General features: G+C 45.8%; 6 protein-coding genes across 12 annotated transcripts; 4 read left to right on the forward strand and 2 right to left on the reverse strand.

Moving 5' to 3' along the window:
* The first annotated feature begins 6,914 nt into the window (after positions 1–6,914).
* GBF1 (golgi brefeldin A resistant guanine nucleotide exchange factor 1) lies at positions 6,915–109,073 on the forward strand. Of its 6 annotated transcripts, none has more exons than XM_084210296.1 (41): positions 6,915–7,123; positions 12,520–12,625; positions 13,927–13,993; positions 66,177–66,308; positions 71,281–71,399; positions 72,022–72,130; positions 72,492–72,552; positions 74,214–74,268; positions 75,697–75,795; positions 80,820–80,955; positions 82,192–82,421; positions 82,928–83,096; positions 83,274–83,485; positions 84,465–84,563; positions 84,964–85,158; positions 85,459–85,645; positions 86,113–86,253; positions 86,787–86,875; positions 89,784–89,986; positions 90,395–90,518; positions 90,811–90,936; positions 91,531–91,613; positions 93,831–94,067; positions 94,980–95,073; positions 97,660–97,836; positions 98,308–98,372; positions 98,474–98,597; positions 99,097–99,168; positions 100,029–100,123; positions 100,542–100,695; positions 100,914–101,136; positions 102,405–102,568; positions 102,869–103,115; positions 103,512–103,711; positions 104,645–104,795; positions 105,150–105,280; positions 105,631–105,732; positions 106,314–106,427; positions 106,662–106,839; positions 107,039–107,176; positions 107,494–109,073. In XM_084210296.1, the coding sequence occupies exons 1-41, from the start codon at positions 7,116–7,118 to the stop codon at positions 107,778–107,780; spliced, it is 5,703 nt and encodes a 1,900-aa protein (XP_084066422.1). In that variant the 5' UTR covers positions 6,915–7,115; the 3' UTR covers positions 107,781–109,073. The 6 variants fall into 6 exon arrangements, with proteins under 6 accessions (XP_084066422.1, XP_084066423.1, XP_084066424.1 ...); XM_084210297.1 differs by having other exon boundaries at positions 103,512–103,699; XM_084210298.1 differs by having other exon boundaries at positions 75,697–75,771.
* Positions 109,074–112,831: 3,758 nt separating this feature from the next.
* On the forward strand, positions 112,832–121,320 carry TMEM150A (transmembrane protein 150A). Its single transcript, XM_084210630.1, has 7 exons — positions 112,832–112,941; positions 114,751–114,798; positions 116,318–116,389; positions 116,529–116,596; positions 116,724–116,851; positions 117,717–117,894; positions 119,704–121,320. The coding sequence occupies exons 1-7, from the start codon at positions 112,862–112,864 to the stop codon at positions 119,946–119,948; spliced, it is 819 nt and encodes a 272-aa protein (XP_084066756.1). The 5' UTR covers positions 112,832–112,861; the 3' UTR covers positions 119,949–121,320.
* Positions 121,321–121,656: 336 nt separating this feature from the next.
* NFKB2 (nuclear factor kappa B subunit 2) lies at positions 121,657–132,397 on the forward strand. The gene is made up of 24 exons (XM_084210629.1): positions 121,657–121,730; positions 124,509–124,692; positions 125,730–125,774; positions 126,112–126,190; positions 126,660–126,700; positions 126,800–126,898; positions 127,142–127,293; positions 127,867–127,973; positions 128,123–128,281; positions 128,370–128,474; positions 128,618–128,703; positions 128,829–128,967; positions 129,047–129,166; positions 129,264–129,449; positions 129,612–129,753; positions 129,888–130,002; positions 130,204–130,411; positions 130,501–130,670; positions 130,825–130,927; positions 131,041–131,270; positions 131,452–131,521; positions 131,638–131,810; positions 131,886–131,997; positions 132,094–132,397. Exons 2-24 carry the CDS (start codon positions 124,648–124,650, stop codon positions 132,207–132,209), a joined length of 2,802 nt encoding a protein of 933 aa, XP_084066755.1. The 5' UTR covers positions 121,657–121,730; positions 124,509–124,647; the 3' UTR covers positions 132,210–132,397.
* Positions 132,398–132,443: 46 nt separating this feature from the next.
* PSD (pleckstrin and Sec7 domain containing) lies at positions 132,444–167,742 on the reverse strand (the record flags this gene model as incomplete). The annotated part of the gene is made up of 16 exons (XM_084210628.1): positions 132,444–134,449; positions 134,704–134,847; positions 135,459–135,603; positions 135,927–136,084; positions 136,660–136,730; positions 137,507–137,685; positions 138,881–138,924; positions 148,401–148,490; positions 149,027–149,085; positions 149,914–150,026; positions 150,580–150,660; positions 151,174–151,368; positions 159,758–160,201; positions 165,670–166,138; positions 166,792–166,894; positions 166,975–167,742. 16 exons carry the CDS (start codon positions 167,740–167,742, stop codon positions 134,210–134,212), a joined length of 3,303 nt encoding a protein of 1,100 aa, XP_084066754.1. The 3' UTR covers positions 132,444–134,209.
* An 11,358-nt stretch (positions 167,743–179,100) lies between these two features.
* On the forward strand, positions 179,101–182,033 carry FBXL15 (F-box and leucine rich repeat protein 15). The gene is made up of 4 exons (XM_084210367.1): positions 179,101–179,159; positions 179,980–180,230; positions 180,961–181,463; positions 181,834–182,033. The coding sequence occupies exons 2-4, from the start codon at positions 180,048–180,050 to the stop codon at positions 182,021–182,023; spliced, it is 876 nt and encodes a 291-aa protein (XP_084066493.1). The 5' UTR covers positions 179,101–179,159; positions 179,980–180,047; the 3' UTR covers positions 182,024–182,033.
* Positions 181,965–194,026, reverse strand: CUEDC2 (CUE domain containing 2). Of its 2 annotated transcripts, XM_084210369.1 has the most exons (11): positions 193,957–194,026; positions 193,046–193,178; positions 189,951–190,042; positions 189,012–189,155; positions 188,630–188,691; positions 187,061–187,194; positions 186,065–186,235; positions 185,672–185,733; positions 183,947–184,007; positions 183,421–183,574; positions 181,965–182,092 (listed from the first exon to the last, which is right to left on the reverse strand). In XM_084210369.1, exons 3-10 carry the CDS (start codon positions 190,022–190,024, stop codon positions 183,428–183,430), a joined length of 855 nt encoding a protein of 284 aa, XP_084066495.1. In that variant the 5' UTR covers positions 190,025–190,042; positions 193,046–193,178; positions 193,957–194,026; the 3' UTR covers positions 181,965–182,092; positions 183,421–183,427. The 2 variants fall into 2 exon arrangements, with proteins under 2 accessions (XP_084066495.1, XP_084066494.1); XM_084210368.1 differs by having other exon boundaries at positions 182,055–183,574.
* Positions 194,027–284,602: the final 90,576 nt, after the last annotated feature.

The following is a 284,602-nucleotide window of genomic DNA, read 5'->3' on the forward strand; positions in this document are numbered from 1 at the left end:
GGCTAATTTAAACAGCCCCCTGCCCCGCTCATCCGAGTGGAAAATGACTAAGTTTAGCAACGGCGAGAGACTACAGCAGCGCTTGTCGGAAAGGGGCCCGCGTCGGCCCCGAGGGGACGGTCGGGGCCGCGGCACCCCGACGGCGGCGAGTAGGGGGTCGTCGGGCCCTACAAGGGCAGAGCAGTGGAAGCGCCGCGCCCCGCTGCCAGGCGGGCAGCGCTCCCGGCAGCGACAGGAGACAGTTCGGCCGCGCACAGGCCCGGGATCCCTTCTGGATGGCAGGGCAGGGCTCTATCCGCCCGCTCTCACCTGGTTGCCGCCCCTTGACCCACGGAAGGCGACGGAACTCCGATCTCGCGCTGAACTGGGGCTGACCCCGTGCTGCCAAGCTCAGCACACCTAGCCACGCCGCCGGGGATGCTCTTACCCTGTGCCAGCATCGAAAAGGTTACGGCCGGTAGGGCTAGTATGAAGGGACTCAGACTTAAAGGAGGGGAGAAGGTAGCCTAGAAGGCCGGGGACGGAAAGGCACTTACAGTGGCTCCAGATGCGGGTTCGGCTGAGCGGACTTAATCCTGCGAGAGGAGCGAAGCTGACCGCCGCCCCGCGCCCCGGGCTGCTCTGCCGCTGTCAGAAAGTAAATCCCCCCGGCTCCCCAGCCACTCTGCGCGTCGCTGCCGGCCCGCGGCTCACGGGGAGGGCGGAGGCGGAGGGCGCCGGCCGACTGCCTCCCATTCACCCTGGCCATTCACTTTATGGCGGGCGGCCGGCGCCCCCCGCCAGCTGCACCGGGCGCCCCGCTCCCGCCCGCCCCATTCCAGCTGCGCGCCCGCCGCCGCCCGCCCCGTCCAGCGCCGTCCGCCCCAGCACCGCCCCCCGCCCGCGCCGCCCAATCGTCTCGCGGCTCATTTACATACGGCGGCAGCCCTGCTCTCCGATTGGCCGAGGAGGGCGGCAGGCCTCGCCGTTCCGCGCTGGCCCCGCCCCGTCCCGCGCGCCGCGCAGGGTGCGGGATGCGGAGGCGCGTCTGGGGCGCGGGGCTCCGCGTTCCGCCTGCCGCGGTGCGTGGACACGGTGCTCCTGTGCGTGCACACCGATACACTGCTCTTGTCACCGCGCAAAGCCAGCCCCGGTGCGTGGACACGGTGCTCCTGTGCGTGCACACCGATACACTGCTCTTGTCACCGCGCAAACTGCCTGCCTTGTTCGGTGCTTGGCCATCCCGTACCCTGGAACCCGTGCCGAGCATCCGCTCCTCTCACTACCGACGCGGCGAGCCTGTTCGGCTTTTGCAATTCGAGCTGTCAGCCAGACAGAGGTTTTTCGGGGGAACCAAGTCCGTAGTCAGCTGGAAGCAGTTGGAAGCTTTCCGCTGCAAGATGGAGCAGCAGTTGCAGGACATGCTTAATCCCAGGCTAGTTACCGCACGCACTGTTGCGGCTCTAGGCGGTACCGGGAAGCGCTTCTCTGTCAATACTGTGCTGCTCCTACCGGGACACGGAGGCTACCGGCTGTGCGAAAAACACCGCGCTCCAGCCCACTGATGGGTCTTTTGGAGCCCAAATGCTTCTCGTAGTTTAGATTTCAGCCTGGCTTCTACTGAAGTTCACGACAAAATCCCTGTGCAGGAGTGTAGGGTGCGGTCACTTCCTGAAATGTCCCCAAATCCTTGTACCTGCTACAGCAAGCCTTGAATGTATAGGCACACATTTTACTCCAACTAAACAGGTCCCCTCTCTCCCAATGCTTACACGGAGAAGTTTGTAGAAGCCGGGCTTAGCCTCTCTGTCCTGCTCCAGTAGCCCAGGGGAGAAGTTTGTCCCTGTCAGGCTCTTCTGGAGCTCAATGTGTGATTCTACAGTCTGATTTTCTTGAGGTCATTCTCATGTCAACCTGCTCTCCAATTTATGATGTCAAAGGTCACCCTCAAGCTCTTCCACAGACATATTTTAAAGATTAGGAAATAATGTTGTGAGAATAGTAGTGAATTTTAACCCCGAATGATTTACCAGCCAAATTTAAGGAGCCTAATAAATGCATAACAAGACATAAAGATACGCATGGAAAGACAAATGCACACAGAGCAACACAGGATGTAAAAAGAGGTTAAGCAGACCCAGGCATTATGAATTATAGTTCAAAAACATTCACTGACACGTTAATTTAGTAGAAATACAGAGAGTTTAAAAGGAATCACAACATTGCCATACTTGTGAGAAATTACTGTGTTTTTTTAATGGTAGTAATCTGTGGCTTGCGTATGCCTTACTACTTTTTGCCTGCCAAAAATGACAGAAAACTGGACCACATCTTTTTCTACCTCAGATTTTAATTCACCCTGGCATAGGTTTGTCTCCATTAGGAGAAGCAGACACAGTGTAACAGTACTAGCACTTTCCACAGGGCAGTCTGTCTCTATCACCACATGCCACAGGGAAGTGGAAAACCATGCATAAGATCCGCAGCAACGAAGGGACCTTATTTTCAGTTGCCTCCATCTCTCTCCAAACCTTTCACCTACAGTAGACTGCAGCAAACACAGTTTATGCTTACACTTACAAGTAATAATGAAACAAATGTATTTTTAGCTGTTTCTCTTGGGCACCATGTCCCAAGCTGGTTCTCTGCGGAGCACAGTGCAAAGACTGTTTGATTAGACCGTCCAGAGACCTGCAGAAGGAGTTTGTCATCAAGGCATCCTCAATTCAACTGCTGGACTGATCCCTGAAGGGTGTCTTTGGGAGGGAGGTTCTAGTGCTTGTCCTTGAAATGTAGATCTTGTTGGTTAGTGCCAAGACCTCTGAGCTGTAGTGCATCTTGTCCTGCCAGCAGGAGACTTCATTGCTGGGGAAGAGAACAAGAACGTCACACGGGTTCAGGAGACCGATGTTACTATTTAAAATAAAATAAAATAGAAAAGAAAAAAATTGTAAAAGCAAACTAAACCAAGAGTGACCCTTATTCACGTCTTGGCAGAGAGATGGGATATGCAAAAGGGAATTACTCAGCATCTTAGACACCCTTCCTTTTTCACCAGCTGGGAAGAGTTTGTTCTCCGACAAGATCTGTCTCTGCCACAGACAAACATGGTCCTCATGCTGGATGGGTTCACTGCTCTTGGAGATTGGTGGAGTTGTTGATGATTATTGTTTCCATCTCTGTGTCTTAACTGATCTTTTAGCCATGCTGGGTCCATGCCATCAAATGCCTCAAAGATCAGGACTCAAGCTTGAATTTGGCTTGGCTTTCATGCCAGAAGGTGGCCTAGAGTGGAGAGGTAGGTTTGATGCACTTGTGGCAGCCAGGGCTGCCACTGCAGCATGCTCTTCTAGTTGGCATTTGACAATCACTGTGGGCTTCATGCCCAGGTGTATCACATAGCTGTAGTCTAGCCAAGGAGTGACAAAGATATGACTAACTGAGCCCAGCTTGCTCCTGCCAAAAAGGCATGGCTTGCCTTGGCCAAGTAGAGATGACAAAAACATTACACTGGGAAGTTCTCTGGGGGAGCTTGATGTCACTGGGAAGTGCAGGAGTGTTCAGTGTTCTAGAGACACAGGCTAAGTGGAACAGCTGACAGGGTATCTTAGATTTAGGAGTCTGCTCTGCAGGTTTAATACTGCACTTGGTATAGTTTGTATAGTTTTTAATAGTTTGTGTAGTTTCCAGAGAAGTGTTTTAGTCCTTTTAATTGTTTCTGCAACAGCAGCTCTGCTGTTTCAGTTGTAGGTCCTGACTTGGATTCCAGATTGTGTCAGGTGCCTCACATCAGTTTTCCTTTGGCGATCTTTCCACTGGCTTTGGGCTAATCTCCACCTCAGCTTGCTCTGGAAAGGAGCAGCTGCTTAGAAACACTGTGTTCTGCACACGATCTGTAGTGGTTTGGGGATGCTTAGCTCTGGGAAGAGAGGCTGCACATAGTTTCTAGACATGACAACTGCTTGTACCTTCTGAGAAACTCCATCTTTATGCTGTCTTTTCGAGAGACCTTAGTAAGCCTCAGAGAAACAGCAAAAGCCTCCAAGGGGAGGGGAAGATCTCAGACTACCTAACCTGCTGGAAAATTTCTGTGTTACAAGTGCCCATGGGTCTGATATCGGGACTCTGAAGATAACCATGAACTGGTGGTGCCTGAGCTAGAGTTATGGACTGTACAAGGCTGGTGCAGATTGCAGAGGTGCAGGTGATTGGCAGCATGGATTTCTGAGAGTCTCACCAAAGGCAAGCAGTTGGTGTGATATGGAGACTGTGCTCTTTGCAAGAGGCTGGCTGCTCAGATGTCTCATGAAAGCAGGTGAGCTGACCAGGTAGCTGGGAAAGGCCTGAGGGGACGATTGTCAGTGAGTTTGGTGAGTTGGTATCCCTTCCATATGCTCCTTGTGGGCTAAGGAGGAATACTCAAGAGAGAAGCTGCTGAAAAGCTGCATCTTTGCACAGAAGATAAAACTAAACTTTCCTGACCAGATAGCAGAAGAATGTGCACAGACTGCTTGCCTGATCTTTGGTTTCATTGTACCACGATGTTGTGTGTAAGAACTAGTGCATTATCTTGGAAATAAAGGGACAAAGGATTATCATGTGTCCTGGTCCTACACCTGGATCTTTTGGTGCAGAGTGCTCCCATTTGCCCACATGTGCTCATAGCTGGGCACCACTCACTTCAAACACTGCTGGATTATGCAGTCCAGGCAAGACAGGTTTCCCTACTGCTGCTGAGCTGGGGACATTGGTGCCACACTGTCCCATCAGCAGGATTTTCTGTGCAGCCAGGGTGGTGCTGGGCTGTCTGGGGACTGACTGACGCAGTGCTGTAGCGTGTGTGAGTGAACTCTCCTCCCCAGGCAGTGTGGGGCCATACCACATTGTTTTTCTCTCCAGACAATGCAGTGCTGGATTGTAAGTAAAAATGCAAAGCACATTGCAATGTTTGCTCTTTATTAATGCACTAAGATGCATTTGGGTGAAGCAGAAGGCTCCTGCCTGGCTTGGTTTCAAGCTCCGTGACAGGCTTCCATAAATAACACCTTAGCAGGGTCCAATTCACCAGATGTGACTGGGTGGGAGCCTGAGATACACAGTGGACACTGGAAGGGGCAAGAAGGCATAGAACGGGGTCCAGACCCTTTCTTGGCAGGCATGACAAACCTGGACTGAGCTGCAAGGTGTACAGTGGCTAAGCCAGAACCTGAAACCCCCTTTCCAGAGCAGGGAGCAGATGGATGTAGTGGCAGATGAACTCCTGTGGATTGCAAAATGTCTGGCAAATACCACCAGGCTGTTAGTTAGCATCTGCTGGAGTGGGGCAAAAGGGAAGGAGAAAGCACTAGCAACTAATTTGCTTGTTCTGCAAACCTTCACTCACTGCCTAGGTAGCATATGAAATCTGGGCTTGGTGAGTATTTGACTGTCTGTTTCATAGCTGAGAAAGCAAAGATAAACTGCATGTACCATGGCTGCAGCAGAGGCTGGAGGAATACATCTCAGCTTCTGAGTCTATGGCTAGACTGCGGCATGCTCTTTCTTGCTTCACCTCTAGGGAATGTGGCTGCTTAATGCAATTAAAGCTTAAACTTCCAAATCCAAAGACTTCCTACATGCTGCCAGGCAAAGCTGGGCTGAAGAAGGTCCCCTGGCGGTGTCAGAGCTGGGAGGTAACAGCATGTTGGATCTCGATCAGGCAATAGTCTGATAGCTACTCATACGTGATGATACCTGGCCATTTTTTAGGGTGGCATTGAAGTCAGCCTCAAATTCATATTTTGCTGGCCATGGAACAGTGCTGTTGGATGAGCCTTTGTCTGAGAACTTTCCTCAGTCACACTGTGGTAGATGAAGATGTGATTAAAAGTGAATGAATATTTTCTGACCATTTCACCTTTCTCTTGGCTCCAGTGATTTGTGTTTTCTCTAAAGAGTGTAGGATTTTGGCGTAGCTGTTGCTTTGACAATTCTAACATCTGCACAACCGATCCCCAGGCTGACCCGACCGAGATCCTAGAGCTGTAAATCTGTAACACAACTGCAAGAAGCTTCTGTCCTGTGTCCCGCGTTCAATGGGCAGAGGCTTAAACAACTAGTGACCCCTGCAAATTACTGCCTTTAAGGCACACAGCATTGCTACTGGAGCACAGACATAGAAAACACCCGAGAAGGAGGGCCAAGCACCAAGAACTCCTTTTGCCAAGTGCTGCATAGCTACAAAGCTGTGATTGTTTTTGCTGCAAAGAGCAGGCCAATAAAGTGGCTTCATAGAGCAGTTAAACTCCATGGTGGTCTCTGTCTGCCAAGTTCCTTGGGCTGGATGAACTAAGGCTGCAGCATACCAACTTGAGCAAGCAATCAGCTGTGTTCAGTTTGAGGGGAGTTACTGGGGAGCTGGACTGCGGAGAAGGGACAAGCGGCGTGCGCTCCTCTGGGTGCTGCCGGGCGTGGTACCAGCTGCAGCAGGTTGTGGAATAAGTTGGGTAATGCTGGCGAAGCACGGCGGGCTGTGCAGCCCGGTGCTGTCGCCCACAGCCACAGCCACAGCCACAGCCACAGCCACAGCCACAGCCACAGCCACAGCCACAGCCCCGTCGTCGGGGCGGCCCCGGCTCCCACACACCTGGGGCGGCCCGGCCCACAATGCTTTGCGAGGGCAGCCCTCCCTCCGGCTTCCGCCCGGCCGCCCTGGCTGCGCCCGCTCAGGGGCGGCTGCGGCGTCGCACCGCGCCGCGATTGGCCAGCATGTCAGCTGGGTCTACCCTCTAGCCTCTCATTGGCTCCCCGCCGCTGTCACCCTAGAGCCCGCCTCCTCCGGTCGCAAGCCGTGCTCCCATTGGGCATCGCGGGGAGCTGCGCGGCGCATCGTGCTCGGGTTGGCTGTCCGGGCTGTCCGTCTGCGCAGTAACCAGGCAGCGGGTCACGGTGCGCCGGTTTCCACGTCAGTGCGAGGGAGCGGGGCCGGTGTCCCTGCCCGTGCCCCGCGGACCCCGCGCTCCGCGGCCTCGCCTCCGCCGCCGCCGGCAGGGAGGGGCGGACAGGGGGCGGGCCGAGCCCTCCCGCCCGCGGTGCCGCCCGCCCGCCCGGTTATGTGAAGCGGCCGCCGCCGCGGGGAGCAGGCGCCGCCATTTTGGATGCGGGGGTCAGTGTCGGGCAGCGACCGCCTGTCGCGATACTGTCGCGACCTGGGGGCGGGCGGGAGGGAAGCGGCGGCGGGGGAACCTTGCGGGACCGGCGGGGGGCGGGGACGAGACCGCGGCAGCCCCGGGGGCCGGGCGCGGGTGGGGGCGGCGGCCGCCCCTTCGGCTGGCCGGGGCTGACAGGCGTGAGGGCGCCCACGGGGCGGGGGGCGCACGGGCCCGCCTGGCAACGACCGCCGCGGGCTGCGGGCATCGGGGAAGAGCGGGCTCGGGGCTCGGGCCGGGCCGGAGGGAGCTGCAGGATGGGCTCTGCACCTGCACAGGCATCCGCTCCCCGTGCGCCGCAGCGGCTTCCTGCCTGAAATCGGTGGAGACAGTTCCTGGCATATGGTCAGCTCCATGGCTGTGGCGGGGGAAAGCTCAGAGCTCGCTTAGCGTCTGTGTTATGAGTTCATCCGGTGGCATGTTTCATAGTTTCAACAGTATGAAATAATTGGAAAAAAGAAAATGTCCCTCACCATAAAAACCTTAGGTTTCATTTTTACTGTGCACTTTTGACAGGTAAACGTGACTTGCCTTTCTCTACTTGATTCCCAGGCCCAGTCTCACTGTTGCAGCTGAATATGGAGGCTTGCAGAGAAGCTTGTCCCTCTCTTCCTTTCTTGATGTGCCACTGCTACCATGCTGCTGCTGCTTATCTTTTAATGGGCATTCTTAAATGCCCAGGACTGCACAGTTCCTTTCCATACTTAAAAACTGTTGCTTTATCTCATTTTTGTCCAGGCATTAGGAGCTAGCCTTTGGAGAAACGTCCTGACTACTCTGAACTTTTGCTGCCTGTGATGCTTTTTTGCAGAACAGTTACTACTTGAAAAACCCAAGCAAATTAAATTTCTGTGTAGGCGTTCATGTACCTTCCATGTGAGGTTTAGGAGGAAGAAAAAGAGATTTCTGGTTGCCACCTGGGCTTCTGGGAAGCCTAGCTGGCTGTGAGAGTGCCAGGAGTTGTTTGTGATTCAAGGTTGCGTGATCTGTTTTGGTAGCAGTGTATTGTAGCAGGACTCTGGTGGTCAAATCTAGGTCAGAAGCTATCTATTGCATTGTCATAAACAGTAAGAATTTGGGTCAACAGAAGCTTACTTTGAAATACTACCTTTCCATGTTGTGGTTAGTTGTTTTTCACTACTGCTGTTTATTGGAGTAGCGTTACTGGGTTTAAATCAGGTACCATGGCTGAAGGCTAAAGTTAATGATAGGAAGAAGTGACTTGATGGAAGTCTACCAGACCTTGTTGCTTCTGATGCTAACTGCAGAAGAATTGCAGACATTTTGCTGCAGAAGAGGCAGTGGTAATACTAGGAAAAATTTGGCTTCCTATCTATTGGGATGTGTTAGGGGTAAGACATTCCGAGGTTGAGAAATGGAGTGTTCAGTGCATGTGTGAAATAACATTATCAGGTGTAAATCTTGTCAATGTTTTTATATGAAGATTCTATGTGTGATGCTATTTCAGAAGTCTCAGAATAGTGATAATTATTATCCATAGAACACTGTTGAAAGTTTTGACAATGTTATGAATATGAGCTTTTGTTCTTTTATGACATGGTTAGGCATCGACCTTTTCCCACTTAGTGTTCCTAGTGCTGTTGCCAGTGAGGCTGTGGAAGTTAACATCCTCCCTTCTTCTTCTTGTGGTGGCCTGGGCACCTTGTTGCCTTGGTTTGGAGCTGCCATTTTCACTGTGCTGTCTCTTGAACTTTTGTGCAGGAGCATATCTGAGGACTAATCTGCAGTTTTAAGCAGATGTATGACTCTGTCTTGACTAAGAAACAGGAATTTATATAACCTTTCAATTTAACTGAAGGATTAAGGAGCTAAAAAGCATTTGAAATTTAGTAGGTACCTTTGGTTTTTTTTTTCTTTTCCCTAACTTAAGACCACAGAATTGAACCCATTTGTTTCTGTATTGAATCCACTATCTTTTCGTGCTTGATTTCTTGCAAGAAGGGCATTTATTCTTGATTTGAGTTTAGGAGGTATTGAAAAATACCTTTGCTAAGGAGGTTGTTTCAAATTTGTTGATGATCTTCAGTATTAGTTCTATTAACCTGTTCAACACTTTTACAATACCCCATTCTTCAGACCATAGCTTTGTAACATTAAGCCTGAATTCATGTTAACATTTTTTTCCTTTATAAGTTGAACAAATGTCTAGTGGTTTTGCTTGACTCCCAGCATGCTCTTGTAAACCCAGCTGATCATTCAGTGCTGGTCTGGTAAATTGTGTAACTTTTTTTCTCTGCCACTTCACAGCATTCATTTCAATCTTAAAACTTCTTTCAATTCAGAACATCTATACTGAACTCTAAAATGTGATCAGTTGTTCCTAGTGGTGATGGTACAGTTGAAGGAACACATACAGAAATTATCAAATCATTTAAAAGGGGTAGACTTTGGGAAGCTTGGAGTTTAGTGAAGCTATATCCATCACTTGAAATAAAATTTCAAATTTAAATTTTTATATGGATGGATGATTCTTTTGGTGGGCTTAGCTTAGAAGGTGCATCTCTCTGAAAATAGTCATCTGTCTTTCCTGCTCACTCTGTAGTTCTTTTCTGTTTCCTTCTCCAACATGAAGTTGCAAAGCTCCGTTGGCTTTATGGTTTACTTTGGAATGCTATTGCTTGGTTAGCTACAAGCTTAAATATAAAGCAGTATTTCCCTCCATCTCTACCCAGTGTTGGTGGGGAAGTGAGCTCTGTGTCTGATGCTCAGAGCCTGAGTGGGAATTTGCATCTGCAGCATGATAGGTTGTTTCAGTTGCACTGGTGAAATGAGTGAAATGAGTGAAAAATTCATAAAGTGAATTTTTGTAATTTTGAATAAAGTTATATTTAATAGAATTTGCAATGAGGAAAGGAGTGCATTTTCATTGAGTCTTCTCAGACAGTTAGCAATGAAATACTGCTCTAAGATTTGCAGGGTTTTAATGTGTCAGGAGAGCCCTGCCAAACAACACAGAGTTTTTGCAAGGATCAGGTGAAAAGGAAAAGGTGTGTATTGGAGGTTTTTTGTCTATTTTCTTCGTGTTTTGCCACTTAGAGTTAGCTGGGCATTTTAAGTCTTCTACATTCAGGAGAGACAGAGTTTTAACAAACTTTTTATTTAATTATTTTATGTTAAAAATAGAGGAGAAGACATAAAAGTCTTACAAGCAGATTCAGTAGTATGCAGAACAGCATTTAAGCTTTGGCTTCACTTTAAATACTGCCAGAACTTTTGAGTATCTATGTATGTGCAAGGTTTGTAATATGTCTGTCTGAAATAATGCTTTCTGAAATAATGTTTCCATGTCAGTTTGCTAAATGCCTGGAATGGTGCTGCACAGTTTCCATGTAGGTTTGACAAATATGAGTGTATGAAGTATTTCCTCAGAGGTACTTCCCTGGACTAGAATTTTGAGCCCTGAAGCTGCCGATGTAGAAATACAGAAAATAATGGAAATACTGAAAGAAAAAGTAAATAAGCAAGTAATTTTACATGAAGGAGAAATCTCCCATTCCTGCCTTGTACTAAAACAAGGACAACAAAGTGAAATAGAAGAATTGTGATCGATGGTATTTCAATGCAATAATATGAATAATGTATGAAATTATTTACTGTTGAGGATGGGAGCATCTCTCAAGCATTAGCCACATGAGTAGGAAGCGTATTGGTGGTTCTGTTATGTACAGCTGTGGAGGAAGGATATAAACCTTGCTCTTCAAGGCACAAGCAAATTATTTGGAAGCTCTGTTTGTCTGTCATGACTGTTCTTACAAAATACTTTTGTCTTTGCCCTTAAATTATTGTCTTACACTTGTGAGTACCATTATGTATAATTCATTTAATGAAATAAACAGTTTTTCCATAAGAGTATTCATTCTATTGCAAACACCTGAAAAAAATGAAGCAACAAATCTGATGCTGTCCTTTTATGAGGTATCTTTTTATAGTACTTTGCTTTCTTTCCATTATTTATGGAGTCCTGAAGCAAATTAGTCTCTTTCATTCAGAGGATATTTGTGTATTTGAAGCATTGCTGATAATTCAGACATGCTAATTAACATGAAGCCTCACAGATCCAAGATGTATATTCTGAAATTTCTGTGATGATCTTTTTGAGATCCTGAGTAATCCACCAAATCCATTTCTTTCCAGCTTTGCTTTTTTTACATGGGCAAAAGTCCTTCTCATATTCTCTGTGCTTTATTAGCCCGTGCCTCCCCTTCCCAGCTGAGTCCTTTAAATGAGCCTGTCAGATTTGAAGTGTTGCGATCAGTGTTTCACCTGTTTCCAATCTTCTGCTTCCTTGTGGATGACCTGTTGTGATTTCAAGCTGGAGTCCTCATTTTCCTTTCCTTCTTTTTCCTGAAAAAGTCTCATTATTTGGCTACCATATGACTAAATCCTAAATTTACAGACATGGTATCATCTGCCTCTTTTTAAGTCCTGTTTTTTATTTATAAACGTTTGTGTCTGTTCATTCCCCTTCATTCTTACTTCTTGATGCTTGACTGTATCTGGGCTAGAGCTAGTATAAAGAGAAAAGTCCCACAGAAGTTCACTCTTCTTTTTCTCAGACTATTACAAATCTTTCTTGCTTTTAATTTCTTTCCCCCTCTTCTGCCTCTTTCTGGATGCATCAGTTTAAGCTTTTTCCCTGAAAGACCTCAGACTGCAGGAGAGTGTCTGCCTTTAGCTTTCTCATTTTTTCTCTGTGTTCTATCCAGTTTTGTCTCCAGTTTTGCTCATTTCTTTGTGGGGTTTTACTCACGTCTTTTTTACTTTCCTGCTTTCTTGAAAGCTTTGTTTTGTGAAGCAAGTGTGAAATCAACATCTGTTACAAATTATTTAGTCAACGTTTTAAGTCCCAAAGAGGTTTGCTCTGGCCAGCTCATTCATCCCACTGATGCTTATTTAAGAGAGTACAAGGTTAGCTTTGTGTTCCGTGTAGGGCTGCAGGAATTTGCATAAATGCTGGAGATGCATGTGTTATTGCATTGCCATGGATGTCTGTCCTGGTGCCCCAATGCTTTATCTTTCTGTCAACTTACATAGACTGGAAAAAAAATGAGGAATGTGCCTTGGCAAAGTGATCTCTTGCATTACAAAGATGCTGTTAGAACTGTCTGCTCTCATGGTTTTGAAAATATGCTATGGAAAAGTGTCTTCTATTGATGAAGTACTGGTATTTGTTAAATGTAGTAACTTGTATTTTGTGCATGCATAAAACAAATTTTAAAGAGTTACTTGCATCACTGCAGGCCTTCTCTTGGTTAGAGTCAACTTTGTTTCATCTGAGGAAGACAATTACTCTAAGAGGCTAGAGATTAATTTGAATTACCCTTATTTTCAGAATTGTCAGGATGGTGGATAAGAACATTTACATTGTACAAGGTGAAATCAACGCAGTGGTGGGAGCCATAAAGCGTAATGCCCGATGGAGCACTCACACACATCTGGTAAGTTACCTTGAATTGTTACCATCTGTAGTAGTAGGTGGAAACACCTATGGCAGAAACCACCTGGCTTTGGAAAAGTACCTTAGTTTTTTGTAGCACTTGTTATAGTACTTTTGTAAGTAAAGTTGGAATAGCTTTCTGCATTGTTTACATTGTTTTGGGCATCTCATGTGCCAGTGACTGCAAAAGCTACAAAGCTAGGAGTCTTCTACCTTCCTATCCTGTAAATACAGCAACCCCACATTGTATTCCATGTGGGAATCATCTCATTTAGACTTTTATCACCAGGGATGTCGGGGAATTTCCATATGGTGTTATTTTATTTAGCACAGTGTTTTTATGTATCTTTTGTACCTTCTTGGGGAAGACAGTCTTCATCACAAAAGCCATGAAATAGAAATTGGGGAAGTAATTATATATAGAGTATTTTTAAATTTTTCATATGGCATAGTATCTTTTTTCAGCTCTGTTTTGTTGCTGCTGTTTATATTCCTGACTAAAACCTATCAATAGTCTCAAACCTGCATTGGATGAAAATCCTAAATACAGTGTTTCCTAGTGTAGCCATGCTTTGGTGGGTTTATGGCTGCCACAGTGTAAATGTGTGGATGTGGCATGCTATATCAGTGGTGCACTTCGGAATGTCACATGAGTAGCAGATGGCTGTCATCCAGCACAAGTGGTTTCGGTTTGTCAAAGGGCAGGGCCCTTTTTCTTTCTAACAAGCATTTCTTCATCAGAGCTCACGGCCCCTCTGCTCGAGGTGTGGGTGCGGCTGCACTATTTGGAGAAACTGCTGCTCCTCCTTATTTTAATATCGTAAAGATAGACTAAGGCTAAAGGATGCAGCTAATTCATATGAATGTTGCGCTGTGATTCTTTCTTCAAGTTATTTTAATGGCATAAAATGTCATTGTATTTCTGCTCCCATTACAATCTGCATAGATTAACATTATAGCAAATCCAGATGAGCCATTTCAATATGGTATGAGTTAGATTTGCAGTGAAATTTATTGAATAGCAGAAGGCTAATCAGAAATACTTCTAAGGACAATAAAACCAAACCAGAATGCTCAGTGTTGGACCTGTGCTTTGACATTTGAGCTGTGTGATATTGGGGAGCACTGGCAGGAAAATAAAAATGCTTCTCTTGGTTTTTATGGTGTAAACATGCTGACAGTGATAAACCACAGCACTTCTGTGAAAGTGATGGTGAGGGCTTTAACAGACCCATTATTAAGATTTGTCTGCAGGAATATGTTTGCCTCATTAATTACTTGCTTCCCGTATATAACCTGTAGGATGAAGAAAGGGATCCCCTGCTGCATAGCTTTAGCCACCTAAAAGAAGTGCTGAATAATATAACAGGTAAGCTTCTACAGAGATCAGCAGGTATGTGTACCTGCTAGAGTATATGCAAGTGAGTGTACAGGTGTATTTATTTGTCTTATGTACCATCCAGAAGTCATTTATTGAAGACCAAGAAAAGAGGACATATGCATATACTTTTGGGCAAATAATATCAATGTAAACTAGCACAGAAATACCACTGCTGCCACTGTCTATAGGTATATATATATATATATTTTGTGTGTGTGTGTACGCACACACATTTTTATAAAGATGCATGTTTCTTTGATATGCTGAAGCTTGTAGTAATATATGAAATGTGGTGTATTATCATGCATAGCTTTTTTTGTGGTTTGTTTATGCTTTCTGATCTGTGAGTGATGGAAAAAAATCTGCTTAGAAAGTAGTTTCTGTCTGTTTTTTCCTCACATTCTTTGGTTTGTTAGCTTTCATCATGTAATAAGTGAAGCACAGACCTCTGTTTCTATTGGGGTTTCTTGGATTTCAAGTGAAAGAATTATTTTTGATCACCTGCACTGAAAGAAATTGTGATCACCTGCACTGGAAGTCTGTATTGATTAGAGAAGTAGTACATAAGGCTGTGGTGTGTATTCTGAGCATTGTTTTTCTCACAACCCATCTTTCTCCTCTTCCCCCAACATTTTCTGGTTTTGTAGTTTCAGGAGTGATTGTTTAAGTGTAACAGTATGTGTTGAGAATCTGGAGGTGAAATAAACTCCATATGGCATTCTGCATGTTCTTCCCAGGATTTTTATTACTGATTGTAGTATTTGAAAGTAAACTTCATTTCTGGTCCCTTTATTACAGTGACTGTTCAGAACTGTACTCAACCTTAGTTTGAGATGGACCTTTTGCATTTCTAGCTGTGAAGCATACTTATTCTTCCATCAGTGCTGAGTCTGGAATCCCATAAAAAGTGTGTTCTCTAGAAGCACTGTAGTGCTGCTTCCAGGTGATAATGACAAGAGGTGCTAAGGACACGTGCCAGTTCTAAGCCTTTATTCCTTCTTCTTACATGTCTGCCTGTAAGTGTAATGCTTTGCTTTTCTCTGCCAGGTTAACTTTCTGTGGTTGTAAGCAGGTTTTTTTTCTCGATCGTGACATCTTAGGGAACTCCTGAACAGCTTGCATTCTGGATAGTGTTAGGTTTGTTCTGGATGTTTTGCTTGTACCTGGACTACATGATAGTCAGGATTAGTGGGGTTTTTTGTAAGCTCACTCACCTTCTATAAGATATATGTGCAGTCACCAAAAGTGTATTGGGAGGAAATTTTACATTTCTTCCTTCTGTGCGATGAATTTTTTTTTTTTAATAAGCTTCCAGAAGTTCTTTGCCATTATTGCAAATACCTCCTCTCATCAACAAGAGCAGGGACTGTCAGGATGCTCAAATAAATGCAGTGTAAGTAAATGTCAGGGACTGGCCATTTATCTAGAACAGCTAGGTACAATGTGCTGTTAACTTGTTGGGGAAAAAATGCAAGTTCACTATCTGCTTATGTTAGAGAAAGCAAAGTTTAATGTCCTGAGAGATTCAGAAACTCCCTTTGTATTAGTCATCGGGTAAGTGTGGTTCCTGCTGAGATAATAACTGCTTATATATGGGGATGATAGCATGTTGGTTTGACTACATGGGATTCTTTTATACAGGTGATTTCAACTGCAGGGACTGCTATTCCCTGACTAGTGTCTTTAGATAGGACGTCATTGCTGTGCTCCATCCTTTTTCCATTTTAGACATGGACTTCTTCCCAAACAATACTTTGAATGATGCAGAGTATCCTGCATCATCTTCCAGGCAATCAAAAGTCCAGTCCACCAGCATAGGGGGTTTTTGGTGATTTTTTTTTCCCCTGGACCTTCCTTTCATGTCTCTTTCATTAGCTCATGGAAACACATTGCTTTTATATTTAAATTTATTCAAGCTGTAATCTTTGACATTTGAGTTAGCTTTTAGTACAATTTTGCATTTATAGTAATATATATTATGTATTTTCTCAATCCCCCAAGAACCCATTTTAATCTGTTCCGGATGCAAATTTCAGGCTGCCTTGTCCCATCTCCCCTCTTGCTCTCTCCCTCCCTTCCCCTCCCCCATGGAGCATGTTTGATCAGGTGTGGCAGGAATATCCACTGTCAAGCTGCGCCCTTTATATTAGTCAATATTATCCTTCCTTCCCTCCCACTCCCTTCATTCTCCTCTGGGCTTTACCAGTTGATTTATAATTTTGGAATTCTCATCGGAGTCTGTAATACAGTTTGTTCATTATTTAACCAAAACCTGTTTAATGAGCAAAGAGAGGCAATGTAAATGTTAGGCATGTTGCAGTGGAGTACCTTTTGTTCTCCTCTGAGCTAGTGGGTATTAACTCTGTCATGACTGTGATGCTGAAATACCCTGGTCAAGGGTATAAAGATGCACTGTATGCCCCCAGCAGCTAAAGATTCCTGTTTCAAAGTATTGCTCCTCAAGAGTAAGTAAATTACATGCTGGAAAGCTTGCCTGCAGCTAAGTGTGGTATCCCATCCTGTTGTAACCTCTACCTGTGCTCTTGTAGGAAGCATATAGAGAAGCTGTGTTGCTCAGTACAAACAGTCCCATGATTATGGTAAGAGTAGCTTCACTTCTACAGTTCAGCATACCTAGCTAAGGACCTTGAACCTGAATATTTTGAAGTTTCTCTTTAAAATTCTGATAAACTTAATTTCTGTGGGAATTTTTTGTAAATTTTTTTGTAGATTTGTAAAAAGAGTTTATTAATTTGAAAATTAACAGCATGTCCACCTCTGATCCACTGGCAATTTATTGGATGCCATTTTTACATTTTCAGATGTTTTAGCTACTATTGATAGTAGTTGTCTGAAAAGCAGAAAGGAAACAGAGATTCTATTGTCTTGGGTGATGCATAAGTTAATCCAAGATAAATTTAATAGTTGAATGCTTGCAATGCTAAGATGACCACAGTAAGCTTAAATTTGATGGTGTGTGTCATATTTCTAGTGCTTAGAAAAAGCAGAAGTCAGTGTCCTGAATTATGACCATATGGAAGCAATGGCTATCAAGCTTTGCCCATGCATGCAAAATTGAAATATAGCTACATTTTCAAAGGTTATTTTAAAATTGATGAAAACCTGTACTGATATAAGTTTGGATCAAGGGCCACTGTCACCACAGCTTCCACTTGACTGCTCTTTAAAGTGGGCTGAGTACCCTGAAAAAATATGTCTGGATGTTGAAACATTTGTTCATTTTGTCAGTTCTGTTATGGATTTAGGTCACCAAAAGGAAGCTTCTTTTTAGCAGTTATCCAGTGATAACTGAGACTGTCTCTTTCATGAATGGTTCCAACTTAGGATGCTCTCTAGGTCAGCAGAGAAAGGTTTTATAACCACAAATAATTGGAAATATGAATTAATTATAAGGCTGCTTTTCCATGATTTCATGAGGATTGCATTTCTTTAAATGCTTCTCTGGCTGTTGGAAGTCTTCAGACCCTTCTGGTACGATGTAGAGGTAAGAGCAGATACTTCTGTAATTATCCTTCTCATTCCAGAGCTTGTGCTTTGCTCTGACCAGGGAGCTGAGTCAGTACCCAGGATTTTCACTCCTGAGGTCCTGCCTACTGGCATGTGGGATGGCTTTAGGACAGGAATGACTGACTACAACTGCCTTGTACAAGTCATGACTGCAGTGGGAGAAGCAGGTGTTTGTGGAAAATGTGTGCATCGAGAGTCTATTTAAATAAGGTTTAAACTAGGTAAACACACCTGTGAAGAGGTGCTTGTGTATATTCTAGGTCCATGAGTGCCAGACCACAAGGTTTGAGTCCTTTTATCCTCTGGTGGTTCAGAGTTAGTGCATTTAAACAGAAGCTGCAAAGTAAGCTGTTAGAAGCACTCTGATTTCATGCACATTCATGACATTTTAAATGAATGCTTGTACAGTGGGTTCAGAAGAATCTTTTCATGGCTTATTTCAGAAAGAAGCTGCTGCAAATCTCCATCTTTAGAGGGTTGGCTGGGGCATTAAGAGCTGGCTAAAGGTCAAATGACTGTAACCGTAGGAGAACCTTTGCCCAGTGTCTGACTTAATATAGTTGTTACTGTAGCCATCAGTTTTCTGGTATGTAGACTTGATTGCACACTCATTTCCTCATGTCTGAGCTCTGGAAACTCAGTTTTTATGGAAAACCTGACAGTTGTATAAAACAATACAGGAATTTTATCCTGATTTTGGATTAATGTCTGAACTTTTTCTGAAAGATCTAGTTTCAAAAAGTGGTAAATTGGTAGTAAATATAAATATGTGGCCTCTTCTCAATGCTATTGAAGTGCTAATGTTTAGAATATGAGATGTTCATTCAAGTTAAGAAATGAGAAAAAAGTAGTGTATGTTCTTTTTTTTAAGATCATGTAGGAATTAGACTATATGAATGTGTGATATATAAAGTGCTGTGATGCTTGTTGCTTTGCAGGTAACAGCAATACTGTATTTTGTTTCTTATTTAGATCTTGAGTTTCTGCTGGAAGTGCCTGAACTTACTGGCAAATAACAAATATGATGAACTGCCCACTGTGATATTTCTCCCATTGCTTGCATTGAAGGATAGAAATGTTGTCTAGATCAGCCATTAAAAAAAAAAAAAGCTTTTTTTCCCTGTTGCATGTCAGCTTCCTATCAAATATCTAGAACATTCACTGATCTTATAGATCATGTCTGTTCTGGTGATAACTCATATGTGCTAACTTGATCGTTTTGAATACCAAGCAATTCAGGCTACCATTTAGCTTTGATTGCATTCTCTATGAATTTCTAAAGAAGAATGGAGAGGGTATAAGGAAGATTAGGAAGCTCATGGAATAAGGCTTCTTCCATAGCTTTAACTTGGCCTCACTGTAATTAGTGGATGACAATACAATTTTAGTCCATATTGAATGACCTGACACTGTGTACAAAAGTAGTAATTTATTTCTCTTCATATTTTCTTACTATAAGAAATAAGAATATTAAGGTGTCAACTTAAATTTGATGCTTTCCTTGCAGGTTGAATCCAGATTTGATTTTTGCTAACTGTGTTCAGACAATACAGTAAAAATGGTCATTTTAAAAGCAAGTTTCTTGTCTAAATGAATGCAGACATCCTCCCAATTGCACAGAGAATGTATACCAGTGCAGTATTTTTGCTTTGAAGCTGCAGGTAGTTCCAAATACTCTGAGTGAGATTAATCTTTTTTATCTCATTTTAGCCTCAGATTAATCAAATCACTGTCTTATGGCTTTGAGGTCTTTGAATCTTCTTCGGGGATATTTTAGCATAGATATTGGTATTTTGGCATAGATTTTCTTTGTGTTTTCTTGGAGAAATCATAAATCAGACTTTTCCCAGGTGCTTGCTAACCTTGTACTTTACTTTCTTAGTGATTCTTCCCAGAGTGACACTGATGTGCTCTGAGAATGGTGGCTGCACTGCAACTGGGATGTGAACTTCTCCAGTCCAAAATGAACACAAGAATTGTCATAATTTCACTTTAGATTTTGTTTACTTTCTGAAAAAAAGAAGGAGGTAGAATGTCCTTGATGAAGAATGATTTACAGATGCACCAAGCCAAACACCATAACCTTTTTCATGGCTTTTCTGTTGTGTGCTTTTATGCAGAATGTGTGAGGAGTCAGGTATGGATGGTATCACTCTGAGCTCTAATTGATTCTATTGAATTGTACATTGAGCCCTTCAACACAGGTTACTGAATGAAGTTAGAACTCCTGAGAAGAAGTTTGTAATTGAGATATTTGTTACTAACACTGACATAGAGAAAGGGAGAAACTGTATAGAATCCTTAATTTGATAACATTTTAGTTTTGTGTTGATCTTCTGTTTTGTGTTTCTGGGTAGTCAGAAATTTAATGAATGAAATTGAAAGAAGTGGAGTAAATCTCAGAGTATTTAGAGCAAAAAAACCTAACCAATCCAGTAAGGTGGTCTTCCCACTGTGTATTTCTGCATGTCTCCTCAAGTCCCTTATGCAGTTCAGCTCCACAACCTTTGTGATATCCCTTAAGCATCCTTTCAATAAAGTTCTTTGAGTACAGTTTAACACTAGAACTTGGAGCTGAAGTATTCCTTCTGTGTATGGCTAATGACTGGCAGGTACAGGCAGGAGGTGGTGCTGTTGGAAGGAATTGTTTCCTGACCCGTAATCCTTAAGGACCCAAGGATTTAGATGGACAAGCACTCCTGGCTGTTGCTTGGAAGAGTTCCCACAGTGGGCTTGTTCTGTAACACCAGCCTTCTGTTAGCACTGCAGGGCTGGGCTCTGAAGAGCTGCCACATGTGCATGGTGTGCAACTGACTCTCTCTTGTTCCACGCTTGTTGAGCAATTACTTTCCCACTTGTTGGGCACTCCATTATTTCCTTCAGTTACTGCTTCTGTGTGAAGTGGAGCCATGAAGGAAATGGCTTAATGGATGTACATTAGGGGGCAATAAATTGCAGTTTGATTTGGTGGACAGGCAGTACCAGATGCTGCATAAAAGCTAAGGTTCCTCTTAAGTCAGCCATTGAGGTTTTATATCAAGGGTTTTTTTTGATGGTGATGTTTTTGTTTGATGGTCAAGAGTAATGAAAAGGAATTGTGCCCATTTGCATTATAGTAAAAACCCTCTGGAAGTAGGAGTATACATGAAATTGCTTAGTTCTTCTAGTAGTTTTTGAAGTATATAGCTCTTCTTTTACCAGTCTTCTTTCCTCACTCAATAGTTGCCATCTAACCTGTTAAAAATACTGTCGAAAAAGTGATTACCTTCAAAGAAGCAATAACTTGTGTTAGAAGGTGTTGGTGCATATTTATATAGTTGCATAATATGCAATAGGACTGCCAAGAAGTGTTGATTATGCATACCCAAGAAGCATGCTGAAGTATTCCTCATCTCAAAGAGTGTGTGGCTTAAGAGGGTGGTAACAGAGAGAAATCATTAAGTATACAAAGTTGTTAAACACTTGAGGATTTTTCTTAATGATTATCTCAAATTGTCCTTCAAACAGGCTGTTGTTGGCTGATCCATAATATGGTTTATACCAAGATGTGAGTTGTAAGGAGAGGTTTGAAAGCATTGGGCAAAGTATCCTTTTCTTCAGGAGTAGTGCGGGGATCTGTGAAAAAGTGCTGCTTCTCTCAGTGATTAGTGTGGAATAAAAGTCAGGATGAAAAGAAGTAGAATGGCAGGGGTTAAAAGGTAAGTGTAAAAGTAGCAGACTAACGGAGAGCATTGTTATTAAAATAGCAGATTGATTGGTTAAGGAATGTTGATAGTGAGGGATGTGTACTTGGTGGCTTGTCCATTTGAAGTAAACTTGCAGGAGCTTTTTCTTTTTAAGATAATTATCCAGCTTTTTAGCTGTCTGAGTTTGCAGAATAGACTATTGCTGAAGGTGTTTTTTTTGTTTGTGCTTGGTTCGGGGGATTTTCTTTGCAATCAGAAAAAAAAATTAATCTTCCAGTATGTTATGGACCTCATCATGGTAAGTTCTTAAAAAGATGTTGCATGGACAGTCAAGATGATATTAGCTCAGTTGGTCAGAGCACAGTGCTGATAACACCAAGGTTGTGGGTCCACACGGGCCATTCACTCAAGAGCTGGACTTGATGCTTCTTGTGGGTCCCTTTCAACTCAGAATATTCTGTGATCAGTCATCTTGCTTTTGTAATTTGTCTTTAGAAAATTATACAAGACAGCGGATATGTCCAGGAAAGACATAAAACTGATGCATACAGTCCTAGGACAACTCTGGTCATCTTTTACATGACAGGATTTTAACTTGCCTTTCAGCACCTTTCAAAGCTACAAAAAAAGAGAAAATTTGATATATAACGTCTGCAATACAGTGGCTTGAAGATAGGGTCTGAGGTTTTGTGATGTGATGGATTCTGAGGTGAGAGAAGGAAGTGTCATGGGTGAGCTTTTGTTGGTATCAACAGATACTTTGTGAGTGAATGGAAATCTGTTGTTTTGTTAAAAGAGTGAGCAATTAAATATATGTAAATGTTTTAGGGATAGTGAATCAGTACATGGCATCACAGAATTATAGGAGATTAAAAAAATGCATCTTAAGAAGGAATTGTCAAGTGTGATTGTAGAAAATGGATAGATCTACACTGGTAACGTATGATGTACTGTATCAGTGTAACTTGGAAATGTTACTGCAAGTGTTAAAGCAGCCTGCTCTTGCTTTGAACTCCTAATTGGTAGATATTTCTTCTTTAGTTGAAGGGCATACATAGACATAGAATCCTCATCTCTTGGACTTTCTGAAGTTAATATGTCTGTGCTTTTTGTATGGTGCAGTTGTGAAATAAAACGTGTCAGTTCAAACCACTGTTGTATTCAGTGTGTAGTGAAAGAAGAAGCAGGTGTATAGTTTTGTGACAGTTGAGGAATAGGTGAGACATTATGACAAAAACACTCCAGTGTGAGATGAGTAAAAATGAAAAAGTAAAATATATTAATGAGAATTTGCACATCTTTGCTATAGAACTAAAGTTTGGCTTCAGCTATCTTGTTAAAATTAACAGATTGAGAGCTTATGCTAATGTATTTTGCCCTGTAATTGCAGTTACACCGTTATGGTGATCAAGGGGTGTACTTCATTAATGCTTTTTAGTTGAATATAAGTTCTCCACTGATGATAGTTCTTTGATTATTTGAGCCTCTACCTATACCCTAATACAAGCATTTAAGAAGTTCTGTTTTTCAGTTCTGTCCTTATAGCAGTAAGCTGAAATTTACTCCTAGGCATATTGAAGTAGGATGTTAGAGAGTCTTTCAGAAAGTGTAAGCTGTTGCAGGAAGCTAAGTGCTTGCATGACTGTAAATAATTCTCAAAGCTTGTGCTACTTAAATGAGATGAGATACTTCAAAACAGTGCTATTCTCTTTTAATCACATTTAGGTTGATTCTGGGAGGAATATTTTTTGTTCAGATGTGTCTTTGTGCCCTGTTACTTTTCCTCAAATTATAACATTAAATTATAATTTTTCATGATACAGTGATGAAGTCTGCAGAGTGAATTAGATTCCACATATGGCTCGATTAACTGCCTAAATAACTCAAGGGTCAGGTTGTAAATAGAAGGAATTGCTGAAATAAACAAAGACGTGGTTATTGCCTTGACCATGGTGTACTGAAGGAGAATGGTCCATTGAATCTGGCTATAGCCTATGGGAGGATCTTTGTAGAAATAAAATGAATGGCAGTGATAAAATATGGTTGCTTGTGTAAGCATATTTAGTAACTGCACTTAGCAGCTTGGATGTTCTTCAGAGTGGGATTAGACAGTTTCTAGTGGCCTGTAATAGTTTTATAATAATGAAAATTATTGTAATGATAGCATCCAGGAGCCATCATTAGCTGATTTTCACTTCATTCTGAGGTTTTTGTGTTTTTCATTCAGAAACACCAAATTTTTCTTTACATACTCAGCTCTTACTGAAAAAAACAAATGTTTTGACTATCTGAAGTGCAAATGTAATCAGTCAGATTTAGAGTCTAACAGGCACAGTCAGATTTGACTTCTGTGCTTCCCTCTATTAAATGCATTCTGCCTTAGCATGAGGTTAGCGCTTCAGATGTGACCAGGCTGGTACAGAGAGTAGGAGGACACAGTCCTGGGAATATTTACTTTGGTGGCATTGTTGATGATGAACACAAAGGTATAGGAAATAAATATATGTGCTCAAATATTTAGCAGTCTTAAAATACGGTCAACAGGAAAAGACTTTTTCAGTTGAAGCAGAAGTACTAATTTAGATTTGGCAGAGATAAGTTCTAAACAACGCAATTTTCTGAAAGCATGTAACTTCTTTGTGTGATACAGGAGTCTGAATGCTTTCATCATGAAAGCTTCTGTTTCTTAATGAAAGGGAAGAATAAGAGAAGAAACATCCATGTTCTGCAAATAAAAAAGTATCACTTTCTTGGGGAATAGACTTTGCCAGGAATGTTGGAAACATAGGAGAGGGGAAATAAAAATATTCAGACATTGTAAAAAGCGATAGGACTCTAAACAGCAGCTGAATAGTAGTACAAGAGCTGGAAAAAATAAAGAAATGTCAGAGAAAATAAATTGCTGAAGAGGTGTATTGTTAAATAATGAGGAAGAGGAAGACCATCATAGACATCCTGAAATGCTTATCTTAATGGTTGTTTGGTAACTGACTATTGACTATTTAAGCATTGTGTCACAGACAACATCAGGTTAAATTTTGCAGTTTCTCCCTTCACTTTTATTAACAATACATTAAAAATCTGAAAGAGCAGTTCATTCTTGTTCAGCTGCCTTTAAATTGTAGGTTTTTTTCTTCTTGTAGTTTCTTAATGCTATAGAGTTTCGCAGCCCGTACCGGTCCTTGTTCACATGCACAAGGCCCATGTGCTGCAGCGGAAGGTCACACACTCCCTTTCACTCTGCAGCAACAGCAGGTGATGGTACCAGCTGTTCACATCCTTGTATTAGATGCCTGAATTTGAGCAGCTGTATGAAGCTGCTAATAAACTCTTACATGTAATACAGTTCATGTCTTGCCCACATTTCACTTGATCGTACTCAGCCCTGGCCAGTATCTTTTGTAACATCTTTCAATTCCATCTGTAAGGTGCTCCTTTTCTTCCTTGTGCTTGTCTCCACTCCTCTTGTATGATCTATTAGTCAGATTTTGAAAAGTGTTCCAGTGCTGCAGATTTGAAAATGAAAGGGTGCCTGAAAACAAGCAAACTGTACACAGTTTAAAGAAGCAGGAACAATCTCTCTAGCAAAAGCATTTTCAAACTTTAAAGACTTAATGCTGTATCTAGACTGTTCTAAAGAATGTTCTTGTCCTTAAACAACATACTTTTGGGTACAAACTTAGGAATGTTTGTTTGTTTGTTTGAGAAACATGGATCAAAAGTGCATTTGTTCTGAAGAAATCTGCCTGCATGCAGCTAGTTGAAGAGGTCTTGTATGTGAATCTGCTATTAAAAGAAGGCTACAGGGGTTTTTAATTCCACCTTGGGTAATAAAATTGGCCTGGCTGTGAGTTTTGATATAGCCCAATTAATTTCAACTTGTGCTTTTTATTTAAAAAAGCTTGTTTGTTAGGACCCTCTGTTAAGCCTATTAAATAAAGTGTGAAAAAGTTGAAACTGCCATTCTGTGCTTTCCAGAAAAGGGGTGGAGGGAGCCAAAGGAAAGATATTTATAGTTTTAAACCCTTTCAGGTCCTTTATTCACTTATTTCTCTTGCATCAGTGGTTTAGCCTCCCATTGCCCTCTCTGGAAGAGTCGTGGTACCTAGAACTAAGTACCTTGGTTCCACTGAGTGGCCACCAATGCGATGACAATCTCTTCATGCTAATGAGATTCTGAGAGGTGCCTGATGTTTTGTGGTGATTTTTCAAGTGGATTTTTAGTGGATTTCTTTTTCCCTTGGTTTTGTTGTGGAGTTGGGTTTTGAGTTTGGGGTAGGGTTTTTTTTTAGGTTTTTTAGGGGGTTTTTTTGGTTGGTTGGATTTTTGGGATGAGATAGGGTGGGTTGGTTTGTTTTTCTCCCATGACTCTAACCTCAAAAAATGCACTTTGGAATGAAAGTAGTATTGATTTAGGAACTATGAAGATCATCTTTTAGCAATGTGGAGGTGGGAAGAGAGTATATTTGGTCCTTTTTGCTCAGAGGATCTCAGGGAGAAATTCAGCAAGAGCAAAGATAATGATCAGACGTTGAGTGTGAAGTATTTTATGAAGTGATGAAAAGAAGAGAACCTAGCTGTGCGTAGTTAGTGTTGGAAGAAGATGGCTATGGGATCAGAAGTATATGGCAGAATGTAGGAAGAATATAAGTGCTAATATAGTGAAGCGGCTTAGCTCAGATCATTCATTAGACCTTGTTCTTATTGCTCCAAAACTCAAGTAATTTTAACTGGTCAGCATTCTTAAATTGAACTATCCACAATCTAGAATTGATGTGTGTTGCTTTTCTCCAGCAAAGATGGCACAGGATTTTTTTTCTGGATGAAAAATTGGCTCTCCCATGGCAGATGAGTACAGTAAGCTCCTTGTTAAGCATCAAGAATTTTTAAGAGAGTCTTACAGTTTCTTGCTGTACACCCAGTATTAATTGGTTGAAACAGCCAGTTATTTTTAACTTCATGTTTCACATTTGAAATTTTTTAACTGTTCAGGTGCCTCTGCAAGCTGTAAAGAAAGCAGTTGAACTAAATAGCTATATCAAATGAAGTCCCTCTTGTCCATGCTTCCAGAATAAACTGGGAATAATGCTTTACACATTTTGTCTCCTTTAACTCTACAGGCAAGCAAGAGAGGAAGCATGGATTAACATCTAGTGATTTCTAGGAGCTCAGATTCCTCTGTGCTTGGTCTGACTGACAGGCACATGTGGCTCAAGTGCATCTGGAAATATATCACTGGTGAAATTTGGTCGGGTAAATATAGCAGAAATGGGTTGTCAGGGCAGGAGACAGATTGTTCTGGGAAAGGAAGTGCTGTCTCTCTGTGGTCTAGTAACAATTTCCTTTTTTTCTGAGACTTACCTGTATCAGTGTAACTAAGGTAACAGCCGGCTCTGACATACTTGCTGTGTTCTGCTGTAGTATGTTCTTATGGTGGAAGTGCTATCAGAAATGGTAAAATTGGTAGGAACATGTGTAGAGAGCTGATACCAATATTTTCTATGGTGTTTGAATAGTAGCACCGCACACTGTCTTCTAGTTTAAGCTCCCTTTGAAAAGAGGCAAGGATATAAAGTGTGAAAAGTAACACCCAGAGTTTCAGGACATGATTGTATCGAAGAACTTCTGCTTAGGTGCAAAGTTGTTTCTAGGCCACATGGTAAGCAAGCAAACAACCAAAAAAAAATCACACCAATCTCTTCCTTGAAAATGGGCTGAGAGCCAATATTCTAAAATTCCTGTCTTTATTGGCTGTTGATATATAGGTAATGAGCAGGAATAGAAAAAGCCAGTCACAAGGCTTTTCTCCAGCAAAAGCTGATGGCAAAGCCATAAAGCTTCTTGAAGTATTGTGATACTAGTTAAAGTCTCAACACAAATCATACTGTTTGGGGAGAAAATGGAACCAACTGTGTTAGAGAGTGGCCTACAGAAGTCTATGCAAGCATATCAGTATAGACTGTATTTTGCACAGAAAGACATAAACATGGGCAATGACAATTAAAATTGTAACAGATGCAGGCAGTATCAAATGTAACAGTAAATTACAGATTTTTTGCAGTTTATCAAGGGAAGTTGGAGATGATTACAGATTAGAGTCAGTACCATTTGCAGCATTTTCCTAGTGCAGTGGGCTGTTTTTTTCATCAGCTTGCTCAAGAACATATTGAAGATAGGAACACTGACAATTTTGTGTGCACTAGTTGTCTGTGGTTAGTTGCTGTTGCCTTTTCTGAGAGGTTACATTCTGCTTCCCACAGTAGTGAGCTCAGTCTGGTGCCCAGTGATGTGGCTGTGTCTGGGGTGAGCAGCCAACAGGTGCACAGCATACCACGCAAATGTGGAGGCAGGGAATTTGTGTCCAAGGGCATTGGGGGTAAATAACTAGTTGTAAAGAGTATTACATGAACGCTAACATTTTCACTGAACAGTAAGTCTGTTCTGAAAACTGGCTCGCAAACTTCCATATAATTAACTTCAATTTCTATGCTCAGAAGTCTGAAGACCTTAACTGGTGTTGAATTTTCTTTGGCTTTTAGGAAGAAATAGATATTTTGCTGGAGGATGCAACGGATTCAGACTAGATGTTGTCCAAAAGCTTTCTGTAGTTACAAGCAGTAGGATAGCAGAAGGGATTCTATATTTTTTGAGTAAAACCTGCTTAAGTTAACTATTTTGTCAGTGTACAGTGTTCTTCAAAAATATTTGTAAGCCCTCAGGATTAATTAGTTATTTCTTCTGATTGCACCCGATCCAAATACTGCATGATATAGGCAGGGATAATGCCTTGCCATTTCTCATTCATAGTGCCATTCAAGACTTGTTACAATTTACTAGCTGTGTTACGTAGCACGCCTGGCTTGCCTAGGCCTTTTGCAATGTAAACTTCAGCAGCAGGAACAGTTCATTATGAAAAAACAAATCATCAGTGTTTAACTTATTGTTGCGCTGTTATCTGCCTGCATGCCTCTTATTCCAGGTGTTCCAGCTTCCAGTAATCGAGATTTGAAGTCTACTCTGTAGAAGCCTCCGTTTCTCTTCAATGCTGTTCTTCAATGCCCTTTTAAATCTAGTTCTTTATTCCATTTTATTTTTCCTTTGCCAGTCTCACCCTGGAATAAAAATAAAAGGGCTAAACTTCATGTTTCAGGTGAAATGTCACATCAAAAGACACCTGTGTTCTGTGATCATCGGGTACCAGTACACTGTTTTTTGTTTTACTGCATCAGCTGTCAGTATGTATGACAACAAAAGACCTTTTAATTGGGTATCTAGCAGTAGAAATTAAATCAAGCATAACTTATGTTCAGAATATATTATCTGTTGTTCCTTCCCCCGACATTTGCATCTTGTTTTAAAATAGCAGAATTCTTTCCTGTACTGAAGGCAAGAAGCTGAAATAGTCTACAGTGCATTGAAAGTGTTTTAAAAGAATCAGACTGTGGTGTTGAAAAGAACTGCAGTTACTTAAAGTTGAAAGAAATCTAGAAGAACCAAAGCAAAAGGTAATTTTTTGTAAAGGGCTTTGAAATTGTAAAGTGTTACATGCAAGAACTATGGAGTAGTATTGGGAGGTATATAAGAGAAAGTTTTGGACCTGCTGTTTGGAGGAAAGTGAATAGAATACTTAAAACTCTTCCATTGGAGCTTTTTCTGCAGGGATTTCTTCTGGGACCATTGTTCCACGATAAGAATGGCTTTGCTCTGGATATGTCCTCCATGTCTGCAGGATGGCTGTAGAATTACTTTTAACTGTGATCTGTCTGTGTTGTCATGTAAACAGGAAGCATTTAATCCCTGTAAGTGTAACTAGAATAGTTAATAATAGTAAATAGAATAGTTGCATTCTACGGTTTGCAACTGTCTAGGTAATACTAAAGCATATGGTATTTAAGACTTTTTTATGATAGTAAATGCTGAATTGCTAACCTGATCTCATAATCTAGCTGTTTAACTGTATGAAGAAGGTAGTTTTTCATTTGAAGCCTTTAAACTGTTTTACTCTTGCATCTACTAATTCTGGGACAAGAATGCACATCATTGCAAGGAGCTAAATAGGAGCATAGTTACTTTGCTCTTGATGTCCTCAAGAACACCTTTTAGGTGCTAAGTTTGTGGGAAGGGAGTTGATAATTTCTTTCATGTGATGCCTTAGTGTCTGGTGTGTTCTGAGCTGAAATTTCACTTAATGAAAATCACCTGAAGTACTAGCTTTAGTCTTCCAGTCCAAGCCCAGGACCTTTAGCTGCACAGAACCTTATTAGTTACAACAGGTTGTTGTAAAATACTTATGCTAACACCATTTCTTTCATTCAAAAGAATAATTTAATGCTTAGAAACAGAAAAATCAGTGAAAACAAGGCAGAACTTGGGACCAGCAGACAGACCTTTCATGTGTAGCTTATACATGCCTAGCTGAAGTTTGATATGTGAAGAAATTGCCAGAGGTTCTTGTAGGGCACAAACAGCACTTTGGGCCCATGTAAATGCCACAGAAGTTGCTTTGCAAAAACAGAATTTTCCTTTTTTATTTTTAGCTTTGTCTTCCATGATTCCTGTTCCCTTTTTTACTTTTGCTTTTACTTTCCGTTAATGCTTTTTTTTTTGCAGTCTGTTCCTGAGTAAGAGTTTTCTGTGTCAACCTTACAACTAATGTAACTTTACAATAAGAAGCCCTCTGCATTTGTCTGACACAGTTCTTCTTACTTCCCATTCTTTATGTTCCTTTGGACAGTCAGCACTGAGTTTTTGTTGGGCTTAATATAAACGGACTTAGAAAGGCAGGTGCTTCTGGATTTGAATTTATGAGACTTCCAGACATGAGTGTCATATGTGCTTTTTTTTCTCCCCTGTCTTCTGTAATGCTCTGTAGTCTGTAATAGGTTGAGTTGTAACATTCATTAAACCATTCCTCACATTCCCTGCTTTGAAAGCTTATCAGGACTGCTTTGATTTAGTTATCTGGAACAAAAAAAGCCATTTGTGAAGGTTGGAATGGAGCTCTGGAGCAATAATATATCCGAGATCAGATTCAGGTCCCAATTGTATTATTCCTAGGGATTTATTTGCCTGTGTACACACAGGCAAAGAGTGGTGTGTATGGAAGACTTGCAGGAATGCAAATTGGACACATTTTGTTGGGACCTGTAGGGGATTTTCACTGGTTCATAATTTTTCAAAGGTTTGTTATATATCAGGCAGCCACTGCCTCCTCTTTAAACCTTTAAATCCCCCCTCTTTTTCCTGTTCTAAAGGTCAGATTTTTTTGACAACTGTGTGCAGGAACAAGATTTGTTAAATCCCTTCATTTTTATTCATACAAATACCAGTGTTTGGTGAGCAAGTGTTACCCCAGAATTCAGAAGCACATAAAGCTCAGTACAAGCCTTCTGAACCTAAATTCACTTCAGAGATGCATCTCTCAAAACTGAATCTGCCATCTGAATATTAACCCTTGGCACTGCACAGGGAATGCATAGTAGAAATTTCATCTCTTTGTGTCCCTGCCTCTTAGTGGGCAGGCTTCACAGGTGTCCTCTGAGCTGCAGAGCAGTGTCCTGCATCTTGTCCTGGGTGCTCCTAGGCATGGGGCTTAGGGGTGAGGAGCTGTGTGTCTGCTCATGCTCATCTAGCACTAATCTTTTCGGATGAAACAGCAAAATTTTGGAGCCTTTGTTCTGATCCAGTCGATGAAGTAACTGAGTCCCCAGTGTGAAATCCTCTTGAAGCTATTTATATTTTGATTTTACATGCAACTTGGCTTTGAAAAAGCTATGTGATGTTGATCTTCGGGATGTGAATGAAGACTAGGTATCATATCCCCTTTGTATAAGGATGACTGACAGTGGTTTGCTTCTTGGAGGGCTAGTCATAGAGCATCATCAGGAGCTCTGAAGTCCCTATCCTTACCTTTCTTCAGTGTGGGTGAAGAGAAGTGGTTTAGGAGCGGGAAGTTCCTTTTCTTACCCAGGATAGCTTCTGTGGACTAAAGCAGCTGACAGATGAGATCTGGCAGGTCATACTGTGGTGTTTTATACAATATTGTAAATTACTCCAATAAGCAAATTGTTTGCTTATTGGAGTGGGTGGAGGAGGGTGGAGTTCTTGTTGTGTTTAGATTACCCATTTAAAAAAAGAATCTCTCAACACTGGAACAATGGTCAGGAGTTGTACCTTTTCATCATCTGTTGAATTTCATACTGAGGTGGCTGGGGAATGCCCTTATGTTTGCTTTAAGTGTCTTGTAGCAGTTGATGAGTTTGGAGGAAGATGGAACAGACAGCTGCCAAGTCTAGACTGGGCAGAATCTTTAGTGCTTGTTTCATCACAGCAGGATTCTCCAGAGTGAGTCTATCTGCTCCTCAGTTTTACCTGCGCATTTTACATCTGTCAGCACGTCTGTGCTAGTGGGAAATAAGAACTGTGGCCCTAACCACTGTCACTGTATTTATATACATGTATGTATCTGTTGTTGGATGCCCAGCAGTCTCTCAGCTCCCATGGCACGTTTTGTGTAGAGTTATGCACAAAGCTGTTTTGTTGGCTTCATTCATGCTGAGTTTTGGGGATACAATATCTACTTGCACACCATGAGGATATGCACCGTCTTCACAATCTATATCTCACAGTTCCTTTCCATCACAGCTAGTGACACAGCCTAGATAACTTCAAGGATGCTTTTCCTGTGTGGTTTTTGTGTATAGATGCAAAAGTCTAGGACAGGGAGGAGTTTACAGAGATGTTTTCATGACTTGGCATGTTTGCTGGATTTAACATGCCTGAGACAGCAGAAATAGTTAGGCTGGGATCTGATCCTGGGGAGGAATAAAGAAAAATATCAAATATTTTAGCGCAGATCATTGTCAGCTTGCTTTAATATGAATGTCTTTATTTTTTAAGCTACAGTAAAATTTTTTCTCTGGGTATCTTCTGCAGCTAGCCTAGAGTTTCTGCACTGGGTTAAATTTAAATTGGCTAGTAAATGCAAACTTTCCTGGTTGCTTCTTTCAAAGTTTTCAGCATCATGATGAGAGTGGCAGTTGTTTTGGAGCCCTAGGGATTGACCTCTGAGGCTGTGCCTGTTGCTGCTGTTTAGAAAAAGGGTCTTGATGCTGACTGACCTCAATGCTAGAATACTCTTTCATCCTTGAGCTTGGTGTTCTGAAGCAGAAAGGTGATGGTCAAAAGTATTTTATTATGCTGTCTGCTAGCCAAGTGAGAATGCTTAAAGGCTGGCTAAGGAAGAAGCATTTTGGCAACCACTTAAATAATGTGTTAAATCACCACCTCTCCTGTGCAGATAGCTTTTGGCTGTTAAGTGGAACGATGCAGGAGGCAAGGATGACTTAAGATGGACACCAGGCCAAGCAAGGCTGCTTGTCACTGTGCTTGGTGACTGTATGGCTGTGTTTATACCCCTTGTTCTTAGAATGGGCAAGGCCTGCATTGCATTCCACACTGTCCAGGATGAGAAGGGTTGTGTATGGGGGCTGAAGAAAAGGACATAGTCTGCTTTCTCAAAATAACAAGACAGCTAACACCACCTTGGAAAAAGACCTGGTCTGTGGAGGAAGCATGTTCAAACAACATTGCTAGAATAGCTGAAGGGTCTGTAATGGAATCTGTTGAAGATTAACCTTGGTGCTTTATAGGCAAGCCAGGCCTTCAGAAGGGTTTGACCTGGGTAGCAATTTTAAACATAAGGGTAGGGTTAATCAGTCAGAATGAGAGGCAAGGGAAGCAAAGTGCACAGAGCTTGTCATCCTTGGTGATTGCATTAAGATACTTTGGTATCTCAGAGGCTTTTCCTTCTTTCTTTTCAATGATCAATGTAAATGCGGTACACCCAACATTCTGGAGCCTCAGAAAAATGGTGGGGAAGTCCATTTGGCAGGCATTAAGGTAACAGCTAACTAAAAAGGCATGAATAAAATTAAAACAAAACAAGAGGTAATTGCCTTTTGTATAGATAACCTGGCCTGCAGAGTTTTGATTATGCTGATAATATAGGCCAGATGTGACTTGAAATAAGCCATGGGAGAGAAGATGATTTCTACATGGATAATGAGCTGTCTGGAAGCATAAAGGATTCATCTGTTAATGTGTTAGAAAAGAGGATGCAATTTATTTCAATGAGATACATAATTTACCTCTTTTGAGTAACTTTTTCCTGTTGCCTTTCTTGAAAAATGTTTGGGATGACACCCCCTACCCACTCCTCTCCGAAAGACTAATGGGAGGGTTTCCTTGGTCTTTAAGTAAAATTCAGAGGCTGCCTGATGTGACTTAGCACCTTTCTCCTGATAGCATCTCTTACCTGTTTGGCGATGTCTTGCATCTATTGAAGGAGTTTAAAGAACATCTTGTAATTTTGTCTTCTTTTTTGAATGTTGAATCACATTAATGAATCCCTTCAATTGTTAGTAATAGATGTCTGTAAAGAAAAACGTGGTGTAAATTGTTTTTTAAAGGATGTTGTTTCAGGATGCATGGACTAATTAATAACCAGGTGTAGAAAGGATAGTAGTAAATTTTCTTTTAGCCAGTCAAATAACACCGAAGGTTTAAATCTTAAAGGTTTGGGGTTTATTGTGCTGTTCTTTTGGTTTTTTTTAGTGGGGAAGTTTGGAGGGGCTGTTGGTGGGTTTGTTTGTTTTGTTGTTCCGTTTGGTTTTTTTAGTTTAGGCTTTTTAATAACTGAGCATTTGATTTCTGTACATAAATCAAACTGTTGAAATGATAACATAATTCTTGCTGTAGCTCACGTTACCTGGATCAGAGACAAGTGTACAATTTTGATATGTCTGTGGACTTTCAAGTACTTTTGTCTGGAAAAAAGAGGTAGTCTTTTGGGATGAAATGTTTTTATCTGTGTAACCCAGATTGGAAGGAGCAAAAGATTCCTAAGCTTCCATGAGACTCAAGGCAAATAGTAGTGATTAGCAGAAGTCATTACAATGCTGTGCTTCTGACCTGCTGGTTAGGAGCTGTAAATCTGGCCAGTTAATGGCGCTTTAAACAGGGAATGACAAGTTTGGCTTATGCCTTGTGTGAAGAAGGTTGCAACTGTTGCCCTGCTTCAACAGCTTTCAGCAATATGCTGGGTGGATGGAGGGTCCCAGGCAAATGCAATTAATCAAGTTTGGGGTCTCTGGAGTGTTGACAGAAGCATTGTGTAGGATACAAAACCAGCTCCTGAACTGCAGCCGCTGGCAAGCTGGATTAACTCGACCTGTAGGGTTTGCAGGAGGCTGAATGGCAATTGCTTGGCAGTTGGACTGCTGTGTGGGGCTTTGAAATGATAGATACTACCTTTGGTGGTAGTATAAATCAGAGTGGTAGTAATTCTGATTGTGGTGGGTGGAGCAGTGGTGCAACTAGAACTTGGTTCTTCTGTAACACGTTCTAACCTTAGCTGGCTACTTCCCTGTACCAGAAAGGAGATGTGACTCTTTGCTGTATTGTGCCCCCCCTGGTTCTGGATGGCACTTGTATTCCATCTGCTGTTAGTCATAGCAAACAAATTCTAGCATTCGTGGAGCCTAATAATTTCTACAATAATCAAACCTGGCTTCACCATTCTTTGTTCATGCTGAGGGTCTTTTCTCACAATTTTTAGTTTCGTTCCTTGTATTTAGAGTAGCTGGTGGTATCTGAGCAGTCAGTATTTGAAATAGCAGGCATGGAATTTATCAGGGAGATTACTTGGGGATAGATTTTGGTTTTTACCATGATATGATGGAGTTAGACTTGGTGGTAAGCAGAAGTACTCTACTGGCTGCCTATTCTTTTACAGAACAGGGAGAGTTTCCTGTTTGCAATTTGGCATTTAAATTTTTGAAGCTTCTTAAGAACTACCTTGAGGAGGGAGAAGTGATGTGAGGGACTTTTTCTTCATAGGAAAATCCAGTCTAAAGACTGAAATATGGGACCAGTTTGTGTCAGAAGAGTACTTACTTTACTACCTTCCCATTGCAAGTAAAAAGACTGTTGCATCTAGTAGTGCTTCCTTCCTCTTCAACCCCAAATAATTGTAACATGCCGGCTTTGTCAGGACAAATACTAACTGCCATTTCTTCCTTAAGGCTAAATTTAAAAAATGAAGGCTAGGATTTAATTGCTTTCTTTAATGACAAGCAATTAACTATGTTTTCTGTGAGTGTGTGGGGTCACAAATATAGAATGGATTTCTAAGAATTTATCAGTAAGCTTCTTTACACTGGAATTGATTAAAAATGGAGTTGTAGGGGCTTTGTCTTGAGCTGAGTTGGGTTTCAATGGAAAATTACTTTTTCAAACTTGGTAATAGGAAATCTAACTAACCTAGACATAAAGGCTTTAAAAAAGTTGTCCTTTAGTGACCTGAAACTTCTGCATAGTGAGCTGTGGATGGATACCTGGAGGTAACCTGTTACAGGATGTAACAGTTGCTCTGCCTGAGCAGCCAACTTCTGTGCAGAAATTTTATGTTGTTTTAAAGGACTTGGATATATCCACCAAGAGGTTATTTAGGTAAATTCATATTTAAAGGAATGGAAGCTGTAAAAATCACCTTGTCAATGTGTGTCTTAAATTTCACATTTGAGAATATGATGCTAAGGACACCAATGTGTAACACGTTGAGAGATACAAGGTTGAAACATACAGTAATACTGTGTAATTGGTTGTAATTCATACATAGCTCAGGTTTTTGTGAACAGTAAAAATTTTACCGTGTTGAAATACAGAAAATTGTTCTGCTCTTAGCTCTGCCTTTCATTAACCTTTTCTAACCCAGGAAATTATCATAGTATACAGAAGTTGATTAAACTAACCTTCAGGAACTGCCAATAATGCCATCATGTGATCTGGTGAATGGAATGTGGCAAATAGCTGATGGGTTGCTGTGAGGGGCATTGGATGTGGGCCCTGTGCCTCTAAAAATTAGACAGCTCTATTAAAACAGTCATGCGTTAAATAACACATCACCAGGTCCCTTTGTGTTGCTTTATTCTCATCAGGTGTCAGAAACCATTAGGATCAAAGTTTTCCTTTTCAGTTAGATAATAGGCATTATGAAGTGGAGGAGAGAGAAGAGAGACTGAGGCCAGCAGTCCTGGTACTGATTAAGAGTACCTTCCTAATTTAAATTTTGGGTTTTTTTTTTTTTTTTTTGCTAGACAGAATCAGTGGTTTGCCTGTGTACAGCCTGCAGGCAATAGAAATAAGTTTTCATTCCAGTCTTGAGTGTCAGTAAGGTGTTTTGTACTGGACATGTATTTGTAGGCAGACTAAGTAATGAAAGGAAAAGTGTGAGATGAAGGACGATGTGTAAAAGTAAAGATGAGTATGTACTTTTGCCCTCAAATTAGAATTCAACAGGTGTTGTTTTTTCCACTCTTCCTAGAGTTTCTAAAGATTATTGTTAAATTAGATGTTCAAATGCAAGTCATGCAGAGGGTACTACAATAATATGTTTATTTATGCATGAAAATACCCAGTTTTCTGTTATCTTTGCACTATTGTTGTATTGTGTGCAAGTAATTCCCTCCACCCTGAGCCCCTTCTGTAAGCAATCACTTTACTCCCCACTAAAAATTTATCCATACTTTAAATGTTAATTTGTTTTAAGGGAGAAGGTGATTTTAAAGCACAGCAGCTTTTCTGCATAATACCATGTATAGATTATCTTTCTTCTGTTTATCATAGTTCATTTTGAAAGTTAGTATTGAATAGTAATGTGTAAACAAAACCCTAATGAATGTCTCATTCTTATTCATTAGGTTGTATCCCTTCCTCTGGCTTAGAAAAGAGGTGATTGAGTAGGTATTGGTGGGTCATCAAATTGTACATAAATGCTTTCCTCTGACGTCCTTTGTGTTTGCAAAGAGGACTGAATGCCTTCTCTTCTTGAATACTAGAGGGATTTAACTGGAACTGGGAAACAGATATTCTACTTCTTCAGCATACATCCAAGCAGTTCTGCTTCTGAATTATGAAGTAGTATTGCTCTGATTTTTAGGAGTAATTATCACTCATACCATGGTTCAGCTGCAAGTTTTTATAGGTCAGTGGGAGCAGAATAATTAGGAAGAATTTTGAGTCCCTATTTCTTGTTACTGGGAAGTATACTTAGATAAAAATAATGCACATGGAATGGGTAGGGGATTTTTTTCCCCTAGCTTTTTAGAGTAATTACTTGAACTGTGAGGCAGTTGTTTTCCTTATCAAAACAGTTATTCCTCCATTTATGCATTTGAAGAAAGAAACTATACAGTAAAGGAGTTAATCTATTGGGCAAAAGTCCTCCTTTATGCAATTAAAATTATGTAGTTACAGTCAGCTCTAATATAGTGGAGTCCATTTGTTCTCAAATTTTTGGTTATAGTACACTGTGATTTTGAAAAGCAACAGTTTCAGCTTTGTAATAAATGCAGAATTGTATTCAGCAGTGATTTCAATGAAAATAGTTCATAGGAATCTGGTGAGTAGTTGTACTCTACTTACTAAATCAAAGTTGTGAACTACTGCTTTAGCATATTCATTTTAATAATATTTTCCATACTTTGATGGCTCTCAGAAGCTCCACATATGGTTATGCAGTGGTTTTGAAGCTCTGAGCATGCATAAGTGTTTCAGTGTAAAGTGACGCAGGGCAGAGAGAGGAAACATTGTTGCTACATTACAGGTAAGGGTATTGAAGTGCAGAATTCATTTTCCTGGGTTTCTTAGGAACTCCCTTGTACACACCTTGAAGATTTATATCTGTGTTTCTTTTAGAGCTAATGTATTGTCACACTGCAAAGCTAGCTTTTTCTGTGTGGCTTGTTGAAGTACATTTCTCGTGGCTTGTTGAAATGAGGTATTTCCTTACTGACAGTTTTTACTTTTCATTTTCACTTTGTGTTTTAACTTAGCCAAATAGAGAACTAAAAATAAGAAATGAAAATTAAATTCAGACCCCTGGGCTTCTCCACTCCCCTCTTTCTCTGAGACTGTAAATTTCTTTGTATTTAGTAAGACACTGGAAGGGAGTTCTGGGCAGAGGAATTTAGTAACTTTTTTTTGGTTTTGGACTATTGTCTAGAGAGCCTTTAATAATATTATTCTTAAAGGTGTCAAGTCTTTGTGGCAGTGTGGATTTGCAGTCAGTCATATCTATTCTGAAGTATTTCTGTTATAAAAGACATCTGTTATTCTGTATATTATTCTGTTGGACTGTACTGAATTTTTCTGAGCCTTTTGAACATGGTTTGTTGCTGTAGCGCTGTGAATGCACACTGCTGGAGAAGCAAGTCTCTAAATACTTGAGCCCCTAAGCAGATGGTAGACAAGTAAGAGTTCTTTCACAGCCTTTGAGCAAAGTAGAGATGTGAATGGTGGAAGTTTCTTTACTAGTAGCAGGTTTGGGGCACCGTTTGTTTTTAGTCATTGGGCATGTTGATCAAAGAAGGAAATAGAGCAGTTCTCATGGCTGGAAGATGAAGGCTGGACTCTGCAACAGCTGTGGCTTCTGCAGTAATTTCCTGCTGTCTGGCTCATGCTCTGTATTAGAAGATGACAGCACTGGGCAAACTTGACTCATGAGCTAAAAACAATCTAAGGTCATCCTGGCATAGGCTTTTTGCACTTGTGATGGGAAGAAAAGTTTTGTGGCGCTTTGACATTATTACTGATCAACTTAATAGTGGAATCTGTTTTACTGGGGCTGAGTTGCTTGTGTTGAAGTGATTGGCATGAGCTAGAAATAGCACAGTGTCACACCTCACCAACATTTGCTCTCTGTTGCCTTGGGGCTGTGGATTCATTGAGGGAATGGCGTCTTGATGAGATGACTGTGCCTTCTTCCTGATAGATGAACGTGCCAGATGACTTGTATGGAGTCCTACCTCGCAAAGACAGAAAGCTGGAAGCATCTAAAATTCTAAATATAAATTCTAAAATACTTTTCATTCATTGATTCATATGCAGCCATGGTTAGGGAAAGAGGTGGCTGAAAAAAAGATGCACGTGAAGGATTTAAATTTCAGGCTTACCTTCTGAACATCCAGAAGCACAGGTATAAACTAAAATTCTTTCTCAGCTACTCAGTAGCCTTTGTAAGATTAATTATACCATTTTGTTTCTGCTATCACTTTTCAACTGATGTATTGCACAATTATAAAATCAAAGTGTGTTTGGAGAGAGACCAGTCTTATTTCAAGAATGCCTCCTTTCTTCACTGCTGGGTTTAGACTTTGCAGTGGGAATTCAGGCGCAAGGTGGTAATTATTTCTTCTTTTTTTTTTTGCTGCTTCTGTGAGTCTGAAGAGGACTTTTGCTCTTTGGACTGGATGTTTGGCTTTTTTAAGCTTAATCACTTATACACAGAAAAGGAGGAGGGGGTTGTTGTTCTGCATCTATTGCTGTTCTCCCTGGCATGTTCTCACCAAGGATTTGCAGAGATGATGGCAGCTTTGTCATGAACAGTAAAGCTGCCTCCTACTGACATGAGCTTGCATTGGTTAGGCTTCGGACACTGACGTGGAACTCGGGCTCTAATCATATCTGCTTGTCAAGAGAAAGCTCTATCTGATTTGTGCGCCTGATCAGTCACTGACTGATATGACAGCCCATGTGTCTGAAGTGTTGAGCAGCAGGTAAGTGCTGACACTTTGATTGGCCAGGCCGCAGCTTGGGGATTGACAGCAATGTCTGCAATGACGTTGGAAGAGCAGCCAAGAATTTACTTTCAGTGGACAAATGGGATTAGTTACTATGTTTAGCTGACATTAAGCTATAAATTATCTGAAAGGTGGAAAGAAATTCCACTCAGAGTTCATGTAGAATTTCCATTTACTAATCTGACTGCACTGAGTCTGAATATTTATAAGGGTCTTCCTTTACCATATTGTATATGTTTTTGATGGATGTTCTCAGTACTTAATTTGTTACATTCAAAGAACTCAGTTAGAAATCAGCCCTGGGCATATCAGGTGCTGTGTAAAGTCATAAATTTAAGTTCTGAGAAGTTTACATTGTATTACCCTTGTTCTGAGAGCAGCCAAATATTTGCTTAAAGTTAGGTTGTTGGGTGTTCGTGTCTAGGGTTGTGGAGTTTCCTTTTATTAATACTTTAGTGTTTAATGGTTGTTTCATCTAATTTTTCTCTCTTTAAAGTATTTGCAGCCACACAATTATTGTAGTCACTATCAAGTAGTTTTTCAGAGGTGGAAAACAGTCTGCCATGCTCAGCTCTCTGAAGAGAAGATAGATGGCCACTGGTGCTGTGTACACCTCTCCAATGTCTGATACCTGCTCATAAAAATTTCTTTTAAGCACTAAGCCATTCTTTATCTGTTAATGAAATTACCAGGCTCAGAGACCTCAGATGGAGTCTTGCAGAGTTTTATTCCTAATACTCAGCCTCCTTTCTCAGCAGAAGTCAGTCACTACTTATTCTTCTTAGATGAAGTATGTAAAGCAAGTATAGCAGAGCTAATATCTAGGTGTCACAAGAACTTGCTTTCAGGGTGGTGTTTGTCACAATCCCTAGTTGATGACAACTTTCTTTGTCCAGTTATAAGTAGACTTTTGCCTCTTAGTCCGCCTTTATGCAACTCACAAGTTTAGGGTTTTTTTTCCTTGTCTAATAAGTTCAAACAATAAAACAATAACATTTTTAAATTCTGTTGTTTTGTCCGTAATTAGGTCTGCTGGAAAACAGTAGGGAAACACTCTAATCTCTGAAGAACAGGGAGTAAATATAAGATAACCCTTACCTTTAATAAAAAGGTGTTTTATTAGTTGATTTCTACCCATTGCTGTTTGTGGCAGGTAGCTCAGGTTGTTGTATTAAAATGTTACGGAAATTCTGCTTTGAGCTGTTGTGTATGGCTGCTTTGTCAATGGTTTAGTAATTGTGCAGCCACAATTCCTGTTTAAAGTTGTCCTTAGAAGAAGGAATTAGTGTACTGCTCTGCAAACTTTGGCTGGCCTTTTATGTTGCCAAGGTTTTGTTGCTGAAAAAAGACAGGTTTTGATTGTCATTGTCTTATAGCTGGCAACTGATGCATTTGGGGTGGCTGGAAAGCTGTTTTTCTTTTACATTTCTCTCTTTTGTTGCAACTCTTTCTTGCCCTTTTTCATACCATATTTAATATCGTTTTAATTTCATCTGTGCATTTTGAAGGATGCCCATTAGTTTGAGTGAGGATGCTTGAGAAGTCTGATGGAGCAACTGAATAGATGAGAAAGGAAAAGAGGCTGCCTGTGCTTACAGTGGACAGGTGGCACTTCCTTGCTCTATGTATATGTATATTTGATTTATCTGTGCTCATAGTACTGGTGAATAATCTTCTAATAAACCAGTTTAAAAGTTGGCATGTTTCAGCATGCAACAATTATAATTCTGGTGTTGATGTACCGAATTTCGGAGAGATTTTTGTACGTTTCCAACTAACATGGTATTCAAAGTACTCAAAATTTTTGAAAAATATTGAAATTTTTCATTTGGTGCTTTTCAGTTATTGGTTATCTAAACCTTTAGTTGTTCAGAGAGAACAGAAGTTAGAAATGACCAGCATGTGTACGCCCTATATATGTTTCCAGTGCAGACAGAACCTGATGGTTAGATCTACAGACAGGTAAAATCTCAGAGCTTGGCATTTTGCATCTCAACAGGCTTAAAGCAATATTTGCTTTCAAGTCTCATGCAGAAACTGCCATAAATAGAAGAATGGAAGGCTCAGATAATGGTTCACACTGTAGAGTTAGTTGTATGCAGATAGCAATTGTATGAAGGGTTTTCAATACTTTATCTGGGTGGTTTTGAGTTCTTGAAGAATACTTCTTTTCCATATGAAGTTCTTCAAATTGCTGTTATTTTTCTTTTTTACTCATGTAAATTGCCATCTATCATAAAGGATGCTAAAGGTGTACTCTAGTCCATTAGGTGCTTGACATTTGTATCTGTTTCTTTCTCAGTTGCTGATGTCTTCCCTTTTTTTGAGAGGAGTTGATGTTGTTAAATTTACTTTGCAAAACGGGAGTGAGAACCCTTCTCTCTGAGGCCATGTCTCAACAGTGAGGTGAACCAGACTTCACCATCTTCCTTAGATGGTATTGAACCTCCATTTTAAAAAAGTTAAAAGAGGAAGACCCAGAGTTAAAAGAGGAAGACCCAGAGAGCTACAAGCCAGTCAGTCGTACCTCTGTGCCCAGCAAGATCATGGAGCAGATCCTCTTGGAACCTAAACTAAGGCATATGGAAAAAAAGGATGCAATTGGTTACAGTATGACTGTAATAAGGAAAAAAAGGATGGTTACAGTATGACTGTAATAAGGGCAAACACGCTTGAAAAGTTTAGTGTGCTTCTGCAAGGGGTTTACAGTGTTACGGGTAAGGGAAGAGCAGCTGATGTCATCTGCCTGTATTGGTGCAAAGCATTTGACACTGTCCCACATGACATCCTTGTCTCTCATCTGGAAGAACATGGATTTGATGGATGGACCACTCAGTGGATAAGGAACCGGCTGGATGGTTGCACTCAGGGTTGGGGTCAACCGCTCGCTGTCCAGGTGGACACTGGTGACAGGTGTACTCAGTTGTCAGTGACAAAGCCCTCAGGGATTGGTATTGGGACTAGTGCTGGTGAACATTTTTGTTGGCAGCATGAATGGTGGGATCGAGTGCACCCTCAGCAAGTTTGTTGATGACACCAATCTCCTTGATGTGGTGGTCAACATGCTGGAGGGAAGGGATGCCATCCAAAGGGGCCTTGACAGACCTTCAGATGTGTAAGGCTCATGAAGTTCAACAAAGCCCAGTTCAAGGTCCTGCACCTGGATTGGAGCAATCCAAACACAAATACAGGCTGCGAGGAAAGTGTATAGAGAGCAGCCCTGAGGAGAAGGTCTTGGGGTATTGGTTGATGGGAAGCTTGACATGACCTGGAGAATGTGCATCTGCAGCCCAGAAAGCCTGTCCTGGGCTGTACCAAAGGCAGTGTGGCCATCAGGTTAGTGAGGGGATTGTGCCCCACTGCTCTGTGAGACCCCACCTGCAGTGCTGCATGCAGCTCTGCGCTCCCCAGCATAAGAAGCACATGGAACTGCTGGAGCAATTTAAAGGGGAGGCCATGAAGATGGTCAGAGGGCTGGAGCACCTCTCCTGTGAAGACAGGCTGGGAGAGTTGGAGTTGTTCAGCCTGGACAAGAGAAGACTCTTGGGAAACCTTACAGGTTCTTCCACTACCTAAAGGGGCTGCAAGAGAGCTGCAGAGGCACTTTTGACAAAGGCATGTAGCCATAGGACAAGAAGGAATGGCATTGTACTGGAAGAGGAAAGGTTTAGATTAGATAAAAGGAAGAAATTCTTCACTCTTAGGAGGGTGAGGCACTGGTACAAGTTGCCCAGAGAACTTGCAGATGCCCAGTCCCTGGAAGTGTTCAAGGTCAAGCTTGGATGGGGCTTTGAGCAACCTGGTCTAGTTGACAGAGTTCCTACCCATGGCAGAGGGGTTGGAACTAGACGATCTTTCAGTCTCTTCCAACCCAAACAATTTTGTGATTTTATTTTTTTTAAGCTCTAGTACTTGAGCCATACTGCATAAAAATAGTCATGCATACAAATGCAATAATTTAGTACATGACTATTTAAAAGTGCTCTGAAACTTCAACTATTAGAGGTGTTGGAGGCAAATATTTCTACTGAGTAAGATTTTCTCTGCAAACATTTTTCACTTTGACTAAGACTTGTGAGTACTAACTTGGGGCAGTAGATGAGACTTAATGTGTATATGGTAAATTAATGTTCCCTTTTGTCTCTCTCCTTAGGGATCCCTTGATGATTTTTTTTAAACTTTTTTTTTATTATTAAATGGGTAAAGGCTTCCCCATGCACGTCCATTTTCACCCACTACCTCATGCTGGCAGTAAATAGTCTGCAAAAAGTGTCATTTGCTGGTGGATTGTTTTTCTGTTTATTGGAGGTGACATGAGCAGTGGGGCAGTGGCAAAGAGGACGTGTTGCCATTGCTAAATATACATCCCTGACAGTCTGATAATGGGTTCCAGGAAGTTCAGTGGAAAATTAAAACAAAGCAACATTTATAGCTGATTGAACTTGAAAAGCAGTTTTCATGTTGAATGGCAAATATGTGGACTTCAGCATTCCAGGAGACTGATGCAGCTCCACTGGATGGGCCTGACCTTGTGTGCAGAATGGACTGTGGACACAGCAGCAGGCAGAATGGCTTCATCTATAGAGGACTTCATGGAGAGGAAAAATTTGCTATCGTGCACAGAAATAGTTCTCACATACGCTTATATTTATACAGTGTCCACAGGTCTGAATAGCATCTTTCGTATGAGGGTTTTGCAGCCTGTTAGCACTACAAGAATGTCTGGTACTGGTACTGTCTTTGTCCCTGCCAAAGCACTAAAAATACCCTTCCATCTATCCCCTTTCTGAAGTTGTAAGCAGAGTTTACTTTTACTGGTTTTGTAAAATATGTCAAAAGTTATAAATCATGTTCTCAACAGCAGTGAGTAGAGCTTGGGTGTAGAAAGCTCTATTTTCCATGCCTGCCTTTCTGTGTCTGAAAGGTACCCCTACCCCCAAATCCCAGAAACTCAGAAAACAAATCAACTGAAAAGGTGCTTCATGCTTAATAATATTCTCTTGGTTTTGGTTTATGATAGACCAAACACTCCTGGAAATGAAACTTGTGAGGTAGAAGAAGAGTAGATTTTTTCTCACAACATTGTGTCAGCTAAGTTACCGGTTAGGGCTTTCACAGGTCAAACAGCAAGCTGCAGGCTGGATGGCTGACTTCCACTGAAACCTGGCTGCTAAAAGTAAATTTGATGAACACTACCTTGTTTAAGAGAATCAGAATTTATAAGTGAGCTAGCTACTACAGGTTTTGAGTACCTATTGCAGATTGGACTAGAGTCAGTGTTACAGGATGACTAATGACCTCCACTTGGTCATAAGACTGTAAGGTTTGCTACTTTGTTTCTTAGGGTGTATGTGGGTGAAAACATGTCAAGTGCTCTAGCCTTTTGCAGTGTTAGAGGTTTGGCAGATATTTGTTGTTGGACAAACCATGATGGTGTTTGTGGATAGCTTAAAATCTTCAGGCCTTTTTCTTTTGGGGTTTTTAGTAATAAATTTGAATTGTGATATTTAGAGCTCAGTTATGTGGAATTTTAAGTATCAAACTTAATACATGTCAGTTATTAAATCAGCTAAATGTTTAGAGCTGAAAACATGTAAACATTTATGTGGCTGTATTGTCTGTCTGTTTACTTGTCCAAAAAAATAGATTCAGTTATCTGCCTTTATATGAATGTGCATTTGGAATGTAAAATGTTTCATCCATTTCAAAATAGCTGGCCCACCACACAAAACCCTTCCTTGAGCATCTGAAATGGTTTTAGCTGCATGGTCTGTAGCATACCTTTACCTTTTAAAAGGTGCTTTGGGTGTCTTCAGCTCTTTGACTGCTGAGGGCTAATGGAGTATAAAACTTGTGAACACTGCGTATTGTTAAGTCTTGAATTTTCTTTCTTTGTCCTTTTCTTAAAAACAAGCAGCTCCCCAAACCAAACAAGACAAACAGGTGTAAGAGGGTGAGCTGAGCACTTCCTTGCTGCCATATGTTTCTCACGTGAAAAAGCAGCAGATTGTTTTACAAATACAGAGAATGTCCGTTCTGCCTCTGGAAGGGTTGGACAGTGCATTTAATGGAGCCCTTCTTGTCTGCTCAGCCGCATGTGATGCAGCTCCACTTTGTCTGTTTGCTTGTGTTTAGTTCATAAACTCGGATATAAACTGGCATCAGACCCTCATATCACTTACGTGTTAGTGTAACACAAATTCAAGGCTTTTTCTCTGTCATGTTTAATGTAGTGATCACTTTCAGTTCCATGGCTTGTGAGGCACGTGCTTCCAAGTGCTTGTACTGTATTCAGCTCTGCGCTGTATCTGCACTGAGTCTGAGGCTGCTGTTGCGCCTGGAGGACCTGCTGAGCTGTTAATAGCTTGTGACAGGCCTATGCTCCAGTTTAAACTGATCTGTCTTTTTTTTTTGAGGGTCTAGAGTTTTTCAGTGAGGGCAGAAAATACTGTTGACTCAACTCCCCCTTTTTCATCTGACATTTTTACCAACTAGTCTCCAGACTGCAGCTGTTTGACTGACTCTTACTTGTTCTGTAGTGTTCTGAATTAACTGTGAGCTGTAAAAAGCTGATCCTTTTTCAACACTTAACTGCATCTAAATCTGCAGTAGGCTAAAACTGAACTTCTGTAATTTTATGCCAAGGATTGGGGTTTATATTCTTTAATATCGGTGAAGTCAAGGCCAAGACTCTTACTGGGGTTTTTGTTGGGACTATGGAGTGCTGCACTTTGTCAGGAAATCAGTTTGTATCAGTCCATTTTTATGCCTTAGTTTAACATGAATGCTTTAGAAAATGGCTTTCTCTCCATTTTTAACAACTGTTTCTGCTTGTAATGATTATTCTTGCCAAGAATAAAGCAGTCAGATCTGTTGGAGTCTGACATCCTTTTTAACCTTGGTGCGGTGAGTTATCCTTTCAAATTCTCCTGCTGCTCTCATCCTCTCTGAACACAGCTCATTTTAGCTGTTAGTTCCACAAGCTCGTTTAAAACGAGTAATTTATTATGAGTAATGAGGTGTGTGCTTTTAAGTGAAAGAAAACAAATTGGCTGCTGTGCAAGCCTTTCAAATTCCTGAGTGTGCTTGGAGGTGTGGGTTACAGGAGAAGCAGATAGCAAGTGAAAACAACTCTATGCTGGGCTCAGCTGCTCGAAGTATTTGTGGTGTTGTGTGTTTATTTATGAGCCTGTCTTTGCTGGGGATTCGCTGCCCTGTATCCTGGTAGAGAAGACTCACAGGCAGAATGAGGAAGCCCTCATTAATCTTCATGCTCTTGTTTAGAATTTCTTGTGCCGCCTGCTGCGGCTTCTGTTGGAGCGGGCACTGGCCTCTCGCAGTGAATTGAAATGGCTAAGATTAATATTAATCCCTTTAATACTGCAGCTCATGATATAGTTATTAGGTGACTTGGAACTAATCCTGCCCACCTAACTAGTGTGATTTATTAAATACACATGGAGGATTTAGTGTGAATACAGCGTGGTGGAATAGGCATCAAATAAATACCGCTGTGTATCTGTGTTAATGCTGGCAGATTGGGACACAATTGCAGGACAGGCTAGGAAGAAACAGGAGTGCAAGGGATACTTATCACACGGTTCAATGGAGTTTACCTTTTTTGGATTAGTAGTAATGATTTTTCTGGCTGGACACAGCATGTGCCAAGAGGTAACTGCAGCCGAAATGAGGCATAAAAAATAGAATTAAAAGAACGGGGGAGGCACTAATACATTTGTATGCTGTGCTCAGCAGCAGAAATTGCTCAGCTTCCTTGCTGTACTCTTAGGAGACAGCAGATTGTCTTCACTGTCTGCCTGATCCTCTCAATGCAGGGCTCCAGTTAACATTCCCTCTGCAAACATTCAAGGTGTAGAATAGGAAGACAGTTAATTAGTACTAAGCTAATGAGCATTAACCTGCTATTTCAAAATAACAGAGGCTTCTCTTGCAACAGTTTGGAAAAATAGCTGGTCTTTTTTCCTTATAGGCATGATAGAGGTCTCTGTGGAATTGTTTTTGATGGGCTGTTTACTGGTTTTGATTAAGAAAGGATTGTTTAAAGCAACTGAGCAGAAAACAGTGGTCTGGGTAAGTAGTGTCTGTGTATATAGCACTGAAGGGATGACTTCCTGACCTCAGCCCTAGTGACATACCCATTTTGACATGGTAGAGAAGAGAGATCAAAGGTAAAGTTGATCCATTTCTAGATGCTGTAGGTAGAAGATTGTGAGTGTTTTGGAAATTATTTAAGTTCAGTCCAAACAGTGACTATTAAAGCTGACAGGCTACAAAACGCTGCACTGTGAGCAGCACAAGTTTCTTTGCTTATTGTCTAAGAAACCTTTGTGTGAGCTGAATTAGCCACGTAAGAGCTGGCAAGGAAAGATTAAAATCTGTATGCAAAGATTTTAAGCTCTTTATGCCTATCATTTGCTCTTTGCACTTCAAATCTTTTTAGTTAAAGCCACAAAATAGGGAGCTTTACTTGAGATTGCTTCTTTAGAGATGCTTTCGCTAGCTCACTCATGGAGAAAGGATGAAAACACAGATTCAGTATGACTGAGCCAGTAGCTCTGAACAGGCTGGGGACTAAACTTGGTTGTGGCCAGGTTATCCTTTCCAGAATGTGGTGCTGAAGGGCAGAATTTTTTAAACCAGAGCTGCAGGCAGGAGAGGTAGAGACAAGTGTGAGGGACAGAGCTTGCTGAGCTGTACCTGACACAAATTCAGAAATTATTTATTAGTATATTTTATTATTCTCTTAAATTTTCACAAAAAGAAACAAGGTTCTATGTTTGAAGGCTACTTGAACTGAAGAGGAATTATCCCTGTGGAAGGAGGACTTGCAGTCCTACCAACTTCCTCAGATATTAGTAAGAACAGAACATTGCATTTCAAGTTGAAATGCTTACCTAGGCAGAGATTTGGAAAATCCTGTTTAAGATCACACTAAGTGTGAGCCAGCCTGTTGTTCCAAGTCTGATACATTGCTCATGTTAACTGTAGTTTTTCCAGGATTTTTTTTGCTTCTTTCTCCTCCTGAGCTTTATTAACTGAACTTTTTAAACCAGCTGTGCTGCTTCCACAGCTCCTACATACACTTATCTTGCTTTTTTTATTAAAAAAAAAAAAAAGTCTGTACTTGTAATTTCTGCCCTATTTGGAAGACTTGTTCTTTTGAATTGGATTTTCTTTGAGATGTAACCTGATTCAGACCAGACTGAAATCTGTGTTACTACGTTGTTAGCCTTTAGAAGGGGACATAGGCACCTCATAGTTTTTTTCTTAGCTTTTGTTACTTGGGATCCAAGTATGAGGTTGTCTGATGCTTTAAGTGTGATTTGTTTTGTTTTGAACCGTGTAATAGAAAGCCAGAAATGTTTAATTATGATGGTAGCAAATAATTTTTTAGTGAGATGAGTTTAAATGTGTGGCCTGTTTCAAAGAGGGGACAGGACTCTGCTTGCCTGTTCAGTTGTCTTTATCAGTCAATGTGGGAATACAGCTGTGCCTTCTCATAAGGGATGCAAGGTCATGCACTAACTCTTCAGAGACCATATACAATTTCTGATGGAATAAATCTGGTTGTAGCTAAGGAAATTCAAAGTATGCTAAATATGAATCTTGCTGAAATGTATGTTTTGATCTTTTACATTTGGGGGTTTTAGTTGTAGGTTGTCATTGGTTGTGAAATAACATTGTCTGATACTAAATGAAAAAATTGTCAAAATACTTGTTGTCCTCTTAATGATTTAGCAAATAAATGTTATTTAATATAGATTTTGGATTTTACTGAGTGATAGTAATATTGATTTTTTTTTTTCTTCTCTATGAGGCACCCTCATCCCACACCTCCTCCCTAGCACTGCTACAGGTCTTCAGTGGCTGTAAAAGGACAGAGCAGAAGATTTGTTTTAAAAACGGTGAAATTCCAGGCTGTCAGAGGATGTGTGGATCCTCCTAAAAGTTCCATGTCTTCTGGGTTGCTGAATTTATTGTTACTCTGGAAACATACTAGAAAGCTAAGAAACTGCTAGGACTTACTAGAAATGAAAATTTTAATGTAGAGCAGAACAAGATATAGTTCCTGCTTCTAAAAAGCCTAATAATGGGGAGGCAGGGAGGTTTTTCTGTTAGTTTACCTGCTGGCTGTTCATATACTAGTCAGATTATTTCTTAGTTAGTTGCTTAACTTAAATTTTCAATTTAGAAAGGCTGCAGTTGTTATTTCTGTTTGTCTGTGAAAAGTACTTTGTCCTCATTTTTTACTATTGAAATAGTTCACATTTGTGTATACTGATGTTTGTTCAGTGGCTGCGAGTTATTTAGAATACAGCAAGGAAGAAGAATAGGGGTTTTTTGTGTGTGAAAAGGAGCATTTTCTAAGCAGAGAGTAACAGCACGGCTTAGTGACTGTTAGTACAGTTACAGCAGGTGTAACTCAGCTGAATCCTGTTAGAATGCAATCATACATTAATTTGTATAGTAAAAAGTAAAACATAAAGGGTCTGATATTTTGTAAATGCTCCTCACCAATGACTTTCTAAAGCAAATAAATGCCTCTGAATTCAGTTATTAAATGATCTGTAGTGTTTTGAATAAAAGTATTTAAAATTAAAAAGAAATCTAAAAATACAAATTTTTGTTTTGTTTTAATAGTCAGATGGGACATTTTTTACAAAGTCATGGTGAGAGCAAGTGATGAATACCTTGCTTTGAGAGTCTTCTAACCTTTTAAGTTAATTTATGCAGTGAAATGGATAGTGAATGATTTACTGTAATCTACAGTAAATTGCTGCATTTGCTAGTTCCTGTCAAGGAGAGATGGCTACAAAACAGCCCTTATACATTTGAACAGAACTTTGCAGGCATTTAGGAAATAAAGGCAGTAAACCAGATAAAGACTAGTATAGTTCATCAAAGTCTTCCCTACCTTCCACCTTCTTAAATATGAATGCATTATGGAAAAGGGCAGAGCAGAAGTTTTCTGTCCATACTCGGCACAGTGTTGGGCATCTTGGAGTAATCATGTCTCCTTCCTTCTATAGATATTTTGTCTGCCAGCTTTCTGCTTCTCCTTGTGTAGTTTGGTGAAAAAATGTTTTGAGGAGGACAAAGTGTTTTTCTATGTTTAATCTATTGCTATTTATTAATTATCTAGAGATAATAGGTATAAGTGCTAGCTCTGTGCCTTTTGTATTGATAACCCCTCTTGAGATCTCTCAGCTCAGTGAAGATACATTTTTTTCCCATTTTCTTTTCGTTTTTTTTTTTTTTTAATTTGATTTTTTTTCATTTACTGCCATTCTGTAATAAAACAATTTTTGGTGAGTGGGACCTAATAGTGGTCTTTTTCTGCCTAAAGGAGGATAACAAAAAGGACAGAGCCACTTACATGGGCCAGAGATCCATTGTCATGAATATGGATTATTCCAGTTGTACTTGGGAGAAAAATGTTGAGAGAGAGTTAAATACTGGGACATGGGAAGTGAGAGTGGAATCTTTGTCCATGGAGATTTTTAAAGTTTGACTGAACAAGGTCTTGAAGCAACCTGTTAGATGTCCAGAGCAGTTGTTGAATGCTGGTTGAAGTAGGTGACCTCCAGGAAGCTCTTCCAATCCAAACCTTTCTGTTGTTCTGTGGTGGTTGTTTTAGTAATTCTTAATCTCCACTTGGTATTTGTCTGGTCAGACAAGTGCTGCCTGTTTGTTTAAAACATAATCAGGTGATCTTTAAAGTGTGCATACTCTTCCCTGTTCGCCCTGTACACTTCCTCTTTTTATGTACTTGGATGGCACAGGTGTCTTAAGTGTCAGCTCAGGTGATTTCCATGCTGAAACATCTAATTTTAAACAGCAGAATTATCTCTGCCAGATTATAGGCTTGGCTCTCCAGTACGTTCCAAAATATATGGGAGCAGGAAAGGGAAGGACAACTTCCTTCCATTTCCCCTAGTGCCTCTTCTCTGCTTGAAATGTGTAGTGAGTCTGAAGGATTCTGCTGGTCCCTTGAGTGTGTCATTATCCATTTGAAGGAACTTAGCAGGTGAAGCTGATATATAAGGAGCATTTCATTTTCTCCTACTCTCTCAAATGCACACAGTTGTGGATGTTTGTACTCAACAGAACCAGTGTGAAATTTAGTCACAGCCACAGCATGTGTTCCAATTTTCCGGGGAAACTTTCTCCCAGCTGTGGGTTAACCCTTTCTCCACTCTTCTTTCTGCTTCTCCAACTTTTGGGAAATTTCAGTGAGCAGTTTCTGTGACCAAGGGAGCCTTGAGAGCTAGAAGAAGAATTAGTTCCCAGTGCTTGTATTGGGGAAGGGAATAAGATTAAGTAAAACTGGGTGTTGATGGGATGTGTGTAGGCGATTTGATTTTGAGTTTTTTTAGTTTCTTTAAAACAATTGAAACAACTGTGTTATTGCACCTCTCCGTTTTTGTCCTATGCTATGGCAAAACTAAGCTGAAGTAACACTGTTGCCCTCAGTCTTAAGGTGCTGCTTACCTAGTGTGTGCTGCCATGCTGTTGTAAAGGCTCTGACCCCAGTAAACTGCATTAATTTTAGGAGTTTTGATATTCTAACTCATAGGCTTAAATTCGATTTTTAAAGGAGGTGGTACAGATGCTCTATTGACCAGGACTAAGGGGAGTGCCTTTTTTTTTTCTTTTTCTTTTTTTTTTTTCAAGCAGACATGCTAAGAGTGAGAGCATTTCCTCTTTGTGGAAGGAATCTTCTTGCAGGTATATTGTTACCACTTCTTGAAGCCTGTTATAGTGAGGAAGAAATGTGTTTGACATTCTTTCTATGCACTGGAAAATCATATTTGGAATTATATTTTGGGTTATCTGTGTGTCCTTCTGTAAAAGAAAGGAAACTTTCTTTCAGCAGGAATATATATTTCTAGATTTTAAGTCTAGAAATTTTAAAATGTTACTGTGGTAAACAATCATAGTCTGTAATGTCTAATAATAAGGTGATTCCAAATCATACATCAGTGCTGAGTCATATTTTACAGGGTTGTTTGAAGGAGCGTGTTCCCAAGTGTGGATACACTGCCTGCTCAGCAGTGCCCGCAGTGACCATCAGGAGGCAGACCGAGGGGAATGCGGCGCTGCCTTGGAGAGGACCCGCTGCTTGCAGCACGCTGTATTCAGCTGCCCTTTCTCTTTGGCCAGATTAAGTTTTGTTGTGGCTTCCTTTGCCCGCTGCTGCTCTTTTCACTCATTTCTCTCTTTGGATTCTTTTTGTACTGAAATTCAGTCGTTCACAGAGCAGCAAAATGACATCTCCAGACTGCTTGTTGCCAGATCACAGCAGTTTAAATTGGAAACTTAAAAGCTGAAGCAGGTGCTGGAACTATTCTCCCTTTGGTCTGGTTCATTGAGTGCCAACCTTCAGCTGAAGAATGGGAAAGGGAGGAGAATTGATTTTGTGATTAAAATCTCTGACTGATTAATATTTGCATTTCTTCAAATAGCAGTGTGAAAGTGCCATAAATTAAATCTGAGTTTAGTGGAGCTTCAAGTGGTTGCAGTGTGACTTGTTTTAGATCTGGAGTTATGACTCTGGGCCAAGGTGCTGGATTTTTGTTGACATTAATATCTGCAGCAGATGTAATATCTTTTTAAGAGAACGCAGGAAGAACATTCTCTTTTTCTGCTAGTTTTCTTAAAGATTCCAAATTTGGTAAACTATGGAGGGTTTGGTTTGGTGGTTTTCTGTTGTGTTTTGGTTTGATTTGCTTTTTCCAGTTCGGTTACAGGCCTGAGTTTGCAGCTTCTGTTTAAAAATCTGATTTAGAAAATCAAGGATGTTTTCTAGGTATACTTCTGGAGCAAGCTTCTGCTTGGTATTTATTGATTGCTGCTACTAACAAATAGAAAATTTGGGGAAGGAAACTGTCTTCACTCAGTGGGTATCAGGGAGCCTATGTGTACAATTACAGAGGGGACTTTTTGTTCCTGGTATGCACAAGTCAGATTTTAAATAGTTTAAGTAGGAAGGGATCTCTGGAATTCATCTACTCTGAGACCCTGCTGAATGCAGGACTAATTTGTGAGATTGTGTGCAGGGTTAAAGCCTGCTGAATTCTCGCTGTTTCCAGGGATAGAGCTTCTACACCTTCTCTGAGCAAACTGTTCTGGTGTTTGACCACCCTTCTTTAGAAAATATATTACCAATATCTAATTGGTGTTCCCCATGTAGCTTCTATCACTGCATCTCACATTATTCTGCACTCTTGCATTGCTTTATTCCTATTAGAAGAGATTTTTTTTTCCTAAAAGTAAAAGGTTATCTTTCCATTCTCATGTGATTTGGCATGTTTGGACTAGCTTAGACACTTTTTCATATGCTATTTGGGAGAAAAGGAACAGAGAATGCTTCTGCTGCTGGCATTTTAAAGAACTTGTGTTGATTCACATATGGCCATGCAGATCTGGATTTCTTGACTTGTAGTGTGTACAAACAGTAACAGTTGTGGTATAACAGTGTAACACTGAGTCATGATTATCAGTTGAGTTTGGATGTTTGATTCCAAAACTTGATCTAGAAATTGCAGTAGCCTTTTGAGTACAGGGCATTTACTTCCCTGGTTATCACTGAGCATTGACAGGTGGAAGTGCAGGATGGGAAAGCCCTGGGTTTCCACAAGGAATGAGTTTGGTAATGCTGAGTGGACATGAGAGATGAGAGTATTTTAAAAGGTTTATCTTCAAACAGTGCTTACTTATTAGCCATAGGTTTTTGGAAACCTAATTGAGATGTTGTGCAATCAAATAATTATTGCAGAAGCTGCACAGTCTCATGTCTCAATGGTCTGGAACAGAACTTATGTGTAGGTGTTTTCAGGGCAAATACTACCTTGTGCATCATTTCCACATGTTATGGGAGAGCTATGAAAAAGTTAAAGTGAACCATCATCTCGATGTTTTTACCCACCCTTAACAGGAATAACTTTTGCTTCTGCTTATCACTGATCCACTCCTGCTGCTTTTTTCTTTTTTGTTTCTTTTTTTTAAACATTCTTTTTAATTCAGTGTGATAAAACATCCGTTATTTGTAAGTTGATTGAGCATAAAGTATTTCATTATAAAATGGTCATCCATCACTGGAAGCTGGGGGCTGCAAAGAACATTAACTGTGCACTTTTGGCTGGAATGCAGCTTCTCCAGAATAATGCAGCTTCTGTGTAAAGTATGCAGCATAAAAAAATCGACTGTTCAGGAAAACAGGTGCTCGCCTTGCTCTCCCAGGGCTTTGGGATTTCATCCCAAGTTTTTGGACGGGTCCTTAAACTCCTCCTGTTACCTAGAGTCACTTTTGGGTTTTGAGCAGTGGTCTCAAATCTGAAAATGCTGATGTGTGTCAAGCAGTTTCATTCTGATAAGGCAGTGAGAATTTACTAGGAGTTTAACTGCTCCTCTTTTGAAAAAGATGTATATTTTCTTCCCGTCATTCCTTAGCTCATCTGAAAATTATGTAGCTTTTTTAAAAATCAAGTTCTTTAAAACTGACACCCCAAAAGTGAGTGGCTAAGCACTGCCAAGTTGTTTCTCCAGTTTGTTGCTTTGAATCTCCTTGATATTTCATAAGCTCAGCTGCTGTTCTTCTGTGTGATAAACTGTAAATATAATTTTGATTTCAACTTGTGTTATACAGCGCATATCATATTTCCCTAACTTAAATATTAACTTGAAAAATAGCTGTTTTAGCTGAGAGTCTTAGTTAACTTCTGATTTTGGGAGGATAGGGCAGGAAGCTTTTGTTGGATTGGTATTACTGGTTTTTTGGATAATATTTCCAGGTAATCCTATGGCACAGCACTTAAGGCTGAATATGTTCCCTTTTCATATGAGGAGTTGAAGCAGAGATGAAGTGACTTGCCCAAGGGCATGAAGGGGAGATGAGTGGCAGAGGCTGAGGAGACTGATTTGCCTGTCTGTGATCAAGGGCCTTGCTGCCACTTGATGGTCAGTTTATTTGTATATGTGCTTACATCCTGTCAGAGCAAATTCTGTAGGTCTAGGATTGAAAATCAAAAGGAGATTCTTCTGTCTTTGGCTTTTTACTTATTCTTGGGAATAAGTGCTGTTGGAGTATAATGGTTCCATCCCAGAGGTCATGGCAGCAGAAATGCCAGGGCTGAGTGGTGAAAGCAGGGTTGTGTCCGCTGACCTGTTCAGTGTGTGTTGTGTATTCCAGTTGGAGAGCCAGGCTGTGTTGTGCCCTAGGGGGAGAAGAGAGGGAGTGAAGAGCTGGGGACTGGCTTGAGCCAGCAGCCCTGTTTGTCTGAAGGAGTTGAAATTTGCGCTGTGCTGTTGCTTTTGCATCAGTCTCGCTGGGCAGCGTGTAGTCAGTGATGGCCTTTATCTATCAGGATCACTCAGCTGAACTTCTGAGCCACTCAGAAGTGGTTTCTTCTGTCATGGGCACATACTAGATCAAAACAATTAGTAATAGACTAAAATAGATCAATTTGACACTTTCTTAGAGAGTGTAACATGTATTCTATTTCTTTACATAGATTTTAGGCCATTTTATTATTCACAGACATTTTATTGTTTTACAGCAGATAAATGATTCCAGAGCATCGGAAAAAAATGTATTTAATGGAGTTGGGGTTTGATATAGCATTGTTTCCATGATGCCTGTCTTAAGATACATCCTGCCTTATGATCACTGAAGTTGAATAGCATTCACAGATCTCTTCAGATGCAAAAACTAACAAAAAAAAAGTCAAAAGTGTTAAAATTCAGAATTCTGTTGCTTTTCATGTATCATCAGGACCTTGTATCAGTGGTTTCCTCTAGCACATTGCAGTATGCAGAAATTAATTTCTTTCCCCTGTCCATTTGCAAGAACATAATGCTCACTTGTTGTCATTATTATAGGAATCGAGCTGCCGTTTAATGCAGGCAGCATCAAAATTCTGGGGCACGTGTGTGTGCAAGGATTACTGATTGCTTCAGTTATTGCTGTGGGGGGGAAAAAAGGTTGCTTAATGTTTTTGCTGTTTGAATGTCTTGAGGTAATGGTTGTGTTGGCTGCCAGCAGGCTGGGCTGTTCTTCCTTTTGCTTCTGTTCCACTCCTCTAGGTTTGAAACTAATATCCCTGTGATGTTTTGCATTCTGCTCTCCTCAAGTCTCCCATTTTGTTCTGTGGTCATCTGGTGTGTGGGCTCTTGAGCTCTGGGTTGTTGTATTTTGCCATTAGCACCTAGGAGTTTTACTTTCTGATAATATGCTGAAGCACAATGTCTCCTAGATTAGTTCAGGTTGAATAGAAGAATTTGTGTAAATCATAACAGCAAGGTATATTGAACATTTGAGAGATTTTTGTCATTAAAAGATGCTTTTCTCTTGGGTCATCAGGCTTTTCTTCATTTCATTCTTTGGATTTTGTCTGTCTCACTGATGCATTTTTGATTCTCTGGCAACACCAGAAATGTCTTGGCTTATTTGGGATTTGTTGTTCTTCAATTTCCTTTTAATTTTTCCCCTTGGCACTCATTGGCTTCCCTTGAGGAAAGGGTAAACAGAATGGAGTAACGTCCAGACAGCTAATTGATGATAAAACTGTAATCTTTTTCTCCAGCCTCCTAGAAATAGCGAAGTTTTCCTTTTCACAACACGGTGAATTTGCAATGAGAGCTCTATTCATAGCGTGGTAGACACACAAAGCTGTGGAGAATTACTGTGCTTTGAAATACCAGGGAAGGAGTTTTAATTTCTCCTGGGCTTTTAAATTGCCTACTTAGCTTGGACCTGGTACCGTGCAAGTTGTATATAATATCATAGTGAAGCAAGTCCAGTGACTGAATTGGGTTCTGTAGAGTGTCACAATCTAATTGCTCTTTCTCCAACATGTACCAATTTCTTTTAGAGAGGACAAAGAGTGCTTAAACTTGACATACATCAAACTTGTACTGTCAGTAAGATGAGTGGCTAAGTCCATCCTTTGGACTTGGCAGTGTGCAATTCCCCACAGGTTTCATTTAGCCTGGTCTGTCTTGTTAGACTGGCCACGCTCTCTTCCCCGTATTAGGAGGGAACCTTGGGAAACCTGGCTCTAATTCACAACTGCAGCAAGATCAATAACTATCAGCATTTGGTCAAGGGCAGATGAATTTGTCATGGGATGGCTGCTTTTTGATTTGGTTTATTTTGGTTTAGTAATTTCATTTAGAGTTGAGTGTCATTGGCTTGGAGGAGTGCATGTGGGTTCTGTACTTCAGACCTGGTGCAGGTTTATCACAAAAGCTGGCTGTTGTCATATACATGGTGATTTTCTGCAAGAATCTTTTGAAGCAGTTTCATCTGGTTCTGAACAGACAAAAAGTCAAGCTTGCCTTCATTTTATTTGCCTTTTTTTATGGGATGGTTTGGTTTTGTTTTGTTGGAATTTTTAAGTGGATGTTAAGCTTCAGTTACCTGTGAAACTTGTAAGCAGTTTAGGTTACTGAGCTTCAGGCTAAGTAGCTTCCACCCATGGGAGAAAAATGCTTCAAGAATGAGTGAAATCTCAAGTCAGTTTTTGTAGAGTCATTGGGGAGTTCAGTTTTCTGGAGTAGAATTAAATGCCGTTACAATTGGCATTAACAGTTTAGAGCTTTTGTCTGTTTGTAAAAGCCACAAAACTAGTGGTATATTCCAAAACCTATCAGAGGCTTAGATCAGCTGTATTACCCTATCTCCTTTCCTTCAGAGCAATCAGCCTTCCTGTAAGGGAGATTAAAAAAACTATTTAAGCAGTTCTGAATTTGCTTATTTCTATCATATGTAAATAATCTAATGTGAAATGTGCTGGCCAAATCAAGTGGTGCTCTAGTGCTTATCCTCTACTGTGAGGTAGGAGGAAGGGTTTCATGAAAACAAGGATCGATTAGCATTGAAATTACCCTTATTACTCTTCACACTGGCGAAGGATACACTCATGAGAGAGCAGTTTGGAGATGGGAGGCTTTTGCTATATAGTTACTTGATTTTATGCCTTTCATCAGATTTAGTCATGTCCTTTCAGAAGCATTCAGGTCACGGGATGGGAGGAAATAGTTTAGGATTTGAAGCAAGGTCTGCTCCTAATGACCTTCAACCTTACTGTGCTAAATTACCCCTCAGCTCACTTTAAGAGCTGTTCTTATTATGAAGCAGTCTTTTGATTACAACCTCTGACCAGTACGTGTCAACCATAGCTCAGAAAAAAGTTTGTCGAGATGTTTGTCTCTGCTATCTCCTCAGTGCTAAGAAATAAAACCAGAATTAAACAACTTCAGCTTTTGAAATAACCTCATATCCAGACCCTAGCAGTCTTCATGACTGGTGTTAGAAGGTGGAGCAAGTACTCATGTCTGTACTTTTAAGTCCATCCAAATAGAAACTGTGGAAGTTTGTTTCCTGTGTGGTTCCATACTTCTGCTGATGGCATTTGCTTACCTTGTGATTGAAGTGAGTATCTTCTGCTTGAAATACCACTCTGGAACAGAATACCACGGCTGGGTGAAAAGCACTTAAGAGAACAGTGGAGACACAGCTGGAGTTCACAGCGCAGTTTTGGCTGAAGATACTTCAGCAAGTTCCTGCTTATGAAAAAACGCCCAGGAAATTTTAATGGTCAGTCAGAGCAGCTGAATTTGAAGCATAGCATCAGGTGAAACTCCTTATAACTAATGGCACACACTGATGGCATTTTCAGTGCTTCAGCTTCACTGGTAGGGAAATATAATAAGTAATTCCATAGAAGTATTTTAGTTGAGTATATGTTGCCCTAACTAAAGGATGTGAAGAGTCAAATGCTCAGTATGCATTATGTCATGCTTCCCCCAAATAAAAATCTCAGTTCTGAGGGGTGCTTGAGATCTTGGCACTATGGAACAATCATTTGTTAAAGTCATGTTTAATGAAAGGGAGATAAACACACGAAGCTGGAGTGTGACAAATGAAAGCATTTGTGCCATTGTAATGAAATTAGGCAAACAGAACAGGCTTGACATCTCTGGGTTCCCCTTGTCAAACTGCATTTGTAATTCCAGCTTTGCATTCATGTGTGGCTGTGAATGGCACTGTTTCTCTCTTGGTTTGGTGGGTTGAGGCCCCTGAATGACCACTTTAATTCACGGGGCATTAGCTTTGAAGAGTATATTTTACAGACCTCCATAGAAAAGGATTGCAGTTAATTCATACTTCTCCTTCATTGGCTTGAATATCCTTGATTTTCAGCCTGTGTTTATGTTTATTGTATGCAAAGCTTTTGTGACCATTTATTATAAGAAGCATTGATTTCAGAGATGCACAAAGCTTGCTTCCATTCATCCCCACGGTATGTATACTGTGTTGCACAATCCCTATAGTATTTATGTGTTTTAGAAACTGGGATGTAAGCTTCTGGCTCCTCAGCTTCTCCTTAGCTGGCAGAATCCTGTTTTCTTTATCTATTAAGAGCTTAGATTAGGATAAAACAATGATATTGTGGGGAACTTGGAGAGAATATTCAGTAGCTTTTGATGACCTTTTGTTTATGAAATTTAGTGGACATTGCCATTATTTTCAGGAAGGAGTGCTAGAGCTTTCTCTCGTAACACTAGCTGCACTATACAGACTGTACAGGTGGCAATCTGTTCTCCTTTCAGATCAGAAAATATCTACAAATGTGTACCAACTGCATTGTGTTGCAAGGGCTGTTCTAGAACTTGCAAGAAAAACAAAATGAGAGCAACTAAGACCCCCTTGTAGGGGAGAGATTGCAGAGGATTCGTTTCACTTGAAACACTGTTTGCACCAGGGCTGTGTGGAGCAGAACATACGCTCAGGAGCAAATGAGTGTGGATCATCTATGACGTAGCTTTTTTGCACTTGTTATCTAACATTAACTGGCCATTATTTTCTGGGGTTAAATGTCAGAGTTGGAGTAAATTTGCTGGCTGGAAGTCAGGGTATGTCTTTTTGCTCAGGTGCAGAGTGGCATGTGTTCCAGTCAGTCTGGAGAATTTGTTTTTGGAGGGTGAAAAACATGCTTCTCTGTTGATCAGCTGTAGAGCTGCTGTAGTTGCAGTTTTGCCAGAGCACCTAGAGCCAGTATGCATATACTGTTCTGTGCCTGTTACCTAGGGCCTCTATGTAAAGCAAATTCAAGCTCTGAAGACTTTTAGAGGAACAAGTTACTATAATTCTGTTTGCTAGATTTGTTAACTATTAAATTAAACAGCTGATAATCACAGGACTCACTCAAAAAAATTTCTCATTTCCCTGCAATCCTACATTGTGACCTAGCTGAAATTAAGCCAGTACTTATTTCAGCAGTTAAAATGTTTATGAAAATCCAGAAAGTGTGACCGCTCCATACTTTTAGGTGGTTTTAAAAGGCAAGTACCATTTTGTCCTTTTTCCTTGGAACATATTCAGTCTGACTTGCTGATCCAGATTGCAGGGACTTCTCATCCTTTGAGTAAAAAGACAAAATGTTTTGGTGTTTGTTGGGTGAACTGAAAATAAAGTGCATGTCATGTAGGCCAGAATGGCAGTGTTTGCAGAAAGTGGTTTTGAGGCTGACCCAGGGAGCACTTGCTGATACTTCAGTTTTCTGTGGCGTGAACTGATTGAGCCCCAAGGCAAGAGTCCGGAAAAGCTGGATTTCTGCTCTGTTACAGTGTTATCTTTGTCTTTTTCTCACCTTAAGAAAAGAGAATGTCTGTTCATTGTACAGTTCAGTTTGCAAGCAGGGAACATAATGCTGCATGCTCAAAGCATTGCTGTTGTCTGAGCTCGCCTCGTTGGAGAGGTGCGTGGGATACAGCTCAGACAGCCTTTCTGAAGGCTGGGCGTCAAAGGCCAACAGCTGCTGCCTAAGAGGAGTCCAGGTCATGTGGTTTGGGTTGCAGTTGCCTGTCCTCGGGACAAATGATGTTGAAATAACTTGTCATAAACAATTTTTTCTTGTTCATTTACTCTGATTCGGAACGCATAGCCGATCCTGATAAGAGTCATTCAGGAGTGAAGAGTTGAACTGCCAGAGAAAGCAGCTTATGTGAGCGTTTTAGATCAGGAATGTGCCAACAGTGTGCTAACAATAAGAAAACTTGTCCGAGAGGGACCTGCGCCTGCACTTCAGGAGAAAAGGAACGCCAGAGGTCTGATGCAGTTTGTTTGCTGAAGTGCCAGAATGGCTGGATGGGATTGCTGAAATGGGAGTTAGGTGCTTAAACATGAATTAGTTGATTAAATATCATTATAGACATATGCGTCTAAGTGCAAATAATCCATGGGAAGAATGAAGGAAAGCACTGTGGTCTCAAAGGAATTGTGTCCTCATTAAAATTGCCAGCCTGAAGAGTTGGCTTTTTGATACATTACTTAAGATACTCTTTCCCATCTTCTCCATTTCCATGCACTGCTTTAAGCTAGCTGAACGTTTCTGAGTGTTGTGCTGATGCTGGTCTCCGCTTGCTTCTCTACAATTTTGTTGAAAGGACCTGTGTGAAAAGAATGGGAAGTGCTTTCCAGCTGGTCCCCAAAGCAGACCAGGCTCTTCATTTAAGTCTCAGTAATGTTTTAATATCATTTTTTCTCTGGCTTTAGTAGATTTCAAAGGAAGGCTGCTTGAAGGAGTCCCTTGTGAAATTTTGTTTTCTTGGTGGATAGTTATTCAGTGTTTCCTCTTGTAATACCCTTGGCTGAAGTTGTGTTTGCATGTTTGGTGGGTTTTCAGATGGGTTTTTTGTTTGGTTGGTTTTTTCCCCCAGAGCTGAAACTGGGTACTTAAGTAGAGAATCATCCTGTATTTTCTAGTTAAAACACTAAGAAATGTCTCTTGCTAGAAAATATACTTGGAAAAATGTCTGTATAGGCAGTTCTCAATTCTCTCACTGGTTATAGTTACCTCACTTGTAGTGCCCGAACCTGAATGTAGCAGAACAAGAACCAGAGTTGAAAATTCAGAGCTACTTTTTTTTGGACTGTTGTTACAAACATCAACTATGTACTTCCAAACATTTAGTATGTACCTTATATAGCCTTTGTTTTGTCACAAGGAATTATTAAAGTAATGAATGATTTTCCTACATTTTCTGTGGTTCCTAGACATTTTCAGAAGAGCACAGGATTGCTTTTACAGTTAGGTCATAGCAAGACTTCTGTTGTGTCTCCTTCATGAAGTTTTAACTTGTTGGACAGAACAATTCCCTCTAAAGACTAAGGTCCCACCTTACCAAAGTATTGTGAAGAGAATTAATTTCCTGCTGTTCTGGGCTCTAGATCAAGCCTGAGCTGTAGAGGAAAAGCTGGCCTGGAGTGCACCTTGCAGTTGTAGCTATTGATGCAAAAGGGATGGTGTGTTTGTTATGGACACTGCCGCCTTTGGTGTACAAGGCTAGGAAAACCTGTTGAGGAAAGAGCTTCTGAACTGACTTCATTGACCTCAACAGGATTGAGTTAAAAGAAGAGGTTATATGTTTGATTTACTGGCTTGTTTGCAAAATTGTCACTGTGTCAAAAACCCAGTAGCTTTAGTATGTAAGTGGATTTAAAAATACAGGTAGTTTTAGTAACACTTTCGGATGCTGAACCTTCTTTATAGCCCATGAAAGTAATCTGTTTCAAGACAGGATACAGCAAGAATAGTTTCAGTATCAGCATTTTTCTGCGCTCCCAAACTTCCTATTGAAGCAAAGAACCAGTACCAAGATTAAGTTCTGACTTGAAAAGGGAGCTTGTAAGTCCTCAGTGCTTGCAAATGCTTCTGGTAAGAAGAGCTCATTGTAGTGATGAACTGAAGACTCCTCAGGTGTAAGCAATGAGATTGGTGTTTCATTGACACTTAAATCTTTCAGACAGTAGTCTTTTAGTGCACTAAAAATGCTCTCTTTTTGTCTGGCATGTTTTTTAATTTATTTTTATTAATACCACAGTACCAACTACCCAGTCTAAAGTGTTTTGCAGCATAAACCATCAGTTTCAGAGAGCTTAATTTAAAGTTCTTTCTTACCATAAATTCTGGAATCTCTGAATATTAGAGAAAGGGGCCAAAGTTGCTGTGTAATCCACAATATGTGCCTAAATTAAATCCTAATTATGACAAGCTGTTTTGTTATCTTCATGTAAGTTGTGAATTTCAGTTAGACTGCAAGGGAATCTGATCTTTAACAACATTAAGATTTACAATTCTAATTGAAAGGAAAAACCTGATTCTCCCCCTCCTCTTTTAAAGGAAATATCTATTTGTTGTCCCAAAAGATGTATTAATGGAGAGTGTGATGCCCTATACATCCTCTGCTACTATGTGTGTCTTCATTGTCTCTTTCTATGGTGCAGTGATGTACCTCTGCTGAAGTCCCATTTTTCTTAGTAATCAAGTGCAGGTTTTCCATCCTGGGACTCACTGGTTTGAATGAGGCTGGAGGAATTGACAGGATTATAGTCTGGTCTGCAGAAAGGATCAGTTTTGGGAAAGAAGAAATTGAGTTTTGATCCCTGGCAGTCTTACTATATTTAATGCTGTCCAAGTGCTTGTAACCAGTCAAGTGCTCTATAAAGCACATTTCAATAAGCATTAATGTAAGTATATCTTATGATCATCTGGATTTCCATGTGCTGTTGAGAGGTGACACAATTGTAATATTACACAAGCATATTATCTGACAAATTGGGGGGGGGGGGTTGTTCTTAACCCAAAAAGGTTGAATTATCATGTTCCTTTTAACCTCGCACAAGTGAGTGGTGTTGGTCTTCTTTGAACTGGTGGCTGAAACATAAGAGATGGCATAATGATCCCCAATTTCCCTTTTTAATTGCAGTTTTGCTTTAGTTAACAGCACTTTCGTGTACTTCTTTGTGTTCTTAACTTTTAAAACATAAGCCCCTGTATAGTTTTTCCTCCTTTACTTCCTTGCCATAATTTGACACAGTTATGTTAACATACTTTCTGGCAGACTTCTTTTGCTTTGATGCTTAAGGCTTCTCAATAGGAACTGTGATAAAATGGAATTTCAGAACAAGTGGTTTGGGTTTTTTCCCTCAGCAAAATAATAGAATTATGTTGGTAGATAGAAAAGCAGCAGCTTGTCTAAGGATTCAGGAACTGCAGTCTTTTTTTTCTCCCTGCCTCAAAGAAGCTCATATGATAGATAAGTTCACTATTTGATTATTTGATTAAGGTTATAAATGCCAGTGATCCTGTGACACTATTAGCCATTAGACCTGTTAACTTTTATTGGAAATAAAAAGTATGTTTCAGCAAGTTGAGCCAAGTGTTGCACTTAAATATTTCTGATCTCAAAATTATTCAAGTTACTTTTAATGCATTCTTATGTGCCTAGATACTAGCTGTGTTGTGGTTGCCTTCACCTGCTTTTTAATGTTTTTTCTTCTAAATCCCCCTCAGGGCTCCTCTTATCTTCATTCCTCCTGTTTTATTTGGTTGTGCTTGGTTTTTGTTTTGGTTTGGGTTTTTTTGTTTGTTTTACTTGGTCAATTTTCCCAGTTCTGGTTATTGTCTTCTGTATTTCTTTTCCATTCCCAAAGCGTGTCTTGATCATCTTGGAAAGTTCAGGAAGCTTGTTAGTTGTTTTTTCTCCAGCTCAATAGCTCAGTGCCTTCTTGTACTGCAGCTTTAGAGGGGATCCTTGCTGGCCAAAACAGCGAGTAGAGGAGTGCCCTTTTTAATTGTTTGGTTGAGAGGCTTATACAGTTATTCTGAGAGCAAGACAGAAGAGTTTTTAAGTTAGGATATCTTGTGAGGTTTTCCTGTCTTTGCCAAGCAAACATTTAGTGTTGCAGAAACATTTAGTGTTGCTTGTATTCAAGCAAAGAGCTGCAAGAGGTCCAGTGACCCTGGTTGTACATTTGTACTTTTCATGTGATTAGTGTGGAGTTTTATCCATAGTAGAATGTTACAGGGGTGGTAGAAGGTGGGAGAGGGTCTATAGCGTTCCTGGGTTCACACAGTTCAAAGAGTAATAGGAAAATGCAGCTACATCTGACAATGAGTTACAGCATAAATTTAGGCAGCAGTGGCCTCTGTGGTGTTTACAGAGTGTTCCTACAATCAAATTTTAGAAGGCTCCAGAAAGCTGTTTTGAAGATTGCAAGAAAGTGAACTTTACAAAGCATTGCATTTAAAATTGACACATATACCTATATATGTGTTTGTGCGCGTGTATATGTGAAAGCAACCCTGACCTTCCCACCAGCCTTCTGAAACTAACCTAGAGCAGGCTTTTTTCCCCTCTGAGATGAAAAATGTATATTTTTAAAGAGAAAATGAATTCTAATTAATCAAGTCTAATTGTCTTTATAAAATTATTTTTATTTTACAGAGCTATCTGAAATTGAACCGAATGTCTTTCTTCGGCCTTTTCTGGAAGTAATCCGTTCTGAAGACACTACAGGCCCCATAACTGGATTGGCGCTCACCTCTGTGAATAAGTTCCTCTCATATGCCCTAATAGGTATGTTATGTGACTTCGTGGGATTTACCAAAATGCCAGCCAAATGCATCTCTGTGAGCTGTGTCTTTGGCCAGGATACATGCTTGCAGTCTTAATATGGAGATTAGGGAAATAAGAAAATTGTCATTAACACTGGGGAAATCAGCATCTGCAATTTCTTAATATCTTAGTGGCTGATCTTTCATGGTCCTACAGCTGTGTCTGGAGACAGAGCCAAAGCCTCTGCTCTGCCCTGACTGCTGTGTGTGCTTAGGGCCTGCTGCAGGACTTTGCTGGTCACCAGCTGCTTTTTTTCCCTCCAAGCAAAAAGGCCAGTGAGGGAAGAATACCAGCTTGGATTACAATGTTGTAACATGTAGAAACACAGTACAATTTATTTAGTTTTGTGGACTAATATTTCTGCTCTAGAGTGAGGATGATTTTTTGCCCGGTCACAGACCTTGTCCAGTGGTGTGCCAGTACACTTCACTTTCCACAATTGTCGTGGACTGTATTGCTGCTGATCAAACTTTCAAATTTGCACATTTTTCTTTGTATCTGTGAAAGACTAATAATGTGCATGTGGTCAGTTCCCGTGGCTCAGCTGGCTTGTAACTCATTATCTGGCTTTCTGTCTGCTGTCAATGTGTCACCCTGTTGTTAGAGGTACTCGATTTTTCTCTGTAAGTTCTGTTAGTACTTTGTGATCATACCTGTGTGAATTACAAAACCTGTTATCCGTGTTTGTTTATACATAGTCTCACTTAAGGAAAATAATTTTATCAGTCTTCCTTCCCCCTGAGTTCAGATCTCTCAGTTCTTTTTCTCCTTTGCATTGTAAGGGAACACTTTGAATTTTTGGTTGTTTTAGATATTTAGTTCTTCAGAGATAGCATGAAGGCAGTTAGAGAAAGAAAGGGGCTTTATGTCCGTGCAAATCACTTATGCAGGAAAGACATAAAATTAAAATGAACAAAAATAGAGACTTGCAGGAAAAAAGATTGAAATGTTGGATGAAAATCTAGTGTATGAAGGCTTCAATTAGTGGGTAGTGTTTGATATAATTAAGTACAATAATATAACCAGAATGGTGCAATAATTACATAAGTTTCTAGGACAATAAAGAAATTTTTAAAAATAAGCCTGTAAAACATGTCCCCCTGAAGAATTAAGCAGTAATGGAAAATATATGACTTTCAGCATAACAGTGAGGGGTGGACTCTTCTTCTGAGCTTTTGGGATGTGTATCACATGTCCAGGCAAATGTCTGCACAGGCGATTGACTACAAATGCTTGATTTGAGGCAGAGACAGGAAAAAAATGGAGTTTAGAATGTATTGCCTTTCTCTAGCTACCTGTTGTTTAGAATATTAATTGGGTCACTCCTACAAGAGTGCATCCCTGTAGCTGTTGGTGATTGGGTGTCTTTGTAGTAGGCAGTGGAAGACCCTCTGCCTGGCTTTTTTTCTGGGGCAGAACCTGTAATCCAAGACCTTCATTGTTGCTTCAGGTGACATTCAGAGCAGCCTTGTCCTTTGTCCTGCTCCAGATACCAGTTAGGCTGGGATTAGTGGTGCTGGCTGAACATCTGGCTAGGTTGTGTTGTTAAATGAAAGCTTTTTGGTATTATAATTTCTTTTTGTAATATGAGACTAAAGGTAGTCTAAAGACTGCTTGCCTAAACACAGGAAATGCTTAAAACTGTTCTTAATGTACAAATCCATTTCAGACTATACAGAGGAAAAGAGAAGAATGCTGGCATAACCGTGGCAGGCAAATTGCAGTGTGGCAGATATTATAGCCTGTTTTGGGGCTGCATAATGACAGGTGAAGCCAGCACTTTTTAACAAAGCGATACTAGCTTCGTCTGTTCTGTGTGGTTGGTTTTCGCTGTTCACACTGGGTTGAAAACCAGGGTGCAGTGAAAGGGCCAAACTCCTCTGATGAATATCTTTGTTGAAAATGGCTTTCTTTTCCGATTTCCAAAGTATTTCATTGCTAATCCTTGTGCAGTCTTACTGTTTTTTTTATTGTCACATGTCAGGCGGTTATCTGTTTTGTTTTTAGGCCAGTATTTCTGTTTTAAAACCAGTTAGAAAAAATAATTCTTGAGTAGAGTTTAAGACTTCTAATCTCTGATAGTTTGAATTGCAAATTCACTAATAGTATAGTGTGCAATCACAGCTCAGTTAGATAAAATTACTTGAAATTCAGCTTGTGTGTGTTTTAGCAGGGATAGTTAGCATTACAGTGATTATCCTCTGCTCTAAGTACTTCTTCTACAAGAGTTTTAGTTGATAAATTAAAGTACTAGAAAACTGTGTGGTAATACTAAACTCCTATTGATTTTTATCCCTCAGATTAGTTATTTCCTTGCTCAGCAGTTTTGCAGTAGCTAGTGAGCTGTCAGCCTGCTGGATGAGCTTAAACCTTAGCTATAGGAAGACTAGTGGCTAAATTTCGGAATTAGGTTTTTCTGTATTTCCTTCAGAAAAAGTATGTGCTCTTTTTATTGTCCACAGCAGCACTCCATTTCTAAAGTTAGCTTTCCCTGATGTTTCTGGAAACTACATATCTGTAAGTAAGCAGCTGTTGCTCAGCTTCCAGTGAGAGGACTTGCTGTTTAAGGAGTTTAAGACTTGTTCTCCCCTCCACTTTTTCTGTCTCCTTGGTGATTTATTTTAGTTCCATTAAAGGTGTTACTGAGCAGGCTTCTGGCTTTCCTGAATTCCCTCTGGTTCAGAGCCTGGATTTTCTGATTTCTGTTTGTTCTTTTGCCCGCCTGTTGTAAGACTGCACCTGGTATGAAATGTGTGTATCTAGATGGGGTGTCTAGATCTTTGCATTGTAGATGGCAATTTTCAAACTGTTATTGTGCTCACTCAAACCTCTTGTTAGTGATTCTGAGCAGGCGTCGATACATTTTTCTGTACTGTTTTCTCACAAGGGAACAAAGATTTTTGTCTGTATCTTGTTTCTGCAAAGTAGAAGTATCTGTGATTTTAATTGAACTCAAGAGGCTTTATAAATTGACCTGAATTTGTAGTGCTGTTCCAGGGAGCCAGAACTGAAGTAGTCAGGCGTGATGTGTGTTGGGAGAGAGGTGTTGAAGGTAGGGGCTAGAACAGCGAAGCAGTACTCACAGATCTGTTAAAGAAGCATGTGCTCAACTTGCTTGCATTTCCTTTTCACACAGACTGTTTATCCATAATTATTATTAACTATATCTCTAAGACTAGAATAACTCACATCTCCTGGGAAAGGTGACAACGGAGTGAATCTGTGGGGGCTGCCTGTGGGAGCCTTTTCTGCAACAAGTTGCTTTTTCATCTTGATTCCCTCTGGGCTGCTTTCTGTGGTTATTGAGCTTGGTTAACAGTAATGCTCATGTAGGTGCTGGCATTGTAACACCTCTTTGCCTAATTTAATTAAGACAATTCAGAATGAGCCTACATCACCTTTGGTGATATATGCTATTACCTTTATGAATAAGAGTGCATGACTCACCAATCTATGACTGATTTTATTGCCTCTGGTCGAAGAGTAGTAGCTTCTCACTGGATTATAAGCCATTATTGAAGGTATGCAGAGGACTGCTTTTGACAGGCAGGCCTCTTACCTAATGCTTCCAGTTTTGTATCCTGTTGTGTGCTGCTGCTAAACTGAGTGAAAAGTGACCAATTGTTTTAGAACAGCCTTCTTAAAAGCTCAGTGAAGTTTGTTTGGCAAACCGGGAGAGGAACTCACTCTAAACTATGCAAGATTTCTGTGTGTATGTGTGTGTGAACCATGTCAAAAGTAAGCCAGCTCTGATCTTAAAAGGGATGCTTAAGAGATGGCAATGGCAAAGTGCTGTTCCTATGCAGATTTATGTCATTCTAAAGTACACTGGTGCCATTTCAGTTTTATGCAACTATGAGAAATTTCTTACCCTGCAACCTCTCAGAATAGGAGTGTGGTAGAGGCTGCTGTCTCTGGACCACAGTAAGGGCAGCTTTCTTTAACACCAAGGGCTTATAGCCCTTCCTAGATGTGAATGTTACTGGAGTCAAAGAGGGAATCTGCAAAGCTTACAAGGTCCTGCTTGGTTCCTCTGACACCATCATTGTTGCTGGAGTTCAAGAGGCCCCATTGCCAATTAATGAGGTATTAAGCAATGTTTAGGTTGTCTCCTTTCTTTCCTAATGACTGTTTAGGTAGGAGGGTATCAAGATTCTTGCCCAGTGCCATATTGTCTAAGTGAGAATGAAATCAAAGCCAGAGGCAGCTTTTCTGAAGCCACTGTAATGTAGCACGAGATACAGTTACTGGCAACAATCTCATCCTAAACATTCTCTCAACTGCACCATTGTTTGTAGCTGCAAAAGACTGAAATGGGGAGAAGGAGCCTTGATGAATGATTGGAGTGGGAGGCCTGCAACTCTGATATCTAAACTGTGATTGTGTCTGTCTGCTGTTTTCTCTGGGGAAAGCTACTGGTCTGTTCCTTCCCAGCTCTCGTTCCTTGAGAGGCATGTAGAACAAGAGACAATTTTCCCTTCTCAATTTAGTGGAACCTGTTTGGCATTTTCTTCTCATGAGAGTAAATTTTAGATTCCCTATGTTTAAGAGCTGTTTTTTCTTTAATCGCAAGGAGGCCCTGAATGCATTTGATGGCTGATTGTGCTGTATTGTAGGGAACAGGACACAGTCTTAGAAGTTAACTTCTTAAACACAGAGAACTGGTAACAACGGAATTGTAATTGTTTTCTTTGTTAAGTTTTATTTTTTTGTAAATATAAGTAGATTCTTGACACATCTTTCTGAAAGCTCCCAGTTATAAAGCCTTTCTAATAGTGGGAGGTGAGTTATGTTCTTGTTGGGTCAACTCAGTGCAAGTCATATAAATTGAGGAAGCTGAAGGTCACAATATCTCCATGTAGATGTCTCCCCACAGAGGTGGTAGACTGTAGATGGCTGTTCCCTGACACATCTCTTTTATTCTGTTATTCAGACCCCAGCCATGAGGGCACAGCAGAGGGGATGGAGAACATGGCAGATGCTGTCACTCATGCTCGATTTGTGGGCACAGATCATGCGAGCGATGAGGTTGTCTTGATGAAAATCCTACAGGTAAGAGGAGAGAAATGGTAATTACCATAATGGTTGCTGCCTGTTGTGGAACATATCCTGTTACATAGAGATGAAGAGGAGGAAGCAATGTTTTGACTCTGCAGGAGCTTAGTGACAGACTTTATTTTTAAACAGATGGCTCATATACCTGTGGTAAAAGCTTTTCCAAATGAAAATAGTTAAAAGCTTAAATTAAATTATTTTAAAATTATGAACTTGATAATGTGGTAATGTTGATAATCCTGCCTTGTGCATGGTCTGTGTTGGGGGAGTTAATTAAGAATATGGAGCTCTCTGACTTATTTTGAGAACATTTTTTTGTAGAGTCAGAACTATGGACTGTATACCTCTTTGGTCTATGTACTTCTGAGCAGATATCTAGTTCCTGAATTTAAATACTGGGTAGCATGCAGTGTATCAGACCCCTTTTAGAAGTGGGTCAGAAGATCATTCTTGTCTCCTAATTGGCTTCTTGAGCACAGTAGTCAGTTTGAAATTACTCCAGGAGAAGCCTCCTTAGGTTTTCTGCTCATGGCAGTCTTTCTTGAGGAAACCAACCTCCTCTTGGGAATGCATGCAAGTATCATTGCAGAGTGGTACATGTGGGTGCTGTTCTTCACAGGTGTTGAGGACGTTGCTGCTCACCCCAGTGGGAGCCCACCTCACCAATGAGTCGGTGTGTGAGATCATGCAGTCCTGTTTCCGCATATGCTTCGAAATGAGGCTCAGTGGTAGGTTTGTTCATCCTTCTGCCGTTAAGAAATTGATCAGGTTTCCTCAGTATTAACTAGTTCTGTTGTAGAGCGTGCATCCATGGAAAGCTGCTGAGCTTTATATTATTGTGTCTTTCTACAACTTCATGGAGCGTTTGTTGGGCGTTTGCTGTACGAGTTTGGACTGCTCTTTTCCCCAGCTGTGTAGCGCCACCGTGTGATGCTGTGACCGTTTGCAGTAACGCGGGGTTGGAGCTGGTTTTAATAAATTTGCCGTAATCTCTGTAAACAAGACTCGGAGGGGAGTCTGCTTGAAGAAGCCTCTTGATAATATCACACTGAGTAATGACACCTGTGTTATTTGTTTTTGTCTTCGCAGAGTTATTGAGAAAATCTGCAGAGCACACTCTGGTCGACATGGTGCAGCTGCTCTTCACAAGGTAAACCTGCTTGTGTTTGCCTCAGCATTGCCGAGATGGCCCTCTAAGGACAGAAAGATTCCACACTTCCACTTAAGGGCCCACAGAAAAATCATCCAAAATGGTCATTATTTAGAGGTGGAAGGGGATGAAGGATTTGGCACTTTTCTCTAGGGCTGACCCTGTCAGACTGCAGGGAGACAGAGGTAGGGAAGGTTGCCTGGTTTAAGGTGTCCTTTGAGGAGAGATGGACAGCCAAGTAATGAAGAGCTTTAGGATAGAGAACCAGTTTCAGGACAGAGAATGCAAACTTCACTGAGAAAAAAAGGCTCTAAAAAAATATAGCTCTCTTTAGCAGAGAGAACAGGTGTTGAATACCCACACACTGATTTCTAGCTGAGAGCTTTGACCTCACAGATCAAAGAACATTTAAAACTCTTGAAATCAAGTGTCTTGGACAAACATTCTGCCCTTTTCAGCACCCTTCAGGTAATTAAAATGACTTCTTTAAAACTCAAGTAAGTTAATTAACTTCAAAACTGTTTCTCCAGATAGTGAAGTAATCATAGACTTTCCCTGGATTAAACAGGGAAACTTTTACAGGTACATATGTGCTTTTAGTAGAAAAATATTTTGGTGAAACTGACAGCTTATGTGAAACACAGTTGCATCATATTTTTTTTCCCATTGTTACACAGTTCCAATGGGATCTCAGTTTTCTTCTCCTCTGTGTGCCCTGCATTGTGCACTAGATGAATGTTGGGCAAAGGCAGAATCAATCTCCTCAAAGAGGAGAAACCACATTACTTTTTCTCCAAATGCATATGTGAATTTTACTTGGTGCTTTTTCATTACTTACTGTGTAATCCTCTCCTCTGTCCTTCTTGATGAGGCTCGGAGACACCATCACCATCTGTGCCTGTGGACATTGGGATAGAGATGCAAGGCAAAGGCAGCAACTGCAGGGGTGATTTGGCTGTCTTGCTTTCCAGAAAATGAAACAGCCAAAGCTGTACTCTAAGGCTTTTATACCTTCATCGAGTAAAGACAGAATTGTAGTAAAGAAGAGAGCAGGGTGTGTGGAATTGTGGAGCTGTACGTGCTGTCGTTTGCTAGCGCAGGTGAGAGCAGCCTACCTCATTCTGAGATGGGAACTGCTTATCTCCAAAGATTCTGCTTAATGTACATCTGCTGCCCTCCACAGTTGTGTTTATATGATGCTGAACACAGGATAACTGCTGGGGCTACTACAAATTCAAAGAGAAGAATTGCCATGACTAGTAATAACATGTACACTGCAGGAGTCCTGGTGTGGATGACAATGATTCGGCAGCTGTTTTTAGCAGCATCACGGAAACCTGTTTTGAACAAATGTAAATAGTCCTCTGCTGAAAACATACACTGAAGGAAAATAAATTGTCTTTACATGGCAGGAAAATCAATATAGAAAAATAGTCATTAGGAATAATAGCGTGCAAAGCACCTCTCATCTGTACTTGTGTGGGTCCTTTCCCTTGGCAGATTTTGGCAGGAAAAGAAATTAAGAGAGTCTCTCTTTGTGAAGAAAACCTACTTTGGGTTTTTTAGTATCTGCAGCATAACTGGAAAGAGCAGCCTGTTTCTTTCCCCTTCTTGTTAATCCATATAAGCTTATGTATTTTGGCTTGCTCTTTGTATTTCAGGTTGCCTCAGTTTAAAGAAGAGCCTAAAAGCTACATGGGAACGAACATGAAGAAGGTAAGACCCAGCACTGTGTTGACTGTTCTGCTCCTGTCTTTGGCTTGCGCTCATTTCTATTTTGTTTGTTTTCACACTTGTATTTCTTCGTTTCTACAAGTCCCAGTTCACTGAAAGAGCATGTTTATCCGCAGAAATGGACATAGATTCCTTAATTCTGTGGGATTAAGTCCCAATAGCCCAGTGGCAAGTCTTTTTAATGATACTGCTGCCTAAGTGAGACAGTCTGGATTCTGGGAACAGCCATCAGTGCTGTGGGCTAGAAAACCCCAACAAGTTCTTTGGGACCTGATGGTGTCATTGTCTGGTTATCTGCTGTCTTCTGCTCTCTCTCCAGCTTCTTTTTCATCATTCTTCATTCACTACAGGTCTAATACTGAGCTCTTGGGCTATATTTTTGTCCCGTTCCTCCTGTGTGGAAGGGAAACTTTTTGAGGCTGGTGAAACAGCATGAAAGCGTGAAATTGGCTTTTTGTAGGAAAAGCTTTGGTGACTTATAGAAGGGACAGGGGTGGTGGGCACCTTAGTTCACATGATCAATGCCATCTCTATTAGCAGCCAAATCAAAGTAGACTTTTCTTTAACTCCCTTTCCCTAAATGTACTGTTTTCTGATTGTGGAAGTTCTGGATTTCTCCAACACCACCATCTTGATCAATACAGTGAGGTTTTTAGTAGCTGGATTTGGTATTTCAAATACCATTATGTGACCTTATATGATTATTAATGTAACAATTTCTTTTTGAAGAGAGGTCCTATTGTGAAACTCCATAAATACTTATATATTCTTTATATTCCATATGAAGAATGTCAATAAAGGTTGTTTGATTCTGCTGTTGAGAGCAACAGGATGGGGAAAAGTGCTAGAGAAGAAATAACAACCTTTCAGCTTAACACTGAATATACAGTTTATAGCTTCCGGTCTGTTTTTATTTCAATAAGTTGAGAAAAGGGACAGCATAGGGTCAGCATACATTTCAGAGCCATTATAGAAGTGTTTTGAAAGACTGAATGCTTGGTTGTAGGAATCTGAAACCTAGTAAGGCTTAGGGCTTTACTTCTTGTATAGTAAACCAATGACTGCTTGTTTCCCTTGCTGTGGAGAAGTCACAGGATTTGTGATGATGGTAGGCTGGTGTATGGAAAGCTAAAGGGATCAGGCTCATGTATGGCAGGAACCAGGCTTTGTATGGTCTGTGTACAGAAGGTGTGAAGGGCAGGTGAATTTAGGAAGGTTGCCCTTCCCAAGTGATGGCTGCTCTCAGCTCGGTTAAGTGATGCTCTGTCTTGTGTCTGTGCAGTTACCCTGTACTGTCTCTTTGCTGTGCATGACAGGAGTGTGCCCTGCATCCTTGCACTCTGCCAGGTTATTCTTCTCTTTGGGTTTATTTTGCTTTGTTTAAACCATGCATTTGCCTATCTTTCACAGATTTCTTCAGGTCTCCTCAACAAACTGGAGCTAAGTAGTGGGGAACAGCCCAAAGCCCTGAACCAGTTAGAGAGGGTATTGATCTTTAAGAACCTGAAGGTTGCTCTCTCCCTTCTCCCTTCTTACCTTACTCCCCTCTTCCTTCTCTTGTAAACACCACCTGAAAGATAGTTACATTGTGTGCAGCAAATCTCCCTTCACTCTTTTGACACAGCATGGCTTTTGGAGACAGTGCATGCCATGGTTGCTTTGCAGTGTTGTGGCTGCAGCTGGGGCAGGCTTGGGAGGGAGAGACCCTTGTTTTACTGCAGCGTTCGCTGTCTTGATGAGTGCCACCTAAGACACCATCACAGCATCTTCTGGAGGAAGGGAGTGGGAGGGCATAGGTAAGACTTGATAGTGAAAACCCAAAAAAAGGATACATAAAAAATGTAAATTTGTCTCTGAAGTGTTGTGTGTCTTACCTGTTGATCTTAGACATAGCTCCTCCATATACCTGAGGAGTCTTTTGACCCAGCATGCCTTTTTTTATTTTCAATATCTTTTGTTTATGTTTCTACTGAAAGTATGTGTCCCAGCACAGTATATGCTAATGGGGGATCACTGGGGCCAAACTGATTTACAAAATGTGTTAGTCCCTGCTAATTCCCCTAGAAAATACTTCTAAAGAAATACTGTAGGCGTGCAGATTATTTGCTTTGAATCAATCATAGTAACCCTGAAAAACTAACTTAGGACAGTTCTCAGTTTTCCTTGTTGATTCATAAACTTAGTGTAGCTTTAATTTTTGTCTGCTATTAATGTTACTTAGTCCAGACAAAGCTGAACAGAGCATTTAGAAATGACACTCTTTTGTCCTGTGTCTAAGTCAAAATAGTTATATGAAGAAGATAGTTTGAAAGGCAGTGGCTCAAGACTTGCAGATTTATGCAGAGTTACATAGAAAAAAAAGACTAAGAAATGTTTCCCTTTGCAGTAGAAGGCATTCTAGGTAAACATTGGGTTCTGCTGTGAGAGTGAGGAGGAACATAAATCTGAATTTTCATGGATTTTTGGGGTGGATTTTCTTCGTAGTTGCCTAAGATGCATAAATGCATCTCACCAAATAACCTTCAATAGTTGTTGCAGTGCAGGCAGGTATGAAAATGAGATGACTGGATTGCCTTGGTGTCTCCAGGATTCGGATCGTGGACTGCGTTCTCTCTGCATGCTTCTGTGTCTTGAACGCTACTTGGTGTGCTGACCAGTTCCATGCTGCATTAGAATGAGCTCATGTCTTAGTGTAATCACTTTAATTACTAATCATTGGCCCCTGCCCTTTTCTCTTGAGGCTTACAGTATCTTATGGAAAAACAAACGAGTACAGGTAAGGTGGCTTGTAGAAAAATGAGATCTCATGGACCCTTTAAAAAGAATCTTGTAGTATTACATTTTTCTTCACCTTCCTAGACCTCAGCTAGGGTTTTATTTGTAAAACCTCATCTATCAAAGGAAGCATTTGGAGTCTTGTAAATTTTTCCTTCTATAATTTTGTGGGCATTTCTTTATGCAAAGGTAACTCAGATAAGTGTAATTGAATCTGTGCAGAATTCCAAGATGAATGAACAGTACCTCTGAGCTCCCTCTCTCATTTCTAAAGTATATTTTTAAAATACCAACATCAAATGGCTTTTACTGTCAAAAGTACAAGGTTCATGTAGTCTCAAGGATGTTGATAATTAGAAAACTAATGTAACTCTTATATCACTGAGCATGGAAGAGGGAATGAGAGTTTTAGATAATGTGTAAGATTCAGGATATGTTAATGGTCTATTAAATGCCATTTAACTGCTGCATTTAATCAAAATGTCAACATTAGGTTTAAAATTATCCGTGTGTTAACATACAATGAGGTTTTCTAGAGAAACTGGGAAATGCCTTGGAATTGAAGGTAAACACAAGATTTAGAAATAGTTCTTTCAGTTAAAGGCAAACTGTACAAGTGTTTTTTACGTTTTTTATACTAACATTAAAAGCAAAGAGATGTGAGGTTACCTTTTAATTCGAAGAAAATCCAGAAGGAATGACGTTACTTTGCTGTCCTTTGATACATGTATTGTTTTAGAATTCCTAAATTCAGTGTTTGTTTGTTAAAACAGCATTTAGCCTCTTGACACTGGTGACATGTTTTTATTAAGCTTTTCTGTTTGCTTCTGCAAATTTTTAAAGCTGTGCAATAGTTTGCTACATTGAAGCAAAAGGAGATAGCAAAATAAAAAGGAGGGAGGACAAACTTATATGGGAAGTAGTCCTATGTAGTCCTACTAGGTAATTCTCATAAAAGGATACCTGTTTTTGTAGGATGTGGAGATTGGATGGTTTGAGATGAGAAAGACCTACAGGGTAATCTCATCTCACTGCCCCCCCCCCCCCCCCATCCCTCCACTCCCTGCAAACAAAACAAACAAAAGATCTTCCTCCAGTGCCCCAAAAAAACCCCTAAAAAAACCAAAAGAAGAATCACAAAAAATGAAACGCACAAAAAACCACACGAACCAAAATCCCAAAAAACATCACAACAACAAAAAAAAAACCACCTAAAAAGGTCAAATAAACTTAGATTCTGGTCTAAATTATTCCTAGTCTGATTAAATGTTTTGGAATCTTTAAAAATCCAGTAAGTCTTCTTGCTTGCCTGATACACTTTTTCCCATGCATGTGAAGCTGTTGTGACTCAGTCTCTGAAGGATGGCACAGGTTCATTGAAATGATTACAGATGGGCCTGTATCTTATGGCCCTCGAGATGCAATCTTGGAAGTTAAAATGAAACACAGGACAATCGCAGAGGGTAGATTTTGTGTCTGAGGAAAAATGATTTTTTTGATAGGGCTAGTGTTGACTTGAGGTGGTATTTGGTGTTGTATGAAAGGGGAGATTAGAAACAATAATTAAGTTGTCAGGTTGCATTGTCTGATGGAATGTTTCAAATGTTTGGTGTTTCTGAGGAGCCTGACTGAGGGCAAAATGAGTGGTACATGCTTAGCCTGTATCAGTATCTCAGCTCCATTTTGCTGATTCAATTTTGCATCCTGCTGCAAGTAATTTTTAACCTGGCAAATAATGATAACTGGATTTAGTAACTAGAAGCAATGTCTGTTTTGAAATTGTGTGAAATGGACTTTTTTTGGTTTAACACATAATGCTTCCAGATTTCCTTCCAATGAAAGTAGTTTGGTACAGTGAACCATAAGTCTTCAGATCTTACTGTATAAGTTACTGAAAAAGAGGAAAAAAATACAGCTATTTCTGTAATAGCTGGTAGGCAAAACTATCTGATCTAATTTGTAGCTTAAGCCTTTAATAAATGCAGCTATTGGTAGTATTTAAGGCTCAGATTTTAGAAATTGGCAAGAATCAAAAATAACGCATATTTTATATAGGCCTAGGAAGCAGTAAATAGGAAAAATGAGAAAGTTGATAGTTTTGACATGAAAGGTTTGTGATCCATAAGCATTGTAAAACGTTTTGACATCTGCAAAATTTTGGTTTTAGCTGTGTGCTTATCATGTAAGTATTTGCCAGAAGCTGTGATTTAGAAGATTCTTGCTGCAATATTTGAAAGGAATAACAAGGAGCAAAGTAATTCTGAATCTATTAATCAGCATAGTCAAGGAAACTGTAGCACAGCTAAAACCTGGGGATTAGTCATCAAATAAATGCAACATGCGGTGTGAGGAAAAGTTACACAAATGGTTTACTGCAGTGAGATATAACATTTTCACAGGCTTTGTTTAAATGGGAAGAAGTACAGGCTGAGGCCATATACAGGGAGTTAGAATTCTACCTGGAAAATGGAAAGAGAAGTAAAATCGGTAGTGGAACCTAGAAGATTTATTGGCATTTAAGAGTAGTAGTAGTTGGAAGGAGTTAAGTTGCAGAAAGAGACTAAAGAATATAGCTGTCTTCTACATAAGCTAAATCTGATGCTAGAGATAAAAGAAATAAGGAAGATTTTAGCCCAAAATAAAATTTAACTGTGACAAATTTACAAAGAAGAATAGTGAAACTTGCCTGGGCCTGGTACTGAAACTTGCTGAATGGTTTCCACAACATCCAAGATACCTGTTCAGTGCTTAATTTGCACTCAGACTGAGGAGGTGGCAGCATCAGAAGAGCTGCCTGCAGCTACCAAACGCATGAGTACGTGCAATCCTGCACTTGGAGGAACTTATGTTGTAAGGAACTTGTTTTTTTATGCTGGCCAGGGCCATTAGCCATGTGACTAAATATCATACTGTTTTTCTGGAGTTCTGGAGCATTTCTGCATGCTTGAAATAGCAGTGCTGTGCAGCAAGTGCCACACAATCTGCCCTGCTCATGCTTTTGTTCTTCTTTTCCCAATCAAAGTTCTGTGTACAAACTAGAAGAATCTTGGTCAGCAAAGATATCAAGAGTTAAGGTTAGGTTCAGAAGAGAAGTAATGACAGAAGGCAGGTGAAAGGAGAATGAGGTTTGTTTCTAAATTGCTAAGGTAGTATTTGCAATGTAACACGCTCCAGTAGCAAGTGAAATGTTAGAAATACTAGTTAACAGTGAGCATGGCATTGCTACAAAGATGAAGAGTGAATTGAGGCAAGAGGTCAATTGCCTCTTGCAATGGCAGAGCTGCAGCATGATCATGCTGCATTTCCTGCTTGATATATAGATGGTGAAGTTATAGCTTCAGGTCAAACTTAACTAATGCCTACTTAGATACTTTAATTGATGCCCTTTGGAAGTCTAGGAGCTTTGGTAAAAGCAGAGAGATTTGAGATGTGTAGGTCTAAGAGAATTCTTTTTCCTAATTTAAAGTTGGGAGGTATTAATAAGGAATAGGGAATGTTGTGATAATTGAACTGTTCAGTACATATTATAGCAGAGTCACTGAGTTAATTGTCCCTTGATTTAGGTGTGGAGTGTTGGCTAATATGTGGGGAGTCAAGGGGTAGTTTGCATGATTTTGAGGTGCTATATATATTTGTGTGATATATTTAAGTGCTACTGCCTGACTTTAAAGTTTTTGAGATAGCCTTTGTGAGTTGGCTTGTGTAATCCATTATGCAGTGGTTTTGCAACACTGATATTAATGATTATTGGTTTTCAGTTGAAAATGAGAGCTGGAGGAATGAGTGAATCATCAAAATGGAAAAAGCAGAAGAGATCACCTAGGCCTCCTCGGCACGTAACTAAGGTCTCTCCTGGGACAGAGCCATCAGCAGGCAATGCTGCTAATACTACAGGTAAGTTCCATCTTTTCAAGAGACCAGACAGCATCCATGCTACAGCTTTTTTGAATCTATCTTTATTTAATTTGTCCTAATATATTATTTTGCATTAATTCTTTTCATATTAGTTCTCAGTGACTGTAGCAATAAAACACATCATAGCTTTTCAGGCCGTTTCAGGAGAAAGAATTTTCAGGAAATGGAATACATACTGATGAGAAAGGCATGGCCCTGCAGATAACTTAGCAGCATTTCTGTGCCTTCAGCATGTCTCATAGGTGTAGTTTGGACAAAAGAGAATGGACACCTGGAGAAGTGGTTGAAGTTATGGACAGCCATGTGGTGCAGAGGAGTTGAAGGATGCAGCAGATAGAAGAGACTGAGAACAGGAACACTCCCAAGAGGAGAGACAAGGGCAGCTAGTGACAGGTCAAGGGGACATAGTCTTAAGCTGCTCCAGGGGAGGCTCAGCTTGGACATTAGGAAGAATTTCTTCACAGAAGGGGTGATTAAACATTGAAATGGATTGCACAGGGAGGTGATGGGAGTCACAGTCCCTAGAGGTGTTTGAAAGACTGGATGTGGCACTCAGTGCTGTGGTCTAGCTTGACATGGAGGTGGTGGGTCATAGGTTAGACTCGATGATCTCAGAGGTCTTTTCTAACCTAATTGTTTCTGTGATTCTGTAAGGAACATTTAGATTCTTGGAGCACTGTCTCATATTTAGAGACAGAAGTTGGTAGAAATTCTTCACTGTTCATACTTCAGATTAATTTGAATCATAGTGCAACTTCATTTGTTTAGGAAGAATTAAAGATATTGGTCCTGCTTTAGAATCAAGTCAAAATTCTCACTCTGAAGGAATGATTAATTGTTGATGCAACTATTTAAAGTGGTTGTTTCATTGTATTAAGGAGTAAAGTACACCTTTTAGACTTTTCAGGTTCCTTCTCATGTAAATACTCTGCACCCTTTACCGAAGTATATAAGTTAGCTAATTTGCTGAGTCAGTTGGACTCCAACTATTGTGTTAAATTTGGAGAACTACTAGTATCTCCAATGTTCATCTATTTTAATTCATTAATACCTAGCAAGAGAGATGTTAGTTTGTCTATGTTCTCACACTAGTGTGTTGAGATTATTTGTAGTGTGAAGTAGTAATGAGTGAATTTGTTGTTGCTGTGTTTAAGGTATGAATTTGTGGTTGAGGGACAGAGCAATACTAATAATTTTGCTTCTGTTTCTCATCAGCAAGTGGAGTTGCTTTCATAGATGGTCCTTCTCCCAGCTCCTCTGGGAGCTCAGAAAATGTTTCATCAGCAGTCAGCCCTGTTACAGACAGTGGGTTGGAGTTGTCCTCACAGACAACATCCAAGGAAGATCTGACAGATTTGGACCAAGTCACTTCTCTGGGACTTTCTGCAGGAACACCTTCAAATGAGGCCAAAGTCACCGAAAATCAAAATAATCCTGAACTCCAGGTACATGAATATAATTTGCAAAGAAAAGTTCCAACTCCCAGCATGATCACTTCTCCCCACAACAGTAATGCTATTGAGAGGATCGTAGAGCCACAGGGGACCTTTCAGAGCTGCAGATATTTTGAATGGTAAAAATGCTAGGAAGGCTTAAACAGAAAGTAGTGTGCTGAAGTTGTGTAGCATTTTTAAAAAATGAGCAAAATTTTTCACCTCAGAGGGAGTAAGAACTGATAGGTTATAGGAGTATTTTTGAGGTAAAGTCCTTAGTCTCACAACCTAGAGTTATATAGTGCAGATAAGAACTTGATGTAAGTGGAAGGGTAAAGAGGATTGCAGCTTATGTAGAGGCTCTCTTTTCTTTTAAATTTTGTTTTTATGGTACTCTTCCATTAGTGACCTGTGTTGTTTTAATAGTTACAGATTAATTGCGAACAAATGAGACTTTTTTTTTCACTTGTCTAGTGCTTAACTCTTCTTTTGCTTCTTTCAATCTCAAATTAATGAAGAATGAAAGTCTGAGGGAGGAGAAGGTCCAGTCAGCTTCTGTCGAGTCTATCCCTGAAGTCCTAGAGGAGTGCACATCTGTAGCAGAACATTCTGACTCTGCCTCAGTTCATGACATGGACTATGTAAATCCCCGGGGAGTACGTTTTACTCAGTCTTCCCAAAAAGAAGGTGAGACATGGGCAATGCTGCTGAAGTCCTGCTTCATTTCCACTGTTTTATTTCACTTCCTGCTAAGATGCTGAGAAGCTCCTGTTCCTTAGTGGGTCTGTAACAATTAAATTTTTAACGCCTGCTAGGCACCTGCAAAAAGCTAATTTAAATTGCTATTATCTCTTTTTTTCTCAGGAGCAGCTCTGGTCCCGTATGGGTTGCCGTGTATCAGAGAACTGTTCCGCTTCCTCATCTCGCTCACCAACCCTCATGACCGCCACAACTCTGAGGTGATGATCCACATGGGGCTGCAGCTGCTGACTGTGGCCCTGGAGTCTGCACCCATTGCAAACTGCCAGGCCCTCCTGGGACTCGTGAAGGAGGAGTTGTGCCGGCACCTATTTCAGGTGAGTCTGGCTTATGCTCACATGGAACACGGCACTGGGGAGTCAGATCTCCATCAGAGAGTGTATTGAAATTTAGTATTATGAGGTTTGGCAGGTCTGCAAATAAGCTCTCTCCTGCACTGCAGTGAGAGTTCTGAATTGCACCAAATGGCACAGTTGCAAAGCCAGAGAGGTTGTCATAGTATTTTCTGCAGACCAGGGCCAAGAAGGATGAATGTGATTTGAATGAACTGTTGCTGTGGGATAACACTGTGTTTTGATGTTACTGGTTTTGAGGTAACTATGGATGCAAGTTACCGGCTGAGTAGTAGCAGAACCTTTGGGGAATACCAAGCTATTAATTGCACTGGGGTCATCTCAGAGGCAGATCCTCTCCCAAGTTCCTTCACCGCTAAGAATCTCTGTGGACTTGGCAAAAGAACCAAGTTGTTGTAGTTAAAGTGTTACCACACACAGATGAGAATGAAGTATATTCATCCTCACTAGAAAAAGTGGAACCAGGAGTGTCACTCTTGCGCCAAGGTCGGGGCCGGAACAGGCGAGAGGCGGGATCGTAGCAAAGGCAAAGGCTTTATTGAAAAGAACTGCGTGGTTCTTATAGAGTGGGATGATAGATTCTATTTTATTGGCTGACTAACAGAAACATCTTTCTCACACTGTCCTTGAGAGGAGCAGAAAAATAAAGTACAAAAACACTACCTGCAAATTGTTTATAGTCAACAAGTTATTGCATCTTTCTAACTCCCTAAAACTTCTCACAGGCTGCCGTAAGAAACGCTTGCAGTTTCTCTCTCTGTCCCATGGCATCCACACAGGAGGTTGAACAAGGGATTGTTTTTTAAAATATCATTGCTATGGAGGGCAGTGTGTGGAGCTTTGGTTGGTTGCAGGTGATACCTACAGTGCCCTAGTACTGCTACTTATAGCACATAATGACTTGTCTTTGTAATTCTTAAAGGGTTTTTTGTTTCTTGTTCAGTTACTGAGTGTTGAACGGCTCAATCTGTATGCAGCCTCCCTCAGGGTGTGCTTTCTTCTCTTTGAGAGCATGAGAGAGCATCTGAAGTTCCAGCTGGAGGTGAGTTTTTTGAGTATCACTGGGTGCCTCGTAATAGTTTATTTGCCTTCAGTTAAATGCATATATCTGGACAGTTAAATAGAGTCTAAGTGTCAAATTATGTTTGTATAAATGACTCAGTGTTATTGAGTAGGCTGTGTAGGCCTTTTTCTGTTGGAAAATCAAATGTCTTGGAGACTGGTGTACTATGCTGCCTGCCTTCAGACTGTTTTTTTAGAACTGTAGATCCAGTAGAATTGTTTGAAACCTTTTTACAGCCTCCTTCAGAATGAGCCATCATTAAAGAAGGAATGTTATGGGGGAAGGTGAAGCTTAAATCTCCCTCTGCAGTCCTCAAAGCTATTCACTGTCTTCTGCTTTTTTTCTTTCCTTAAACTGAGCTGCCCTGTGTTTCTGCCAGATGTATATCAAGAAGCTGATGGAGATAATCGCTGTGGAGAACCCAAAGATGCCCTATGAAATGAAGGAGATGGCTTTGGAAGCCATTGTTCAGCTGTGGAGGATTCCCAGTTTTGTGACTGAGCTGTACATTAACTACGACTGCGACTACTACTGTGCCAACCTCTTCGAGGAGCTCACCAAGCTGCTCTCCAAGGTGCTGAACTGGGGCAGGGAGGGGAAGCTGGTGTCTTAGGGCAGAACTGAACAGTGGGAGTGCCCAAGTGAGTGCGCTGGAGAGATGAGGAAGGGTATTGGACATTGGGAAGCAGAAGAGAAAAAGAATAGTCATGAGGCTTTAATAATATCCAAGCAAATAAACTATTGAATACAAGCTAGAAAGCTTAGGGTGTTCTGTTCTAGTTTCACCCTCCCCAAGCTGTGGGGGAAAACTTACTTGCCATGTTATGGTGAGAGGGACGTGAAAGTTGACTAATACTTACATGTTATTTCCCAGAATGCCTTTCCAGTTTCTGGACAGCTGTATACTGTCCATCTGCTGTCTCTGGAAGCATTGCTGACAGTGATAGATAGCACTGAGGCACATTGCCAGGCCAAAGTGCTGAGTAACATACATCAACAAGAGAAGGAAGTGGTCAAACCCAGCCCAGAAACCATCAACAGCACCAAAGAAGCAAGCAATAGTAAGAACCCTTTCTTTGATACTTTAATCTTAAGCTTAGTCTTGTGTTAAACTTGGAGATCTCTGTTTGGTTGCTGACATAGTAAACTCCTTAAATACATGTTTTCAGTCTTCCTGTCACACAGTTTATAACTACACACTGATGTTAATAACCTTGCTATTTGTAAAATTTGCAGATGTTAAAATTTGTCTCTCATGAAGCTTTATATAAAGGCCATGTCAAGACTAGCAGTCACAACAGAATGAGGGTTTGCCATGTAATTCATGTAGACAAAATACTGAGGATGCTGCAAATCCATGGTTACGAGAAGGTTCCTTCCTTTGAATAAGCACATGTTCAATTTAGAGTAATCAGTTATTTCTCTCTTTATAGCTTTTTATCTTGGCTTATGGGTTTGTTTCTGTGGGGATGTTTGGTTTGGGATTTTTTTGTGGGTTTTTTTTGCTTGTTTGTTTTAACTTCTACAGATATTGAGAGGGTATTCAGTGAGGGAAAATCTTCCAGTGCAGCCTCAGACCCAGCTGGGGCATGTCCTCCCACCAGTGGGTGCCTTATGGCTGACCAGATGAAGGAGAGCTGCATGGAGCTGGAAGGAGGAAGTGAAGCAGGTAAGAGCCTTGGCAGTACCCTGGTGTCTATATCCTAAGAATGGCCCTGACATTTGCTGACTGGTACTGCTATAGTGTGGACCATTGTAGGTGTTGTGCTCAAAATTGGAAGGAGGTATAAGGAGGTTTATTATATGTGTGCTGTTTATGCCTACTAGGTGTTGCATGTCTTCTGGGAGGCATTAGATCTGATGGGTCACTTTGGGTCAAAAATTTGTGAATTCATTGCAGTGCTTAGAGTTTTGAAGGAAGTTAGGAGCTCTCCAGGGAATCAATAATGTAGGTAGCCAAAATAGCCAGAAAACTAAATCTTGTGGCTGTGTGAAATTGTCTGGGGCAAGAAGCTACTATGCAATTATGCTGAAGAAAATGTAGGGGGGAGGAATGTAGTAATTAAATTGAAGTGTGACTGCCATTTGCAGGACAGCATATTGCAGCAAAGACTCCATGACTGGAGGTTATTATGGGACACTCTCATGCCTGGGTGCTACTCTGGGGATAGATTTGTCTGTAATGATGCTTTGTCATTCTAGCTGAGAAGAGTATCCCCAGGAAACCTACTCGATTTTCTTGTATCCTTCCAAGTCCTCAGGAGCTTATGCAGATTAAGAACAAAAAGAAGGTATGGTTTGAAATATACTACACTATACTTAGAGTGTTCTCATTTCCCATCCCGCATGGGCTTTGCATGACTGGTCATACCTCAGAAATTGAGTTCTGTTGATCAGCATTAAAGAGTCAGCCACTGAAAATCCTGCAACACTGTAGAGACAGCAGTGATTATTACCTCTTCTGGTTTAGTTGTGCTGAAGGTGTGCTGCAGGAGGTGTTAGGGAAATTTTATGGCACAGTTTGTAAGCTAGGTGCATCTGATTTCTGGGTAGGAAAGTCTCTGGATTTAGTTTTTATTATATGGAGGTAAACAGGTACTTTGATCAGAAAGGGCAGCTTCACTACTCTTATCAGAGATGTAAATGGGGAGCATGCCAAGAGGCCTGTAGTAGAAACTAACTGGTCTGCTATTCTGATTTGGTAATTCCTATGTTTGCTTGGTCATAAGAATGACCAAAAAGATTGTTCTGATTGTGGTAAAGCCATTCTTTGTTTTCAGAATCTGTTTTCTTGAACCTTGTTAGTCCAAGTTATAGTCTAAACTTTCTACAACTTTTTCCATTCCCTGAGTGCGTCCGGGCTAGGCCTAGTGTTGATAAAGTACTTCATGCTAATGGCTTTGTATTTATCTGATGTCCTGTGTCAAATACCTGGTACTGGCCTGCTCTTTCACCTCCAGAGTCAGTGGATGAATATATCCCAAGTCCCCAGGGGTTGCATGGGACTGTTTGGGTTTTTTTGTTGTGCATTTCTTGAGATCTTTTTCATTCACATATGTTCTTTATACATATTTTGCTCTCTTTGCACAACATATGTATGAGGTAGGTTCATTTCAGGTGTGAGAGATTACTAAATTTGGATATGAAAATAATGCATGTTCTGGATGAAACATGAGTGGCCATACTAGTTGTGGGTAAGGAGATGATATAATAGAAAAGAAATTAATGTCTTTGAAGTGGTAAAGGAGAAGGATTTTTTTATTTGTATCTGACTAAAAGGCTTCTGGCTTCTCTCTCCAGCATGGGTGGTTTTATTTTACATTTTTATAAGGGATTGATGGTCATATTTGTTTAAACTTACTTAATCAGGAATAGAAGATAATACAATACATCTCTTTCTTCTGCTGCCATACTAATCTGTGCTTTGTGATCCACTCTGGCAGCCTCTGGATCTGAGTGTAATTTAAAGCATCGGTTTCTCTCTAGGAAGTTTACTGCAGTACTTGGAAAGATTTTCCTTTACCTGCAGCACAGTGCTGCAGTGGGGTAATGGTAACTGGTTTCCCCAGCCACAAGGACAGTGGGGATAAGTGGTCATCAGCACAGTATTCAAAAGAACCACTGAATTTTACCTTAAATCTCGCTTTCATAGCAACTTTGCTTGATGGACTCTGTGACAAAGTCCATTGTTGAGAAGGGAGCTTGCATAGTGCTTCCTCTGTTCTAACTGAAAACCTTTGGTAATACTCTGGCTTTGCTCTGCTGGAAAACAAGTTTAGAAGAAATGAAGAGTAGGAGACAGGAAGATGTTCATAAATCTCCAAGTTTGCCTAGGGAAGATTGTTCTCTGACTTTAAATCTCCTAGTGGTTTCATCCTTAGCACATACACAGGGCACACCAAACACTCAGCTTTACTTATGTTGATGCTGACCTGGCATCAGCATGTTCTACCTCCTTTAACCTCTGAAGTACTAAGCATTGCCACAGTTGGAAGGAAGAAAAAAGCTAAATAAAAGCAGAAAATAAATTGTGCTTCAAACAGGAAGCTTTCTTTGATGTTTCCAGAAGTGGTGACCAGAAGCTCAGAAGCACGAGACTGACGTGATTGTAAATGCACTGCAAACTGCCTGGTTTTAGGAAGTCTCTGGACTCAACCAGTCCATAGAATATCCTTGGTCTTGGGTTTCAGGATTTACAGCTGAAAATACAGTGTTATACAGCCCCTTCAGGCCTGTTAGACCAGGGCAGTGCATGGTTATTCTTTGATTATGGCCTCAATGGGTCTTTGTGCACTCCATGCTATTTCAGGGTCTGTGTTTCATTGCAGTTTTGAGGATGCTCACACAGGCAGGGGAAGCAGAGACCGGAGGGTTGGTGGCTTCTGAGGTACTGAGAAACTCAGGGGACGTAGTAATTCATGATGGTCACGAATTTAGTTCACTAGGTCATTGCTAGCAGTCTGATCATGATAGGAGCTAACAGGGAACTGATATTTATTCTGGTTCCTTAGTAAAGTTCATACTGTTGTTTGTGCTTTTGGTTTTTTTGAACACCACCAAGAACATACAGTTAACCCTTTCTTGGTTGTTTTATTACACTGTGACTATGGCACAGTCTAGTTTCCTAGGAGGGCAGATTAGGTGACTTCCTTTCAGAACCAAATATGTATCAGCTCTTCACAGCCTACAAATAACCTTGTCAGGCTGGAATACCAGATGCTTCTGGGACCATCTCTTATGCATATTGGATAAGTGCTGAGGATTCTTGCTGCCTGTCTCCTAATGGTGAGGTAGTTATGAGAACCTGCAGCCAAAAGGACAGGAGAGGACAATAAAGCAGTGCTGCTGTTGTAACTGGGTAGGGCTGATCTTGCCACATGTCTGGGGTTTTTCTGCTGTGTTTACACATGAGAGCAGGAGAGGCATTTGAAGTAGCAGAGCTTATTGCTTGGTTAGATATTAAAGCTTTTCAGAGATGACAGCTCATGCTTACTCTGTCCAGTACTATTTGATGGTAAAACCTTGTGATGAATGCAGGTTTTCTGTCCTTCATTAGCCTTTTTCCTGGATTACACTGTACAGTAAACTTGCTCATGCTGAGGCTGATCTTTCTTCTGTTTTGTTTTTGGTTCAAATGCCAAGAACAATCTAAACTAAGAAATGCACTTCAAGCTGTAATTATCAGAATGTCTCCTGCAGCTCCTGATAACCGGCACAGAGCAGTTCAACCAAAAACCAAAGAAAGGGATACAGTTTCTGCAGGAGAAAAACCTTCTTGCCACCCCCATTGACAACAATGAAGTGGCCAGGTGGTTGCGGGAAAATCCTCGTCTGGACAAAAAGATGATTGGGGAATTTGTGAGTGACCGTAAGAACATAGACCTGCTGGAAAGCTTTGTTGGGTGAGTATGCTTCTGAATCTCTTCAGTCAGGAAACAGTGACAGTTATGAGTTTGCTAATAAAAAAAGCAGTAGAATAGTAGTTCCTGGAGGCATTGGATTTCTATCACTTGTTTTCCTCTGTACTGCCATGCCTCAATTCTGTGCGTCTCTTGCATATGGTAACACCTTAAATATGTCTAAGTATGATATTCAAGTCCCTTTCAGCTGTGAAGACTGGAGAGACAATTGCATACATAATCACTTGTAAGATTGTTGACTCTCCTTTATTGTTTTTGGCTGTTCATGGTATATTTCTTCTCTCCTCACCCTCCTCTCTACTGTCTAAGCAAACAAGATTGTAGTTATTAAGTTTATCCTACCTTTCCCATCCTGTTTCAGCTTCTCATTGCATTTCATTGTTTTTGCAGGACTTTCAGCTTCCAAGGTTTAAGGCTGGATGAAGCTTTACGACTTTATCTAGAGGCCTTTAGATTACCAGGAGAGGCACCTGTAATTCACAGACTGTTAGAAGCCTTCACAGAACATTGGAGGGTGTGTACTTGGTGGCAGAAAGCTCAAAACTGTGTTCTTGTCCATCTGCTTGCCATGGTGGACATGTCAGATCAAATGGCCTATATAACTGCTCTGCAAGCAGCAGCTGTTGTTTTGTAGGAGCTGGCAGTGTTAAATAGGTTCCTGGGCTGCTTTTTAGAAGCTGGAGCCAGAACCTGGGATTTTTGTTTGTCCCAGAGATGATTCAGTACTGTGGCTAGGAAAATGGCTGTTTTAGTCACTGATATCACTGTTCCTGTAGGATTAATTTGTGCATATATTTGCCTTTCAGAAATCAAATGGGTCTCCGTTTGCTAATAGTGATGCCTGCTTTGCCCTGGCCTATGCAGTTATTATGTTGAACACTGATCAGCACAACCACAATGTCCGCAAGCAGAATGTCCCAATGACTCTGGAGGTGGGTGTTGCCAGTGCAGGCATCTGCCTTCTCTGGTTTTGAAAACAGTGTAGTACCTCTTTTTATCTCAGTGGCATTGTCTCTTTTCTTTGGCCTTCTTCACTCATGTACACAGTAAGCTGGAGTGCAGCACCACAGCTGAGTACAATATGAGAGAGCATCTGTGGGCAAGAGACAGCATGAAGAAATAGGAGCTTCCCAGAAAACTTAGCAAATTCTTCAAGAGGCTAGTACTTCTGTGAGCAATCTGTATGCTCAGACATAGTAACATAGGAAAGATTGTTCCACTGCTGTGAGCTTCTACAGAGCTCAAGTCATGTGCGTGCCAGTGCTGTGATTACAGGCCTGCCATTCTGATGTACAGCCTTAGCTAAGCATGTGTTGTGTCTCTGCTCTTTCCTTGTGAGCATGGACAGAAGATACTGCACACTACTCCCACTAAGAATAGCATTTACCTTTGAATTTTGAGTTTGCATGTTGAAGAATGCAGGAAAGTCTCTTTCTGGCCCTGTGAAAGACAAGTGGAGTACTGATCCTAGCCAAACAGTTAAAGCTGGAGATACCAGGAATTAATATTGGTGTAATTTTTTTCAGGAGTTTCGGAAGAACCTGAAAGGTGTGAATGGAGGCAAAGACTTTGAACAGGACATCCTGGAAGACATGTATCATGCCATCAAGTAAGACTCAACCTGCCCATCTCCGTGTATTCAGAGAGTGAAGCAGAGTTGTTGGGTCAGTGAGATACCTGGAGAGTATGGAGAGAGACTCACCAGTCATGTGCCTGTTTGCCTCAGACCAAATTCCAGCTCTGTGTGGGATTGTGGTAAACAAGCCTGTCACAGCAATTACACATGGATTTGTATCTTGGATTTTTGCCATGGTAGTTTAATCCAGATCTTAAAATAATTTTTTAAAATATGTTACTTCTATGAATATGGGAAATAATGGCTGAGCAAGTGATACAGCACATGTGAAATGCTGTATCTGAGAAGGCTCTGTTCTCTAGACCAGGCCTTTAGAGTTTTTTAGAACATATTTATGTGGTTCAAGAGATAATCTCATCCCCAGGGCAGCATTTGTGTCCTGACACAATGTGTCCGTGTCTCTGTTTAACATACTCTGCTTTTGAGCTCTTCATATGAGGCTGCTGTCTGCACCAGCCTCTTCTGCTGCCTCTGAAGCTCTTGGCACACAGAGCGATATTTGAGCTGGGGGCTGAGGCCCTTCAGTGCACAAGCTAGCTTTGGGTGGGAAGCTTTAATAATAGCTCAAAAATCAGTAAATCGATAAATCCAGGCCCAGCCAATTTGAAGCTGAGAGGATTACATCTCTGAGGAGACAGGATGTGACTGAGTCTCAGCTGATTTCCGTCTGCAGTGGCAGGCAGTAGCTGGTGCTGGAAGCAGGACAGTGTGACTGGGCTGACCCTCCCTTTTGAGCCTTCTCCAGGAAGGTGGGGTGATGCCTCTACTGAATATCTGGAAGTTCTTCAAGACATGGCTCTACCTTTCAAACAGACCTCTAATTTTGATTGGCCTCTCTCCCCTGAAGATGTTCTTAATGTTTTGAATAGTACACTGAACACACGTTTGTTACCCAGTGCCTCTATCCCAGTGTATTTCTCTTTATCCCTCCTTCGCCAGATATTTCAGCTTTTCCAGTATGTTCTATAATTGGAATCATTGATGTATCATTTCAGTATTGCTCCATCTCAGATAGATTGCCTCAGTGTCATTGAGAATGAGGAACTATTTATTTGTATTAGGGGAAAAACCCTAATACAAATACCTAAAACCCTGCCATCCGTATGAAATAGTGTGTGATCTCGTCAGGGTCTTAGCATTTCACTTTTGACCACATTTTCATTTCCTGAAACTCCCCAAGTAAACTCATTCACTTGCTTCTGGCAATTTCAATCATATATGAAATTTTAGAAATAATGCACTGTTTACTGCAAACTTACTTCCCTATATTATTCCAGTAATAACAGCTCTTGTCAAAATATGCCAGCACCTGAAGCTGAGAAGAGCTTATTTCTTATGCATAAATCAGGAGCAGTTTTATAGTTGTAAGCGCGTGAAAATTGCCTCTTTGCCAGTTGAAGTATGTTATTTTTCGATTGTTGCAGAAAGAACTCTTCAGATTGGCTGTTATCTGTGGCTTTGAGGGTCTTGTTCACTGAGCTGGTCATTTGCAAAGGATTTTCTCTTGTGCATCATAACCAAGTCTAGAGAGTATATATTTAGGCTTTATGTTTTTTAGTCTAGGATTGCAAGCAGTATTTGGCATTAATCATAATTGTTTTATTACTGTAGAGCTTCATCCTGGTTAGAGTAAAGAGCTGTGGTACCCTGGTTATAAATCCCCCATCATACTTTTGGTTTCTTGTTTTATTTTTAATTTTATACTACTTTTCTTTCTAATATTTGATTTTGGCATAATATGAATATTTCCATTATTCTTATGCAAAGATACTCTTGCCTACTGGTGACTGCAGCAATGCAGCTATTTCATTTTAACTGGGAATAATGATACAAAGAGAGCACTCTAAGAGGGTGGGAGGTGGATGGAGGTTGAAGCTTTGCCAGTGTGCTGTCCAGAATTTTCCCATTTAATGGCAGTATGTGGTCTGTTTTGCACTTGTAGCAGTAGATACCTGCTTCTTCAATACTGACCTTGCACAGTTGCTGCTGTGTGATTCTGAGAACCACTAGACTTTATAGTAGGGCAGGCAAAGCAGGGAGGCCTAGGAAAACAGAATGTTTCAGGAGCTGGCAAAATCATTCCAGAATAGGTATTGCTTAGCTCTGGGACTACATAATGAAAGACACTGTGTAAATGTTAGGTTTGGCTCAGAATGAAAAATTCAATCTTTCTGCTTTCCTCCCTTGTAGAAATGATGAGATAGTGATGCCAGAAGAGCAGACGGGTCTGGTGAAGGAAAACTATATCTGGAATGTCCTGCTGCATCGTGGTGCCACTGATGAAGGAATATTTCTCCACGTGCCTCCTGGAAGCTATGACCATGACCTCTTCACCATGACATGGGGGCCCACCATTGCAGCACTTTCTTATGTTTTTGACAAGAGCTTAGAGGAAACAATAATCCAGAAGGCTATCTCTGGTTTCAGGTGACTCTTACCTTCATAAAGGCTCAGAAGAGTAAAAGTGGGACGATTGGCTCCTGTGTATCTGCTGGAGAGACATCACAGTGAATATCAAATGTTGCTTTTCCTAGCAATTGGAAAGCACTTTTTTATGACCTATGATCCTCTAGTGTTCTGTCATTTGTGTCAGTTCATCCCATCTTGGCCTCTCTGGCTTGCCAGTCACTGTTTAGCTTGACTGCTGAGTTGTAATAAATTCAAGTGCCCAGGGTACATATTTTTAAACCCCAACCTGGTTACATTTAAAGGACCTACTGACACAGCTAGGCTGTTTAGAAGTGAGGGGGGAAAAGTCACTCAACTGGCACAGTAATGCTGACAAAATCTCCATGTAGGAGCAAAACCTTTCATGTGTATGATCCCATAGCTGTGGCTGAATGGGATGTGGGATTTTTTTTTTCCCTTCCAAGATGAACAGTACTCAAAAACTTGCCATCTGTGAGCAACTCTATTGGAATGATCTTTGGTCGTGCTTAGATCAGACAAAGGACACTTTAAGCATTGTTTCAATGCTTTGTCAATACACTGCTGTAGCCATGATATCTTGGAAACTGGACTTCAACACTACCACAAATGTCAGCAACTCTCTTATGTTAGGACAGGAGGTTGGATATAATGCTCAGGTGCAAGTGGTCTGTCTGCTTAGACTCACTTTAAATTGATTCTTGCATCAGCATAGACAAATATCAGTATCTATGGATAAGGATTGAGCTTATTTAAGCAATAATACTAGACTGCTATACATAAGCATTCATTATGAATGGGTGGAAAGGAAGGTCTAAAATGTCGACAGAGAGGGTCTCAGATTTGCTGTCCTGGAGACAGACTTGTCTGGGCTGACTTAGTACATTATTTTCTGTTTTCTTTTTTTCCCAGGAAATGTGCAATGATTTCTGCTCATTATGGCCTTAGTGATGTGTTTGACAATCTCATAATTTCTCTCTGCAAGTTTACAGCTCTCAGCAGTGAGGTAAGTTTGCAAAGAGGGGGGAAAAAGGATGACATCTACTACACTGGAACTCTCTTCCTCTGTTAAGCAATATTTGCTTATTTTAGTTATTGTATCTGTAGGTATCTATCAGCCCCTGCCCAGAGTTTTCTGGGGGAAGTAATGGGAAATGTGTAGGGAAGTGGGACTTCCATAGGACAGGTTCAAATATGCAAACTTTCTTTTAATCCCAAGTATCAGTTCGTGCAGAGCAGAATGCCCTGATGTAGAATTGTTTATTCACCTATTTGATCTGAAGAAACTTAGATCTCCCTGTGATCCCAAGCAAGTTCATACATTTCAGATATTGACTATTCAATTACAGGGTTTATGCACTGCCAGGGGGGACTGTTTTGTGAGATGTACTTCCAAAGTGTAGGAGCTATGTAGATGCACAGCATAAGCATAAAGAGGTTAGAAAAACAAATGCTTTGAATTGTCAGTTGTGGTGTGGACTCTGATAATAAGATCAGCTGTTAGCCCCACATTTGGCAAGCCCTGAAGACTCTTCCTTTGGAGTGTACCATGAGAATAAATTTAAGGTGCTGTGGTTAGTGTAAGCTTTATTGCTCCAATTTATTTGTGTGTTACAGCATCCACCTGTTTTTCCCTGAGGTGTTTAATAGACAGACAGGTGTGTGGCAGACCATGCTGCGTGCTAAGGAGTAGTTGACAGCAATTCCTGTAAAGGGTCAGAACTCCCAAAGGATCTCACAGTATTGCTCTCAGAACCAGTGCAAGACCCACAGTGAGCAGAACAGAATTGTCACACATATAGGAAAGGGAAACAAGATAATTCAAGACTGAAAGCATTGGAGTAAAAAGGCCAAGACAGGTGAAGTTTTTAAAAGACAAAGAAATCCCAAACAGATGGTTTGCTTTATAGTCCCTCTTCTTCCGCAGCTCACAACAGTAAAGATGCAGTATTTGATCATCCTCATGCACACCACACCTTGAGACTACCAATAGGTAACACAAGCAGAAGAGTGTCTGCCATGAAACAGTTTGACACAGATTTACACAGCAGACTAGACTAAGCCCTCAGATGCACCAGCTATTGCCAGCTGCATCCTTTCTAGTTGAGAGACTGGAATCTGGAGCAGTCTGAGGTCTGAGTTAATCAAGTAAGCATGTCTTTTGGTGATGACATAGAATCAGGGACTTTAGATTTGAAGAAGGCTGAGTTCTTATCTTTGTCCAGATTCAAAGTAAATTGATTACTTTCTGTTGTCCAAAATTCCTGTAGGGCTTGGAGACAGTAGTGGAATACGATAACTGAACAAATATTTAAGAGTCTGGAGGAAGGAGTGAAAGAGGAGCCATCTTCAGAGGACTGAAGAGTCAAAGCAGACATCCTCTCCATGCACTGTAATTGCTATGCATGGCCACTTTGATTGAAAGAAGGCAAATGGAAAGGAACATGGAAGGTCTTTAGTGATTAGGAAGAATGAGTGCCCCACTTCATGATCCATAATTATAACTCATACTGACTCAGTATGTATGTAGTTGCAAAACCTTGTGTGTGTGGTTTTCAGTGATGTGGCTTCTTGCCACAGAGCAAAATCAGGCATATTGCTGTTTGCACCCTGACACTTCAGAGATACATAGATTCATGTATTTTCCCCATAGCAAAAATGGAAAAAAACCCAATTGGTTGGTGCATTTCTGCCAGATTTCAGATTGGCACTTCTAATGGAGTTTGCTTCTAAATCAAAGACCCATTTTGATAACAGTTTTTCAATCAGTTTGGCTGAAGCAAGAGATAGTGTATCCTATCTCAGATTTGAAGTTCAGAAAAACTGACTCCTTCAGTCCCTTGTCTTCTCTTCCATTCTTGGTGAGGAGATAAGTATGGATTTTGCCCACAAGAGAATGGCAAAGCCCATCTCTTCTCAAAAGGAAGATTGCAGTGATTTTAAGTAACTGCAGAATCATGGAGCATGTTACACTGTTTGATATTAGCTGACATGGTTGCTGGCTTTTTCCTTCTTTGGCAGTGTATGCTTGGTTGGTTTCAATGACTTAGCAGGCTTTTTGTATTTTGAAAAGCTGTGAGTGCGTTGAACAGATTATCAGGATTTGAGATCCAGCAATCATTGGCAGAGACTCCATGGTAGGATTGAATTACTTTGAATCTTGCTGTTAGGTAGTGGTAGGAGTAATTTTGCAAGTCAGTAATGGTTTTGGCCACAGTTTCCTTCTCTAACAGCACAGCAGAGTAATTGCTGCTTCCAGAGGAGATGTGGTACTTATTGTAGAAAGCTTTGATCCTGAGCTGAGTTCCTGTAGCAGGATAAATTAGTGGGTTTTCAGCAAGCACTTTCAAAATGTTCTGAGTTGTCGTTCTTGGGGAATTTATATCTAGGTTGTTCAGTGCTTCAACTTGTATCAGGTAAGCTACGTTGTCCTTATTTTTGTGCAAAGTGAATGTGAGCTGAGGAGTTACCCAAGCGTCGTACAGAGAATTGTTATCTTTCCCATAACCAGTTCTGAAGCATCTGCCCTAATTTCTGTTGAAAAGAAAACATCTCTTTCTGACTGATTGCCACCGCCTCTTCTTTCCTGCAGTCTATTGAGAACCTGCCCACTGTTTTTGGAAGTAATCCCAAGGCCCATATTGCAGCAAAGACAGTGTTTCACTTGGCCCATCGCCATGGTGACATTCTGCGAGAGGGCTGGAAAAACATCATGGAGGCCATGCTACAGCTTTTTCGAGCAGAGCTGCTGCCCAAGGCCATGGTGGAGGTAATAATTAGCTGGCTGGTGGATAACTGAAGAGTTAGGAGAATGGGAAGGTGGCTTTTCATAGAGCCAGTTACAAAAGTAGGAGAGCTCTCCTGCAAAGGCCTGGCTTTGGTAAGATATGTACAGAACTTGGTAGCCTGTGAAGGGTATAGTGTTCAAGTTGTGCAGCTTCTTTTGTAGCGTGTTTCTTTTTGTCTCATTTTATTTTTTGTTAGATTTGAGGAATTCCAGCATTTATTTTACTTGAACAGATTTTGAATGTTGTGCAGAAGAGGGGCATGCTTATAAGCATGAAGTGCTAGAGCCCTGCATTGGTATTACCAGATGAGAGTGGCGCTTTACTGACAGGATAGTGGGGTGAAGAGCTGGGTTTGACTGCACACATATGGGCTGTTTGGTGTCGTGTTTCATCACTAAGAGAAATGTAATGGGGTTGGGGAGGTCAGATACATGTCCCGCTCTGTGTTCCAGGTTGAAGACTTTGTGGATCCTAATGGCAAAATCTATCTTCAGCGTGAGGAGACACCATCCAACCGGTGAGTGACGTAGATGTCCAAGGCAGTCTTTTTTGTACCAAGGCTGGAAAATAGCATGATTTCTTGTTTTCTTACTGATGCTGGTGTCTTCTGAATTGCAGTGGTGAATCAACAGTACTGAGTTTTGTTAGTTGGCTCACCCTCAGTGGGACAGAGCAATCTGGTATGAGAGGGCCATCTACGGAAACACAGGAGGCAAAGCGAGCAGCTTTGGAGTGCATAAAGGTAACCTATAGGCTGTAGAAGAATCTGGTTTTTTTCTTGGTGACAGTACTATGTGGGTGACAGGCAACAGAAGCATAAATATGCATGGGCTAAACAGTCTTTTGTGCTGCTGCGCACAAAAGTAGTAACACATCAAAACAGGAATGATTCCACAGGCTGGGATCTACCCTGGGCATCCCAGTCCTATGTTTAAAGAGAAGTTAATGAATTCTCAAACAACTAATCTTTTCCAAGACAGTGTAAAGGTATATGGTGCCGACAAAATCTGAGCCTGGAGTTTGACCACTGTGTGGCCAGAGGAGTCATCTAATAAAATCTGACTAGCACAGATTAGGTCTGTTAAAAGTAACTGATGTTAAAGAGCGAACTAGTTGGAAGGAGTTTTCCTCCAGATAATAACAACTGTGTCTGTTCTGTGAACATGATGTGTTTCTGGAAGATCTGTTTGGATGCCTTCCACAACCCCCAGATGCTCAGTTGTCTTTTCTGTATTTTGCAGCAATGTGATCCTGAGAAGTTGATCACAGAAAGCAAATTTCTCCAACTTGAATCCCTCCAGGAGCTCATGAAGGTGAGAGAGATAGTGGGCAAGGGACTGGATGGTAGTGGAACAAATATGCTATGCATGATAGTGGATATGTGCTGTGTACTCACTTAACTCCTCTGTCCTCAGAGGTCTTGGAACTATTTGGAATGTGAAACTAGTCTTTAGTTCACCTGTTTAAAGTAACTTCTGTGCTGGCAGACACAAATTGATCTGGCAGTAGAAGAAAACATTAACTTGTGGAATGCATTCTAAGAGCCTTGAGAACTCTAGGCAAGTATTTGTAGTTCTGTGCCAGAGCTTAAAGATTTTCAGGTGTGCTGTGTACCTGAGAGAATTCTAAAAGACCACTCTAGAGGCAAGAACTCTACAGAAATATATGACAGTGTGTCCCTAAGTAGTACCTGGGTGCTGTGGGAGATACAATTAAAGGCTGGACACATTACCCTTTGGGCTAGAGAAGCTCATCTCCCTGAGGGAGTGTCATCTCAGTTCTGGGGGAACATTGTGCTCCTGCTCCGATGGTCAGGAATTCTCCCTTCATATACAAGCCAATGGCTTGAGAACAATAACTGCAGTATTTGTAGTCATTCTTAGGTATGCCTGCCTTTTCTGTACTTCACATATTTATTAGCAAGAAGGTGTTGGATATCAGTGCCTCTTCATCTGACACACTTGAGTCACATCAGAGTTTAACATCTTTTAAGTTAATTTTGCATTTTGCATAATAAAAAACAAATTATTTTTCCCATAGATTTAGGTTGACCTTTATCCATTGCCTTTGACTATGCATGACCTCACTAGGCAGTGGAGTACAGTTTTGGCCAGACTGTTGGTTCCCCATTTTTGGGAACTTGTGATTCATAAAAATACCATGGCTGTTCCAGGCTCTAATCTCTGTGACTCCTGATGAGGAGACATATGATGAAGAAGATGCAGCCTTCTGCTTGGAGATGCTTCTGCGGATTGTTCTAGAGAATAGGTATGACTGTGAAATAAATGCACATTCACTGTAATGTCCCTGCTTTACTGCAGCTGCTGCCTGGGTCCAGGGAATGAATTCCTTATGTCTGTGATTCACCAGCTGAAGCAGCATGTGGCTGTAGCATGTGCAAACAGAAAGGCTATTAGCTCATGAATTCGTGCTTGATATCCTGAATTTTGGAGAATATAAACTAAACTCCAGAGGGAGAATTCTCCCACCTGATTGCTTTGCAAGTAATGACTAAGAAGTTTGATCATTTTGTTGTTTCTATGTGTCTGTTCTTGTACCTTCCAACTGGAATTTTTCATTGAAGTTAAGAAATGGTGGATTGTCTGGAGTTGTGAGAGAGGTTGCTGGATCCTGCTTGTCTCACATCCTTTCGTTCTACCCTTTCCCTCCTCCTTGTTGTGTCTAGGGACCGTGTGACCTGTGTCTGGCAAACTGTCCGAGACCACCTTTATCACCTCTGTATCCATGCAATGGAGTTCTGCTTCTTGGTGGAGAGGGCAGTGGTGGGGCTGCTGAGGCTGGCCATTCGACTGCTCCGTCGAGATGAGATCAGTGCACAGGTAAGGGATTTTGAAAGGCAATTAATTACTGTGGTTTTGTGGCTATACCTTGTGACAGAGGAAACCAGTTGCTGTTGGATGGACCCATATTTAACCTGCCTGTGGTGCAGGTAACGACAAACAGCAATTGTAACTAGCTCTAATAGATGAAGAGTACATTGTGAGAGAATGCAGTGTAAGTAATAGGGTCTGTTATTCTTGTCTCCTTCTCTGGCCAGGTTCTCCTCTCATTACGTATCTTACTTATGATGAAGCCAAATGTGCTGTCCAGAGTTAGCCATGAGGTTGCCTATGGCCTCCATGAACTCCTGAAGACCAATGCTGCCAACATTCACTCTGGGGATGACTGGTACACCCTCTTCACCCTCCTGGAGTGCATTGGGTCTGGGGTGAAGCCACCTGCAGCCCTGCAGGTTACAGCAAGGGCAGATAACGACACAGGTAAGACAGGCCAGCTTTTGCTAGGAAATCTGATGCCTGCCTGCCAGATAAGCAGCTGCTTCCTCAAGCTTTTCAATTAGCAAAGGGGACTGCAAGAAAACAAAGCTGATATTAAACTACATTAGCAAGATTAAAGAACAGCACCTGCTGTTCACTCCTCATGGCCTGTTTCTCTCCCTATTCTGCCATCTTTTCCTACTCAGTGAGCAGCAATCCAGGTGCTAGTCCCTGGGGGGCAGTGGGAGGAAAACTGATATCAGTTCTGGCAGCTGTAGGTGGTCTTTGCTCTACCCAAGGAGTATTTTCTGCTGGTTGTGGTTTGGTGCCTTGGGTACCATAATCTCTTATCTGGGCACGTAATATAAACCCAGCTGCTGTTCCCGTCATACTTGCTTCTTTTGTGTGACTGACTCTTTTCTGTCCCCTTTTTAAGGTTCTCATAAAATGAGTTGTTCTTTAAAATTATATTTCCAGATCCATTTGCATTAATAGTCCCTGAACCATTCCCACAAGAGCAATGCAGTATTTCTCAGTTCTCTTGACTGTATTAGAAAGGTGGTCTTTTCAGCAAATTGTTCAGTTTTGCTTTAGCCAGCTGTCAGCATATGTGAGGGTGATGTCTTCAGACTTCTAAAGCACAGAGCAATAAAGGAATTTTCCAGAAGGTTTTTTTTTTTCTCTTTGCTTTTCTAGAACTTCTCTGATAGGTCCTGATGCTTTGTGCTAGACAGATTGGAGAAGCATGATTTTTAAAAATACTTATGGACTTTGCCCCCTGGATTAATGCAGAGTTGTTCTCCTCTTTTCTCTCTCTCCTTTCTTTTTTCTTTTTTTTTCTTTTTTTTTTTTTTTTTTTACTGCTTCTGTCTTTGCTGATAGAGCAAACTGCTTGACTTGGCACCTTACACATCAAAACATTAGACCTCTACCTCCTGAAAGTGTTTGGTGCTCTCTGTTCACAGCAAGTCTATCTGTCTGTTGATGAGTTTCTATATGGTGTTGAACAATGGAGAGAACAAGTTTTTACTTCTAAATAACATATCAGTAACCTAAATTTATCCCTTGCAAGGACTTCTCTTTTGGGACATGTGATATTTAAGGTTATCCCTAAATGTCAGGGCAGGTAGATCTGACAGGTGTAGAACATGCTAATAAGCACTTGTGGTTCCTGGTTGATGCTGGTCTGGATTGCTTCTCCCTTATCCACAGCTACTCTTTCAAGTTCTTGATTTGGCTTTGATCTAAACCCCATGTCTTTTGTCTTTAAGGTGCTCAATCAGACAGTGAGGTGTCCTCCTCCTATCACCCAAGTGACATGAGCCTGGACCGTGGCTACACGTCTGACTCCGAGGTGTACACAGACCACGGGAAGCCAGGCAAGATGCATCGCTCGGTCACTGATGTGGACGTCATGAACAGTGGCTGGCTAGTGGTGAGTAGCCAGTGGGCTTCTGGTGACCAAGGAGGACTATTTCTACCATGGTTGGGAGCTGAGGGTGGTAGTGAGAGAAAGAATAAGACAGTAGAAAAGAGAGCTAAGATGAGCTGATAATGTAAAGGTAGGGGACACATATGGAAAGGAAAAAGCTTTGAGGCAAATGAGGAAGAAAGGGAAATGGACCATACAGGAGCATTACTTGTTGGCTTCTGAAGAAAGGCCCTTCCAGTGTGAGCATGAGATGCTTCTTGTTATGCTACCCTCTCCTGCTTACCTGCTTGCTGTGACCTGCAGGTGGGGAAAGATGACATCGACAACTCCAGATCCACTGCTGGGCTCAGCAGGCTGGGTCCATCACCTCTCGTCAACCAGTACAGCCTGACGGTGGGGCTGGATTTGGGCCCACATGACACAAAGTCTCTCATGAAATGTGTGGAGTCCCTGTCTTTCATCGTGCGAGATGCTGCCCATGTTACACCCGAGAACTTTGAACTCTGTGTCAAAACAATACGTATCTTCGTGGAGGCCAGCTTGAATGGGGGTAAGATGGCCCTTCACTTGTCAACCAGGATTCGGCTTGGGGTGGCCAGTTGGCAAACAATGTGAAGAAATACTGTCACAAAATGAGTCCCCAACCCAAAGAAAATGGTCCACCAGGAGAAAAGTGTGCTGTCTCCTGCTAGCAGCAGGGACCTTATTCTTATCCCCCTCCCTGGGATGGAGGGGAGGTCTGGAGTTGATGTGGAAACAGCAGTATCAGCTCTTGCAGGAACTTGTTCCTGTGGGGCACTGGGTCCCCTTCAAGCAGGTAGTGGTCATTTCAGAGGACAGCACCCTTTGCTGGGGATATCAAAAGGTGGCTACCCTGTGTGTTGAAAAGCAGAACATTTTTTATTGGACTGTTGCATATGGAATGTTGTTGCCTTTTATGTTCTAGGCTACAAGTCCCAGGAGAAGAGGGGAAAGAGTCACAGGTATGACAGTAAATCCAGTCGGTTAAAAAAAAAGCCAAAAGACAGCTCCACACGGCGATCCCGGGTCTTGAGCCAGCACCAGGCACACACACACAGTGACGAGGACGAGGATGAGAGCATCCCTGCCAGCTACCACACTGTGTCTTTACAGGTTAGTCAGGACGTAAGTATAGCAAGGATTTCCTCCTCTCCTTTCCCATTCGTAGGGCCTGGCTAGGTAATCACTGCAATTCTTTATGGGGCAAGGGACGGCTGCATTCTGGATAAGTGGGCACTGGATGGCAGAGAGTGTCTGTGGGGGCAGTATGTGGTTCTGCAGTGAAAGAAGAAGGCTGCAATTTGTACTGGCAAAAGCAGACTAGCAATGGAGAGAGAGGTCCTCTGAAAAGTAAGGAGGAGGGCTGAAGTCACTGTAGTTGGTAAAATAGATTAAGGTCATTTGGAGACATGAGGTTCCTGTAGGATTAGCCAGGAGTCTGACAGGGCATCTGAGCTTGAGGAAAGGGGAAAGCCCTCTTGGCTGAGGCTCTGGGATTTCAAGTACAGAGGACTGGGCTAAGGGAGTAATTTCTTCCCACCTGGTACTTCAAAGGTGTGAAGGCACAGGCCTGCTGACTGCTGGGATGCTGGGTCTCAGTTCAGTAGTAAACTGACTGAAGTGCTACCATGTGCCCATACAGGCAAGGAAACTTTGCATGTGCTTCACATACCTTTTTTTTAAGGAAAAAAAGTTGCAGAGTTGTTCTGGACTGCGTAAATCACTGGGTTTATCCCTCTGCCTGGGAGAGTCAATGCTCTGTGCCAAGAAAGAGCCCATTCTTCCTTTAGACAGGACTGGAATGGTGTTCCTCAAAGATGGGATTGACGTGACTGCTGAACTGACATAAATCTTGTTGAAGATACCTGGCACTTGACCACTTAAGGAGGGCACAGACAGCAGGGCCTGACACCATCTCTATAACTGCGTGGTTGTGTATGTACAGAAAGCATGCTCGAGTAGCTTGAGTCTTTTAGCCTTGTTTGGAGAACAGCACAGATCAGAGTTGCTCCAAAATTCAAAGCCCAGTGTATTTCTTACTGTGCCGTGTACTTGCAGCTCCTGGACCTCATGCACACCTTGCACACGCGAGCAGCTGGCATCTATAGCTCCTGGGCAGAGGAGCAGCGACACCTGGAGACAGCAGCCAGGAAAATCACAGCGGATTCCCGAACACTGTGGTCCAACTGCTGGTGTCCTTTGCTACAGGGTAAAGCCATCCCCTGGTGATGAGAGTGAGCAGACACTCTTCCATAGTAATGGCAGAAAAGTTGAGGAGCCAAGAACTAACTGCAGAAAGCAGGCATAAGTTGTTTTTAGGGTCTGTTGTAATTGAAAAAGAACTTGGATCAGATTTGGAAAAACATCTTTAGGATGAGTTAGCTGCCAGCATATTTCTGGATCAGGTAGTAGATTGCCAGTCTGTGGCCTGGAACAAGTATAATTCTTTTTTTTTCCATGGAGAGTTTTCCATGGAGATCTTCACTAGACTTTTTACTCTAGACTGGGAAGTAGGGATGTGACACTCTCCCTGTGGGCTTTGCCCTGAATCCCTCTCTTGCAGGTATTGCCTGGCTGTGCTGTGATGCCCGACGCCAGATCCGGATGCAAGCACTCACTTACTTGCAGCGGGCCCTCCTGGTACATGACCTGCAGGCCCTGGATGCCCTGGAATGGGAGTCCTGCTTCAACAAGGTAACTGCCTGCCTCGCGTGGGCATGTGAGCAGGGCAGCATTGTCACAAAGAGCAAAGCTGTGTGCAGGAGAGTTGTCCTACTTTCTCACTGTCTTCTTGAGAAGTTTGTTCACTGTAACAGACAAGATGTTCCCTATTATGGTCCTGTGAAAAGATCCTCTCTGCTTAGGCTTCTGACAGGGCCTTTTGGAGTATTGAAGTGAATCCACTCATGCACATCCCGTTGCTTCTGTCATGTCCTTTGCCTAGAAGCCACTAGTCCCTAAAGCCAGTGCCTTTCTGTAAGGCTGTCTGTTAAAATCTCATCAGTCATTTCTCAGCTCTGAAATACACGAGTTGGATCCAACAGGTGCTGTTTCCTCTGCTAACCAAGCTACTCGAGAACATCAGCCCAGCTGATGTTGGTGGGATGGAAGAAACTAGGATGAGAGCCTCAACACTACTCTCCAAGGTGAGCACACCTCTGCTGCCTAGGAAAGTTTAGGGGAAACCATGTTCCTCAAGAAAACCAAACTGCTGTGTTCTCTTCTCAGCATCTCTGATCTGGACAGGTGTCAGGGTGCTAGCTTGACTGTTCAGTGCTGGGCTTCTCCACCAGCTTCTGCTGCTGGGACATGCCTTCTTTCCAGAACTGTCTCCATGATTCTAGTCCTTGGAAAAGTTGTCAGGAAGAGGTTTGTGACTTTATGATAGAGAGAGAGAAGGATTTCACTCAACATCAGTTGAAGACAGTCTATTCTTGAGATGATATGATGCATGCACGTTACAAGCTGATAGTCGTGACCTGAGACAGAGGTCTGGAAGGGTTAGAAGACATGGTGATGCAGACTGCAGTGGCCTTCCACAAAGGAGACAAGATCCACTCCTTCACATACACAGCTCAGAAGAGTGGAGGCCTGTGGCATCCTCAGGCCAGTCCTGTGCATGTTCCCAGCCTGCCACAAGGAGGGGGAATCCAGATTTGTGAGACTGACTTGTCAGTGAGCGGCAGCCCCTATACTACTTGTTGACAGTAGTTGTGTTTTTCCCCAGGTATTCCTACAGCATCTCTCCCCACTGCTCTCACTGACCACCTTTGCTGCCTTGTGGCTCACAATCCTGGATTTTATGGACAAATACATGCATGCTGGCTCCAGTGACTTACTGGTAAGGTGCCGGATGCAGTCCTTTGGACAACCATTAATCACATTTTAACCTTCTAATCTTGAAAGGTGTTTTGATTTCGTGTGGGTTTTGGGGGCTTTTTAAACTTTTATTCCTTTCCAAACCATTTTGTTCCATGGTTTCTTGCCCTGGCCACAGTTTCCAAGGCAGCCCATTGTCTGTTTGAGCTTTGGTTCATTGCTATCTGTCCATTCTTAGTCCTGTCTCTGATTATAGCTGGAGGCCATTCCGGAGTCTCTGAAGAATATGCTGCTTGTAATGGATACAGCTGGAATATTCCACAGTGCCGACTCCCGGACAGGATACTCAGATCTCTGGGAGATCACCTGGGAGCGCATTGATTGTTTCTTACCTCGGCTGCGGGATGAGCTCTTCAAACAGACAGTCATCCAAGGTACCGGAGGCTGGGAAACCTAAACACAGGTTTTGGAGCAGTACTTGCACCTTGTCCAGTACCCAGCTGCCATAGTGCCTGGATGCTGATGAAATGAGTTGTCGGAGGCTGTGGGAACTTGGCACAAGGGCAAGTTGAGGGAGGTTGAAAGGAATGAGTAAACTGGTGTGTGGTCTCACTGCATGTTTTGTCTTCCTAGATCCTGTCCCCAACATACCAGTGGAGCAGCAGCATCAGAAAACACTAGTGTCTGCACTGCCCCCTTCTCCTGTGGGGGATGTGAGACCATCCACCCATGTGGCTCCTTTGGAGAAGCCGTGTGAACCGGGTGTCAGTGGTGAGTCCTGTTTTCTTTTTTCTGGAATCACTTTTCCAGCATGCTGGCATAGATCTGCTTTTCCTTGCTTTAGCATGATCTTTGGTGACCAGGCCTATAGTGTTGTGAAATGTTGTGCTTCCATATGGATAGGTTGTTGCTGAGGTTATTGGGGTGGGCAGAATACCTACAATTGAACCCTGTTCTTCAGGGCCTTGTATGAAGGGGCAAGTCTGAAAAGGCACCTGAGTTGATTTTTAGCCCTGCTTAGTTTTGAGCTCATAAGTGACCTTGTCAGAACCTGTGTAAGGATCTATTTTGTCTCTTCCTTCTTCCAGAGTCTGAGAGAGCCACTGCACCTGCCTCACCCACCATCAGCACCTCTGCCTCTCCTTCCTTCCCAGCATCAGCTTCAACAAAGTCAAGCCCCGTTACAGACATACCTCCTACGACAGCACAGCCACCGCTCATCTTGCAGCCTCTTGCCTCTCCCCTGCAGGTTGGGGTGCCACCTATGACTCTTCCAATCATTCTCAACCCAGCCCTAATTGAAGCCACCTCTCCTGTTCCCCTCTTAGCTACTCCACGGCCCACTGACCCTATGACAAGCTCTGAAGTCAATTAGTTGGAGGATGTTGGAGAACTGTCTGCTGAGGAGACTCTGTGGGTGGAGGATGCTGGCCAAATGTTCTCTGGTAGTGGGCATGTTTGTTTTAAATGATGCTAACCTGAGCAGAAGGGCTGTTGCCACAGTTCTCTGGAGCGTGTCCCGTCCTGCTCCCTTCTTGTGGCATCACTTAGAAATCTGCCCAAAAATCCCTGTCTCCGTGGAGGAGTGCCCAGTTCCACTAACCAGTCTCCTTCCTGCCTTTGCAATCTCAGGGCCAGGCAATGCCTGTGCCCAGCAGCCTGGGACCAAGCTGCCACCAGTTCATCTGGTAAAGAGGAAAAACTTGTTGATGTCACACCAGAGAGGGGCTGCAGTACAGGACTGCCTCTCAAGATTACTCAGTCCAGTCCCTGGGCAATTCCCCAGCCATTCCCTAGCTTTCCTGCTGACTCTTCTGGTTGTACTGCTTTGTTTGGGATCTGAGCACGCCTGGGTTCAGCAGGTAGAGAATTTTATTAGAAATGTGGATTGCTTACAGTGCAGCTCTCAGATTGCTGTGTAGGACTTCTTGCCTGCTGGTACATGCTTTCCTTCCTGCAACACGGATGACAGCAATCCCCAAGCCAAATAGACATTAAGTAGCAGGCGAGTCTGATAGGGGCTTTCGCCCCTGCTCCTGTAAATGTAATCAGGCTTTCTGGTTGGAGAAGGCAAATCCAGAAGCCTCTGCCTAGCTGAGTAGATGAGAAGGAAATGCTGAGAGCAGAGCACCATGGCCATGTCTCATACAGCACTTGTGGGGCAATCATGTGTTTTTCACTCGCTACACATCGGTCTCTTGGTGACCATCCTCTTCCTTAGGAGAACATCCCCTTCACCTACAGATCTGGGGATCTGTGGCACCTGCTGACAGATGCTCAGCAGGTCTGCAGTGGTTTCCCTTGAAAGCTCTGAAGAGATTGCACCCTTCTGCATCTTCTTGTTGGGATCCCATGTCCTTCTACCCCCAGAAGGCCTCTGTAGCTGAGGCTCTGGCAATGATTCTTGTGCTTCCACCTTGCTGCAAGGACATCCCGCTCTTTCCCCGCTCATGCCCAGAGCAGAGCTGGCTGCCTGGCAAGTGCTACAGCACTCGTCCTCCTCCTCCCTCGACTACTTGGCTAAATTCTCAATAATTTCAATCTTGGAAATCCCCCTGGTGACTGGGAGGGGCATGGATGGGACTCCAACCCAGTGTATCCTGTAAGGAGAGGAACATGCAGTTGGTGTGGGAATACAACCAGTGTACATACAGAGTAAATGGCTAAAATCCAATGGACTTTTTACAGTGTAATAAATACATCCTGTAAATGAATGTTCTGGTGTTGCACTCCTTTTCTGTCATCGAACTTTGGCTCAGAGCTTTGGGAAAAGGGGAATTTGCTTGTCAAGGTGTTGTGCTCTGGTTTCATATACCAGTACTCTCTCTGGAGGGAGCACAGGGGACTTGCCAGATTGGGGTGAGGGGCTGAAGTGGAGGTTAGCCATCAAGGGACTAATCAGGAATGGTTCCCATCATGGACCAAGCAGAGCTGTAATAGTGAGATTGGCTCTTTCAGATGGCAATAGTTTCACATGGGCTGTAAAATTTCTGGTGTTACATTGGTGTATCCTCATGCACCACCAGGACTGAGGAGCAGGTACTCTACTCATCTGGTCGTGGTGCCAGAACATAGACCTTGGTCACAGCTCAGCTGACATTGGTGATTCTCTGATGAAGAAGAAATCCTTGTTTCCATGGACAGGACTCAGAGTTGGAGAGGGTCTGAGAGATGCTGGGCTCTTCCAGGGCTAGTGCTCGCTATGAATTTGAACAATTACACTTCCCTCCTGGAATTTTCTACTTTGTTTCATGGCAAGATCTGCACAGGGCTACAGTGTTCTCAGAGCTGTGTGAAGCACCAGTGCCTTCTCTCTTCCAGACTTGGTAAGGGGGTAAAAACTTGGAAGTTTGTTTAAATTGCATGAGAAAAGGTCTAAATATTGCATAATGGAAGAGTAATGTGCATACTAGAAAAGTCCTGGTAATAAATCCTGGTTCCCTAACCCTATTTGTACCATTCCTGGAATATTTTCGCTGCTGCAGCTCTCTTCCTCACCCTCCACTGCCTGTAGATTATGTCTTTCCAGCCCTCAGATATTTTCATCAATATATTTGAGTCTTTGTGCTGTTCATGGTGTGCTTCTGTATTCAGCCCCCCCTCTGTTTTGTTTTTTTGAGCCTTCACTTCTATTTACAGCTCTGTTTTTCTGCTTGTTGAAAGCTTTAGATTATTAACTCTTTGTAAACCATTGCTCAGTTGTCACGTGCCTCGATGTCAGGACTGCTGCCTCTGATCCCCAGGCCTAGGTGGTCCTCTGACTTTTTGGGGTGATGTCAGCTAATAGCAAAGCTCCATTTTGCCAGCTGCCTTCCGATAGCTGTTTTGGGCATATGCTGTGTTTTAGCACATGCTGTGTTTGCAAACCCAGCTTCTCCTGAGAGCATTACGTCTTAACTAAGACTATTACGGTGCAAAGCAAACGCCACCTGAGAGAACTGCAGGAAGTGGGACTAGAATGGAAGGAATGTTGACTGGAAAGACAGAATTGCACTTTAGTTTGCACTAGACTGTAAATAGGAATGGACTGGAAAACGAGAAAAGGAATTTTTTGGATGCTGTTTGGATTTTGCAAGAGTGAGATTTAATGCTACAGAGAAAAAAAAATTAGGGAAAGTATTGAACTGAAAGGAGATCAGGATCAACTGTCAGGTAGCATGTGCTACCTGATATGTTAATCAGTACATCTCTTGAACTCTATTTGTAAGTTAAATTGCATAAAAGCCAGTCATACTACTAATGGCTGCTGGTGAGGAGTGGTGTTTACAGTACCCCTTAGATTTCTTCTAGCATATACTTTTTCTTGTCTTGGACTTCTTTCTCATTTTTACTCAGGGTCTGACTGTTTTCCAGAGGAGGCCAAATAGACATCACTGTGTTTTGGATTTACCTGCCTCTTCTGTTCCCATTTACATCAAGGACTTCTACTTCTAAAATAGAATAGAAATATGTACTGGGAATTAGCATGTGTCTGTAGAACACTTTACTGTGGAGCTGGTGTTTTCCTTATTGGTATGAACTTTACTCCTGTGAGAAGTCCTGTGGAGTGATAAGCCTTGACTGTAAAACGTACATTTGGCACTGAAACTTGTGAAACAGAAGCACTGCTGCTTTTAATTTCAATTTAAAAATTGGGTCTGAGCATACTCAAAAGGTCTGTAAGAAAGATTTCCAGGATGTATCAACAGTGAGCTGGCTTTTTTAGAAGTTACCCTCACTCCTATAAATGCCAGCTGTTGAACTCCTCTGGAAAAAATTATGCCTGTTACGGAGGTTGATGTGTTGTGAAGCCGCTGTGCCTGGCATTTTCGGGCCAGCTGCGCAGAAGGCAGCCCGGCGGGTCTCGTGCTTCTCGCCTGTGGCCCTGGAGTGATCCGAGCGCAGCCAAGGCTGCTGGAGGCGGCAGCCCCGGCGCAGCGGGCACTGTTCCCACTGTCCATGCGGTGTGGAGGCTGCCGGAAGAGGGAGGGCCAGGCCTGCTGCCGGCGGGCGGACGGACAGGAATGCACGGGGCAGCTTTGGGAGCGCAGCCGGCTCGGGTGCTAAGCTCTGGAGTGCAGCTCTTGCCCCGAACTGAACAGCGAGGAGAGACCCTGGGCCCGTGGGGAGGCTGCCTGGGGCGAGAGTCAGCGCGGGGGACGATGAGATCCCCCAAGACTACAAGTCCCAGTGTGCAGTACTGCTCCTGCCGTTGTGTAACCAGCAGCCTGGCCGGGGGAGGCGGTGGGCAGCCAGGGCTCCTCTCCAGACAGCACAGGGTCAGAGCTGTCCCCGGGCAGCTCCTCTCTGCAGAAGGCAAAGTGCAGGCTTTATGAGCACCAAACGTTCCGTTCTCAAGGCGTGTGCACACCGCTTGGCGATGGAGGATGTGCTGGGACTTGAAAACACATCCCCACAATCGGCCACGGGGCAAGAGGGCAAGTTATTGCTGAGTTCTCAATAGGGAAATGGGACGGCCCTGGCCTTACCACAGCCCTGCTTCTCTGCCAGGGGAAGTTGTGCTTCCTTTCCTCACGTTTTCTGTGTAAGAAAAAAGGAAATTTCTCTGGGCAGCAGGGTTGGTGGTTAGCTGCTAAACTTAATCCCTAGTTGCAGAAAGCGTCTGGGAAGAGAGAGTCAGGGTAACCGGGTCGGGAGTGTGTGCAGTCACTGGCTGGCAGTGTGGCTGCAGCCATTTAGAGCCAGCACAAGGTCAGTCACTCCTGGCGTGCAAACAGAGCCTTGTCCTCAGGAGGGAATGCTGAGCCCCATGGAAGCGTGAACTAAAGGTCTTCTCTGCCTGGCCCCTCCCTGTGGCAGTACTCCTGCCTGGTCCTTTGACAGTGCCCTTGGGGCCACGCTTACAGGAGCGCACACTTTTGCGGATGTGGGCCCCGCACGTACTGGTGTTCGGCACAGCTGGTGTTCGGGACAACATCACCTGGAGCTGAGGGGGCTGAGGCCCCCAGCCCTGCAGCCGGCTGTCGGTGCCCGAGTCAGCCTTGGCAAAAGCTGTTCGGGTCCCCAGCTCCTGGGAGGAGCGTTCGCCGCTGAGCTGTGCCCGCTCTCCCCTGCGCTCTAGGGGAGCCTGTCCCTCGCAGAGGCTCAGCCGAGCGCGCTGTGGGGCCGCCCGCCCCGCGGAGCCCGACGTTGGCGGCTCCGTGCCGTCCTGCTCCCCGGCTGCCCTCCCCAGCACCGAGCTGCTCCCCGGGCCGGCAGCGCGGGCGCCACGTGGCGCCGGGGTCCGCGCCGGCCCATCCCGCTCCCCGCTGCCGCCGGACGGGGCGGGCCCGGCCCTGCCGCCGAGCGGGACCCGCGCTGCCCCGGGGCGGGGCCGGCCTGGGCTATCCCGGCGCCGCTCCGCACGGCCGGACCCGCTCCGCCCGCCAGCCCGGCCCCGGCCCCGGCCCCGTCGCCCATGGGGAGCGCGGCCCGGCGGCGGCCCGGCGGCCCCGCTCGCCCATAGCCCGGCGGGGCATGCCAGGCCCCAGGATGCCGGCCTGGGGGATCCTGCCCGTCACGCTGCCTGCCTTCACCATCACCGGCATGTGGATCGTGTGAGTGCCGCGGGGTCGCCGCCAGCCCCCCACCCACGGGCGTTGGGGCCGGGGCCCGGGCCGGATGCTGCGGGATGACTGAGGGCCGGGGGTTGGAGGATGCCCTAGAGTGGGATGCTGCGAGGTGGGATGCAGCGGGCTGGAGGTTGCGGGGAGCCGCTCTCTTTGGTCATGTTGGGGCACTTCTGGTCACTCAGGAGCTCCCACAGCCGCCCTGCGTGGTCCCCACGTCCCCTGCAGCAGCGCCGGTATGTGCCTCCCTGTCCTTAAATCCCTGACACCCTGCGGAATCGCGCAGCCCCTGTCCCGGCCTGAGTGATGCTGATGCTCAGCCCGGGAACGGCATTGGGAGCCGCGCCACCAGCCCAGGTACTGCAGCACCAGGGCTGCAGTCCGCATATGGGCACCCATCCCATGTGATGGATGGATGGATGGATGGATGGATGGATGGATGGATGGATGGACCTTGTGCTAAGGAATAGAGGCTGTGTCACTTGGGGGAACAGTACTAGGCCACCCCAGCAGTCCATTTCTCAGGCCTTAACACAGGTAAGCAGTGGATGAAGGACTTTTCTCAAAGGCATCAAGAGGTTCAGTACAGGTGGTGGAGCTTCCTGGGGTGTGGGATGGAGCAAATGCACCCCACATGCATGCAGGTTCTTCCAAGAGCTTCCCCCTGAGGTATCGCCTGTCCTACTTCACAACAAAGCCGAATGCTGAATCTGGTGCTAGGAACTTAAACTGCAAGTCTTTCCCTTGGACACCTTGCAAAGCATAGGCTGTCTCCTGTGAGTGACCCTGGGGGGCAGATACCCCTCCAGACCAAAGCAGCACAGGTGGGAGTTGATGCTTATGATCCTCATAGCCTGAGCTACCCTGGGAGTTGCCCTTTTGGAGACCTGTGCTGGGAGATGGCTCAGTGAGGGGTCTACTCCTTGGTGGCTGGGGATGCTGTTCCTTGGTTTCCCCCACCTGTCCTGTTCTTTGCCTCTGTTCTGGGATCATCCTTTTGCAGCCCAGCTGTTACATGGCCAGCTCGGGAAGGAGAGGAGTTTTCATACTGGTCTTGGGGCCTATTTTTAACCTGAGCTGTTCACAACTGCTAGTGATTTGAGCAACAGGGTGCTGCCCATTGCTGTGGCTGCTGGGCAGGAGGGCTCCTCGATGGCCGGAGTGGGGGCCATGGGGTTGGGAGCCCTTGGAGTGGAGCAGGATGCATGTCATGAACACCCTGTTACACTGACTAAGGCACAAGGGTGACTCCACAGTGACATGCTTGATGGAGCTGATCTCCCCATAATGCCCTCCCAATGCACTGGCTACTTTTCCAGACTTCCTTTAGCTCCATTGCTGGCTAGCCAGGGGCTGGGGGAAGCACGGCAGAGCCAGCACCATTGGGTGTCACCTGGCACAGCTGTAGGCTGGTGGAGAGCCCTGCTGCCAAGGGCATGCCAGGGAGGCTCTGTGACAGAGCAGTCCCCCAGAGCCCGTGGAGCACAGGAGCACAATGGAGAAGAGGCCCCAGAGAAGCAGCTGCACTGAACTGGAGCAGGAGATGGCTCTCAGCAGGGATGGGGGTACAAGGCAGGGGAACCTGGTCCCAGCAGTGGGAGTTCTGTGGAGCATGTTCTCAGGCACTTGTTTTTCTTTTTCCTGCTTTGTAAAGCTGGGGGGTGCCACAGGACGAGTGCTGGCCCCTGGCAGGCAGTGAGGGTCTGTATCCTCTGCTCTGGCAGCTAGTCCCTGGGGCTGCTCTGGGTGCTGGCAGGGAGGTGGGTGGCTGTGGTAACCCTGTTGTCTCTCCTCCAGATATGCCATGGCACTGTCCAACAACCACATCTGCCCTGTCCATAACTGGTAAGGCCTGTGGGGAAGCAGAGGCTTTTTGGCACATCCTGGCTTGATTAAAGACTTCATAATGCCAAGTCCCTCCATACCTGCCCCACTTAAAGTATGCCAAGCTGTGCTAGACCACTGGGTAGCTGAGGCACTCTCTGTACCATGACTGTGCTGAAGGGGGGTTGGGGATGGTGGGAGCATTAAAGGGGCACAGAGCTACCTTTTTCCCCAGCAGACTTGGTGGTGATGGGGTGCAAATGCCACAGGGCACATGCCCCCTCCCCAGCCCAGTGGCTTTTGGGAGCAGAACAGCTTGGGGTCCAGCTGCAGTCAGGGCTGGGCTGCCCTCCCTCCCCTGCTCGGGCTCTCTGTGGTAACGGCTGCTCTGCTGAACAGTCCAGCCTCGCTGTAAACCAGGCAGGGAGAAGGAGGCCTTTCAAAAAACACAGCATGGAGAAAGTATGAAAATAAGTGGTCAGGGAATTACAGAGGGCTGTGTGTCTCCATGGAAAAGGTTGTGACTTGCTTGCTTGAGGTTAAATCTGGCAGTGCCAGGGGGATGGGATGGTCCTGCAGCACCCAGACGCCCCATGGACAGAGCTGCCTGCAACACCCCCAGATGGGGGATGAGGCGTGGAAGAGACAAGGGCTGGGAAAAGAAACACTGTTTGGTCTCTTGGCAACTCCTTCTGCAGGGTTTTTGGCTTGTAGCGTCGCCTTAAAAATCTGCCCAGAAAGATCCATGTTAGTTTAATTCTTGCTGGAGTGTTTGAAGAAGTGAAAAAAAAAAAACCTGCTGCCATTTCCTGCCTGATGGCTGATTCTGCCCTGGGAAGAATGTGTGTGTCGGGTTGCCTCTGCTGCACAGCCAGCCCTTAATGACGAATAATGCTTCCCAGCCTTGGGCTGCTTGCTTTAAACAAAATAATAATAAAAAAAACCTCCCAAACCAAACACAGCCCCAAGAGCAGCCTTTGAGGAGGCCGTGGGGCTCCACGCCTTGCCTGGGTTTAGTGGTTGGAAAACAAAGCCACCAGTAAACTGAGGAGACTGAGAAAACATCAGAGCTCAGCCCAGCCCTTTCCAAAAAGGCTTTTTTAACCATGTGCTTGCTGTATTCCTGGAGGTGGTGGATGGACAGCTTGGGCAAGGGACAGGGTAGCACTGTCCCCATGCAGCTCCCCCCACAGCATTGTCCCCCCTGAGCTGGCAGGTGGGTGCTCCTGCTCCTCTCTGGGTGTGGGGCTGCCAGAACCCCCTGAGCCCACAGCCCAGCCCGCACAGCCTCTGCCCTGCCGTGGCCTCTCCCTCGCAGAATGGGGCTCTGGGTGAGTAGCAGAGCCAGCAGGCAGGGAACAGGCTGTGGAAACACAGGCGTGATTCTGCCTGTTGGGCAGTGGATCACTCCCTGTAGATTGTGGGCACATCCCTGGGTTTGGGCTGCACTCACTGCAACTCGGCTGCCCTTGCAGGCAGGAGACAGGAGGGTCCTGGGCAGCATCTCGGCTCTCCTAACCTGTTCCTTTGCTGCTGGCAGGAGTTACAACCAGTCATGTGACATGGACGGCCCCAGCTCCTGCTGCACCCTGGATCACATCCCCCTCGTCAGGTGAGCAGCCTCAGCATGGGGGTACAGCTGCTCTGAGACCCCTCCAGGCCAACCCAGGAGGGTGTCCTGCAGAGGGAGCCGAGCACACACCCCGGTGCCCCCTGTCTGAGTGCTCTGTGCGTCTTGTTTGTCCCCACAGCAAGTGTGGCACCCTGCCTCCCGAGAGCTGCTTCTTCAGCCTCATCTGCAGCCTGGGCTCCTTCATGGGTAAGTGCCTGCTGCTGGGGAAGCAGGGCTGAGAGAGGCTGCCCTGCACCCGCCCCAGCATGGGGCAGCAGTGGGATGAGGGGGTGCAGACAGTGGCATGTGACAGGGCTGTGTTTCCCTCACACAGTCATCCTGGTGGGCCTGCTGCGGTATGCCCACCTCCTGGAGCGCCTGGGGCCATCCCTCCTCAACACCCTGGGGCTGGCCACTGGCTGGGTCTGCGCTGCTGGCCTCACCATGGTTGGCAACTTTCAGGTAAGGCATCTCCTTCGGAGTCCCTGGTGTGGGGGGCAGGAGAGGGCCTTGGCTGGAGCGGGGAAATGGCTGTGCTCAGCAGGGTAGGGTTTGGGGTTGTTGGTTTGGTCCAGCATCCCATCCATGCAATCCTTCCCTTCCCCTGAGTCAGTGCCGTGCTTCCCAGGGCACTGGGTGTCCTCTTTGTGTATTCATAGTTCAAGTCCAGATTAAGCTGCTGGGTTTGGTTAAACCCTTACCTGAGCCCCCTCTGCACTGTCTGTCCTCTCCATGGACGTGTGCAGGGGCAGGGGCCTGCTGTTCAGGCTGCTCCTGATCCTGCCCAGGGGGTGACGCCAGGAAACTGTCGGGGCAGAGCCTGTGCTCATGGGGAGCGGAACAGGCCCAGGCTTGGCAGTGCGCGGCGGTGCTCAGCCCCTGCCTGCTCTGCCAGGCACCAGCCTCCCGGCAGCTGCCTGCAGCAGCCAGTCCCTCCCGCTTGGCAGGAGGCTGCTGCCCACACCAGCCCCGGGAGGAGCTTTTCAGGGCCCGATCCCCTTTGTGGCCCAGCCGCGGTGAGCGGCGCTGGGCTGTGACCCTCAGGAGCGGTGCAGGCAGTCCCTGATGTTGCTCGGGGCAGAGGGCAGCCCCTGCCCCTGGGCACAGCAGGGCTGCTGGCCCATGGATAAAAGAAACAGAGCTCTTGGAGATCCCAGCAGCAGATGGTGGATCCAAGTCTGCTCTTCAGCCAGGAGTCAGGCACAGGGTGAGCTGCCTGGACCTGCTCCCAGCACTGTCTGCACCCCTTCCTGGGCAGGAGCACAACTCCTGGAGCAGTGATAGGCAGTGTCCCAGGGTGCTGGCACTGATGGTTTCTTCCCCACAGGTGGATCACGCCAAGGTGCTACACTACATTGGGGCGGGGGTGGCCTTTCCCACCAGCATGCTGTTCCTGCTCCTGCAGTCCATCCTCACCTACCGCATGGCTAAAACCCGAGGGCAGTACTGGACTGGCCACTTACGTAGCATCCTCACCACCGTGGCCTTCTTCACCCTTGTCTTCAGTATCCTGAAGGGTGTGGGAAGAAGATTGGGAATCGGCTGGTGAAAGCTGGTCCTCACAGTGGGTATATGCCCCAAATTCTCTCTCCTTTGGTCTGGCAACGAGGCATGGTGCCAGGTGAGGAGCTGCGCAGGGCACTGAGGGTGGGCAGCTCGCTGCAGGTGTAGGCCAGAGGAGCAGCAGTACCGGGGCTGGGCAGGGGCTGAGGAGGGGAAGGGATGCTGGTGGGTGTCTCTTGGGGTGCTGGCATGCCCCAAACCAGCCATGCCCTGGCTGCTGCAGCCCAGCCACCGCTGCAGGCTCCAGTCACACACCACCCAGGTCTGGTTAATTGTTGGGCTTTTTTAATGGGACAAAGGTATTTTGAGCCCTTGGCAATGCAAAGTCCATTTGGGTTACCTCTCTGACCGAAGCTGAGTACAAAAGCGCTGGGTGCAGGTGCCAGGTGGGTGCATGGCAGCACCTCTGTCAGTCAGAACTTCTGGGCACTCTCCAGCCAACCTGCCCATGGGACGAGGAAGGGTTTGGTGAGCAGGTACTGGGGTCTGCAAACACTTTACCAGGGAGGGAGATCATGGCATCAGGTAGGCTGGAGCTCAAAGAATGGTCCCAAGTGTGTGGGAGTGAGGAGCTTAATTGGGACTGAGGTTGGGGATAAACTGGGAAACAAGGTAGTGGCTGTTGGGCAGAAAGGGAAAAAAGCATGCAGTGTCCATGGATCCCAAAGAGGCTGTCTGGGGTCTGGCTGAGATAAGCCACACAAGAGGAGCCTGGGGGTGCTGGCAGGCCTGTCACATATCAGAGGGTCCTGCTCTGTCACCACAGGAGGCAGGTAGGCTGGGAAGCAGGCTGGGAGCTGGGAAAGGCTGGGAAGCAGGCAGGGCCATGCCAGCTGGGAGGGACAGGAAGGGCATGTAAGGACAAGAAAGACAGGAGTGGTGCCCATCTGCTGTGACCATTCTGCTCTGTAAGCTCTGGGACTGGCAGTGGGCAAGCAGCGAGCTGTGATGTGGACAGTGTGGGGAGAGGGCTGGGATCTTTTCTGGTGTGATGGGGGGAGTGAGCAGAGGGCTCTACACTGTACAGGTCAGGTCCCTGCTTCTGCAGCTCTTCCAGATCTTGGTCTCACTTGCAGAAGGCATGGTACTGCTGAAGGCTTCACCTGGAGGGCTGAGGAATGTACCTCCTCCCCTCACCTGCAGTAGCTCTTGCAGTAGGTTTCCCTTCAAGATTTCCCAGGAGATTTTTGGTGGGGATGAGAGAAGGATAAAGAAATTCTGGTAGTGGTAGGATCTGGAGAAGTGGGAGCAGGCCCCCTCTCGGGGGTGGGCCAGCCTGCAGCACAGAAGGACAGGAGGTGCAGCAGGACTGGGATGCAACAGTCCAAACCATGTTTCAAAGGTTGAGTTTTATCATCTTTGACTGCATCCTGTGAGAGGATGGAGACCACCTGCCTGGCTTGAGGAAGAGGCAAAGAATGTGGGGAAGCTGAGCATCTGGGCACCTGGCTTTCACTGAGACCTGCAGCTTGAGCTCGTCCTGCCCTGGCCTTTTCAAATAATCCCAGCCTGGCTTCAGTGATTTATCAAGGCTGGTTTGGGCATGTGTGCCACCACTTCACCTGTGCCAGGGCCCTTCTGGTGCTGGGAGAAGCATGTGGGGGTTTCTCAGTGTTAGGAGTGGTGGTAGTGTACCCATCCTGCAGAGGATGGGTACTCACATCCACCCCAGCATGCATTAACAGTGGGACAAGGCCCTCCATGGGGTGTTTGGGGTTCAGCTGTACTATCCTTGACTGGGATACCCTCAGGTGGTGTGTTCTTCATCCAGGAGAGCTTTGTGCTACAGCACGTGGCTGCCTTGTGTGAGTGGATGTTCATCATTGATGTCCTGGTTTTCTACGGCACATTCACCTTTGAGTTTGGGGCCATCTCCACAGACACCTTCCTGGTCCTGCTGAAAGCCAGCCGGGCCCCCAAAAGTTACAAAGGCGAGAGCAGCCTGTCCAGTACAGCCCACATGCACAGCCATGTGGAGGGCCTGGCTATGGCCTGACCCCCACAGGAGGCAGCCCAGAGTGGAGACCCCAAATTGGGCTCTGCCAGTGACTCCCCACCTTGAATATCTCTGAAAACCCCGCTGCTGTGTGTTTGTTTGTGTTTGTGTGTGTGTGTGTGTATGTGTTTGTGTGTGTGTGTGTGTTTGTGTGTGTATGTTTGTGTTTATGTGTTTGTGTGTGTGCATGTGAGCCTGCAGTGCTCTCCACTCTCAGCAGGAGCTGTGTCCAGTGCTCCTCTGGCAGCTGCTGTCCCCTCCCTGCCCACAGAGTTTGGGGTCACGGCTGGAGTGTGGGGATGCCAGCCTGGTGCTATCAGCAGAGCCAGGATCTGCCCCTGAGCCGCTGGGGTAGCCTGATCTGAGTCAGGCTGCTGAAGGCAATCATGCTGAGGCTTCCTCCTGTAAGGGACATGGGGGACCTGGGGGCTCACCCTCCCTTCACCACACAGGCCTGGTGGGCTGGAAGGGGATGAGATCTCTGTTCTTCCCTCCTTCACAGGGGTAAGCAAGCCTTCCAGCTGGCTACTGTGACTGTCAGACGAGCCAGAAACACAGAGTGCCTTTTCCCTTTCTTGGGAAGTGACTGCGCTGCCAGTCTGTTTGCAGCCCCAGTGAGGATGGCAGCAGGGGGTCTCTCCCCGCCTGCCTTCCCAGGTGGGGGTGGTGTCTCACTCTGCTGCAGGATGACACCAGCAGCACCGCTGGACTGTGCTGACCCCCCCTGCCCCGTGCCAGAGCTCTCACTGCTCAGGGCTTTCTATGCCATCAGTCAGTGGCTTTTCCTGCATTTTTTCAGCTTTGAGAATTGCTGAGGCCGGTTTCACCTCCCTGGTCACAGCATTTCCCTGCTTCCAGCTAATTTGGGGAATGAGTCTTCAAATTTACCATCATACTGGGGATGTCCTGCAGGCGCCGTGCCTGCTGAGCAGGGGACTTCTGCTCTGTGCTGCTGCCAGCCCAGGCTGTCCCAGGGAGTGCAGCCGTGGAAAGGGGAAGCACTTCTGTAGGACCAGAGGAAACATGTGCCCCATTCTTCTGGGACTCCAAATCCGTCCTCTTGTGCCTTGGCCGATGCCTGCCTGGCGGGAGCTCATCCCGCTCAGCCACAGCATCCTTGGGCTGAGGTGCAGCCGGGGGTGTCCTGGAGGGCGCTGAGGTGTCTAAGGGTATGAGTGCTGTGTGTGCGTGCATGTGTGTGTATGCATAGATCTACAAATATATATATATACACGTACAAATATATATATATATAAAATCCCCTTGTCCCTGGAGAGGGGCATTTGCTGCTGCTGCTGTGCGCATTGATCAAGTTGGGCTTTTCTATTTGCCCGCCTTTTCCAAACCGGCCTGTAAATTCACCAGTACATGTAGTTCAAAGAGGAGCCTTTCTGACTTTTGTATCTAATATATTTTTTAAAAAGTATATATAAAGACAACAGTGAATTTACAATAATAAAAGTGAAAACCATCCATGGGTGAGGCAGACGGTCCTTCCCCGCTGGAGTAGCAGCTGGCCACGGGAATGGGGTGATGGGTCCTGTCCCCCCCGTCGGAGGACAGCCATGAGCCCGGGTTCCCTGACCCGAGTGCCAGCCAGGTGGCGGATAGGCGATGTCGCCGGAATGCAGCAGCCTGGAGTTGCCCGTCCCTTCGGGGGTCCCCTGGCCCGCCCTCCCGCTGTCTCCGCCGGGCGGAGCCGGGTCCGGGAAGCCCCGGGAGGCGGAGTCGGGTCGGGACTTTCCCGGTACCGGCGGCGGCCGGCCTTCGGCTGGGATGAAGGTAAGCGGCCGGGCCGGGGTGTGGGTCCTGGGGGTGCCGGGGGGACGCGCCCCAGCAGCGGCGGACAGGGTTACCCACGCCAGCGGGAGAACGGTTCCCAGGGAAAGGGAGTTGAGCGGTCCCAAGGTTTAAAATTCCGGTGCTTGGGCTGCCCGTCCCAGCGGAAGGGTCCTGGGCTCTCTCTCGCTCCAGCCGGTCCCTGGTTGCCTCTGGCCGGCCATGCGGCCAGCTGGGGGGGAGGTTGTTGGGAGGATCCAGGTTGGAGAGACAATTGCTCTCTTGGAGGGGAGAGGAGACAGCAAGTCCCAGCGCTGGCGGTTACACCATTTTCCCTGCCGGTGGGGAAGTTCCCTATTTTCTATGCTGCCATTGGGTTCTGCCCCATCCTGCAGCTCTCCCTCTTGCGTCCTGAGCCCTCCTGCGCTGGAGCAGGGCTGGCCTGCTGCCCGCTGCGAGGGCAGTCAGATCCGTGCCCGCAGGCTCGGCGAGCTATGGAGCCGTGAGCACCAACACGGCAGTGGTACTGTGGACAGAGTGGAAATTGGAGAGAGTGAAAGCGAACGCCGGGCTGAAGCTGGCAGGGGTTCTCTAAGGGCATACAGCTGGATTAAAAGTTGATAGCAGCAGAGGAGCTTATTTACAGGCCCTTAGAGGAGAAAACCAGAAGATCACTGGGTGGCTGGGGTTTGCCAAAACCAACTTGATAGCCACAATGGGAATAAAGGCATTTTATGCAGAGATACACAAATGGCTTCAGTGGTCAGAGGCAGGCTGTCAGGAGGAGAAGGCTTAGAAAGCTTTCAGGGAGAGGGGATTTCTCTCTGCCATGCTTGCTGGTCAAGCACTTGGTTTCCAGGAAGGGTCTCACAGCAAAGTCACTGTGAACACAATATGAGAGACTCAGCAGCCTCTTGCCAGTAGCTGTTGGGACTCCAGGGATGGAGTAGAGCACAGGATTTGTGCAGAAAGCAAGGCCAAGTATTTAGGGCTATTGTTTGCAGGTGTTAGCAGACCCAAGGGAAATCAAATGTGAAGGGAAGAGTGTGTTAGAGGAGCAGCCAGCTGAGTGGCTGGAACATGTCAGCTGTACACCAGTGCAGTTCAGAGCAGGGCTGTGCTCATGCTGCCTCCTGCATTTCTGGAGCACCCTTTCCCATGGCTACTAAACACTCCTGCCTCAGATAGGCTGACATGTGTTTCCCTCCTGCCTGCAGGGCATCAGCTCTGCAAGTCAGCCGACTGTCATGGGAGGAAAGAAAATAGCACCTGCATTACTAGGTCACATTCAAGGAGCTGCAGGCATGGAAGATTGGGTTTAACTCACACTGTTTGCCAAAGGCTGGCCCTTAACTGAAGCACTGTGGCTGGCACAGGGAGGCTGTGCCATCTGGCAGGGGGGCTGTGGCAGTGCTGCACTCCAGGGCAGGGAGCTGATGCTGCTCTGGGCACTGCCTTGTAGCTGGATTGCTTCTCTTTTCCCCCATTCCCAGCAATGCCCAGGGAATCCTTCCTGAACCCTAGGAATGTGTGAAGATGGGGAGAATTAGCCAAGTAAATGGGGTCTGCAGTTTAAACCCATGATCCAGGGCAGATGTGTTGGGAAGACACAGTAGGGGATGCTACTGATGGAGGAAGGAGAGATGTGTTCCCTTCTGGCATGTGTGGGGGATAAAAGCTGCATATGCTGCACTCCTAGAGGAAGCCCCAAGTCCAGGAGGCCAGAAAGGCATGCTGCTTGGCACAGGAGGTAGGGCTTCACCTTGAGAGCAGGTCTGAGGTTGCCTGAGATTGCTTTTCTGGGAGCAAGGAAGCAGGTGATGACACCATCTCTGCTCAGCAAGTAAGGTGGGCTTCCTCCAGCACACACTGCACAAGGATGCAGGGGTATGGCTGGCAACCTCCAGAGAGAGCCAGAGCTGTGTGGGATGGGGAGACACAGGTACAAGACCATGGCATTCTTTAGCCATGCTGTTTGCTGCAACAAGTGGAAGTGACCTGGGCAGCAGAGAGTGAGCTGTGAAAACCCCTCAGGAGGAGATGGAGCTGATGCCACTGGAGAAGGGAGTTGTGCTATTCAAGGGGCACAGTCTGTTGTCATCCAGCAGCTTTAGGCCTGGGCTCTCCCACCAGGCTCAGTGGGTAGGGTAGGTGGCTGTTCCCAGCACACTGAGGAAGGTTGTTTGTCCCTTTGTTCACCTCTCTGGAAGGTCTGTGCCCAGCAGATGGGGTGGCTGGCTGGTGGTGGCAGGCTGAAGCTGTCCAGGTGGGATGATCAATGGGATCCCAACAGCAGGCAGTCTGTGCTGCTTCCCACAGACCAGCCGGGGGTTGTGTCCATGTTCCTAGGCCTTCGGAAGCCCCTGCAAAATGACAGGAGGAAGGTGCCCACCTCATTTTGCAGTGCAGGATCTCTACCTTCTCCTTGCACCCTCCCCTGCACTTGTAGGTCCCACAGACCCCACGTCTCAGGCTGCACAGTTGCCTGGAATGCATCTCCGTGCTTAGGTGGCAGGCCAACCGGGAAAAACCTCAGGCTTGAGGTCACAGGACAGTCCCTTTGGAAGACTTGAGTGGCTGAAAAATCTCCTTGAAAAGGCTCTGTTCAGCTTCTGAAGAATATGAGTCACGCACGGATTGAACAATCCCCTTCCTTCCCCTCTTCTCCCACACACTCAAAATCCCCTGAGTGGGACCTGCAGCAACCACTGATTCAGAAATTCATAGTATGAGGGTATTGTGGAGTCACCTACGGTTTTTTTTTTCCTTTTCATTGGTTAGTGAGAAGAAATGCGGAGCGTGCCCGTAGGCTCTCCCCTGATCCTGCCCCTTTGCTAGAAGTCACCGGTGTTTTTCTGTGGTCAGGCAGACCTTGACCCCAGTGGAACTCCTGCCTGTGGTACTGGCAGTCCCTGTGGCCATGCTGGGGCTGAACGGGTTGCTGAGACCAACCTCTTCCTCCCCGGTGAGTAGGAGGGTGTGAGCGTCGTGGGCCCCTGCTGCTGGCAGTGCCTTGCTGGTGGCGGCGGGAAGCATCCAGTGCTGAATGCTGGGGTGGTGGGAGATGCTCCCACAGGGAGCTCTGGGGCTGCCCCTTCCACTTTGAAGCCAGTGGGAAGGAGGCAATGGGAACACGGATAGCGAATGCCTCTCTCTGGCCACCTCTGTGGGAAGGATGCAGGGGCTGCTGTGTAAGTTGAAACTGGGGAGAGGGAAAGCACCCCTTTGGGTGCCGCAGGGGGCTGCTGGCTCTGCAGCGTCCTGGAGAAATTCTCTTGTCCAGGGGGGAGCCAGTGGGCTTGGGGACAGCACTTTGGGGCGACTCCTGTTTGAGTCCATAGAGGCTTGGAGACGACATCCCGGTGCGGGTGACACATCCCTGTCAGGATGGGATGATGTGGGGTAGGGATCTTGGGGAAACCAGGGGTTTCTGTGGGGATTTACGGCGCGGGCAGGTGTTTTCAGCTGTGCTGCACTGCAGTTCTTGCTGGGCAAGGGCTCATGGCAGCGCAGCGGGGACTGGCACCCGTAGCGGGACAGCCGGCCGGGGACGGTGTGGGGCAAATCCCTCCGTACTCCCGAGGGGAAAATACGGCACATCTGGCGCCCCGGAGCTGCCAGGCAGCGCCCGAGCGAGAACGCCCGGGGGAGGCGGGCGGGAGTGCTCCGGGATTTCCAGCCCGCCCGGGGCTCCGCGTCCAAAATTCCCAGGCGAGGAGGGGACGGCCCGTCCTGCCGCCCCGAGCGGCCGCCGGCGGGCGCAGGAGCGGCCGGGCCGAGCAGAGCCCCGCTCCGAACCGCGCCGGGCCGACCCTCGCGTTCCGTGGCCCCCGGGCCGTGCCCCGGGCCGGGCCGGGCCGTGTCCCGGCCGCGGCGGGCGGGGCGGGGCGGTGACGCGCGGTCCCGTCATTTCCCGGCTCGGCGGGGTTTCTAGGGACTTTCCGGAGCGGCGGTGCCTTCCTGCAGCCCCGCTCCCCGCTCAACCCCCCCCTCTCCCCGCAGGCCGGCGGCCGGCCCCGCGCCGACATGGACGAGCAGTTCCAACCCGTGAGTGCGGCACGGATCGGATGGGATCGGCCCGGGGGGTGTCGCTGCCTGCTCCCGGCCCCGGAGCTGGGCAGGGGGCAGTGCCCGACCCCACGGGTGGGGTGGGAGGTGGGGATCCGTGCCTGCTTCCGGGCTGGGAGGCGGGAAGGTCTGTGTCAGCCTCCACGGGTGGGCACTGAGGGGTCTGCACCTGCCCGCCTCTCTTCCCGGGGAGGGACAGGGATCTGTGCCTGCCCGAATGGGGTTCTGTGCCAGACTGACATCGCCCGCCCCGGGTAGTTGGGGGATTCCAGCCCCAACGCGCTCATCACATTCACCTTCCCTCCCTCCCGCCTAGTGCCTGGATGGGATTGACTATGATGACTTCAGTTTTGGCTCCCACATGATGGAGCAGAAGGAGCCCCTGATGGAGACAGGTAAGGGCCCCTCTGGCTGTCCCTTTCCAGGGGTCCCCAGCTTCAGTGGAGTTTCCCAGCAGGTTGACTCACGCCTTTTAGTTGCCAGAAGCACCACAGGCTTTGTCCTTACTGGTCCCACTGTGGGCTGGCTGGAAATCCCTGCCTCATGACACCAGGATGGGGCTTCCATCTGTCCCTACTGCTCAGTCTACCAGGGACTGCCAGGCTGGGCTGTGACCTCCTGGGGTTCTCTTGTTTCCCAAGTGGCAGAGCATCCTCTGACCCTCCCCTCCTCTTCCTGCTATTCTGACTGCTGTTTTCAGCTGGGCTGTGACAGTGCAGGGTTTGGGGGCTCTGAGGACCCCCACGGGACAGACAGGGGTCACATCACCTTCAGTGCTGTCCCTGTATCTCCAGCATCCTAGTGAGAGCATGCACTTTGGTTATCCTGTATTTCTCATTGGTACCTCTCCTTTCTGTTCTCCAGTGGAAGGCCCCTACCTTGTCATTATTGAGCAGCCAAAGCAGGTAAGGATGTCATGCAGGTAAAGACACATGTAACTGTCTCATGCTCTTATGGCATCAGGCTTTGGCCACCCTTGGCTGACCTGCTCTCTGCCTCCACAGCGGGGTTTCCGATTTCGGTACGGCTGCGAGGGCCCTTCCCATGGGGGGCTGCCGGGAGCATCCAGCGAGAAGGGGCGCAAGACCTATCCCACTGTCAAGGTGAGCGCTGCCATGGGAAGGGCATGGAGCAGTGTCCTCAGCCAGTAGTGCCTGAGCACCAGGAGGGAGCCTTGAAAGGAGGACAGGAAATTTATAATAAGTTCTTGTGTGTGTCCTGGTGCTGGTGGGATGGGAGAACTGCAGCAGGAGAGGTGGTGGCCATGGGTAGGGATAACAGGGATTTGTAGAGAATCCTTCAGGCTCCTGGCTTATTGTACCTAACCCCCATCTCCTTCCCTGCAGATCTGTAACTACACAGGGATGGCCCGGATCGAGGTAGACCTGGTGACACACAGTGACCCTCCCCGTGTACATGCCCACAGCCTGGTGGGCAAGCAGTGCAACGAGGCTGGCAACTGTGTCACGATCGTGGGACCCAAGGACATGACTGCTCAGTATGTGCAAGGAGGACCCAGAGTGGCCTCTTGCTTTTGTGAGGTGGCTTTGGGTGCTGCCTGCAGCTTTTCAGATGGGGAGAAGATAGGGGTTAGTGGACCCTGGAGCTGGGTTTGCTGGATGAGGTCAGCTGTGTGTAGTTCATTGTTACAACTCTGTCCCCTGAGCATTTTGCCTGTCACTGGGTTTTGACATATGCAGCTCATTTTGAGCTTCTGTCCTTGAGGTTGCAGCTCCCCAGCTTTGCAGATGACTTTTGAAGTCAGCCTGAGTCACAGGGTTATTCTGCCGCTGCTGCAATTGCTCTTACATATCCATCTCTGGCTCAGCTCAGTACCATTTGCATCCCTCTGGACTTGTCACCTGTGGGAGCCCAGAGTTTCTGGGGCTCCTTTTCTCTCCTCTGCAGTTGCTTCTCTTCTGCCACACACGCACTGATTCCTTGCTGCCTGAGTGGCACCACTCTGTGCTCAGGACCTTCCCAGCTGCAGGAGTATGTGCCCCTTTGGGCTTGTTGCTCCTGGCCTTGATGCTCCCAGATCCCAGCAGGTTCCCTCTTCCCTCTTCTCCAGGTTCAGCAACCTGGGTGTGCTCCATGTCACCAAGAAGAATATGATGGAGATCATGAAGGAAAAGCTGAAGCAGCAGAAGATGCGCAACAGGAGCCGCCTGCTGACGGGTGAGGGCAGCCTGGGGACTCAGTGGGCCTCGGAACCGTGGGCTGACAGCTGGGCGCTGGGCTTAGCATGGGGCTGGGGTGGGTAGGAAGGGGACCTGGAGCACTGTCCCCCCATACAGCCTTGACAGTTTGTCCTCCTGCCCTGGCAGAAGTGGAGCTGCGTGAGATCGAGCTGGAGGCAAAGGAGCTGAAGAAGGTGATGGACCTGAGCATTGTGCGGTTGCGCTTCACCGCCTACCTCCGTGACAGCAGTGGCAACTTCACGCTGGCTCTCCAGCCTGTCATCTCAGACCCCATCCATGACAGCAGTGAGTGTGGGGCCAGTCCAGGGAGGGGATGGGGCAGGAGGGGGTAAGGACTTCTGCACAGAGACTCCCAACACCTCTTGATCTGCAGAGTCCCCCGGAGCTTCCAACCTAAAGATCTCACGGATGGATAAGACAGCAGGCTCTGTGCGGGGAGGAGACGAAGTCTACTTGCTGTGTGATAAAGTTCAGAAAGGTAAAGCCATTCTCTCCATTTGAAACCTTCTGGAGGGGCTTTAGCAGGAGAGATCCGAGGCTCCTGGGTGGTCAGGAGTCCTTGTCTTTGGAGCCTGTTTGGGGCAAGGAGACAGGCGGTGCCAGTGCCACTTCTCTCCCCAGATGACATTGAGGTGCGTTTCTACGAGGATGATGAGAATGGCTGGCAGGCATTTGGGGACTTTTCTCCTACAGATGTGCACAAGCAGGTACAGGGGAGGTGGGGAGAGTCCTGCTGTGCTTCAAGGCAGATGACTGCCTTGTGGGGTGATGCAGCCCTGTCCCCAGCTTCAGGGATGAGCAGAACCTCATCTCCATCATGTCCTGCCCACAGTATGCCATTGTCTTCCGCACACCCCCCTACCACAAGCCCAAGATCGACCGTCCTGTCACCGTCTTCCTGCAGCTGAAGCGGAAGCGGGGAGGCGATGTGAGTGACTCCAAGCAGTTCACCTACTACCCAGTGGTGGAAGGTGAGCACCACCCAGGTAGGCCAGCATGTCCCCTGCTACTGGGGCTGCCTCTCACCCTGCTGCCTCTCTCTCCCCACAGATAAGGAAGAAGTGGAGAGGAAGCGCAAGAAAGTCCTGCCTCAGTTTCCTCAGCACTTTGGCGGTGGCTCGCACATGGGGGGGGCCGGCGGGGGGGCCGGGGGCTTTGGCTCTGGAGGAGGTGAGTGGCGATGCCTCATCCTCCTCCTCTCTCAGATGGCTGAGGTCTGGCCCTGGGGGCTCCCTTCTGCTCACCCATCCTCTGCCTTGCCCCACAGGTGGGAGCCTCAGCTTCCCATACTCCTCTGGACTGACCTACAACAGCATCTACTCACCCGGCCCCCACCCAGTGGGGGGCTACCAGGGGGGTGTGCAGATGAAGGGCCCTGAGGCAGAAGGGCCTGGGAGTGACAGGCAGGCACCTGCAGAAGAGAGCACGTACTGCAAGGAGCTGCAGAAGCACGGTAGGAGGAGCAGAGCTTGAGGGAGGGCTGGGGCACATTGCGCAGGAGAGGAGGCATGGATGGGGGACCTTTTGGGGTTGTGTGCTGCTCTCCATACCTGGTGGATACAGAAGGGTGGATGGGGCTGCTGCCCTGGAGGTGACATCCTGCTCTGCCCCCCAGCCCAGCTGTGCCAGCTATGGATGCTGGCGTTAGCCCGTCGCAATGCCCATGCCCTGCTCGACTACTCGGTCACCGCCGACCCCCGCATGCTGCTGGCAGTCCAGAGGCACCTGGCCGCGTCACAGGATGAGAACGGAGACACGTGAGCACACGAGGGGTTTGAAGGGAGAGCATGGTGGTCTTGTCTGTCAGAGCCATTATGGGGGCTCTGAGGGCAGCAGGGAGTACCTGGAGAAGCATGGAGCTGAGGTAGGGACCATCCCACTCTCTCTACAGGCCTTTGCACCTCGCTATTATCCATGAACAGACAGCTGTGATCAAGCAGCTGATCGATGTCATTGTTAGCATCCCCAGCCAGCAGATCATCAATATCTCCAATAATCTGCAACAGGTATCTGTTTTTCAAAGCAGCCAGTTCTCCTCTACCTGGGAGTAGTTCTTCACTCCTATTTTCCAACCCTGGGGGCTCCTGTAGCTGCTCCTGCTCAGGGGAGGCTGCAGATCTGAACAAGTTGCAGCTACTGGGGAGAATGGTGGGGCAGGACTTGGCTCCTCTTGTGAGCGCTGCTGAGGATGTGCTGCTGTCCTGCAGACACCACTGCATCTGGCAGTCATCACCAAGCAGCCCCAAGTGGTCCAGCTCCTGCTGCAAGCCCGCGCCGACCCAACCTTGCTGGACCGCTATGGCAATTCCCTGCTGCACCTGGCACTCCCGGCTGGCGATGAAGAGATGCTGAGGACGCTGCTGGCTCACCTGGGCTCAGCTGCCCCTTATCTGCTCCGTCTGCCCGATTTCCATGGTGAGTGTGGCTCAGGGGTGATGGGCAGAACCCCAGTGTGCCATCATGGGCTTGGCCAGAAGACTGCTGAGCCTATCCCAATCTTGCAGGCCTCCTGCCTGTGCATTTGGCTGTGAAGGCAAAGAGTTTGGCTTGCCTGGACCTGCTGGTCAGGACGGGAGCAGATGTGAATGCAGTGGAGAGGCAAAGCGGGAGGACCCCACTGCACCTGGCTGTGGAGATGGAGAACCTGAACATGGCCACTCACCTGGTGAAGAAGGTATGGAATGACTGGTGTAGTGGTGGCTGTGGGACAGGGATGGGGTGCAGCCTCCTACAGGCTCCTGGCAGAAGTGGGGGCTCCCCTGAGGCCTTGGGGTGTGGGAGGAGCAGTGCCCAGGCAGCCCGTCCTCATGGTCTCACATCTTTCTTAGCTAGGAGCAGACATCAACAGCCGGACTTTTGCTGGGAACACCCCCCTGCACTTGGCTGCTGGCCTGGGCTCCCCCACCCTCACCAAACTGCTCCTTAAAGCTGGTAAGGCACTGCCCTTCCTCATTCCCTCACCATAGCTCTGGCTGCCTGTACTGGGTGGTGCCAGGCACAAGGTCAGACCCGTGGGCCTGGCTCATGCCAACCTTTCCCAACAGGGGCTGATGTTTTGTGTGAGAATGATGAGCCCATGAGCCTATCCTCGTCAGAGGCCAGTAGCGACACAGACACTGACCCTGAGGAGCAGGAGCTGGCCATGGATCTGGGGGAGCCAGCCCTGGCTGCAGAGCACAGCACCAGTTCCAAGCTCTCCACACAGGGGCAGTGGCAGGCAGGGCACAGGCAGCGCCGCTGCCACACGTCCCTGGACCTGACTCGGAGCCAGAAGGTGTGTGGCACAGCGGGACAAACTCACTGGGAGAGTTTCTGTGCAGGCCACAGCATGGATGGGGCAGAGTTCCAGGAGATGCTCCTGTGCTCCTCCGTGTCCTGCAGAGAACCAAGGTGTGAGGAGGCAATGGGGGATCTGGACAGTGCTTTGGAAGATTGACATCCATGTCTGTCTGCAGGTGCGGGAGATCCTGCTGCAGGCCTCCCAGCAGGGGCCCGAGGCAGAACTGCCCACTGCCCCCCAGCCAGGTGAGCAGCCCCTCTGTCCCCCACGCCCCAACTCAGAAGCACCACACCGAGGCAGGGTAACACCCTCCCGGCAGCAAGGCTGGGCAGCCTGTGATGGGGGCACCTCTTTCACACAGGGAAGGTCCTGTCACTGGACAGTGAGGCACTGCAGGGGCTGGAGCAGCTGCTGAACCAGGACTGCAGTGGGTCAGACTGGATCGAGCTGGCCAAGCGCCTGGGGCTGTGCAGCCTCGTGGAGACCTACAAGGACACGCCCTCGCCCAGTGTCAGCCTCCTGCGCAGTTACGAGGTCAGTGCCTAGTTGGGGTGCCTCTGCCCCCTGCCTGTCTGGCCATCAGCCTTACTCAGTGCCCTCTCTCCACAGCTGGCAGGTGGCAGCCTGGGGGGACTGCTGGAGGCACTGGACTCCATGGGGCTCCACAATGCTGTGAGGATGCTCCACAAAACCGAGGCACTGGAAAAGCTGCAAAGCACAGGTACAGAGAGTGAGGGCTGGGGCTGGTGGGCAGGGAGTGTCTCTGCTGCCCCTCCCGTTGCCCCATCACTAAGAGCACGTGGGGATTGCTTTGCAGAGCTGAAGGAAGACAGTGCCTACGGCAGTGAGTCGGTGGAGGAGGAGCAGGCACCCACACTAGCCCTGAAGCCGGGGGGTGAGCTGCCCCCCAGCCAGCAGCCACAGGTGCACTGAGGAGCCATTCAGCAGCCCCTGTGACCACGCAGGGAGCTGCACTGCCCTCTGCCTTACTCACACAAGTGCCTTCTGGACTAGGGGTCTGGCTGCCTGGACTCAGGGGGATGGGATGCAGCTGGCTCCTGCCCGTCTCTGCTCTTATTTAATGTTTTTTCTTCTGAATAAAAGGACACAGGTTCCATTAATCTTTGCCCTCCCTCTCTCCAGCCCCAGCAGTGAGTTGGGTGCTAACCCCCTTGAACCCTGCCTGGGTCTGAAGCCTGGCAGTGAGGAGATAGCTGCCAGCCCCTCGTCAGCATCCCTCGGTGCTAGGGCTGTCCCCAGCCGTGGGGAAGAAACACAGCGCACCCAAGAAGTGAAGAGCGAGTTTTACTTCAGTAACTGAGAGAAGAAGCTGTACAAAGGTTTTTTTTCCCCACCACCCCCCAAGCCACCTGGGGCAAGGGTGGATTTTTTCTTTTTTTTTTTTTTTTTTTTTGCAATAGACTCAAAAGAGCAGAATAAAAAGTTTTGACACATTCGCAAAGTCAGTGCAGAAACCAGCCAGGTCCCAGGCGGCTGAGAACTGCCTGTGTGCCAGCCCCTGGTCACAGCCCTTCACTGTGCCTGGACCCCTTTGTGGATAATCCTGCAGCCGTGCTCCATCACTTGCACCTTGCTCTAGACAAGCATCCTTCAGCCCACTCTGGAGTGGTGAGGGCTGCCCGAGCCTGCCCCTCACCTTGGCAAGGAGGGAGCCTGTTGCTGAGGACGGGGCTGCACCAGTGCTGCCGCAGCATGAGGACTGCAGCACTACAGACCAGGCTTTGCTGGTAGCCTCTGGGGCCCCAGCCATGCATTGGAAAAGAGATGGGAAGAAAAGCTGGCTCCAGCCTGTACTGGGCCCATAGGGCAGCGGGACCCCCACATCAACCCTGGCTCCAGGGGTCACTACTCCACGACAAGTACTTACACACTGCTGCCCACCATGCCCTGGGTAGGATGCTCACACCCAGGTTGCTGCAAACAGGGCCAGTCCAAGCTGCCAGCCGTGGGTGGCGGAAAATGGGGGTCATGAAGCACCAGTGCATCAGCCTCCCATGCAGCCACACGTGCAGCAATGGGTGCTGCCATCTCAAGGCTGCCTCCTTAGAACTGGCAGCCACAGGTCTGTCTCCCCAAAGGGTTGCTGGTGCTGAAGTGGTGCTGGGGAGCAGGCAGCAGCAGTACACACAGTAGCCCACGCTCAGCTTGCTGTAGGGCTGGGGCGTGGGGGGCTGGATCGCCCCTGAGTCCTTGTAAAAATCCCTTTCCCCCAGAATGCACTGTCTACAAGATATGGCTGGGTTTGTGGTTTTGTTTTTTTTAAACAGTTCCCAAAAAGCATCAAAAGTAGCCCCCCAAAAAAAAACCTTCCTGGTGGTCAGCTTGATCTGGTACTAAAAAGTGCAAAACTGTATCACAAAAACTGTTCAAAAGTTGTAAGAAAGCGGGGAGGGTGCAGAGGTGACTGAGGTGGCAGGGAAGGGACCAGGTGCTGTTGCCCTGGCTTCCCTGGCCACCAGCCCTAGGAGAGGGGACAGTCTAGGGCTGGCCCCCTCCCATCTACCCCCATGGCACAATGGAGCTGGAGAAGCGGCCACTGGCTTTGTTTTGCTGCATTTGTCTTTTTTTTTTTTAAGCCATAGAAGAATTGAGCCCAGCGGGCAGGTTTCAGTTGCTCCCTCTCCCCAGGGCAGCAAGAGTAGGTCCTGCAGGCAAGTGCAGGACAAGGAGGGGCAGGAACAAGTCTGATGGGGCCAGGCAGCTCCTGCAGACAAGGACTGGGGTCCGTCCTGCTCTGCCACTGTCTCCGGTGGAGGGGCCATGGCCCTGCATGGCTGGTGCTGGCGGCTGCAGAAGGGCTGTCACCCCCTCCAGCTCGTGCCGCAGACAGACGGACACATGCAGGGTCTCGGCAGGCACACGGCCTCCACCCCCGTGCCGGGGGAACAGTGCAGGCAGCTGAGACCCCACACTTAGGACTTCTGGGGGTGGCCAGGGGGCTGGCGGCCGCTGCGCTCTGAGACGTTGCGCTTCACCTTGGTGGTTGTGCTGGAGGGCTCTGCGTTGAGTGAGGGGCTGGAGCGGGACTTTTTCAGGCCATCGTCCTCCCCACCCACTGTGTCAAAGAGGGTGGACTCAAATGCTGCCAGGTCCTCGGAGCCAGCCTTCAGCTTGGCCCGCAGCAGCATGGCATAGGTGCCATAGCGGGATTTCTGAGGAGCACAGTGCAGCAGAGAGAGAGGTTGGCAAGCTGGCTACTGTCCTATGGCCAGCATCCCTGCAGGGAGGGATGCTCATGGTCCCTCCAGCCCAGCCAGCATCCCGGGGCAGAGGAATGTTCATGGTCCTAGACCATGGCAGTGGCAGTGTAATTCAGCTGATGGGATGGGTTGGTCCCATCACTGAGGATGGCCAAACAGGTAGGGGCAGAGGGCCTGAGGACAGAGGGGGACATCTTCCAGCTTACCTCAAATTCCAGGTACTCTTCCTTCTGCTTTAGCTCCTCATACTCCTTGCCTTTCACCTTCTTCTCAGGCAGTGAGGAACGATGCTCCAGCAGCTCCGCTGACATTGTCTTGAACTTGGTCTCATGGCTCTTCACCTGTTCCTCCTGAGGAAGGGTGACACCATGTCAGTGCCCTGCTCTGTCCCCCTGGTACTGTGAGATGGCCAGGGACAGAACAGGGTTTTTCCCTTCTAGGAGCAGCCAGGATCTCAGCTTCTGCTGCTGGGTTGGATTTTTTTTTTTTTTTTAAAAACCAAGCAAAATCACAGGCTCTTGGGGGCAATCTGCTCTCACCTCATAGGGGGGCTGACTGCAGTCTTAAAGCAGAATTTAATCCCTCTGAAACTAGGCTGGTGTTTTTTTTTTAAATCCTTTCTGCTCTATGAATAACTGCCCTGGTATGCACGAGTGCCAGCTAATCCCCCCAGTCAGTTGCCTTTCAAGGTCCCTGGCAGGACCTTGCAAGCCGTGATGTGGGACCACTTTTTCCTCCATGGTCTGACCATCACCTGACTCCAGCCCCACTGCAAGGAACAAGACCTCACTGTCTGCCCCCAGTCTCAGTACCCTTTTTCTCTGTCTCCCCCTTGGCCCTTCACCTCACTGGGGAGGCAGCTGTGTGCATGGCACCACAGAGATCCCCCAGAGGGAAGTGTGCCACTGGCAGATATGGAGCTCTGTCCCAGGCTCACCATTGCCCCCACAGTGTGGCCCACCTGAGACAGCCTGGTGCAGGAGCTGGGCAGCAGCGGGCGGCTGAACTTCTTCTGGGAGCCGATGGCTGCGGGGAAGGGGGGCGCAGAGAACATGGCTGCCACCACGTTGATGCGCGTGATCCACGAGTGCATCTGTTCAGGGTTCCTGAGGAAAAAGGCCAAAATACACATGAGCTATCTTTGTCAAAGACAGAGGGATCTGCTCCACAGACAAGGTCTGAGTCCCCCAGACCTGGCCCTGGCCAGCCATGGCACCTGGGACTCTACCTACAGCCCAGCTGAGCCCATCAGGGTAGGAAAAAGAGGAGTTGGGCAAAGATCAGCGCTGACACCAGGTCCCTCTCCTTCCAGAAATGGCCAGGACAGGAGAGAATAAGGTAGCCCTAAGCCCCCTCCCACTCTAGACTGAAGTCAGGGGAGCTCCTGTGCCCCAGCATAGGGCCCAGTCAGGGATCCTGAAGGACTCACTGTGCTTGGAAAAGAAAGACCCTCCAGTCAGCTGTCCTGAGGTAGAAGACATTGGGTCGCTTGCTGTAGTCAGATGCCCGTGTGGCAAGCGAATGGTGTATGCTAATAGCATTCTTCAGTTCCTCTTCTGCCAGTGCCTTCCCAGGCTTATACTCCTCCTGCAAATCATGGGATGTTTCAGAGCCAGCTCAGGGATGCACCTCACCATGAGTCAGCTCTGAGGTTTCAGGAACTGCAGGCTAGTGCTGGCTGTGGCAGGGCTTGGAGATCACCCTTCACCAGGCAGCTGTGGACTCTGCTTCCAGCTCGTGCTACGCCCCTGGAGAGAAGCTACACAACCCAGGCCCATTGGCTTGGCAACAGCACAGGGGGCTGTTCCGCACTGCCCCCAGTTCCCTGTGCGTGTGCCTGCAGGGAGCTGGATGTGCCGCCCAACCCTCCACTCAGGGGAAAGAACCTGGTGCCCTTCTCCTCCCAGCCAAGCCCCCCTGCACGCAGCGCTCTCAGTTAGCAGCGCCTTTCACTGCCCAAGCTGTACCCAAGCACCCTGGAAACAGGGGTGCCACCAGGTCCCCAAGCAACAGCTCAGGCATAGCGGGTGCTGAGTCTGCTTAGGCGAGGCTTTGCAATGCTGTGTGCTGCAGGTCCTCTCTGGCTGCTGTGGAGACTGCTCCCTCTCTGGACTGGGGACAATCCCTGTCCCTGGTGCGGATGTGGGTGGCATGCTGCCTACCTTCTGCAGGTAGAGAATCATTCCCTTCAGGATGGCGTGGAAGGGCTTCCAGCCGCGCTTCCCTCGGGGTGCTGCCACGGAGGAGAGAGCAGCTCAAACATCAGTGTCAGAATTGAGCGGGGGGGAAAAGCCACCCCCCACGCTCCTCCAGCCGGCCCTGCCACGACGCACGTCACCCCACCCCCGGGACGGGCAGCACGCCAGGACTGTCCCTGCGCACCTGAGCCCGTGCAGGCCACGTGGCTGGCAGATGGTGCTGCTGGCAGGGGGGCCGCGCTGCCTCCCGGGGCCAGCGCTGGGCTGCGCTCCCCCTGTGCTCCCGCCTCGCTGCTTGTGCTCAGCTTCACCACTGCCTCCGTGCTCGGGCATGGGGACAAGGCAGTGCTGCCTGCCAGGTAATGCTGGCTTTGAAGGGCAGCTGCAGCTAATCACTTCTAGGCAGCATTAGACGGCCAGGGCTTACCAGGGATTTTACGGGGAATATGGTGAACGTGCCTGGCAGTGCCCAACCAGCTGCAGCCTGCTGTGTGCCTTGTCTATCACACCACAGGACACTTCCCTTCTGCCACACAATCCTGTGGCAGGGTTGCAACCCCCAGATACCCCTCCCCACCATCCTGCCTGCCCCTTTCCCAGTGCTGTGAGCAGGGAGAGGCTTTCCAGCTCCCCAGCCTGAGGGCTGAATTATGCCTGGCACAGCCAGACAGACGGGACACTGATGCTGGAGGCTGGCATAAAGCTACAGATGGACATCACATAGTGACTCCCACCCTGCTTCCCATTCGGTTCTGGAGTTCTCTGGTGCCCTCCTGCCCCAAGTGCCCCCATGGGCTCCCCAGGCACCTACTTTTCTTGCAGTCGGGATCGGCGTGGATCTTGCGGACTAACAGCCCGTGCTTGTAAGTGGCAATGCTGGCGTCCTGGGAAAAGTCCAGAAAGGGGTTACTGCAGCTGCTGATGCGCTTGATGGACTTTGGGTTGGGATCTGCCAGCTCCGAGAGGGACTTTCTCAGCTCCTCTTCATCTCTGCCAATCACATTTGGGTCGGGAAGGAGTTTGTTATCTTTCTGGGGACAGCAAATACCAAGTTCCCCCCTGGTCAGTGCCACTTTTAGGCCTAGCTTCTGAAAGGGAAGCCAGGAGAAGCAGGCCAGGATGAGCAGTCTTCCATCAGCACTGGTGAGCATCCCAAACCTAGCCATGCCCATGTGCCCCTGTCTCTCTAGACAGCTGAGGTGCTGCCTGGTCCCTTGAAAGACAAAGCACTGGGCTTTTGCTGCTGATTCAGGGTGGGACCCCTGCCTGCCCCAGGGAGTGAGAAGCCTTATTTTGGGTAGGAGTGCAACAGATGCCAGCCAGACTGATGAGCCAGGAGTGATGGAGGAGCAGTATCCCAAGGCTTGGCACTACCACAGCCCCCCAGCCCATGGCATACAGGCTCACAGGTCTCCAGCTGGTAGGAAGGAGGGTATAGAATGGACTGCCCCTACAAGGAGAGACTCAGGCTCTGATCCTCACATTTTAAGGGTGGCACCCAGACTACAGGGCCCAGAGCCAGAAGCAAAGGGGTGCAGTGAGATTGGCAGGAAGGCCTTGGGCAGTGCCGACCAAGGGCAGGAACGGGTGTGGGCAGGATGTAGGCAGCCCGCTCCCACTGGGTCACAGCCCCTCACTATGGGCAGGCTGCACCGGTGCTGCTCCCCCATCCACAGGAAGATGTGGGAGCCCAGAGCTGCTGCCTCCCCACTCCCTCAGCCGCTCGCTGCTAATTAAACCCCTCAGCATCTGCCGGCGTCTCCATGGCAGCGGTCGAGTGCATCGCTCAGCGCTGGGTAGCACCGGGCTGATTAATCCCTGCAGCGCAGGCGCTGCCGCTCCTGCTGCTGGAGATGGCAGCTGTGGGTGAGGGTGCAGGCACCCTGTGGGGCCCCGGCACAGCCACAGCACCTCCAGAGCCTGTCTATTCCCACCACGGCACAGCCACCAAGGCACAAATCCAGGCTGAAGCTGCAAGAAGCCAACCTCAGGTGGCTTTTCCCTGAGGGCAGTCAGGGGTACATTGCCTGCACCCCAGCCCAGCCCATCCCAAGCTCCCTCTCCTTCCCTCATCCTCACAGGGACGGCTGCCTTGCAGCATCATGCTTTGTGCTAGCCTCTGGGGCTAGGTGGTTCCCCTGCCCACCCAGTGCCGTGCAGCAGCATCCCCTGCCGAGGTACTCACATGGCCCACTGCAGCTTCTCGTTCTTGATGGAGCCATACAGCGCCTGCAGAGAGAAGAGCGGGGGTCAGCAGGACAGCGGTGCCAGGCTGGGGGTCTGCTCTGGGGAACAGAGGAGGCACGCCAGACTGGCTCAGGGACTCTGGAGGTTAAGGTAACCCCATGTCAGTGTGTTCTAGTCCAGATCTGTCCTGGCTAGGCTAACCAGCTGACCTCCATTAAGGTTACAGACACCTTTTCCTGGGGACCATGGATCTGCAAACCCCCCCAAGCCAAAGAAATGCTGGGAATAGCCCGGGCATTTCGCCCTCTCCTACCCTTTGTACCCTCCTACCTGTCCGTGACAGTGCCACAGTGTTAGCAGCATAATGGTGAGGCATACCTAACATTTCCAAGTGCTTGGGAGAGCTGTTTCCTATTCCAATGTGTTCCAGGCTGGTAAAAATTACAGCCTTCAGGAGGCCTGAGCCCAAGGAGAGCAAGCTTTTGGGACAGGCTTCATTGGTGCATGCCTTCACCCTGCTCAGTGGAACCTCAGCCTGCTCCAGGGCCTCCAGAAGCTCCAGGGCCTCTAGAAGCTCCATGCCACAAGAGACCACAGCCAACAACTTCACTGCAGTCACCCACCTTGGGCTGGCAGAGACCAGCTCATGGCAGCATCTAGCACTCCCTGGCAATGCACTGTTCCTACAGGAGCACACTTTGTGAGAGACTTCAGCACTGTTGGCCCTGCACTGGCAGAGACCCTAGCGTGCTGTCCTTCATGAGGCCCTCAGAGGACCTTGTCCTCTTGGCTGGTCAAGGCAGGAGCTTGGAGTGGCTGTGGCCTGTCTCTACCCCCCATCCCCATCCCTTCCAAACACTTCTCCCTCCTTGGAGACACAAACAACACCCATCTGAGCAAGGCAGGGTCAGCTGCCTGTGTTTGTGCACAGGAACAAACTAAGCCTGCCTGCAGCAGAATACTCCAGGGCCCCACTCCCAAGTGTTTGTCCAGTTTGAGCTGGGTGCAAGCCAGCAGTGCTCAGCACAGTTCTGCAGTCAGGGAGGCTCCAGAGAGGGTTTCAATACAGTGCTCACAAAGGGCTTCAAAGCAAGATCTGGAAGGCATCATCTTTGAAGGAAAATAATCGAGTCTTGCACAGCCTGTTCATGCAGCTGTCAACATCCATCACTGGGCCAGAGACTGCTGCTGAGAAATCTTGCTGGTGGTTGAGAAAGTACAGCTGGAGGCGTGCAGGGGCCCAGGAGCGCTGGCCAGCAGACAGGCCCCAGTGGTGTCTGGGGCAGGGACATCCATCAATCCCAAGAGGTACAGCAGCCAGGATGGAGCAGGAACCCAGCTCCTTCCACACTTTCCCATTGGGAAATGCTGGCCGAGCACCAGCTTGTTTCTCAGAGGAGGAAAGGATCGTCTCAATCTAGCAGGCAGAAAGTAGGGTTCAGTTCTCTCCTGGGAAGACAGGAGACCTATAAAGAAGCAATGGTCCCGGAGCCTGAGAGAAGATTTGATTTCAGACCCATTCATGCAGTCCCAGTGCCAGAGGGGTAGGATGCTAACTTGTGAGCAGGAGGTAGCGACCAGCAGGCTGGCAGCAAGGCAGCCAGAGGAGCAAAGAGACTTAGAGAAGAATCTGGGAGTTAAAAAGAAATCCAAAGCCCTGCAGAACATAATCTGGGAGCAGAGCAGGAGGATAAGCAGGATCTCAGAGCAATGTAGATGACAAGGAGTCACTATGGGAAACAGAAGGGAAGGGATCTTACTGCCAGGGATGCAGCTGAAAAATACTGAGAAGGAACAGGCACAAAAAGGAGACTAAAAAAATGGCACAGAGTAGTGGGCACTGGAAATAGCAGAAATGCACCTCAGAAAGAGCAAGCAGAATGGCACCCATGGCTTGGCTTCCATCTGGCTCACTGGTGATACATAGAAGTGTCAGCTCCCTGCCCCAAGGAAGGGAGATGTGAGCCAGCTGAGCAGAGATTTTGGAGGGCTGGAGAGGACCCCAGCCCTGTGCAGGGCTTGCAGAAGGATTGCTGCTAAATGATGAGTGAATGAGCCAATAGAAGAAGCTCAAGGAGTAATTTGGGATGGCACACTGCTGGATAACAGCCTGGCAGAATACTGTGTTACAAAAACCTGGGCCCTGGGACTCTGGCTAAATACTTCAAAGGCTGAACTGCCTTATGGCTCCAAAAGGCTCCAGGTGCCCTGCTACAAGCCCCAAGAGCGTACCACCGAGCCCATTATCAGCAGGGGCTGCCAAGTACCACCTCAGAGACAGGAATCAGGGGCTGCTCAACACTCCTGTGCAAGGGGACAGTGAGAGGCAAACAGAAAAACTGTGTGATTGAGAAGGCAACACGAAGTTTTACATCTACACTTAAAACCTGCCAAAATTCTGCTTGGCTAAACACCAGCCCCAACAAAAACCAATCTCAGGTACAAAGCTGGTGGACTCAGCCTAACTCCTAGCTGAGGAGATGCATTCCAGCCACAAGGCACGCCCTGCTGTTCTGGTCCTGTAGCAGAGCCACTGCCTGTCAGTCCACAAAACTCTTGTGCATAGATCGTTTCTGCTGGGGAAGCACAGGTGACGCAGGTTCCTGAAGCCCAACTCACAACCACACCAGCAGAGACCACAGACACCAGATTCATCACTCAGCAGGTGCCTCTCTCTAGACTCTCTTTGCTCCGTGGGTTTATTTCCCCTGGGCCGAACGTACAGCAACTCTTTGGCATCTCTGAGCTTGCAAGTACTACCCAAGAGAAAGCTGGGCACTGGCCACATGCCACTATGGATGATGACCCTAAGCATGGCTGGGGTTTTTTGCCATCGCTGGGTTATGAGCTCACTGTTGCAGCATGCCAAGCCAATCAGCCAGCTCTGCCCTAGACATGCGCAACGCTAAAGAGACCCAGGAATGTACTGTCCCAGTGGGATTTCTAACTGAATCAACATCTTTCTTTGGTGCTTTCCCTCCCAAAAGAAGGCTGAGAGGCTGCCCGTGTGTCCTGCTCTACTGAATGTCTCAAGGACAGTTGAGGGGCTGCACTGGTAAGAGGCAGGTGGCTCTGATGTTCTAGCCCAGCCATGCTGGGGACAGCCTACGTAAGCAGAGCAGGGAGAAGACACCCACCTTCAGCTCCTCAGATCAGACTAGAGGCAAGACCCAGCAATGGTCTGTGGAGCTGAGCAACAAGCTGGCCTGAACACAGCTTTGGCATGGGACTGCACTGAGGGCTATAGCCCAGCACTCAAGTAACAGATGAAGGTTGAGGCAGGAATTTCAGCATCCAGATGAGGGTTTTAATCCTTTCTGGAGCTTCTTTTATGTATCATAACTCTTATGGATACATCCCCTTTCCAGTCTGCTAGTTCTTCTGTTAAACACAGTGCTCAGCTCTCTATGCAGCAAGGTGCATATCAAGGCTCCCCTTCCTCTTTGTCAGCCCTGTGACCAGCCATGGGTTCATGACATTCAAGACAGGCTTCACAGCCACCAAGCACCCCCCCTCACTCTCTGACTGACAGCATTTAAATATGAAAGCTCAATTGCTGGCTGTCCCCAACTTTATCTTAGCAAAATCTCTTTGCTACACCCAGCCACAAAGCTCTGTGAGGTCCCCCAGGCACGCAGACGTCCAGCTGCACTGATCTGGGTCAGATCAGGGCTGTATGTCAGACAGAACTGTACCTATGTTGGGTCCCTAATTCATTTTGGCAAGTTCCCCCCAGCCTCCCCCCAGCACCTCCTGCACCTCCACAGCATGCACAACCCATGCTCAAGAACAACTCATCACCTGGCACATACCAGCCCTACTGCATACACCATCGTGTTCCTCCCTCCCTCCCTCCCCTCTGCTGCAGAGGGGCTCCTGTATGCACACAGAGCAGACTGACTTGGGGACAGACTTTTTTTTCCCGTAGAAGGGGCTGTCACGGGGACAATGTCCTGTGCATCACCTTCCACCCTGCTGCAGTCATGGGTGGCAGCAGGTGACAGCTACCCATCCCGACCCCACACTTTTGACTCAGTAACATTGTAAGCTGCATCAGCCTCTTTCAAAATATTTAAGCCACTCCTTGCCCAGGCAACTATCACCCCCAGGACAGCAGACCCTTCCCAGAGCAGCCCCACAGCGCGGGAAGCAGCGACCGAGCGTCTCCCAACTGCATGTTTCCATCCGAGTGCGTCACAACTTAATGCTGCCCCCAGACCGTACTGCGCTATGACAGCACCGCGGCTTGGCACGGCCCCGATGGCCCCACCGGGCTAGTTTTGGCCACGGGGGCAGCCCAAGTAGCTCTGGGGTAACCCGGACTGCTCTGCCCCAGCCTGCCTGCGAGGAGGGGGCTGGTGAACGTTCTTCTCCCGCTACTACACCCGAGGCAGGCACCCGACCGAGGCACGACCCGCCCAGAGACAGCCTGTTCGCTTCTTCCCACCTAGGACCGATGCGCACCAGCCTAACACCTCCAAAGGGATGACGGCTCCCAGCGAGCAAGCTCCTAGCAGTAAAAAACCCTTTTTTGTCCAGCCACTCCTTCCTCCCAAACTCTGCTCGGCTGGGAGCCGGGGCTGCGGCGTTACCCCTCCGCGTTGCCTTGCGGCTCTCCCTGACGCTCAGGTGGGGGCCAGTCTGCCCTGGCTGGGCTGGCCAGGGCACGGCGCAGAGCGACCCTTGGCAGAGAGCCCGCAGAGCCTGTCACTTATGCTAAGCCGTAGGGCAGGTCCCAGCGGTACGGTTCTGTCCTGGATTCCTCTCGCAGCGATGTTTTCGAGCAAGCACTGCTGCCAGACCACTGTAAGCGGCGCAATGTCACCCAGGTCTTGCCGCGCTCCCGCCACTCCCGTGATCGGGGTGGGATGGCAGGGGGGAGAAATCCAGGCTTGGGGACGGGGACCCTCGGGCGGAAGGGGCATGGTGGAGACCCAGCTCCGCAGAAAGCAGGCAGGAGACGGAGATGGGGCTGGCTGCTCGCTACATCCGTACCAGGGCTGATGCTCTTGCAGCGGGCGGGACGGCGACTGTCCGGGTATGTTCACCCGCCTATGTCCCCGCCGGGGCGCAGGGCGCTGAGCACCCCCCCCCGCGGCGCTCCCCGCTCCCCTGACCCGCCGCTTACCGGCTTCTTCTTACGGCGGCTCTGGATGCGGCTGACCACCAGGTCGGTGTAGAGCACCGGCTTGAGGGTGCGGGAGCGCTGGGGCCAGCCGTAGCAGAAGGTCTCCACGCCGCGGTAGTTGCGCCCGTAGCGCACCGAGCACATGGAGCGGGACCGCATGCGCCCCGCGCTGCTGTTGATGCTGTTGACGCCGATCATGCTGCCGGCGGCGGCGGGGGGGCGGCGGGGCGCCCGGCGCGGAGCCCGGCGGCCCTGCCTTGCCCTGCCCTGCCCTGCCTGCCGCGGCCGCTCTGCCGCCGCCGCCTGTTGAAGCGGGGCCGGGCCGGGCCGGGCTCGGCGGCGGCTCCCGACAGAGGCGGGGCTGCCCCGCCCCGCCCGCCGCAGCCAATGGCGGCCCGGCCGGGCTGAGCCGCGCCGGGGGGCCGGCGGTGGGCATCCCACCTGGGGGGACAGCATCCCTAATGGTGATGCCGCACGAGTTGCCCGAGCTGCCTCCGGGGCACTACCTCGCCGTCCGTGCCTCCTTTCCGCGGACAGTGGGAGCAGGTGCCTGCGCCTTCCTGGGGGGGCAGCGGGGGTGACATCTCCCGAGTTCCAGGAGCCAGGTGGCACCTCCACTCGGTTCCAGCTGGGCAGGCTTCAGAGCTGCTGCTGCAGCTCGGCCCACACCAGGGACTTACAAAACCTTTAGGAGATGGGCCCAGTAGAGATGTGCTTAGACTTTCCAACTACAGTGCCCACCCCACACTTAAGCCTCTTGCCTGTCCCTCCCAGGTCAGCCCGGAAACAGCAGTAGCTACAGTCACCCAGCTGGTTATGGGCAGGACAAAGATGCTTCAGGCAGTTGCTCCTGTGAAGAAGTAAAGAGCTGGGCATCCTTGCAGAAAGCACAAGGATCAATACGTAATTTAGTTAGGCTTGACTGAGCAGGAGATGCAGCCAGTGGAGAGGGGAAATTTTCCACTCTGTCCTAACTGTTTGGCATAGTGATCATTTGACACAACTTGTGAGGGAGGGGGCATGGATGTCTGGCACATCAGATGTACTGGGCTGCCCCTGAAGCCCGGGGGAGCCATGGGAGACACAGGCAGGGCAGCCCATTGTTCCCAGGGGAAACAGGCAAAAAAAAAAAAATAGCCCAGGGGATTAGACTGAGCAAGCGTTCCTGTGATTATAGCTCAGAGGTGGGAGCCAGGGCTTTCTTCCCACATTGCTAATCACTTACCCAGCACTCTGAGCGTCTGAGCCCTGCTGTTGTGCCTCCAAGCTGCAAGGTGGGGGCCCATCCTACCTTCCTCCCCCGAGGACCCGACTGCATTGTCAGGCTTAATTCATTAACATCTGTGACGTGCTCTGGGCTCCTAGGCTGGCAGGCAGCACAGATTTGGCTCATTTCTGCAATTGCTAAGCAGTGCTGGTGAGAAATGGGACCCAATTTGGCCCTACTGTTGTTTCTGCCAGTCAGTGAAGGTTAAGCTAAAAGAGTAAAGAAGATGGGGATGAGCTAAGGCTCCACAAAGTGATCAATCACATAAAGGTCAAACCCACATCTGAAATGTAACAGACAATCAGCAATGGTGAGTGAAATCCCAGGGGTCCTGGGCTGGAATCTCATTGTCAAGAGAAAAGCAACTTCTCAAGAGCTAACCAAAATACCACCAGCTCCAGGATGTCCTGCTTCCACCTCCTTCCTCGTTGCATGGGCAGCTGCTGTCATACGGCCACAGGAGTTCAGGCCCAAGCCTGAAGATGTGGGCATCTTCAGGCACAGCATTATATGGGTCCTTATATCCCTGGCATGGCTCCATGCCTGATCAGGGGGACATCTCAGCTGGAGAGCTGGGCAGCCCTGCCTGCAGAGTATAGTTCTCTAGGGGAGCTTTCAGAGACAAAGGGTTTCCAGCAGCACTGCTGGTAAGGCAGCACTGCCTTAGTTCCAGAAGCAGTGCTGTGCAGGGCATAGTGAGGCACTGGCAGTGAGGGGGCTGTGATGCTCAGCTGTGAAAGCTCAAGTGTTTTCATTGCTTCTGCATAAAAATGGGACTGTTTACACGTATTATCTAGTAGCAGATAAAGTTCTCGTCTGACTCAAGCTGCCACATGCTCTCAGGCATCATGCTGCGTTTATCTTGGGACTCCCTGCAGCCAGAGATGAGGGGAGTGCTCTGGCTCCCTGTGGGTCTGTTCCTGATGCTGTCCTCAGAGGCACAGGGGATGATGGCCTTGTGCCCCTGCAGCCACCTAGGTCCTGCCCTGCTGCCCCAGTTCCCTGGTAGCGAGTGATTTGGGTGAGAGCCACCTCCAGCCCTGAAGTCCATGGGGTAGCAGCCAGCGCTATCTACCCAGGCAGACTTGGAAGAGCTCCAGGACGTTTCTTCTGTGGTGCTGGAGCTGCCCAAGACCCGTTCTACAGCTTTGGGAAGCTCCTGTGAAGCCTGCCTTCCCCTCCCCTTACCCTTAGGAAACGCATGTGCTCCTAGAATGCTAAAATTAGCCGGCCAGCTGTGCGGCACGCTTGCACAGGAGCCTCAGTCCCCAGGCACAGCCCGCCAGGCAAGGAGGAAGCTTTCTGCTCGGGGTAACAGGGCTAATGCAGGCTGACACAGCAGCAGGAGAGCCTTTCCCTGTTTGTCTGCCCCTGAGCCTGTGCAGGGACCACAAAGCATCAAGCAGCCAAAAGCGGTGAGCAGAAGGGAAGGAGTGTCTTCTCTGGATGAGCTGGCTAAGGCTGCCCAAGATCCCCTTGCCAGTTCTTCTCCCAGTACAAGCCAACAGCACTTTCTCAATCTCACCTGCCCCAGAAACCTACTCCCCCTTGCACGGGCAGGGGGTTTCCAAAGTGGAGCGGTGCTTCAGAAGAGCTGCAGCCTGCCCTGCCTGAGTTCCTCACACTGTCTTTCACTCCCCCTCCCCAGCATGGCTCCTGTACAGAGGCGGCTGGAACGCGGCGGTGGGAAGCACCGCAGCTGCAGAGGGAACAGGCCATTTTTAGCTGAGCAGCCTCCCAGCTGCTGGGCAGAGCTGTGCAGGGCTGTGCTGCAGCACTGCAGCCTTCCTCCACTTCCTTACACCCAGCCAAGGTCTTGGCCCCTGCCCATGAGAGAAAGCCTGTAGCTTCATGGCACTTCCTCGCTGTCCTATTTTCCCCTGTCTGGGATCTGAAGTGGTTAACTTCATCTCATGTGTTTGATCTGCTGGTGTTCTGAGGGGCTGACTTTAATAGTGCCTCAAGTGTGAGCACTCAACCATGGGGCAGTGAGGGATGCAAAGGGGGCATACCAAGAAGTCTGTGGAGCTCAGATACTCCAAGGTGTAGCAGCACTGAAGGGCCAGGGTTCACATTTCATAGGTTTCCATCCATTTTGTGTGCTTAAAGCCTTTTCTGGAGCTAGGTTTAAAATTAGAGGAGAATTTTTCCTGAGTAACTCCTTTTACTGGCGAAGTGTGGGCTGAGAGGGAGGACAGCCCTATTGAGAACTGCTGGTAACCCCTTAATGATGGGGTGAGCGACACAACCAGGAATAGACCCACAATGGCTGAAAAGGGAGCTCAGCTTTTCATCCTCTGTTGCCTTTTTTCATCAACCACCTCCCCCCCGTTGTGGCTCCAGCACCCTGTGGGAACCCATCTTCCACATCATGAGTATTTGCCAACTGCAGCGCTTTACCAACAGCGGCAGTCTCTGCCTGGCAGACCCCATGGGATCTAAGCCTATTCCCAGGGTCTGAGACAGGGAGACAGCAGCTCAGAAAATCCTCCTGAGAGCAGGCAATGTCATAGAAATACAGTAGTCCAAGACCAGAGGTGCTTGCTGAACACTGCTCTCCCTGACCAAGCCCCTCTAGGAACTGGGTCAGGCAGGGAGAAGGCAGAAGTCCTCCAGTCCCACCAGTGTGGTGAGTTCCCAGCTCCAAGGTTTTAACCTCCAGCCCACTCTCCCCATTGTGATGCCTTGCCCATGTCACGTCTTCCACCAGAGATGCCTCCAGTCCTAGGGCCTGGCCAAAGTTTTGGGCCCCAGTGCTTCAGGGAGTCAGAAAGGGCTGAGTACCACAGGACTGACGGCAGGAAGCCTCTGGCTGCAGCTGGGCAAACCAGCCCTAGTAAGGCGCCCCATGTGTGCTCCCTTGCCTGCAATACAGGCACAGCAAGAGCAATGAGGGAATCAGAACCCCAGACAAAGCTCCAGTGTCCTGCTGGGGGAATGGAGCAGCCCATGTTCCCCTCGGCAAGGCAGGAGTACAACTGCAGGTTCAGGGATCATCACTGTTCTTGCATGTAAATGCATCTTGCATTCATAGCATCTCAGGTAGCCCTCCATGTAATCCAGCCCAAAGCTCTCACTTCTGCTCCTGCTGCTTGGCCAGCCATGGAGAACAACCAAATTTACCTTGAGCAGCTCCTTGGGGAAATCAGTGCCTCCATTGAGTCCCTCCAAGTTGCCAATGAAGTCGGAGCAGGACATTCTCTTCCCAATGTTCTGGGGGAGTCAGGGGGAGAGAAACATCATGATTACCTTTGGGACGGAGGTCACTGCTGTCTGAAGCAGGTCCCACAGCCCAGGAACAAACACACCAATCTCTGCAGAGGGGTGAGGGACCAGCCCAGTCCCTGGAAGGCTGTTTGCAGGTATGGGGAAGCTGCTGGCTTTGCAGAGACTCCAGGAGTTTTAAATACCCTCCTTTTTCAAAATTGTGCGCTCCCTGCTCCCAAAGGCAGCTGGTTTTTCCACCTTCTTTTCCTGTTCAGTTTTCTTTTCTGTCCTTGTTCCATCTCTGTATCTTTCAGCTCAGCAAGTCTCCTTCAAAGCCCCGCTCTCGCCTTCATTAGCCCCTCCTCTAATTTAGCCTTTCTCGCCTCTCCTCACCAAACACATTAGGGGTGACAAGCTCTTATGGGCCCAGGTCCCATGCCTCCTGCTCGTGAGACGCTGTTCTCACCCTTCCCTGAGCACCTACGCTTTCAGGGTGGTGAGGTCAGACAGGGGAGACTGGAACAGTGACAGTGGTAACTTACATGTCCATGCAGATCTGTGTTTAGCAGCATCAAGGCGCAGGTGAGGGTGTGGGTTCCGTCTGCAGCACAAGCACAGGACAGAAATTAGAGTCCCCAGACCAGCCCTGCAACTGCTACTCCAGTGCCTCAGCATCTTAGGAAGGCTATGGGGGTCTCTGAGCCTCCAAGACAGCACTGAGCCCCCTCCTCCCAGCCTGGAGACAAAGGGACACAGCCGTCACTGCAGTGCTGACAGCCTGCAGGTAAGTAGGTAAGAGGCCGCTGGTTCCAAACCTGAGCATATAAATTCCCTTCCAAGCCTGCTGCCCCTATAGCCAGGCAGTGATGCTGCTGCTAATCCATGCAGAGCTCCTAGCATGGCAAGGTAGGACCGACACAGCCTCTGCCAGCCAGGCAGCCCAAACCTTATCAGTCCCAGAGCAGGCCCAGGAACAGACCCATTCTGTGTGAGCACACACAGAAATGGTGTGAAGACATGAAATAGTACAAAGCAGGTGTCTGTGCTCCCGAAATGCTAGGCACAGAAGTTTCCTCACTTAGATATTCCCTGAGTTGAGGGTCTCAGAGCTGGAGTCTATTTGGTGAGGAGTGTGCTAAGTGTGTCTCTTGTACTAATCTGCTCAAGGTCAAAATAAAGAATGGGTTGAGCCCTAATTATGCATCATCCAACCAGACCAAGCTTAAAAAAAAAACAACCTAAAGCATCTGTCATTTGAGGGAAACGACATACAGGGACTATCTTCTAAGGCATCTGTATAGGCTATCTGCCTGCTCTCTAGTTTCAGTTTGAGCGCATTCACTGAACTGACAAACACATAAGCTCCTCTGAAACACACACTCATGCACACACAGACACACAGTCCCCACAGACATGCAAAGTTTCTTACCTTCTGAAGAGATGGCATTGGGATTACACTCATAGTAGCGCTGGGAAAAATGAGCCAGCACTCGCTCTCGCTCTTGCGTCTCTCCCATCAGGGCCAGCTCTTTTAGAAAGGACCTGAAAAAGCAGCAGCAGGGTTGGTTGCACATGAAGCCCACTGCAGTTTCTTCAACTCCCCCTGTGCAGGAATGGAGCTGTGCTTTCTGGTTTTGAGACCTTCCTGTGTGCTGGATGAAGCCCTGTTTTGCACAACCTTACCTCCCTCCAAACCCTTTGTGGGACTCTCCTCCAAGTCCACAGCACCATATCCTACTGGCACATTGCAGAGACCTACAGCCAATCCCAGGAGCTACACTGGGAAAGGAAGTAGGTGTAACAACAGAAGGATTTGAGTTCAAGACCTGGAAAATCAAGCCTAGGTGAACCACACTGTCATTCAACTGCATTCACCATTGAGTTAAGACCAGGAGTGTTTTTTCTTGTTTGCACGGCTGAGAGATCATCTTGGAAATCATCCTCTCCTATTTAAGAGGATCTCCAGGTGACAGTCCTGGGGTCTGCTTGCTCCTGCAGATCCTTGTGTGGCTGCAGAGCAGCAGAAGGCACAGTCTGTTAGAACCCCACTCTAGTGGCCGCCACACGCACACATGTACACACACTCAGTTCTGACCTGAGAGCCTGATCCAGACTCATCCCCGTGAACACGAAGAACTTCAGGTATTCCCCTGCCACCATCCTGCTGAACTCATTGCTGAAATAGAAGAGGGGGAGGGTGAGAATGGAATTGACCAGGCTGTGGGGACAGCCAAAGGCACATAGGGGTTGGGGGGATTCCAGGACGCTGTGAGCTCCCTAGGGTTGCAAGAAGTGTGCCAGGGACAGAGACACCCATGCTCCCACGAAACTCAGAGAAGTCGTCCACAAATTCACTGGGAATACTGGGCATGTAAGAGAAAATGGAGAAGCTATAGAGGGAAGGGCCCCCAAGAGGTCAGCTAGCCATCCCCATGCCCCAACACCTTACTGAAGCATCCAAGATGCAGTCATCATAGGAAGGTAGGAAAATCTGGATGTCTCCTAGGTTTTAAGACCTTTAGAGGGAACACCTGGTGCAAATGTACCAGTCGTGAGGAGTGGGTTTTGTGGTCCTGCCAGCAGTTCCTTGCCAGCCTGGTGCCCTACAAGGGCAGCAGCTGCAGGTGCACTGCGGGTGCAAGCGAACTCCTTGCAGAATGGAACATTCCTTCCAAATACCCACACGTACTTCTTCCCCAGGTGGCGAGCCACATCTGCTTTTTTAAAGCCATCCAGGTTGTAGAGCCTCTTGGCCAGGCGTTTGGCAGCCTCCAGGTCAGCCTTGTGTCCGTTGGAAAGGGTGTCTGTGCTGCCCAGGGCCAGCTGCTCCACGCTGTCCATCTCCGACTCCGAGTCTGAAACCAGCTGGCTCTGGGGGCGGTCACTGCAATGGGAAGGGACACTCCACGTTAGCCTGCCTACAGATCCCCTCCTTGTTCAGCTTCTTAGGAAATGCATGCTCCTCACCCTGCTTTGGAGACTAGCTACTCACTGCTGGGACCCAGGATGAACTGCACTGGTCAGAGACACTCTGAGGTCAGCTAAGGGAGCTAAGGGAAGGTGTAGGAATGCAGGCTTCAGAGGAGGGGTGGAGTGATGGGACAGCACCAGTGACTGGCTGGACCAAGGCACTCAAACAAACATTCATACTGGATGTGGAAGGAAAGGACAACTACTCCAAAGTCTCCCACTCTGAACCTGTGAAATGTATGTGTGGGCTTAGGCTCAGCTGTAGCAGAGACTTGGAGCAGAAATGTGCAACATCACATGCTGTCCTACAGCTCTGTGCTCATTTTTTAATCTGGACAAACTCCTCATGCTGCTCTCAAGTGCAGTTTCTACCCAAGACAAGACAACTCCAGTTCCTTCATTCACCTTTGCCCCCCACTGATTTCAAAGCACTACGCAGATGGCACAGTTGAGGCAGAGAATGAAGGAAAACCCCCCTGGCCTCCCAGCTCACAGTGGAGTGCAGTCTTCTCCAGGCTTCCCATCAGCTCTCAGCCCACCACGCCTTAAATGGCCATGTTAGGAGACACTCTTGGCTTGGCCCCCAAAGCAATCTGACTCAGCTGCTCAGAAGTTATCCCAACCAAAAGCTGGTTGAATCTAATCAACAACAAATGTTAAGCAACTCTGACCTCGCCCAAATTTTCTGGCAGCCCTTACAATGTTCCAGTCTGATTTATTTTTAAAAGTCTCTAATTGAGTTTTAAGAGGCCTGCTCTCCTGAGCCAATTACCCAGGCCAATCTCCTTGAGGCTCTGCTTTTTTCAAGAAGGACGAGCCTCCTCCTGCTCAGTGCAGCCTGTCCCAGGGGAGCCCTGCACAATACTGGCAGGCTGCCTCACGCCTCGGGGGGCTCTCAGGGGCCATCCTCTCCACCTCCCTGTCACCCCCAGCCAGCATACAGCAGGAGAAGCTGCTCTGCACTCAAACCTGTGGGTCAGACACTGCCCTGGTGCAAGTCCTTGGAGAGATGTGCTTTGCTCAGACCACTGCTGAACTCAGCGGTGCCAGGGGGTGATTGTGGTAAGACCTGGATGGGTGGGCAAGGCAGATTTGTGCCCACTTGGCTCCAGTGCTCCCCAGGGAGACTATCCATCACTCCAATGCACCCTGGTGGAAGCAGCCACAAGAGTGGTCACAAGGTCACTCTGAGCTCGCCAGGACTGACTCCACAAGCTCTACAGAGCTGGGCAGGCAGCTTCCAGCATCACTGTCTGCATCATGAGCACGTCCCATCCTGTGGGCAAATCTCCCACCTCCCTAAAAGCTCTTCTCCTCCCAAAACAGCCAGATCCAAAGGTGCTGCTGGCATGGGCCCTGGTGCCTGACTGTGCCTTCACTGTCTGGCACAGTCAAAGCTGCTCTGAGGGCAGCAGAACAGGCTGGGTGCTGCTGGGCCAGTGCTGGACACACACCTGGGCCCCACTTCAGCCCCTTGTGTGGCAGCAGTCAACCAAGGACTGAGGTCACAGGCTCCTTGATTCCCAGAGGCAGAGGACATTAATCCATCCCAGCAGCTGGCACCTACCAGCCATGGGTTGTGGTGACTGCATTTTTTTGCTTAAATCTTTATCTGTTATCACAAGGGCACAGGCACTGTCGCCTTTGCTGTCCAGCAGTTCCAAGGGTGCTTTTCCAGCTACAAAATGCAAAGCCACCCTCTAACACTCTCCATAGTCCAGCTGCATCTCCAGAGCAAGTTGCTGCTCAGTCACCCTCTCAAAATATTTTAAATCTTTGCACCATCCCTAACACTCCTGATATCCTTCTAGATCTCATCAATCCTGCCTGAGAGGTTGTCCTCCCTCACATGGCCAGTTTCTGGAGCATCCAGGGAAAAACCTAGAGCCCCAAATCTCCCCCCATGACCTCTCTCCCTAATCTATGGTCCTCAGCTTTCCTACCTAGTGCTGAGCATCCAGGTATGGGGCCACTTATAAAATCTCTCTTGTCCTTCAATACCTGTGTCTCCCTGCGGGGTCCCAACCTGTGACCACAATTCCTGCCTTGCTTTTTGAAATGGGCATGCAGGGATCTCAAACCTTGAGTCTTAAAGTAGCTCTCAAATACCAGTGGAATTTGCTGCTCCCTCCCTCACCAAGTTCCAGCACTGATTTGGTGTTTTACAGCAAAGCATTACTTTGCTCTCAGGATGAGGCACTATTCAACCATGCGGTGAAATGGGTTTTATTCTAGCACTCAAGCCACTCTCATGCAGTTAAATATGGACAGTCAGCCTCTGTAGGCTCAGTATGCCCCCTTTGTGGTACCTGTCTGCCACCACTCAAAGCCACAACTGGCTTGGAGAACATGCAGCTTAAAGAGAGAAAAACAAGAGCCCAATTCTCAAGCAAATGGAGAGCAGAGCAAGAGACGTGTCCATGTCTGAGGTAACTGAGGTTATGCTAATTTTCTCACCAATGAGCTAATTGCAGGTCTCCGGGTAAGGGTTTTTTGGTGTGTTTAGTAAAGTGACGTTTTAGTTTGACTTGAAGAAACACTGAGATAATATTTTTTACATTAAATACACACTTAAGAAATAAAGATCAAATTTGAAACTGTGCAAGTATCCTCAGTGTGCATGAAGTAAGTAATTCCTGAGCAGACACAGTGTTACCTCACCCCTCTCCCTGCTGCCACCACTCTCGTCATTGGGAGCACAGGTCCCCCTGTCACCTCAGAGGTGACAGAGCCCAGAGTGCTGCAGTGAGGCATATCTGGTGGTCTCTGCAAGGAAGGCACGTCAGCCAGCACAGGACTCGGCTCACCCTGAGACAGAGGCTCTTCCCTGACCACTTCCCACCCCATCTCAGCAGGACTTGTGCTCCCTGCCCTGGAAAGCTGCTGCAGAATCAGGCCCAACTGCCTGGAGCCCAGAGGCAGAGACCACAGCACCTTCCCTGGCTGCAATGCAGTGTGTCCCTGACATCCTATCCACCTTGACACCATCAACCAAGCTTACTTGGCACCAGGTTCACTTGGTTTTTCAGCAACCAGGAGCAAATCTTCTCTCCGGGATGTGGAGCAGCAAGAAGGCCCAAGGGGCTGACCTCCACCTCCCAGATGCCAGCAAAGACACATCTGCATGGTAGGACCCTTCCTGCAGCAACAACCTGTTCCCCAGAAGCTGGGGTTTGCTCAGCTGAGCTCCTGGGCTGTCCAGGTCTGTCCTGACACACTTCCAGGCAAGACACCTGCTGTGGGAAAATCCAGACCTGACCTTTAAACACAATTCAGGTACCTCTTGCTCCCGACATGAGGCTGGTTTCATCCTAAACTATGGTAAGGAGCCTGGTGCAAATCTACAAGGGACAGGTGCCTGGGGCAAAGTAGCACTCTCGTCAGTTCTGGAAGGCCCATGTGCATAGCTAGATTGCCTCTGCCAAGCAAACCAAGCCTGCCTAATGTTGCTGCTAAGAATGTACCAGACCGGATCTTTGGCTGAGCTAAATAAACGCAGCTCCCTCCATCGGTCTCAGTGGAACGACTTTGATTTATGACAGCAAAAATCTGGGCCAGTTCATTCCTCACAGAATTGAAGTTAGGGCTGGGAGGACACTTGAAGGTCAGCTAGACCAGCCTCCAACCACAGGCACGGCTGGTTGTGCTTTCTGGCAGCTCTGGAGTCCAACAATCACCCAGCCACAGCAGCACCCACCAGAGTTACTGCTGACAGATCCAGACAGGACTGAACTTTGGGCAGCTCTGCCCCTCCTCAGTCTTGTTTCTCTGCAGACTTCTACAACCTCCCCTGCAGCACCAGCATTCTCTGGAGATGTCTATTTGTCCTCCATCACCCCATCCCACCAGCTCTTCTTGTGAGGGACACAACTGCTCCTGTAGAGGACAGGGACTGACACTAAAATCCCACCAAACAATTTCTGGAGCCAGCCGAGAGCCTTAAATATCTAGTTACTCACCTGCTGGATGGAGGGTGGTCTTCTCCTTCAAAGACACAGATGCCACAGAGTCAGCACAGGAAAACCTGGGTGTCTTGGACCCTTGGGCCAGGACCAGCCTAGGGGCTCTGAGTCAGATCTGAGAGCTGGAATTAATGCCTGACACAGGGGGATGTATCCCACAGGTATGTGCTGCTGCGCATGCCTCTGCAGGCAGACCTGCCACCTCTGGGATCCACTGTCTTTTGGCCATGGTGGGCTGATGTGTTCTGTGTCCTGGCTTCTGCTGCTCTTTAAGGCTTGACATAGCTTGCATAGGAGAAAATTCCCCCCAGGCTTGTCCCTTATTCCTTGTGCCAATGCCTGTGGGGAGACCTGTTCATTCTGCACCCTAGCCTTCTCTCCCTACTGCGCTATCACCCCAGCCCACCCCATACCTCCGTTACCCTAGCTTCATCCTTTCCTCAAAGTCCACCTTCCTCTGCTCAGCTCTCAGCCTCGCTCGCCTGCATCACACCCCGAATCCACCCCACGGGACCCCAAACTGGGCATAGCCCTTCAGGGCATCCTCACCAGTTTGCCCAGTGCTACCTGGGAGCTCAGGTCAGCTGAGAGACCTGCGCTGGCCCTGGGAGGGGAAGGGCAGCGGCTCCCCGACCGCTGCAGTAACAAAAGGAACCTTATAAAGAAAGGCAGCGGAGCTGGCTGGCAGGCCCCGTGCCCCAGCACACGCCAGCAGCCGCGCTCTGGCAGGGACGCGGCTCTGACTCCCGGCGCATCCTCCGCCCGGGGCGGCTGCCAGCCCCACGGGCTCCCCGCTCCTCCCACACAGCCGCGGCTCCACGGCTGAGCTCTCCCTCTAGCGAGGCTCCAGGCGTGCTGCCCTCGCCGTGCTGTCTGGCCATTTTCACCTACGGATTGCAGCCCCACCTTTGATGTTGCCTCTCCCGCCTACCCTTCTTTCTGCCCCACCGCAGGCAAGCCCCGATGAGGTCCCAGCAGAACCTGCCTCGCTCGGGGGGCGAGTCACGTCTCTTCCCTCTGCGGACAAACCTCAGGGACCGGCACGACTGAGCCTGAAGCCAAGGCTGGCTCCAGAAGAGTGGGACTGCAGGGAAGCTGGGCAGCTGGATTTCAGGGGTCTTACAACCCCAGAGAGATGCAGGTTGCCCATGTACATTCTTCCGGAGCGGATGCCCCACAGCCCACAGTGCCTACCTGTATAGGACTGGGCAAGCCAAGTGACCCTCTGGACACCTGCTTGTACCAGCAGCTTGGCCAAGTCCTGCAATTTGGACCTGCAGCTGCAGAAGTCTGCCTGTTGCCACTGAAGTAAATTCCCTGTAATCTCCCAGGGCTGCTCAAGCTCCTGCCCCACCATCTTGCCAGCACTGCATCCGTCTCTGGCTGGCTTCCCTGAGTCTGAAGGACTTCCTAGCCCTGGGGAGCTCTGCCTCCACACATGCTCTGCAGAGATCTGTCATAGCCACAGGGACAACCTGCTTTAACTGCAGCTCCCTGCCCAGTGAGAGCAAGGGACCTGCACACGTTCACCTCTTGCCCAAATCGGGTGATAACCTACTCACAGAGCCTGTGCTGGAGATGTCACTCTTGGGTGTCCCACTGAAGGCAGGGCATGGAGGGGGTTCAGTCTCTGCTCCATCCCTTTCAACTAAGCCTGCTGGATTAGGTGCAGGCATCCCAGGGCAGGCCTTTGTAGGTCTGCACTTAGACATACTTCCCGCATACAAGGTCAAGATAAAAGCATGGTCTCAACTATTATGTGCTGAGGTACACCAGAGCCTTGGTGTAAGCAGCAAGGCTGCATGACCCAAGGCCACTGGCTGCAGGGGACACCACATCCCCCCAGCAATGCAGGGCATCACTGACTGGCCATTCCTGCCACTGAGGGGAGGTGGGAAGTCACAGGCTGCAAGGCTGTCACCAAGCCAGATCCCGACCCCAACTATTGCAACAGTTAGCAGCAAAGCTTTTGGGGCCACAAGGAGGACAGCCACAGGGCCTAGACACGTGCAGGCCTAGACCCACTGGTGTTTATCATCAGTCACAGCAAAGCCCTGCAGCCTGAGGTCACCTCTACCAACCCTGAGACTGACAGAAAAGCAAAGCCTCCACCGCAGAATCCCCCTGCCAGGGGTCCCCAGTCTACCTGTGCTGGTGGTACTCAGCCTGTACTGCTTGTGGCCATGGACAGTGGTGAATGCCTTGCTCTGGCCCTGCTGGCAAAGGTGATGGTGCACTATAGTGACTGCAGAGGTTCCTTAACTCCTTTCCTCACCAATTTCCATTGAATACCCCCTGGTGGGAGAATTACAAGGATAAGCTCTGCTCGATCAGATTGGCCCTGCCAGGCATCAGGATCTGCTGGTTCCAGTTCATGAGAAACTTTGATCAGTCCAGCCGCTTCTTCCTCAAAGTACTTGGGAATCTTTAGCTTCATGGCCAGCTCCACTGAGTGTTGGTAACAGCAGTGATTGGGAAGAAGAAACTTCTTGGATCTCACCCTTGCCAGATGCCCCTGCCTCCTGAGGACTGATCCTGCAGATGATGCGCTGTCTCAGACCCTGGTCCCACATGCCTTCACTGCTTCCCAACCTAGTTCCTGCTCCCAGCCCCAGTCTCCACTCCTTTCCACTGCACCAGATGGCAGATTCCAACCACACCTGCCCCTCTGTCCACTGTTGTCTGTGGGACTGGGAGGGGAGGCTGTCTTTCCTGCCATCACTGGAGCTAGGGCACTTGCTTACCTGCTGCAAGGCAGCATGGCAGAGCAGAACAGTCTAGGACATGGGCAAGAAACAGGGTCTGGGCTGGACAAAATAAGTGCTGTGCAGGGACCTACTGATAACCAAGGGAATAGTTTCTAAGCAGGGAAAGGTAGCTGCTTGGGACTCTGCATGCATGTGTAAGAGAAGGTGAGGCTGGCAGTTATGGTGCTATGGGAAGCCCAGGCCTTGGGGTGCCCAGGCCAGGGAGCACAGTGGAGACTGCAGCTGCATTTTCCCTGTGCTCCTCTGTCACCAAAGCAGAGGTACTCCTGCCAGAAGAGGAGAGGACAAGAGACCCAGCAAAGATGGGCTCAGCAAAGATCTAGGGCAGCTAGAGGGATACACAACATCCCTCCATGGCTAGCACTGCTCTGAAACCTGAGCCAGGAGGGGAGAACAGCGCCGCAGTGTCCTCGGCACTGCAAGCATGCTCTGTGCTCCACTGACGATAAACCAGGGAGGAATAATCTCTGTTAAGCCACCCCATTGCTGCTCCTTCTGCCAGCTGTGTCTCTGCACCCTCACACCTGCCTGCACCCCTGCATTTTTGTGCTGTGGTACAATGGCATCCCATGGACAGTTAGTCAGATACTGTCCTTTTGGTTTCCCTAGGGTCCTGAGTTTTAGTCCCTTGCCTTGGCACAGGAATAGGAAGACAATTCTTCCTGCGGAGAGCAGTAATCACGGCTGGATACTGTCACCCTGCTGGATACTGTCACTGCCATGTGCCTCCCAGACATGACCAGTTTTACTGCACAAATTTTTTCAGGCCTCTGGGCTACCACATGCCTGGCTTCAGTGTCCCAAAGGTAGGGAAGCCTAACCCAGCTCCTCTCTGCCCCAAAAGGCCCTCGGACTGACCCAAGGGCCACTGAGCTGATACAATATCCCAGTCTCCCCTCTTCACTGCAGACACCAGGGAAGACACAGAGCTTAGATCTCCACCTGGCCACCCCAAGCTGAGCCTACAGAGATGGCACAGACTGTGACTAGGAGTGACTTCGGTATGCAAAAGGCCAAAGCCTGGAAAGCAGATGAGGGTTTCAGGATGCTTATCCCTCTATCTTCCAACATAAACAAGGCTGAGTAGGTTCAGGAAGCCAGAACAATAGGCACAAGACCATGGGGCTCCTCCTTTAAGAAACAAGTGGCTGAAATGCAGATGGCAAGGAACAGTCCACAGTAGGGAAATATTGTCAAATTTCTACGGATAGTCAACTTCAGACTGGACTCTCCCCATACCATCACAGATACTGGACTGCTTGCAATGAAAACCACTGCAGGATTGAAGTTCTGGTATTCCCTGCTTGATTGGCTGAAGGAAACCTCACAGTCCTCCAGTACCTACACAGCTGGCAAAGATGAAAAAGGAGTTGTGCTCCCATCAACATGCCTACCACAATACCATGGTGATCACTGGCCTGGTCAGCTACTGCCTAGAAAATCTAGGACATGCAGTCCTGAACCTTCCCCAGCAACACAAGTTAGGCTGTGGCTCCAAACCAGACCTCACAGCATCAGATTCCACATCAAGCCTTAGCGGCCCAGCTGGACAGCAGGAACTTTGGTCACTCACCTTGTGTTGGAGGCCAAGGGAGTGCCAAAGCTGTCCTCTGAGTGGCAAGGGCTGTGCCGAGTGCCCTTCCTTCGTCTCCCCCGTTCCTCCTCCCTCTCTGTCCAGGGGGCATCTGTGGCTGAACTGGTCCCAGAGTCTGGCTCTAAGTGAGCCAGAGGAGCAAAGCTCTCCTCAATCACCTTGGCGCTGTCTCGGATTTTTCCCTGTATTTCTGGGGTGAGGGTTGGGAGGTCAAAAGTGAAAAAGGTCCCATGGGTACGGGCTGGGGAAGAAAGGATGTCAATGGAGTCCAGGCTGGTGTAAGATGTGCCTTTGGCTCGGTGGGACTCCATGATGGTCTCAAAATGCTTGCTGAAAGAGTCCATGCCATCCTTGGAGAGGCTGTGCCCTAGAAGGAAGGGCACCGGAGACTTGAGCATACCCTGTGTGTCTCGGTCCATGATCCTAGAGGGAAAGAAAGTGAGAAGAACTGGTCATTGAAGAGCAAGGGACCAAAACTCCAAAACAAAAGCCAACACACTGCTTCAGAAGGAAACTGAGAAGGGTAGAAATCTCTTCTGAACATCTGTAGACCACCAAGGAAATGCCTCGCCTGCCCAAGACACCATGGGAAGCAGGACTGGGCTGGCCTCCCTCCAGACATATGCTTCTCCTTTAATGCACCACAGACTTTTGTTCCTTTAGTGGCTCATCCTCATAAGAAGCTTATGAGATGGCTACTGCTCCCAATCACTTGTCTTGAGCTAAGATCCAATAAAGGGCTCAAGTACTAGAAGCAGGATGTGGTTCAGCTCCATTTCCAACCAAATCTGGAAGTGGCTGAATTTTTCATGAGCTTTCATGAACCTGCTGTCACCAAGAAGGCTCCTCCTAAAGCTGCTCAGGACAGCATAACACCTTCCCTCATGAACACTGCACTGTGGTCACTGAGTACTATGCTCAGAGCATGACCAACACTCACCTGCAAGGTCTGCTGGCTGTTTCCACAAGGTGATGTTGAGTCCCAGGAGACGTGTGTGACTGAGCACACAGCAATACTGAGCTCCAGGTTTCCCCAGGCAGCACAGAGGGAGCCTCACACCCATCTCTGGGCTTGGAGATCTGAGCTCACCCGTGGCCTGGGGGCTATGATTGGTCCTAGCTCATCATCTTGTCAGGGATCAGCCCTACAGGAAGGTCCATCCTGTCTCCAGTGCTGGTCTAGGTCCAGCCCAACACAGAAGTTTCTAAACCCTGAAGCCCTGAGTGTTTTGCCCTGTAAATGAGGTGAAGAACAGCCTGCCCACCTACCTAAGCTCGTGACAACATGGATGTTTCCAACCCAGGGAACATCAGTGCTTCAGCAGTACAAGCACAAACACAGCCCTAAAAGCCTACTTTGCTCATAAGCTGCTATCATTTTATTAAAGCAGCAGAAAAGCACTTCTTATGCCACTCTCTCCTCTGATTAAAGGAGAGGAACTGCTCCAGCCTGTCATAACATTTGTTATGAAAAAGCAGCTTCCTACAGAGGGCTCAGAAGATGCGTTGCTGAAACACACACCAAATTATTTTCATTCATTAGCCTTCATATGTCACTCAAAAATCTCACCCCAATTACTTCACTAGGCCAACAGCTGGCAGCTTGACTCACCCAGAGTGCCAGCTGGTTTCAAGGGGAGTGCAGTGAAGCCAGACACAGGTAAGAAAGGTAGGATACAAGCTGATCTCACCCATCCACCTGGTTGTGCAGCACCACGTGACACAATTCCTTTAGGAGCCCCAGGAGCAGCCACTTCTGAAGTGGCTTTTGGTGAGGACAAGGCAGAAGAGACCTCTTAAATATCTGCAGATGTGCTTTACAGATGCAAATGTGCATTCTCCATCCTTCCTGCCCAGCTCCATGTGACTAAACCAAGCTAATGCTGTTGATCATGTTGCACCTTGAATCCATGAAGAGGGCAAAAAATGTGCCAGGAAGGACAATACCAGCAGATTGGAAGGTATCTTGTTTCCAGGAGAGGTAGGTGGGCTCACACTTGTGATCAAGCATATTGCCACTGAGCCACAGAAAAATCGTGGCTGGTTTTGTCCACACCATCCAAGCTCTGGAAACAATATTTTCACCCCAAAATATCAAGCACAAAGCCGTTCATTTCAAGGATGTAGCCACAGCAGCATGGGAGCAATATTGCCTGCTCAGACCCAGATGTTCCATTAGCCCCTGCTGCACTGCCCAGCTCCTCCATCCTCTGCCCTGGTCCCCCAGGAAGGGTCACTGCCCTGAGACCAGGCCTGACACACCCAGCTGAGAGGAGCAGAGGAGAGCAGGAGATGCAGAAGCTGTAATCAAGCACCTGTGCAAGGGAGACAGGCAGCAGGAAAGCAATAAGTTTCCAGCCTTGAGCTGGTGCAGGAGAGGCAGTGAGCCTTCCTTAAGAGAGGGCCAGGCAGACAGCAAAGGGAAGCGGATCCAGGAGCCAACAGTGCCTCAGGGAAGGTTCCAGGTATGGGATTTGAGCAACTGGGTTTCTGATGTATCTGATGGCTGAAGGAGGGGAAGGGGCTCGCCCCAATCTCCCTGCCTGCAGACACATGGTGCTGCAGACATGCCATCCTTGGCACGGGGGAAGAGGAGGGGAAAATCTCTCCTCTGGCCCTCAGTGGTTATAACTCTCTGCTAAATGTTCCATGCCCCGCTCCTCCAACTCCAGCCTGCACAGGCACATTGCTGTGTGAGGATCCCAGCTCAGTTCAAAGAAAGTGAGACTGTTCAGCACTGTCCAGCAGCCCCTAGCTTTATTCTTCTCTCAACAAAGCTCTTGTACAGACCTGTCTCAGCAGCTCCTTGCGAGTCTCCCCAGGCTCCTTTGCACTACCCTCCAGCATGGCAGCAGCCTGCTCTTGGGGCTCAGTGTCCTCACTCTGTCCCATGCTTAGGCACAGGTGCTGACCACAGGTACTGCAATTTCCCCTGACTGTCCACACTCCCCTGCCACCTCACGCCGTCATGCTGTCCCCTGCTCACCCACAGGAGCTGCAGGAACCTCCCCTGCTCACTGACAGGCCCCTGCCAGCATCACCCTGAGCGTCCCCTCTGCAGCCCGAGCCTGGTGCTCCATCCAGGAGCACCACCCCGAGCTCTGCCTCTGCGGCCACTTTGGGCTCTCGGACAACACATCAGAGGCTTGATGCAGGTTAAGCACACACTTAAGCATTTGATGAAATTGAGGCCATAACCATTTTTCTGATCCCCAACAAGGCTTGCCCTGTGGCTATTTTCTCACCAACAGGCAGCAAGCACAAAGGCTCTGGAAAGGCTTCCCAAGCAGCATATCTAAGGGCTTTTCTAGGCAAGGCTTGCAGGGAGAAAAGGCATCACTGCCTCCCGTCAGCCCTCTGTGCTCTCGGGGGAGCAGAGCATTCCCTAGCAAAGTCTCTTCTCTCTTATCAGCCCAAGGCACCCATGCTGAGGCCCAAACCAGGCTCTTCCTATAGCTTAGCCAGCATGTCTGCTGATGCTCAGGGAGGAAGGGAATTGAGCCTGCTCTCACTGACAGGTCTCGGCTCTCTTGGACTAATAGGAACAAAGACAGTAAAGGCTTAGACTAGTCATTAGAGTCAGTAGACATAACTGAATATATTCAGGAAGCAGATTTGCTGGAAGAAGACAACATTTCTTCCATCCCTTTTCATGTCTTGTTTGATTTGGGGTACTTTTTTTTTTTTTTTTTGCTGTTAGCAAGCTCTCAGATTTTGGGAGGTTAAATCACAAAAGAAGATTCTGAACTTTGGCCAGAATCTGAAGCACAACAAAGTAGTACCATGCCAAAGGGTAGTATCGAACCCTTAAAGCTAGATTTTCAAAGGGATGTACATGTCTAAAAGCTGAAAATCAGCATCAAAAAGCACTTCAGTAGTTTTGTAGGGCTGGTACTTCCCAGCAACCAGGACAGGCATGGGGTTCAGCAGCTCCTGCAACAGTAGAATGGTGCCAGGTCCAGGAAACCAGGGTGGCTTCTTCATCCCCCCAGCTTCACCCCTCCTGTGAGCAGGCAAAGTAGAAAGCTTGAAGAAGAAAACATCAATACTGGTGACTGGTAAACAGGGATAAGGACTGCAGCTGCAGAGCTCAAAACAGTGTGTAAGCAAAAACCCAGGGCCGTGATGCAGGGACTGAACAAGCTTGCAATTTGAGCCTCGTGATTTTCAAGACACTGTCTACAGGGTCTGCCCTTACCAGGGGAAAAATCAGGGGACTGCAGGGGAAAAAAACAACTGGTCTACAAAGAAGCTGTGCCAAATGAACCTGACACCCCCCCACACAAATTGGTAACTATACTGGGAGCACCATCTTTTAGGAACAACAGTGGTTGTTTAAGGACACATCCAAGCTTTCAGCACTGGCTGGGGAGCTACAGTAGGGTGTCTCAGAGGACAAAAAACATGTCTAGGCCTACGGCTCATAAAACTCACAATGGCCTCAAAGACATTTGGAAACAAAATAACGCTGCAAAAAAACTGTTACAGCAAATTGAAGAACTTGCAATAACTTTACACCTCACTCAAGCAACCATTTGGAAAAAATCCCCATATTACAAATGGCTTCTTTTCAGCTTTTCTCTAGAACCCAAATTTTTGAGGACAGGGTCGCTAGCATGTATTTGTCCCCTCCAACAGAGATGCAAGGGCTGGACAAAATGACAGGAGTTCAGCTTCCCTAGAGATGCACACCTTCCCTCCTTGTTAGCTCAGCACTTTCATTCTTTTCCTTCCCACTGCAGGGGCACTTCTTTATTAATGTATTATTAATGTATGTATTTCATTATTTTAAACTTCTGCTGACATCAAAACCTCCCTTTTCCTTTCCTTCCACCTAAATGCTCCCCACCTACCTTCTGCACAGCTAGGTGAGCTCATGCTGCCGCATGGCATTCTAGGCATCACCCTAGTTTTGGGCTTCCCAGATGAGACCTGTCCCTACTCCAATGGAGCATTTGCTGATGATGCTGAACCTCTTCATCTCACTCAATTGACTCACTTGACAATGCACATGTCAAAACTTTCCTGCACAGGGCCTTTCCCCTTCAGGTGGCTGTCTCACACAGTGCTCTGGACCTGATGATGCCCCGCAATTCTCAAACCATGACTCCAGCAGAAACTTCATGGGCAGAGTTTCATGCCACCCGGCCAAAATGCCATTTCCCATATGTGCTAATTGCCAGTGTCTGGCACGGGGCAGATAGCAGCTGGGAGCACACTTGCTGCCCAAGGGTAGGCACCTGAATGACAACCTTTGCGCCACCCACTCCATCAGCCTCCCAGCACAGGGTGTTTTGCCAAACATGCAAAAAATGACACAGAAGGCAACAAAATTTTTTTTTTATCCCAATGTATCCTCTACACTTTCCCAAAGATGGCAAATACTTAATGAGGCTGAGCAAATGGAACTGCTCCTGCTGCTGAAGCACATCTGTGGGGAGAAGGACAGCCCAGCAGCACCTGGCAGCCCAGAGTAGCTCCAGGACACGACCCGTTCTCTGGTGTCCTGACACTGTCACCCCAACACCTGGCAGCACCATGGCAGGATGTAATTGACCTGGCAGGACTCATGCTGGGAAGTCTTGGCTCAGCTGGGCACCCTGAGCTACAGGGCTCACCTCAGGTGAGTGAGGCCCGTGGCACAGCGCCCAGAGCTGGATCCCCTGTGCTGGCTTACTCTTTCCATAGGGCAGTGAGGGCTCCTTCCAGTGCTGCCCCCAGCCCCAGCACCAATCCCTGTGGTGCGACCCAGGACCCCATCTCACCCTCACGCACAGCTTGCATGTTCTACTGGGATTTTGGCACAGACTCTTCAGCAGAGCTTGTTTTGCCATGCAGGGTACAATAACGAGGGTGACAGGAGGTTTTTGCCTTTGCACATGGAGTCTCACCTTTCCCTGTTTTCCTTCCTCATCGTCTCAAAGACCTCATCGTCCTCGTCCACACCCCTGTCTTGCAGCCCATCCTTGGAGCAGCCGGTACCTGGAGCAGATGGCTCCTCTGGTGTGCTGTTCCTCCTGCCTGGCGTGCCCACAAAACTTGGGTTGCTCTCACTGTCCTTCTGGCTCTCAATTGCTGAATCCACCTCCTCCTTCTCGGCCAGGATATCATCGATGTTGGTTTCACGATAGCACCTCAGTGGCACAGTGTCCAGGTCTGTTTCAGAGTACTTCACTGTCCTCCTTATAATCCCAGTTTCACAGGAGCCAGGCTTCTGGCTGCTCAAAGGAGACACTTCTATCTCCACCTCCACATGGCTCAGGCTGTGCTCCGGTACCAGTGCCGGTGGCTCGGCTGGCAGTGGGGAGACAGACTTCTGCGGGAGCTCAGCCAGGGGAGTGGAGTCAGGGGCAGAGGAGCCTGCAAGGAAGGCCCAAGCATTCAGAGCTATGGGGAGCTGCAATGGGGAGCTCTGAGGAGCTGCTCCTGCAGCATCACACGCACACACGCACACATATACACACACATGTTACCCCCCTGAGAGTGTGGTCACATGTCATGGAATCATTAAGCTCAGAAAGGACCTCCAAGATCGTCAAATCCAACCTTTGACCAAACACCACCATGTCAACAAAACCATAGCACTAAGTGCCATTCCAGTTGTTTCTTGAACACCTCCAGGAACAGTGACTCTAGAGTGTTGAGGGACACAGGGAAACAGTGAAGAGGTGGCAGAAGGAGAAAGAGTACGAGAGGCAGAGACAGGCTGTCAGTGCTACTGCATCTCCAGCCAGCCCTGAGGCCTCATCTAAACCCAAAAGCTCTTCTGCAGAGGCAGTCAGGGGCTCTTTGTCACCTCTTTTGCATGGCCACAGGGGACTTTGCAGGGAGATTGGTGCACGTGTGATCTGACCCCAGGAGGACATAGGCTGGCCAGTCTTGGGGGAGCCTCAGCTCTTTGTTGGGCACTGAGAAGACCCAAGGGATGGGCAGCCTCAGTGCGAGTCCTGCCAACGATACAGACTTAAAAGGAGGGGTGGGCCACCCGATGGCATCCACCTGCAACTTCTTACCTGTCTTTGGGGTATCTGAGGAGCCGTAGAAGAATTCCCACTTGGCCTTGGCAATGCGCTGGGCATGGGCAGAGCTCTGCCGGGGATACAGCCCGGCGCTGCCCTGCAGAGAGGAGAGCAATGAGTGGACAATGCATCTCTAGGGCAGTGCCCATGCCCAGTGTGGGAGAACCTGGTACCTACCTGATGTCGGGGCTCTGGCTTCAGGGGACTCCTGGCGAAAGTGGGGAACTCCTCTGGCAGCCCGTTGGTCAGGGATCGGCAGAGGCAGCTGGTGTCAAGGGCACAGAACTCCTTCCCACAGGGACGTGTCCCCCCTGGAGTCCTGCCCCCGGCCAGAAGCGGGTCAGACGCGGAGGCCTCCAGCTTCAGCGTCTGCAGGAGCCGCTCCTGAGGCAGAGGCTGGGGCTGGAGGGATCCCACGTCCCCACCGAGCTCCAGGCTGCGGCTGAGGCTGTAGGGGCCATTCTCCCAGCGGAGATGGGGGGTTGTCGGGCAGCCCAGTGTCCGCACACTGGCCTTTTCAATGAAGCGGAAGGTGACCACAGAGCTGTGTCCCTCTGGGGCTGGCGGACTGCGGCTGCCCAGAGAGGCGACAGGCGGGCTGGGCCGGCCCCACCGTGGGGTGCAGGGGGCAGTCAGTCGCCCCGTGCCTGGGCAGCTCCCGCTGCCAAAGGGCGCTGCCTCAGCCGGCCTGCGGGCCAAGGAGCCGGTGCTGTTGTAGAGGCCGAGCGGGCAGCGGCGGGCATCGGGCGCCAGGCCCTTGCGCAGCAGGTGGAGGCGGCCGGCGTTGAGGTTGGGGCTGAGGCAGGGTGGGGGGCTGCACCGCCCAGCCTCGGGGCTTCCCCCCACCAGCCAGGGCCTCCGGTTCACCCTGTGGGCAAAGGGCGGGGGAGAAGCAGTGCAGCCCTCCTCGGGGTGGAAGCGGACAGGTGCCCCTGCTTGGGCCATCCTGCCAGAAGAGGGCACAGAGGTGTCAAGTCCGGAGCCCAGCAGGGTGGCACAGGCACAGCAAGGCAGGTTCCCAGCACCCCTGAGATGTCTGAGACAAGAGGTGATGCATCCTCAGGCAGCTCTGAAACAAGGGCAAGGAGCTGGTTAGTTAGGGAAGGGAAGGGACGGAAGAGAATCTGGGGCCATGGGGAAGTCAGGCCAAAGGTGCCCTGCCCTCATGGCAGAAGAAAGATATGCACCAGGTGAAACAGCCCCCAGTAAATCCCCTCCTACTGCAAGAAGCGGGCAAGGTTCATCAAGGGCATCACACCAGCACCACTGCAGGGATGCTGGCAGCCCTTTGCTTGGTCGCCAGGCACCCAGGGTGTTTGCTTTCTCCCCAGGGTGCCAGGATGCTCAGGCACCTTCCCCAAAGTCCCGCACTCCAGACACTGCAAGAGAATACACTATAAAATGGATTTCATTCATTCTGCTTTAGGCTGAATATATTTACTACTCCCAGCCTACAGCCTACTAAAGTAAGGGGGGAAAAAGGTATCTACTGCATCGCTGAGACATCCTCCAATTATACTTGCTCAAGGAGTTTAATATGAGCAGCAAGGGCAAGGAGCCTCTGTCTTTGGAGGTCAGCCTGGGTTTAAACTGTGTCACACCAACACATGTCACAGCAACTACTAATGGTGCAGACAGAGCTGTCAACACCAGTAGATTCAAAAAGCAGTGGTAACAGACAATCCCAGCCTGGGGGAACACAGCAAAGCTGCCCTGCACACAGCTGACTCGCCTGCCTGTCTCTGCCCAGAGACCGTATGCCCAGACATGAGACCAGCCACCCCACAGCAGCAGGTGAGTGGCTGCAGGGAAGGGCAGGACCTGGAGCCCCCATCAACCCCACTGGCAGGACTGCTAACATTTTTCTTTCTCCCAGTGGAGCTAAAACTTGTACTTATCCTTCCCTGAGTTTCTTCGAATTCCTAATGTACAGAGAAGATTCTGCCTTGGCTGCTTGTGCCTTCTGACAGATGCCAAGATACTGAGTCCCTCACTTTCATCATTTGAAAGTGAGAAACCATATGCCAGCTGCAAACAGGAAAGCATGATTTTCTTCTCCCTGTTTCTGAGATCAAACCAGACAGGATTAAATTCATAAAGGATGTGGGGCTGAATTTTCAAGTGTTTAGGCTCCAGAGATGCAAAGACAAAACTATTACTGAAATAACCCAAACCACACCTGTGGGGTAGGCACCCATTTATCTGCGCTATCACACTGATGAAAAAATCTGTCCTGCTGAGCAACAGCAATCTCTAATTCGCTCACTGAAAATTTAATTCTCCTGATTAATTTATTATGTACTATTTTTACAATATTTTTCTCCTGTTATGGTTGTGTTCACATTCAAGGTTGCTGAAGTTAACTGCTAAATAATAAAGATGTGGGGTTTATATATTGCAAATGAAATTCTACTTTTTATCTCAATGCAGACTAAGACATATGCCAAGGAAAAAACTTATCTCTAGGAATAGTTTGTTTTCTCTGTAACATAACAAATCTACAAAAACCAGCCTATCTCAAAACATGTGAGTTATTACTAGAAAAAATGGGATAAGCAGAATGTCCTCCTGGTTATTAAAACAGAATTATCAAATTTAGAGTAAAGGCCATGCCTGCCTTTGACCCACCAAAGTTGAATGGCTACACCCTGCAATGGAGTGAGCTCTTCTTTAATAATGAAAGGTAAAAAGCACAAATGCAACTGAGATGAAAAACCAATGATGGAATGAATGAGCTACAGCTTCCTGCTTGCTGATTTCAATTGTGAATCAAAAGGATGCTCCTTAAATCACTGCGATGAATGGGTTGGGCTGTAAAGCACCGGTGGGCTGGAGAAAGCGTTGCTGGTCCTGCTGCCTAAAGGCAGGAGAAGTTCTGCAAAGAAAATCTCACAGGGTGTCTGCCTGGGCAATCCTGGGCACACATTCAAAGAGAAAAACTCGAGCTGCAGTGTGATAGCCAGGGGCTGCACATCATTGAGGGATTAAATTTTTTCAAGAAAATATCTCACAAGAAACTTGTTCCTCCTGGCTGTTCCTTCTTAAGGGCCAAAGGAATGTCCAGGGATGCTTCCTGGCCATTGCTTTGAGCCAAACGCAGTGCAACAGGGGATGGCTGCTCCCCATGCAAGCGCTTGCCTGGCGGAATGGGGCGATGCGGAGCGAAGGCAGCAGGCAGCAGGCACTGCTTACGCTGCGGGGGAAGCACACACCCACGCCACGGAGTGCGGGGACAAGGCGTAGGAGCTGGGGGAGAATGAGCAGACACTGGGCAAAGAACGGCACAGCGATGGGAGAGAGGAAGAGGTGCGGGGCTGGGGGTTAAATTCACACGATGGGCCGTATTTGTGTGCTGGACGTGGAACCCACGGCAGGGAATGGGGGAAACCAGGCTGTGGCTGCCGGGTTACCTGAGGGGGCTAGGGCGCCTGGGACATGAGTCTGCCCTCCGGAGGGACACAGAGCAGTTTGTGGGGATGAAGCGGTGACCGAAGCGGGATGTCTGGAGGCCCTGAGGTTGTGGTGCAAACAGGTAACATCTTCCAGCTGAGGTGTCTAGGCAGGGGACGTGTCCCCACCTCGGAGCCGAGGCTGAACGTGCTCTTCACTCCCCGGCCCCCCCTTGCCCGGCTTCCCTCAACCGGCACCTCCCGTTTGGCGGGATCAGCCCTGAGTGGATGTGACATCCATCCGGATGAAGAGGGAGCACCCCCGGCCAGGGGGGCTGGTGGAGGTGCCCGCCGCGATCTCCACATGCTTGGGCATCGGCCCAGCGCCCTTCCCGCCGCACCGGCACACGGGGGCCGGAGCGGGTCTCGGCCCCGCCGGGTGCCACCGCAGCCCCGTGCCGCCGCCCGCCGGTCACCGCCGCCGGGAGGGCGCAGAGACGCCCCGGCCTCTGCAACAACTGCTGCAACTTTCCCCGCTCCCCAGCCGCCCCGTTTCGGCCTCCGGTCCCCGCCGCCCCGCGCCCCGCCCCGCTTCGCTCCTCTCCCCGCGTCTCACCGGCAGTGCCGCCGCCGCCGCCACCGCATCCTCCGCGCCGCTCCTCCGCGCTGCTGCGGGCACGGCGCGGCTCGGCCCGGCCCCGCCCGGCCCGTCGGGCGCGCCGCGGTACAGTACGATACAGTACAGTACAGTTCGGTACGATACGGTGCCGCACGGTGCCACCGGCCGCAACCCGCCGCTCCCTGCCGCGCTAATCCCGGCCCGGGCCTGTCACTCCGCCCCGCTGACAGCCACGGCAGCCAATGGGAAAACCCCATGGGGCGCCAAGCCCCGCCCCACTCGGTGGCACCGGCACACGAGGAGCGGCCGAATTCACGCCGTGGTGCCTGTCCCCATGGGCGGGCAGGCCGGCGGGTCCCCCACCCGTGTAGCATCCTCCACATGCTCAGGTTCCGGTGTGCACTCCCCCTGTGCCAATGCGAAGCGGGTCTCACGCACTGGCGGCGCGACTCCGGATGCCGGTGTGTCTGTTCCAATGCCGCACCACTCACGCGCCCGTGTCCCGGTGTCCAATTCTCCGTCCAGCAGCGTGCACATCAGTATGAACGGCGTGCCATTGGCACGTGGCATGCGTGAGCACGCACTGCCTGTGCCTTGTGCCCTACGCCAAAGGGTCCCCTGTGCCCCACCATTGCTTAAGAGTCACGAGGATGAGTGAGAAGACAAAAGCTGCTGTGTGGTCCAGGCTATCAACCAACATCAGCAAGTCCTTGCCCTAGAGCACAGGTTCTGTGCCAGGGACTTATCTCTCCAAAGGTCATCACCTGAAGCACACTACAGCCAGGGTGCCAAGGTGTCTCAGGCCACCAGAAACTTGATATCACAGTGTCACTAGGCACCCCAAGGATGGTAAATGGCACACGAATCTCAGGAATACGCTTCTAGATACAGGGGGGAAATATCGCCTATCCTTTGTCTCCTGCCTTGCCATGGGGACTCCGCTGGCACCAGTGGCACGTGTGAGCAGAGGTCATATGGGACAGCTGGGTAGCAAGGTGAGGGTTGCTGTGGCAGGGCTTCAGGACCCTATGCTGCCAGTGCACTGGGTTTGCTTGTAGCAGCCACTTGGACTGGCAGCCAGCACTTTGTGCCCTCACAGGTTGCCAGATCGATTTGCTATTAAACAGCACTTTATTACCCAGCCCAACAATCATTATTAAATGTGTGTAAGACAAGAAGCCCAGGGGAGCTGGGGCTTCATGTGCACATCGTATCTACAAGAGAATTTGAGAAGAGCTGCTTCTCCTTGCTGCTTTCCATGTCGACAGCAAGTCCAATTCCAAGCTCACCTGCCCCCGCAGTCACCCAGAAAGTGTGCCTCCTTCTGCCCTCCCAGGCATGGAGAAAAAGCATCAGGCAGGGCAGGCTTTCCTCATATTTAATGCATCAAAGTGCTGCCATCTTCTCCTTCCTTCTCCAGCCTCCTGCCTGTGAGGGGCCTCTCTCCCCCACACTGAGGACTGTGGGACTCAGCTGCCTTAGACACAGCCGGCTTTTCTGGCAGACTCCAAGAAGCTGGGCTAATTAGGGGCCTCACTGCTGAAGGATCAACGACCTGATTCCTTCAGCAGCTTCTTGATGGCAGAAGGGCGGGGAGGGGGAAGGCTTTTCTCTAAGCCACAGCCAGAGTGACAAATTTAACCAAGTGGAAGAGCTCAGAGCTTTCCCAGAGTGTCCACACCAGGACAAGGCATGTCTGTGCCTTCCCAGCACCTGCAGGCAGCCCTGGTGAGAACTGCAGAAGGTAAGAGAGGTCTTTTCCTGGCACCGTGACTGGAGATCCAGATCATTCACAGAAAACACATTTATGTCCAGAACATGTGTTTTCCCTGCCCTAGCAATAGCTGTTGCTCTCTTCACAGTGTCCTGCTCCATATCCCACTCACCTTCCCACAGCCCTAAAACTCACAAAAGATGTGTCCACATACATGGGTCTGGCCAGCACTGACATAAGCCTCACTTGGATCAGGATTTTTCAGGCTCTCCTGATCCCTCCTGCTGTGAATCCCTCTCCAGATGATGCAGGACAGGAGGGAGCAGAAAACCCCTCTGGCAGATGACAGAAGGGGACAAGATGTTCCCCACACTTCAGCTCCCAGCTCCAATCTAGTGGGCTTAGCTAGAGAGATAGAAGTGCAGTGCAGTGGGAACCATCTTTACTATCATTTGGGTACTTCAGGACCTCCAGTCCTTGCCCGCAGGTACCATGTCCTTCCTGTATTAGAATCCACTCAACTCTATGTCATCTCTTTCAGCCTCCCACATCCTGCAAAAGGGAGCTTCCAGGGGTTTTCTAAATATTGCCAGCACTGTCTTTGGTCATCTTCATAAGTCTGCAATAGAATTTTCCCTCCCAAAGGTAGGAGGGTATCTTCAGGGCAGCACAACAATGATCTTCCAGCTTGGAAGAGATCAGCCTGACATGTCATAGTGTCCAAACAGCTGTACAGATCTAGATGAAATTTGGGTGAAGAGGGGTTAGACAAGAGCTCTTTCCCCCAGCTGGCTCCAGGAGACATACTCAGCTTTCCCTAAGGCACACAGGTCAGTCTCAAGAAAGGTGCTGCAGCTGCAACTCCACTTGGGGTATACACTGTAGTGCACCCCAGAGCTGCTTCTTTGAGCCTAGGGGGGCTGTCAGAGCCATTTCCTCTGTGGTGTGCTTTGTGATAAAGGCATTGCAAAGGGTGCAAGGGCATATTCTGCCTCACAGCTGCCAAAATCAGTGGGGCTGTACTGTAGCCTCAGGGCACAGTGTAGGCCTGCAAGGTGGGACAGTCACTCCATCAGCAGATGGGCTCTTCTCAACCCAACTGACTGGAAGCATTGTGGAAATAGCAACTCCAGCCACACAGGTGATGAGTCCCAGTGAAAGCAAGGGAAGCTGAATTCCCCTCATCTCTGCAGGGCTCCAGGGCAACCAATTAGGTTGCATGTGTTCCCTCAGGGCCTAGGCATAACTACATGATTCTAATTAATGCCTTCTACCTCCAGTGCCAACACCCAACCACATCCTAGTCGTATATTACAAAAGCCACTGCAGCACAAGCCAAGTCTTTAATGGGCCAATGCACTTATCTGTTATTGCACTAGACTTGTGGTTAAAGATAAATGGTGAAAACACCCTCCCTTGGACAGTCCTGTACAAATGCTGTTCTGTGGCTGTCAGGGCAAAAAGACAGTGCTGGAGATCCTTCCTGAAGCCCCTCCCACCCAGATTAGGGGAACAAGGAAGAGCAAACCTGTACTGTCCTGTGCCTCTTTGCAGCTCCCCTGCTTGGGACAGTCATGTGGGACTGTGGCAGGATTCTTCAGGGCGAAAGACATTCTAGAAGAGGATACAGACTGCAAAATGTCTTACCAGAGAGAAGAGCCCATGCAGACTCTACATGAGGGATGGCTGCTGCCTGCCTGTCTGCCAGTGCCCTACCAAGTGTCCCAGCTCCCTGCCTTGTGCTACTCCCTCTTGCAGGAGGAGCATGGGCTTGGAAGAGTGGAGTAGTAGAGAGGTGGTAACAAACACTGTGTGCTGGGCCTGAGAATAAGCTGTAACAAAATATTTCTGTAATGCCCCAGGCACACCTGCTGTTACAGAAATCCTCTCAGACTCTGTCCCAGCCCCAGGCAGCACCCGCGCAAGGAGCGGGCTTCCTCCTGCACCAGCATTGCTCTGTCAAGATGAAGGCAGAAATGACAGCATGATAAAACCTGTCCTGGGGACGTGGGAGGTGGGGCCTCAGCACAGCTTGAGCCATAAATAATCTCCCTACACAGCAGTTAGGGGAACAATTGTGTGGGAGTATCTCTTGGTAAAAAGATGCTCAGGCAAAGATGGTCTTGAAGGAAAGCAAGGGATTTCTGAGTGGTGGGGTGGGCCCTCCAGTGAAGACAGAGCTTCCTGGGTGCCAGCAGGTCATTCACCAGACCTGCCTCACCATGGTGAGTCACTGCACCAAAGAGACAAATTTAGTCTGAAACAACCCAAATCACTCGTACTCTGTTGTAGCCTCCCAGGACAGGCTTGTGCTGCAGCACAGATCTTCAGACTGCTCTCCAGCTAATGTATGCAGCAGTAAGATGTGATTCCTTCCCCATACCTTCAGACTCAAGATCCACATGGGGAAAGGTGAAGGGTGTAAAGGGAAATGAGAGCAATGAATACAGAGTATTTTATACAGAAAAGAGACAGTAAGCCCAAGGCACACAGTCTGACCCAGAACAGGAAGAACAGTCATATCCAGGATTGTGTAAAAGGCCTTGAAGGTCAGTTATAGAGGAGTAATTACAAATATAGCCAGAAAACTGAGCAAAATGGCTGTCATGGAAATGTGTGGAGACAAATTCAAAGGACATACTGAAAGCTTGAATGCAGGGGATTCATGAGTGGGATGCTGCAGAACAGCCCTGTATTTCTGTTTAGCTGGGAGCTTCCCATGCATAATCCTCTTTCAACCTCCACTTGCAGAACTTGGTCTTGTTTTACTTCTTTTTATTTATTTATTTTTAGTCCTGACTGTATAGTCAAATTATTTTCTGAATAAGAAGTAGGAAGGTGGCATGTACAGGGAAGAGTTGAACAGAAGTCACCATGTGTTCTTGTTTTACCAGCTTAGAAATGGCATCTGGTTACACTGTGCAATCTCAGCACAGACTGACAGCACAGCTTACCCTATGAGCTCAGTACCTTCTCCCATGCAACCAAGAAGTCCAGCTGTGGTCCAGTTCAACCCTGAGAGTGATGTGGACTGTCAGACTTATCCTGCAACCAGAGAAAAGATGGAGCCAGATCCTTTGAAAGAACCTGGTGAGAGTCCAAGAAAAAACAGTGTTGAGAGGCTTTACTGAACTTCTGTGGTACTGCATTCACCTAGCTCTTACATCTAAGAGGAGTGAATACTGCAGAGCTACTGGTGTCCTTGACAAGATCTTGACAAGTTTCTTCTCCCACTTGAGACTAGGAGAAAACTGTAAAGAAAATGGCCCCAAAGTCTTCGCAAGGCTAAAGGTATTTAATTTAGCCAGCGAGGTGCCAAGCCATCATACAAGGTGACAGATCCTAGAACATCGGGATAATGTTGGCTTGGCATCATATTGATCTCCTAGAAATAAGTTGTACCCTTGGACAGCACTAGCTTCTGGAAACCCCAGCAGGCTTACAGAAACCCAGCCAATCTGAGTAACACCTCCGACGTGGAAATAACTCAATTTTCAATGCAAGGGAAAAGTCAAAAGGCATAAGTGGGGGAGACTTGCCATTATAGCTAGATAATCAGGAGCATCTCTGGGAAAAAATCCCTGGCTTGAAGCTAGCTCTTCTTATCACAAAACTTGCCCTCCTTCAGGGCCCAATTTCCTAAATCTCATCTCCACTTCCTAAAGGGTGATGACCAAACTGCTTCTCAAGACTCTTCAGAAGTATAGCTGTGCATCAGCACCACCTTGCAGCAGTGAAGCTGGCTGAAGTCTCTGTTCACTTCAGGGGATGTTCATGCGGTTAAAGATACCATGCCATGGCTCTGCAAGCTGCCAGCACTGTATGTTTCCAAGGAATATACCAGAAAGCTGCAGCAGCAGCAGTTGTTGTGAGCTGATCTGCTTCCTCCCCCTGGTGCTCAGCTTGGTCACTCATTACATGATCAGCTCATGGCCTGCTTTCCCCCACAGGACATTGGTGGCCACTGGGATAACAGGAGTGCCAGGTGGCTGAACAGTGTCCCCTGCGTGCAGAAGGTACCTGTGCCATACACTCCCCCAGCTGTCCTGCAAGAACTGCAGGTGTCATGGCCCAGCATTCACCAGGTCCAACTCAGAAAGCTATTTTGGCAGACCTGTTTGAGGTATTATGAATCAACTAAAAATAGGCATCCAACTGAAGCTTAAAAAGGAGACTTACAGACACCTCTCAAGAAAAATGCAGACCCAACTTTGGCAGAATATATTCCAACAAAAAGCCAGAAGCTTGCTGCAAATCTTGATTGAGCAGAGCAAAACTGTGGTTCTTCAAGTTTGTCTGCTTTGAGCTGTCCCTTCCCTGCACAGCTGCAGTGATAACACTCTACAAGCCCTGTACTGTAGTGCTGTACAGCCATTTCACCACTGCTCTGCATGCAGGAAAACTTGATAGGTATGAGAACAAAACTAGTACTGGTTTGGGATCCTTACCATTGGTGTAGACCTAGGTTGCCGAGTTCACTGAACATCCTGATGGTGTAAAGCTGTGTCTCAGCACACACCTCTACAATACACTAACAGTCTCTGATGCTCTATCTGCATCTGCAAACAACCTGTGGACAAAAACCAGAACAATGTGAACATTTCACAGCATATCCATGTCACACACATATCCCTAATTCCTAGTGCCTCACATATACAACTCACTAGCTGCAACCAGCCAACTGGCCAAACCCCTCACAGGCCAAGAGCTCCCAGGCCCTTGGGGCACTTATAAACCTTAGTGGCCCTAACCAGCCTCACATCCAGCTTCTACCACTCCTGCCCATAGGCCCAGCGATTCTATACATTAAGGGGCTCTGCCAGGTGGCACTTTTCCATTTCATAGTGGGAAGTCAAGAACAGAGTGCTATCACTACAGGGAAAGAAAGAGCTGTCCCAGGACATGGCCAAGGGCATTCTTAACTACAACAGAAAATTTAAAACCCTGCATCACTTGTCCTTTAAATGAAAAATGCACTGGGCTAACTCAGAGAGCCACTGGAATCCTCGAGGAGCAGGTGCTATGTGCCCTGGGGCAGAGAGGGCAGGTAGGTTCCCCCAGAGGAAAGAAGACCTTTCCACAAACCAGTTTCTATGTTTTGAGGAAATGAGCAGAGCAGAGTGCACAGACAGATCATTGTTCCAGGAAACTTGGGAGCAGGGATTTGGGATTTGTTTACTGTCTGTGGGCCCTGCTATTTTGCCAGGTGGATTTTTTTATAGTTTCTATGCCCGCAACAATCAGCAGCTCGACGCTATGCTGCACAAGTCAGCAGGTCTCAGTCCCGAGATAGAGATGGAGTCACACGCCCTGTGCCCGCTCGGAGGTGTGGTGTGCAATCGCCGCACCAACGCGGACGGGGTGCCCGCCGGCGCCCGCTCCGCAAACCGGCAGCGGGGAAGAAGGAGCAGCGTCCGTTTCGGCGGGGTCGTTATGGCAACTGCGCGGGCAGGAGCCCGGGCCGCTTCTCCGCCGGGGCTGCGGACAAAGGGAGGGACCCCGCCCGGACCCCGCCCTGTGCCCGGGGCTGCGGAGGCAGGTGGGGCACCGGCGGAGGAGCGGAGCGCGAGGAGCCGGTTGGCAGCGTGGGAGGATGCGGGCTGGGAGCGGCGGGCCGCAGGCAGCCCCGGGGCGGGGACAGCACGGTACCGGCGGAGGAGCGGGGCCCAGTCAGTGGCTGCCGGTCGGGGATGTTATGAGAACTGTGAGCTCCAGGGATTGGCCTTTCCGGGGGATCCGTCCGCTGCTGCGAGGGGCAAGGGAGGCTGAAAGAGCCGCGGAGCCGGACAGGTGGCTGGGGGGGTCTGGCGGGGCCGTCGCTCACCGGCAGCAGCGTGTCCCGGCTCCGCGTAGTGCTGAACGGACAGCGGCGCCGCGCTGCGCATGCGCGGCCGCCAGCCGGGGCAGGGGCGTGCGCCGAGACCGGGGAACGGGGGCAGCCGGTGTGCGCCGGGGAACCGGGGCCGTGGGCAACGGCGGCAGCCGGTGTGCGCCCGGCAACCGGGGCTGTGGGGAACGGCGGCAGCGGGTGTGCGCGCGGGAACCTAGGCACTTGCGGGGCTCAGCAACCAGTGTGCGCCGGGGAATTGAGGCCGTGGGGAACTGAAGCGGCTGGTGTGCGCTGGGATCTCGCGTGCGCCGGGGAAACGGGATAGCCGAGGAATTGGGACAGGCGGTGCACTCTGGGGAGCCGGGGTACCTGCGGGGCTGCAGCCACCGGAGTGCGCCGGGGAACTGGGGCCATGGGGATCTGGTGTGCACCGGCGACCTGGGATAACTGAGGAACTGGGACAGGCGCTGTGCGCGGGGGAGCGGCTGCGCCTCGTGAGCTGGGGCACCAGAGCCGGTGTGCGCGCCGCGCTGCTGGGGGCGACCTGCGGGAGTCGCTGCGACACCAGTGGGACCTGTGACCACCGTGGCCTGCTGTGCCGCCTGGCACTCCCCGCCGCGGTCCGGTGCCTCTGCGCCGCTCCCGGTAGCGCCCTCCGCCGCCGGGGCGCGGCCAGGGGGCGGGGCCGAGGGCGGGGTGGCGGGGCGCGCGCACTTCCGCCCGCGGCCGTGACGTCACGGGCGGTCGCCGGTGTCCAGGGCGGGTGCGGCGCCGGATGGAGCGGCCGGGGGAGCCCCGCCGGGGCCGCAGGTACCGGGGAGCCGGGGAAAGGCAGGGCAGGGCAGGGCAGGGCATGGCATGGCATTGCAAGGCAAAGAAAAGCAAGGCAAGGAAAGGAAAGGCAAGGCTGGGCTGGGCGCGCTGCGGCGGGCAGCGGGACGGTGTCCTGGTCCCGGCGGCCGCCCTGCAGTGGCGGCGGGGCAGCCCGGGGGCGGCTCGGGGGCCGAGTGAGGCCCCTTGCGACGGCGGGGCAGGAATGGCCTCGGGTGAGGACCCCCGAAGTGCGGACTCTGCTGAGGCCGAGTGTAACCGCGGCCTCTAGCCGCTGCTCGGGGGGCTTTGGGCTGCCGGGACCCCTCTGTTCCTTCCCTTCGCGGCCCGAGGCCTCATCTTCGCAGCGACGCTGAACGTCCGCTCCTCGAAGGGAGGTTCCCTGCGGGGAGCCCGGAGCCTTGTTTCTCCCGCGGGAAGGAGCAAGCGCCTGGTCTTCCCCCCTTGCAGGGTGCCCCAGTGGCCCGGCACTGGATGCGGGGACTGGCTGACAGGTAGAGCGATACTCGGACATGAATGCTGGGCACAGCTGCTGTGCGACTGCTGCGGTACCGCTGCAGCAGCTTCTTGCTGCTTCGCTGAGGGAGTGGGCCTCCTTCAGCAGCTGATGGAAAGCCCCACCCAAGCTCTCCTGGAGGGCAGGTAGTCTCGGATGCCTGAGCAGTGAACGTCCCAGGCTGGGGAGGTGGTGATGCAGGCGGCAGGCACGTGCCCTGCTGATGGCTAGCCAAGGGGCTGTTCCCTGTGGGCTGATTGTGGGAATGGTCGCTGAGTCTTTCTTTCTGGCTGTTCCTCCTAGAGGCACCCGGCAGTAGGTGTGAGCTGATCTTGCCTGGCTCCTGCAGTAGCCTGGCTCTCTGGTGTCTGATGATGAGTGTGACCCCGACCAGGGGGTGCCTCCTGGACCTGCCCTGGGAAGACATCTTGGTTCCACATATTCTCTGTCATCTGCCACTGCAGCAACTCCTGAGCCTGCAGAGGGTCAGCAAGTCATTCCAGTCTCTCATCCAGCTGTACCTGGCCAACATGCGCTGCTTTGACTCAAGCCAGGTATTGGATGGCTCTGAGGCTGGGGGAGGACACAGATGTCCTACTGCTTTGGAACTAACAGGGGAGCATCTATGTGGGGAGAAGAAACCCTTGGCAAGGAGGGTAGTTTCTGCTCAGAAGCTTGGGTTAATAGTGCAGGTGTCAAACTGGACAGATGGGCTTAGGGAGGAGAGGCAGTGATTCAGGGCCCAGCAATGCCAGTGTCTTGAGTAAGAGGCCCTGGGAGGAGTAGGCCTGGAAACTCCACCCAGGCCATTATGGGGCACTGGCTGGCAGTTTAGAGTTTTGGAGTGGCATGTCCTCACGAAAGTTGTGCAGTAGGTTGGGTCTGATGGGAGATAACTCTGTGCTTGGTCTTTAGGGAAAGTTTGTGCTATTCCTGCGAGCCACTGCTTGGGACTGGGAAAGACTGGAGTAGCTGTTATTCTGTGAGGACACAGAATGGTCTAGCAGAGATTTTTGGAGAGCAGAGGTGTGGAGCTCATCATGAGGATATAAATGCAGGAGTCATAATGTGGGATGGAGAAACCAGAGTGTCATCTAGCTTGTGGCAGTAGCGTTGGCATGAGGTGAGCAAAGTCTGATGGTAGGGTTTGCCCTGGGATGAGGACAGGGGATGGCTTTGGTCACTATTGTCACAGAAGAGAGGAGGGGAGAGAGTATTTTGTGAGGACCAGGCTTATCTGAAACCCTGGGGGGATGCCTCATTCTTCCTGGGTTCCCCACACAGATTGGACCTGCCATCCCTCGGGCCGCTTTTGTTAACCTGTTGAAGGACAACGAAGTTCTGCAGCAGCTGGCACTCCAGAACTGCTCCGACTGGCTGACGGACCGGGAACTGCTCCCGGTCATTGGGCAGAACCACCACCTGCACCAGATCCAGCTGAAGGGCTGCGCCCAGCTCAGCCGCCACGCGCTGGTGGCCATCTCGCTGAGCTGCCCCAACCTGCGCCAGCTCTCCCTGGCTCACTGTGAGTGGGTGGACAGCCTGTCCCTGCGCAGCCTGGCTGACCACTGCAAGGCGCTGGAGGCTGTGGACCTGACGGCCTGTCGCCAGCTGAAGGACGAGGCCATCTGCTACCTGGTGCAGAAGTGCGGCAGGCTCAAGTCTCTGTCACTGGCTGTCAATGCCAACGTGGGCGACGTGGCAGTTGAGGAGACTGCGAAGTGCTGCCCAGAGCTGGAGCACTTGGACCTCACGGGGTGTCTACGAGTCAAGAATGACTCCATCAGGTACTGAGCAACATGGGCAGCCAGGGTGGGGATGGCACGTGTCTGGGATGGGGAGAGGAAGAGAACCAGAGAGGAAGGTCATATTTCTTCATGCTGAAAGCAGTGAGATTTTAGTCTGGGAGAGAAGCCACTAGCAGGCCCTTCAGGGGAAGCACTGTGTGCTATTGATACCAAATTTCCCAGCATATCATGGAGGATAGGTCTGGGATCCAGATGTCCCTTGACTTTATCTCATACCACCATGGTGCTGTCCCCAAAGGATGGTGCATGTGTGGCACAGTCACGAACGCTAGGCTGTTGGGAGTAAAGAGGAGTGTGAGTAGTGCACTTAGTAGTCCTGACTTGCAACTTGCATATGCTTTCTTGGCAGGGTCCTGGCTGAGTACTGTCCCAAGTTGCGCTCGCTGAAGGTCAAGCATTGCCACAATGTGGCTGAGTCCAGCTTGAGCATCCTCCGAAGCCGTGGGGTGGAGCTGGATGTGGAGCCTCCGCTGCAGAGGGCTCTCGTTCTGCTGCAGGATGTTGTTGGCTTTGCCCCTTTCATCAACCTTCAGATCTAGAATTGCTGCTGCTGGGGAGGGGGGGACTGACACAACGCTGGGATCCCAGAAGGATGCCGGAACTGGCTGCTGTAGGGATGTGCAGAGGGAGAGGTCAGTCCCATTGGTGAGGCTGGCCTGAGTGGGGCTCACTCTTTCCTCTGGGGCTGTGTAGCAGCCACTGAATGTTCATAAGTGGACTTCACTGGTGCCTCTGGGGAAAGTAACTCCCTCTGCAGTGACGTGGAAAAAGCGAGTGATTTGCAGGAACACCATGGTGCTGAACAGGTGCTTGGTCAGGCCAGCTAATAGATAGGACTAATTATTTGTTGTATTTTAAATCTCTAAGTGGCAGCTGTCCAGAAGGCAGGGCAGTGTTTGATGGGGACTGTCCCCTGGAGTGGGTGTGCAGGGCATGCCAGCAGAGCTGTGGAACAAAGCAGACCAGCTGAAGCAGAAAGAATAGCTACCAACCCTCCTCTTGGAAGAGGGCAGGCCCCTCTGGACTCTGGGAGGAGGGCAGTGAGCCTAGCCCCAGCCCACAGCCACTGGCTAGCCTGGCACCAAAGGACTAGCATGGCCCCAGTACAGGCAGTGCATCTGTCCAGGCCTAGCGTGCTGGTTTAGGCTGTAGCAGGGTGGGAGTTGTGCTCCAAATGGCAGTTTGACTGACAGAAAAATGTCAAACCTATCTGTGCTGTCACTGAAAGCAGTTGGTCATTGTCATTTGTCTATTCCAGCATTTGACTTAGTATTTTAGTAGTGCCCAGGCCTGCTACTTTATTTTGCTCCCTGTTGTGTGGCTGGAGCTTTGGCTCTCTACAGTGTGAGAAGTGGCAGCACTGACTCTGCTATCAGCTGGAGAGGGCTGCAGATTGTGTTGGCAGCGGGAGCCTAGTTCTGGAGTTGAGCCTAAGCCCTTTTATCCGCTAGGCAATTAATCAAACAGCAGCTGCATCTTGAGAACGTGATGAAGAGAGTAATTAGAGGAAGAGAGGATGACCCTGCTCCTGTCTTTGGAGGCAGTGTTTTAAAGCATGTGCACGCTCTGGCTGAACTACACACCAAGTTACATCATCTTTATTAATACTGGCACTCAAAGCAACAGTGCACAAAGACTTGTTAAAAAGGTTGCTGCAAAAGCACATGCCACATCTCAGATCTAAAACTGTCCCATGCAAGGAATAGCAGAGGATGCCCAGGTCCTGGAGAGCCACTGCGGTGTGCCCCTGGGGGCAGAGGGATAGCTACACAAGGAGAGAAGTCTCTTCAGCCAGGTTAGTTGAGGAAGCTGAAAGCAGTGTCCTGGCTTCCAGGTTAGTTCAAGTTAGTGGCAGGTGGAGTCGCCTCATTCCTAGCACCACACATCCATCCTGCCATGCCTGGCAGTGAGGTGGAAGGCTGAAGAGCAGGAGGACCTGGCTATCAGTGGAACTTATACTTCCTGGCTGGTTTTAGGCTGATGTAGGTCCTTTTCATCTCCTCACTCTCAGGCTTCTTGATGTCTTTGTACCTCTCTCCTTTTGTGCTCACCACCTGGTTATCAATATAGCGAATCAACTTCTTGGGAGCCTGGAGAGGAAAGATATGAACACCAAGTGGATGGACAGCCACACTGCTAGAGAAATGGAGGGGGCAAGCAAAAGCAGAGCTGCACTATGGGAGGTGGGTGGGTGGGCTGCTTTACCATTGTCTGTGTTGGGAATCTTGGCCAAAACTGGGAAGGATGCTATCTGATCGGAGGGAGCAAGAGCCATGGTAGTCAGGAAAGGTAAGAACTGATGTTTCCTGCAGCACCTTAGCTGAGCTAATCTTCCCTCTTTGACTGACAGGTTCTATGAACAGACCTGCCTTTGGCCTGCCCTGTTGTTTTTTTAGACTTGCAGCCTGGTTTTATTTTAAACCTTGGGACATTCAAACTGCTGGTGAGCTGGGCCTGCTTACCTCTTTAGGTGGAGCTGGCCGATGTGTTTTCTGATCATCTGCACTATCCACCATCATGTATCTGAAACACGAGAAGCATTCAGTGAACACTATAACATATGTTGCTGGGGGCTGCTCACAGCTTTTGTCCCTTCTTCCCTGGCTGGTTTGTGTCCTACTTGCCTAGACTGCAGCTAGGAAAACTAGATGTTCTTCCTCTGGGTGAAATGGGCAAGAACTATGTCACCCTTCTGGTGAAAATCTAGCGGGATTCTCCTGGAGTGGCATCCTTACGTGTATGTGAATGGTATTGAAAACTCAGGTGGTTGAGAATGCCGATAGCCACTGCAGAACTGAGACAGGTACTGAGGTCTGGTGTGTTCTGCCATCATCAGGGCCGCTTTGTTCCTTCTCAGTCCAAATGATGGCAGCCAAATGAAACATAGGTGAGATTGCAGGACCAATTTGTCTGCTTTTGCCCTGAATGACAGTGTTCCTTTCACACTCCTCCTACTACTTGACTGTGAAACAGGTCTGTGCTGGGAGCAACTTGATAAAAGCATCACCTCATTTCCTATGTAACTGAAACATCAGGGTCCAAGCATTTGCTTGCTGTACTGCTGAGTTGCTTCTCTGAGATTCTGGCGCTGGTTTAGCACAGGTGACCATGACTTCTCCCTCAGTAGTTAGTATAGTTACTCTTGTGTATCTTCAGCTATGGTGATCTGCTTTCTGTACCTGTGCTTGAGTGAAATTTAAAGTACAGGATGTTGCCAAAATGTCATTAAAGTGAAGTTCTCAGAAACATAACAAGAAGCTGGTGGTTTTTTGTTCCCTTGCCTGTCACACTGAAATAAGCCCGCACAGGACATGGGCAAGGACAGGGATTACTACTTCTGCCTGGATGCTGTTCTGCCTTGCTTTATCTTTCCTAGCCCATTGACTGTTTATCCTGTCCCTGAGGAGAATGTAAAGTGAAAAAGATGTGGCTGGATAGACGTGTGGAAGCTGCATGCCTGCATGAGGATACTCATGAAAAATGAGATCTTAAAGCAGATAGATGAAACCACAGTGTGGGTTCTCCCATTGAGAATTAAATGCTTTTAGAAATGAATATAGGTAAACTAATCTCAAACTACTTTCATTCCCAAGAAGTCCATAGGAGGACTTCAGAGAGGTTTCTTTAAATGCATTGAATTCACACCTTCAGCAATTGAGATTTAATCTTCCCAGTGCTGTTGTACAGGCAGTCTCTTGAAGGTATCTTTAACCTTGTTTGGACTGTCTCCAAGAATGGAGGTATGAATGAGTTACTGTAGTTCCACAGGTCACCATGTGTTTGTTACCTGAGCTGCAGCATGATGTTTGTGCCTTGAACCTTTAATCAGGACGTCAGCTAACAGCACTGTGACTTACACTGTATCTATAGGAGGCTGAAACCTAGCATGCAGCCAGTGCTGTGACCCAGCTGGTACAGGTCATGTGTTTCTGTGCCAGAGCTCTAAAAGAAACCAAACCTGTTCTGTTGTTTAGGTTTTGTGGGTTGTTTGTTTGGGGTTTTTGTGTGTATGTGTTCAGTTGTTTTTTTCTTTTTTTTTCTTCTTCCCAGATGATGATTGTATTTGTGCTTAGATGTGTTCAGCCAGTACCCAACCCTAGTTCTTTACAAACCACACTGTTACCCAAACTGCTGCCTCTTGATTGATTTGGAGCAAAACAAGGGGATCTTTGCTGCTGGGTACTTACTTCTGTAGGATGACCTGTTTTAGTTCCTCATGGTTGGGTGCTCTGCGGGGCCGTGCCAGTTCCTGGGAGGAGAAAAGTTGGTGTGTGAATAGCACAACAACAGGGCATACAGCTTACCTGCTAGCTCAGTGAAGCCAGCTGCTGGTGGAGCACTCCAGGGGGAAAGGGGTGCCAATCACAGCTCCACTAGGGTCCTGCCTTGGGGGGCACAGCCTATACTAAGAGAGCCAGGGGAGGGAGAGGAGCTGTTGCTCTGCATCATCCTCCTGGCTTATTGTGCATAAAGTTTCTGCAGTCAAAATTTCTGCTTGTAGCAGACAGCTGTGGCACCTCTATGTCCCTGAGCTCTGCCCTGCTCTTTGGCCCAATGCCCCCCTGGTCAGAGTACAGTACCTTCATGCTCACACCTGCTGGGCCAGTTTCCACCTTCTCCTCCACAATTAACTGCACTGCCTCTTCCAAGTTCCCCAAGGTCATGGCAAGAGCCTTCTCTGCCTGGCTCACAGTACAGGCTGGGAACATCTCCAGTAGTAGCTCTACCCCATCCTTCAAGTCAGCACCTTCCTAGTTGGAGAAAGAGACAGAGGTAAGTTGGGGATGCAGTGAGGAGGGGGCTACTGAAAAGGGCCTCTGTTTTTTCATAGTCAGGAAATTCAGCTTGCCCTTTGCTGAAAGCTCTCTCTCCTTACCATCATTACTAAACCTGATTCCTGAAGCTAACAGGGGACTATATCTTTGGAAAGTCCAACTCCTCTCACTGTCCTTTAATCTCATCCCTCTGTATTTTGCCTCGCTTTAAAGCAGGGCTCCTGTGACCTGACTCATCTGTGTGGCCATGCTTAAGAGTGAGCTTCCTGTGGTGTGAATGCCTGACTCCTGCCCACCTTGTGAAGTTATATGTACTATGATTAGAAAGGAAAGGGGCTGCTAAACACTGACCTAATGCTACATCAGAAGGCATCACCATAGCAGCATTTGCTAGAACACTGTAGACAGAATGCTTGTACTGCAGAGCAGGAATAGATCAGTACTGGAGAAACAGCAAGCAGGGTGTGGGGGAGGAAGGTGGGGTTGATGTAGAAGGTACTGCAGTACCTGTAGCTGCTGTGGGATCTCTGAAGGCACTGGGACAGGCTCTCTCAGCCATTGCTCTTGCTTACCCTTTCCAGCCACTGAAAAGGATGAGCCAGAGCATTGGCTCACAGTCTGTCAGCACATAACTTTCTGACAGTTTTGCTCAGGACATACAATAGAGAAGATCATGGACACAAGTGATGCTGTGTCACAGCCTATGCTGTCCAGAGGTGGAAAATGCCCTCAGATGGTGCTGGTAGCCCAGTGCTGTGTGACTGTCCCCAGTGTTCCTGCTCCTCTGCGGGGTACTCATACCTGGGCCCCGGCTCCGTCTGTTAGAGTGCACAGTCTTTCCCCGTTGCAGGCTCCAGCTCCAGCCTCCTGGCCCTTGGTGAGATCTTCAGAGGACGCTTCACTCCTGCTTTCCACAACCTTTTGGCCAAGTTTTTCTTAAAGACACAGTGATATCTCCTGAGGAACAGTCCCACTAAGGCTAGAGCTCTGTGCTTTCTGTTGGCATTAGATTGCTAGTGCATTGTGTGCCAAAGTAAATCTCTTCTTAAGTAATAATACTTGGAAGCACTACTGTTTCTCCTGGCCTCAGCAGGGAGAGCTGCAGCTCTGCTCCCATTGATCTGCAGGAAGCCAGTGCTAGCACATGATGGAGTGCCTGAGTTCTGCATTTCCAGGCTGTAAAGGGCATGGGCTGCTTGCAAATTCAATTATACTTTTCAGTTCTCAGTCCACTAGTGCTTCAGTTGTGGATACTTCAATTTCTAAGAATTCCCTGGTATTTGCTCTTTGAACTAAGGTGTAGTTTTGATTTTACACTTGGGAATACAGTGTGGTAGTCACCAGGCTGCATGCAAGCCAGCACATCCTGTGATCAGGTTACTCTGATGCATCTCTTTTTTACAGGCTCTTTTTCCCACTGTAGGAAGAACCATTTCACTTTTGTTCTGTCCTAAGACTGGAATGGTGCTTTCCTTCCACACTCTGGCTACATCAGGATCATCAAAGGACAGGATGCAGGGGAACAGAGCAGAAGATTTTGTCAAGTTCACAAAAGAAGCAAGTAAGATTAAAGACAGGATTGTCTATTCTACATTGTGTAGCCTTCTGGCAAGAGAGCAGTGATGTTGCTAGACCAGCAAAACTCAGACCGGTTATGTCCTGAAAGGTTTGATATACAGGCACTGCAACCTCTCTGTTCTTTAGTGGAAAGTACCCATGGAGCTAACTGATATAGCAATCCAGCTGGCCTGTGAATGCTGAGGTTAGAAAGGGCCATTGTCACAGCGTAGTCTTCTGCAGTCCTGCATAGTGCAGGTCAGAGCACATCACTGGTTTTGCATCTGTGCCAGGGTTCATGGATGAACAGGAAGTGAGCTTTGAGGATGCTCAAAGTTAGATGTGGTACATGTATTCAGCTGGATACCTTATTTGATGATGCACCTGATAAAGGCTGCCCAGTGGTAGTGCCACTTAGGCAGATGGCTATCAGAGGCAGGCAGAAATCCTCTTTCAGAATTAACTTACAGCAGAATTTCAACAAGCAGCCCTGAATTGGCCATTTCTTTCTTATTACTCTGGCTTTGATCTCAATAGAGGTATTTGGAGAACTGATCAAGTGTTTTTCAGTTCAGTATGTCTTGGACAGTATTCCGTATGACTCCAACCTCCCATATCCCATTTGTTGATGTGAAAAACCTGACTGAATGTTGGAAAAAAAACCCCAAGCCTGTCAATCAATTTGGGCTACCTTATGAGTTCCTAATTGGGGCAACCAACTTTGTACTTTTTCTGTGACATTGTTTAACTCCAAATATTAAGACTAAAAACATGTACAGATCTTCTTGTGCTGACATTGTTTGTGTAACTCACCTTTGCTGCGAGCTTCACCAAGTCTTTCTGAGAGGGAGAACATCATTTCACAAACATCCCCACTGCAAGAGACAGAAGCTGTATAATAAGCATGAGGAATAAAAGCACTAGCCTATCCTACTTGGCTACCATTTTATAGAAAGACAAGGCTTGATGGGAAGCCCAGTAAAATCAACTGGTATTTCAGATTACCAAGGACCTACTTGCAAACTATATTAGGATTAGCATCTGTGTATTCAGGCAGAGTGACTTATCATGATGGCTCAGGTTTAGTACCAATACATTTTCAACTAGGTATAACAAAAGAATTTGTAGTACTGAGGGTCTTGGGGCCAGGCCCCCGATGCATGGCATGCACATACAAACCAGTAACAATACATACCTGTGGATTTCTGCAAAACCAGGGATATATGCCTCCATCATTTCCACAAAAGTGTCCATGTCAAAAGTCTCTTCAGGGGACTCTGGTGAGCCCAGCTCTTCCAGGACACCCGTGATATAAGAGAAGAAAACATCATCCATCCCACTGGAGACAAAGAGAACAGACAGCAGGGTCAACAGGCCATTTTTTCCTTTCTCTTCATCCCCATTCTGCCTAACCTTGTGTCTTTCTAATACAGCAGCAGCTAACTGTATGTTATGAGGAGATACCACCCCTAAGGCCAAGTAGCAGGTGGTCAGTGGCTGAGAGAGAAGCATTAACAGATAAATAGTGCGTGTGGTCCTACTTCCAGGGCAGCACTGAATGAAAGCCCCGGTGTGTGTTCCAGAGGCTGTGCTCCTGTGGGTGCTTCAGCTGAGCTAACCAAAATATTCCAAATACTCAAGACCTTGGCTGTTCTATATTGACTTGTGTTTCACGTGAGGTCATCATATTCTGTTAAGTTACACTTTCTATGGGATACAGTGTTCTCTGCTTGCTGCTCTCCACACTTGTGTGACTGCTGCCACCAGCTGCAAAACTCGATGCTGTGTTCCAGCCTCAAGGTGGCTGAGCTCAAAATAGGGAGAGGCCTGACATAGATGATCCTGCTCAGAAAGCCATTTGGGAGCGCTGTGGAATGAAGGAAATCCCATATCCTAATGGGTATTACTGGACAGGAAATTAATCATCTTGGTCATCAAAGAAATGCCATTGCTAGATTGCAATGCTAAACTATAGTTGTTCCAGCATTCCCATCAGAGCCTGTGCAAATTACCTACATCCTGGATCTGACTTAAGAGAGAGCAACACAAAGTACAGGAAAACTAGAGAATTCAGTATAATGCACAGAGTGACAGTGCAGGAGCAACGATACTGGAACTGCCTATCTCAACGTACCTGAGATCTGCTGCAGGGATGTGGGACTGGATGAAGCATGTCAGTGTGTCTTGAATGATTCTTTCAATCTCCATGTCTCTCTAAACCTTTTCCTTAAAAAAAAAAAAAGGAAGGAAAAGAAAACTCCATTTAATTTTAATAAAATCAAAATAACAAGATCAAAAGGCAGGTATGGTATAGGCAAGTGTGCTCTTCCAATGAAAACAATTTACAAACTTCACTGTCTTGTCTTCTCTGGGAAACAGCAGGCAAAGACATCCATAAAAAGCTGCAGTATGAGGATCCACTGGAAAAAGGAGCCCAATATCTTGGGCCCCTCCTGACTGTGTTGATGCTGTCAGTATGCAGCTGTACCGTACATTTAGAAAGTCCCTTCTGGGAAGCAAAGATGGAAATGCAGATGTGTCCAGCTGCAGGAACCAGGGACCCCTTCTGAGCTGGAAGACTGTGCTGTCCAGTGAGGAAGAAACAGGGAGTGGGCTTGTACACTCCCTGCAGAAAGGGGCGGACCTTCCAGCTAAGAGCATATGCAGTGATGCTCGGACTCAACTCAGGAATGAGTGGGAGGAAGGGTAATGTCTCCTAAAGAAAGGACATCCTAGAGTATATTTTACAGGGAAATACCAAGCAGGGCACAGACAAGTAGTCTGCCAGCCAAAATATCAAAGGTCTCCAGGTCAAGCATGGATTGCCAATGGAATCCTGGCCAAACAGGAGCCTGTTGTTGTGCTTGGTAAATGAACCATTCTAGAGTTGATGCAGCTGCAACAAGGGGCACTTGATAACCCAAAACTCAGGGGAGTTCTAAGAATCACAGAGCTCCTACAGAAGCAGTGGCAGAAGTGGGCTGCCCACAGCCCTGCTTTGGCTATCAGTACTGAGCCTGGACTGAATGGGGTGGAAAAAAAGCTGTTTCTTAACCATTCTTTCCCCTTGGGGTATACAGAGCTGCTGGGTGGACAAATTCCTGGTATAAGCACAAAGTTCTTCCCAGGAAGGAAACCAGCCTTGCATTTAGAGAAACTGTTATGGTCACTGGCCAGAGAGATTCCAAGGATCATCATGCTCCCATCAGTGCAGCTCTCTCATTTCAACCACAATAGGACCTGACCAGGCCTGTTTGACACAGGACTCATGGAACAGTCATATAGCTTACTAACAGACAATTCTGGTGTCCCATGGGAATCAGAAAGGTTTGGCATTTTCCTAGATGAGTCTTTCAGAGTTAGCAGCATATAAACAAAACCACCCCATGACACTCAGCCAAATTTAGAATTACGTAACTTGGGACATCAAAACTCCTTCTGCATTAAACCTTCAAATGCTACACTTCTTCTAGTTAAGGGGGAGATTCACCACGAGAGCTTATCCTATGTGTTCAGTTTTGTGTGAGAGTGATTTACAATGCACACAATTATCTATAACCCAAAGGCAGGAGAAATCACGCTCCTGAGAGCTCAGTTTTCCTGAAAAGCTGTTACCATACTTCTAAACTTCTGGTCATAATTGTAATGTGGGTTTAAGATCACTAGTTGTCACTAATTCAAATAAATCTGTGAAAGTCCTTCTGCATTTCTTGTTGCGATATGAGTTTCTGTGTAACGTGTTGCACAGAATCTATTTTTAAAGCATATGATGAAATGATACTCCTATTGCTCTGCTCACAGCTACAGCCTTACAGTTTTGCACTGTCAGAACATGAGACCTTCAGCTCCTGGAAATCCCTGTCATTTTCTGACAGACCCCAGTCTTAAACACTGGGGGTTTTTATCAAGGAGTGAGCAGTGGAGCACTGTATGTCATCTCATTAGGACAGGCTTAGTTTGAAATGCCAGGAGTGCTTATTTGAATCACATAACATCGCATGGCATATGTATTTCCTCACCTCAGGCAGAGAAAAGTGGTATCAGTTCTCAAATTGTGACTTTGAAAATTATTCATTTTCTGTATTAGATACTTTGGCCAGTTTCCCACCCTATTGTCAGTCCTGAGAACCTAGCAATCTCAACAATCTCCATCCCCTTGTATTCTCCTTCCCAACATGTTAATGTCAAATTTATTTTGTTGGCTTGGTACAGCTTTTTGTAAAACAAATGTAGAAATAATATCCCTCTAAAAGTACCATTGCTCTTGTGGTGTATGAAATAGGTACTTCTGTTATATTGAAGAACAGTTGGAATGAATCTGTCTTCCTCAAAAAAAAAAAAAAAAGGCAAGAAACTGATCTGTTTGCATACAGCTAGATTGTTTTGGAAGACTCTTTCAGCTCCAACTTCAGTAATCATTTTTAAATGGTCAATGTGATGGAATGGGAATGACTGCAAGCCTTGGACTCTTTATTAACAAGACAGACAACTAATTTAGAAGAATGTTTCTGAACTAAGGAATTGTATTATCAACTTTTATGGGATAATAGATTTGCCTGCCGATGACCAGAGGTTTCTGCAAGTGGAAGGAGGTGGCTGTTGTATCCTTGGATGTTTCTCAGAACAGGTTAGAGCAAGTTTATGTAATCTGATCTGAGAAGGTTCATTTAGCTCAAGTCTCAGTGAGTGAATAATGGGACAGGGATGGTTCACTGAGCTCTCTCTGAAATTTTTTTCTGAAAAAGCACAGAGCATGTCTTATGTTGCTTAGTGTGTCTGTGCTTGGGGAAGTGCATTTCTCTGGGATATAAGGCCCTCTCAGTGCAGCCTGTGACATACAGACTCGGAGGGAACTTCTCAAAAGACATGTGCAGGACAGAGAACGAGCTGTGGCTATGCTCCACTGAACTACTTAACTCAAACTTTGCTGGCTAAATTACAGTTTACAGATAATTTCAGTGCTTCTCTTTTTAATTTTTCTTGCTGAAAAAGTCCCTGAAAGTGCTTTCACAGTGTGGCTGCTATGGGAAAGCAGACTGAGGTCACTGTGAGTGCTAACACAATTAACTTCTTAACACTCTAAAATTAATATAAGACTTTTGTTCATAGCTTAGTCCCAGTAAACTACAATGATAGAAGATAATAATGCCAGTGGCCAGACTCTGCCCTCCCCTCTAGATCTACACTGGAAAGCTGCACTTGGATACTCTGCTGACACAGGGCCCTTACCCGAGCAGATGTGTCTGTCACCTGTGCGAGTCTTCAGATCACGGCCACTGTTTGTGAAGTCACTTCAGTGCCTGCAGAGGAGTTGACAGTCCATCCTATGACTGCCAGGCTCAAGCCATGAATGAGGGAACTCCTTTATGGGAAAGGAAAGCTGAATTAGCTGAAGCAGGAGCACAACAGAATCATTCTGTACACTGGTGTCTTTAAGCTTTATATCACTTGTGACCATTTATCCTAACGCAGAGGGCACAGCTTTATTCTTTGAAATGAAATGTACTTTGTGAAAGGAAAAGGTGGCTGTGATAAAGGTATACCTGTCACCGTTCAAATTCACTGCCATGCCGCAATGTTTTTCAATATCCACAGTTCATGAAGCAAGGCCAGCAGCGGTCCCTGCACATCACCACCATACTCCAAAAGCACTGGTGGCCTCATCGCCATGGCCAAGCAGAAGCTGTCTCTCGAGGCTTTGAGGAGACACACCGGGGAGCGAGCACCGGCGTTCCCGCTGCGCAGGTCGCCCCGGCCAGAGCCCCCGGCGGGAGCGGCGACACGGGCTGGGCGGCTTTCACCGCGCTCGGGCTGCTCTCCGCCACCGGCGGGCCACATTCCCTGCCGCGGACTTGACAGCGAGGCCGCAGAGTGCCCCGACCACGCGGTGCACGGGCCGGGTTCCCCCCGCCGCGCCGCCGCACCGTGGGTCGATCCCCGCACCGCAGAGGCTGCGCCTTACCCTGCCCGGCCCCCCTGGCCCGTCTCCCGCCCCCCGCGCTGCGGATCCCGGAGAGCCCCACTCCCGGGTTCCCCGTGCTGCCCGGCGCTGTGTCCCCGGTCCCGTATCCCACATCCCGTGTCCCCGCTGGCGGGGCGGTAACGGGCGCGCGCCGCCGCCGCCGGGGGTTAGCGGTCACCTGATCGCCCGCGCGCCCCCGCCGCGCCGTCCTCCCTGCGCGAGGGGCCCGCGCGGCGCGCTTGAACGCGTCACGTGGCCGCGCCAGCCGCCAGCCGCCGAGGCGCGCGCGGCCCTGCAGGGCGGGGCGGGGCGGGGCAGGGCAGGGCGGCTGCGCACTGCCGTCCGCGCGCCGCCGCTCCCCGCGCCGCCATCTTTGCTGTGGGCAGCGGCCCGGGCAGGCGCGGTGCGGTGGGGGCGCTTGGCGGAGCCCTCCCCGAAAAGGCTCCCAGGAGCTCTCCTCGCTGCCAAGTGTCAGAGACGCGTTTCCTGCTGAGAGTAGCGCGCTTTCGGGTGTTCGGGCCAGGCTGCCCAGCGCTTCGGTCAGCCGGCGCTCCGTCACGGGATGCTCCCCAGGCTGCTGCTCGAGTGCAGTCTCCTGGCTAAACACTCACCCGCACACCCAGGCTCGACGAGCTGCTGAATAATCATCCATTCTGCCAGTCCGAAAGACTGCTGTGTGTCTAGGGCAGGCTCAGGCGGTTCAAGAATCACAGAATCAACTGGGTTGGAAAAGATCTCTGAGATCACCGAGTCCAACATGTGACCACGCACCAACCTGAGAAAGCCGCAGAGCGGGATAGGGGGACAGGAGCAGAGCGGGATGGGGACAGGAGCAGAGCGGGATGGGGGGACAGGAGCTGAGCGGGATGGGGACAGGAGCTGAGCGGGATGGGGACAGGAGCAGAGCGGGATATGGGGGGACAGGAGCAGAGCGGGATGGGGACAGGAGCTGAGCGGGATGGGGGGACAGGAGCAGAGCGGGATGGGGACAGGAGCTGAACGGGATGGGGACAGGAGCTGAGCGGGATGGGGACAGGAGCTGAGCGGGATGGGGACAGGAGCGCGGCTCTTTCCCTGCTCGCTGGCTGCACTCGCCCGTCCCCATTCAGGTGAGCTGCTCGCTGCTCTGCCTGGTCTGACAACGCAGTGCTCCCTAGAGCACCTTTGGAGAGATAACTGTGTTATGCCAGGTGCTTCTTCAGAAAAACCCTAAAGCAGCAAGGCATAGTTGTTCTCCGACTCATGCTCCTCAGTCATGTGTTTCTAAATACCCAGCGAGTGAGCCTGATTCTGCCTTTGGCAATTATTAAAAAAAAAAAAAAATTAAAATCCAGGGAAATGACAACTGGGTAGGGAACATCACACTCACTCCAGTGTTACTAAGAGCAAAGTCTGTTTCCATTGTTTATTTCTCTTGAAATGTACATACATTCCTCTACTGACACTGTATGAATATACCTCATTGTAAGAGTATCCACTGCTTTTAATTTCTTCTGCATTTGACTGTTTTTAGCTGCACTTATCCATACTTTAACCGAAAGTAATCAACTATGCTCTATTATCTTTCCTTCAATCTGTGTTTTTGCCTTAGTTTGGTAAACAGTTTGAAATCTTCTACCAAGCCTACTATTTCTAGGTTTCAAATTGTGTGACATATTATGTGAAGAACATGCTGAGAATGAAGCTGCTTCTGGAGCAGGCTTCATCACAGTGAAGTGGAAGGGGAATTTTTGAAGAAAATGAAGTAGCACATGTAAAACCCAGTCCTGGGGTGGCCTTATGATGATGAATTTTATCCCCATTTGTCTGTTTAGCCCAGAAATAAGTTTTGTGGCTTTAAAACTGGTTCCAAGAGCGAAGGGGGGGGAGAAGAAGCGGGCAGTTTGTTTGCAGAAACTGCACTTGCTCCCCCGCATTCTTTCTCACGGACTGTGTTGTCTGAAGCACAAACAGCAGGAGAGAGCGCTCCTTTGCATCTAGTTAATTTTATTTTTAACTAGCTGAGGCAGAGAAGTTCTCCAGACAGTGGCTTTTCTTTTTCTTGGCACTGATCAGCCTTGCTTTGGACTGAAAACCCGGGAAAAACACTGGGAAAACACCGCAAAAGCAGCAGGAACTCAGCCTGTGGCCCACCAGCGCCCAGGACTGCATTTTCCAATGCAGGAGGGACCAATAAGAGACTGAGTGAACCGAGCTACACCCCACAAAAAGAAATCTCTCTGAATTTGCCTTTCTTCAGAACAACAAGAAATTCCATTGTTTAGTATTATTATTTTTTTATGTTTGTAAGTACTTGGCTTGTTAAATAAACAGGTTTTTGTCACTTTTCTCCAAGGAAATCTTTCCCATACTGGTGAGCAGGAGGGGCCGCTTGAATCTGTTTTCTAGAGGGACCCCATTTGGAAATTTCCTCCCAAATTCACCCTAAACCAGGAGAAGCCCTTAGAAATTAACAATTTTTAAAGGTATGACAAACAATTGCAGTTACCCTGTTTGACCTATCTTCCCTCATCAATTCTTAACTGAATTAGAACAGACATTCCAAAACTATGCTATGTTAAGAGGTTCTACCAGCTTTTTCCAGGTAGTTCATGGCATCCTATTCTTCAGCAGAATTCAAGGATTTGCTTAGCCTCAGACTGCTTTGTAGTTTCATTGGCTCTCTTGGAAGCCTTGAGACCCATAAGAAGTTTTGGGACTTCTCAGATACTGTTAGTTCAGACAATTTGAAAATTCTTACAAATCCTATGATTTTTGTATCACAGATTTCAGAACAGCAACAGACGGGACCTCTGTTTGTTGTTTATTTTCTATAACCAAGACTTTGAAGGTGACCATCAGCTGGGACAATGATGGGAGGAGAAAACCAGACTGGACTTTGAAGCAGAGGTGTGAGAAAATCTAAGTTACGATACCACTGAGATTCTCCTATAACTATTTAGACTTCTTAGTTGGGTGCATTGAGTACTAGGAAGTAGTGGCTTCTTTTATTGTACTTTTTTACATTTTGATATTTCACCTTCCCACCTCACTCTAAACCAAAGTGATGTAAGAGAGTGGGATTTTTTAAATTACAGTAATGGAAGAGGACTAGTCTTCTAGTACTGGTAATAGATACCAGAAAAAATATGACATCTAATAGCTCCCCGATTTTATGTTAAATTCAGAGAGGTTTGACCTAAAGCTCAACAAAATCTCCACAGGGATTCCCTATACAAGCACACAAAATACACCCTTCATTGAGAGTCCAGGCAGAAAGAAACAACAGCACAGGAAATTGTTCTTGGAGAACCCTTCTACTTGTCAGTCACAGGCTGTTGCAAACCAGAAAGGTTAACACACCATCTAATTATTTGATAGGATTCATATTCCTTCACAAATGTGATGAATAATCCAAGTGTGTTGAATCAAGCCAGAGGAAAATTGTTCCTTCCCTAGCCTTTTATTAACTCCTTGTGGTATAATGTACTTGAAATCATACAATAGTTCGGACCTTAAAGATCAGCTCCCCACTGTGGTCGGGGATGCCTCCCAAAATGAGTTTGTTCTGTCACATTATAACATGTGGGTGGATGATTCTTGTTTGTGAGAAATATTACTTTTACATGTGCTTCTCTTTATATTTGACTTGAAATTAGAGAACAAAAAAGTACCCCTTCCACCTGGTTTTGCCCCCTGCTTAGTGCAGACTTAGTGCTCCCTACAATAGGTGTTATGTTGTTTTTGTGTACTCTGGCTTTGAAAGGCTCTGGTGATGGGCCTTAATCTGAAGCAAGGCACACTTTGCTGGGATGTGTTTCCTGGTATTTAGCCTTTATTTCCCTTTGTTTTCAGTTAATCTTGTCATATGCTCGTGTGTCCTTGAGACTGCTTAAAATCCTTTCCTGCTGCTAAGCCTAGAATATTAGCACACAGCTTTAAGTTTTGTTCAGTGCTTTTATTTTTACTAACCCAAACTGCATTTTAATTGTGGTTTATCTTCAGTCCTCTACAGATCCCCATTTTTGCAATTTGGAGAAAGGGTGTTTTGAGTAGTTCCTTTCTCTTTTTTAAATTTTAATTTTAATTTTTTTCAAGTAGCAATGAGTGTTCAAACTCCGAGCTCTACAAAAATTTAAACAACTTGTGAGCACCTCTTCGGAAGCACCCACGGCTCCCCCATTTCCGCTGCGGGCGCAGGAGGTCGCAGTTTGGCGGCCCCGGTGTCCCCGGGGCTGGGGCAGCGCGGCTCTGCGGGGCAGCGGGGCCTGGCGCCCTCTGCCGGGCGCGCCGCGGAACGCCGGGCGCTCCTCCCGAGCGCGGCTCCCGGGCGCCCTGCCCTGCTCGCTCGGCCGGGTACGAACGCGCTTTTTTGGGCACTGCAAGAGGTGATTCCTTCGGTTGGTCCTGGGGAAACTCATGTCACAATTTCAGAGTCTGTCAGGTAGAGTAATCGGCATCTCTAGGTTACAGTTGGGTTTATTAGAGCCTATTTGTCTTTACACTTTCTTGGTAACATGGGGTTCTACGTGAATATTTCCTTGGGTTTTTTGACACTCTTTGCCTCCTCTCATGTACATCTTGTCATAGTTACAAAGGTCTTGTAGTCAAATTCTGTGGTTGTGTATGACAAATGAATCTGTTTCATTCCTGTATTGTGACTTAGTTAGCTTGCAGGTATGAAGAATATTTTTTTTGTAACAGTGAAATGAGCAATTTGTCTAAAAATAAACAGTGAAGTATGTGAATAATAAGTAAATGAATAATTTGTCATCTTTCTGTCAGGGAATTCGTGCTTCGCACTGTTTTATATACAGTAGGCTGGAGCACAGAGTGATGAGATGTATTTCCAAAAGTCTCAGTAAGAGTCTGTGGCAGAACCAGAAAAAGGAACCAGGAATTTGTGTTCCAGTTGGAAGTGTGTTACTTATGGGCATTTTTGAGGATGTTAAAAAAATAAAATAATCAGTGAACAAAGGGGTTTTTTCAGTCTCAGATTATAATACACTGAGCAAAGGTAGTCTGTAACAGGCTGGGGTGTCTGGAGCTGCTCCAGTTTGGCCAACTCTAAAGCAGCAGTAAGAAAATGATACTGAGGAGCACTGAAGAGGCTTTTCATCTGCAAAAGGCTGTTGGTGCTCTTATGTAGGATGGTGATGTAACTCTAAAGTGGGTGGTATTATAGCAAATAACTTTCCAGCTGACAGAGTCAGATGGCCTCACGGCTGGGAGGAGCTTTTAGGCCACCAAGTATTTGGAGATGCTGTGCTGTGTAGATCTCATAAGTGCTGTGTGCTCTATGATGGGCAGCTCTTCCCAGCTTCTTGTAGGTGCTGCCAGTTAGGGCTCCATAGTAGGCTGGGTCTGAGTCATTGTGTACAGCCCTCACAATGTGTACTTCTTTTCTTGGCAAGTGTGATAAAGGGCTTTCTCAGTACTTATCTCTAACCTTGATCAACAGTCTGCTACCAAAGGATGCTGTGTTGTTCTGAAGAAACTGACATTTGCAGCATCAATACTTACTGCTGTGATTTCTTTCATTTTGCCTTTGAATGCAGGCCCTGCTGCCAGGAAGAACTTTCTCACCCATAATACCTCTCAGACGTCTGCCAAAGTAGATATTGGACAGTTTGCCAGGTTAAGGCCAAACTGTTTGAAATTTAATTTATTGGAAGCTTGTTAGTTTGTCATGCATATTATCGACAAAAGTATTGACAGGGTCTGTTCTTCTGTTGCATTCATATGTGAAAGTAATTTTTGTCTTCTATTTTTTGTAGCAGCTAATTCAGCCAGAATTCAAGTGTGAAAGCTTTTCCTAATTTAGAGGAATTTTAAGAACTGGAAAATTATGCTACATAACTAGCTATATTTGAACATGACTCTGAATTTACATAATAAATGCCTGACTTTTGCAGTTAGCAGAACTAAAATATGGAGAGGATCAGAACACTATTTAAGCACTCTGTCTTACTGCTATCTCTAATTTCTTTTATTCTCATGTGTTTCTTTTGTTAAGATGTAATGGGAAAAAAATCTAACTATTTCAGTACTGGAAAAAGCTCAGGACACGGCCTTTGATCCTCACCTCCTGTTGTCTTTAGGTATTATCCTCATTTCACAGATGGACAAAGTAAGGCAAGCAACATGGGACTTACTTTTCTTAAAGCACTTGGAGATCTGGTACTGAGAAACATATGAGAAAGCTACACACTTATACAGTTATGTAGCTTTTCTTTAACATATCCAGCTACTTCATCTCAGGCAAACTGAAAATAGGAAACATATTCAGCTGGGATAATGTACCTGCCTGCAGAGCATTCTGATTAAATTATACACCGTAAAATTATACTTGAGTAGGTGATGTAGTAAAAATAATAATAATAACAATAATAATAATAAATAGGATGCTGCCTTCAGGAGCTCCCTCAAGAGCTCCCAATAATTTGTGGTTTTTAAAATTCTGATAGCTGTTATTTCTGATATATGGAAAATGCTCCCTGGAAGTGCATTCAGTTGCTTGTCTCCTTTTGACGTCCTGCTGTTGGAGAGTTCTGTATTTTAATTTTGACTGTATTTTAATTTTAATTTTGGCACATAAAAGAAGAAGAAAAATGAGTTTGAAAAATTAGGGTTATATGAGAAATTTATGTGAGCAGCAATGACAGTGCGGTCAGTACCTGAGAACAAGCATGCCTTTGAAGAAAGGCTTAGTAATTACAAGTAGATTTCCATAGGTAATTTGTAAGTTTCCACAGGTATTTGTAAAACCACTGTACCAAGTGTGCAGTGGAGGATGAATATTGTTAAATAGAACTTGCCATATTTTCGTTGGGCTGTGTAGAAATTATCCGCCTCATACAGCACAGTCTGGGTAACCAGGAGGATAAGTTTACTCCCTTTCTTGTTTTACTGTGCTATAGATTGCTTCCCGTGCCATCAGCTCACCCTGCAGGGTACGAGAGAAGTGCACTCATGTCATTTGAGGTGACCCAGGGGCTTGGCTCGCTGTCCCAGAGCAAGCCTTGCCCCCGGTGCTTGGCGGCGGGCGAGCGGCTCCGGGAGGGGCGCGGCGGGGCAGGGGAAGGGTGCGGGGGGCGCCGGGGAGGAGCAGTGCGGCGGCCGAGCGCTAGATGCCACTCTGAGGCCGCAGAAGGAGCCTGGCGGCTCGGCAGCATCCCGGCACAGAGGGCTGGCAAGGAGAGCGCTCGGAAAGCCCCGTGCGGGAGCGAGACAGGCCGAGCTCCTCGCATACCCCTCCGGTGACGCTCAGAGAACAAACAGCGAAAAGGTGAATCAGGGGCCACCGGGGCTGCATTTGGGCCCCACGTGAGCCAGGGCCAACAGCAGGTGCTTCGGATGGGAACTAAAACTCCATCCAGAGCTGGCAAATAATCTCCCGACTTCAATGACTTTGTGCACAGGTGTCCCACTTCTGACCTATTAGCCAGATGGGCTCAAAAGGAGGGTGGAAGAGCAAGGTGAAAGGGCAGTTATAGCTCACTGGATGGGATTTCAGGAGCGTTTAAGGATGATCTGAAGACCTGTGGCTCTTGCTATGTTTCTGCTGGTACAGTTGCCCTACAGGTAGGTCTTTAAAAGTCTGTGATCAATAGAAATACAGTTAACGACCCCCTCCTTCACCATTCCCATACGCCTCCTGAACATTGCAGCATTGTGCTGAGAACCGGGCATCAAAACTGTATAATCTGGCTAAACTAATAATGGGCATGAGTCACAAACCTCAGCGTGGGTATTGTGTGGCTCAGAAAAATGCAAGGGTATCTGAAGAAAGGTTTGGCTTGTTGTCAGGATAAAGGCTAGTTGTGCAATTTGGATTCAGATCAAGGCTGGAATGTGGAATGAAGTTTTGATGGGGCAGCATCTTTTCTGGGAAGTGAGTCTGCTTTACTGAACAACTTGGAATAGAACACTTTCTGTGAGTGACCCATACTGTGCATCTTCTCAAAAGTACTCCCTGTTCATGCAATGTAATATTAGCAACACAAACTTGTTGCTTCAAAGTACTGAAGAAGCTGTGAACTACTAAAAGGGCAGTGAAAGCAGAGAAACAGATTTATTTCCTTTTACTTGGAGGGATTTACCAAAGCATCATCATAGTTTTGAATGACCTGTGTGGCTTGTAGTTCTCAGCCTTAAGGATGAATACCTGTCAATCTGGAGGAAAGAGGAAGGGATGAATCCTGGTAAAAGTCCTAGTCACTGATGCGTATTATTTCTCTTCAGTTACTTGGTATTCCTACATAATCAGGAATAGTGTGCTATGCATTGCTAAGTGAGTTATGTTGGTCTCAAATAGCAGGCTTATAGCGAAAATAAGATTTTCACTGCTATTAGCTACAGTAGTTTTTTAGGTAGAAATGGTGGAGGCACGTGTCTCACAGCTGAGTTTTTTTGGTGTGCTAACTTCCTAAGAACACTAGCATTGCTTTTGTGGCCTGTACTCTACTGCAACCCTCCCATGTGAACTGTGATTGGATCCAACCCTGTTGTGGTAGAGATGTGTGAGGTTGACCTTTACAGAGCTAAGTACTAAAAAGTAACTGCTCTTGGCAAACTGCGAGTATAATGCATTGTCTGGCTGTTTCATTCTCTAGGCTAATTGGTCTGTACAAAGAATAAACAGATATTTACTGTAACAGGTTTTATGTGAGTTCAAATGGTAGAGGATTGTGTATTTGGTGTTCAAGTTCCTGTACTTGCTCTTTGCTGTCCCGTTTAAACGTCTGTTACATCAGGATCATAAATCCTACTAGTGAAATATAGCCAGCATGCCCTAGAAATTGAGTGGCGCTTCGGGAGCCAGTTTCTTGTAAAAAGTATCAAAAAGAAACATTCTGTCTTTCCTGCCACCACCTACCTTGTGGAAAAAATATCTTCTGAAGAGTGATTGTCCAGTAATGTACAGGAAGTCCATGTGTTTTTGTTCTGTATACCTGTAAGTGTGTGAAGGTATGTGTGGTTGTCTAAGTCTGCTGAGTAATCCATCTGAGGTCCCTTAGATGTGTGACTAAAGCCTGGATACTTAGGTAAAGCAGGATGCTGGGTCAGTTTCTGTTTTCTCTCACTTGAATTTAAATGTCGAAGTGACTACTTTGAAGTAGAGCATTCTCATATATTGAGGAAGGAGTTTGGTCTTTTGCACATGAACTACACAACCATTGCACACACATTTTATCCATGAAACCAGCCTAAGTCCTAACGTGGAATTTCAAGGTTCTCTGTTGGCAACATCCATCTTCTGCACCCTCCTCGTATTAGCATTGATCTACAGGGGAAATAGAGAACACAGCTGTGTTATTATATACCTGACTGCAATTTCTGCTCTAGTGATTGAGTGTACATACAGAATTTTTGAAACATGGCCATTCTAACTTATTTTGTCTTCCTGTCAATAGCATGGCACTTGTCCAAATTATGGATCGATATCAGCTGATCTTTTTATGTTAAACTGTAATGAAGTTGCCTCTCTTATTGGAGATGTGATCTTGCTTCAGGCAATGCTTTTAACTGCAAACTTTTGGAATGGAAATGGGGGAGAAGGGAAACAGAAGCAGAGGAATGAGCAAAAGCCAGAGTGGAGAATAAAAGCATTCTTTCCTCTTTCTGAAAGTGGTAGGAGTTGGATAAGAGGGGACTTGGATGTGAAGAGTTCCTGGCTTGTTAGGACTTTTACTAGTGTGGGTAAGAACTGCCAGCCTCTGCTCTCTTCAAAGTACTGTCAGAAAGCCAGTGGTGGACACTGGGAATGAAAGCCTGGATCTCTTGAAGTTTTATGCAGTCTTACCTTTAATTTCTATTTTTTTCTATTTCATAAAGTTAGTGGAAATCAAATAATTGAAAGAACAGATGAAAAATGGAATGAGGCAAGGAGTGGGGAATGAGAGATGTAAAAGGGAGTATTAGATCAGCCATTTTTCCCTTGTGGGCAGGATGAGATCATCTCTACAGTGGCTTCTCCAAGTCATTATCTAGTTCAAAAGAGTTTCAGGGTATCAGTGTTGTGTCATAGCTGTAGCATGACATTTCATAGGCATTCACTGAAACTCTTCAGACTGCCCTGCCTTTACTTTAATCTTATTTAACTTGTATGGACAAAACGTAGAGGAGAACTTTTTTCTGTCCTATTTCTAGGGTAAAAGGTTTGTGGAAGAAAGATGTTTTGTCTGGCTTTTGGAAAAGAGTCTGTGGGAGACGATATTAATTTTGTTTTGTAAGGAATAAACAATGAAGAAGGGAACTTGGTGGGTTTGGGGCTGGTAGTCACTGGCTGAAGTTGACAGACACTTTCTGAGAACAAAGGGAAAATGGTATTTGAAAGGCATCTTTTTGTGAACCATTTAAGAATAAGTAGTTTTCTTTCCTAGTTTCTCTCAGAACTTCCTCTGAGTCACTTTTAGAGCTCACTTTTGGCTGCCTTGAATATGCTCAGTATTTCTGGAGTAGCCAGGAATGCCCCCTTTTCCAAGTGTCTCATTTGTATCTCTGTCCCGTAGGGCAGGGAGGTGTGAGGCCTGAGGATTCACCAGCTCTCCTGAGTTCCTCTGCAGTGCCGAGGCAGCTCTCAGACACACCAGCCTGGTCCCTGAGCTGGCTGACAGGAGGGCAGAGCCTGGGGGGCACTGCAGCAGGGACCCCTTGCTCAGAGTAAATGCAGCCAGTCTCGTGTTCTAGCTTGCTTCTCCAGAGTGCGTGGGGTTCCCTGGAGGAATTCTTTCACTGGATCTCTCTTGGTCTGTAGTCTTAGTCAGCAGAGCTCCACTTCTATGTAATTGTATGTAAGAGATGGTTTGTTAGTTTCCTTTGCAGCTTTTATCTTTTCTTCCTCTTAAACCTTTCCAGTGTGTGGGTGCTGCCCCTCCTTCCCCCCACACCAGTATGTAACATTAGAAAGGTCCTCCTGAAACAGAAATAAACATTTCTGTTATTATAATTCTTAGTTACTTTATAGAAGTATCTAGAATGATCCATACAAATACAGACTGTTGGGTTTGAGAAGCACATGACAAGATCGTTGTAAGACTTGAAAATGATTGAGTAGGACTGATAAACTGGGATAAGTGAGGGAAATTAAGGAACTAGGCAAATGGTTTCTTTACTATCAAAGAACTGTAGCTGAGTTGGAAAATGAATTTTTATTTCATAGTCTCCTGTAGATACTTTTAATTCCAGGGATGTGTCTGCCCTTCTTGGAGACTTAAGCAAAAAATAAGTAAGACCTCTCTATTTCAGGCTAATGCTGAAATGAATAATGAAAAGTTAAGACCATGATAGTCAAGAAGTTTTTGAAGTTTCAAACAGTTTGTAGTAGCCAAACTTCAGCTTCACTCTATTACTCTGCAGGGACCCTATGATTCAGTTAGTGTATTTGTACATATTGTTGTACCCCTTGATACAAGATTGGCTAACTATGACATTGGAGACATCTTTACAGTAGTTTTGTGCTTGCAAGCCTCCAATATCTAAATATCTCAACAAGCATTTATGGTTATTAAGGCCTTGGTGAGAGACAGTGTTATTTCAGTTGTAAAGATAATGAACTGAGACAAAAGACTGATATTTGGGGAGTAGTACAATAAAATTATGGCAAATCTGGATGGAAAACATGTGCCTTGTTCAAGGGAAAAACTCAAAATTCTAAGACACTTTTCCTTTTAGCGTAAGGTTGAGAAATTAAATTGGGAGTGCTTTTTATGAATCACAATGAGAGAAAACCTCAAGTGTTACTTTGGGGAGAATTTAGGATTTTGATGATCCTACTGTGAAAAAGAAATGAATAGCTTCTTTTAAAAAACAGCTTATTATTGGGAAGAATGTTGAATATGAAAAATGAAATTTTTCATGCAAATTTAAAAATATTTATCAAGTATTTTAATTCATGTAGTTTGTCAAAAGTGGTTGATCTTTGAGAAAAGAAGTATTGGTTTGATGAATCTACATGTTCATCCTGAAAAGCATGTCAAAAAATCCAACTAGCTATAGTGCCTGGCACAGAAAATAGAGGGTAGCCACAGGTTTTTTGGAAGATAGCTTTTACCTCCTACACTAGTAAAACACCTAAGACTTGTCCATAGCTTTTCAAAGAGTTTGATAACCTGTTGGTGTAAGTCAGGATAGCTGCAGTGAGGTCTGGCTGTCAGTCTGCTCCTAACTGTGCCACAAAGCTACTTTTATTTTGTTACAGAAAAAAAAATTAAAGCACAGATATTATATATAAGTTAATATGCTTTAGTGACAGGAGATGGTATTTCCTTCAAGTCTGGGAAACAAAGTGGAAGGGACAAGAAGCAAATCTGGGAGACATGGAAAAAGAAACCCAACCAAGAAGTTGCTTTCCTTTACCACTAAAATCTTGTTTTAGGAGACCCAACATCAGTCCCAAAGCCGATGCTGGCAATGCTCCTGCTCAGCAGGCCCCTATAAACATGTCCCAGGTCCCACAGTCTGTGACTATTGACACAAGCACAGAGGAAGTGGAAGGGGCTCTCCCTGTTAGCTGGTACTCGTTGCTATGTGGGCTCCGCTTGCTTTGCTTCGGTGTCAGGGGCAGCAGGGGAGGAGTGAACGAAGCTGAGAAAACTCAGCCCAAGGAAAAGGAAGTGCATTTTTGGGTGCTGAAGTAGGATATTTCTCATAATTGATCTCTTGGTTTGCTGGCAATGCCAAAAAAAATGGAACATATGGAGCAAATTGGAGGGAAATTCTATTAGTTTAAAAACAGAATTTTTTTTTCCTTTGGCCTGAAATACTTGCATTTAGGGTGATTTTGTTAAAAGTGAAATTGAACCCAATTTTAAGAAAGTATTGCAGATTTGAGTTTAAAGTGTATACATTTCACATTCAGCATATCAAACCGAATGATCTGGATTTTCAGAGTTTGCCTAGGCTGGAATAGCTAAACAAATCTGAAAGAAATTTGCAGTCAGTGTAAATCTGTATTTTAAGAGCTTACTCAATCATTCCACCTTAGACAAACAAATCTTTGTTTTACCTCATCTATGTTCTTATTTCTGAGCTGTTTCATACACAGAATACTTGTGTGGATAATTATGCACAGACTGTTGAATAAAGACAGATTGTGAAACTGGAAAAGGGAAATTCACTTGTAGCCTCTCGTTATGGAGAATAAGAGAGTTACACCCCCAAGGATTTTGCCCAATTCCTTTGGAAATTAGAAGTCAGACTTAGTAGTGGGTGTGAAAAGAAGAGTGGCTGTCATGACTGTGGAAACACTAAGTGGGAGAATTGTGTGCGTTACAGGGAAATAAACATCATGGAATTGTAGTTCTGGACCGTGACTGTTTTCTATTAGCAAACAGGTTACCATAACTGATTTCAACCCTTTATTGGCAAAATTTAGTTGATTCCAGTGGATTTACACAAGGGATTAATTTAATCTTCAGTTTTCCTAGTTTTTAAGCCCAGAAGGACTATTAGCTTGTATACTGTGGTCTGCCACACAGAACAGGCTGCAGAATTTCATATTGTTATTCAGCATCAAACCTAGTAACTGGTATGTTTTTTAAAAAAAGTATCTTTCTGCAGGGAAAAATCTCAAGGAAAGGCTGTTGGAAAATTGCTGGAATGATCAAGTGTTGTTGTGTTTTACAAGGCTGAGACCTTGATTCTGTTCCTAATTCTGTGGCAGTCAAACTTCTTCTCCATGCTCTAATTTCCATGCCTGTAGTTTAGACATAGGATAGTTAATCTCATCTTGAAATGGATTTAAATTCCATAGCAGAAGACTGATAAATGTAAGTAAAACATCACTCTGTGACTGTAGTCAGCTCCCTCCTCTATCCCTTTTGTTATTCTGCGTTTCTCATTTTGCTTTTTTCATCTGCAGATCTGTGATATTTTTGAGTGCAGTAAATGATGTGCTGACCTTCTACTGCCTTTAGTACTACGTATTAAAGTTTTATCTATGTTTTCTTAAAGAAAAGTACAAATTAGGACAAATTTCTCTAAAACCTCATGCATTCTAACAGACAAAATGCTAAGCTAGCTTTTCATTTGTTCATAATACAGCACTTCAAGAGCGTGTGCTGTTGCTGTTATTTACATAGCTGTGTAACAAGATGGGAGGTTCATGAGGTTTTTTTGTTTCATGTTGCATTTCAGCTTTCTTTTAGTAATTACTGTAGCAAATCTGTCTGCTGAGTATCTCATAGTTGTGTCATTCCAGCCTCTGGAGCATTCATGCCATGCTGAAGTTGGAATTCCAACTTGTGTTTCAAAACCCATGGTTTCAAGTGCCCAGAGACAGTGAGAAATGACTGATGTTTTCCTTGTTTCTAAGTTTTAGGAGCAGGGACTGACAGCTGGAGTCTTTGTAAAGAAAGGCTCTGTAACCAAATGGACCCATGGGATATAGGCACTTCATTAGAGTTCAACATTATAGTGGCAGGTACCTTAGGAGTGAGATCCAAAGATTAGATTATATGGCAAATGGAAGCCCCGGTTTCCAAGTGTGGTTTGCTGTCAGTAATGGTATCAGGGGCATGAATGTCTTGAGAAACATACACATCACTGACAGGAAAGGCTGAGGAAGAGGGTGCAACTTCTCTGCTGCTTATCTTGGTTTTGCATTTTATTAGATGCTAAGATCAGTCTAGTCCCTATTGTTTCCAGAAACAATATGAGGCTCTTGTCTGCAGACTGCTTTGGGAAGGGTTGGCCCCTCTCAAGCCCTACCAACGAGGGCTCTGCAGCTGCTCTTCCCCTGTTACTTGCCAGCTGAGTGTTACTACAGAATCACTGCTGCCTTTCCCTCTGTGGCCCTTAGGGACTGGTAATGGTTGCTGTTTTCACCATACCTTGGTGCTTTTTCTGATCTCTCTTCAGCTGACACTCCTGGATCCCCCTCTCCTGTTCCTGATCCTTTGGAGGGCTTGGTCCTGGCAGTTCTTCATGCTTCTCCATTGTTTCCCTTGCCTGTTGCAGCCTTGGTCCCTGGGGGCTTGTGTGTCCTGCCTCACCAGTGTTTGCCTTGCCTGGTGCAGCATTCAAGCAACACCTTAATAAAAAGCTTTCCTCCCTTATCTCCTCTCTGCTGCTGTGCCACTGGGCTGGGGATCGTGTTCCCATCTCTTTCACACGCACACCTGGCCATAAAACACTGGGTTTGTTTTTAACCTCAAACCAGGGAGCTTTAATTAAAGAGACAGTGACCTCTTTTATGAGTTTGCTCGCATAGGGTTTCAGGGCTATTGTCACATACAGCTCACATGACAGAGCACCATTGCACAAAGCTCCATTTACACATCCTTCCCTGGCTTTTTTCCTCTCCTCTTTTTGTTTTCCAAACGCAGAAGGAGGTTGTTTTCTTGTTTACCCCTAGGCAAAATTGTCTCTCATGTTAGTAGCCTATGGCTAACAGTCTCTTTGAAGAGAACCCACCTACCTTTCTTACGAACACATGGATGTTAGTAGACATGCAGAAATGTTATTTTTTTAATCTATGTAAGAAATAGTCTTCTGGATCTGAATGACTAGCTAAAACAGATCTGTTCATTTTCCTTAGCTAGTTCTCATAGCTGTGTTTCTTATGACAAATACTTATTATTCACTGTTGCATTTACCTGTATTCATTAAGTTTCAGATGCCATAAATAGAATTTTTGATATATGCTCAAGCATGATATGTACAGGAACAGAGGCTAAAACTTGTCCATGGTTTTACACAGAATAGTTTACATGTAATTTAAAGAGACATTTTCACAAATCCTGATGTGTATTCTCCTGCACATATATTCAAAGATACATAAACAGAAAGATACCTAGAAGTGTGTATGCAGTCCAGAACTTATTTGAGGTATGCAGACTTCTACAAAAGGCACTCATGCACAGAAAAGAGACAGCTGGGACACAGACACAGGGAATTCCACATAATTGGTGGAATACAGAGACACACAGGATATGCACACACAAAAGAAAAAACAAACAAACCATGTGGAAGAGTGTAGCTGCCCTCGGAATACACCCTGTGTGTAGACTTTCAAAAGCAGGCACAAGGAAAAGTCTCAGGAAAATGTATATGTAGAAACTGATGTCCAGTTAACTCTGAAAGTTGCTGTGGACACACACAGCATGTTCAGGTGCTGGAACTCTCACTGAATTGTGCAAGATTTCTGCATTCAATGGTGTTACTTCTAGGAAAAGCTCATTTATATGGGGAAAAATTACACAGTTTAACTGCAAAGCTTGTAGATATGAGGACACATGCCCTTACACATATGAATTGGTAGATCTATTGTGGTGTGAATACTGACACATTTATTTTTACTTAGTATACTAATAGAAATTTGCCTAGACACAAATATACCACACACACAGACCCTTAGACACACAGAGATATACCAATGTCTATGTTCATTGAGAGAGACTCACTCAATATCTGTGTATGTGTGTGTTGGGAGAGGGTCATAACCTCCTCCATTCTTCTCCTGAAGGGGTTTGGATAATGAAGGGAAAAGAAATGAGGCCTGGGGCTAATTTGTAGTGGCATTTCCTGGCCTCTCTTATGCCAATGAAGCTCCGTTTCATCTTTAGCCTTATCAATTCTGCAGTCATGTGGCTTTCCGCTTGGACGCCTCTGTCTCTTCACCCTCCTCCCCAATCTCCCATGCTAATGGAAACTTCGTTAATGCCATTAATCTGCTGACTGGGACAAGTCAAAAACATATCCACACAATCTGAGCCAGGGCTGCAAGCATCCTGGGGCTGCCAAACAGAGGCACCCCTCGTGCTCACTGCATTCCTGAAGGAACTTCATATTGATTTATTTCTTTCTTTCCTCTTGCTCTATTCTTTGACGACTTTGCATCCTTCAGAACAGAGATAAAGTAGATGGCCTTTTTTTCCTCATCCCTCATAATGATATTTCTTCAAGAATCTTTTCCCTGGTTGCAGGACTAGTGCCTTCTTTCAGTGCCCCCTCATGGTAGCCTTTATGTTCTTATGCTGTCTTTGATGGCAGACTTGTTATTCTTCTTGCCTAATAAAATTTCATAACTATCCAAATGTTATGTGAGCCTGCCTGGGCTGGGCTAAAATAAAAAGCATTCCACTCTACCTTGATATTAGCAGACAGAGTATAAGTTAGTCCTTCATTATCCAGCTGCTGTTACTGTTGTTCTGGTGGCAGTTGCCCTAGATCTGTTCTTGAAGGACTGTGCTGTTGGGGTGCCCTGTCTTCTGAAATGCCCTCAGCTTCCCTAAATCACTTTTTAGGAGTGAGAACATAGCATTGCTTTGCATTTTACTATTAGGCCAGTTTGTAATGCTTTGCCATTGTCTTCTATCACAATTGATTATCATTTTTGGTGAAGTATCATTTTCTTAGCTACAACTTCAACTTTCCTTGCCAGTGTAGCACACCTGCAGAAACTTGAAGCTCTGAGCAATGACTCACTATCTGTTTATTTCATAGTATTGTCCAGTGGCTGAGCATGTGGAAGTTCCTCATGTCAGGATTATGCTGGCTGAGGTTTCACCAAGAAGAGAAAATAGACTCTGTGTGATACTTGTTTTAGGAAAAAATTCTGTGATAATCAGAGTTCATAGCTAGCTCTTGAGAATGTCAGGATGTTGAGTGATCTGTATTTGATCTATGAATCTTTATATACATAAATGAAATAGTGACAGTGAAGAAGGAAAAGACAGCTAGGAAAGGCATGCCATTGGAGTTGTGACATATAGATATGTTTCGAAAAAAAAGTATTAAATTGATGAAAACAAGGAAGGATGTTGGCAGTTCAGCATGAACTTTGATGATGTCAGGCTAAATCTGAAATTATATTGGCCATGACAGAAGGCTGAGCCTCAGTTGCCACCTCCACACAGACATCACAGTAAAAAGGGATTGTTTTACAAGGAGAAGACAAAGAAGTTTTAAGTTCTTCAGCCCTGGCAGGGGTTGAAGTCAAAAGTTCATCCTTCTGTAGTTTTGGGTACAGAGAATGTGTCATTTCCCACCAGCCAGGAGATACTCCACTGCACAGAGCATCTTCTTCCTCTGGCCAGTGCTGGGATAAGACATGCTTTTTATCTTCAGGGTATATTAATGCATTGCATTCTCTGATGTAGAAAGATTCCTGCTGCTTGGTACCATGCTTACTTATTGGGCATCACTGAATAAGGGGGAGGGGGAGAAATCAGGTATAGATTGTTACATCTTGGTATAAAAGAAAAAAAAAGCAGCTGGGATACTCAGCACCCTAAAATTCCTATTTAGATGAGTGGAGCAGTATCTGTAAACCGAAGACCAGCACTTGCTGGAGCACTTTCAGAGCTCCAGTGAAAGCAGAGAGCTAAAAATCAAACACCTGTAGCCTTAATAAGTGCCAGGACAATTAACAGCTCACACAAGACCACTCATTTTGGTTTTTACATTAAATTTGCTTTCCCTTCCTCTGTGATTCAGGATTCGAAATAGAAACCCTGGGGCAAAAAATGATCATACCACATTGTCCTGTACAAGAAGAAAGGAAAAGGATCTTGAGGTGAGCAAGTAATTTGTGCACATCAAGCTGTTCCATTCCAGAGGGTACCTTAATAGAGAGGCAGGAAGATAAGCCCTATGCAAGATCCAACATTGTCCTGCCCAGTGACCTTGGCAAGTTCTTTAATCTCTTCGTGTATCTAGAGTTTTCCTGTTCAGAATATTCCTATCACAAACTTTTTAAGAAAGAAGTTTCTTCCTATGGGTGCATCCAGCTAGAGAGTTGGTCATAATTTTGGCTGAAGTTACTCTACAGTAATATAACAATCTATGCCTCCATATGGCAGGAATTGTGCATTAGACTGAGAAGTAAAAGATACTTTAGACTTCTGACTGGTGCCAAGAAATAAATCAATTCAGCAAAGGCTGCATTAGCTGCCTTGGGTACAGGGAGCATCCCAGCTGTGGCAGCACAGAGCCCATGGAGGTTAAATTTGGACCATGTCATGATGCAGCCTTCATGCTGGGAAAGAAGTTTAAAATGTCAGTGCTGTATGTCTTTGGAAAATTTCTATTTGAATGCCAGTGCTATGCATAAAGCTGCTGCTGCCCACTGATTGTATGCTCTGACCCATTTTTTGCTCAGTCTTTTCTAACTGCTGGATGCATAGGAGCTGTCATACTGCTATGCAGATTCTGCCCAGCTTCCATTTTGTCATGGAAAATGCTCAAAAAGAGGTGGTGAACGCAGTTTTTCAGCCAAACAGTATTTTATTGCAGTCATGATACTCCAAAGATTTGGAGTAGATAAAATTTGTTAGCTAAAATAATATCAGTATATCCATTGGTCTAAAAACCAAGCTTTTCCCCTACTTTGTGTAGCTTGCTTTGTTACAGGATTTTATTTTTTTTAATGAAGCCTGTGAGTGGTAGTCAGGCCATGCAGCTTTTACTTCTGGTTCTGTTAAAAATTTGCATTTTGATCTTGGGATAGCATAGTCTGTGTTTGCATTATCCATTTGTAAAGTGAGGAAAACAACAATTCTTTCTTGCCTTCTTTTCTGTCTTGTCTAACACAGACTGGCCTGGCTCAGTGTCTGTTTCTGGTCAGTGAGCCACAGCCCTGGCTGAGGAGCCACTCTTCTCTCTGTTGGGATTTTCTGTGCAGGCTTTGTGGGCTTCTGGCTTTGGACCTAAAGGTTGGAAATCAACCCATATTCAAGTATTTCTATAGCTTATCTTTTACCTGCAGGTGGGTAGTACTTGGTGTGTTCTGCTGTTGGTATGCTTCTGTACCGCTGAGGGATAAACAAAACAGAATTATAGCACTGTCTCGTCTTTCTTTACCTTTATATTTCTTTGCCTATGTATTTTTCTGTATCTTTATATATATTTACTGTCTTCTTCTGGAACATTTGGTGAGTGTCCTGTGAGTCATCTTTAAGCTTTCCTGGAGTGAAAACTAATATTTTGTTGAGTACAGCTGTTTCTGGTGGTAACTGTAGAAAAGAGCTTGAAGACTTCTGGGGTTTTTTTAATTCAAGAGTGATGTAATGAAATTTAGGGAATGGCCTTTCCTGGAATCACTGAGACCTACCAGTTCATGGCAAGGGAAAATTGGTGTGACTCATTACAGAATGTAGTACATTCTTTGATGCTGAGGGCAGAAAATTGAAACCCACAAATGCAAATGAATCTATGTTTTAAAATCCTTGCAATCAGCAAGGGAAGAAACTTCTTTGCTTTAATGAAAGCACAATAAAAAGTAATACTTGCAGAGTTTATTTAATTCAGAGATGCTAGGCTCATTAGGCAACTGGATTAGAACATGATTCTGCCTCTTATTGGTACATAAGAATCATGTTTACTACTTTGAAAATACAGTCACTTCTAGGCAGGGATATTGGAGATGTTTAACTTTAAAAAATCTCCACAAACCATGGACATAAGATTAAGGCAGGAAAAGTAGAAGAGGAGGTACACAATGGAGGGAAAGACTCATCATCCTTACAACCATTGCCAAAAAGAACATTCTTGCCATGTCTTGCAACAAACTCTGGTTTACAGCCTTTGTGGGGAATATTTCAGTCCTGTCAGATGGTGCCTCTGACAGCTGGCTGGCAGCAGCAGTGCAGGGCTTTAGCAGCACAAATGACTCCAAACCACTCTGCTTGGCCTGTCAGTGTTTAAACAGGGTCAAAATCCTGTCCTCTGGTTCTTCAGGCCATGGGTGAATGCCATTGACTTGAGAGGAAACAGGTTTATACTCTGATTTTGAAGAAGGTGCAAGGTACTGAAGGTCCTTGTTTCTAAAAACTTGCAGAAGTTGCCTAGTTTCATGTAAGAAAGCTGACCAAATTGGATACCAGATGCTTAAACTGCAGTAGAAATCCTTATCCTGGAAAGTCTGTTGTCCAAACTGTTGCTTTTGAATCTGATTCACCTACTCCTTGGTCTAGCCTTCAACTGCAACCTCCACTAACACCTCAGGTCTTGTGTCTGGGCTGCAGTCCAGGAATAAAGTTTGAGAGCTATCAGTCTATTAGTCAAAATTCTTGGAAACTTCTGATTTAAACAGGCAAAAGAGATGCTATTAGATGAGATTTACAGAGTGTACAAATGTACTGCTTAAACCACAGTTTGTGGTAGATTTTTCTGCCTCACACATGAAATCACCTAGTCACTGAAACTTCACTTATATCCTCTTCAGAGACACACCTCTTTTGTGGATGGCCCCAAAGAGAATCTATGGAAGGAAATGTATCTTTGCAGTACTGAAAGAAGAACTGTAAGAGAAACTGGAGGTTTGCTCTATAGTAACTGCTGCTCTAGGGTACTGTTCTGGGCTTTGGGGATAGCAAGGAACAAAGGTGCTTTCCTTTGTTGTAGTTGTTAGAAGTTTTTTTTAATGTTTGGGTTGCCCTTTTTGTTTGTTTTGTTCTTGTTATTGCTCCTTATGCCACAACTGAGGGGATGTCACCTTCTCTATTCTGGCAAGCTCCCTCTAGCACGAGTTGCTGAAAGCCATTGTGGTTTGTAACTTGGTTGCCTGGAAGAAATGAATGTGCTGCTCTCAACCGGTTTCCCTATGGGTGACAATAATGGCAATTTAGTTGTGTATTTCAAGTTCTTCTGAAGTGAAATCATGAAAGGGGAGTTTGCCCTATTGCTACACTTATTTTATGATCTCTTTAAAAGAGAGAAAAGGATTAGGACTTGGGATGAAGTCCTAAGACTGACCTCGGTGTCCAGAGCTCCAGTCTGACCTTAAAGCCACACAGAGAACAGTTACCAGACACTTTGTGAAGTGAGTCTGGGCTCCACTTTTCATCTGACAGAGCAGCAGTTTAGGAATCAGCACTCTGTTTGCCCTACTTACCCCCAGTACTAACACAGGAACGCTGTTGGCACAGGCACCAGACTGTCACTTTTGTGACCGAGGGAGGAAAGAGAGGAGTCTTCACCCCATCTTCCTTTTCAGATAGTCTCCAGGAGTTTTGGAAGGAGCTTTTTAAAAGCCTTCTTCTATTGTTGGCCAGGAAACAAAGGATGGAGGAGCTGGATTTAAGCATAATGACGTGAGCTCCTCCATGCAGAAAAACCCAGCTGAGAGACCCCCCCTGCTCCACACACACACAAAAAAAGGAAGAAAGGGGGAGAAAATCTTTGAAAATAACTAATTAAAGTTGTTTTAGCCTCTCTCTCTCTCCCCTCCAAGGGCGCCTAATCTCACAGGGGGCAGAGGGGGAGAGAGGCAAGAGGAACAATGAGAACCATCCCCCCTTCTCTACACCCCACCTCCCAGTCTCTGAGGTTTTAAAACAAGAGGCCACTTTAAGTTAATGAGCTATCAGCTGACTGGGAGAAGTCTCTAATGAAGCCTGATGTTCACACATTCCCCAGCTTGCTGAATAGACTTCTGCCAATCTCATAACTGTCAGAAAGTTTCATTCATAAAATCCACATGCTGGGGTGGTGGTGATGGGGGCAGGGAGGGAGCTGGGTGGAAGTGGAAGAGAGGAAGTGTGAGGTGGAGGTCTCCATGTGGAGCAGTCAGCCCCAGAGGCCAAACAGGAACATGCATGGCTGGGGCTGGCAGGCTTGAGGATCCCAGGGACCTGACTCCACTCTCCATTGTCTGGCTAGTAATTAGGAAGATCCTTCACATGGTTCTGGAGGACATTGAAGTCTGTAGGGATAATTAGTGAAGATTTAGGGGATGTTCCAGCTTTTATGTCACCCACTTTGCTAGGGCCACAGGGGCAGATGCTGGTGGCGTGAAGCCTTGGAGTCATTCTGGGGCTTTGCTGTGCCTGTTGTCTCCTGGTAGCACCTTAGGAGCTGTGCTTTGGAGGGAAAAGTCTGAAGGAAAAGGCATAATGCTGAGACAGGAAGAAACACTCTTGTTTACTGTAAATAAACTTGGTGTTGATGTGTGCTGGAGCTAATTCTCCTTGGATATTGCGCATGCTTTTGGCACTAGTAAATAGGGAAGATGCAGATAAGGGTCAAAAACTGTTTTCCTCCAAGGGCTGGACTATGGTTCGAGTAGCAGATCAGCATTGTAATCAACAGTAATTGAGAGCCACTGTATTCTTGTGTTTTGTGAGTTTTGATGTAAGACAATTCAAGGTCTTTCCTGAAGTTTCTGAGCAGCAATGCCCAGCCTAGATCTTTTTTGGAAGTTATGGATCTAATGCTCAGAGCACAGGAATTGGATCTTAGCGCATTAGACTTTTCTCTCTCTCTTTGAAACCTACTTCTCTGGTGGATCTGTTTAATCTGTTACCAACAAACACAGGCTCTACACCTTGAGGCAGGAAATACACTGAATGAGGGTTCATTTTTGGTCCCTTCCAATCCCTAAGTCAGTATACTGGAGCAAGACCAGGGCATAATTGTTAGAGTGTCACTTAAATCTTAGTTGTGACAAAAGGCACCGTTAAATGAGAAACAATCTCTGCCTTGGGGACCTTACAGTGTAAATACACAGTGCAGATTGAGTGGAAAAAAACACTTAAGAGTCTTATTCAAAGACCACTGAAACAATAGTAGGATCTCTGTTAACTCTGAGGAGCTTTGAAACTTGATCATCTGCCTGCTATTACACAGGGCGTCTGAATCAGGGCTCTGAAGTCAAATCCTACCCAGGACATAACTACAAGGTCAATTTTGTTCGTATGTTTCTTGTACATACTACAAAGAGAAAGGGATTGGATTTTTCAAAGTATAATAAGAAATTAGGGGTGAATGTTCTTGATACACAGGACAGCATGTGCTGAAGGCATGGGTTTCTCAACCAGTTTTCCTATTAAGAGCATTGGATTCTGTGAAAACATGAATATGTTGGGAAAGCAGCTGCCTTTTGAGATTTCTTTGGACTGGAGTACTAAAATGAGTAGTGAGTCAATGACCTAATATTTCATTCACTAAAGCTTCTGGCTTCCCACCTATTTTGTCCTATCATTGAAATTTCACTAGAGTAGTGTGGAGAGCTATGTGGTTCTTTGCATATGGCAGAGGCAGAGTGCTGGAGAGAATGTAACTGGGATTTGACTGTAAGCTGCAAAGCCTGTGGTGGGGTTGAATAATCAGGGAATATTTTTCCTCAAACAGCTTCCATAAAGATTTTGATTTTTTTCCCCGTCTTACATTTGGTAGCTCTATTTACTCAGTTTTGTTGCATTATAACAGGACCTGAAGACTTCATCGCATTTCTTTACTGCTATTTGCATTTTGAAGATTGGGAAATAAAACACAAAGTTTTGGAGTGGAATCCATGAAAGAGTTTAGACCTTGCACACTTGGTTTCTAGGCAGCTTGTTTGCAGGGAAATCCAAGTATCTGTGTTAAATATGGGCACCTGTAGATGTAAGTACATGGGAGTGGGGAGCTGTGTAAGCTAGTGGGTGAGAAGTGCTGGAGAGCAGGGTGGGACATCTAGTCTGGCAGGCAGGTCTCTCTCTCTTGCCTGGAGAGAGACACCTGTCTTTGCATTGTTTCATAGCTGTGCATATGTTCTTATTGAGGTGTGCCCTGGCTCTGTGGATGCAGGACTCAAAACTGGATATTGGCCATAACTGCTCAGCCCTTGAATATTTCCATGCTGTGGCTTCTTAAATTACTTCTGGTGACAGTCTTCCATTTATAAATAATCAAATATTCTGATGAGAAAGCAGTAGATTAGCACTTCACAAAGGCTGAAGAAGTTTCTTGGCTGAAGGGAGGGCAAACATGCAGAAGAGGAGGAATCTCTGATGTATAGCTATTTACATGCTATAGAGCATTTAGTGGACTGTCTCATCTCTTCCATGTGCTGAGCAAGGAGCATCTTTGGAATGAAGGCATGTTCAGCTCTATCTATGGCTCACTGAACACACGCTCTTAGAGTTGGACCCGAAGCTTTTAGTTTATTTTTGTTGTTGTGGTGCTAGTCACTGGTTTAGATGCTGACTTAGTTCTCTAGCTTGATTTTACTCCTGGGTTTTCTTGCTCTGGAATGCAGCACTAATCAGATCTATCTTAGTTGAAGTCTGAATGGTCTCTATTTGTGTTGTCTTCGATTATTTTATTTGTTTTTTAGTTCTCTCACTATTTCCTATCATCAGTATTTCTTGGTGGCTGGTGTCCAAATTGCTGACACAGAAGAGGCAAATTCAATATTATCAAATCTCTGCTCATGCCAGTTTTTGTCATTTTTGCCTCTTGGTTATGCCATTGCTTGCTCCCAGCATTCCCTTGTCCTTTATCAAGTCTTGTTCCCAGTCAGCACTACATTGCTCTTGCTGATATTAACTTTTTCTGGCAAATCCCACAAACAATTTTGTGGAGTGCTGATTTTCTGTCACTGCTGCTTATATTTATTTAGCAGCTGGAGGATGACTGGGCTCTCTGTGGTTGAAGGGCCCTCCTGTATGCTTCAGACTCACTTGGATGCTCTCAGCCTGATCTAAGGGCTCTCCAGCAAAGAGCCACCCACATGCCTCTCAGGAAGTTAGGGAAGCATCTGCTGGGGAGTTTGTTCCAATTGGGTCAGGGACTTGCTCACAAATTGGTAAAGGAGGAGGGGAGCAAACAGAAAGTGGTCAGGTCTGGGTACAGCACTGGATGAGGAGCTCATCCTGTGTCATGGGTTGTGTTTCCTCTGTATATGAGCCAAGAGGGACCACTTGCCTTACCAGCCTCTCATGGGAGCATTCATCCGACACAAGAGGCTCTGCTCCTTTCCCCCTGGGGGGATGCTGGAGGCAAGAGCTCTCAAGGGCTAAAGAAAACAAAGAAATGTTTGCTTAGCTGGAGAGCAGAGTGTGCCCTACGTAATTTGTACTAGGACCTAAAAGTGCTTCAGAAATGAAGTGCCTCTGAAATTGGCTCCACGAGATAAATGTGAGACAGGATGATGCCATTTCCCCAGCTTATGGGGTGTCCCATTGACCCATTTGAGGACATATTTGGTTACTCTGAGCCTCAGCTTCAGGAAAAATGACATGGAAGACAAAGTTTTCCCAAGGAAGAAAAGGTTCTGATAGTTCTGGTCCTTGTAGACGGCCAAAAAAAGTCAATGTGTGTGTCCCTTGTAATCGCAGTACAAGGGCTCTACTCATGGGAAAGAGAGAGGAAAAGGATATTTTCTCCACTGGCCTCATAAAACAAGCCATGAGGATGGCAGGAGGTCAGGTGCATTCTTTGTTCCCAGTGTCCACATTCAAAGGCTTGGAGGAGTGAAAGGTACTTGCTGAATGCTGGAATATTTCAGGTGGGACAGAGTTTCTGTTTCTGAGTCCATGTTTCTCTGGCCTCTCTGTTAGAGGTTTGTTTTTTTTTTTACTCTTTGTACTGGAGCTGTGAAAAATATAGGTCCTATTTCTAATTTTAGGTATCTCTGGTTCAGTCACAGGAGGGCAGGTCAAGCTGGCACATTTACAATGTACTTATTGAAGATGTAGCACCCAGCCTCACGTGTATTTTGTACTCTGCAGAAACCAAAATTTTGAAAATAGTGTTTCTAGTACAGCAGGAAGAAAAGACCACTTCTTGCCACATACCCACCTTCTGTAGCTTTTGTTTTATTTCTTGTCTCTGTATCCAGAAGTATCTCATTATACATAGAGGGATTTTGCTTCAGTATACAGTCCATTGCAGCAGTCAGTTCTCAGACCTCTTTTGCCTCTATAGGCATCTTTGTGATGCTCTGCCTTATTTCCCATGGGACTGCCTTATTTCCCATAATGTTTTTTCTCTGGTGAAATTGAAATGTATCTATACTGGCTGTTGATTATTGGTATCCTGAGTTATTAGTGATCCTTACAGAAATGGGGATATCATAGTTTGATATGTTTGTGGTCTCTTTCTTCCATGATAGTAGACCTGATACTACAGTAGAAGTTCAGCTCTGTTGCATAGGAAAGCATGTTATCACACCTCAGTGTTAGATCGATCATTTGATGTTCCCAGCAATTCAATTTGCAGGGTGGGGGATGTCATGAAAATGATTAGGCAGAAAAAAAATCTAAGCTTCTTTTCTATCCAAGCCTTGTTGTTTGGATTTTCTCTTCTTTTTTTTTTTTTTTTTTTTTTTTTTTTTTTCCTTCCTGTGTGTATTTTTGAAGCCTGCAGTGGATTTTCTGGACTTGTGACATGAGTTTTTATTATGCGATGCATTAGAGCCCTTGTGAAAAATAAAACATGTGATGTGGAAAGTCTCTAGTAAGGAGTGACTCAGGAAAAAGAAAACAAAACCCTTCAGTCTAACGAAAGAAGAGACTGTGTGAAAGTAACCTGGCATTTAATTGGAAATTGCAGTCAGTCTGCAGATGAAACAGCCTTGCTGGCATCTGCAGGTGGGTGTTTTGCTTATGCTTTACAGTTCTCCTTCCTGCTCATGCTTGTGAATGTGTTTTGCCTGTCAGCTCAGAGGTGCAGACATGGCTGCAATTTGTGGCTGCTCTTTTTCCAGAAGTATTAGCAGTACCCAATATAACGAGCATTGTAAAACTGTGTTAGTGAGAAAGACCCAGCAAAAAATACCTTACAGTACAAATGGGTGTGACAGCCCTTGTTTTAGAGATGGAGAGTGCCTTTAGAGGTCATTAGCGATAAGTGATGTGACCAAGATCATGCAGGTCCTTTTGCACTCTAAATTATATCTGGGACTTCTACCTCACAGGTTCAGAGCTCACGAGGGCATTTTAATAGAGAAACTTTAGGAGGTGCACTGACATACATTCATTTAAGGTAAACGTGATCTGCCATCTTGGGCCAAACCCCAGATTTGCTTTCATCAAGTGTAATTATGATAATGGTTCATTTAACCTCTCTGCCTCCCCCTAACTTCCGCTTTAAAGCAAAGGTGCACTGGCTGAGAAACCTTGGACCGCACAGTTCCATTTTTAGCTCTGTCTGACTCATTTAATGATTTGGTCAGGTTAGTTTGTCCTTGACTCAGTTTCCCCACTGTCAAAATGGCACTAATAACACTGTCCTGCTTTTTGAGGAAGGGTTATGAAGATAAATTAGTTTTGGCTGGAGAAGAGTCCTGCAGGGCTAGCAGAATTGGAAGGAGACAAGCGTGCGCTCTGTTGCAAGTATTATCTATCACTTATGTTTCTCACAGCCCTCCTTGACTTTTACCGACTACATTCTTTCTCCTCTTGCAAATCACCAATGTGTATATTGATCAGCAATATTCCTTGCACAGATTACAGGGCCATCTCTCCATCAAATTCTCTGCCTTCTCTGAGGCAGATGGCTTTACAGCTGTGGGAGTGAAATCCTGGCCTCGACAATGTCAACAAAGCCAGGATCTCATCCCTGGTTTTCCACTACATGAGTGCTTCCTCTTCTGTACAAAGGCTGGCTATGGGGGTGACTGCTGCTGTCTCTTTCTAGGGCTCCTCTAAGGAAGAGCAGTCCTCTCCGAAAAAATGCAGAGATGCTTTCGAGGCAGACAAAGTGATGTGAAGTGGAGGGATGGTTGGAGATGGAAAAACCAGCCACACAACAATCTGACTTCTTCTAGAGAGGGTTAAGTACTAAATACCTCTTACTGGGTCACTTAATGATGGATGGTAGTTAGTGGGGGTGGGGTAAAGCTGACTTCCAGCCCTGCATCACTAAACAGTTCATTAGGAAAAACACACACAATGGAAAATGGCAGAGAGGCTCAAGTGTCCAATTTCTCTCTTGAACTCTCTGAACAGGAGGCTCCAGTCAGGGGAATCCCTGCCACCCGTTCCCCCCCTCCTTCTCTGGCAGTTTCTTTATTAATTAACGGAGTTGGCTGGGGACGGAAATGGAGGACAATAATCAACATAGATGGGTCTGCAGACCTATTTTTAATAATGTGCTTTGCATCTGTCCTAATTGGTATGGAAACAGTGACCTGATTGGAACGAGCGGGAGCCTCTTGGGGCCTTTCTTTCTTCCTTTCTCTCCCTGTTTTCTTTTTTGTTTGGTTGAAGTTTGACTTGGTGGGAGTGGAGGGGCCAGTGGGTAAGAAATATAAAACCTAACCTTAGGGGCTGTTCACAGGCTGGGGAGTTGAGAGGGGCGACGTACTGGGGAGTGCATGGGATGTGGGGGCAGGGAGGCCTGGATTGGGTGTAAATGCCTCCAGGACAGAAAATCTAGCTGCCCTGAAGAGCTGAGGCCAAGCAAGGGAAGGGAAGGGGCAGCAGCTCTCCTGGTTTAGTGTGATGATGAGGAATATGGTGGCTTTTTTGGGTGAGACAAGAGGAGCACCCCAAGAGCCAGCCGATGGCCAGTCCTTACCCTGCTGTGTAACAAATGTGCATGCAGAGAGAGACAGCTCCTGTCTGCAAGAGATTTTGACCTGAAATAGACAGTGGGGGGAAATGGATGATTTGATATCAGAAGTTGGCTTAGGAACGAAGTGTGGTCCAGAAACTTGACTCCCTCAGTGCTGCATGAGCTACTTACCAGACCACAGCTAGCTGCCATAATGGCTTAGAGACACCACACTGGGGAATCCAGTACAAATGCTGTATGCAAACATGCATTCAAGCACTGTGCCTGTGTGTGGAGACAGGATAAAACTGAGTTTAATTGTGGTATGTTCTGCAAGGTGGTAAAATTTGCCTGTTACAGCCGCTGACATTCTTAGCGTTTGCCTGTTCACACTGGCTGTATGTTGGGGTGGAATTGCAGAGACTGAGCACCCCTGAACCCAAGGAGCAATGTGTCCCCATGTTTTCTCCATACAGCTGTGCTGTCTGTCCTGTGGCTGCTTGAGGATGCAGCTGAAGGACTGATTTCTTCTTTCCCCACCTATTTAAATAGCTAGCAGCAGGATCTTGCAGACTGTGCTGTTTGTCCACTCTGTCTTCCAGTGTCTTTATAATCTCTGGAAAGTAGCTCATGAGGCTTAACCATTTGGAACACCACCTTTCTCCATACAGCCAGAGCAGAATTGAACAGGAACTGAAAATCTGTCCTCATGGGGTAGATGGAACTTGTGTGCCCAAGCTGAGGAACCTGTTGCCCATGCAACAGGAATCATGCTTGATGTTTTTGCATTACAATCTTGGTGCCAAATTACTACTTTGCAACTTCACTTTCTGTCCAAAGCTTGCAGGTGTGCACACTGTCAAACAATAGGATGAAAAAAACCCAAGTCAAACCCCTGAAATTATAATGAAATAAAAGTGATTTTCATATAGGCTAGGCTAGAAATTGCACATTATTTAGAATAAAGTGAAATGGATGGATGAAAAGATTGGCTCAAACAGCTATTTTTGTATCTTCCCCTTGAATGTCTCAACATATCCAAGTCTGGCCATTTTATTTTGAGTTCTACAGCAATTATTTTTTCCTGTAAGCCCCAGCGTATAGGATGAATTACTGTAACTGAGAATCTCAGCTTTCTTTTCAGGAAGCTTGCTCTTATACTTGCTACAGAAAACTTGAAGAAATGATGTTATTGCCCTCAAAAGGATCAGAATGAGAAGCTGAAAACAAGATCTCCCACATGTTTTGCATTTAATAATAATAAGTCTCTGGTGCTTTTTTCCCCATCTCTATTTTGTGGGGTCTTGCTTGTTAACCTGGACTTCTTAGGCAGCCATGGAGGCATTGCTAAATTCAGGCCCTGCTTATGGATGGCAATCTCTGGTGTATACATAACCCCGCTTATGGAGAGGAAGGAAAGAGAGAAAAGAATTGCAATATGAAATGTAGGGGGAGCAGGCAGCGAGCGGCTGCCGCTGCGATGCGTGAGGAGTTGGCCAGGTCCCATGTAAATCAAGGACAAAGTTGACTAATTTCCTGGGTCGGTCATGGTGAAAATATCACATTTCATGGTTTGTTGCCGATTCATAGAAAAATCCTATTAAAACCGGGCAGATTACTTATACAATTTAAACAAATGATGATCAAAGATTATAACATGTTCTGTGAAGAATGAAAAGGAATAGAAATGAACGTGCATCTGGTGAGATGGGGCCAGCTGGGGTTTGCATACCAACTCGCTGTTTGGGCGGGGCGGGCGGGGCGGGCCGGGGGCACCGTGCCCCTCGCGCCGGGCTCCGCGGGGCGGGCGGGCAGCGCCGCGCGCCGCCACCGGGGGGCGCCGCAGGCCGCGTTTTGAGGCGGAGGCGCGGCGGGGGCTCCGGCCGGGCCCGGCAGCGGCCTGCGATGCCAGCACCAGGGACGGACGGACGGACGGGTGGATGGATGGAGGGATGGATGGGTGGTGCAGCCGCGGAGTGCGGCCGTTGGGCACGCTGCCCGCTCGGAGGAGCCCGCCCGCTGCCCATCGAGGGCTTCCCCCTCACAGCCAGGGCGATGTGCCCAGCGCGGCTCAGCCGGAGGAGTGCCCGTGCTCGGCCCAAACCGAAACCTGCACTAACTTGGGATCCCATGACACACTGCATCACTTCCAAGTTGCTCAGGAAGAAAAGCCTAACCTGAAAACCAACACAGCTTAGGATGCAAGACAAAAATGGGTTCTATGTCTCAACGACACAAAGTCTACGCTAGCGGTAAGCCAGACTGTTCCAGATGCCTGCATAGATCTGTCCCCTAATCCTCATCAGAGTGAAATGTGTGAAACCTTCACAAGACCTTCACAAAGTGTCAAATGCAACAACTGTACACTGAAGAAGGGAATACAGAGGCAAGAGCATAGGCTTATGTTGTAAAGAGCACTGGCTTTGTGAAGTGATTGCGAAGGTGGAGATGAAATGGGTAAAGAGAAATGCATCTCTAAAGAAAATGGCAGAAATTTTAGCAAATACAACAAAATTATTGGCATGGGGAGCAGAAAAAGGCAGGGATTTTTTTTTTTGTTTATGTTTTTAAGGCAGGTTTTTGTATTTCAGTGTGAAATTGTTACAACAGACAGGGCAGAATTTAATCTTTTCCTGTGCACTGCTGAGCACCCCATCCCAAACAGCAATCCACATGAAACCTACTAGAGTGGTTTTCATAGCCCTCATAGCTTGGAAATCAAGCTTAAATAGTCAAATCTTATGGCATCAACACTCACTTTCTTATACTAAACATATTGAAGCTGTAGACCACTGATGCTCCTGTCCCAAGGCTTGTTTTGTACAGCTGTCTGTCCAAAGTCCTCTACTGAAGCTTTCCCAAACACTAATAGAGTAGGAAGGACTTGATGATTTTAAAGATCTTCTCCAACCTAAATGATTTTATGATACTGTGGGAATTCAGTTGCACCTGAAATTTAGGGATGTGGTATGTGAATTTACTCATACTGGCACCTCTTTTTTACCTATAAATCTAGGAAAATGTTGCACTAAAGTTGTCTCTGCATGGCCTTCGACTCCAGCTCCAAACCCTAATGCCATCTCTAACCCTAGTGTTGTCCAGAGCTAAGATATCCCTGGCTCCCTTATAATTCAGCATAACGTATTTAAACATTCTGACAGCTACCCTTAACTTTTCTTCAATGACCAGGCAAATAAGCACCAAATCTTCCCATTGTGAATCCTGTAACAAAGCCAAGTCTTACCTTACTGATCATGGTAAGACAAGGACTTAGTGCTGCTGAGAAATTAAACGTGTTTGTGGCTATCAGCCTCTTATCTTACCATGGAGGACCTGGGAGAGGTCTGCAAGGGAGATATGATGCTGCAGAGCCTCCTGTCCCAAGCCCTAAATGTGAGGTACTTGCAGTATCATTTATGGCTAAAGAACCTGTTGATCTGTGAACATTAACTATAAAAAATTCAAATCCACTGAGGCAGGCTGCAATCCTGTTGCAGGCTGGGCAGAATTCATCTGTAAATCTGCACTAAATCTTAGTTTTAGTCCTCACTTTATTCCTGGCACGAGTGATGGCCTAGAAATCTAGCCATGTCCAAAAGTTAATCAGAAGATGTTTAAATATGCTGATACTGATTTTACCACTTATCTTACCTCAAGCAATGATGCCATTCCGGTTCCAGCGTTGATCATGGCTCAGTAACCCCATTCTGTCTGACAATTAAAAATGATACATTTTAATCTACTTATCCCTGAGCAGGTTTGGCAGAATTGGGCAACAAAAATTATTTAGCAGAGCCTCATTTCTGGAATGCTAAGCTAGAGCCTAACTGTAATCCTAAGCCTGATTTGACCTCTGCCCAGGTACTTGCTATATGTGAAAAATAAAGAATAAATATTTGAGTATAGCAACATTAGCTTTCATCCAGTTTTGTGAGTCTTAAAGATTTCAACAATTAATTTGCCCCTCTGATCTCTCCTCTTCCAGACTCTGTCCCTAACTCTAATCCTATTTTTTATGACAGCTTAGAAACTCAGAATTTGGCATTCTCATATAGTGGTATCACTCAGCTTTTCTCTACAGGTCTGGCAGCAGTCAGTATTAAATTTGGTTTTTTACAGATCCTGCTGTCCCTAAGACTAACTGAAATCCCAACCTACCAGCATCATGCCCTCTAGTCTCACTGTCACCAGACTTGAATCTACTTGTTCTAGCTGCATTTGACTTTGAAGAATTCAGCAAATATCCAGCTCTCTGTCTATATCTCTTTAATTTTGTTCCTAGCAATAACCACCAGTCTTTACCACAGACCAAATATATTTTCTTTCTTCAAGATCAGGAATAAGACATTTGAGTCTATTGGCACTAGAGCACTCTCGTATGGATAATCTGTGTATTCAGTGATTTGGCTATAGAGAACTGAAAATTCTGTTTTCCAAAAATAAGTGATTTCACACCTTGAGTGATGAATAAATAATTTAATTTCTACGTGTTCAAGGGGAGCTGAGGCTGATTTATGCTACCTGATAGTTCTGGTTTGGTACATACAGCTCTTTGCAATAGAAAGTGCCTAATGCTTCTTTGTGGCTTAGAGGATCCTTGTGCTTTTCTAGCAAAACGTGTATAGAGCGTTGCTGAGTAAAAATCAGGAATGGTTTATAAACAGTAAGTGCTGTTGGCTATATCTTGTGCCTCTCTGGTATGTGCTTTATTCTAGCCAGAGGGTGTGAACTAGCACATGGGAATAACAGCTGGAGAATGTGGTAGGGAGGCATGGCGCTTGGAGGAACAGCTGAAAGTCTTCCTATTTTTAATTCAATATTGAATATGGTGGTATTGGCTTTTTAGTTCCTGACCTGTTCCAGTGCTGCTAATTACATTTGTGACATGAATGGCCGTAGTAAGGAACTTGGGGCACTGGAGTTAGATTTTACAGAGGACACCTTTTGTGTGAATTTATGCAATTAAGTGTCATCTTTCTTGGAAAAAATGCTACCCAATGTACATTAATTTTGGATTACAATTCTGAATTAAGAAACTGAACTGGACATTAATATGTCTGTTAACTTTTGGGGAGTGGAGTGACTTTCACTTTGTTTTCAAGTAGGCAGTCAGGATTGAGTGAGAGAAGCTGTTGGTCACCAGCATGTTCTGTATAGGGCAGTCCTGTGAGCAGCTGCTGTTACTTGAAGATAAAATAAAATAACATGCATTTCAAGTTGGAGAGCAAGTGAAAACCACAGATAATTCTTTTCCTACCTGATACTATGTTAAAGCATCTTCCAACAGTGATGTCTTTGTGTAACAAAGCAGTCTTAAAGACTTGCACTTATGCAGAGCTGAGAGAACGTGGTAAGGACCTCTCACTTGGTACAGCCAACTTACCACCATGGCTGCTTTGAGCCAACATTTTGCAGACTTAGCATCATGTTCATTTCACGTTAATGGTGAGTAAAGCTGATTAGCTGCTGTTTTAACTGCAGGTAACTCATTGTTACTGGCAGGAAACATGTTTCATCTGCATAACAGTTTCATGTGAGCAGTGGGGAACATTTTCTATTAGCGTTTGTTGATGTGAAACGTGTTTCTTAGTGGAATTATGTTTGGGAATGGAAGAGAACTTGATTTTCATCTTTAACTCCATCTAGGAAACCTGAATCATGAAAACAAACTTTTTCATTCTTAACCAGTCATTTTTGATATTACTTTTAATGTGTCCAAGATCAGCCTCTAGCCTATTTACTATGCACATAGCCAATGAAGCTAGAATCAACCTTCTTAATGTTGCCAAAGTATATAAATTTCAGCTGCACACAGAGGCTGGGTGAGCTGAGATTGTGTTCCAGAGAAGCTGTGTTACACTGCTGTCCCTAACTGCCATGTTCAGGTGAGAGTTTGAGGTCTGTTGGGCCCCAGTGAGGAGCTGAGGCGGGTTCAGGTAAGCAGTGCGTGTTCTTTTCCACTCCTAGCAGTGTAATATTCCTTTTCGCTTAGATACCAGGCAATCCTGTTCATACTTTATTTATTATAATGACACCTACCAAAGCTCTACACAGCCAGGAGCTTGAGTTTTGAAAGTGATAGAATAGTGACACTTGCTTTTTAAGAAAAGTTTTACTTGCTTTCTTTGCTCATGCTTTCCAGATAGTGAAGCCAAAACAAGCAATGTTTGAGTAAATATCTTTCCAAAAATGCTGTCATATAATAACTAATTACATAACTAATTACAACTCCAGCAATCTAAGACAGAAGATCGAGACATGGTCGAATCATTATCATGGACACCAGAGAAGCCAGTGCTTCTGTTTCAACTTGGCAAAAAAAAATCCCAAACCAACAAAACAAAAAACCCCCAACAATACAATAACAGCAAAATTCCCCAATAAAAACAGAAAAAAAAAGCTTAGGCCAAAACACTGATCCACTTGACCTATTTATAGAGAGGGAAGAGTTAAAGAACAAAAGCAAATGGAAAAATCTAAAATGATCTTCTCTTCAAATGGTCTCAAGTGTATAGGAAGGAAAGAGGAGAGGCAAAACAAAGCCCAGAGAATCTGAAGCTTGGACTGCCTTTTTTTTCCATAAATTTTCCAAGATACGTTGGAGACTCTTTTATGCATTAGCACAGTGTTTAGGAATGAATATTTGTTCAGTGAGATATGACTCTCCCATGGCAGAGCAGTGAAATATAGGATATTTCGCTTGTTGGCAGCAGATTTCTGGCTGTCTATGTTTTTATTAGTGCAGGTTTTTCTATATGAGCATAGCTATTTATCTAGCAAGCAGGGCCAGCAGATAGAAAGTTGAAGAGAGAGCCAGCACAGTTCTAAGCCATGTCAGTTGATAAAAACCCTTAAGGCGAAATATCTACAGGATTGGGCCACGTGCCTGAATTAAGGGAAATGCTGTTACATTTTCCCAGTCACTTCAATATCCTGCAGTTCCTGCACTTCCACAAACACAATTTAATGCAGCTGATAGAATGCCATGCTGAGGATGTTTTGTCAGCTGCCAGTGTTCAGTCTTGGAAATTTTAATTCCTGAGTTAGAGGATGAAGGGAGCTTTTTAGTAGAGGTTGTAACTGGCTTGATGGCCTTTAGTGTTTTACTCATTTACCACCAGAGATGGTCAGATAGTTACCCCAAGGGGCTTTGAAGTACACCAGCATCTGTGGTCTGCTGGTCTGGTTTGTCTGTGTGGTGATAGTGGAGGTATAAGAATCCAAATCAGCAACCTGATTCTCTAGAGTAATAATCTGAGTGTAATCGTTGGGGCTAAATCACACACTGGGTCGTTCTCTGATGGTGGCAGGAATTTTGCTTGAGTGTAAACTGGATCAGACCTGTGGGACCTGATCTTTAATTTGTAATACTTTGCATGTGTGACAAATGCTTGTGGAGGTAAGCAGACCTATTACTAGAGAGGGAAGCAAAGGCAAAGGTTACCAAGTAAAAGAATAGACTCAGAAACCAATGGTAAGAACCTTATTTCTAAGGTGATTCCCTAAGCTCTTGGTGTTTTGCTTGAATAGCTGCTGAAAACAGAGAAGAAAAGGCAGTCTTTACTCTATGGATTGAGAGAGGAACTGTAGGATAAAAGGCAACAGGGGATGAGAATTACAGATGGCTTAGGGAATGTATGGAGATTGTCCCATTTGTTTATGCTGCTACTGCAGACAAAGTTCTTTTTTTGAAAATGTATTATAAGGGATTTTGCAGATGAGTTTGTGATGAAGACCAATGAAACAAGCAAGGGACATTTATAAGGAGCTCCATTCCTTCATAAAACCTGTGAGGGGCACAAGGACACAGATTTGGAGATCCGGCAGTTGACAGTGGATGTGGGAATAGAGGTGGTTAAGATGTGGGGCTCCTCTTTCTTGCCTAAAATAAGAGATATTGAGAACAGGTACCAGTGAAGGTTCTTGAGAGGGAGTACAAGGACCTTCTGATTGCTGTGTTAAAGAAAGAAAAAGCAGTGGAGTGGTAGGGACTCTACTAATATGTAGGCTGGGAAGGTCAGCTGTGCAGTGGCATAGCAGAAAGGAGTGGCAAGTTTCCAGGTCAGAGATGTGATGGTTATGAAACCCAGCGGTTATGTGGATGCATAGTTATATCTGTGTCCTGGATCATCAAGAGACTCTACCTTCACACTCTGTTTTTAGCTTCTCCTATAATTTAGTATTACCTGAATAAAATCTGCATAGTCAAGAGCTTGAAATTGCAACCAAACTACTATGAATCCAACTAAGTAGGGTTGAAGTGATCTTAAAAGGCCCTTCTAAAGAAACATATAATCAAATTATTTAACTGGGGAGAAAAGCATGCCATTAAGGGAGCAAACGTGCAGCATGTCAGGATCTACTATGTTTATTTAAACTGCAGTTATAAGTGGCTTTCCAGCATGATCAGATTATAGCCTCTGGGACACAGAGTGTAGGGGAGGCGTTGTTATGCCTAGTTTGAGGAGATGCTGATCAAGTTCACTGGGGCTACCATCACATGCAACAAGGGCAGAACATTAATAATTTGTAAAGTATATTGAAACCCTCTGATAGAAAAAGTGCAATTGCACTGTTTGCAGTACATCTGCATTACTTTATTGGTATTTTGCACTTATTGCCAGCCTTGGTCTCCTGTTACAAACATTTTTCATTTACAAGAACTTTCCTTAATGCCATCAGACATACAAAGCCTTTCCTACTAGTCCAGACTTGCTCCCATGCAGCTTTCCCTGTGACAAGTGGGCTGTTTGAAGTATGCAGAATTCCAGAAAGAAGCAGAAATACCAGCCTTTGTATTGTCAGAACAAAAGCAAATAAGTACACATATATGCGTCAACTATATAGATGCATTTCTTTATTTTGATGATTTAAAGTATCCTTATGTTTTATAACAATGTGATGTGTGGTTCATTCTGCATGATATTAAATAGCAAAAATAGGATTGTAGCACCCAAAAGTTGTTCATCTTGTATTTTGGTACAGTTCTGTTTTCTCTGTATTTCCTATTTCAGGTTTTATTTCTGGAACAAGATTTGTATTGTTTAGAAACTCAGATTTTGATTCTTTAGGAAGCAGACTTTTTCTGAAAAATCAAGTCCCTGGTATATATTTATTGCTTCCAATCCTGAAAAGATTTTTTTTTAATGTGTTTAGTTTGATTTCAAAATAATTGCCTGGACATATAAAATAAATTGCAGGAATAAATCTGTGTGGATCCAGAGGCCTTACTAATCAATATATGTGTTCTTCTGGACTTGTTTTCTTCATATCTATTTCCAGAGTTGTAAATACAGGGTATTTCGGTTTGAAATACCCTACGTGACTTCTGCAGTAAAGGGTTTTCTCTTATGAGATGAAAGTTGAAACAATAATGACAATTGCAGTGTAAATGGGTGAATTTTAAGTCTCCTTCTGGACAAAAAGTCCAGCATACAGCTGAAAAATTGTTTTATGTGATAGGTTGGACACAGAGTTAGAGGTAGTGGGGTGATGTTAGGCTGGTGACCTGTCACCATGTGGTGGAGTTCCACATGGCTCCATCTCAGGCCCTGTGCTCTTCACCATCTTCATCTACAACTTGGACACAGGAACTTGAAGGAATACTAAGTAAGTTTGCCAGCACTAAATTGGGAGGAGCCATCAACTCACTTGAGGGCAGAGAGGCCCTGCAGAGACACCTTGATAGTCACTAATTGGGGCAATCACCAGTCAATGAAGTGTAACAAGAGCAAGTGCCAGATTCTGCACCTACAGCAGTGCAACCCTGGTTGTGTGCACAGGCTGGGGAAGGACAGGCTGGAGAGCAGAGCTCTGAAAATGGACCTGGGGGTCCTGCTTGACGGCAAGTTGAACATGAGCCAGGAGTGCCCTGGCAGCCAGGAGGGCCAAGCCTGTCATGGGGGGCATCAGGCACAGCATGGGCAGCTGCGCAATGGAGGGGATTGTCCTGCTCTGCTCTGGGGCCACCTCACCTCGAGTGCTGGGGGCAGTTTTGGGCACCACAATAGAAAAAAGCCATTAAGCCACTAGAGTGTCCAAAAAAGTGGAGGGCCATGAGAATGCTGAAGGGTCTGTAAGGGAAGATGTATTAGGAGCAGTTGAGGCCGCATGGCTTAATCAGCCTGGAGAAGAGGAGAGACCTCATTGTAGTCTCCAATGTCCTCATGAGGGGAAGTGGAGGCAGGTATTGATCTTTGCACTCTCGTGACCAGTGACAGGACTCAAGGAAAGAGCACAAAGATGAATGAGGGGAGATTTAGGCTGGATATCAGGGAAAGGTTTTTACCCAGAGGGTGGTCAGGCACTGGAACAGACTCCCCAGGCAAGTGGTTACAACACCAGTCAGATTGAATTCAAGAAGTGTTTGGACAATGCTTTCAGACACATGGTGTGAATCTCGGGGGTCCCCTGTGCAGGGCTAATAGTTGGACTTGATGATCCTTGTGGGTTGCTTCCAACTCAGCATATTCTGTGGTTCAAATCTAAAGCATTTCTGACATCACCTGGTCATTCAGATTCACCTCTTTGGGACAGCTATATGCATCAGCATGCACCACTACACAAACAACACAGAATTTTAACAGCAGGCAATAAAAAGTACCAAAGCCTACTGAATCATTCAGAGCTGCTTAAGTGGCTGGCTATCGTGGTTTGTGCTGGAGTGTGAAGAATCCAATGCTCCAACATCACCATCCTTGTGTGGTGTCCAAGATCCGTAAAGCCTACAGATGGTCAGGTTTGCCATTGCAGATCAGAGCTCACAAGTTCTGTCATGGTTATGTGAAATTGAAGCTTGTGTAGGATGGAGGCTGGGTTTTTGCTTAAGTACACAAAGAGGACTCAGTAGGACTGTTCTGTGACCTGGAGAAAAATGTATTTATCTCATGGTCATTTTATAATATAGGGGTTTATGCAGGGAATAATGGAATTTGGTTCTCATTGAAGTTAGCTTGCTCTTACTGCTATGCATAGGTATAAGCTCTTTTTGAAAAGAAATCAGAATAAGCTCAGGTTTATATGACTTTTCTGGCTTGAAGTGCATGGTATGTGTATCTGTGATGATTATTTTGTTGCTGTTGAAGTGATTATTTAAAACAAACAGTGAGAACATTCTTTAAAACAAACCATGCCCAATCCAATAGAGAAGTCTATGCAAGGACTCTCACTGACACCACAGGACGTTCAAGCTAGTCCTCCTTTGTTGTCATAGCATTTGCATTCTCATTCTCAAACTTGTGTGGTTTTAGTTACAAATTTCTGGTTTGATGTGTTTTTCTATTTATGAAAGATCTTTTCTTGGCTGCTTATAACCTTTTTTTTTTCATTCCATTCTTACTCTAACAGTTTTTAGTAATCTTGATAGCCTGTTTCATGATTTCTTCTGTAGCTAGCTTATTCAGGGAGACAGAGTTTGTGCACTGCAGCAGGGCTGGTGGCAAGTATCCTGCTTTGTAGAGAAAGAGAGCCCTTTGGTGGTAAGGAACAACCATGACATTGAAGGATAACTTTGCGTCAGAAGGAAGTGAGAATTCTAAGCTCAGCAACACTAGAGTATAGTAAAGTCAGAGAAATTGTTCTACATTTATACAGAGGTAAGAGCTTGAGTCTTTACAGGAATACTTGCCTAGGAGATAAGCCTTTAACTTCAGCTGATTTTCTGATATTGGGATTTTGTTCTATTCAAAGTGAAGGGATGTGAGTGCCTTTGTGGTACATGCTGAGTCTGTAGAATCTGTACATCAGGGTGAGACTAGGATCTGTGGGTTTTGTGTGTGAAATTACAATCTCTGTGTGTGAGAATGCAGTGGTGAGAGTAAGTGTACCTGCCTGTATGACACTGAGGCTGTGAGTACCTGTGGGGGACTTGACGATGTGACCACGTAGTGTGCATTGTGCAAAGGTTCAGCCCATCTGTGTTTTGATATTGCTGTCCAAGTGTGATAGGACAAACATGTAAGTGAAGCACAGATGTGAATGTGTATGTGAACACAGGGAGAGCATAGCCATGAATGCATATGTGAGAATGAGTGCAAGTATTAGTATATTTCTAAGTGCAGAACATATAAATAAACATATGTAAGTGAAATGTGTATATAACCAGATGATCTTAGATAGAGGGATCCTGTGCCAGGCATGGCCTCTTCTCTGTTCTGTCGATTTCTGTACATGTGTTAGCTTCAAAGATAAAAAGTGGCCCAGCTTGGCTTTAGCCTGGCAGCAGTGCTGAGTGCACAGTTGCTCTGCCAGCTCAGTGTGTTTGTGTGCTCTTGTGAGAGAGTTGGTAATTGTGAGTGCTCCCTAAGAGAATCTCTGGGGCCAGGGGATACAATAGGCAAGGGTCTAGGGTCTGAAACTGTAGACTTTAATAAAGCCACTGACAGCAAATAAGAGCCTGACATGTGAGTCACATTACTGACAACAAGGGCTGCTTTGTAGTCCCATCTGCACCCTGATCGGGTCCCGTACAGTAACTGAAAGGACAGAACAAACTGCTGCTGCCTTCAATAAATACAACAGTGCCACAAAGGCGGCCGAACAGACCAACTTTGTGTGGCTTTGCTGCAGCTGAGCTACTCCCCTGGTTCTCTTCCTTGCCTCCCCCACCAGTGAAAATTACTGACCTTACCTCATGAGGGTTGCTTTGGAGCCCTGACTATGTGCTTGTCCCCATGGCAGTCATTACATGTAGCCCTGTAACATCTTTCTTCCCTGCTACCCCTTGTGTTTCTTCATAGGCTTTCCCTTTCTCTGCTCCCAGTGACTGGGAAAGTCCTGGAGCCTCTGCTCATGAGCCACATCTCCTGCACCTCATGCCCCTGTCTGGGCTAGCCAGCACTGGGAGCTTAGCAAAACCTTACATCAGGCTGCGAGCATAGTTACCTGAGATGTCATAGTAGCTTGAATAGTTACTCCAGACTCCCACTGGAGTGGTCATGATGACAATGTTGGACTTGCCAGTACAGAAACTTGAATGCCTTTCAGACCCTTAGTGGTTGTCACCTCCCTAACCCAGGTAGCATCAGGAACAACAACAGCGTTTTCTATTTATCCAGGTTTCAGAAACCTTTTTTGCTGGCTGCCCTCAGAGTCTCCTACTCTTCCCTTCATCTGGGCCTTTCCCCTTTGGCTTGGAAACTTCCCCAGTGAAGAGCTTTCACATAGAGCAAAAAAAGTCTCGCAGATTCACCCCTCTTCAATGGGAATTTGTGCCACTGTTGTGTCTTTCTCAGAACTTCTCTGGCCTCTCTTTTTCAGTTTGTCCCAATAGCCCTAGAGAAAGCGCTTTAGTTGGACTGCATGTGTTGTCATGTACTGAAAGAGTTACAAACTGTGGAAAAGATCACTAGCTTATAAATCAAAATTTAAGCCTATGGTTGCCAAAGGGGTGATGTTAGGTATCAGGATAATGTCTGTGATAGTGTAGGAATCTGTGTTGTCTGTCCTAGCCCACTGCATGTCAGTCCATCTAACAAAAAGTCTAAATTCTTCTCTGCTTGAAAAAATGGAAAATCAGACTCAACAGTTTATGCCTAGCAGAAACTGTGTCCTCCTGTATCATGTAGTGTACACAGAGCTGAATTCCCAGGAGTTTAGGGTGAGAACCCTACCATTTGCCCTGTGCTTCTGCAGTGTACAGTAGAGCCTGTAGCCTGCCCTGTCAGTGTCTAATGGACACTATCTTCAGACAAGAGGGTCTCAGTCATAGTGATTTGTTCCTCAGGTATGAGAATTACCTACTTTAAAGGTCAGATTTTTCAGCTGGTGACTATATTGCAGCTTTTAGGAAGATAACATGGTGGAGGTGGGAATGCAGCAGATCTTTCCTTGAAAAGGAGAACAGACTTCAGGAAGCAAATAAATTCAGGTTCTGAATATCTTTAGGAAATCCTACAGTACAGTCTTCTGTGAAAATACCTCTCTGTGATTTTACATCTCCTTCTGTTCAAGCAAGCATTTAGATAACATTAAAGACAGGAAAGTACAGACCAGTATAATACAAATCAGCAAGCAATAGGAAACAATATCTCCTACAGAGATGTATGCAGAAGAAAAAGAGAGAAGCATTTCACTGGTGTCACATAGAAAATACCCAGATCCTGTAGTATGAGGTGTTGATAGGTGATGTTTGTAGGAGCAACTTGTGATGATGATTTGCATAACACAGTGATATTTCTTAGAGGTAATCTCTGGACCTTCTCCTAGAGATTTCTGTTTTCTCTGTATCAATAATATATAAAGGATTAAACATCACTGTTTTGAAATAACCTACATAGCTGGGAAGTAGCATCAGAAACTTTAAGTCCTGTAGAAAATGTGGTCTGTACTTCTCAGGGAAATGTCTGGAATTTTTGAAAAAAAAAAAAAATTAAAGCATCTTATGGCACTATTAAAAGAGAATGCAGATTCCCCCACATCTGGTTCAGTGCTATTATCACATAAGAAGCTTCCCTTTTGCTTAAGAACTGGAAGGGTGATAATAAATCGGCAGTCATAGTATTTAATGGTGAGTGTCAGTCCCCTCAGTCCTCGCCTGTGCTTACTTCCTATAGAGGCTTCAGCTGAGGCACAGCTGGCAAAAGTGGGAAATTACTCTTAAACAAGGAGTCTACAGCAATAGCACCAGTACCTTCCTCTGGAGCCCCTCCACCTCTTGAACAGGCAGGAACTGAGAGATCCCATTTCTAGTAGTTTGATACCTGAAGAGAAGAAGTGTTTCCTAGAAGGAGATGGAAGGATGGACCCTAGAAGAACAGGAATGGACTTGGCACAGACATGCTAGATTGTATGGTACTGCAGGGAATAGGAAGCTGCTTGCTTGTCCCTGCTGTTCTGCACCAGGCAATCTGAGAGGACAGCTTTAAATTCTTCTTGCTGTACTTTGAGAAAGGTGCAGTTGGTAATTATTTGAATTCATATTTTTTTCTCTCAATTTATTTTTCTTTTCTCCTTTCATTGAAGAACTGGTTGGTTACGTCATTGAAGTAATCATTTCTGGACAAGCATAGCTCCTTAAGTGCCAAAATAGTTTAGTTTTAATTTTCCCAGGTTTCTGAGTGGGTTCTCAAAGTGATCTTTACTTACGATTCCTGATTCTATCTGTTGTTAAGCAAAGCCTGTCAGAAGTGCTATAATAAAATGCAAAGGAAAGCTGAGTGCAAATATATAAAAAATAGAAATAATAATAAAAAAATCTTAAGGCCAAAAGAACTTTGGGGAAGAAAAAGCTGTGGAAGGCATTGGAGATTATTTTTACACTTTCCTCTGATAAAGCTGAAGCCTAATTCAGTTCTCCCTGAATGCAGAAAAGAACTAGGGCTGCATTTGGCAGCCCATGAAGTATGCGCTTAGTCTGTACAGCCTCATTTAGCATACCAGAGAGTGAAGGACAGGATAGCCAGATTCAGGCTAGCAACTTACAGGAGAGCATACCAGTCTCATCACTCTCTTTTTAAAATTTATTTTCCCACCCTCCCAAGAAATGCTCATTTGCACACTAATGACTTTTTGTAAATAATTGATGTCACAGATACTTGAGGCTGAAAATAGTCTGAGTGGAACTTCATGTCTATCCTTCACCAACTACTAAGAAAAGGTAGAGACCAGCTCCTGCAAGCCTTCTTGAAAGTGGCAGCCTAGACTCTCTGGAGGTCTAGAGCATGCACTGAAGTCAAGGACTTCCTCTTAGTATTTGTCAGCTCTTCTGATCTTGCTTTGGGATCTTAATTTTTTCAGACCATAGCCAAATCTTGGAGATTTGAGAGATAAAAGAAACTAAGCTCCAGAAAATCTCAGAGCCTTAGCAGTTCTGATCAAATAAGGTTGTACCTTATAGCTGAGGTCCAGTCCTGTTCAAGATAGCTTGTTTAGGCCTTTGGGGAAAAGAAGTAACCTTCTGGGAAAGACTATTTGGTCCTAAATTGTCAGCCATTAAATACAAGAGTATTTTGCCAGCAGAATAGGAGAAGCTACTTCCAATAAAGCCAATCAAAAGCAATTTCCCTGCTGAAAGGTGGCCTACCTGAGACAGAGCAGCCTGCACCAGCTGCACGCCGCTGCTGTCAGACTTGGCCGGGTCTGTCAATTAAGGGAACACAGAGCAATCTGTGAGCGCTGAAAGGGATCCCTTCAGAGCCCTCCGTGGCTGAGAGACAGGCCCATTGTCTGCATGCATGTCTCACATAGTTTCAGAGTCCTGATAAGCAGGCATGCCATGAAAAACTACATTATATGGTGAGCTCGGGAATACTTTGTCTGGGGGTAGATGAGGTGGGGGGTGGGAGAAGAGGTAACACTGCACCTTTGCATTGTGGGAGGTGGGGCAATGAAAGACGTCGCGTTTGGTGGTCCCCCAACATAACCTGCTTTCTCACAAACTCTTGTTGAATGATGAAGTCGTGGTTTCCTCTAATTCCCCTCCTCCCCTACATCCTTGTCATTTCTTCTGGAGTTCACAAATCAGTTGGGAAATTACTGCAGCACTGAGAAGACAAACAGCTTAGCCACCTTCAGCTGCTGTCTTGTCACCTATTGAGAGTCCTTTTTCCTGTGAATCTGTGACCTCCATGGTCTATAAGTCTGTGGGCAGGGAAGAGTGAAGACTTCAAACTTCCATGCTCGTGCTGTAGAGAACATAGAATAGGATATATCAACACAGCTCCTAGGGGAAGGAATAAGTGGGGTTCTCTCACTAGCTGCTAAGAAATGTTTGCTTTCCTTTTCCTCGGCTTATAGCCGGGTGTATGGATCCCTTGGTGCAAACGGGCCCTTTGCCTTTCCTAGATGCAGACCCAGAAGAGCTGGTACTCTTGGATGAGCACTTCTTAGTCTACAGCAGGATATTCTCTTAGACTCCACTGCTTGAGCTTGGGAGTATGTAAAGAGGTTAGTACATGCAAAAAGGCCTGCATAACAAAGCAAATAAAACCAATCTCTAAGTTGCTTTTATACTATCTTTTTAGGCCATGCTGCATTGAAAGAGAAGGTTCAAGCAGGACTCTCTTTAAAATAAAATACCCACTATGTAAAGCTAGTTTTCTATTTGCTTGGGAGAATATGGAGACTGTACTCTGTGATAGGATGCAAAGAAACATATACATTGGAGCAAGCAACTCTGTTACTAATGCAGTAGCATAGATTTGGAAAGAACTAATGCTGTGGTTAGACTAAGAACATCAAGGATGGCTTGCAAGTGACTTTTCATAATACTTTTCCTTTCTCCTTCTGGCTGAGGTTTTTTTTTTTTTTGCACTCACTGAAGCTGATACTCTTGTTTAATTTTAGTTGCAGGCACTCTAGATGATTGTCATTCATTGTTTAAGCCAAAGTTTATTGTGGACCATGCCTACTTTTGACTGTCACAGACATGTTGGATAAAAGCCATTTCTGATAAGGCAGTTAAATTCTGTGGACCTACCAAGGGATGAGCCTGGCCCGTATTCTTCAGCTTTCATATCAGTTTTTTGGCAGTACAGAGGGCTGCCAAAGAGAGGATTGGGTTTCTGATCATTCAGTCATTAGTCTTCAGCAGATATATCCTTGTCAGGCTTTAGTGGTTTGTCTGCAGCTCACCCAGTGTACAGTGACACTCCAGGAGATGGCAGGTCCTAGTTTTTCCCAGTAGGGGAATATGTCTTGGCTCAGCATATTTGATAAGAAAAATTAATGAATTTGTTATGGGATGGAAGCTCTTCTTTCATCTCTGACTTGGTGAGGCTCATGGAAACCCATCTTTCTTTTCATGTTAAATAAAGCTCCCACCGTGGATGCCAAATCTTACTGTCTATTCTCACATTCTTTGCTGCACACACACTTGTACCATATTGTCACTCCTGGATAAAGTTGTTGTGCTGACATATTTGACTTATTTTCAAAGATTTTTAAATTCTTGTGTTTATTCTGAATTTCCTTCTGTTTAGATATATATATATACACACACACTTAAATTGACAAGAGAGATTGGCCTTGCTTTAATTTCTCTTCCTCAATTCTTCAAACCAGAAGAATTGCTAATGTTCATATTAGTTTCCTAAAACTGTGTGTTTCCCCCACATCCTCACATAAGTGCAATTCGTGACCTTTCTCCCAGCCAAATGCTGGCAGACCCTTTTCTGAAGCACAACAGAAGCCCACAGCATCCACTGAGTCACAGTGTGGGCTCTGGAGGGCACCTTGAAGAACCTTGTAATTTCCTTTGGTTTGTCTCTTTTGATGTTTTTTTGGGCCTGTTGAATGTGAGTCATTCTTGATGAGGGAAAGATAAGTTGAGGCATCCCACAAAACTGCCAGGTCTTTTCAGCAAAATGAACTGTCTCTTTTGAGTAGCTTATATAAAGATAGTCCTAGCACAATCGTCACATTGCATTTTTACTTGCTTCAAAGAACAGCGGACTAATTAAGTGAAGATATTTAGCAGATTGTCATCAGGAGGCAAGTGAGCCTCTCAGGGAGATGAATGGGATAGTTTGTGCTTCTTGGAATTGTTGTTTCAATATCTTGTCAGGCTTGAGCAGATACCAATGGCTTCAGGAAGGGTACATATTCAATCTTTCATATATGTTCAAGATAGAGCTGAGCTTCTTCATTGTAACATGAAAGCTGAAGAGCAGAAGGGTAGGTGTCAAATTGATTCCTGGTGTATCCTGCTGTAATTGCAAGGTATAGAAGCCCATTTCTCCTCCTTCCTGTGGTGTTTGTACCAAATTTATGAGCCAGTGCTCCACATTGGAGCTGTGTAACAATCTTCACCCGCTCTCCCCAGTTTTTGCTGTGCCTCCTACAGGTAGATATAAGTGATTGGGTGTTTTTGTATTTTTTGGATATATATGTAGGATATCTAATGGGAAATGTTTTCCCTTCTATCATATATTGAAGAGCCTGCACAGTCTTGATGTCTAGCAGAAATTATAATGCTAGACATCTGCCCCTTGGAGCCCCTGGGACCCCCACTGTGGTTTAGAAAGTGGAGACCTTTGATCTGTGGTTTGTGTGGGAGAGGTAGGTGATGCTGTGGTTTGCAAACAGCTGATGGTTCTCTCTTTCCTTCAAAGAAAAAATAGTGTTGGTGTGTGACGATGCAGGACATCGAGTGACCAACTGGGAGCACACAGCATGATGTGGTTTGCTCTGCAAGCTGCAGTTCACCAGTGTCATGGTGTATTTTTAAGAAAAGGTGACAGTGTTGGTTGTGTCTTTAAGCCACAAGCCTCCTGTAGGGGCAGCAGGGAATGGCCCAAAACCAGCAATAAAACCCCATGAGCTGAAAACTTCCTTCTGCATCTCTCCAAGGCATATAGCAGTTGTTCGCCCCAGGCAAAAGGGCTCCCTTTTCTTACACTGACTTGTCTGTAAAAGGGATATTTGTCCATAGGCACCTACCCCATCAGGGGTCCTGTGCACTGCCTACTGCAAGTTTAGAGTTCAGAGGAGTGTGACTGCCATTATCTGTCATGACCCTGGAGCTTATGTTCAGCAGTTTGGGTAAGGACTGCTGAGAAAATGTTGAGTTTGAGCAGGAACTGCTGTGTGAATGTTTGTGTCCATCTGGGCAGGGTGGCACTCAGAATACATGGCTCTGAAGGAAAAGAGTGGAGCTGTGCTTGTGCCTCTACAATTTTGTGAAAAATTATGTGCAACAGTCCAGTGCTTAGAATATAAAAATCTGGTGCACTGGACTAACCAAATATCTAACTTCCATGTGATCTTGTCTCCCTACTAAGTGACTATTTAGGGAAGGGAATAAGAACAGGATGGATATATAGTGAACTCTCTGCTATATAGTGTCTAGGAATCAGAGCTGAGAGATTCCTTGAAATGGAGAATATGTTGGACTCATAATGACTGGTATTCACCTCTGGATTAATATCAGTCCCTTGGGCTACCCAGACTCAATTGTCTTGGGCAGCAAGTCTGGCAGCATTTGAAAGGTAAGAAGGAGAAGCTGTGTCAGTAGGGGAGGAACTAGTGCTGAGACCTGTAACAGTGTGAATGCTGCCAGGCATGCCAAACTGGGAGACTCCAGCTGGGAAGGAATAAAAAGGAAAAACATGTAAATCAACTAGATCCAAGAAAGTATAAATACATCAGAACAAATCCACACAACTGTGAGACTGAAAGTGGGTGATTTATTGGCTGTTGAACTGGTATTCCTCACAGATGCCATTTTTGTTTTGCCTAAGTGCTTAAGAACCTGATCAATTTCCCTCTGACCTCTTGTATCCTGAAGTCTCATGAGATGGCCTCGCTCACAGCAGCTTGGATGACTCTGGGCAATGTTCTGATACTCTTCAGTAGTGGGCCCTTGAACAGTACTTCTGCAGCCCTTTCAGCAGTAGCCTGTTCCCAACATGCTTCAGCATTGAGGGCATACCTGCTATGGTTGTCTGACATGCACTGCAGATACAGGACACGTGGTTCTGCCCATGGCCCAGGAACCAGGCACTGCAGCAGGTTGCTGGAGCCATTTGCCACAGCTCACCGGTAGCTTGTAAGAGAAAGGCCTGTCTTAGGCATTAAAACCCAAGTTTGATGCCTTCTGGAGGCGTTGCCAGAGTTAGAGGAATGGGATTCTTATAAGAGCCTAATAAAACTTCTGTTGTTTGTTTTGTTTTTTTTTAATCAGTGGTGTGCTGTAAAATCCCACCCTCAGGGCTTACATGTATTTGCAGGAGTGGAGCCCTAAAATTTTTGAATGTGTTTTTTGTTAAATCCTTAATAGCTAGGTGACTCCTACTTATCATTGCTTCTTCTGCTGACATTTCCAAGGAACACTTGCAGGTCAGAAAGTCAGCTTGGAGAAGCTGAGCTGCTTCTTTACTACATTACGCTCACCCAGCCTGGTGCTTTATAACTCTGTCTTTAATGATTTTCTCAGCTATTTTTCCTGGGACTGGCGTAAGGCTCACTGAGGTCTATAATTCCCATGATTGCCCTTAGCACCTCTTTTAAAAGAAGTGCAGAGTTTTGGCTCCACTCCAGCCTGATGGGAGAGTGGCTATTTTTAATGATAAATTGAATTATTTTGTTAGTAACTTCTGTGAACTTTGAGTTTTTTAGAGTGTTTGCATAAATGCTATCTGGTCCTGGATGTTTCTTATCCTTTTGGGTTTTAGGTTATGTTATTATGTCTTTTTTCTTCCTTTTGAGTTTCTATCTGTCTGTTTTCAATATATCTGGCTTTGTGTGTCCCCTACTACTATTGTTGCTATTTGTGGTTACAGTGTTAACATAATGTGGTCGAGGTACCCAGATCTCAGACTGGAGACCCTTATGTTAAATAGTTTACATCTATCCAAACCAAGAGTTATTACCTAGGGGACTTTGTTGACAGGGTAAAGATAAATTGAGCCTTTATCTGTTTTCTGGCATGGGGCAAATGGCAAAAGTTTACTCAGATCAGCTAGGTCAAGAGTAACCTTGTGCAACTGTCTCTGAGTTCAAGAGCATTGCCTGCTGGTGGCAGTCCAGAGCAGAGAGGGTCACAAGCCTACGATTCCACAGCTTTGATGTTCTCAAATTCTAGTCCTATATTTTAACTGCAACATCACACTTCAGACTCATTCTATTTTTCTGGATAGTTTGAAAATCTGAATTCCTGTGACTCATAGTAGAACACCCCTGTAATGGCATCCCCCCTTTACCAGCTTGTATTTCTGACTGTGTCAGAGGAATAAGGTATCCAAAATGTCATCAGGCAATTGACATTGTTTAACAACTCCCTGTCATTACTTGGGAGAAAGTCTAGGCTTCCCTCTCACAGTTTGACTCCTCAGCTCACCTCACTCCTGCTGTCAGCATCTTTCTGAATAGAGTTTGCCAGAAGAGAATGAGCCCTACCCCTTTCTCTTCTCTTCCCTACTCCCAGCAGGCAAGCAATATGGCAGAGTGCGGTCTCCAGTGTCCCTTTAGTCACTTCTCTGCTGTCGGTGTCATAGGGCCAGTGTTTAAGCATTTTCACGCTGGATTTGAAATGAGATTATAGACTGGTCCACTCAATTGACTTAATGGATTTTAAGAAACTAGATCCTATTAATGCAGTCAGTGCCCCAGGGTGCCTCTCCTACTGCAGACAAGATAATCTGCCATGCAAATTAAATCCTGCCTCAAGATGCAGGGCCTGCTTAATGTGATCCATTACACAGTTTACTTGTTTATATCTAATATTGTAACAGGAATAGGCTTACGAGCAGCAGGACTCAACTGAATAGAAGAGTAAATTACCGGGAAAATGAGGTTTAAGAGCCTCTCTCTCTTCCTTTCTCTCAATCCCTCTTCTTTTCTTCATTCCCACCCTCTTTCACATGTGAAAATACATTCCTCTTCTGCTTTTTGCACGTATGGAGTAATCAATGAAAATAATATGCATGTGAGTGATGGATTCTGCTTTTGTTTACAGAGGTGAAATTGGGAACCTAGGCAGGAGAAGGAGCTCAAAAAGAATCAACAAAATTTTTATGGAGAGATAAATCTTTCTTTAGGTCTGTTGTCCAGTCTGCATGGGGTTTTGGAATGGGGTATTCTGAATATTTCCTTTTACTGCAGAAACTCATGGGTGAGATTTTATCTTTCTTCACAAGAACAGACATGGGTGACAAGGGTGGATAGGAATACAGAGACTAGTCAACTGGAGGACTGGTTTTGAATTCAGGAAAGAAAAACAGGGATATCCAGTTTGGGCATTCTGAGGGAAAGAAGTCAGTCCAAGGAGAAGTGGTTCAGCAAGGTCACAGGCTTCTAACAGAAGTGACCCAGGTCTATATGGGGATATCTGCCAAGGAAGATTCTTCTATAAGTGATCTTTTGAAGTGCAGGAGGATGGATTATCTGATCTCTCACTTTTATGATAGGCTTATGTTAAGGATCTTGAGATGAGGGTCCATAAATTTAGGAACACTGACATTGCATTGGAAGAGAGAGCTTTTTGTATATGACAAAGTCATTGGCTTATCCTAGAGTTCCTGGGATAAGGATGTGGAGAATCAAAGTAACGAGGCAGGATCCACAACTTGACTAAAAAAGAGGAAATGGATGGAAGGGTCTGCGTGAATATTTCAAATTGTAGGTGACTGCTATTAATAGATGAAGGTCTGACTCCCCTTTGCTTTTGTCCAATGGCAAGTGAAATCTCAATTAATTTCCATAACCAAATCAGTTTCCTGGTAGGGGAATATCAGCAGACTGCTTTGAGTACATACAGACTTGCATATGATGTCATGCAGCCATCGTCCCAACACAGTATAAGTGCCGTGCACTCAGAGTGTGGCTGTGATGCTTTAGCTGCACTAGGGGCTGTAGGCACAGTGATGAATTGACCTCTCTTCATATTCCTAAAGGAAATGGATGGTTGTGATATAGAAATGTGGTCTTGCTGTGATTTTTTGCAATGCCTGTAATGGATCCTAAGATCTATGAGATTTCTGAATGAAAGAAAAGTCAGAGTCCAAGGCAGGGGCATATTTGGAGTGATTCCTTATGACTTGACACAATCTGTAGCAATAGAGGGGTGGCTGTCTGCAAAGACACACTGTGGAGAGATCCAGAACCTGTCCCTTGCAAAGGAAGAAGGAAGGTGCATCAGGCTACTTCACTTTCACAATGGTTTATTTGATCTGTTTCTGCAGTGATGGGAGTAATCTCTGACAAGATTCAAACAATAATTTTCAATTCCTGTCATTTATGTAGACTTTCTCATTTATCTCATGTAAACCAGTTATTTCACCAAGCCTCAGTTCACAGTTGATAGCAGTGTGATCTCTTCAGTCTTGTCTGTGCACGTGCAGCCCCAGATGGGGACTGTGCCTTTGGTAGTACCCAGAGCTATGTGGGTTACAGCTGGGGCCTTGCACACCCAATTGATCTTGGCAAAAGGTTTATTCCCATGGGCAGCAGAGAGAGGTACATGAGCCCCAGCAGCATACATGGTGTTGTATGGTCGAGGCCTCGTAAGCTGGTGCTGCCTTCAGAAAAAGTCTCTGTGCCAGGGAACAACACTGCCTTGAACCAATACTTTTGCCATCTCTACTGATAGCACCTCATGCAGGAAGAGAGGTAAGGGGAGGAGGGAAGGGAACTGTTGTTTTTTTAACTTAATTTAAAGCTCTTTATGAGATTTTCACAGCTGTGATCTTATCAGGGTTTGGCTATAGAAATTAAAGCGGCAATTATATTTTCCCCTTCCTGGAATGTAAAATAAAGTCTTGTGTAAAATGCATTAAAAACTGGAATGTAAAAGTGTAATTAATGTGGAGCAAAAAGCACATTGCGTCATTAACTTTTTTATTAATATTCTCACGCAGTGCAATTTCAAAGCTCAGTGCCACTCCATTTCCCCCAGTGAAATATCTCCCACTCTTTCATTGCAGGTACCTTTAACCTCATCTTTAATGGGATGACAGCAGCTTTTCTCTGGAATTAATCTCTGCTCATCCATCTGTCCCACTAGACCCTTTCTCCTTCCATTTAGGGTTCCTATCAGATTAGGGTGCAATTCTGTTCCTAATGGAAAGAGAGAGGGACAAAAACATGAGATTCATTTGACATCTGTAAAACAACAATGGAGATGCTTGCTTATGTGGTGGAAGGATTAAGGGGTAGGATTCTTCCTTCTGCTGAGCTGGAGGAGCAAGGCTTCATCTTTCAAAGGCACTGCAAGACGTCTTGCTTGCAGCTCACATCTCTAGAGACCATTCTAGATCTGTTTACTCTTGCTGTGTTAAGGCCTAATCCTGTACATAGTAGTTGCTAGGCGCCATCTGGGTACTGACTTAATTTCCCGTATTTTGTTGTCTCTACATGCAGCAAGTATTTTTCAGTTGCTGCTGTGTGAACAGAGGACTCCTGCTTTCCCTGAGATGTCAGTCTAAGCTCTTTGTTCTACCTCTATAGCATCGACGAGAAGGTTAATGTATAGTCCTTTTCAGCATGGTTCATTTTCCCCATGTCAGCCAATGCCACAAAAGGAAGAATAGGGCTGTAAGCAATTCTTGCTGAAATCAGGAGTGGTTTGAGTGGCAGAACTGTAGTCCAATATGCAGGAAGCAGACTGAGAGGTCTATTTGCAGTGAAATAATATGCTCATCAGTTGTAGTGTGTCTTGTGCCCTGTATTGTTTCACAAGAGAGGCCAAGGGATAAAAAATATCTAGATTCACTACTGAGTTTTTTCTCATTTTTCTGGGCTCCTTTCAGCTCTGGAATGGGCAGACATCTCTCAAACTTGTCTTTTGAAGGCTTCTAACAGTTTGCCTGTCACAGAGTGGCAAATGATTTGTTCCCTGGTTTCTGAGCTGAGCCCCTATCTTACTCTCATTTCATTCTAATTTGATGTTAACTTACAATTGACAATCTGAGTTTTAGTCCCTGCAATTATTGCTAGAATTGAAGTAGAAGGAAGACTTCTAGAGCTATTAGCTTGGTTTTGAAATGCCTGTGAGAGTTTAGCCCAGGGTATCCATGTATGTATTCACAAATGGTTCATGGTCTCAGATCCAAAAGATTCTGCCTGTGTTTCCTGGTAAAGGTGGGACATATACAACACCTAGACTGTATTGACTAAGACAGGATATTTACTGCATTTGATGATTTTATCAGATGCCTGATGAATATATTGTAGAATGGGAGTACCCCCTCCATCCCTCCAGAGTTTCCTAAAGCCATGAGTTTCCTAATACAGTAATGTGTAGAAGAAAAATAAAAGCCTAGTCCCAGAGATCTTTATAAAATGCTCTGTCTGGAAAGTGCTCTGGAAAATTCCCTTGAAGTATGTGATCAATGCTTTACTGCTAACTGGGCTTTCTCCAAAGATCTGAAATAGCTAATAATGAAGAAAAGTTGTCCTTATTTGTTGGACTGGGGTAGAATCCCAAAAATCCACTGAGTATGAGCTGGTATTCATTGTGATCTGCTGTTTGTCTGAAGAAGACATCTGATAGTGTCAATCAGACTTCCCATTTATTGATTTTTCAACTGCTTGCTGAACAAACCCAATGCATTTCACAATGCATTGCCAATACTATCAGCATCTTAGGAGGAGCTTTTGTTCACATTTCGACTGAAATTATTATTGCAATTGCTTTGAAATTATAAAAATTTTAATTTAATGAAAACCATCTCTATGGAAATTATACTGAGTTTCAGATTAATTATGTATGTATTTCACACATCTGTGATTCTGAGGTCCTGTACTATCAATTTCATCATTCCTTTTCTTAAGGCTTTTTTCTGCAAAAAATATCAGGAGGTAAAATGAGTGTTTACCAGTCATCTGTCACTTTGCTCCTTTTCAGGTTGTTGATTAGGTTGATATTTGCCAGCATCCTGAGACTGGACTTGAGGAGAGCTGGTGTACTGTGTACTTGCCTGGTACTTTACTTCATAGTGCTTGAATTCTTGTAATCCCTTGTCAGTGAGTGCCAGCTACCTCTTAGATGTTACTACATCAAGTACACAAGGATTAGAAAAATTACTTATGACATGAGTTTTTAGCTTTAGTACATGCTCATAAAACTAAGTGTGGGAAGAGGAAATGTTTGGCTTCAAACATATGATGTTTTTTCCAAGATGGTAATATTATTCCATGTCATCCACATTACTGCTTGTCATAGCACTTTCTTTTTTTCCCTCCTGGAATGCTGCTCACCTGTGGCCTATGTAAAATAATTTAGAGATGCCTTTAAGTTTCTCAGCTCCCAAATGAACAATACAATTCTGATAGTACAAAGACAGCACAGTATCTTGGGCAGCAGTTTTAGAGAATCCCCTCTGGTGACAGAAGTTCTTCACGTTAAACTGTGCTTGTGGTTGGAAGCATGCATTCCCAAACTCTGTTAATAAGTCGAAATGTAGTCTTTCCTCAAGGACATCATTGTCTAAAATTTGAGACAAAGTTATTAATTTTAAAATGAAGCTGAGATACACACAATTAAGTTCTGGACTTCTGTTAAATGCCCTGGAGATTGGCTTAGTGGCCAGCAGAGCCAATGCTGCTATACTGCTTCATTTAAAGTATGTCTTTATTTTAAAGCATTTGTTGGGGCAATGGCAAAATGGAATTATTGGTTACTTCAGAGAATACCTATTAGAAAAAAAAAAGGTTAAAAAACCAAAAAGTGCACCTCGTTCCATCATCATTTTGCTGCATCTCTCTAATTTTTGTTGTGTCAAAGAGGCATATGCTGCTCTTTTCAATATTAAATGTTATGCTGCAAAATGACAATGTCACTACCCTCTTTGAAATTGCCACTGGCAGATTAATTCCGTGCTTACTGTCCTAATGCCTACAGGGGTATTGTCTTTACCTCTTTTGTTTTTATGCTATTTTATTGAGATTTTAATCTTATGTTCTTTGGACAGTTCTGCAGAATGGTGCTGTAGGGTGCTGGTTCATACAGCTAATTTGGGCGTGTATTCCTTGCAGTTTACCCTTTGTTGTCACCCCTTTGTATGCTGAAGGATGGATATTGATGGTGATTTCAACTTTATCATGATCTACCTGCATGCTTTTCTGCTTTTGCTGGAGGGTATGTTGTCTCTCTTAAATGGGATTTACATATTTCATGCTCATTCAGCCCAGCAGCGTTTGCTCTCTTCACAATTGCCTTAAGCCTTTGATCATTTTCTTCTGCTGTTTTACCCCAGCTTAAAATGCCATCTGTATCCATACCATCAACAGTTTGTTGTTTTAGTAACAGCCCAAATGGCAGTCTGCAGAAACAGCATTTCTCTAAAGGATGTGCAGTCTGCACAAGTGAGAGCACTGTTTTTTGAATACTGCTGATGTATCTACTGTAGATTGTAAATTTTTTTCTTTCTCCAATATTTTTCTTCTTGCAGACAAGAAAATCTATTCCTTTTTCCATCGTTAGTTACCAATTAGTCTCTACAGTAGTAAAAGATTCTTCATCCTTGTCCCACAAAAGTCAAGGAGCTTCCTCATTTTGATGATTCTTCTGGTTACATTATGATTCATAGTTTTTTTTTAGCTTTTGATTTAGCAATGATAGAATCCGAGACAGCACAGCTTTTCCACTTGTATTACTTATTGTGCTCATTCTGACTCCTTGTAACTTCTTTGGTAGTTTGGCTTCCTGGCACTCCAGTTACTATATTTGCTGTGTAACATCCAAGATGGTATTTTTTGGTACATCATCACGTGCTTTTTCCCTTGGTGTTGTTGCAATGAATATTGAAATCTGTATTCTTCCCAATTTGTGTTTTTTCTATGTGATCCTGCCTTCACTTTCCCCCCGTCTCTTATTTTGGCCTTTAAAAGGAGTTATTTACGGTAGTTTTGATAATATATAGGCTTAAGTTCATATATCCAGCTGAAGACTACCGAATATCTCAATTGTTCTGAAGCTGGTAAAGCATTCATCTTAAACATCCTTGTGCCCATACCACCTTGAAGGAATTTGGAGGGCTCCGGTGGTACCCTCCTGTCCCTGCCTGTTGCTGGTGGCTTCTTTATCTAATCCAAAGACACACAGTGGTTCTGTGCTACAAGAGGTAGCCTGAAACATGGCTGTGGGTGGGAGGCTGGACATCACCCACAGCAAGGTGGGGGTGATAGAGCTCCTTGCAGCAGCAGAATGGGTTGTGACTGTCTAATAGCATAGCATAGCAAAACTCTTGCTTGTACTGGGAAGCAGTGGTGACCAGCTACTTTGCCATTCACTCTTCCCTCTTCTTCTAACCCTTGGTGGAAATCAAAATTTAGGGCAAAGAGCAATATAGCTGCCTTCAGGAGCTGCCTACAACAACTCTGGTGACAACCATACCCAGCAGACACAAAAGCTGTAAGAAGGGCCCTAGCAGATGAAGGCAGTAGTTGGGGATGTGCTGGCAGAGAGGTGGCCTTTTAGAATAGGAGTAATCAAATGCTTATTAGATTAAAATGACCACCTTCAGATGCACTTGGGAGCAGATGGAAAGCTAGTACAGTACCCTGAGGACAGGTGGGCTGTGCTTATGCCAGGCTGCTTGTCTAAGCAGGTGACTTGCTGTCTCTGGACTAGCTGAGGCTCTCCAGGGGTTTTTGAGGTGTTTCACTGTTTCTGTCCTAGCAGAAGGAAATAGAAGCCATGCACACACAGTGCAAATCTGCATTAACAGCTAGGCAGACAGCTGCCTGCTTTCAGACTAGAGCTGTCCTGAACTGAGCAGTGCGCTGTGCATCCAGCAGGGCAGCTCAGCATAGAGCACTTGCTGCTGCCAAGTGCTGAGAACATCCTTGGTAGTGCTGCGTATTTGTACTTCCTCAGCCGAAGATCTGCAGTGGCCTTGGAAAGGAAAGAGCTCCTGTAGTATGGCCTTGTTGTGTAATTATTTATGAACTGTCAGCATTTAGGGCCTTATCTAAAATCCACTAGAACCGTAGGAATCTCTTGAGCTTTAAGTAGATGTGTAGTTTTACTGTGCCTGCAAAGTTTCCCTGGGGAGAAACAGCAGTGCTTTCCAGGTTCCAGTGTGCAGCTGCAGATCTGAGCTCTGCTATGTGCCAGGGTGGCTCCAGCATACAGTGGTCAGATGGCCCAGAGGTGTTAAATTTAGAACTGTCAGTGGTGAACAAAACCAAGATAAAGGGATGCTTCATGGCCAAATAATTTTGTAGCTAAACCTACCCACTGCCTGGGAAATACAGGCACTTTTGAGTCCAAGTGCTGGCTTCTGAGCAAAACCTGTGCTCCAGACACTTGGAAAACGTCTGGCCACTGTTTTTCATTAGTAACAGAGTCATAATACCTTCCCATTTACACCATGCTGAGATACATATGCTCAGCTCAGTTGCCCCCTGAATGAGGACGGGAGACGTCAATGGTGAGAGATTTCCATTTTCCTCTTCAACGCTCTCCCCCAAAGAACCCTCAAACTGATTGAAATGATGTGGAAGAGAAAGAGGGGCTCACAGAGAGGAGATGGCTCTCTTTACTGGGTATATGGTGAGTTGCGTTTTGTTCAGGTAGGAAGAAAGGTAAATGTTCCCACCCAGTCACATTCAGAACTACAGGGACAATTACTGAGACACTATTTCCCTTAAAGGACATCGGAAGAGGAAGGACACCCTGTGAGAACAATTCATTTAAAAAAAGGTAGTGATAAAGTTCTTTAAAATCATTAGCCAGACACACTGGTAATTGGTTCAAGATATTTTCCTTGCTTGATTGCCAACTCTCTTAAACTCAAGAGGTAGCCCTTGAGAACAGACTTGATATGTTGAGATGTACTTGGCTCAGACATAGTTACTGCTGTGTCTTCTTGGTGGTCATCAGGAAAGCCCACTTCATCATCTTCATAACCAGTAATGTGGATGATGGAAATTTGTGTGGTGCACACAAAAAGTGGTGCAAATTCTGTTTTTAGGGACTTGAGATAAACTATCATGCTGGATCTTCTGTCTGTTCTGGGTGGAATAAATAGCTTCTAACGAAACAGTTAATCTTTATGTACATATAATCTCTTTGATACCTAGCTCTAGTTTCCTCAGAACAATCTTAAAACTGAGGAATAAATTCAACCCATAAGGAGCTGCTTATCGTTTTGTCCTGTGCTACGCTTAAGTGTTTTCTAGAGTAGTAGGTGCCTTCACATTCTTACAGAAAACAAGATGGCTATGAGGTCACCAGGTCAGTATGCAGTCTGTCACAGCCACCACCTAACCTTGAAGTAGACTGTGATCCACTTCAAGACACAGGAAAATGTAAAATGAAGCAGAGAAAAAGCTCAGCTGAGCAAGGAAGGCTGGTAGAGCCTATTCTTATCTTTTTCCTTCTCTGTCCCAGATGAGGATCAACAAATAAAACCTGTTTGCTGACCACCACTATTTCCCTTCTCTCTTTCTTTTCTTTGCCCTTTCTGGTCAGATACTTCATTTTCTTGTATAGAAATGAACTTGGCAAGAGTCTTTAGGCAAGAGAACATACCTTACTCTCTTAAGGCAAACTCCTTGGTTATTGTGAGGTTGTTTCCTTTAAATCTGTGCTGAAGTGCAGTAGAAGATTTGTCTGTGGCCAGACTCCAAGTCTGTGGTGAATGCAGACAGAGAGGATGGAAGGACAGAATAAGAGAAAGAGGGAAGGAGGAAAAGGGAGGCATTGTGACCCCTGCACCGAAGCCTTGTGAGCGTGGCAGAGACTTCTGTGTGTTTGTGTGGAATGGTGGCTGTTTAGATAAACAGATGGCAACAAATGGCATAAAATTATATACCCATAATGTCAGTTCATAACATTTTGTTCGACATACTTGATTTAATCGCTTAGCTGACGATTTTGCTTTTGGGCCCATATGGTGGCAAATGGCAAATGAACCCTCTTTACACAGCAACTCCAATCTGGCACTTTTATCACTGAGACTTAGAGAAGAATCCAGGAGGAGAGAGATGCAGATGGAAAATGAATGAGCAAGCAGGGTGGGGTACATGTGTGGGAAGAGGAGGTTTTGAAGGTGCAGCCAGGGGAATGTTCTTGGGCGATGGAATAGGGGGTGGTGGTGAAATGGGGAAGGGAGGGCTGGGGCAAAGGAAATCAGGATGTACTATTTTAAGAACATCTAAGAGATGAAACCAGGAATTTATCAGGGAGAATTTGAGAGAAAACCTGTGAAGAGAAAATACATGGAAATATAAGGAGAATGGTGCCAAGAAGAAAGGAGAGAAGGTAGGGATAAGTAGCAGATTTTTAGGAAGTGTATTCAAAACTAATCAACAAACGTAAGTGAAATGAGTGCGAAACTAAGAGAAACATATTAGTTGACTGGATTCTTCCAAGAGCCCAGGAACAAAGTAATAGGCAATATACCTGATGGAACATGGTTTTCCTGTGCTGTTGTCAATGCAGTACTCCTGAGAAGAGATATCTTGAGAAGGGCAGCACAACAGTGATGATGATTGAGTTCCTATGGCAGAGGACTTTGTCACCAAGATTGTGGTAGTATCTGGCACGATTATATTACAGTATTCTGACTGAGCAATTATTTTCTTCAACTTAGCTTTTTCTTAAGTTTTGAGAAGGCTGGACCTTTACTTTGAATGTTTTTTCAGCCAGGGTGTAGTCTTGCAAAATGTTGAGGACTGTAAGTTTGCCTGTCCGTCAGTGAGCAGAGCAGTTCCCTCAGGCACATCCAGTGTGCCTTCATGTATTCACTCTGTGATGGGGATTTTCTTTTGCATGTGCCAAGGAGAAAACAGAGGCAACCTTTGAAAGATGTTGCTTTAGTGACTAGGAAATAGTCCTCAGTAGGATGGAAGTGATATGATCTGGCAAGACTGAGAAGTTAGAAGACAAATGAAGCGGAATATGTACTTTTTGATAAGACATTTTTCCTAGCACATCAGCACCTCATTGCTTACAGTGCAGTATGAAAAAAAAAAAAAAAGGCACTCACCAAAATCCTCACATAATCCAAAGAATCGGTCAATAAAGGCTCAGGGAAATGTATTTCCTGTGATTCTGAGAAGTTCTCAGAATGCTGCCAGGGAAATTTCATAATGGCAAGATACATGTCTCAGTGTAATGATACAAATAAAAAGTCCAAAGACCACAAGAAATTCATGACAATTTAGGCAAGCTTTCTCTGATACCTCTTCTCTTTTTAGGTATTTTCTGAGCCCTGTTCAGGATAGAAATGCCAGGCTGGTTCTGCTTATTGCACTGTGTTAATTGGTCCAGCAGTTGATCAGAATCTGGTTTGCACCATACTTGGGATGCTGAAGAGGGCTAGCTGCTGGGGACTTTGTAGCTTTCATGGGAAAGTTGTATCCTTCTAACCTATTGTTGTATATCTCTAATTACTGGAGGATTCAGCTACAGAAATTGAACTCTGTCCAAGTTTCTTCTGAGATGTCCTGTGCACATCTGGATGTACTGAGCCCTCAGTTTCATTCCATTTCTCCTGAACATTACTTCATGCAGCTGTGGCTGGGACCTCCACACTGTTCAACTAGTTAGCTTGTGACCAATTAGTGTGAATTAGTTTAAGACTTCTTATTTGATTGAGACTAACTGTAGTTAAGTCTAGATGTGGCTCATATCTATCAAAAGGTTGGGGTGACTAATATTTGTGGTACCTACAAACCCTCTCTTTCTGAAAATTAGCGCTTCCCCTTCTGCCCAGCTTTCATTTTTTCTTCTCCTCAACAACTGAAACTGCCTCCCAAACAATGCAGCCCAGCAGACAGCCATGCAGTAGCAGTTGGCTGTGGACTGTGTTGTTTCCAGCCTTACTGTATCTAGTGGTGACAGGTGCTAGGTAAGTCCCAAATTTGCTGTCAGAATCCACATTGGAGGATTATGGGCTTCCAGCGTAAGGTCTAGAGCTTGGAGGTTGGTTTCCCTACTTTCCCTCCCTGTTTTACGTGTTCAATTTCAAAGTATCTGCAAACTAGCCTGACACAGCTCCCTTCTCCCTTACTCCCCCCACCGCCACCCTCCCCCTTTCACACCCCCCAGGCTCTTTGCAACTAAACAGTTTGTCCTTTTCCCAACGTTTTGGAGAATCTGGGAATGTAAGTGCTCCAATAACTCATGTCTGAGCTCTCATTTACCCCCTGCCGGCATGGGGATGCTGCACACCAGCCTCTCAGAATGCCAAATGAGTCGTGGCTGCCGCCTTGTCCCCCGCGCTCCCCAAGGCCAGCCAAGGGACCCTCAGCCTTGCTGGGGCTGCTCGGAGACAGCCAGCTGGGCATCCTCTCCTGCTCCCGAGCATGCCACTTCTGGAACTGCAAGGTGCTATGTGCAGGACAGGTGACCCCACTGCTTCAACTTTTTAGATAGGGGGAGAGAAGGGGGAAGGCTAGGTCCCAGAGCTTAAAGAGTGTTGTAGCTTGGATCATAAGGGGTGGCTTCATGCAGGGAAATACTCCTTTTAAGTTTGGCTCTGCCCCTGATATGTCCCATTGTCTTGGCTCAGTCACTTAGCTTCTGCCCATCTCAGTTTTTCACATTATCTGTAGGACAGAAGAGCATTTTTTCCTGTCATCCCTATGCAGCTGTGAGGTTCATGCAGGGAGCTGATGCAAAATGTTTTGAGATCCTTGATTTGAGCAGAGCAAAGACTGAGATGAAAACCAAGATAGAAAAAGATATCAACAGCTTTTAGAAAAGTGGGGATGCTTCTCATGTGTTGGGCTTTGCAGTTGATGGCCTGGATAGCTTCCAAACATCTTTTGAAAACAACTGAGCATGATTGAGGGTTTAAATCCAGTCAAAGTAGGGCTTGTTTTTAATCTTCAGGAAATCTTTGGAATTGTGGATTTTTCCTAACACCATATCTTCCCTTTGCCTCTGACTACATCAGCTGCTTTTCATTTCCATTCACCTTGCGGTATATGTCCCTCCTTCACTGTTCTCTGAGTACTCTGGTGTTCTCCCCAAGTGTTGTGGATTTGGGTTTTTTTTTTTTTGTGTAACTGGCACGGGTTTCACTTTCACTACCCACCCAGCTCATGAAGCTGTGTCTGTTCACTTAAGGAGTACTATTCCCATTTTACAGAAGGAAGCATGGCACAAAACGGCCTGGATCCATTAGTCTCCTCTCGTCTCAGCCCAAAAGTGGTGATTCTATGCACAGTTCTCACTCCTGTGAAACCTGTAAGCTCATTGTGGTGTTACTAGCACCGGCAGGTGGATCATCAGCAGTATGGTCCCTGAATGCCAGACCCATTTCCTCTGTTGTCCTGTGCTCGGCTGCTCGACTGGATCGGACCCAAGCCCCGACCTGCGTTCCTGAGGGATCGTGCCGGCAGCGAGCGCTGACCCTGTGGATGTCGGGTTTTGTTGTCCTGAGGAGGTGGCCCCTGATCCGTCCCTGCACTTCTTGAAGCCCCCTCCCCGCAGGGGTGCAGGTGCTCGCGGGGTGTCGGGCGAACAGCCTGCCTTCAAACTCCCAGAGACGGGATGAAGCTGGCACTCCCTGGAGCCTTGAGAGAGAGCGAATCAAACTCGTCTCCCTCCAGAGCCCTCGCTCACGCTCCTCCCTGCTCTTTTTCCAGGATTCCCTCGGGAGGGGAGAGGTGCCCAGCAGGGCATCATTCGGTCTTCGGAGCGCCGCAGACCTCGGTGCTGGAGCCTCAGCGCGGTGTCGCTCACCCTCCTTCTCCCTTTCGCGTTCCCTGCCTGTGGCCCTGGCAGGCGACGGGAAGTGCCAAGGATGAGAGCAGGTCCCTGGTGTCTCCTTTAGCTGCCATTGCAGTTAAATTAGAACAGAGACCTGCAAATAAAGCACCCCCTCCCCTAACTCCCCCTTCCCGCTGCCAGAAGCTCTGCATTTCACTCAAGTGCCCACCGGGGAATTTGCCCATTTACTCTTGTTATTTGCATGATAAAGGCTGTTCTGCTGCCTTTTCTGCAGCCTGCCTTAAAAAGGCAGGGAAGTTGGAGCAGACGGGTAGGAGAGCCAGAGAGGTCAGGGCACCGAGCCCCGAGCCCTCCGCCCCCGGCGGAGCCGCCGAGGGTGCCGCGGCGCGGAGGAGGAGGAGGGAGGGAGGGAGGAAGGCTCAGCCCGAGGTTTTGCTTTCCAGTTTTGTTCTCATTAGTGGCTCTGTGCATTCCCTTCGCTCCTCACAAAGACGCTTATTCTGGCACGGAAATGTGCCCTCTGGGATTCACTGAGAGAGAAAGAGAAAGGGAGGGGAAAGAGGGAGATAGACGGAGAGAGAATAGGCGTTTATACCGGGTTGCATCCAGGCTGCCTTAGCTGAAACTCGGGATGGAAGTGAAAAGGTAGCAGTAAACCTTTCTGGTTGCACCACCCCAGTCATGGATTAATTACCTGAAACAGTCTCCGTGTTTTGCTAGCTTTGCTCTGGCTTCTTCTGCCAGGTGTTTTTGAAATGTAATTTTCTTGAAGTAAGATGAAGTGGAAATACTCTGCAGTGATATGCCACTTTCAGTTCAGTTTTCACCCTGGCTCTGATTTAGATGAAGAGCCCCATGTCCCTTCCGACTAAGGAAAATTTACCAAAATGAAAATATGACTTTGCAGAAGAAGCACAAATTTTGAGACCTAATCAGCAGTCAGTAAATTGTTTGGCTAGCTTTATGAGGCAAGGGTGGCTTGTGCTCAGCACTGCCCTATTCCCATGCTTTCTGGCCTGATGAGGCTTCTTGTGCCAGTGATGAGGCTAGTGGACACACAGGAGCTGCAGTAGCGACACTTTACCTCTTACCAAGTCAATCTTCTGTTGTCTGCTAAGCTGGCATCACATGTACTTTGTAGCTGTGGAGTCTCTCTAGCCAGGCCACAGTCATTGTGTAGCTGCATCCTTAATAGTCTCTCTCCCTCAAATACCTCTCAGCTAAAGTGTACCCTTTTTTTTCCCTGTCAGCAAGTACAACCAGCCCCAGCACTCAGTCTCTGAAACACTCTGGCTGTGCTGACTATAGCTGCCCTCAGCCTTCTCCCAAAGGCTACCACAGCAGGAAACTGAAAAGGCTATGTAAAAAGATGGCCTGAGGAAAAATGTCCAGAGAAAGGAAGAAAAAAGTCCTCTCTGTCTAGGATGTTAAACTGTGTCATGTGGTCTTTTTTTCTATGTTTTATTCCCTTTTTAAAATCCTCATTTATTTTTAAGTGGCTTTGCTGCATACGGTGTGTACAATGTGACAAAAGTTTGGAAGCTATCCCGATCCATTGTACACCTCAGGCCTGGATGGGAGTATTGCCTTATGGGGAGTCCATATGGAACGGGGTGTAGGACTTCTTATAACTGGTGTTGGACTGACAGGGTATTCAGGAAAAGAGAGTGTGTTTGGAGTCCTGATGTAGAGATGCAGTAAGATCTCTTTGAAAAAATTATTTTCTTTTGCCCTTTCTTTCTCATGATGCTCCTCCAGAGAGAAACAGTGCCCCAGAGAGATAGGCCACAAAAAATATGTGGAAAATTTCTGATCTGTGCATAGGATCTTTTTGTGTAAACTTACACCTTGCTTGGGCTCTAAACCCTGTTGAAGAGATTCCAAGGGCTGTCCAGCTAGGAACATCCCAAACCGCTGGTCTCTGCTGCTTTATTCTCTTTTTAAGCAGTTTTAAAGAGGCAGTTGAAGGTATGGGTGTGAGGATCTGCCCTGTGCATCTCAGCTGGAATTCTCCATTGAAGAAAGCATCACTGCATCTGTAGGTTTTGAGGTTTTGCACTCTACAAGTAACCTCCATGAAAAAAAAATACACTGCTGTGCATTGCAGCCTTCTAAAAAATCTTGCAGTTGTTTGAGGGTGGGTTCCAAAATAATTTTTTTACTCAATGTAAATGTCCTTGGTGTATGTGGAGGGATTTTATATAGCAGAATTTGATCAGTGTATCTAGATCTCCCAGTAGACTGCATTCTGACTGCATCCACCATGGGCTTGAGAACCAGGATGCTGCTGGTGTATGGTCATGCTAGAACATGGAGTGAGACAATGCTATTGCAGAGCCTGGGACCAGTCCCATTGCAGTTTCTCAGTTGCTGCTCAGGATGGGTTCCAGAAACAAAACTCTACAATCCTGCATTAAATTAGGGAAGCAGGTTTCTGCAGGCATGTGGCAGGCTGCACAGCCAGGATTCTGGCATACTAAGTGGGTTCTGGAGCCAGCAGTCTGGGAGCTTGTGGCCGCTCAGGGCTAGCGCTTGGGAAAGGTTCCAGGATGAGGTCTCAGTGGCATCCTCTTTTTTCACTGTTGATCAACAAGTTCAGAGCATCTGTTCTTGAATCTGAATTCTGTATCTGGGGAACTTTTGCATTTTCAGCATGGGTAATGATACCAACTCCATCCTCTCTTGTTGTCTGAAGAATCAGATCTATAGCCCTACCTGATGTATGAGTGCTCCTTCCCAGCTGCAAAGCTCTGAATCTTCTGGAACAGGATCAGTGTGGAAATTTCTTTCATTGTCTTAGTATTATCTTTACTCCCCAGGTCTGGCTTTCCCTGGTACACTGACACCAGTGTTACATCTGAGAATAAACATTCCTTCTGAGATTTGTGACTTACTTTTGGATGGTGTTTGCTGCACGGTTGACCTAAAAGAGGCATTTAGTTTAACAAGGAGCTCTTAATTAGTGGATTTCTGGGAGCCTTATCAGCCTCTTCTGATGGCTTTCATCTTGTACTATTTATTAATTTGAGATGGCTAAGCAGGGGTTTTACTCACCCTGAAATGATTTTATTCATTCACTACCCTTGGCATCAAGAAGACCAGACATAGAGAGAGAGTTTGGCTGTGTCTGCTTCTTGCACCTGGAAGGCACTGTGGGAAAGATGGCAGAGGGATGTTGCAGGCATGTCCAGTAATAGTCTGGATAGGTTCAAGTAGTCTGGCTGAGGAAGGCACTGCTGAGGGTATTGGGCAGGTCTTTCTGATTAGTGACATCCAGAAAGATGGAATCAGAATACAGAGACCAAAGCTGTGTAATTCCTGGCACCTTCCACTGTGTGCTGGACAACCTCAGCATATTTTATGTGCCTAGGATGTCTTCAGGTAAGGAGAAGCAATTCTTTATTTGAGCACAGACTTCTTATGTAATTCTGAGAAAACCATTTAAGGTAGGGTTTGTCTCACCTTGCTCTAAATATCTGTGAGTGATCTCATTCTAGGATACTTAGCTACACTGTAGTTAATTACCACCTGTAATTACACAGTAAGTTACTACTGTTAACATTAATGCTCTCTCCATTGTCCATAGAGGGCCTACATAGATGAAACTATAGCTGGTTTTAATGTGGCAAAAACCTGGTGAGGTGAGTCCCTCTGAGCCTCAGTTTTCATATGTGAAGTGGAAGCATTGCATTGTGAAATGACTGCAAGGTTAGACAGCGAATGGCATAATGGGCTAAGATTCTGCATTGGTGAAGAGGCAGGAGAAGAGCAGGGGAGGTGTCTGTGGAGTAGTTTACCTGTGACCTTCTGGCAATTGGCCCTATACAGGTGGAGAGGAGTTTAGGTTATTCTGATAAGCCTTGTGAAAACTCATTTGTTATTTTCCTCCAAAGCCATGTTTAGGTTGCATAAACTATGCTATCTCTAGCTGTCTCTTGGCTTTTCCTGGACAATTATCAGACAACAAAGAATACAGTATTTCCATCATCATCTTGGGAAACAGCATCATAGATAGCTCAGCTGCTGGTTTGTTTAGAGGCCTCTTGACTTTTTTTTCACTTTTTCAGCTTTCTTTCTTAAGTTTTCACTGCCCAGAGGTAACCATTATGGGCTTCTGCTCTCTATTTTTACCAGTTCAGATGGGAAATGTTAAAAAAGTAGAATGAAACAAGAATGAAAGCACTTCTTAGAGTCTCTTCCTTACTGTATTAGGAGGCCAAAGGTTATGAAAGGAGAGTTTACGCTGAAGACATTCTTTGAAAGGCCTCTCAAGCAAGTGTTCTGCTTTTTATTACTGGCTTGAATTAAGATTGATTTTCCTCAGATTCCTGGTCTCCCTCTTGGGACCAGCTCCAAAAACCCTGAGGCTCAAATGAAAATGGAAGGTGCTAATTAAAAGCACCATTTATCTCTCTTTGAAAATAGACCCCAAGAGTATGTGGGGATTGGCGGGGGTTGCTCCTGGAAATAAGCTGCTCTCCTGCTTGATGTTGCAGGTGTTCAATGCTAACAGGACTGTTAAGAGTCATATGTTAGTGTCAGAGATATGTAAAATATTATCTATGAGCCCTAGGTCTGTCTCAGCACAGCCACAGCTCTGGGGTCTCAAGTACATATGACCTTTGGCAATTATTGGTCAAGAATTACAGGGACTGTTGTGTATCCAGGAGATGAGTGCATGTAATATCCCCACTGTACCCAATGTACAGAATGTCAGAGTTGAACTGGATACTGTTAGCCTGAACATCTGGAATTAATTTTTTAGGGTATTGGCCAAACAGGGCTGTCACACTCTAACACCTTAGGACTGAGACTATCCTCTGGCTGTCTGCCTTGTTCTCCCCTTCTATCCCCTACCCCAACAAACCTTGGAATAAGTTATGTTGGCACACTGAGAAGAGGAGGTGGAGCAGCCAGGGACTGATAATGAGGAAATGATCCAAAACCTTTCCCTCCTTTGAACTCAACTGAGTGCAACCAAATGGTCAGTTCACTTATTCTTCCATCAAGTAGACCTGACCCAGACTGCTGATCAGGATGATGCAACTATCACTTCACAAAGAATATAGAGCTAGGGCTGTATTAACTCCTCATTGGAACAGAACTGGGAAGTCTGCAATGTAGGATCATGGAATTGCTTGGGTTGGAGATTTCCAAGGTCATTGAATCCAATCATCAACTTGACACTGCCAGTTTCACTACTTAAACCTTGTTCCTGAGTGCCAAATATACATGTATTTGTACTGCAGATGTTGTGCAGGAAATTGATATGAATAGGAGTAAGAAGCCTTTCTTACTTTTATTTTGCTTGCTTTAATTCACATTTGAGACACTAGGCAGTTAGTTAAAGGGTCAAAGTAAAAAAGCCTAACTGTTGCTATTTAATGAGCTATTAAAAACAGACTCTGGAAGTTTGGTATGAGATTCCTACAGGAACCAAAAAGGCATGCCTACCTATCTTTGTCTTCATGGATATTCCTACTCTGACCACAGATGACTAGAGTTGTTTGGATGAGGTACTTCCATTTCATGGTGATTCTCCAGGTTGTTATCCCTACCATGCTACTTTCCACAGTCAGATTATCCTCATAGTGCTGAGTTTGGTGCAATCTCTTTGCTCTCATTATACATACCTAGAAAATGTTTAGATCATTTTGTGCAGGCAGAACTTAAAAATTCTGTCCTTTAGAAGCTCCCAACCCATTTAAAAGAGTTCAGAGAAAATAAATGCTGAAGGAGATATATCATCCCTGATCTCCTGTTGCCTGCTTCTTCACTGTGAGTGGCTAAATGCCTCTTGGAACTGGAGATGGGACAGGAAATATTTTGCTTTTTATCATTGGCTGCTAATGTCTGTGAACAGACATTCCCAATTTCTGCAGCCTAACTGGGAAAGTGTAAGAAATAAAGAGCTGGAAGCTGAATATAATTTTTGACCTGTACAAATGACAAAAGAGTAAGCACTTTTCTAACAGTGACAGGGGATGGACTAACCTCTGGATCAATGAGACTGGTGGGCACAGTTTCTTTCCAGATCTGAAGGAACGTATTCTCTGTTTTAAACCAGAAAACTGTTGCTTTGGTGACAAAAACACCCCAAACCATGATGGCTGGCTTCCCTGTCTTTCCCTGTATCTGTTGTTGGCTACTAGGAGAAAGTGGCCGCAGTTTGGTTGTCATGGTGCCCCAGCAGCCAAAAGAAAACGGCATCCTTTTGCCATTGTAAGGAGAAGCTTTACTATAGAAATTTGGCAAGCTGGTCAGAGGGGAAGTGATAAAACATCCCTGGTACCTATCAAGGGGTTAATGTCGATAGTTTCAATACAAATGGCATCCTGCAAGTAAAACTGCAATCACTATGCCTGCTGTTGATTTCTGGACTATAGCAACTGCTCTGGAATCCTTGTGCCTGTGTTTTCCAGGTCTCTGTTGGCAGTTTCTGTGGTACAACCTGTACCAGCTCCATTGCTGCCAGGTTGGTGTATTCCCAGAGTAAGGAATCTGTGTTCTCCCATATTTTAGTAAGAGACACCTGGCTTCTGGCTTTTATCAGACTTCAAACTAGTCACGTTACTTTATGCCATTTATTTTCTCTACTAAAGAAACAGGGACAAAGTTACTATTGCTCTTTGCCAAGCCTTTTCTTGGCCTGAAGTAGAAGGGGCCTTCTGACATCTTCATGGAAAGACAGGCAATGGATGCAGGAAACCCACCACAGGATCACCAACAGCCCAGATGACACGGGCAGCATCCAGGAGATTTCCCTGTCTCACTCCAGCAGGGAGACACAGGTGACACCTTGGTAAACGTTTCCTAGCAACTTGGCCTGGAGCAATGCAGGAGAGCACTTGAGTGTGCTTCCCACCGTGTGTCCCAGTGCCCTGTGCAGCATCTTTGGCTGTTGGAAACCAGGTCTGGGCAGCGTGGAGCAGCCAGGCCAGGAGGGGGTGAGGGCAGGAGGAGATGGGCGCGTGTGGATGCCCTTGGGGCTGCCAGGCACCTCTCATTAGAATACATTTGTTCCACAGTATTACAGCCGGCTGGTTCATCTCTTCGTCTCTTTGCAAGGCTGTTGCTTACAGAAGGTAGAGGCAGGGACTTGGTCTGGGTCCAAACTCTGGTGCAGCTCTGCCTCTCCTCTCCTCGATCTCTCGCTGTGCGCAGAGCCGGGCCCCCTGCTGTGCCCTCGCCAGCTTTTACAGCCGCCCTGCCTGTCAGAACAAATGGTAAGGCTCAGAAAATAAACTCATCTCATTTGTATGACAACACGGCCCCTCCGGTTAGAATGCTGCACCATTGCTTTTAACAAGGCTTTAAGCTGTTCAGTTCAGAGATTGTTACAGCCCCTGGTTTATTGAAATACAAACGTTCTCCTGCTCAGTCATCCCAGGCATGTTCCCTAATGCCTAACCTAGGCTATGATACCCTCCCTCAGTGCTCTGTGCCCTGACTAAGGATGCCCAAGCTGAATGATGTCACTCTTCTGCCTTCAATATAGCCCCGACCCTAGATCCCATGTACTGCTCCCTGCAGGGGTGAAAGGAAGGATGAAAAAGACCTTTATTGCTAAATAGTGCAAGTGGCTGGGTATTTCCTCCTGTGCTGTATTGTGACTTCTTTAGCATGTGTGTGGGGCACTGTCTGGATGTGGCTCTGGTTGTGTGTGTGAATGCAGGCACTTTTCATTTCTGTGTGTCTCCCATGCTGCGAGAGTCTGTGTTCATGAGGGTTGAGTTTGTGTGTTCCTGTTTACCTGTGTGTAGCCATCTGTGTGTCCATGTCTTGTTTCTGTGTGTTTGATGTGCTGTGTTTTAAGGATGCTTCTGCCTGTGCCTGTCTTTATGGAGCCAATGTTTGTGGGTAGGTATGCCTCTCAGATGTGAATATGTATTCCAGTGAGCATGCTTTCATAAGCCTCCTGCTTACCAGTACTGAAGGGTGTGCAAAGGTCTCATTACGTTGCACGTTTCCCCTTGGTGTGACACATTCCTGCAGTTCACAGGCCGGTGATGACAGTGTCTGTTCCTTACATGCTGCTTGGAGCAGAGTAGCCCAAAAAGGAACCCTAGAGCTTTAGATGAACCTAAAGGGTGCTTTGTTAATAAGGATGGAAAAAATTACAAGGAGGTGGAAGTAAACATTCAGTACATATTAGGTGGCATGCAGCTCTTTCTAAAGCACACCATATGTTTTTTCTGATGATAAACAGAAGATCTGGTCCTCTACTGTCAAAGTAGTGGTAGGTTTTCTAGGGAAATGGTTGCAAAATCACATATATAGAACAAGTGAAACTGTACATTAGATAGAGATGCACACATGTGCTTGTACATGGGTCTCTTATTCTCCTTTTTCAGCACCCTCACTACAGAGTAACAACTTAAGGTTCCTCTGTCTTCCATACCTATTCGACTTGAGGTGGACCAAATGTGTAACTGTTTTATCTTCTCATTAGCTCAAATGCTTAGAATCAAGACACATGAATCCTTACTTTGGCACTAGCTTCCTATGTGACCTTGACAAATTACTGTGTGTTTATGCCCCTTCATTTGCAGGAAGGGCAACTCATACTGGGTGACCTTACAGGGATGCCAGAGGGCTGACATTGCTCGCATATTTTGAGAACCCCAGAGTAAGTGGTACTGGCAATCACAAAGTATTAACTCTTTAGCAATATTAGCATTGCTGATGACCAAACCTTATGCATGTGATGGATTTCCCTTCGGTGAAAGAGAATCTCTGGGATGTTAAAAGCAAAATTCTGGTTGTTAGTAAAACGTGGGGTCTAATATGGATCCAACTGAAAAGGCTTGCTCCTCTGACTGGAAGATAGGTAGCAGATGCTGCACTCCTTGATGAGTTGGGCTTTGTGAACCTAACTTTCTGTCCCCAGATATTGGGCATAGGGTCAGAGGCTCCCCCTGCATATCTTCTAATGCCTGCAAACAGGGATTTCCGTGGTGGAGAGGGAGCACTAATGGAGTGCACAGCCATTTGTTAGCCAGGGGCTTGGGCGTTTGCAGAGCTGTGCACATTCCTGCTGACGAGTGCAGAGACAGAGGAGTAAACAATGGCCGTCAGATTTACTGCTGCAGCAAAAACAAACCATTTGTCAAAGCGAGGATAACACAGGGATGCCAACAGCTTGAGGCCACACCTCCTTGGGATGTGACCTGGTTATACCTCTCAAAGCCAGCAGGATGGGATGGAAGCTCTACTGGGATTTAGCCTGAGTCCATTCAGAAGTGCTTCCTCCAGAGAGTAGAGAGGAAAGTGCTGAGGAGATAGCAGGGGGTACACAAAATATTTCTTTATACAATGTTGTGAAGTCCTGGCAAATAGCAGTCTAAGTAAAAACTAGTACTAGTCTAAACTCTATGCTGTAAAGCATTCCTGTCCTATAAATCAGATGTTCCCAAATACAATGCAAAACTAGACGTTTCACTATAGACAAAAGATGGTCTCGAGGCTTTGCTGGGCATTCTACATTATTTTAAGAGAACTGCTCTCTGCATGTGGTACAGCAGCATTGATCAGAACATTTGTGGTAATTAAAAACCCCATGGCAAGTTTCATCAGGGACAGGTGACAGGTCAGTTAATTATTTTTAGGAAGCAAAATTCCCTCTTCAGTTCTGAACAAAAGATAAAAGTAACAGCAAAATTAACCTTTCCCAGGGGTGATAGGATATTGCTATTAATATTAGTAGAACATACTTCCTTTCATATTTGACCAAATTTTGTGAATGGTAATATACAGAGTTAGATTAATTGCATGTTTGGCAAAAATTAGCAAGAGTTAGCAAAGAGTTATTTAATCTGAAAAACTGAAGCTGATTTTGTAATAAAAGGGGATATAAATTTAACCTGAAACACAGATTCCTAATAGCAGAAATAATGCTGGAAAGCAGAAACATTGATCCAGGTTTTCCTGGTGGAAAGTTAGATGCCAGGCTGTACAGAGATAGGTCATGAACACCAGTTGTCTCCCCCTTGTATATTGGTATTACAATACGTTTGTAATATTTTCTATATAAAGTGGCATGATACTGAAAGGGATTTGTCCCCTTAACTTTTCACTGGACTCACTGACTGCCCGGTTGACAAATTAAAGGGATTAAGGTTTGGTGAAGGACCAGGCTTTGCCCAGAGATTCAGCATGCCAGAGTACTGCTGCAACAGTCTCCTTTGTATAGGTCCTGGCAGATGCAAATTGAAATACATCACTTGTATGAGCTTCACGACCAGGGTGGATTGTCCTGGAGCATGAGGAGTTTAATCCCACTCACACTCTGGATTGTGACTGGATGTAGAACAATGTGGGGTATTTTGGTACTAGGACGAGCATGATCAGAGAAAAACAGAACATAGTATAGCATGGGCTGGAAATTCTCTTACTTGTAAGAGAATTGAAAGATACCTGTTAAAATCTGAGAGAACCTTCCAACTCCCAACAAAATGAAAGTGGGAAGGAGCAAACATGGAAATGCTAAGAAAAATTGGAGTAAGGAGGATGGAGTGCAGAGTTCTAAAGATCTGTGCCTATCTTTTATGACTGTAACAAGTAAGATTAATTGTCTAATGTGAAGCTGCTGTTTTGTCGTATGAGAAATTTGATGGTCTTTGATAGTTTTCATAGGCTGGGCACAGGGTAAACCTGAAAGCTACTGACAAACAAGTTATCCTGGGATCTTTTGTACAACTGCAGAGCAAACACCACAGCACATTCTGGTCCTCCATAGCAGAACTGGCTCACATTAGGCCCTTGGAAAGACTGTGCTGTGATGTGTGCACCCAGCTGTCTGCCATGTTCAAGGGAGCTATGCTTATCACTATAACATCCCTCTTCTATAGGCAACCTACCACCTCTACCAAAAACAAGAATGAAAGAAAGCCTAAAAAGGTGAAGAAGAATTTTCATTATGAAGTTAATTAGCTTCTGAGCCAAGCTGCACCTTTTCAAGGGGAGAAATTAGAGGGATTTAATTGCTTTATCAGCCTTCTCTTTGATTTTCAGCAATCAGGCCGATTCCATTTAATTTAACTGCCACAGATGAGAAGAAAATTGATGCACTTACCTGCCTCGGAGCAGAAAGAGAGAGTGAGAAAGAAAAGTTGGAGAAATTGGCAAATATAGTGTCTGCAGATTAATGAAAACCAACAGCATTTGCTCACAATTGGAAATGATGTGCCTGCCCTGAGGTGTTTGGAGCTGTGCGTGTGCCGCTGTGCATGGTGATGTGAGACCCATGTTAATGGCAGAGAACAGGGAAAAGCGGGTGGACCTGCCCTGGGGAGAGAAGGAAATATATTTGTGAGATGATCAGGGATCAATTAATGACTGGATGTGTGAGGGGGTAAAGAAGAATGGGGGAGGAAGTGGCCAAAGACTCCTGCTAGCAGACAGGCAAGCAGAGGTCAATGTGCTGAGTGGGCTTGTTGTGATATCTGTTGTCATCCTCTACCAGAGGGATGCATTTCTGGGTCAGAGGGTTGGTTCATGTTACAGGTAACTGATGTTTGTTTGTTTGTTTGTTTTACTGAGGTACAGGGGAGAGGTTAGAAACTGCAACGAAGTTTTTTGGTATATATCATGCCTCTGGTGAAGTGCCTTTCCTGTCGGAATGAGATTTCCTGTTGCTTCCTTCAGTGTTTCTAGAAACATTTAATGCAGATGTGAATAAGACAGAAAACCAAGGCGTTGAAGAGAAAGAAGGTAAATAGATGTGGTGGGAGTAGCAGAGGATGATCCATCAGGAAGTGATGAGGAGAAAGTGGTGTGGGAGATGAGACCTATAGAACTGCAATCCACAGGATCAGTTGACTTCCCCCAGCTAAGGTGTGCCTTTGGAGAGGGTCTGCTGAGCTTTAGTCACCTGTTGAACAAAACAATTGCCTGCAGCTGTCTGTAGCTGTAATAACAGCCTGGGGAAGATGTGTGGTTTTCAGACCTTTCCTTTTCAAAAATGAGGACTCTTGGATGTATCTAGAGATAATTGTTCAAAAATGGGCTCAAGTAATTGTTTTTTTAAAGCGATGACCCAAAATTGTAACGTGACTGCAAAGTCTAATTTTCAGTGGCAGAGTACTTGGACTCCACAATGCATGGCTTTGGGAGTATATGAGCTAATTTCTTTGCCCTTGCTGGTCCCATCTGTAGACAGCTCCTCCCTCATTTAAAGAATGTTGGGCCTAAGTCTTGATTGGAAAACTTTGTGCCCTTTTGGTCTGTGCAGGAGAGGTGGGACTTCTTCCTGGTTCTCTGGCCAAGTCTTCATTTGAGGGAAGAGGTAAGAGTGGGTAAATAAAAAGCATTCAGGAAGATGGCACTTCCTTTTTCTGTGTCCTCTCAAAAAAAGATAATTAAGGAAATGGCTTGGTTTTAAGAGTGTTTCCCACCAGAGAAGAGTGTTTAATTGAAAAGAGAAACTTATCACTGAAATGTCAGTTTCACTGACATTTTGTTTCACAAAAGTTTTTGGCAGAAGCCTATCGGTAGAATTGTCACCTTCCATTTCACTTCTTCAAAAGCAAAAGGTGTTTTTCACTTTGAAAGGACTTTTTTTTAAGAAGATGTTTGATTCTGTAATATTCATAGGGGTTTTAAAGCAGAAAATTAAATTTTAAAAAATTTTATGTTATTGAAATAAAACATTTTGATTGACCCAAATTTGGTTTTGCCAGGAAATGTATTCTATTATAGATTTCATTCTGTGTGGATTATTTCCAGTCCCATGCTAAACAAATTTCAAAATTGGAAATTTTTTAGAAAATGAGAATTTTCAATTTCTGTTTAGTTACCAAAACTGGGACTTACTTATCCCCTGGGATTCTGCATCTGATTTCTGTTTCAGGATTACATATTGAATTTAACACATTTCTTATTCAATACTACTTTGCCCATTGTTTAGATGCCATATTATCTTTGGTGCAATCTGATTATGAGAATGATCTCTAATTATTCATCGAAGTCCACATTAAATTTTGATCTGATTTAGCTGCATTATGTTAGATCCTACTGGAACCCCATGTTAAGAAATGGCGTTTTCTCAGGCAAAAGAGCAGAAGCGAGGGAAAGGGAGGGTTGAGTGACTTGGCCAGGGCTTTGCAGCAGTGGGGAGTGGACTAGGAAACACTGCTCATGTGTGTGGACCTGTAGGGAATTGCTAAAAGCTGATAGCCTGGGGTGTGTCTCTGTCAATTCATTGCTGGGCTTGACATTGGTGGTCAGTCTAGAGTAGAAGCAGGAACATTTATAAGCTGTCATTGCCCTCACAAATCAGTCTGTAGGTCTTGTGACATGGAGGTCGTTCTTTTCTGGAATTTAACACCTTAAGGTATAGTTTTAAGAAGCAGCAGCTTTGTGGGCTGTAATTAAGACTCTGGAAGAGAGTTTTTTTCTGGTGATTCTCTCTGCTTACCCACAGCAGGTTAAATGAAGGGGTTAATAAGGTATTATTTCCCCACAAAAGCCCTGACGGTGCATTTCCTCACAGCTTGCCTGCCAGGCTTGGCCTAGCTCCGTGGATCAAAGGCTGGTTATCACTAATATTGAGCTGTTGTAACCTCTGTCCCCTTTGATTAAAGTGGTGCTGCTGTGAATTTCTCAGTTAATCACACCTTGGCTCACAGGGTCAGCTTGCAACTTGGCAAGTTCAGAAAACTACAGCGGAGGAGAGAAAGGTAAAATGTATTATGCAAATGCAATTATGATTGAGTCTGACTCCATCCGGCCAAGGCCTTGTACTGCTGGAGAGGCTGGAGGGAGAAGAATCAATATCCCATCCTTCAACAAGAGCCTCTTGGCAAAGAAAAGGGAGTGGAGCAGGAGACTCTCCTTTTTTCTCCCTAGAACTTCCCACACTACTGAGGAGAGCAGTGTTTTGAGTACCCTTAAGCATTCAGCAGGTGCAGTGTGTTCAGAGGAGAATGTGACCTCACAGATATTTTCCATCCCTGGGAGCTATGATTTACAGTTTTTCCTTGGACTACATTGAAATGGGAGCTCTGCCAATGGGTTCAGGACCACTAATTCTGCTTTCCACTCCACATCACTTCCCAGAGCCTCAGGATGAGAAGAATCAGCAGGCATCATGGCAATGTGGCTCCAATTTCAAAGCACACAGTAAGATAGGTGTATAAGTCACCAGGTATATGTGCAGGGCAAAAGATGAAGATGTGAGCCCCAGGAAGGCCTTAGTGTGGAATGTGAAATTTGACACAGTTGGCAATGAATTAGGTTAGTGAACACAGCAGCCTAACCTTGTTTTGAGGATCCTGAGGGATAGGACTGCTGAATAGAAAGAAGACATCATAAGAGTTGAACCTTTTTATGAAAATAACTTTCCTGTTGTATGTTTTGATTTCCTTACTTGCAACTTAGAATATGACGGATTACCCTGCCAGATGGAGGTGGATATGGGAGTTCCTCAGCACTCAGGATATGGGTTATTTTTTTATATAGGAAGGTGCCCTATTCTTAGTAGCATTTCAATGATCTGTAGAATCAGCCTGTCAAGAACTGGGCTATCTGCAGGCATGTGGTAAAGCCATATGTACATGCAGAGATTTTAATGATGTAGAAACACCAGGATGACATATCAGTTTTGCAACCGCAACAGAAAAGCTTCACTGAGCTCTGTACTTTCCTAGCGAATCCAAGTGAAACAAATTACGGCTATAACTCCATTTTTGCTGTTATTATTGCATCTTCATGTGTGCTTCTGCCAACCAACTATTTATCAGGGCTTAAGTCCTTCTTTGCAGAGTTGCTCCATCAGAGGTGTGCAGCCTAGGAAAGGTCCCAGGTGTGGCAGAGTGATGGAGCCATGGTTACGAACAGTTCAGTAGCATATTGAGGAGCAGAACTGTGTGCCCAGAGCTAGAGCCCTCATGTGACAAAATTCATGCTTCTGGTGGCCCTGGCTGACTTCAGCATTGATTCTCAGATTCAGCGGGTTGCCTCCAGGCAAAGGGTATTTGCTGTTTTCACTAACTTGGCAGCATCTTTCTTTATCAGTACACAATCTGTTGGGATCCCAAATTAATACACTAAATCATCACATTCCTACCTTTCTTCCTGCTCCTAAGGAAAGAAGTGTTTTCCTGTCACTGCTGAGACCTGTTGTGCTTTCTAGCTGTGATAGTGAGAAGAGGGAGGGAAAAGAATGAGGTGTTTCCAGGGAGACTGGTGTTCAGGAGTGCTGGTTAAGGTGTCACAGGGTGTTGTTTCAGCTCCAGCTGTGCTGCAGAGCTGAGCTGGTGAGCTGAGGTGAGGGGAGCAGGCACACAGGGGCCTCTACACTGCAGTGTGGCTCTGAGCAGAGCGCTAAGCACAGAGTGGGAGTGGGGAAGGCTGGAGGAAGAAAGAGCACGACATGGCATTCTTGATCAGACCCACTAATTAACTGCTTTCTCTTCTTTTATTTACTCCAGTCTTTCTATTTTTGCATGATTTGTTTCCTTATTCAAGTGAAACAGCAAGTAACTTTTTAAAATGTAAATTCAGAAGTGCTGGAACTGAGCTCCTGCTGGGGAGAAAGTCCTGGAACTCTGCTCCTGATGCCTTTTGGGAACATTTTCACTGTCTCTTGCTCCCTTCCAAAAGTAGGTACCATTCTGCTCAGTTGGCACATGTGGTTCTTATTATGCTATCAAACCTCACAAGCATGGGAACAGAACCACAATGCCTGCTGCTGTTTCAAAGACCCCAAAGCTTGAATTTTAGTAGGTAGCCCATACAGGCATCCTCACATTGTGAGCTTTTCCTCACTTTATGCATGCCTTTCCCTTGTGTGCTTCTCAATCCCTTTGCACTGTTTTATTGCTCTGAATTCCTCATGTATGACTATTCTGATTTTTTTAGAGATGTCAAAGATACAATCTAGCTGGCTCAAAGGTGTGACATGGTCCTAAGAGGACTTTAATTAAAAATTGTCGTTATTAATAAAATATAATAACATTAATAATGCTAAATTACAGCTTTTTTTGTCAAAGTGCTTTGGAAAGGTAACAGCAGTGGCACTGCTGTCTCTATTGCAAGGTTAATGTATCTGGGAGAAACAATTCACCCAAGGTCATGGGTGAGGTTTGCACTGGAGTCAGGAGATGAGTAAGTGTTCCTGGTAGTCAATCTGTTCTATCATAGCTTCCTTCCTCCAGAAAGTTTGCTTTCCTCCAGCTTCTGTTTTCCCATGTACTGGATGTCCATCTGACTTTTGTTCAAGACTCCAGGGGAAAAAACTGGCACTGTGCTGTGAGCCAAGGATTAACAGACTTTGCTCAGGCCCAAAATGAGTGATTCAGTCTAAGCACTTCCATGTTCACTGTCCAGGAAATAGTCATGTTACACACAGCCAGTGAGACTGCTCCTCAGGACTCAGGCTTTGGTAGGGCTCTACAGAACAGGAGCTGCACCTTGGACTTTCTCTGTAAACTAATACAACTCTGAAAGAAAGGGTGTGATGGGCCAAAACTAAAACTCTTAAATCTCTGCTTCTTACCCCACACACATTGTTTCACCTGGCAAGAGTGAGGACCTTTAGTCCAGGTGAACCTTTCAGCATCCTTTATATGGTTTCCTTTGCAAATCTGGATCTTCTGTAAATGTGGTCAGTAAAGGAGCTCCCAGGTCCTTTTGAAATCCAGTGGAAGCTGGGCATCTCTAACTATTCACTTAGTTAAACAAATCTGTGGTGGGGACACAAAATGGGCTCATCAGAGCAGGCTTCTTTGAAAGACTTAATGCCATATTTCTATTGTCATTAGTACCTGATCTCTAATGCAATTGATTCAGCTGTGGGTGCAGGTGGAAGTCCTGTTCAGTATGATGGAGCACTTGGTAGTTTTTCTAGGCATGCAATGCTTTTAAGCTTTACAGGGCATGCAGGAGAGTTATGCCTGGTCAAACAGAAGTCATGGTGTGGTGGGTCTGTGACTCGGGTCATTACAGAGTCTTTTTAAGAGATATTTCTATGGACAGTTCTTTCCATAAAATACAGCATTCCTGAAGCTGCTCTGATATATTCCAGTTTCCCCCTGCAACAGCCCAGTATACCAAAGTTACACAGGAGATAAATGCTAACCCCTTTAGTTTAGAGGTGCAACATAACAGCTTATTCCTTATTTATTTCATCTTATTTTTTCAGTGGTGCCTATCACTTTAATGTCTTGCTTTCTTTCCCTAAACCTTTCCTTTCCTCCTGCTTCCTCTTGCCCTTCTTTTCTTTCCTTTCTTCCCCTCAGCCCTCTACTTCCCTGCCTCTTGATTAAAATGTTGACTTTAACTTGGAATTAACCTGATTAATGTAATTGAAAGTAAAAGTCCGCTGCTCAGCACTTTGGGTGATGAGTGGAGATGGATTGAGAAAGAAAGCTTTCAGATTGAATACACTTCTCTCCTCTGGCTGTTAATTGCACCGTTTACTGGTACCTGACTCACTGACCGTCAGTGTTTAGTCCAGTTAATGATGATACACAGTCCATACTTTCCAGAGATAATTAAAAAACATTCCAGCAGACACTGCTGCAGAGAGCTTTTCTATCTGTCGCAGTCAGCAGGCCCCAGGGGTTAGGGGTCCTAGTGTGTAAAGACAGAGCTCTCTGGGCAGAGTTGAGCTGGCCTTGGTTATGCACGCCTTTTGAGGAGTATCACAGAACGGTTTGGGTTGGAAGGGATCTTAAAGATCACCTGGTTTTGCCCTCGGCGTTGTTGGCAGCATTGGCTTCCACACATGTGAAAGGTGGATTGTCCAGCTGTGGGGCTCAGATGCAGCTCAGCAGCTGTCTCTGCATGCCAGTCTCCCTAGCTGCTGACATATGGGCTGCTGAGGCTGCAGCCCTGCTCCAGTTGCTCAAACAGACCATCACACTGGCCAGGAATTTCCAGGTCCCGAGTAGCTGATCCACCTGATCTGGAGAGCTTTTCCCAGTGGCTCATGGCTGTGGGTTTCACACCTGGAGACTAGAGGTGATGAAGCAGCATGGTAACTACTTCACCTGTTGGCTTTGGTGGGTCTGTCTCTTGACTCTACAATGTAGTGTGCAGGTGAGCATGGAGGCTCTCTGGAGCTGGAAGTCTGTTTTTGTACTTCTAAAGCACTTTGCCTAAGACAGAAGATTTTTAAGTAGAGTGCTCTCCCCACAGTCATTTGAGATCTTATCCATAAGGGATGCGTGTTCAGTGAGAATTAGACATTTAAATGCTTTGTGCATCGGAATGTAGGTCTCTTGTGGCATACTTTTGCATCTGCAAAATAGGGATGCTCAGACTTCCTTACAGGTGGGGCACTCTCAAACTACTTTGGACAGAAATTTACAGAAAATGCCTTGGCTGACATATTCTGGAGACTCACATACACTGAAGCGATAGTAGAAAAAAATTCTAGGAAAAAAATTACTGGCAAGGGGTATGGTGAAAATTCTCATATTGCTGAAAGTAGTATTCAGGCAAAACAGGCAATCTGTAACAATGCCAGAATTGGTAATTGTATTTGTTAATGATCTGAAAAAGTAATAAACATACATAAGAGGAATTTGTATGTGTGACAAAGTTTGGCATGCTGATCAAGATCAGGAAAGACTATAAGGATCATGTGAGGGACTGAAAGCAGTGGACAAGTAGGTAACAGAAAAAATAGATTTGCGCACAGGAGGAATCCTGAAATAATCTACTTTGACCTCCTGAACAAGACACATAGTGTACATTTTACATTAAGAGAGTAAGAACTCACTATTTCAGTTGACACTTTCAGTTGCTAATCACAGTAAACTAAAACTGGAGTATATTTTTCATCTGAATTTGTGTTCTATTTTCTAAACCACTGTTTTTTGTTAGGCTTTTTTTCTGCTAGACTTAAAAAAAAGCCCTTTATACATTGTTTTTTCTCTGTTCAGATACTTCTGTGTTAGATTCAGTGCAAGATTATGCACACCCAAAGCTATGATTTACATTTCTTGTATGCTTTATGCTGTCAACTCAAGAAAAAAAAGCTAGGTGTCACTGTGACCAGCTCAACAAACATAAGTATTCAGCATGTCCTCATCCACCCTCTCTTGTCCTGCTGCCATTTCCCTTTACACATCGGCAATGTTCAGTGACCTGACTATGAGCAGTCTTGAAGCTCTGGGGAAGAAGATGAGATTTTAATGAGAGGAGTGGGGTTAGTGTTTGTATTACAATAGCCATGAAAGGCTCTCGTGAGATCAGAGCCCCTGTCATGATAGGATTTGTCTCTTGTTTAAAAAAAAAAAGGCAAGCAGATAATAATTTGGCTTTGTAATCCAATTGATCAGAAATTTGGGAAGACTGTGTCCTCACACAGGAAATCAGGTATTTGGGTTTTGAACCACAGAGGGGAGCAAAATGAGAACTGCAACCCTCACCTCTTGCTTGTTAGTCCAGCACTGGTATTGCAAGATCCTCCTGTGTCTTGGGCAACTTTTATATTGGTATTTGGATTTAGAAAGACTGAAGATGGTGTTTTTCTATACTGTCTATTTCCAAAAGATTGTCAGTCTGTATGTAGTCATGGTATATTTTTATACTGAAATGAATAATAATAGTGATTGTAGTAAATGTTACGGGCTACAAAGCTCCTGTTCTCTGGTCAGGTGACTTCTCTAGGGGATTTTCAAGCATTTAAAGCTGGCCTATTCCAGACACAGTGTCAGTCAGGTATTGGTCTGGATATCTAGACAAAGCATCGAAAAATACAGAGTCCTACTTCTCCATCTGAAGACATGTGTTATTTGGGGGTATATGGTGGGGTTTTTTTTTTTTGTTTAGTTTGGGTTTTTTTTTTTTTGTTGTTGTTGTTGTTGTTGGGTTTTTTTTAATTGGTAGAAACTTTGAAAAATCTCTGAAAAATCCCAACTTCTTAGAAAAAGACAAAATGTCAGAGCATGAATGAAGAGCTTTTTTACTTTCCATTCCTGCATCTGCTTTAGCACTTGTTTCATGATCTTTCTTATGGTTATCCCATCTTTGGTGCACTTCTCTCCGCTCTGTGTCACAGCTGCTTGTACCCTTCCCACATTTATCTTTGTCCATAGCCCCACATTGTTCTTTATCAGATTTACCCTTAAGGCCATCCCATGGAGTATAAGGAGCACTTTTGTCTCCATTCAGCAACAGAAAAAGTAAGACTCAGAAGAGCAAAGGGGCTTGGGCAGGAGCCACCTAGCAAGTGTTCGCAACCCCTAAGACCAAGGGTACTCAGTCACTTAAGAGCTGGATAACCTTTCTCTAGATTTTTAGTGGGATTTCCTTCACTGAAAAATTTTCCATCATATTAAGAATGCTAAGGTGAAAAGAGAGATCATTTCCTTGCAGTGGGCTGGTTCCTCCTCCTGACTGACCTGTGCCTCTGGAAGTGGGACGCAGATGCACCTGAGGGCAGTGTCCTTGAGAGCTGACCACTGGGTGAGTTTCCAAAGGACATTGACCTGTCACAGTGGAGAGTAGTCCTGCTCTGGTTGCCTTGGGCTTGACCTTGATGCTGCAGTGAGTTTTTGATGGTGCCTGAATGTGGCTGGTGGTGAGGTTGGCTGAGGCAGAGCACAGAAGGAGGATGCTGCCATGGGACCAATTGTGCTGGCACCTGTGAGGAGGCCAGACTGGTTGTTGTTTGCTATTCCCTGCACACACACAGGGAGCCTCGTGCACTAAGTGACATCAAGGCTCATTATTTTCATCAGATGCCACATTTGTAACCTGTTACCAAGTAAATTGTGATAAAATAGACTGGAGCAGCCCAGAGTCTGACACTGTGTGCTGAGATGGCTGCTGTGTGCACAGCAGGCAGGTACAGAGCTTTACAGGACTGCTGCCTTCAGCATCCTAAAGGAGCACGGAGCTCTCATGGATAGCAGAGAGTTCAGGTCAAAATCAGCTTAGGATGCATCTTTTTTGCAGACACTGTGTGCTTGGATGAGGGTGAACTATGTCTTGCCAGTGTTTCCAGGAGATATGTCTTTTACTTCCCTCCTTCTTCTTGCTAATGGGGGAACTGAGACAAGGGAAAAAGAAGAGATTCACCCAGTGTCACCTAGTAAATCTACAGCTTCATATTGTAGTTCTTGCCCCTGTTCTTGGAGCCGAGAATGGGTCCCTCACATGTTGCAATCCAAATGGTAGGGTGTACAGCAATGTACCTGCAGTTTTCTCATTCTCTTTCCCCCAAGCTGAAATCCAGATGACGTGTGTAACTTGCAATGATATCTGAGGGCACAGGAGAAAACCCAGCTTATTGCTGGAGTTTAGTTTTCTGTCCTTAAAGTTTCTTAAAATCTGCCCAGGATGTTTAGGTTTTTGGAGACGAACTCTGTGTGTCCCTGTACTAGGAGATACCAATTGTTCCTGTTGCTTTGTCCTCCCAAGCCTTTCTCTGCTCCACAGGTAGAGACAAATATATTTGCCCTACAACATATTGTGGAGCTGTATTAAGTAATATCTTCCATTTGTATGTGGAGAAACTGAGGCAAATGGGAAGCTAAACAATTAATTAGGACTCTTCTGTGCCTTTGAGAGTTAGAAAGGTGGGAGCAGGAGCCTCTCCAGAGCTCCCCCCACTCGGCAAGATTTCTAGCCTGTTTCTGACATACACAAAAGAACATGCTGTGGTTTTAAGGATCAAATGGGACCTTTAGTGGAGATCAGATCCTCCTGTGCTGTGCATATACAGAATTGAACTAACACACTTTATTTGGCTTCTAAATAAATATCTTTTTACAGGCTAATAGATGCTGAGTAGCAAATACTAGAATGCTTCATATGTGAACAGTTTGTGTTACTTGTGGTGCTGCAGTGGAACAAGCTGGAGGTAGTCATAATGATAGCTGTAAATAGAGAGTTTCTTGGGAATCAAAAGTATTCTGTGATCCATAATAGTTTGAGAAGTTTGGCTAAACAAGAATGAAGCAATTTTAATAGCAATGTGAAGGTTTCACTTTGGCAAAATTAAGATGATGTTAATTTTAGAGCCCTTCTGTATTCTGGTGTTTTACAAATAGAAGAAAATGTTAAAGTAAAAATGTTTTTAATAGAAGTACAAACAAATAAGCTGGTAATATTTGCTTCCAGGTTAGTTAAAAATATCTTTGGCATAACTAAATTATGAAATACTTTATTGATATAAAAGGTATATTGAGGGGTGGAGGGGGAGTGCATGAACAGTTTTTCTAACTTTAGCTTTGTGCATCTGGACTGTGGTTACCAGCTAACTAGGTCTTTACTGCAGCACTTCTTTAATGCTTACTGATCCTTTATAAATATAATAGAAGGCATGCTCTAGTCTCTGCCCCAAAGGTCTTACAATTTAAATTGGCAGTTCAGAAGAATTATCTCCCTATTTCAGGAACTGGAGCATAGCAAGATCAGTGATTTGCTCAAGGTGACATGGAATGTACAAAAACCAGCACCAGCTCATTCCACTGTCCAGTTGAGATCCATCCTCCAAGTTACCTCTCACTTTGGGAGCACTCTGACACCTGAGCTGCCTGGCTTTACTGCCCTAAGGCTTGAGGTGCGGACATGGCCAATGGCTGGGGTGGAAGTGGCTGGCCAGCCTTGCTGCAGCTGTCACTGCTCTTTGCTGACAGTTGCTGTAATCCATGGTACCTGCTTCTATGGTGCTAATTAATCTTTTTAATTAATTAAATCCTTCCACTTCATGTTCCTCCCCTTCTTTTCCTCTTTGCCTCTCTCCAGCTTCCACAGCTGAAACCTACAGTCCTCCTTGAGCAGGGACTGATAAAATCTCTAGCCTTTAAACATCTCTGTGTACTCATCTGTGGCAGTGCTGGTGGCTCCATCTGCTTTCCTCTTTTGGTGCAGTAGCAGCTTAATCTTCATGGCCTGTTATCTTTGAAGCACACTTGATTTCTCAAAAGAAAAACAGCTAAGCATTTTAGCACCCGCTGCTTTTCTTCATAAGCTGTTACATGTCATTGCTGTTTAATCATAGCCTGAGTTTGCAAACACTGGGTATGTATAAAGTACTCCTTTGAATAGATTTATGGGCTTGATTGGGACAACACATCCAGATAATACTGCTTGCTTGCATCTTTGCACTCCAGGACTGCTTATTTTCTTTCATTTCATCTCTTAAGTCCTACTCATAACCTTTTGTCTCTTCTCAGGGCATAGATTCTTATTCTTGCCCTTCTGCTATGAAACTTGTAATTCCATGTCAGGTAAATCCACAAGCAGAAAACTGGCTTGGGAACTGCAGGAGTGGGTGTATCCAGCCTGTCCACCAAGTTATCACTTCTGGTATTCCTGAAAAAGCAAGGACCAGTGCACATTGCATAGGCAATAACATACAATAAAATATAGTTCTCATTCTGAAGGACATTCAGTTCATCTTGGGACACAGACTGCATTTCTGGCCTCACAGACACATGTCACTGCTTGGCTGAAAGGTGATACAAAATTCTAGGCAGCAGAGCCATCAGCATTACAAAAGAAAGTTTCCATACTTCAGCATATTCTACTGCTAATCACAGCATAATCTTCCCCTCTGTAAACCCTGCCAGATAGTTCTCTGTTTACATTTTTTTCATCAGCTTCTTTACCTCTCTCGATATCTAAGTTTACAGTGCCTTTCCTCCAGCTCAAGTGGCTGATTTACATACAAAAGTGATCAGCTGTGGGAAGAACAGTCTAGCGAATCAAATAATAAGTGACATTAAGTGGCATCTAAATGACATTACTTCGATTCTCTGCTGAGCTATGAGTTGCAGTGTGACCATGCACACAATAATTAATTCCTGTGCCTCAGGTCCCCAGCTGTAAAATGGGCAAGGTTCTGAGTTCCTGGGAAGTCCTGCATTAGTCTGGAGTCAAAGTGGGCAGTGCCTGTGCAGAACTGAGAAACCATGGTGGTGGGATGCATTCAAACATGTCCTTAGAAAGCTGCTAGAAAGGCAGTTACTGTGAGTGAAAAGAATTATATTGTGTCTTGTTTATATGACAGAGCAATGCTTTTATATGAAACAAGGACTGCAAAGGGACCCTCTAGTTATATTAACTTTTGAATTTTTTCTGTTCATCCCCATCCTTTTGTGTCAGAACATACAAGCAATTCAGTGAAAGGTAGAATTGATTGACTCATTAGCACAGCAGAGGTCCAGCCCCACAAAGCAGTATAGGGAGATATAGTGAAATCAGAAAAACTTCCATGGCTCGTATAAAATTTAATAGTTTAGTCAGAGAGAGAGAGAAGAGACAAAAAACGTGTAAAGAGTGATCGTATGACACTGACAGTAAAAAAATCCAAACAAAACCAAATAATTTTATCTTGCTGAATGCATCAACTCACACTCTATGATGAGAAAGTGACTTTCTTCAGGGACTTACAGATTTAAATCCAGAATTGTTCTTTAAAGTCAACAAGAATAAAATAATTTTCCATGTATGTTTTTCATGTACTTGAGCAAAATCAAATCACTGCTGTAGCATCAAGTCACTATTACACCAGAAACTGTAAATACACTATAAAAGGCATATGCTTTTTTACAGTAAAGGACTAGATTCTTTTCCTGGTTGGACTGATGTATATCATGGATGATCTTTTCCACATCAGGGTGAACCTGAAAGGCTGAATAAAGCCTGATCAAGATGCAGAATTACCTGGAAAAGGAAGGGAGTAACAGGGAGACCACAGAGACTTGGTAAAAGCTCCTTTCATCACCTTCTCTCATGGCTGCACACAAAAGCTCTACCCCTACTTAGACAGTCCCAAAAATACACCCCAAGCATCCCTTGCAGAGGCTTTTGCCTCTGGATCAGGGGCAATTTCAGCCAAGCGGTAAGGTGGACATACTGACCTTTTTTCCCCAAGGACAACCTCATCCATCCTTGAAAGGAGACCTGAGGAGCAGCATGCAGTCTCGTGCCCCAAGTGGTAAATGGGTAGCACAGAGAGAGGCTGTGGCATCTCCACTGACACCAAACATGTCACTGAGCTGCCAACACAATGGGAGCCGGGAGAGCTGCTGGCCTAGGATCAGATGTCAAGGAGAGGTGGCAGGAGGTGAGAAGTGCCAGGAATACTGCTTCCCAGCTGGCTCTGGAAACAGTTTATGCCTGTGTCCATCTGCACTCAGATCAAAGCCTCCCTGCATTATTCAGATGCTCTTTGAAAATTCTCATCATGCAGCAAGTGAAGGCAGCTTGGCTTTACCTGCTGGAAAACAAGCACTCATTGTAAGCTCCAGGGCCAAACCAAGGTTCTTCTGCTCAAACAATGACAGCAGCTCCTCCCACCTTTATGGCAGAGTTCTCTCCTCCTGTTACACCAAGTTCTTAACATATATGTCGCAAATGTGTGGGCCCTCAGTCCTCACAGGCTTCAGTAGGTACTTTGCATCTAATTCAGGCTGGCCTTGCAGTCCTGATCCTGCCTTCTCCAGTGCGTTGGGCACGCTGGTACATGTGCTTAAGAACAATCACTGGCAAACGCACCTGGATGGTGTTGAGTGCTTCCAGCTGTATCAGTGAGAAGAACATTCAGTTCAGCCTAAAAAATTTAAGATAACAAAAACTTGAGATTTCCAGGAGAGCAAGGGCATCAAGTGTGATCCATTGTGCTGTGATGCTGCAAACACTGTTAAAGTAACTGGGCACCAGCACTGACCCACACTCTGAGAGCTGCTGTGTACAGCAGCTTCAAATAGAATAAATGGCCTGAGAAGAAGGAGTTGGGGTCAAAGCTCTCTGCTGTCCTTTAAGCTATTAACTACACCTTCTTCTGGGGTGTGAGTCCAGAACTCCTTGTATTAGAAGAGCTGCTTTGGTGTCATAGGCAGACACATCTGTTTTATAAGAAGAGACTATACACAGTCTTCATACTGCTTTCTGCATATTAAGTCCTCTGCATATCCAAGGCTGGGATGACTCTGGCATTATGAACTGCTATGTCTTTGTAATATTTTAATTGTGTCTTTTCTTTTAAATGTCAGCAGCAGGAGAAAAATTATTACCCCAAAACTTTCACTTTAAAATGTAGCTTTACTAGCCATATAACTGAAGGGTGAAAGAGTTAAAAGTAAGATGAAAACACTCAGTCATCCCTGTAGTTTTTTGCTTTTGGACTTTTCAGGCTGTTTTCTGACTTGCTGAACACTTGCAGATTAGCAACCCCCCAGAAAGCTCATCAGCCAAATACCACTTTTCATCCTCTGCTGTTGACTAAGTTAACAACCTACAAAGTCAGGCTGTTCTTACAAGAAAAGGTCTCATCAATAGTAGTGCTCATGATAGTCCATATTGATCTCCTAGAATCACAGGATTCTTTTCCCTGATTGTTGGTATTAGTTACACTGCAAAGTCTGTGTCCTTGATATACATAAGCGTGGATGATGATGGTCTGTACCCTCTCAAACCCCCAGACTCCTCCTCAGAAATTATCAGCTGCATCACAGTGTAATCCCTCAGTAAACAGTGAAGTGGTTTGACATTTTCACACTAGGAACTAACGACTTCTTGTGTTTTAGCTTAGGCAGGTAAATTGCTAGGTGTCTTCTCCCCTCTGTGTACCATGATAAGCAGGGAAAGGATTTCTGGACTCTTTAAACTG

The sequence above is a fragment of the Fringilla coelebs genome, assembly GCF_963513975.1.
Source record: "Fringilla coelebs genome assembly, chromosome: 8".
NCBI lineage: Eukaryota > Metazoa > Chordata > Aves > Passeriformes > Fringillidae > Fringilla > Fringilla coelebs.

Coding starts and splice junctions, on each gene's coding strand:
- GBF1 (XM_084210296.1), top strand. Junction 84,564..84,963: donor ATCTGAAGTTCCAGCTGGAG/GTGAGTTTTTTG, acceptor TGTTTCTGCCAG/ATGTATATCAAGAAGCTGAT. Junction 85,646..86,112: donor CACCAAAGAAGCAAGCAATA/GTAAGAACCCTT, acceptor TAACTTCTACAG/ATATTGAGAGGGTATTCAGT.
- TMEM150A (XM_084210630.1), top strand. CDS start 112,862: ATGCCAGGCCCCAGGATGCCGGCCTGGGGGATCCTGCCCGTCACGCTG. Junction 116,852..117,716: donor CCATGGTTGGCAACTTTCAG/GTAAGGCATCTC, acceptor TCTTCCCCACAG/GTGGATCACGCCAAGGTGCT. Junction 117,895..119,703: donor CTTCTTCACCCTTGTCTTCA/GTATCCTGAAGG, acceptor GGATACCCTCAG/GTGGTGTGTTCTTCATCCAG.
- NFKB2 (XM_084210629.1), top strand. CDS start 124,648: ATGCTGGGGCTGAACGGGTTGCTGAGACCAACCTCTTCCTCCCCG. Junction 128,475..128,617: donor GTGTGATAAAGTTCAGAAAG/GTAAAGCCATTC, acceptor TTCTCTCCCCAG/ATGACATTGAGGTGCGTTTC. Junction 131,271..131,451: donor ACCTGACTCGGAGCCAGAAG/GTGTGTGGCACA, acceptor GTCTGTCTGCAG/GTGCGGGAGATCCTGCTGCA.
- FBXL15 (XM_084210367.1), top strand. CDS start 180,048: ATGATGAGTGTGACCCCGACCAGGGGGTGCCTCCTGGACCTGCCCTGG. Junction 180,231..180,960: donor GCTGCTTTGACTCAAGCCAG/GTATTGGATGGC, acceptor TTCCCCACACAG/ATTGGACCTGCCATCCCTCG. Junction 181,464..181,833: donor GTCAAGAATGACTCCATCAG/GTACTGAGCAAC, acceptor CTTTCTTGGCAG/GGTCCTGGCTGAGTACTGTC.
- CUEDC2 (XM_084210369.1), bottom strand. CDS start 190,024: ATGGAGATTGAAAGAATCATTCAAGACACACTGACATGCTTCATCCAG. Junction 189,156..189,950: donor ATCCCTGCAGCAGATCTCAG/GTACGTTGAGAT, acceptor CTTTGTCTCCAG/TGGGATGGATGATGTTTTCT. Junction 185,734..186,064: donor CAGCAGGTGTGAGCATGAAG/GTACTGTACTCT, acceptor TTCTCCTCCCAG/GAACTGGCACGGCCCCGCAG.